Genomic DNA, 256820 nt, shown 5'->3' on the forward strand with positions numbered 1-256820 from the left:
TTTACAGCAGTGTGTGAGAGTATGCAACGATCACTCGCTCAGCCCTTCCCTTTCTGGAAAACCAGAGCTGTACTCTGTTTGTTTTTGTAACCATGATTAGTAAAGTCAAGGGAAAAAAAATGCTAGCTCACATGGAAAAGCACAGTTTCCTAAGATGCATCTGATACGCTGGCACATTACGCATGCATTTTGAACGCAGAAGGTTGCAGGAAAAGGTGAAATAAATGAGGAGAAAGAAAGCCACATAATGTCCCTCATGTGTGAAACATCAGATGAAAGTTTTGGGTTTTTTTTCTTTCTCAGTTGTTTATGTGAAATGTCATGTGCACAGCAAGTCCAGTTATAGCCGATATCCTTTCTCGTGTGAATTTTCTATTATGTAATTCCGTGCTAGTACACCATTTCTCCCTTTCTTCTTGCTTAAAGCATTGAAATATTTCACTGACTTAGTCACTCTCTGTAAGTGCTTTATCCTGGTCAGATTCGTGGTGAATCTGGAGCCCATCACTGAGCACAAGATAGGAATTACCCCCTGGATGGGATGAAGAAACTCAGGGAGAACATAGACATAATCAGGGAGAACATAATCAAAGCTTAGGGTTGAACCCGGGACCTTGGAACACCGTGCCACCTTTAAAACAGTTATGTTGAGTCATGTGCCTTATTTTGTTAATAATGGTATGATTAGTTGGAGACACGGTGCAGACAGGGACCAATTTAAATGCAAAAATGCTGGCTGTTATGCAGTAGGTGGCATTTTGATATTATGATTATAAAAGGGTTTGCTTGTCCGCTTTGAGGGAAGATTTCAATACAAAGTTTACCTTTATGTTATTATTAAGAATTTCTATTCTGATAAGCGTGCTGTCTTTTATGAGGACAACACTCACCTAGTCCACAGGGCATGAGGTCTCACTGTATGGTTTAAGGTAGAGATGGACCAATCAGCAGTCTGTGAGGCTGGTGCCAAAGAGATGGATCTTCTTAAATTCAAGGGACGAGTCCAGATACACTGCAACACTGCTCTACTAAGGCAGCGACACTAAACATGGTTTAAATTGATGTATTGACAATTGAAACAATTGCTGGAACTAACTTATGTTAAACATTCGTAACCAAAACCTTTTCCTGCAGGCTGCAATCTTATATTTGCAAAATAAACAAACACAGCATGCTTAAATTGGAACATTTTTAATTATACCACCAGGTGAATTATAACGTAGGCCTGCGTGCCAAAGGTCCAGAAGCACATGCAACCAATTCAGGTCTTGCTATTAAAGAGATCAGCAGATCAATCCTCTGTGCTGTTAAGCTTAACGTGGGCATGGCTACTGACTTTGAAACTAAATATGTTGCTTGTAAAGCCTAAGTAGTTAATGTTTCTTTCAGAATGTGGTCTATGTGGGTTTAAACTGTTTGATAGAACTGAGGAAGGGCAACATCTGAAGAGTGTTTCCAACTTGAAACTCATAGCACCTCTCCAGGTGAGATATTAAGCCACATAGTCCCACATCCTCTATAGACGAGCATGGCTGGTTACCTAGAGCTAAAATGGTTTTCATTTTGGACATGATTTCTTCAGCTTTCTAGACAGTTGCACAGTTGAACTTATAAAAATATGTGTGTCTAGTAAGACCTTATCATAAGGCATTAAGAGTGTAGTGTTTATGTTAATATCACAGTCAAACTTTACATGCCCAAGTGAATCCTTGAGGATAACAGTAGTCTTTAGTATAAGAAACAAAAGTATCAGGTCTGATTTATCCGATTAGTACTTATTATTTAAGAAAAGATTATAATGCACCAATTAACTAAGCTGTAATGCTGGATACAATACATCAACCTTTTGACATATAAATGAATTTGGGGGGAAAAGTTCCTCTTCAGTTAATCACTTTTAAAAAATACTAGACTAATGCAGACGTGGATAAAGTGCTGCCTAATTCTGTACACCATGGCCACTGTTGTTCAAACAAGGTCAGATGTGCCTCAGTTTCGAAAGGGGAAGAGAAACTCCCCATTGTCTGGCTTGGGGCTTGACCTAACTATCACCCTCGTCTGACTTTCTTCTGTCCGTCTTTGCCCACTATTCCCATTTGTCAGTATTTCTCCCTAGCATGCATCTGCTTCAATGACAAGGAAAGTTCTTAGTCAGGTCTAGACTGGCTCAGTAATACATTACATACCAGCAGATCAGCTGGGAGTAGATGCTTGGGTTCATTTATAGCTATGGCCTTGCATCTCTGCATATCTGCCTGGCAACTCTGTGCTCATCGTGTGGCTCTACAATCCACACATTTTTCATGCATGTGCATAGTACACACACATGCTATGCACCCTGTCTTCGTCTGGCTCGTCATGCCTAACATGCTTCACATGCCCACCTTGTCCAGCTACTAGACTGAATGTGCAATTTACTATATAGCCAGAACTTCCATGCTGTCACATTCTGTGAGCTGTTAAGTGCCTAAATATTTTACTCTATATCACTCCACACTTTTTTAAACTATAAGTGCCTTCATTCGTTCTAAATGCTAATCACATGTTTGCACAGTCAGAAGAAAGACTTTTCATAGACTTTTCAATGTTTTCAAAGTGACTTATTTTTGTTTCTATTTACTTAATAGGTCCTTGTCTCCAATCTATGGAGAAAGTGGGAAGGATGTGGAGCAACCTCAGAAGCAGATGTCAAACCCTCTTTAACTCCAGTGGCTCAGAAGCAAGTGTATGGAATGTAGACATGGATCACGTCCACTGTGTAGTGGACATAGGTGCACCTTCTCATGGAGCACACACAGGTGAGTCCCAGGACGATCGGGGCTCTGCTCCTTCACAGGTTACCTTAGGAGGCGGGGGACATAGAGGTCACAACTGTGTGGCAGATAGTCCCCAATTTGTTGAGATCACAGTTGACAAAGAAAGCGACGATACACGAAGGGTCCCACTTGTGCGCAGAGATTCTTATTCCCGACATGCTCCTTGGGGAGGTAAGAAGAAACACTCTTGCTCCACTAAGACACAGAGCTCCCTGGAGGCAGACAGGCGGACAGGACGTTCGAGAGGCAGCACGGGCAGACGGGAACGTTGCTATGGGTCCAGCTCCGTCCAGGAAGTGTGTGATAATGGAGGAGGGGTCAGTTCTCGGAGTTTAAGTGTTCGCTCTGTACGGCAACGGTTGAAGGATACTGTAGGCTTATGCTTGCCCCTGCCATCACCCCGCCGCCCTCGTTCGGCCAAGAGCCAGGTTTCCTCTAAGCGCAAGATCCACATAACAGAGCTTATGCTGGAAACTTGCCCGTTCCCACCGGGCTCGGATCTGGCCAACAAGTGGCATCTCATCAAGCAGCACACAGCACCAGTCAGCCCGCATTCCTCCACCGCAATGCTGGACGCTTTTGACTCAACACATCCCTCCCCAGAGGATGAGGAAGAGAGGCTTCGTGAACGTCGTAGATTAAGTATAGAGGAAGGTGTTGACCCTCCTCCAAATGCACGGATTCACACATTGGAGGCCACATCACAGAGAGCTACACTTTACAAACTGGGACCAAAGATGGCCCCCTGTTCTGGAGAAGGACATGGGGAGGTCAAGGGTTTGGGGGCTGGAACAGCGGGGTTGTCCGGCATAATGGCCCAAGTTGGGGCGAGCATGGCAATGCCATCCCAGCCTGTTGACTGTGACTCTGAGGAGGACTCAACCACTCTGTGTTTGCAGGCACGGAGGCCCAAGCAGAGACATGCTTCTGGAGATGGCCATTCCTCCAGGCAGCCAGGACCCTGGAAGGTTCACACACAGATTGACTTTATTCATTGTTTGGTGCCTGATCTACTGGCCATCACAGCACTTCCCTGCTATTGGGGAGTGATGGATCGCTACCAGGCAGAGGCACTGTTGGACGGCCGACCAGAGGGCACCTTTCTACTACGTGACTCGGCCCAGGAGGACTATTTATTTTCTGTCAGTTTCCGCAGATACAACCGTTCTTTGCATGCACGCATTGAACAGTGGAACCACAATTTTAGTTTCGATGCGCACGACCCCTGTGTCTTCCACTCTTCAACAGTCACAGGTTTGTTGGAGCACTACAAAGACCCAAGCGCCTGTATGTTTTTTGAGCCTTTGCTCACCGTCCCCTTACACAGGACCTTTCCTTTCAGCCTGCAGCATCTGGCACGTGCTGCTATCTGCAGTCATACCACCTATGATGGCATTGGTGCCCTGCCACTGCCACCAGCTATGCAGGATTTCCTCAAGGAGTATCACTATAAGCAGAAAGTACGTGTTCGCTGGCTAGAAAGAGAACCACCTTTCAAGGTCAAATAAGGTCTGGCTCTATGGCTGATGGAGGCCGGAGATTTGAAGGCAAAAGATTCTGCCAATAGCATTGGATCAGATCAACACCAGGCTTTAGGCATATGGCATATATTCATTTTTTTTATATTAAATACTTGGAATACATGGTTGGTAATAATCAGTATGTGCTATCCGACAAGCATGTTTATTTGCTGATCAGGACAGGATTGAAATGTTTTAGTCCTCACTGCTCAGTTTCTTTGATGATAGCTAATGGATATGCTTCAGGCTGCCTGCTAAAACGTCTGCATACCGGTGCATTCTCTCTCTCCCATTTTACCTTATATGGTCAAAGGACATTTCCTATGAAAATGGAAATCAACCTAGGTAAATGCTAAAAGTTTTTTTTTTAAGTGTGCTAAATCATGAATTTACATTCCTTTAGACATATAGATGATTTATTATATTAATCACGGCTAATTTACCAGCAACAAATTTAAATGACTATTAACTATACCTTCTAGACAGCCAGGTTTTAGGAGGCAGAGTTAACACTGGGCAGTGTGGCTATCAGCAACTTTTAACACTGGGCTTGTCTTTTTAATGCCTAGCACAAAAGTACCACATGAAGAAGAGGAAATTACCAGTAAGAAATATTTCCTGTTATCCACCAGCTACACAGAGAGTACTTGCAAATACACAGATATTTTATGATGTGCTGCATGGTAGAGGCACAACTCGGCACACCACCGTATATATAAAATAGCCTGTTGCCATGTTTCTGTTTGTGAGTGAAGAACAAACAGGCACCTTGTCTTTTGAGTAGTAAATGTTTAAATTTAACATATGCAGTATCAGATAAGTGTTATTACTTCAACCCTTCATGGGTTCATAAGTGTCTGTCACTGTCTGCCCCCAAACTGTAAACCGGTGGTCTGTTTTTAACACTGATCTACATTGTCTAGCTAGTCCTTGTTTAAATTGTTAAATTTGTCTGTGGTTTCATGGGGAAGAAATGGGTTATATTTGAGGCGTGTACTTTCACCTCACTATGACCGTCTTCACCATAGACACAGCATATAAAGATGCCATTTGTACACTCGTTATTAGTATTGATGGCCTGTTTTCTTATCGTTTGTGGTTAGTTCCACTTACATTGCACTTTTACCCATTGTGGAGCATATTACTTCGGTATGCTTCCTGTCATTTTTGTGTGCACTAATGAGTGAGATGCATTTAACACTGTAACAGATTATGGCTTAGCCAACTCTTTTAATCATATAGCCTAAGGGCGCTTTCACAACTAATAGTCCGTTTGCTGAGTCCAAATTAGAGGGACTTTGATACTTTTGGTTTAGTTTCACAATGCACATGAATTAAATGAACCGAAAAGCAAAAACACTTTGGCTGAGGGGTGTGTATATCTGAACAGTTATTTCTAAAAATCTTTCATTCAGTGGTCAGAATTACTCAAGTGCATGTACATGTCACAAAAATCACTTGAGCACAGAAAACTCGTAGCCGGAGTCGAATAAACAATTCGCTAACTATATAAATAACATTTCGTCTATCACATCCAGCATTAGCAGCTTGCATCTGCAAAGGAATGCCACCCGTAACCCGTAATACACAGCACGTTTGGTTTTCTTCCTTCAGCCGGGTCAATTCGGGGTTACTCGCTGCAGTCAAACGGTACTAGAGTTCATTGCAAACGGACTGAGACTGTCTCACACAGACGATCTCGGACAGGCCGTTCTGGTCCAAACCTGAGTGTGATTGCTGTGGTCTCACTCTCGCTGCCTAAACGAACGTCACCCAGAGGCAAAATGCACCAGTGCTCAATTGAAAGAGACTAAATGCTGCATTATGTGAAAGCATCCTTGGATTAAATCATTGAAAAGGATAATATTTTTGATATAGGGCAAATGAAAGCCAACGTAAAGTCAACGTTCAGTTTAACGTCATAAGAGTTACTACTATATTAAATATGGAAAGCTGCTCAGGTCAACTCAGAGTTTATCTTAGGCATAATACTATGCTACAATTGAAGTGATTGTTTTAGTGTTTGTGTTTTCGAGGAACATCGACCAAAGGTGTATTTGTGAGCTTTACCTGTATTTGAGATGTTTTCATTATGTCTTTCTAACAATTTAACCAATGCAACATTTCAAAACTGGGTAAATGTGTTGTGAGCAATATGCTTTTATTCTGCATCTGAAAGTGTCTCCAGGAAGCTGAGTGATGGATTTAAAAAAAAAAAGCAAACCGGATAGAAAGCCTTTATATATTCCCTTTTTACACTTTCGGTGACTGCAGTGACTCAACAAAAAAATCTGTTACGCTTGTGTTCTGTGTGCTGAACATTAGGAGGACTGTAATTTAATAAGGTGTTGATGTATTGCAAGTTAGTCCCTAAATTCTTAATGACAACCTGTGCCTTATTCCTCCCCGCTCCTGCTTTCACACTCAGGTTTTGTACTTTAGAACGATGTGGCCTGCTCGCACATACACATGGGTCTTTCTGTGCCACCACTCAGCAAATGAGCCTCTCCTGGCAGAGTTACACCCTGCCCTGCCCTACAGGCACTAATCACAGGCTAAATTTACTAACCTAGCCTCTAAATTTACCACCTGCTAAAAGGACCAGTCTGTGTTTCTTGATGGGCTCTATGAAAATATAGAGTAGAGGGACTTTTTTCCCTTCCTCCCCAGTCCAACCACATCCTCAGCATCACCCTCGTTTCGGATATGTCGAGCTGAAAGCAGAAATGCTGTTGTTTGTGTAGTCTGCCTGGCTTCCACAATGTTTGGGCGCTATGCTAAAGTTAGCATTAGCAAGAGGCTAACACAGGGCTCCATTGACACATTTTGAGCACCCTGTTGTCTTGCTGCTCAGAGCAGGGTGGAGTTAAAAACCTCAATTAGCCATTATTTGGTTAAGGGTTGAAACGGTATGTTTAATGGCCAGTGGCCATTGTATGTTTGGTTCACGCCTTGTCTTCGGGCATTGTTAGCCGATTTTGAAAGATGGTGAGCCGTGACGACAAGGGATAAAGTTTTTCTTTTAAGTTGCTTTTAAAGTGTGCCTCGTAATTATGATCTAAAACTGTGGGGTTTTCTCTATCAAATGACTCATATAATCTGAAAGCAGCTTCTCTGTGCTGGGGAAACTGTTCCTACACTTTGTTCCCTATGGGAAACTTGCATGTGTCAGACATAGCAGTGCCACATGTTGCCCATATGAACTGTAAAGCAGGCTCTGTGCCATAATTACAGAAAAATAAGGGACGTCGGCGCTCTGCTTTGTTCACGAACATGCCTATATAACAGTCTATTTCGCCCTCTAAAGAGAGGTCTCAGTGTTTTTGTTGGTAAGAGATTTAAAAATCTATCAAGAAGAGTAAATTTTAGGATTGACTACGAGCCTTCATTCCTACGTAGAGGAGGAGCATGGTCTCTAGAAAGTCTCAGCCAACCCTTACCTTTGATCTTAGATTAAATTTAGCTTGGCTTTATATACATGAGCTAAGCTCTGACCTTACAGACTTTGGATTTGTACTTTTAGAAATAGTGTCAAGAGAGTTGTGTAATACTTTTATGCAAACACATTAACAAGATAATTATGTTTACATAACTCTTCTCCCTAATATGATATGAGTGTGATGTAACCGTGGTTCGCTATAGTTTCACTTTAATGCTCTACATGCACATTCGTTGCTGAATGAATGCAGGCAACATGCTGACAGGGCTTGACAATGATGGGCACTAATGGTTGTCATTGTGCATCCCAGAATGCTTTATATGTCCTGACCAATCACAATGTCCGTATCAAAAGACACAGGCTGGAGGAGCTCTTATCAGACAAATATAGACTAACTCTAATTATATTCCTCCTATGCTTTTGTTCTTTCTTTCCATCAGCTGGATAAAATTGGAGTGTTTCAGCGATGAAATGTCTGTGTTTACTCCTTGACTTTTTTTTTTTTTGCTTTCCACTTTCATGCTTTTGTCTATTGCATAACTTCAGTTTTTGAAAGCCAATGAATACAATGTTTGTAGTTGTCATTATTGGTGCTTCGCAAAATGCTTCATTGTCTTAATATTACCAATAAAATCATCAAGTGTATTCCATGCAGTGAAATGAGACCCATTTATTGAATCTCTTTCATGAGTATTTGTTTTTTTCCCCCCTTCTTGTCCCCCTAGTTATTTACAGATATGGATTTATTGCTAGATTAGTCATTTTCCTGGGGTTTGATGAACTGTTTTAGACTAAGCACAGTGAAACATTTATTCAAATTATGAATTTCTTTTTAGTTCTAAATTTAACTCATATCTTCTCAGCCAGAGCTCTTCTGATCCAAGCATCTGAGCTGGTTTAATATGTTTGGTCTCGTACTGTTTGTAAAAGGTATTAATAATTAGTCTCCCAATAGTTACACAAAGCTTCTGACCTGGAAATTTGAGAGCAGTATTACAGTTTTCAGTTTATTTAGACTCACCTTTCCTGACTGATTGGAACTATGTTTTATATTGCATAATAATAATAATAATCATAATAATAATAAGCACCCAGCAAAATATCAACCCCAGTTTTCTGTTCTTACCAATTTCACTAAGTTACAGAGAAGCAGTGAGATGCAGTGGACCAAATTTCAGCTAGACTTATGGTTCCTGAGAAACCTCCATCTTCACCTATGTATGACTACACCGCTGACTTCAGAATCTTGTCCTGTTTATGTCGTTCATGTTTTGAGTGAAACCTTGTGACCAATCATGAGTTAAAGAAGGCTCCCTGACTCCCTAGAATTAATTGACATGTAACCAACATGTCAATCAATATTATTTAGAAATCTCAACATATTTTTGATCATTATTGTGGATCGCACTCCTGGGTAGTTTGGCATCACATTCACGAAGGCAGGATAAACAATCCTAGGATCAGTTTGCTAAAGAAGGTTTCACATATTGTGCAAATTACCAAAAAAAAATTTGGGAGAAGTGATGCTTGAGGCCTTTTTGTTTAGGGGAACCAAATGAATCTGTGGCAAAAAGAATTCTGTTTGTAGGAATTACAGTTACAGCCAAAAAAGTAAAACTCTGCACTATAGTGCCACCAGTTGGCTGATAGGTCCCATATCTCTTGCCTGTATCTGCATGAGGCTGTGAGGGAAGTCTGCTGACCAAGTATCTTGTCTCTATGAATTATGATTTGTTCTGCATTATTCATTTTAGGGAAGGAAAAGGAAGGAAAAAATGAACCGAAAGAGTAGGGTTCTGTCACAACATGCATGATAATAGAGGGTTTTTAACACTATGTAAAGATGGCTAATTTTGTTTTCAGTGAAGATACTGCATTGCTGCCATTTCTTTAGTAAGCCAGTTCTTGGCATACTAAATGGTTTAAGCTTTGGTTAGTGATGCCTGTATTTAGTGCCACGTTACGTAGTTTATCAAGTCAGTCAAGCAGAACAAACTGTCTCTCACTCATAAAGGTCAGAGTAACATTGCCTTCCTGAATTCCTATCATACTGTCCATGGTCCAATACCCCCATCCCGTGCAACACCCAGATGAATCCAAATCATATTCACTGCACATACACACTCCGCTCATATACCTTTGCATTTCACCTTTAACCACCGCAGGATAAACTAGAGAGGGAAAGCCTGCTGCTACTCTCACTTTGGATGACTTCCAAGTCTTTGGTGGCAAAGAGAGAGATGACCTCTCACTCACCTTGTCCTTAACACATGCACTCGTGCACACACGCTGACTCCCATCTATATTTCATACCAGAAATATATCCCCCAGACAGTACTTTACACTCACTGTGGACGACTACAGGCAGAGGCTGGGTGGAGGAGGAGCCAGGGCCTAAATCAAATGCCAGTGCGCCAGCTTGCTTACCAAGACCAAGAGAAACAGCCATCACCATCATGCAATCATCTGCAGATATGTGCCTTACCCCCGCACTACAGGAAGAGTGGATTAGCATGAGATATGAAGAGACGAAGATAGAGGCGATATTCGCAGATTTTCTAACTTGACACCTTTATTGAAAAGTGTGATTAACCATGGCATTTAATATTAATGTAACTATTATACAAACTGATATTTATATTAGTGTAATATTGATCGTTGTTAATTAATTATATTAAAAATGAAAATGTTATGCAACATATTTTTTATTCCAGAAACTCTGGCCCTATTCTGTGTGTGAAAACTCATCTATCTGTCCAACTATTTTTGGATTTAATCACTGATATTCATTCATTTATTCATCTCCAGTAATCCTGGTCAGGGTTGTGCTGGGCCAGGGGCCAATCCCAGAAACACTGGGCCTGAGGCAGGAGTACACCCTCTTTACACACCCGTTCACATCTAATGATATCTATTTGCATGCATGTTTTTAGGGAGGTCAGAAGAAGCCAGAGAACCCAGAAGAACAGCCATATAGACACTGGGACAATTTAAGAACTGATATTTAAAATTAATTTTACATAATTTAGTCAATGGGTGTCTGATTTTAATGGTCAAAATACCCTCACACTTCCTTGTTTTATCCTCTCTGCTTTTCTCTAGCCTTCTCCCTGTACTGGATTGTTGCTGTTTGGCTGGCCTTCCTGTAAACTCTGCTGCTGCGAGCTCTGTTCTCTCTCACCTCCTGCCTCCAGCCGGCTCTGGAAAGTTTTCCTCAGTCTGAATGCTGGCACTGAGTTTCCACTCTATATACATGTTTATGAAGTCCTGACAAAATCCTTCCCCTTTAGCCTCTCCCTCTCTCCTTCACTTCCTCTCTCCCTCCCTCAGGGACCTGACAGCCCGGTATTTAATTTCAGCTCTCTTCCCCAATAACGACTTCTTCGAGCTCTGCAGGCTCTGTAATTGAGTTGTGTGTAGATCATTTGGTGAAGTTCTGTGACATATGTGGACATGAGCGTAAACCGACATGAGTTTACTTTATAGTGGAGCAACTGGGGAACCCTGTTACAACTGTAATGGGATTTTTGAAATCCATCGTCAACTTTCGTAGCCTCTGTTTGGTTTTTAATGGACTTGGTTATTGAATTGTATACATCTAGGGAACAAGCTCTGCTGGGCTGAAGGATCCAACGCAAAATCAACTTAGCACCCATATTATCCACATCATAATAGTGAGATGTTTTCCCTAGCAAGGATTTGTGTGTCTAGTGATCAAACTGTGATGTAGGTCCAGGGGTGGAGCACACCATTGCTATTCTGCACCAGTTAATTCTCTGCATTTTGGTGATCTTCAGTAGTTGAATGTTGGCAATAGTTTAAAATGTATTATTCATTAAATACACATTGGGACATTTTGCTGCTTTCATTTACAGGATGTAACCGTCTTGTAAATCTCTCACTGGAAGCACTTCATAATGTTTCATAGTGCAGTGCTTTTACGAGGCAAGCCAAGGCAAAGTCTTAAAGCCTTAATTTTCTTTTTACAAAAACTGAATACATGGCCAAAAATCCCAGTAACTAGTATCAGTGTGCAAAAAACAGTATCCACATCTCCACTTTCATGCTTATCATTTAAATTGGATTATCAGCTTGATTCTGAGCTCAGGATACTGTCAGAGTTTAAAATAAATTGCTGTAGGTTTGAATGAATGAATGTGTGTGTGTATGTGTGTGTGTGTGTGTGTGTGTGTGTGTGGTGCCCTGCCATGGACTGGCTTCCAATCCAGGGTGTATTTCAACTTCATTCCTGGGATAGACCTCGGATCCAATGCAAACCAACTGTCAGTGAGTGAGTTTTATAAGTACAAAGTTATATTCAAGCATGTATATTGAGTCAGCTCTGAATGTGAAAGTTATATATAAAAAAAAAGGTACAAAATAGCTGCAAAAGAAAGAAATATAGCTTTTAATTGAACTGAATGTATTGTAAGAAAAGCTGTTACCAAAAATATATTTTAAAAAATCTATTTGTCATACATAATAGCACTCTTGTGTTTATACATAACAGCACTGAGTCTTGTCCTGTAATGCTTTATGTGGCTGGAGAATACAAAACAATTCATATGAGACCACTCATCAATACAGAATCTCAAGATCTTTTAAGGTCATTGGTCTTCTCTTGTGCACTTGTGCTCACCCCACAATATGGTTTAGGTCAGGGGCCTGGAATGAATATGTCAAAAGCTTGATTCAGTGGTCATTGAACCATCTTTGTGTGGATTGGGTGCATGTTCTGAATCATTATCCTGCTGGAAGATCCAACTATGACTTTGTTGTAGCTTCTGTGCAGTTGCCACCAGATTTTCAGATAGAATCTCCTTAAATTCATTATTGAATATGTCATAATACCATGTATGTAACAATTGGAGATTAAACAGCCCCATAAAATAAAATAAAATAAAATAAGATAAGATAAGATAAGATAAGATAAGATAAGATAACATAAGATAAGATAAGATAAGATAAGATAAGATAAGATAAGATAAGATAAGATAAGATAAGATAAGATAAGATTTTATCCCGAAGGAAACTCTTTTGCCAGAGACTGCTTCAGAGTACACTAGAGAAATAAAGATAAATTAAATATGCTATATATACACAAAATGTACAAAAGGTTGCTTAAGAATTAAGATGATATTGCACATGATATGATATATTGTGATCTTTGCACATGGTATGATATTGAAGTACATACTGTAAATATTGTAGTGCACATAATAATACAGTGATATGGTCAACATCAAATTCTCCTCTGTACTTAACAGTGTGCTTAGGTTCTTTCTCTAACCATCCTTAATTTGATATGAAACCCACCTTGAGTGTTTTTATAAACAGAAAGATATATTTAGGTCAAGTACGATGCAAGATACTTTATTGCCATTGTATAAAATACAACCAACAACAACAGAGTTGCATCTGTCAGAGAGCAAGAAGTTCATTTAAACATAGCACTGATAAAAGGAGTTTAAACCAAAAATTACACTGTAAAATATTTACAAGCTTGCACATGAGTGTATTGCATTAATTATTGAAATATATATTGAGGAGTATATACTGCACATGAAAATGTATACATTACGCATTAACATAAAGCCTTTAGAGGCATATTGCATGTGTTTAAAGTGATAAAGTGTGCTGTAGCGCATGCAAAGCGTACTGTAGTGCATATTTCTCAGAGCGTATTTATTTGTGATCTTAGTAGCATCGAGCAAACTCCAGGCACATGTTTATGGTTAGATGAAAGAAAAGTCTTCCAAATATTTTGCTGGTTTTGGAGGTGGCACTTGATTGTAGATTTGGATACTTGTCAATGCTAAAATACTACGTTCTACATCCAACAATGATCCTTGGAAAATGTTTTGCCTCTCTAAACATCCTCCCTACTGTGCATGGGGAAGAATAGACTCATGTCCTATTCTAGTAGATTCATTACAACTTTAGTGTATATCTTTTGAAACTTCTTGATGATTGCTCTAACAGTGAATATGAGCAGTGTGCAGGAGTGTTTTTTTTTCTCTTCCAATTATTGCCTAGCTATTTTTTTCCATCTCCTGATCCATTGCCTCATTTATGAAGATCAACAGATTTTTGTCTCTTTTTGTCTTTGTGTATTCTATAATCATCCACCAAGGCGAAGTTAAAGATGACCCAATAAGTTCCTAAATACCCGAGTGAACTTATCAAATAACATATCAGTGGGTTACATTTTGTTCATTAAATGTTTTGGAGTAGATAAAAGCTTTCTTTTATCAGAACTGTTTCTCTAAATCGACTTTGAAATAAGTAAAAGTAAGCTTTCTCTCATACTTTTAGTGTATCTATCATTACTAAGGATGCCAGGTATCTATATAAAAATTCTGCAGCTGTCTATATAAAAATTTATATGTAGAATATAGAGTAAAATATAGAGACAGACTTTAGAATGAAGTTTGACTCATCAGGGCAATCACGCACTTCGATTGCAACTCTGAGAGCACAGGAATTTTGTGTGGGGTTTTTTTTTCTCCTGCTCTTCTCTTTCCCAGAAGGATGAATCAAAAAGGGGTGACCGCTGAGTGGTCCTGGCTCCTTTCATTCCTGCCTTAAATCTCCCAGAGCACTGAAGGGGACCTGGGACGAAACCATCTTTTGCTCCCAGGGGGATTCATTGGACTGTTAGACTCACACAGATGTCTGCCGAGCTCTTGCCAGGATTTCAGCTCATGGGACAGAATGTGAAGTCTAAACACACATTTTCAGTGTGAAATGAACACATGTTTTTAGGTCCAAATGAGTTTTATGTCCCTTCCTTGAAATGAATTCAAATTCAGACTTTTAGACCCACTATACTGTGATGGACTTGTGTCCCATCCAGGGTACAATCTGCCTCACACCCAGTGTTACTGGGATAGCCTCCGGATCCACCAGATTAGAATAAAGAGCTTAGGGAAAGGGAATGAAAGTGAGTCATGCTGTAATGTGTGTTAAATCGAGTGGATCTTGCTCCTTTCATAAGATCATTTGATCTGTTTTTTATCTCTTGTTATAAGTGAGAGTGCCAGTGCACACCCTGCTCTGTGTTTACCTCTGGGTCCTAATTATTGATATGTCTACTCAAGACCTACTGTGTGACTGAGGCTCTGGATAGAAGCTGCCTTCTTGTGCTAATCATACAAGCAACCTTGCTTTAACCATTATTTAAGAAACTTTAAAACTGTTCTCTGATAAGCATGTGATCTCAAGGACACCTTCTGCCCACACTGGGGACTGGGATTGCCTCCACCACGACCCAGCTCCATAAAGCCCTGCATTGCACCAGCAGCAGGAAATGACCAAACCCTGACTGTGGGCTAAAAATAAGGCTTGTTGTTAGAGGAGAATAGGACCAGGAAGGCGGCAAAGTACAGCAAATATTATTCCCATTTAACCACTGGCCTGCCACAACCCTGAGGTAGAAAAACAAAAAAAAAAGCAGAACGGGGGATACAAAGAGAAGGCCCCAAGAATTAGATATCTCACCAAGCAGACCACAGAAAACAAGGGCAAGGGAAGGGAAAAAATGAGTAAGCAGAGTAAGACAGCAGCTGCTTTTCTCACTTCAGTATAAGAAACAAGACAGACACATAGTCAAAATTGATGATCTAATTATATTCCCAAGTGAGAGTTAAGAGAACAAAAAAATAAAAGCACTGACTGAAATACTGTCTGTATTTTCTTCTTCTTTTTCTCAGTGGCTTCTTCGTCTTTTCTATTGTTAAAAAAAAAAGGGAAAAGGAAAACTTTTGCCAAGCTGTAATGTTGGCACTGAACCCAAGTCACTGCCCCCTCCTCGTTCTTTGGCAAGCTCCATGCTGCCTGGCGCTGCACAGAGCTGAGCTAAGAATGGAGCACTCCGTCGCCTCACGCAATGCGGTGTTCTGAAATTTCCTGCAGTAAAAGCCTGATTGGGAAGACACCCGTTAAAAATGTGAGGAAAGAGCTCCAGGCACGAGAGAGAGGGACGTAAGGAGGGAGGGAGGGAAGGAAAGAGTGTGTGAGTGAGAGTAAAGGTAAAATAAAAAGAGGTGAAAGAACAAAAATTATAATGGCATGTGCAAATAAAAAAATGTCAGATCACTTTTTTTCTCACCACTAGTAAGTTTCTCTAAACCCCTTTCCCTCTCCAACCTCTCCCCCTGCCTCCTCTCCTCTTTTCTCAAACCCTGTTTTTATTTAAAACTGTGGCAAGGCTCCCTCTTGCCATGTTTCCCAAACCAAAAGCTATTTCCTGATTTACTCCCTCTTTTATATAATTATTCCACAATCTTATGTTTTCTTTTTGTGCCCCCCCCTCCATCTTTCTTTTACAGTGCTGCATGTTTTCATTACAAAGCGACATCATGGCCTCTTTAGGGCAGAGGTTCTTTTTGTGGCCTGGCATGCATCCACAGAGGTCAAAGTTCACCAGGGATTTAGTAGAACAGAGAAAGGAAAATATCTGAGGAAATTTGGGTTTATTTAGAAATGCCTGGACATATTCTAAAAGAAGTGCAGTGTCCTCAGCGCTGACATCAAACAGATGTCGGAATAATTTGTGTAAATATAGTGGCGTGATGCTATGTCCTGCTACCAATTTGAATAATTTTCTTTCTTTCTTTATTTATTTTTTTAAATATACATATATTTTGGCTGTGGTAGCTTTGTGTCTCAGGTTGTGCAGAGAGCACATATATGTTTAGATTCTGTTCTTTCTCTTAGCCTCATGAATAAAACTTTCATCGCCAGCCAGCAATAGTTAAATGTAGTTCCTTATATCAAAACATTTATTTAGATTAGATTTCGATTTTATTACCGTCTACTATCCATCATCCTAAAAAGTAAAAAAAATCATAGACAATAGCATGCCCCAATTAATTTTACTCCATTTTATTTCATAATCATTTTAAATTCAGTGGTGGTTCAAGTGGTTAAGGCTCTGGGAAGTTGATCAGAGGATCAGGGTTCAAGCCCCAACACCACCAAGCTCCACTGGTGGGCAACTGAGTAAGGCCCTTAACCCCCCCTGCTGCAGCTGCCCCTGTGCTCTGACCCCAACTTCCTCAGCTGGGATACACGAAGAAAAGAATTCCACTGTGCTGTAATGTATGTGTGGCGATAATAAATCCTTCTACTTATAAATACAGGAAATTGTCTATATTAAGTAAAATTATGATGTGTTGTTCCATCACTTCATAACTCCTTTATTTATAAACTGTGAGTCACAGATATTGGCTCTCGAATCCCATCGTACTATAGCTTTCTCTGGCACACCCCTTTCAGTACACGCAGTTCATTAATGCTGTGTGAAGCGGGACAGTTCTGTTAAGGAAAGAGGTTTTGGGGCTCCTGAGTGGTATGACAGAAAAACATTCACCCTATCATCAAGAGTTCACAAGTTCCAATTCCAACATTGCCTCAGCCATTTGTGGTTGGGAGACCAGGGGAGCAAAACTGGCCCTGCTCTCTGGGATGGGATGGAGGGATGATGTTACTTCCTCCCCTGTTTTCATCTGCCCCTGACGTAGCATTAGTAGCAGTTCAAAAGGATACGATGTCTGGCTTTATGTGTCTTGGACATAGCTGTCATGTGATATGATACGGTTAGCTAGTGGGTGGGAATTATCAAATAACCAAAATGGAAGAAAACAGAGTAAAAAAAAACAAAAAAACAGAGGTTTTGTCCCACTCAGCCATCACATGTCTGATTTTCTTTCTGCTAGTCATTTAGTACATCAAACAGAAGGCCTTATTATTCTCATATGCAACGCATTTTATAACCACTTTGAAAGCCAGTGGGCTGACTAAGCCACAGTCGAACACAGTATTTTATGATATACAATGAAAACATGTACATTTTAATTGAAATAATTCAACCTCAAAAAGTATGTTGGTTCTAACCGTCTGTCACAGATGTTTGTGCAACAGGGTGTAACATTATGAAACAGAAAACAACTTCAAATAGTCCCGCTACAAGGATTCGGATTCATAAGCTTGAGGAATCAACATAAAACATTCCATATGTTAATACCTTATTCCATATGTTAATAGCCTTTTTTTGCTTCTCTGTTTAATGGTAAATATTTATAGTTTGCTATACAAGATTAGAGCAAGATACAATTTTTATTTTAAAAACAAAAAAAGTCTTGCCCAAAAGACATACTGATCAGGCATAACATTATGACAAGCTGCCTAATATTGTGTTGGGCCTCCTTTTGCTGCCAAAACAGCCCTGACCCATCATATACTGTGTATTCTGACACCTTTCTATCAGAACCAGCATTAACTTCTTCAGCAATTTGAGCAACAGTAGCTCATCTGTTGGATCGGATCACATGGGCCAGCCTTCACTCCCCACGTGCATCAGTGAGTCTTGGCCGCCCAAGACCCTGTCGCCGATTCACCACTGTTCCTTCCTTGGACCACTTTTGATAGATACTGACCACTGCAGACCGGGAACACCCCAGAAGAGCTGAGAGTTTTGGAGATGCTCTGATCCAGTTGTCTAGACATCACAATTTGGCCCTTGTCAAACTCGCTCAAATCCTTACCCTTGCCCATTTTTCCTGCTTCTAACATCAACTTTGAGGACAAAACGTTCACTTGTTGCCTAATATATCCCACCCACTAACAGGTGCCATGTTATTCACTTCACCTGTCAGTGGCCATAATGTTATTCCTGATCAGTGTATATTAGCTTATATTGTTATATAATGAAAAGGAAATGAAAAGAAAAATGAAAAGGTAATATATACTGGATATAAAAATATCTACACACCCCTGTTAAAATGAGAGGGTTTTTTAAAACCTAAAAAAAAAGAAGACAAGATAAATCATGTCAAATATTTTCAATGTGATACAGCAACCAACCAAATTCAAGAATTTTTTTTTTTACAGAAAAAGGCTTGCAATACAGCACTTGATCTTTTTTTGGTATGAGTCTACCAGCTTAACTTATGTTGATATGGTCATTTTATTCCTTTCTTCCATGCAAAAATGCTCCAGATGTATCAAATTGTGAAATAATCTCAGGTGCAAAGCTCTCTTTAAGTCATTCCACAGGTTTTTACAGGATTTATATCTGGGCTCTGACTTCCAAAATGTTGATTTTCTTCTTCTGAAGCCAATTCTTTGTTGAGTTGGATTTGCACTTTTGGCTATTATTTGTGCTGGAAGTATCAATTTTTCATCTTCATCTGTTTAACAGAAGCCTGCAGGTTTTATGCTCAAATAGACTGATATGTGGAGATAAAGCTGAAGAGAAGCAGCCCTATAACATGATGCTTCCACCACCATGCTTCATCCTGCAGAATTGGCTGATTTTTTGTGCCAAACAAATCTTTTAGAATTGCACCCAAAATGTTCTACCTTGGTCTCATCAGACCATAACACATGGTTTGGGTTGATTTAGGTGGGCTTGGGTGTTTTTTTTTTCTTGAGAAAGGGATTCATTGTTTTGTTATGTTTTCGGTAAACCTTTTTTCACTTCAGGTTTGGTTGCAATGTCACATTAATGGTGGGAAAAGATCACTGGTTGTGAATTAAAGTGTATGCCAAAGCATGGTAAATCTGGTGCTGAATGAACAAATGTTTGTTTTTTCTACGGGGTGGGGAGAGGGTTAGTTGATGAGAGGATTAAATGTCTGACAGTTTTGGCCATGTGGTGATATTTGGCTGGACCCTAGGAAGGAAAACTGAAGAAAAACTTAAAGATCTTAGGTAAGGTTATATTTATATTCATGGTAATAATTGTCTGCATTGCTAATAACGTCAGTGGAAGGCCCTCACAAGAAGAGCAAGACAAGTGTGTGTGTGTGTGTGTACAATGATCTGAGTCATGGTTTATATTGCCAAGTTCTGACTGAGAAAATTTTATAGATCCCCAGTTATTAGCTAATAGCAAGGCTTATTTTTAATTTGAGTCAGCTAAGCCAAACCTCAGACAAAACCCTTCACATTATAGTGAGCTGAAAGTGTGAATTCAGTATGCTGGCCATATATTTTGTATATTATGTATTTTCATGTATTTAAATGAACCCTCCTTAAAGCTGGACATGTGAGATTTCAACTTTTTCAGCTGTAAGATGATGTTTGTGCGTTTGTTTAATAAGAATAATACTTGTTATTTTACAGAGCAGGCATATGAATGGGACTTTCATTGCAGTCTCCAGGACATGGGTTGTTTTTATTTTTATTTTATTTATTTAGTTTTTGGTGACAAACAGATCCATTTTCCAACTTGATTTTTCACTAAGAAAGATAAGAAGGTGAGACACAACCGTGTACATATTACAGCTGACATGTGAGCTGTAACTAGAACAGCGCCACCTAGTGGTCACGTTTGTGACTTTTGTAAACTGAATGTAGGTAAACAAAAAACATATTTTCCAGGTAACAGGTAATTTTACAAGTATAAAGTATAAATAGCTATGCATACTTTTTTTTGCTTTAATTTGGAACACTGATATCAGATATATCAGGAACATTATTCTTTTTGGTCCACTAGTCGCTGATGGGCTGCAAAACACAGATAGCCGATTCTGGCCAGGAGATTTCTTAATTCAGAAGCACTTATTCAGGAGAATCTTGTCTTATAAACACATCTAGACAACTGATGACTATTGATTTATGCTCTAACATGCAGTAAGTATGTTTGTTAATGTGTGGTGTGTATTATGCAATAATTCTCTTAATTTCTATGTTGCATGACATTTATGTTGTGGTAGTTCAATGTATTAGATACAAGTATCAAAATTCAGAAAATCTTTAATTCTGTACAGTTGTTTCCTTTTTACTTGGGATATAATTGTAAGATAGCAATTAAGATAAAGACATTGAGGGATGTGTGTGGGGGCATGTTTTTATATCTTTGTGGGAAACAAATGTCCTTAGAAGAATAGGCATAAAAAAAGCAAATTAAAAAACAAAACATTTTCTTTTGGTGACTGAAGTTAGGTGCAGACAGCAATAATCAATAATTCTGTGAATGAAAGGTCCTCTCAATAATAGTTAGACAGACTCTCTGGACTGTGTGTGTGTGTGTGTGTGAGTGTATTGTTGGCAGGTGAGCTTGGCATGGTGGATTTGCAGAGCTGTTGTCTGGATGCTTGTGCGGTCCAGACGGTGGCGGTGTCTTCTTTCCTGCAGGGCCCCTGCGCCGCCTGTGTTATGCATTTACACATGTACAGTAACAGCCCAGACATACGCACATCCTTTCAGACAATTGCACATTCTCATTCATTCACACTCCCCTCACTGACGCGTACTTTTAAACTTTACGAGGCTCGTATTAGAACAAGTAGAAGGTGGGACATTACCCATAGCTGTGGGCTGGTGACGTTGTTTGCATCATGAATACCAGGGATGAGAATGTAATAACATTCTTTTTAAATTTCCACCAGAACCTGTCAAGAGAGTGTGTTCTTATGAAAGTACATAACTTGGTCTATCTGTCTATCTCCTTCAAGTTTGCACACACAGGTCACCAGTGCAGTGTGGGGCAGGGGGGGAGTTGGGTTACATTCCTTCCATCAGGGCTGTGAAGCTGCCAGGCAGGTCACTCCCAGCTCAGTTCTCAACTCCAAACACTTCTCTCTCTCTCTCTCTCTCTCTTCTGTGTTGTCTTGTATGACTTGTATGCTGAGTTGGCAAAGATGGAAAAGAACACAGCAGTGTAGCATGTATGCTGGATTCTGTGACACATGTGTCTCTGTGTGTGTGTGTGTGTGTGTGTATGTGTGTGTTCAAGTGAGTGAGAAAGAGAGTGAGAAAGAAAAAAGAGTATGAATGTGGTTAGATTTTGGCCCTCACAGGCAGAACCTCCACCCAGTACTGTTTGGGTCTGACTCAGAACTTCTTAGACTATTGGAAATTCCCAGAATTCCTTGGGCAGCCTGGCCACAGCGTTCTGGGGCTCTGCAAAGTTCAGCCAATCCCCATGATTCCCGTCTCTAGTGAAGAGAATTGCAGCCTTAGATAACACTACCCAGTCTTTCTGGCTCTCTTCCTCTCCCTCATTCTGACACGCACAAGCGCACGTACATGGCCTTATCAGCAATGTGGGAACAATCTTTGCACTGGGCATTATATTATAGATATATTTTTATAATGTCTGGAATTCCATTCCTGCCTTTTTTCCTTAACTAATCCCTCTTCATCTATACATAATGGAATAATCTGAGATCATTTACATGATAAATACAGGAACAAAGTATGTAGCTTTATACACCATACTTGCAGGAAACCATTTGTAAAAAAAAAAAAATCATGCAGCAAATTGGCCATAATTTCACAATCCAACTGGACTGAGTCAGAAGTTGTGTCCAAAATGATGCACTATACATTATGCACTTGCACTGTGCACTATGTACTGTCTATCTACTGTCTAGCTTATGAATTTTAGAAGAGTGGTAACACTCAAATGGAACACTAATGTTCTTTTATTAACCAGAACTCAATGGCAATTGACGTCAAACATGATGTCATGTGACTCAACTAGCTTTAGCAGAATATGGTGAATTTTTCGGATGTTTAAATATAAATCTCAAAGTTTGGGGCTAATTTGTAAGAGATCTTGTCCCCCAGAATGTTGTCAGCCAATACCTGGTAGCCCTGCCCCTTTTCCCCTCCGCAAGCAAAGCTGTGACAATTGAGTGCATGTCAAAAGTTCACTTCAATTCCACACCAGTAATTGAGGTGAACTACTTATTTGAATTATCAGCATGTAAACACTAATCACCTTTTTTTCACATTTATTCTACAAAATGGTGAAGAATAATGTGTAACTATTTGATTTAGGACGCATATAGAAACTCACAGATATACCTAGTGTAATGCAACTGGACATACAAGGATATACAACACATGCAACAACACACACACACACACACACATATAACATTATGAGCACCAAGAGGTGAAGTGAATAACACTGATTATCTCCTCATCATGGCACCTGTTAGTGGGTGGGATATATTAGGCAGCAAGTGAACATTTTGTCCTCAAAGTTGATGTTAGAAGCAGGAAAAATGCACAAGAGTAAGGAGTTGAGCCAGGGCTAAATTGTGACTGGATCAGAGCATCTCCAAAACTGCAGCTCTTTTGGGGTGTTCCCGGTCTGCAGTGGTCAGTATCTATCAACAGTGGTATAAAGAAGGAACAGTGGTGAACCGGCAACAGGGTCATGGACGGCCAAGACTCACTGATGCACGTGGGGAGAGAAGGCTGGCCCGTGTGATTCAATCCAGCAGACGAGCTACTGTTGCTCAAATTGCTGAAGAAGTTAATGCTGGTTCTGATAGAAAGGTGATAGAATAGATTACTGATAGAATACATAGACAGGTCAGGGCTGTTTTGGCAGGAAAAGGGGGACCAACACAATATTAGGCAGGTGGTCATAATGTTATGCCTGATCAGTGTATAACATGACTATATAAGCCAGTGTCAAGTCAAGTCAAGTCAAGAAGCCTTTATTTCAACCATATATAGTTGACGCAGTACACAGTGAATTTAGACTATGTTTCTCCAGGACCCTAATGATATGTAAAACAACAGAGAGCTACAAAACACATACATACACACATCTGTATAGCATACCAAAACTAGTGCAAACCAGAACTAGACTGGCACATGCAGAGTGAAATATCAGGAAGGTGAATAAGCTGAATAAGACAGTAGTGTGGACACGGCCGATGGAAGGCAGACGGGCCAGGCCTGGCGGTACTCCTCACATCCCACACAGATGACACACAAGCTGCGTCACCGAAAGCTAAACTGTGAACAGAGCCGCTCCATTGTACTAGTCACCCACCACTTTATTCTGGTTTAGTCCCTCGCCAACAATTTATTCACACATCACAAACGTCTACAGTTAACAGTCTTGTATTCATCTCACTGATTATTTATGGAGCTCATGCGACACTGAGAATAAAGAACCATTTTACAGTGCAGATGAGAAGGACACTGGTGATATCAATAGTCTGTTCATCACAGGCAAAGTAGGGATAAATATATTAAATTCAATTTTATGCCATTGATATGGAGCTTCGAGAAAGGACGCAGACTTCTCAGGACATTCATTATTGTAAATTCAATCTGAGTCAAAATTATTCTACAATTAGATAATGAGTATTCCATGTGTGTGGACCATGTTTATGCTCCATAAAGACCGGTGGGGATATCTATCATTTACACACACACACACACACACACACACACACACAGATTTAGTGGTGTGTATTGATGAATTCTGAATTCTGGAGGTTCCCATCCTTTTGTGCCCCATGTAGGTATTAGGAATTGGCTTCAAATGGACATTATGAGGAGAGGGTACAGTGGCTTAGTGGTTAGCATGTTTGACAGACACATCCAAGGTTGTGGGTTTCCTACCTCTGCTGTGTGTGTGGAGCTCTCCCTGTTCTCAGGGGTTTCCTCTGTGTACTCCTACTGTTCTTTCTTCCCCAGTCCAGTGACGTGTTGTAGGCTGATTGGCATGCCTAAATTATCCATAATGTTTATGTGTGATTGTGCCCTGTGATAGATTGGCATCCTGTCTAGTGTGTACACTGCCTTGTGTCTTCTAGGATAGGGTCCAGGTTTCCCTGAAGCCCTGACCACTGAGAGAATATCTCCCAAATAAGACAATCTCAGATAGGATCTTAGCTAATCTGTTGATTTCTCTTTAAAAACAGTGTAAGGATGGACACAGGCACAACATGTGTATAAAAATGAGAGAATGAGGAGGCGCTTTTTCCCACAGGCCATTTGGGCCCTCAACCAGGACAACACCTAGAACTAGAGCTTGGACATTTCTGGACTTTTCTGCATAGCAGCCAATACCTCAACCAGATATATAATTGTATATTTAGGATAATCTAGCTTTAATGCAATAGGAACAATACAAAAAACTGAATAAAGTGAGTGACACAACACAATTGTGTACATGTTTGTTTTCTTGACTTCTGTTGTTCCACTGAATCACTTGATGTTGTTGAGGAACTAGTGGAGTCAGATGGCTGGAGGGAGAAATTTGTTCCTTTTTATTGTTGAGCTATGCTGGTGTCAGGACAGTGATAAAGGCTAAACTAACACATGCAGTCATCTTTAAATGTGCCGTGTCTGAATGTGACTCCCCAAAATATTTCAAAACATTACTTCTGGCTTCATAGTTAGAACAATATGTTAATTTGTAAGATAAATGAATAAATAAGTGAAACAGAAGAAGTGGTGAGTTTCTGTCATGACTTTATTTGTAATCTCTTATTGATAGCAGTCCCTAGTTGGAAAACCCTTTAGGTTACTGTTATTAGTACAATAATAATAATAAATCTGACAAATATTGCACTTTTACTATTTTTACTATTTCAGAGCTTCCTTAAGAAAAATCCAGTATTTGCTTAAAAATGAGTTGGACCAAGTGAGCAGGTAATGAGGGGTGTGATTGCTGAATGATGTCACTGAGGGTGGTCATGGAAAAGCTCAGGTAAGCCCACTGTGTCTCTCCTCGCACCTGAAACCCTCAGAGAAGACCAGCTATGGAACCTGCCAAGCCTCATCCACAGTTCTCTGACATGTACTCTGAAGTCATCGTCAGCTCAAGCGCAGGTAAGAATTATTTATTAGAGTGTTTCAGTGAGGCTTGTGTGCTTGCAAACGTTTTCCTAAGGCTTAAACTCCAACTTGATGTAATTCAACCGGCTCACTTTGGTTTCTCTTAGCATTTATGAATATATTCCATGACACCATTGGACACTAACTGATAAATAAATGTTATAAATGATTTCTCCTTATGTGCGTGATCTTACTGTTTTTGTTATATACAGTTCATATTTACATTACTATATAATGCACTGTGTTTAGTTCATATATATCCACTTTAATATTACTAAGGTTGCTGCTGTTATTGCATTTCTATCCATTATTTCTAATCATTTAGACATGGCAATCATAAAGATAATTCAATTTAAATGAGATTAAGTCCAGTACTGCCTGTCCCTCTACCTCCCATACTGACATTGTGGGAGGAAACCATTGCATCCAAGTCTGGCGATTTGACAAATTAGTCACTTTTTTTTAGCTTTTGTTCACTTAATCTTGTCTCAATCCTTTGGCCTCTGGTATCTCTCTCTCTCACGATATTGAGTTTAAGCAGCAAAGCCTACAGCCTATTGGGTTCCTGGCCTTTTGTTAGGAAACATTAATGCTTTAAATCCTTTCCCCTTTCGGACAACTGCCATTTGTGAGATGTGTTTTTGCAAACCAAAATTCCTCCAAAGTGTATATGGGACTTTGATTAATCTTTTTCCATCTTGTAATCAGATAGAAATGTGTACACGGATATTTTTTTTCACTTTCAGGAACATCTGTGACACAAAGGTTAATTTTTTTTCCAAAGTTTTCCTCTTCACTGTGTTGATTGCAGATGTTCAGGGTCCTCTTAAGAAAGAGACTTCGGGGCCTGAGAGCAGTGGGGATGTGGCCAGTCGAGTTAGACTCCACCCGTCTCCATCTCGCAGAAGACATCGAACCACCTTCAGCCATGAACAGCTGGAGCAGCTGGAGTTAGCTTTCAGGCACAACCATTACCCTGACATCTACTGCCGTGAGGAGCTGGCTCAACAAACTAAACTCAATGAGGCCCGCATCCAGGTTAGAGGGGTTCACATTTAACTAAATTCAATTCAAGCTTTCTTCCTAATATTGAATTAAAAAGCTTGCTCGAAAAAGCTTAGTCACAGCTTGTGTAGTTTGAAGGTGTTGTTTGAAGGTCAGCTCGCTCTATCTATCTATCTATCTATCTATCTATCTATCTATCTATCTATCTATCTATCTATCTATGATAATTTTCTAAACATTCTCTGTACACCATGAACACCATGCTGTCTACAAAGTACATTGCTTTTCGTTATAACTAAATTATTTTCTAAATTACTGATTTTGACTTTCCTGCATGATTAAATAAATATTTATAAAATATTCACTTTAGGTCTAATCCCAGCCTCTCAACCCTCTTTTTTTTTTTTTACCCCTGACCTCCCCAGGTTTGGTTCCAAAACCGTCGTGCCAAGCAGCGGAAACAGGAGCGTGCCACTCAGAAATCTCTGCAAGGAGGTTTGATGCCAGGACGTGGGGTTCTTCCAAGCAGTGCACGTGGTGGCATGACAAGACAGTATCAGTGCTCTCACTCCCTACCACACTTACCCAAATTTTCCTCAGTACTGCCCTCTGCTGATTTCTCCCCCCACACAGCTGCCAGCACTCAGCTGACCTGCCCTTCAGCTCCCACTGCTGCCCAGCCTGCCAGGCAGCATGAGGACTGGTACTGCCAGCTGAGGCACATTGGAGCGCCAGCCGCCAGCCTGCCCCACGCCTCGGTCTTTTCCCTGACCTCTATGCCAGCACTGGAGCCAGCCGTCCACTGGAACTAAAGTAGGCTGAAAGAGCGAAATCTAAAACCTCCCACTTTTTGACATTTGTTATTTTGCTTTTTAGTTTATTCAACCCACATACTGATATAACTGATAACCAAATAGTTTAACAGTAATGCTTGTGTGTTTTTTGTGTGTTGTTCCTGTCTGTACATTTCTCTCCTTTTTCTATATGAATATCAGGAAAAAAAAAAAGAGAGAAAATATTTTCACACATTTTTTTTATTACAGTTCCAAAACAGATGTTGTCTTGAAGATAATATACTTTTCTAAAACAAAAAAAAATAATAATTAATTCACACTTCATTCATAGACCCACAAGCATCAAAACTGTGAAAATAGAAATCAGTCTCGTTTACATTCGAAATAGTCTGATTGACCTAGAGTTCTGTTCACTTTATAGGAAATCCTCTTACCACCTGAACATGGGTTATGAAGCAATGCTACATTTCATTGGATAGTATATATTGATAGTATATACATTAATAACTACACATTTGTTTCAGAAATTTAGATAGAAATAAATTAGCCTTCGCATATGGTCATTGTTGTCTTTTTTCCCTGCTCATGAAGAACTCAAATCAAGCTCTGAATGCAACTAATAACAAAATGAATAACACATGACACATGATATGGGCTTGGATTACATTTGTGATAGAAATAATAATCAAGTAGTCTAGAAAAAGTTCCTTCATCAGTCTTGACTGAATGAAGACTAAAGTCTGTGTTTCCCAGTCGCAGTTACTTGCTGCACTTGTACAAGTAAGTGGTTTTCCTGTCCTCACACACCTGATAAAGTAAAAGCAAAACAATCCAGAATGAAACAGATTGATGCTCCAGCACTGGGACTGGGAAACATTTGTGAGATCAACAGCATATTACAGTAACAGCCAGGTTAATCACGCTGACAGACCCATATTTATCCTAATGATTCAGACCAAAAAGCAAAAACTGATGTTGAGAATTATGACAAATATGATCAGAAAGCAACACTCTTGAAACAGGCTTGAAACACAAAATAACACAAGAAGTGCAATTTGGCAAATATTTCTTGTCAGTTTTTGAAAGTCTATTAAGGAAAAAAAAAAAGGTCTCATTAAGGTAAGGAAGCAATTTTACCCCTTTTCATTACTTTGCATTAGAATGTTGCTTCAAAACACACTGCAGCAATAATAAAAAGAGGACACGTCTTCACAGCAAATGGATTTGGCAGGTTCATTCTGACACAAGTTGAGATTTCAGGCCATACATTGCTTCTCGTGTTATAATACAATCCATTTCACTTCATCCCACAGTTGATTCTGACAGGCTAAAGTGTGTTCAGTAGACCCTAGCTACTTAGATCCGATCCTTGTTGCATCATTGAATTTGAAGTGCTTTAAGAGTTCAAGAAAACGTGCTGAAACAGCAAAAAGACCAAGCTGTGTGCAACTACAAGCAGCCATTCAGTCTAAGAAACACTGTAGCTTTGCTGAGGATGGGTATATGCATACACCCAAATCACTGATTCACTGCATTCAGGTAGAGGTAATCAGAGCTCACAGTTAGGCAGCACACACTCCTCTATACTCCTCCATACCCACCACCACTCACACACATATATACACTCTCTCTCTCTCTCTCTCTCTCTCTCTCTCTCACACACACACACACACACACACACACACACAAACACCTCCACTGTTACTGGAGAGACTTTGCAAACTCTGCATAGTCGATGTAGCCATCGTTGTTTTTGTCATCATCCCGAAGGACTTGATCGATAATATTGATGAGGTCCTGCTCTTTCATTGGTGGACTGTTCTGGCCTTTCTCCTAGAAACCAGGAAGACATAACAGCAGGCATAAAGCATGAATCATGTTTAAAAACATTGAGTATTTGCCTGTCAATATATATAAAACAGACACACGCACTCTTTCTGTATGAGGAGCATGAGAGTCATCCACTGGTTTGCTGTATAAACCAATGAGCCAATAAATAAATATATATATATATATATATATATATATATATATATATATATATATATATATATATATATATAAATAAACCTGACAAGTAATAATCGACAATAATATTTTTAAAAAATTATTTTAAAAAAACCTCACAAAATCACTAAACAAAGAATTAAAGCATAAGCTGCTTTTTTACTCCAACATGACATTCCATGTTTAAAAAAAATAATTAAATAAAATAATCTGAAGAAATGGTCATATGTATGAACTATAAATTGTCTAACTGGTTTGTGTACACCTGGTTAAATCTCACCCTCCCCATTAGGATTATCTAAATGACACGATGCAGCTGGCTTTATGCGAGCATTACAAAAGCAAACAGTAGTAAGTGCAGGGAGCTTGAAACCACCCACCTCCTTGTGTACATGTGTAATTGCAGTGGCAAGCTCGAGCCCATCCAGCAGGTTGTTACCATCATAATCATGCATTTTGAAATAGTGAAGCTGCAGCTCTTGAGGAGTCATGTCCGACTCGGGCTTGTCGATCACCCCGTCTAAATGCTCCATGATGTGGCTGAAGGACAGAACAAAGCATCGATTAAACAAGAAGTATTAAGTAAATACGAATTTATTTTAACTCTGTGGAACTCTTGTTACACCCTTGTTGAAAAGGAAATACTTTACATCATGTTCTCAGCGCCTAAGCAAAGATAAGATCAGCTGCTAAGCTGTTTATTTTGCAGCAAGGCCATTTGGAAAGGGATCAAAGTTCAGTCTATATGCAAATATAACAAGGGACACCAAGACCCCACATTTTACGAGTAATCACAATCACCCATAAATTATTCAGCATTTGTTCTGTTACAGAAGCTCTTTTACACTTAATGTAGACAAACAGCACAGAGCATATTAACAACCATTTGTCTCATATCAGGCCACTGACTGAAAATGAGCACATTATATGAATAAGTTATTGATTTCTTCCCACTAACACTGGGCGTGAGCTGTGAAAAGTCCATAAATGGGACGCCAGTGCACACACATTCAAACACGCATTTACACATCCAGGCAATTTAGTGTAGCTAGTCCGCCTACATGTATGGGTTTAAGAGCTTGGAGGGAATCCCAGAACCAAGTGGAAGCCCACATGGACATGAGGAACTCCATGAAGAGAGTGACCTAAGCTCAGGTTTGAACCAGCAGCCATGGAGCTGTAAGCTGGCAACTTTATCCAGATCTACAGATTTTAGACATCTGGATTGACTCCTAAAACTGACCCACTGTTTATTTTGATGTGGACATACTTTTTAGCTTGTACATTGTTTTTATTTTCCCAAAAAACTTTTTATGGACCCTCATAACGCAAAATGTTGTATGTAGTCTTCCTTACTGAACATATCCAAGTAACATGGTGTTATGCTTTGCCATGCTTTGTTTTTCATGCTCTGTTAAAGTAGAGGTTCAACTCACTCTTTGTCCTGTACCATGTTCTTGTCCATGCGGGTGATGGGAGGTTGTGGGTTTTCTTGACCATGATGATCTCCGTGCGAGTGAACATAAAGCACACAACAGGACAGCAGCAGCACCAGGCAGCACCATAGCTGCCCCTTTGTGTACCCCATGATGGTTATGATGATGATGATGATGATGTCCTGTGAAAAGAAAAATGGACATCAATATCCCAACATATCCATGCTCACAAGGCCATCTTGAAATAAGTCATTGTGTAGCTGCATGCAAATCCAGATGTTTACAGCTTTTTGGCTTGAGCTGAGCTGGGTTTTGGACAGCTTGTGATGTGTATGAAGAATGCAGGGCCCAGTGAAATCAGTGAACATCTGCATGTAGTCGAGAACCTAAACATCTGGCTACAGTAAACTAAAAGGTTCATTTGGACAAATTAGTCAATTAACACAACAGGCCATTTATCCTTTATGAAGTCCCTCAATGACGACTTTAGCTGAGATTACTGAGTTCAGGAAATCTATGTGTATTCCTCGTAATTAGAGCGCAATGCCGATTCCCTCACCTGTTTCTGAAGTCCGAGTGTATTCCTAAACACTTGCAGATTCTTATCCCAAAGTGATCAGTTAACAACTCACAACCGTACTGACCACACATTTATAGTCCTCTTCGCTTGCCGTAGTTCCCTTTCACCTTCTGGACACGACAGCTAATTCTGATTGGATGCTAATAGCGCGTCACACTGGTGCGGGAGGAAAATCTGCGACGCGTTTTCTTTTCCCCACCCGTTTTCCGACAGAACGCCCGCTTTCCTTCGCCATAGTTAGTACGTAAGGTGAGATGATTGGTTCAAATAAGCCGTCAAAGTAATATTGACCAATGGCAGCGCAGAAAGCGAGTTCGTGGGAACTGATTTTAGGAATCACAAAGTGGTTTTGTGAGTCGATTCCATATAAAAATGTTGTCGATTCTAGTCAACAACAGTAAACCATAAAATAAAATAAAAGAAAGAAAACAAAACTTTACAAATTGTAGTGTTTTCGGAGCCAGGTCACTCAGGGACGGCATCATTATATAAAATCGTCTACAAACTTTTGGAGTCGACTCTGGAGTCGACTCACTATTACCTGTTAAACTAGGAGTCGACTCCAAGTCACGTGCGTTATAATCCACGCTGGGACGAATGAGTGTAACTACGGATGCGGATATTCGCGAGACTGATTTTAATAACAGTCTAGTCAGTCAGTAGCCTGTCGATTCATCCAAATGGCAAACCTGTGCAAAGAAAACGAGACTGCGAAATCTCTTTTCCGCCGCCTGGAGGTTCAATTTACGATGTTGTATGCAATCTAGCTATATAATAGTATAGAATCCTTTAGGATGCCGTGCAACCTGTAGCTGACAGAACAGTACCCTGTAGTACCCTATAGGTTGTTATTTGTTATTTCAAACAATAAAATAGTTAAGTGGCTTTTGAAGCATACTTCTAAACAGCATATTATATGACATATTTATATTTATACCTTAGTCTTTCATACATTATTATTTTGACGAGTATTTGGATTTAGGGTTTGACGCACTCCAAAATCAAGAAAGACAATAATTCAATTTGTCCACAAGATGGCGCCAATGTCAAAATAACACCAATAATATGCTGTAGCGATGACCACAGTGCATTTAGACAGAACTTGGTTTTTGGAGGCAGGCTTTGATGTTTAGATGTTTAAGAGAGAGAAGTAAAAGCAAAAAAATTAAAAAAAAATAAAATAAAACAACATCCAATATCTGTTCATGGTTTGCCCCTCCACCCTGATCCTCCCTGTTATCTTACTTAATTTAATTACCCTAAGCCCTGTAAGTACTCTATGTAACAAACCCTTTAGAAAGCTTTGCTAGAAAAACACTTCGTAGCAGTCTGATATTTCTTTTAGCCAGTGTGAAGATCATAGTTCATCAAGGCTATTAATATACACTCGGTGGCCACTTTTATTAGGTATGCCTAATTTACACAAACGTACCATCTATCATTTAAAAAGTCAAAGCTTTTTGTGTGTTGAAAGTGCCCATGGCAGTAAGAATCTCCTAAACACTATATGCTGTATGAATGTCTAGATTTGGAAAACTGTGAAATAATGTGTGCATAAATGTAGATGTTAGGGGAAGCATCATTTCAACTTCACTTCTTTGTTGGACTGAAAACAATAGAATCATCCAACAGAGCGTGACTCCCCTGGCACTGGTAGTCTATAAAGTCTCTGTTTTGATTGTTGATTTCTGAACAAGATTTCAGAGAACAGACGTTTGTTATTAAATACTGTGTATAAATATATTGACCCACCATGCAGCAGTCGCTGAGATCTCATTTCTTCCCATCCTCATGTTGAATATTAACTGAAGCTCTTGACCTGTATCTGCATGATTTTATGCCACATGTTTGGATGAACTGATAACTGCACGAACAAGCAGGTGTACATGTGTACCTAATAAAGTGGCCAGTGTGTGTAGGGGAGATGAGAAGGTTGTCATACTGAGGCAAAAACTTGAAAGTTAAGTAGCTGATTTTATGTAATGAGACCAATTACCTGCATGCATGTGGTCAGAGTCACTTGAATCAGAGGCGAGCAAAATAGTGCGTCAAGTTTTATGTAATTTAACGTTTGTTGGGTATGTATGCACAAAATTGTATTTTTACGTTGTAAATGCCTTTAGACATTTTAGTTACAGTCCTAGCTTTGAGATGGAGTCACCATTACCACACATGTCAGTTTGGGGCAAGTTATCACAAAGGCTTTGGTGTAAGTTGTCATATGTATCAGATATAATAACATGCCCTGGTACAGTATACACTGATTAGGCATAACATTGTGTTGGTCCTTCTTTTGCTGTCAAAACAGCCCTGACCCATCATGCACTGTGTATTTTGACACCTTTCTATCAGAACCAGCATTAACTTTTTCAGCAATCTGACCAACAGTAGCTTGTCTGTTGGATCGGATCACATGGGCCAGCCTTCGCTCCCCACGTCAATGAGCCTTGGCCGCCCATGACCCTGTCAGCGGTTCACCACTGTTCTTTCCTTGGACCACTTTTGATAGATACTGACCACTGCAGACTGGGAACACCCCACAAGAGCTGCAGTTTTGGAGATGCTCTGATCCAGTGGTCTAGCCATCACAATTTGGCCCTTAGTCAAACTCGCTCAAATCCTTACGCTTGCCCATTTTTCCTGCTTCTAACATCAACTTTGAGGACAAAATGTTCACTTGTTGCCTAATATAGCCCACCCACTAACAGGTGCCATGATGAAGAGATAATCAGTGTTATTCACTTCACCTGTCAGTGGTCATAATGTTATGCCTGATCAGTGTATAATCTATATAACCTATAGTATGACACATTCTCAAAGTCATTATGCCACTCATCCTCATTCAGATCTGGCTCCATTGGTTCTTTGAATTAGGTTGTACTCGGATTTGAATTGTAAACATGGTGGGAATGCCTCCTCTGCCAACAAGACTAGTCTTTACAGACATTTGACCTTTCTGTGACTTTGACCCTGTCTGGATCTATACTAAAGTCCAGTCTGTTCATCTGCTGCTTACAGTGATACAATTCCATATAAAATCCTATGTGTTAAAAAAACTTCACTATTTACGGTGAATTGTGTGTTAGAAAAAATCATTACATAAAAGTGTTACAACATACTATATTATACATAACTATATTCTTTTATTTACTATGACATTTACTCCACTGAAAGGTACCATGCACCAGAAAGAATGAACAAGTGTGTCAGCATGCCCCAATCTGCCCTAATTTGCCCCAATGTAATTGCTATTATTTAAACTGTTGGAGTTTTAATCACTATGATTATAGATAATATAATAAGTTAATATTCACTGTTTAAGTTGAATGTCTTTATTACTTTATAGTTATAAGGCTAAACTTTTATTATAAATAGTTATAAACTATTATTATAAGCTATTCTAGCTATTATTGAGTCTGTATAAATCAGAGGGATAGTTTTGCTGAGAAATGTCCAATAAGTAGTACTAGAGGACATTTTTCCCAAGGGGAGATCGAACCTAGTGCCGCCTCCAAAGTGCCAGTAGTGGACTTTCCTGTCGCAGTACGCATGCTCAGTAGTCGCTCGCCGCACTCGGGACAGTGTGCGGTGCGCGCTTGGGTCAGTGCGCATGTCCACTGCTCACCGCGGTCTGCCGTGTGACAGTGTGCAGTCAATCCACGGGTGTCGGAAGGACCGAGGGAGCTCTCCGGGATGTCTTCAAGACTTTCCCTGTCTCTGTACCGTCTGGAAGCGGAGATCGAGCGTTGTCGGGCCGAGTGCCAGTGGGACAGACTCCCGACTCTGGTGGAGCAACTCGCGGCTGCTCGCTTCCATGAGGACGGTAAGTGATGGACAGAAAGATGAAGATGACATTTGTGCCATAGTGCTGCTCTGTGCGTGTGTGTATGTGTGTGTGTGTGTGTGAGAGAGAGTGTGTTTTTATTACATTCTTCCGTGTGAACTTTGTTCTGTATTGGGAAACTCCTATCAGGCGCAGTTGCTTCCCGTGTGACACAAGTGTCAGAAGTGTGTTGTGTTTTCGTAACTGCGTTTAAAAGAAGTAAAAGTGATGCAAAAATACTTTTACTGGTGCATGTTGCCTCTTGTAATGTGTGTAAACAATGAAAAGAATGTTATGTGACATCTCAGTTTGACATATGTTGCACAGGACAGAAAACACACTGACACACACACACACACACACACACTATCTCTCTCTCTCTCTCTCTCTCTCTCTCTCTCTCTCTCTGTCTCTCTCTCTCACACACACACACATTACTGTATGTATATTACTGTAGTTAAACAATACAGTGATATTTGATCTAACAGCTGTACACAAGGGAAAATGTGTCAGAACATGTAGACCCAATAGTGCTCCAAGTGCATAACTTGATGCAGCACAGTAGTATTAAATGCCGTCAAAGCCTTGGGGTAATAGAGTAAAAAACGGTGACCAGAAAACAACGCAGGATCGCATCCATTTAAGTGATGCTGTGGGAGGACTGGAGGAGTCAAGACTGCACATTCCCGAGTGTTAAGCTTCATAATATGTGCTCACACTCACAACAATTATTTTGCTCAGAACACTGGGTCTCGCAAAAGTACTTTATGCCTTTTAAACAACATCATGTAACTATAACAAGATGAATACCATTTTCAAAAGACTTTCTTAGGTTGCCTAATTATCCAAATTACTTTACAAGGAATTGATGTAATTTAATTTTGCAGTGTGCTCTGCTTGGTTGTGGCAAACTGGGTGTCTTTTGAAATCCAAAAACACACAACTAGCAAAGGGTTGAATTTATTTACCTCTTTTGCTTAGTTTGTTCTGCTTCATCACTTTTGTTTACTGCTTTAAGAAACATAGTCAGTGATGCGTGATGTGGTTGATATCGCATGTAAGCTCTGATTACTAGTTACAAATGATCGTTACAGAAAATGTTACAAAGCTGCATTTTAGAGCTGCGGATCGGCTGAATGTCCTCACAGTTTCAAAAATACTTTTGTATCATTATGGGAGCATCTGATCCTCCACAAAGTGCTAAAATATTTGCATGACTATCTTGGTGAGGTACTGCCATTAACTTGGGTGTTAGTGTAGATAAGTATGCCATTGTTTTTTCTTTAGTTTAAGATTAAGTTGTAGGTTTTTCTGGAGATTTTGTGCATTTTCTTTTTGTTAAAAAAAGACATTTTCCATAGGGACCTACTAAATGTGAACACTAGGGCAAATTTGTCATCTGTTCCTGTTGTTGTGGGGACATACAGGTCCTACACACTGCTTAATGCACGCACAACACCCAAGCATGCATGACCATTCACCTTGCTAAAGTAAACAAAACTAACATGATTAGCCTCAGCAGTGTGATGCCTGTTATTATTCCAAACAATGTAATGTAGAACAAAATCCACAACGTACAAACAATGCTGTGTTATATGCTCCAACACTGCTGCTGTGGTGTATAATAATATAGCCAGCTTGGTCACAAACACTTCAGCTGAAAATGTCAATGTTGTGTCCAACACAAAACTCTGAAATACAAAAACACTGTATTTTCCTGTTAAAGGAGCACAATATAACTTTAGAGCCTTCTGCAGCCTGCAAGGAGAATTGCAATGGCAGTGAGAACCTTCAAGACTCTACAGTCTTCCAGCTGTGGTCTGGTCTAGTTTCACTTTTATTAAAATCTACACAGGAGCCTTAAAGGAAAGTACTGTAGAGAAATCAAGTGTAAGGACGCACTCGAGGCGGGTTGATCTGAATCCATATTCAGAACTTTATTCATAAATCGGCAGGCAATACTTGTAGTAAGTGTGGATATGCGAAAGGGTCAAAACGGGCAAACAACACAATCTAGAAACCAAAACCAAATCGCAAAACCGAAACTCAAAGTCGAAAGGGAAACAGGCAAGGATCATACACAATCTATCTAGACAATATTCTGGAAATGCTCTGTATGCACTCAGAGAGAATGATACTTCTCAGGGAACAAAGGGCTGTAAGCTGTTTATATACCCCGGCACCGGAAATCAGTTCATGATGTCAAAACTCGGGTGATGGTTCCTTCTGGCATTCTGGATCTGGATCAAGTTCCTGCCATTTATAAAATAGCAGTGAAATTTGATGTCTAGATACACTTACAATGACAAACTACACCTTTAACAAACTGCACACTTTGTGGAAGAAGTACAATGATCAACCATACCATCACAACTACCTGCCAAATACTGTGTCAGTCCCATTTGTGCACCTAAATCAGCTCTGACACATCAAGGCCAAGACTTCACAAGACCTCTAAACGTGTGCTGCAGTGTCTCATCCTGTAAGTTCTGAAGTGGGGTTCTATGGATTGAACTTGTTCGTCCACCACATCCCACAGATGCCTGATTGAACTGAGATCTGGGGAATTTGGAAGTCAAGTAAACACCTTAAACATTTTGTCATGTTCCTCAAACCATTCCTGAACGATTATTGCAGTGTGTCATGGAGCATTATCCTGCTGAATGAGGCCACTTCCATTATAATACTGTTACCATAAAGTGGTGCGCTTGGTCTGCAAACAATGTTTAGGTAGGTGGTACATGTCAAACTAACATCCACGTAAATGTCAAGACCCAACGTTTCCCAGCAGAACAATGCCTAGAGCATCACACTGCCTCTGCTGGCCTGTCTTCTTCCCATAATGCATCCTGGTGCTATCTTTTATGCAACTCCATGGTTCAGTTCTGATGCTCACATGCCCATTGTAGATGCTTTCAGCGGTAGACAAGTGCCAGCCTGGGCACTGCAGCATAGCCTACATCCCATACACAGCAATCTGTAATGCACTGAGTGTTCTGACACCTTTCTATAATAGCCAGCGCTAACCTTTTCAGCAGTTTGTCCTACTGTAGCTCTTCTACAGGCTTGTCTTCACTACCCAAGCACATCAGTGAGCCTTGTATGCCCATAACCTTGTTGCTGATTCACAGTTGTCTTTATTGGGCTGCTTGTGGTAGGTAGTAACCGCTGCATACTGGAAACACCATACAAGACGTGTTGTTTTGGAGATGCTCTGACTCAGTCTTCTGTCACAATTTGGCTCTTATAAAAGTCACTCAGATCCATTTTTCCTGCTTCCACCGCATCAGAGAACTGACTCACTTGATGTCTAATATATCCCAACTTTTCACAGTTATAATTAATATTATTCACTTCATTTCTCAGTGGTTTTGATGTTATGGCTAATTAGTGTATACGTTCACGTGGTGGGTCAGTGCCCAGTGTTCTGATACATAATCTTTTCAGTTAGAAAGTGTGGCTGTTTGTCAATGAAGTCATGTAATTACTGAAAACAGACATACTGAAAACAGACATATTCAGAATGTAAATAAGCTAATAGTTTGTGAATTTTATCCTTTCACTTGCAGTCAAGTCATTTTCAGTATCCCTCTGGATCAGGGAGTCTGTCATTGCTGTGAGTGTGATATAAATGTGTTATAATCTTTCAGATCGTTCACTGCTCAACTTCAAACTCTACAAATTGCCTAGACTTCCTACTGTTTGGCTTTTTTGCGCATAATTTGTTGTGCCTCTTAAGTTAATGCCTCTAAAACTATTGAAAAAAGTTGAAAAGGTGATATTAACCTCATATATGACATCAATTCAATGCACTGTTGGACATACCAGACTTCAGTGTAGAGGTGTAAGAACCTGAACCAAACAGGAAACCCATAATATATACAAAATCTGTACACAAGGAAAAAGAACATTTCAAAATGTCTTCTGGTTTAGCTTTGTATTTGTGCCAAAACAAACACAACTGAAGTCATTAAATGTCATTAGAATGTTAGCAGACTCTCAGCTCCAAGATATCTTGGAAAAAAAGCAAAGCAAGCTTAACAACCAGTGCGGTTTCTATCAGAATTGTTCACGTGGAGCTCAGCAATACAATGGAGACCTGTGACTACATGTCTCTGTAAGAATAAAGTGGTGCATGTGTGCTGATTTAGGATTCGATTTCTTAAGCCTGATATATTTTGTTTTTAAAAGATGGCCAGAAAGAAATCTGCTTGCGCTTAAAGACACTTTATTTAATATTTAATTGGGAATTATATAGAATGCAGCACTAAACATGTTTGGTAATATTTGTTGATGATTAAAATTGCATTTGTGGCATGAATTGGATAATATTTTTATGTATCATTCCAGAACGGTGTAATTCATTCATTAACTCATTTTGCCCAAAGACCTATTAAATACTATCAGCCTTTGCCTGTTTTTGTAAAATATTTTACTGTACATATTTTGTTAAATAGTGTATTGTGGTTTATTTTAGTGTAAGGCCCCTTTCTGCCACTACCTATCTATTCAACACTCATGCTTAGTTAATCAGCTGATATTGTTCTTTGTAATCCTTTATAATTTCATGACACCCATTTGATTTGTACGTTTTAGTCTTTTATTGAAAAGGCTTATCTATAATTCACAAAATGTGAACCTTACAATTGCCATAAAATATTACACAATATAGTATAGTATTACAATATTAATATAAAAAACATGTTTTCAGATTTGGACTCATACAAAAATGAATTCTCTCTTTCTCTCTCTCTCTCTCTCTCTCTCCCATGGCTTGTGAAGATGACTATGGGTTGCTGCTCCAGGCTGAGGCTCTTTTGGAAAATTGCCTGCTAGAGAACGTGGCTCTTCTTCGGAGCTCCACCCCTCTGTCTGAACACACTCAACCCAAATTAGCCCAAGCCAAAGGCCATTTGAACAGTCTACTCAGCAGAGGACGGCTGGAGGTGTGTCACAGTCTCGTCATTGTCAGATGCTGTACACACAATACATGCGTGTGTTAGTTATAGTCATAGTCTTTCACTGAAATATAATCATTGTGAACTGAACAGTAGTGTTATAGAAGCGTCTTTATATGTAACATCTACTCTTATATATAACTATCTATAACTGGTTGTTAAATACACATGGTTGTGGGCATTATCTCATTAAGGGCCATATAACCACACAATTCTATGGAATATATAATAATGTCATCATCTTTAAGATCATTCACCACTCAACTTCAAACACTACAAATGGCTTAGACTTCCTACTGTCTGGCTTTTTTTGTGCATAATGTTGTGCCTCTTAAGTTAATGCCTTTGAAACTAATGAACAAAAGTTAAAAGTGATATTAACCTGATATATAACATCAATTCAATGCACTGTCTGCATTGTTGGGCATACCAGACTTCAGTTTAATGTCTGGTTGTTAAAAACACATGGTTGTGGACATTAACTCATTAAGAGCACAATTCTTTGTAATATTTAATAATGAAAGGAACTTCATGATATATCACGGCTGCATCGAAGACATATTTTCTATCACCTTTCCTATCACCTTTTCTATCAAATCTCTAAAGCTTTAAACAATCTCTAAACATTTGTCTGTTTCTCTCCAGCCACGCTACTTGAATGAAGCTTTACTCCTACTGGCCAAGGTGCACTATGCACAAGGTCACTACCGAGATGCCCAGGGCATGTGTGCACGAGCTGGCATCGATGAATTCACTCGGGATGAGCAGCCACTTTACCATCTGCGCCTGCTGGCTGAGGCTTTTGTCATCAAAGGTACAAGCTGTTTAGAAATGATGCTTGGTTTTGTGCAAAAGTCTCTATTTTGCTAAGTCTGATGAATGCATTCTTAAAAATAATGTCCTAGGAGGTTATTACATGGCAGTAACAGTAACATGTACTTACTCTCAGACTAAATACGACGTTTTGCTTATTTTTTTTAATTGTTGTTGCATCCTACATCGCAGCGCTCATAGAAAGAATGTAATTAAAGAAAATCAAATCCAATTTAATATTTATGATTAAAAGAAAATAAAGGAAAGTTGAACTCAGGTGTCACAGAACGGCAGAACGGCTGTTGTATTCCATCACCCAGTAATCCGTTTTGTCAAGTGGCAGACTTCCCAATCTGTAACGCTCTTCCAAACACAGTGAAGGTTTTAGGTGGGGGAAGCAGGTACATTTCCATTTATGGTACCTGAAATCATTTAGGCTGTAGATATGCAGTGGGGAAGTGCTCTCTGAGGCTCTGAATCCACACATTAGCAACTGCCTCAGGTATGCTCACACTTGGACGACAGGGGCCAGGACATTTGAAATGAAAATATCCTGTGGTTATTTACTTCCACCTGTGCGTCTGAGTTTCTCCAAAATATAATGAATGACTGCATGCAAGAAGGAATGAATGCGTAGAAATCTGCGTCACTGTCTGTAAAAAGACGGCTATATATAGCTGTCCCAGAAACTTACACTGAAAACAGATTGGCTTGAACGCTCATCATGAGTCATTGTGTTAGGAAAGATGAATTATCAGAATTATCTTTTATGCCACAACTGCACTAGAGTCATCAGAAGAAATTTCAGTAGTAGATATTTGAGTATTTTATGTGACCATAATGAATAAAAGTAATGACTAAAGAGTTAAAAGTCAAGTACGTTATCAGTATATCAGTATTTAAAGTAAAGTAGATTTATTGTTTTAAAAATATATATATATCACAGCAATATGAGTGACCCCGGAATGATATTTATTCTCAAGTAAAGTGACCCTAAATCCAAGATCTTTCTGATCCTCTGTTCTATGGTTTCTGTTACAAACAGCAAAACACAAGCTGAGTGTTCTGACTGTGTTTTGCTGCATCTGTGTTGGCAGTTGTTCCTCATTTGATTAAGCCTGATATCTGCTCCCCTCCTCCCTTCCTGCTGCCTAGGAGTTATCCACAGATTTATTTATATATATTAATGACCTTTGCATCCTCCTCTGCTTCTGGTGGAGGCCTGGACTCTCTCAGGGGGTGCAGAGAAATGTGGGGAAGTACTAACAGTTATCATCTGCATGATTACAGGGCACACGGGCTTGTATTTTTTGGTCAGGGATTTCTGTCCTTGTCTTTTATCAAATGTAGCTCAGTCAGTTCTGTCTTTTATACCATTATCAATGGCAGATGAGATTCCTAAGTGTGTGCCTGTGTTTGCAGGTCTGTCTCTGGACCATCAAACAGTGTCTGCTGCCTCGCGTGTTCGTCTCTCTGAGAGAGAGGAGGAATGTTTGTCCTGTTACCTTCGGGCCTGTGATACCGCTCTGCTCTACCTGCAAGAGTTAGACAAGGTCTTTTAGTTTTAACTGTTTTTACCAGTACATTGGCTTTGCATTCCACCGACGTAATGGAAATCGACTCATCAGACTTTTAATCAGGTTAACCCTCCTGTTATCTTCGGGTCAATTTGCCCCGGTGTAAAAAGTACTCAAAAATGAGGTATAATTTTATATAAATGAGATTTATAATACCATATATTTAAAAAATATATATGTTAATGTGTTGGAACAAGCTGACTAAAAAGGTAAAACAAACAAAAAAAATGGTGATCATACATACCTCATTTTTTATAAGCGGTCAAAACAGACCAGGTCAGTTTGGCATGGGGAGAGAATAAGTGTATAATAAATGGGAGGTAAATACAAGGGTTAAACAAGTGACTTATTTTATCGCTTCAAGTCTGATATAAAATGAGTCAGGGCACTGTTGGCTTTCAGTATGAGATGATTTGACCTTATTCAGCATTTTAGTGTTTGAAGATAAGATGCTTAAGAACAAGCACTTTGGGCAGAAATGGGTTTGATACCACCATTTACTTTGAAGATATAAACATTTGTGTGAACAAATTGTTTTTTTTGGAAGTCTATGAGTGATATCTTTTGGACTTTTAGACTGAAGTGCATGTAATAAGGATTTAGTATGCTAACTTCCTGGATTTATGTGATGAATTGTTGTTTAATTGTTCTGGTCTTTTGCTGCTTTAACAGGTTTTTTACACAGCAAGTAACAAGACAGCCAAAAGCAGTGTATCAGCTAGTCCAGTAGAGGTGGACCCAGGTTACTTCCTGCAGGCTGCTCTCCAGAGCGCATATCTCTGTCTGCTACACAAAGGGTGTGTGTGTGTTTGTTGTACTTATGTCACTTTGTGTGTGTCTCAAAACCAAAGTCAAGTTCATAATACCTGCTACTCAAGTCCAGTCCGCTACAAATGCAAAATTAAGACATAATCAAAATCATTCATATAAGCTCATAATCTCAAATCGAAGTTACAATTATACAATAAAGTCAATCATGGGATTTAAATCGGACATAATTCACACTTAGGCACTTCATCACTGTGTGTATTTTGAGTTCTCACGCTGCTATATTGAACACTCAGCCTACTGTATGGTAATTATACAAATCAGCCAGAGCATTAAACCCCTGACAGGTGCCGTGAATACCACTGATTATATTGTAACAGTGGCACCAGTCAAGGAGTGGGATATATACTTCTAGTGAACAGTCACCTCTTGAAGTTGATGTGTTGGAAGCAGGAAAAGCTGGCATAAGGATCAGAGTGGGCAAACTGTGATGCTCCAAAAAGGCAGGTTTTGTGTGGTGTTCATGGTATGCAGTGGTAAAAGACCGGCAACAAGCTCATGGGTGTCCAGTGGTCAATGATGCGCATGGGTAGTGAAGGCATCATGTGTTCTGATACAACAGAAGACCTACGGTTGCTCATATTTCTGAAAAAGTTAATGCTGGCTATGATAGAAAAGGTTTCAGAACACACAGTGTATCACAGATTGCTGTGCAGCTGCAGACTGGTATTCCTGTATTCCTGTTTATTGCCGTAATCACCTACAATGGGCATGTGTGCATCAAAACCGGAACATGGAGCAATGGAGAAAGGTGGCCTGATGAATCACGTTTTTTTTGTTTGCATCCTGTGGTCAGCCAGGTGCATGTGCATCGCTTACTTGGGGAACAGAAGGCAACAGGATGCTCTAATAATGCTCCCTGTCACACTCTAGAATTGTTCAGGAATGGTGTGAGGGTGTGCTGGACAAGCTGTTCTGACCCACGGAAGACCCACTTAACAACTTACAGGACTTTAAGGATCTACAGCTAAGGTCTTAGTGCCAGAGATGCCACAGCACACCTTCAGACCCCATGCCTTGATGAATCAGAGCAGTTTTGGCAGCACAAGTTGGATTTAAACAATACCAGACAGATGGTTTTAATGTTATGGCTGATTGATGTATAGTATGCACAGTACCCAGCAGATTTGGATGTAGCTTATGACTGTAGGTCTCTTTTTGATGCTCATTTTAATATGCAATCTTGTGTCATTTTCAGAATATCCACATTGCAGTAGCTGATTGAAAAATACACAAGTCTGCTAATTTCTTTCTATAAAGTGTGCTTAAAATTTGTACAAGAGCCATGAATTAAGGCCTCTGCAAGAGGGGTGTGTGATATTTTTATAATGTCCAGCAGGGGTCAGTGGCTCCCTATGGAAAGCATTATAAAGGGTTGGGTCAGTTGAACATGTTTGTCATACTTCAGCAAGACACCAGGGGGTGTTCAACCTCTATTGCTTTCATCTCCTTATCAGTATCTTGAACATGATTCATTTATTGCATTCACAGCAGAGCTTGGTCTTCATATCCTTCATATCCAGAGCTTGGTATCATCGTCATCATTGCTATTCTTGTCATCCTTTCTGTACTCACAAGAGGGGTGTTCTATTTAACCTCACTACTAAATCCTTTGTGTGTGTGTGTGTGTTTCTGTGTGTCTATTAGCCATTTGGTTCAGGGGACTAACCAGTTGCGTCAGGTCTTGAGAGCGGTCGAGAGTCGTGGGTCTCAAACTTTTCGTAAGGTGAGAGGTATAAGATCAGACATTAAACCTAATAATAATAAACACAGTCTTTCCCACAAAACATGTTTTTTGTACTTTTGGTATTTTCTTTGTCTCTTGATCAACACTTTGTATTGTGCAGACAGTAGCAAGGAAGCTTGCAGAGGTGTTGTTGAGTTCAGTCAGTGAGGAAAGTTATTGGGGACCACTTTCACCTCCACCCCCCACCTGGCTGCACAAGGAAGGAGCCACACACCCAAAAGATGCCATCTACCCTTCCTCCAGACCACCACAATATTACAGCACAGAGGGGTGAGACTCTCACACACATTCTTAAACATACCATGAACTTGAACTGTAACTGGTGACCCTTTAATGCTGTGAGGACATTTCTCTGACTCACTGAATGATCTCATGAATATGAACATGATGTAAATCGCAAGCTATGGCCTTCACAGTCACCCGATCTCAACAAAGTAAGGATCTGATCTGATAGTACTGTCCTCCACTATCATAAATACATCAACTTTACTATTTTTTGGAAGTTTGAAATTCTTCTCATCATTAAGTTCCAGAGACTTCTGTCATGAAGTGTTGAAGATGTGTCGGAGGTTTGTGGTGGCCCAGCATCTTACAGTTTAATTCAGTTCATTTTTAGTGGCATACAACTTTTCGCTATGGACATTGTCACATAGTGGCTTTACAGAATTCCGGATACAGATTTCTGATCAACTTTATTGTTTTTTTCCTTCAATTTGTCATCTGACTCACATGTTCACAAACACACACACACACACACATACTCCATATTGGGTTTTTTGGATAGTTGATTTTTGACTATTATTAAAATATACATATATAAAATATATGTAAAATATATATTATTTTTACATTGAACAGAGAATTAAATGACTTATTAGTAGTACAATACAACATAATATACTATATAATAATGTGTAATACTGTATATACAGTCCTCTCCACTGGAAGAACTAAGGAGAATTTGTTTTTGCTATACACTGAACACATTTGGGTTCGCGTTCAAAAGATAAAAATGAGATCTTAATATTGAGAAGTTTCGGCTTAATATTTACAGCTAGATGAGTTTAAAACTTAGAACAAAGTAAACTCTTATTTGAACCACCCATTATTCATATAATCAAAACCATTGTACCATGTGACTGGCAGGTGTTTATTGTTGCCCAAATGTATCCTGTTCAACTAAGTGTTTAAACAGTGAATAGCTCTGAATGTCTACTCCTGGTATGAGTGCTGGATTTTGCCTGTGAACAGTGAATTTCTTGCTAAAAAGGATAAACCAACCTGAAGACCAGAGAGCTGTATATGGGAAAAAAAGAGAAAATTGATCAGAACCATTGCACAAGCTTTGGGTATAACAGCTATTCGGAATGTCTTGACCACTGGTATAGTAACAACCAGACGCCAAACAGGTCACCAAGGAAAGCAACAGCAGTTGATGACAGAAACATTGTGAGAGTTGTGAAGAAAAATCCACTTCATCATGGGGAAAAGTGGAAGGGTTTAGATACCTACGTAACCAGCCCTTAACCCAGTGGAGCAGCATTTCATATACTGAAGAGGGGTCTGAAAGGAGAAACCCCACAAAACAAACAACAACTGACTGAAGCTGCTGTACAAGCATGGAAAATTATCACAAAAGCCATTGGCCTCACAGTTTCAGTACCTTTGGAGGGGACTGTATGTATATAAGGAATTGCCTGCAAAATGAACATTTGAATACAAAACAAATCTTTTTGTTGGCCCACCTATACAGGTGTTTTAAATATGCAAAAAAGTCATACAGCGACATGGGGAACTGTAACTTCTTTGCAAACAGAAAAGACAAGGCCGAGAGAGAGAATTTAGAAAAGAACATAGAATAGTAAATACTGGATTGAAATTTGCGTACTTCTTGTTGAGGAGATACGTCGTGACTCAATAATTTAAATACTGATCTGTGTCTGAACCGGAGAGCGACAATAACAGGTGAGATATTTTCAGACAGGAAGCAGATCCTCATAACCTCAGATTAGACATTAAGCATGCAGAACGGATGCTGAAAAAAAGGAAGCAGCCAGAATGGCGTACAGAGAGTTTGAGAGACAATAGGTACTGTGTGAAAGACACCTGAGAGTTTTCCATGACCAGTGGAGCACTTCTCTATTACAGACTGAAACATGCAACCACACACACACACACACACCTGCATGACGTCTTCTTCTTGTTTCCTGCTTGCAGAGCGTTCTGTCCACAGGACGTGGTGGAGGAGGCTGTACTCTTGCTGCTTATCACCGAGTCGATGGTGAGGGACATTTTCACACTCCTCTCTCTGTCCCACTCTTTTTGAGCTGCTCTCCATGATTTATCCATTCCCTCCCTTTTCATTTTTATTAGAGTTGTGACAGACAGCTAAACCTTCTTGACTAATAGTTTAGTGTAGTATCTAAAATTTATTTTAAAAATGTGTGTGTTATGTGCAGCATTTATGGAAGGACAATGTCAGAGTACACACTCTGTTATTACCACTGTAATTTGCCTACTCACCATAATAACTGGTGAATAACTTACTTCACCACAATAACTGGTAGCTTAAGCAAAGGTTTGTTTATATGGGATCATTTACCTTTATTTAAATATTAAATACTACAGCGTTCACTGTAGCAGGGATCTTCTGCTTATATCAACGTGCTCTTTCTTAAAATGTATTTACATTACATCAATAATTGATGTGATGTCCGTCTCACCTATGTAGGCCAGCGGTGAGGCAGTGATCAGCCGCACACCAGAGCACAAGGAAGCACGTGAGGCCAGCATCCAGGATGCTTCCTCTGTGTATGACCTGCTCAGCATCGGCATGGCCAGGAGGGGGCAATATGCCATGCTGTCTGAGGTAAGTCTACTTCACAGCTCAGGGACAGCCATCTAATGCATGCCTGTGGGCACAAGAAGTGTGTCAGAGTCTCGATTTTCAGGGTCGATTTTTATGCTAGTGTGACTATTCCTTTATTTGCTTCTCTTGTGTGCCAGATGGTGCCTCTCTATTTTCTCTACTTTTATTCTTTCCACCTTTTCCTCAGGCTGTGTTGGTTGTAGACCAGGTGCATTCCAGCCCTCTCAGGTGAATTCAGGAATATAAATAAAGAATCTTATTCTAACACAAATCGTCTAGCCATACTCATCTCATCGTGCATTGTTTATTTACTAACGGTGTGTTCAGTGCTTACTGTAAAGTGCTTAACATACACCTCTGGGGAACCCAATGCTATTAAAATACCATTAATTATTCTATTATTTATACCATATTAAAACAAAGCATTCATGTCTTTTTCATTTTCACAGCTGATTCCACCCATATCATTAATGCACTGTGTTTATTATTGCACAGTTTTTCATTTTAAGATACAATCAGGAAATTAGGACATACAACAATCCATGTCAAGGCCAGTTTGGATTGTGAAAATTTGATAATCAGATTACAACAGATGTCAACTTCCAGGTTTAAATAATACAAAACGAGCAAAACAAGCAGAGAAGTTTGACTGATTTTCACGAATCACAGACCCATTACAGCATACCAGACATAAGATCTGTTTTTAATCAATAAGGAAAATGGCAGCATAATTAAAACCCTGCAATTCAGTAACTTTCATCTAGTTTTTGTTCATTTGTCTCCCTTTCTGTGTTGATTAATATATTGTAATTCCCATTTAAGAATTTAACAAACCATTTCATATATGTGGTTCTAACCATTTTACAATTCTCTGTTAATTGTACACGTCGTATTCTTTAAGAACATGTGTAATAACGGTATGGATGTGTGTGTGTGTGTGTGTGCCTACTGAATGTCTGTGTCTGTGCCAGTGCTTGGAAAGGGCTATGAAGTTCTCCTTTAGTGAGTTTCATCTCTGGTACCAGCTGGGTTTGTCTCTCATGGCAAGTGGCAAGGTAAGACATTAAACCAGACCAATCCAGTCCAATTAATTCAACACAGAACATACAGGTATTTGCTGCATGCTGGAGATTTTCAAAACACTTTTCCTTTTGCGAATTACTAAAATGAAATAAAGCCCTGATATTTCACACTTGTATGTTTTGTGTGACTTTACACATGTTTTTGTGACACGAAAACTTATTTGCTATAGTCTTAGACAGGCTGTTTTTTGTTACTGTGCCTGATGGATGTTGGAAAAACAGAAATTTCAGCCACTCCTTTCTGTTGTCCGGAAAGTTATGCAAAGATACATTTGCTTCCCAGCCACCAGGAACGGCACGTCATGTTTAGTCATTTAGCCCCAGACCTTCTGTGCCTATAGCTTTGCAATAACAGACTGCAACAACAGCAGACCAAGCTGCTCGGGGCTAATTTGTCAGGCAAAAGTAATTGTATTTATGATAGTGACACATAAGAAATGTAAAATGTTCTGTCCTTGCATGGTAGTTTCCACCTATGACCTGTATGATATCAAGACAGAATAGTAGGTCTTGTTTACATAGTACATCAAACTATTATTATTGTAAATCAAGAAAAAAATTGTTTTCCATAATATGGGTCATTTAAGCCTGGTTTAAACAGGTAATGGCCAGACTGCAATTTCACACAATAGGCTCACAATATGCATGCACTTTTGCGTGTGTACATGTGTGTTTGTGTGGCTAAATAGAGGCCAGCTGATATTTTAAAACTGATGTGAATCATTTTGTGCTGTTAGCAGATGTTATCAAAAATTGTACACTTATGGGAGATTTCAACCGTCATAAATACACCAGCTGAGGGAATATTTTTTGGAAGAACTGCATTCATTCCTCCAATACTGAACTGTACCAGAAAAAAACAGTGCACATTGAGATGTCTTACACTTGTGTATATGGCTGTATGCACATACAATACAAAATGCTTTTTAATATACTATACTATTCTAGGATTCTGTACAAATATTACTGTATTTAAGTACATCATACCATAACCTCTCAACCAAAACCAAATTTCTAGTATTTACAGTACCTTAAGGCTGTCTGGATTTGGCAGCTATCTGAAGATTTTAATGGTGTTACTGGATTTTAAGAACACTATATAACATGGTGAAATGAAATGCACTGCATATTATGGGACAGAACACTGATTGATTATTGGCTGGCTTGTTGATCCAGATTTAACTAGAATAATTTTCAGATTATTCTGTAGATGTGAACATATTAACTCACTGACTATTATGCTGAGCACCACAACTGTATTTTGCCTTATTGAGAATAGATCATTCATTTGAATCCTGGCAATGCAACAGCCATTATAGAGCATGTTGCACCCTACAGATGAATTGTGTTTACTTACTAAAAATAACTTTTTTTCATTATTAGAGTCATATGGTTTCCGTACATAATGTGTTTTTCACCATTACTCATAAATCTGCATTATCCTGATTTTATCAGTTAACCAATAGAATGGCCAGACCCTTATATGAACCGGTTGAGTCCGTTTCAGGAGCTGAAAGTGGAGAATAATGGCAACATTTGATGAGATTTATAAGACAGTGTGGGTCTTTCGCTGTCACTTTATGTCACAGAATGAAGCTGCGGTGTCTGTGCTTAAAGAGTGCACCAGGATGAAACCTCAGGACCCCACACCACCACTGCTGGCAGCCAAAGTGTGCATTAACCAGCTGCACTGGGTAAATCACTTACACACATACAGAAAGAGAGAGAGTGAGTGAGTGAGAACAAATCCGTGCTTGTGCTACAGAATAGCCATTATGTAAACAGTCCTATGCAACGTTGCCATGCAATTACACTGGTTTTAGTACATTATCCATCACAAGCTCACAACAGTCTCCTGTCCACACTGGAGTGCTTAATAAAGAAGAGATTAGTTCATATCTGCTGACAGAGCAGAGAGCAGGACAGATATCTAGAGTACAAGACATAAGAAGCTTAACAGTGGCAGTAGACCTCCACTTTAGACAAAGTGCATGAATTAATGAGTCTGGCCAGGCAACTCTCAGATCAAAAACCTAGCATTCTGCTACTGACGTTTTAGACGTTCAATTAAGGACACAAAGGTAAGACTGGAATAGTTAAATAAGGCAGCACTTTGGACAGAGTTTGTCTAGAAGCTTTGTGCAAGTGTAGCTGAAACCTGCATCATTTTGCAATGTTGACAATACTGAATAATAAAGACCTTTGTATGAGAGACATGTATAACGGTGTGCTCTTCAGCTAGATGAAGCTGAAGCTCTTGCAAAAAGCGTGACTGCTTTGGGTGAAGGAGCTGAGGAGTCTCTTGCCAGAGCACACCTCACCATAGGACTGTGTTATAGTCTGCAAGCTTCAGATGGTAAGTCTGTGTGTTTTAACCACAGTGACTCACTTACTCACTTTTTCTTTGTCTTTTCAGTCCTGACGTCTTCTTCTGGCTGTTCGAGCTCCCATTTTCATTAACGTTAATGTTATTTTCTGACTTATCTTGCAGCGATACTGAAAGGTGACCGAGACGAGTTCAACAGACGAGCTCTACGTGCACTACAGACGTATGTTTCATAAGTTAGAGTGATCATGCTTTTCTTTTTTGTTTTCACTCATCAGTGATATGTTACTCTGTGTGTGTTTTTCCTCTTGTTCTCAGTGCTCATGAAGTGGACCCCCAGGACCCTCAGATTGCCCTCTACCTCTCTCTTCAGCTGGCCTTAGTGCGACAAGTGAGCAGACATTCTATCCAGGGGCATTTTCAGGCTCTTTATTACAGCTATCCTTTATATTTATATATAGATATAGATGTATAGATATCGAACAGCCATGTAAACTACAATAAAACAAAGAACAAAACAAACCTTAAACAATCAAACATTCCAGGCAGGTGGCATTACATACACAGCTAATCTTTTTAATATCAACCACTTTATTTCTATTATTTCTCAGTCAGCTCTATGTCTACTTTGTGGCTACATGTTTGCTGTGTGTTAGCTGGCTGTGATAATTTATGCTCGACAGATCCACATTGGTGCAAACAGGTGCGCAGTCAAAATGACGTAATCATGGTTATTGTGGCAGCTCTTTGGTGCTGTGTGGCCAGCCATAATATAGTTAGAACAAACACTCTCCACACTGATTTGTATAGTATTGTTCGATAAAGTGACATTTCCAACGCACAAATAGCAGTATTTTTGCTCAACCGCATAATAAAAACATTATTTGAAATTCACTGATTCTATTTCTCCTGCAAGATATCATCAGCAATGGAGCCTCTGCAGCTGGCTCTAAATCTACGCAGTGATGACCTGCACTCCTTACATCTGCTTGTGCTTCTGCTGAGCGCTCAGAAACACTATCAGCATGCCCTGGACACACTGACCCTCACCCTCAGCCAGTACCCTGATAACTTCAAGTATGTATGTTAATTCTAGCTGATAGTTCATACATCTAATAAGTATACTATAGGCACATATATCATCATCTGGTTTAGAGTGACTGCAGTGTATTCACTTTTGGAGTCACTGCCTTTTAGAGACATTCTGCTCCCTTAGAGAGCATGCATACTGTCTTAGATTTTCCATTATTTACAACAAAACAACTAGAGCAGCAAAACCGGTTTTATTATTATGACTAACTGTTTAGTATTATCACTTGGTCACTAGCACCACCCTTTTAAAAAAATGTTGAATAAAATGTTGTTCCGTTGTTGTTCATAGTGAACTGCCAGCAAACATGTTCTTCAGGTCTGTCCTTAAGCAACCTCAATACTTCTCAGAACGGGGCCTTGGCCAGTTTGGTGTTTTAAATTCTTGATCCAGGAAATGTCTGGATGTGTGTGTCTGATAGGAAAACCTGTAGGTTTTAATGCCACCAGTAGACAGAGTGTCCCATTGCTCCACACAGGAAATCCAGATCAGTCAGTTGTAGAAAGGTCAGTTGTGGGATCTCTTTCCCCCTCCTGTTGTGTTTAGACAGATTGATGCTGTTTTAGTATAGCTGCAAAGAGGATGATAATATACCAAAATCCTGACTGTGGTCTAAGGTGATTGCTGGAATTGGGATTTCAAGAAGGGACACGTAGGCGTGATGACACACGTTTATTTTTGCAATCTACCAGTCAACACAGGTTAGACTGGAGTAATCAGTTTTGTTTTGAAGAAGGGAGTAAATTAAGGGATTCCCACAAATATAGCAGTCCAAAACCAAAGTAATGATAGCAGGATCTCAGGTTGAACCCTCCAGAGTCTCCCTCCCCTGTGCCAGTGTGAGTCACTTCTTCCTTTCCAAACATTCACTATTCTCTCAGGGCAGATGTAGTGCCTTCTCACTGGTTGCAGGTGGTGAACAGCGATTATGGAACAACGATTACTAACTCTGTAACAATAGGGTGCATTTACGAGTGGAAACTACAACATGGTGTTGCTTTGGTTGAAGTCAGTGATTCATCAGTGGATTATGTCAGTGTGGTTACCATAGTGTCTGGAGCTGTAAACAGTTTCACTAGAGCTCAGAGAGAAGTATTAGCTTTACTGTTGTCCTCAGTGCACTGGTGTTTACATGCTTTGCACATTTTAGCCATGTGGGGTCACTATTGTTCTCTAGGGTTATAGAGGGACAAAGAGTTACAGGTAGACAGGCAGGGGATATGTAGATCTACTGTAAAGATGCCAACACTTTATAGAGGAATATTGAGGACTCTGGAAAGGTCCTGATGACCGTCAAAACAGCACATAGGAATATAAAGGAATGTATAGAGGAACACAGAGGACTGTGTGCAGGAATATTCAGGATGCTATAAATACATACTCAGGACACTACAGATGAATGTTAAAGACTGTATAGTAGACTATTTAGGACCTTAAATATAAAGGAATCTATATAGGAATATAATGGTCTATATAATGGAGTGTTGAGTATTCATAAGTATTCAGATATCTATTAAGGAATATTAATGACGGTTGCTATAAAGTGCGTATTCAGTACTCTATAGAGAAATATTTAGGACTCTGTATAGGAATATTCAGGATGCTATAAAAGGCATATTCAGTACTCTATAGAGAAATATTCAGGACTCAGTATAGGAATATTCAGGATGCTATAAAAGGCATATTCAGTACTCTATAGAGAAATATTTAGGACTCTGTATAGGAATATTCAGGATGCTATAAAAGGCATATTCAGTACTCTATAGAGAAATATTCAGGACTCAGTATAGGAATATTCAGGATGCTATAAAGAAACATGGGAAATCTATATTGAAATATTTAAGACTATAGAGCAGAGCTTGATCAAGGGCTGGTGTGGGTGCAGGTTTTTATTCCAGACAAGCATTCGAGCCACACCTGAATCCACCTGTTTATTCAGCTGATCTTCGCTTTCAATAGACTCAGGTGGATTTAGGATTCTTCAGAAAAATACTTAGCACTCTGTGTGGGAATATGTGGCTTTTTCAAGCAAAGATTCTACTAAGGAACATTAAGCTTGTAGTAATATATACATATGTATTCATATAAGGACTCAGTGGGTCTATTTTTTCTCCTACATTCTTTACTTTCTTTTGCCACATGGTAGCTCTCTGTAACCTGAAGCATGTACAGGGCTGTGTTTGCTGTCTTCTGTGTGCGCCCATCTCCTCTCATATCATATAGCTCATATCACATGGCTTCTATGACACCGAGCTCAACCAGGTACACCATGACATGAGATCAGGTTTTGTTTTGAAGGATCACTTTCCCTCTCTATCGACAAGAAACAGAACCTCAACTACATATGACAGTATGGATACTCATATCCATGTAGAGTACCAGTCTCAGTTATTAGACTATTTTTTGTTATGGCTCTTTGGTCTGTAGTGTATGTATGGTCTGTAGTGTATGACTATGAGCCGAAATCTAATCTAATGATTTTCTACGACAAGGGCCTTTAATACTAAAGTAATCTCTGAAATCATTCATCATCATGCAGCTCTAGAAAAACACATGGAATGAATGATACTTTAATGTTGTTTTGAAATTCTGCTCATTTTAAAGAGCAACTTGTTTTACATCTAACATAGTACTTTTGTACTATATAGATAGTATCTATCTATCTATCTATCTATCTATCTATCTATCTATCTATCTATCTATCTATCTTATTTATCTATATGTCTAATAACACTCTGTTCTTCTACTGCACATGCCATGCTTGTGTTAACTGATGCTCTTAGTACACACACCCCTCTCCATATATGGCCCCATCCACCCACTGATCAGCTGCTAGGGAGGCATGCTTTAGTGGGCGTATGGTCCTTTGCTGCCGCAGTGTTGCTGTCAGCAGAAGCCTAGAAGAGGGTTTTACACACTACGGGCAATGGCAGCAGCACCCACACATGTACTCACTCATCGTATTAGCACAGCTGAAGAGCTCATGCCCTTAAACATATCACTGTGAAGCGTTTTTACACTGACATGAGTCACTGATCTTGTGTCCGGTTGCCTTGTCATCGGTCTACTTTATTAAAATTTTGTGTGTGTGTGTGGTGTGTGTGTCTGTTGCAGCCTGCTCTTTACTAAAGTGAAACTGGAGGAGGCTCTGTTTGGTCCAGCTGTAGCTCTGCAGACATGTGAGGAAATGCTACACTTGTGGCAGACTCACTATGATTTTGCACGGCCAAGGTAAATGTGTACATGTGTGTGTGTGTTCCAGAGACTGTAAGACAGGTACTCAATGTAAATATGCAGTGGTATTAAGCAGAACTTGTGGTTTCAGTGAGACTGATGACAACAGCAGTATTCCTCCTCCTGAGCCAGGCCCATTAAGCAGAAAGCCCAGCGGCCTACATCTCACACTACCAGATTTTCAGGAGACAGAAACCGGTCTGTATTATTGTGTGGTGTGCGGGTGTTGGTGGGTGGAGCAGTATCTACTGACCTATATGTTTATGTGCTTGCTGTACATGAAATTACCTAGCACTGTGCATGTGTCTGTGTGTGTATGTATGTGTGCAATTGCTTTGTATTAGGCTCTCAGAGTGCTCCGTCCCTGGCCGTGTCTCGGCTGGAGCAGGTCTTGTCGGAAGTGTCTGCAGTCAGCTCCATGCAGAGACATGGCCCTGCACACATTTGGACCACTCTGGAGCGCATCTGGCTGCAGGCAGGTAAAGAATGCATGACTGCTACTTGGCAATCAGTCACACGTTAATGCACAACAGAAGCTTGAGTCAGTTAAGCCGTTCAATGGAAGACTATTATAATCACTAGATTACAGTCTACTGATGTAGAGAGTGCTTCCAAGTTTTGTAATGCTATAATGATAAATTAATTTAAATATCAAAATAATAATAGCCAAAAATTTTGTTTTTTTTATATATCCATGTGAATAACAGCTCTGTATACCTCTGACATAACCCAAATGATATTTGTATGCAGCTGTGTATGAAGTGCACATTTTCCCAAGGCTTCAGTTCACAGCGTCTATGCCCTCTCATTTCCATTCCCAACATTCCTCAGGCTTGGGCTTATTTCCGGCCTGCATGTTTTTTTTTTTTTTCTTTTTTGCAAAAGCAGAAACGCAAGTAAAGATCAATGCATGACATATCCAGGATGATGTAATACAGGAGCTACAATAAAGACATTGCTCAATTCATTTAGACCATTATTACATTCAGAGAAATGAAAGCACTTCATTACTGATCACTCAAAGCTGTTACATGAAGGCTATTACATCTGCATTTTTCCTATCCTTGGAAGTTTTTTTTTTGGTTTCAGCTAGTTGACTAACCCTGGAAAAACCTGCCGTTATATGAATTGATCTTCATTTTTTCCAGAATTGTGTTGTGTGGAATATGAAATAGTTTCATTTTAAAGCAAACGGTTTGTTTGTGAGTTCCCCCAGTCACACACCCACACTGTTTTAATGGCATGTGGTAAGGATTTATCGGCTTGTGATAACATGGTGGTGGCCAGTGACGAAGGAGTGCGCAGATGTCCAGGGTAACTCTTGCTTACGGCCTTATATAGACATAGAGATGACTACCCTGCATTGTGTATATGTGTATGTCTACATTAGCAACGTGACCAGCATCACATTTTAAAATCCCAGACTTAATAGATTTAAACAGACATCATATAAACATTATTTATAATACTTTCCATAACTGAAGCAGTTGTTTATTACCTACAAGAGCGGTAACATTTTATTTAAAGCGAACCTACAAAGGGAGTTTATAACGTTCATAAGCATTGCATGAATCTCAGTAGTAAGTTGTAAGGGATGCCATCTGTGTAAGAAAGAGAGAATAGAGAGAACACATTATGGAAGTGTTCTTTGTGTTTGAAGAATATGTCATTAGTCAAGACAAAGGACTTTGAACAGAAGTTTTCAAATTGTCTGTAAACTTTATTTAGATTACTCCAATGTAGGCACTCTAGAAACTGTCAACAAAGCACCTATATACTGTCAACAGCCTGTCAGGTGACTGGCATCAAGCAGCCTATTAACTAAATCGAAACACGGAAGAAGTTTATGAATGTTAATGTTTAGCAGATAATATAGACGCATTGATAGAGACGCATGAACAGACACTCTAAGGACACCATCAATATTTTTCCTCTCACTTTATGTAGGTGGTCCACTTCATGATTGTTAGTGAGTAGTTGAGTATTTATAGGCTTTAAACTTGTCCGTAGGTCTATCACAATTTTAAAATCAGTTATTGTTACAATCAGTTTTACTGTTTTGGCATACTGTATGACGTTATGACACGAAAGGTAATTAAACATAATTTCAAATGTTGAGAATCAACTGATATGATATACTTCATGACATTTTATAGACTTACAGTGTATATACTGGATTATCCAACAAGACATCGTTATATTCAAATTATATCCATTACTCATTAATATAACAGATTGCCCATTGTCTGTGTGTGTGTATGTGTGTGTGTGTGTGTGTTGTAGGAGAGCTGTTCATGGCTGACGGACGACTGAAGGAGGCTCAGTTTTGCGTGCAGGAGGCAGGAGCACTTTTCCCCACCTCACACTCGGTGCTGCTGCTGAGGGGCCGACTCGCTGAGCGCAGAGGCAACGATACTGAGGCCAAGAGTCTGTATGACGAAGCCCTGGCTATCAACCCCACAGGACATCATATACTAATCCACCTAGTGAGGAACATTCTCTTTCTCTCTCTCTTCTTCACACACACACAGATACGGTACATTATACCGAAATACTTCTTCTGTGTCTGCACTGGGTCACAGGTGTACATGTATTACTTACAGTGGAATACCTATAAAGTAGATCCGGTCACACTTTTCACAGCCAGGAATCAATGCTTCCCTGACTTTGTAAGCATAAAGAAAATATCCATGACAACCATTATATAACATGTTTAGGCTAGATGCTTTATTGTACTACACTGTTGGCTAGCTATCACAGAGGTAAATAACATTCATGCTTGAGAGGAATGGGAGGAAACCCAGCACACTTCAGACTGTTGTTCTGTCTGCTGTTTCATATCATTTAGTTGTGAGCAACATAGTGTACAATCCATTGGTAAGTGGCCATGGCGTGAGTGAGATAGCGGCTGACTAAGTGTCCTGATAGCAGGAAATAGCGAACTACTCTACTTCATGTTGTCATGTTTTCGACCCATTTTCATGTATTAGGACACTTAGTTGGATGCTATCTCTTACATATAAATGTCTAATGTCATTTATCATCAGCACACACATGGACATGTTCAATATGTCCCAACTCCGCATATGCAAGACTCCCACACCATGCTCATACCCACATTGCTCCATCATGCTTCATTGCATGCCTTTATGAATCTGAGGTAATATTCATACCACAACAGATTTATGTCGCTTCATGAAATAGGAGCATTTGTGACACGCTTAACACCACTGGTGGTGTCATTTGACACATCTGTGATGCTATCTACAGTGTAAATAAACGTTTGTGCTGTTTAGCAGCTGTTGAACTTGAGGATAACCTCCTGTTTAAAAAAAAGAACTTGCTTAATAATAGGGTTTGTAGCAACCCCATACAGGGAATTTCACAAAAAATTCAGATTCTGATCCACTGTGGTCATATTGTCGATTGTGAAAAAACGTTTTTTATAGTCTATTTTTAGCTAATTACAAAGTCCTGCATGCAATACTCAAAAATAACTGATTCATGTAACTATGACAGTAATACATATCCTGGTCACTCTGCCTATGACGTAAATTACTTCTGCTTTCATAGTATCACTCAGAGCATCACAGTATGAGCTGGGAACTGAGAATTGGAGTGTTGTGAATATACTACACTTGCTGTAGCGTGTGGAGGCTGCAGTTGCAGCCCACATGGAGTAGGTGAGCTAACATTAGCGCTGCCTCCACTCATTGTGACTCCATAATGTCAAGGTCTTCATTAGTCAGTGCTAGAGTAAGCGCTGCCGAAGCCAGGCCATTTTCTCCCTATATTTGGCCAATCAGAGCACATTTCCCTGCTATTTCTGGAGAACAGGCGTACTCTGTCAATCCCCAGAGGTAATAAAAACCTGAATCGCTGCCAGCTTGCTCTGCCGAACATTGTGTGCAATGTGACTTCATTACGAATCAACAGCAGCATTGGGCTCATAATAGAGAAGGAAGCAGCTGTATTGCCTCCTCAGCTCAGCAGCTTCTTGCAAATAGTGAAATCCACTGCATTCGAGCATTAGCCTCCTGCTTTTTGGAGTGGGAGTAGTGCTCAAATGTGACTTGGCTTTTACAAGTAGCCAACTACAAATACTTCAAGAATGATTCAACACGTCTCTGAGCTGGCAGAATGCTGTCAACTTTTCCTCCCTCCTTGCTAATAGCTTGTGCTAGTTAGAGGAAAATGTCTGAAAGGCAAACATGCAGAGGCGCTACAGTAAAGCATTTCAGTGCTAAGTACTTTCAAATGTTGTTGTCTGCGCTGTCAGTGTGGAGACAGATCTCCAACCAAGTCCAATTTTTTCGCAGATCCGGATTTCACTGCAGACAGATTTAAAGTGGAGTAAAAAACTGATCTTGCCTCAAGAAACTTAGCTGTCTATCAGTTAGAATATCTGCTTTCCATCCTCTCTGGTCTATATCAAGATGAACAATATGATAATTGCATTTGTGAGTGCTTGACATGAATCAGAAGCACACAAAGCCTCAATGCTTTTATTCCCTCTATTATCGAATAACTTTTTTTTTTATCCTGGGCTACTGATTCATACGGTCCGTAGAGTTTTACTTCACTACAGACCTATATGGATTCTAGGTGCATGTGTGTGTGACTCATTGCTTTGTACAGCTGATCGATCTAAACTCAGTGCAAGTCTCCACTATCATGTCATATGAGTTAAGCCACATCAGATCAGCCATGCTTCCTCACTGCACCTTAGTGTGACTCAGCACTGTGTCTCTGTGTCTCTGTGTCTCCACACACACACACACACTATCTCACACAGGCACAGTCTCTCCCTCTCGCTCTCTCACTCTGGATGGGGTCGGCAGTGAGCTGATTAGATAATGCAAATACATTATTTATAACACTTCACTCCTTCTCAGGCCGTTATGGGATTGCCTAGCAACTAGGGGATTGTATTTCACCACCAAGAGGTCTGCTAATGAGGGAAAAATAGCAGGACTGCGAAGTGTATGCATGTTGCTTAGTGTGTGTTCTTTTATGTGCACATGTATATGTGTGCATGTCTACATATGTTCCTGTGTGTGACTGTGTGTGTGTTCCCTCTGCTGTGCTGTAATAGTTGGTGAGCATGGCTAGGGTAACGGCAGCTGTGCCACACAGGGATCAGGTCAGCATGCAGCAGGATTAGCACATTCAGATGCAAGCTGCACAATCTCAGTATTCATCCTCACCATGTGCCAATGACCCGATAAACACCAACACACTACACTAATCGAAAGCTCCCTGGCTTACGTCACTCCCCTTCATGCTCTGTTAATGTTCTCAGTGCTAGAGTGGTTTCAAGACAGTGTTAACATACAGAATACAGAGGATTTCATGTATCATGAGGGGCTTAACATGGTTCAGGACTTATGGTATGAAGCAGCCCAATCATATACTTAAACAAATCATTTTCAGAATTTCTAAACAAGGCCTATATTTAAAGGGAAACAAAGCAGCTCCGCTCTCCTGGAACCAGCTCACATGCATTTCCTTATGCAAATATACCAAACAAGCATTTCACCTGTGCTTTCAGTGATTGATTTTAGAGCAACCACAGTACAAAAATGCTACTAACAATTACATCTGACTTCCACTAGCAACTCATGATCACATTTCAGAACATCTTTTAGAATGTGTTGGAGTGTTGTTTCTAAAAGATTTCTGCCTTTCATATCTAAAATACAAGTATACAAATTTATACCGGTTGATGTGTCGTAGCGTATTTTAAACCTGACAAGGTGGAACATTGCCCATTAATATTCTTCTTATATATAACTACAGCCCTGTTCAGAAAACATCAGCTCTTAGAAAAATTCCAAGCAGCACCAAGTCTGTCATCGCTCTCTGTTGTGTCAACAAGCCTTAGCTACCATGTCATACTGGTTTATAGGGGTGGGACTGTGTATAGTAAACTGCAGGGACCCATTTCATGAACCTGATTATAATCCTGTACTCCCTTCTAATGAGTAAGTGAGTGCTTTTCTTTTCATCTTCTCCTCCCTTCATATCTCTCTCTCTCTCTCTCTCTCTCCCTACCAGGAGTTACTCTCTTCTGCTCTCAGCTTTTGAAGTGCCCGCATAATCAGGAGCCATCTGTTGCCACTGAGAAATAGCAGAGCTATGTGTGTGTCTGTGTGTGTGTGTGCATGTGTGTCACACTTCTGCTATGCCTCTCTCGCTTGGCCTCATATTATTGTGTTTATTATTTTGCATGCCTTGGCATGTGTGTGTGTGTGTGTGATGGGGACAGTGTAAATGTGGGTAGGTTTCAGTGGGTAGATATTGCTAGGAGAGTGAGGGAAGCATGGTACATACAACATAAGCACAAAAGACACACATTACAGCATGTTCAAACAGCTATACACCCATGCTCGTGTTCTTTCTCTAGCTGTTATAATATGCTTCCTGCAAATGTCAAGTCTACTGTCTACTTCAGTATACAGAGGAAGAGACAGAGAGAAAGAAGAAAAAGGGTTAGTGTATACATTTGTAATTATAGTGGCATAGTGGTTAGCATGTTTTCCCTCTGCCATGTGTGTGTGTGTGTGAAGTTTGCATGTTTTCCTCGTACATTGGGGGTTTCCTCTGGATACTCCAGTTTACTTTACCATCCAAATGCATGCATTGTTTGCTAATTGGCATCTCTGAATGATCTGTAATGAGTAAATGGTAATGTGAGTGTGTGTGTTTGTGCACTCCAAAGGGTTGGCACCCTATCTAGGGTGTCCCCTGCCTTGTGCCCTGGGTCTCTTGTTATAGGCTCCAGGCTCCCTACACCCCTGCATAGGATAAGTGGTACAGAAAACAAAAGAATGGATGGACGGATCGACGGAGGGATGGATAGATGGATGGATGGATGGATGGAATGTAATGGTGTAGCTTTAGTTATTCAGTATTTACAGCAGTTAACTTTCCTGTATAATAGTCCATTCTGGAGCACTATGTGACTCAAGAACCAGTTTCCTGCCCCATGCAGATGACCTGATTCTGCAGTCCCCCACTAAACAGGTACTGCAGTTATTGTCCTTGCTGCAGAACCAAAAGTCCAGGGGGTGGAGCTGGAGCAAATCCAACACCTAGTATATCCCTAACCCCTAACCTATATTCTAACACACAAAAAGGCTCACTTATCAATGTCCAGTCTTATACACATGCTCTGGATTTTTGGTTCGACTCCACCCAGGCAGGAGAAGCTAGCTCAGTCCTGACTCCACCCCCCTGGACATTTGGCACTGCAGCATGGGGTACTTGGTAAAGCCTGGATCTAATAGGATTCATGAGAAACACATTTTTTATCAACAGTTCTCAGTATCACATATGAAACAGTAAGATACCGACACAAATATATTTATATTTATATTTATATATTAAATATATATTTCTCCACTGTGCCATGGAGAATCAGAAAGTGGTGAGATAATATAGAGAAAGAGAGTGAGCAAGCCTGAGTAACATGTCTGCTTTTCTCTTCAATTAACTGTGTGAGTATACCTGCATAACATACACATTTTAGTATGTGTAAATGAGTGTGTATTGCCTTATCACAACTATCTAGTTGTGTCTTAGTGTATGGTTGCAGAATCAAAGAGACAAGCCATGCTGATTTTACCACATCCCACCCCCCCCCAAAACACACACACACACACACACACACACAAACACACACACAGACACACACACACGCATATGCTTACACACTGATTAAATATCTGTCTCATCTCTGTGTGCCTGTGTGCAGGGGAAGTTGCTGGTGCGTATGGGCCGCGTTGGCTTAGGAGAGAAGGTGTTGCGTGATGCCGTGCAGACCCATAGTCTGGCCCATGAAGCGTGGAGCGGCCTAGGGGAGGCGCTGCAGAGCCGCGGCAGCGCTCAGGCCCCTGACTGCTTCCTCACAGCCCTGGAGCTGGAGTCCAGCTGTCCCATCAGGCCTTTCACTATCATCCCCCGAGAGCTGTGAGAGCAGATCCCCAGCATGTCTCTTACACATACACTCCCACACAATATAATATTCCATGTTATATTTTCAGTCTCCGGTTTTATAATATCAAAGAATTTTATCAGGAAAACACTTTTTCTAAAGTGCTGATCACAGGTATTGTAAAAAAAATCTGTTGACGCTGTTAACAGAAATTATGAAAAGAATTTGTAGTAACACCTAAAACATGCACATCAGACAAGAAGAGTGTTTTAAAAGACATCATTTTAAATTAAAAACAGATATAAATCACAGACATACAGCTGCCATACCAAAGAGGATGTATAACTGCATTGTATCACTGTGCTGTATCACACACGCATACACAGCCTGCAAAAGCACTAAATCACATCCATCTCACAGTCATATGTGAAAATCTCTAGGTTACCTTAATGTCTGTATTTTAGACAGGTGAATGTCATTTCTTTCTATAAAGAGTGATGCTAAGACCACTGTTTGTGTTTGTGATTTGTTCCCTGACTGTGTACACAGTCCTGTATTTCAAGTGCTGCAGCTTGGTGCTGTCTTGTGTAATATTTCTAGTCCTGCCATGAAACTGTAATCCCCATTTACTGTCTACAAGGCTGCTGTGGTTGCCTAGCAGCCAGCCCCTTATTCGAGTTACTGGGGAAACTGGGAGAGTTGCAAGTGTATGGGTCTCCCAGCACTGAGAGCTTTTAGGGGGAAAAGGGGAGTAAAAAATGCTACGCTTGTTCTCTTTGATGCAGAAGCTCAGGCTGTTAACGAGAAAGAGAAAAGTGTGGCAGATGAAGGAATTCTGTTATGTAAGAGCTGTAAGTGGGTTTCTTAAAGCAGAATGGTTTCCTCTTAAAAACAGAACATGTAAAGAAATAAAATGAATGGCCTGAGAGGGCAATAGGTTTGTCATGCAATGTTTGTTATATGCTCCTATATTTATTTATGGTGCACCTTTCCATGCTGTTACTTGGGGCAGACCCTCTCCTTCTCTCTCTCTCTCTCTCTTTCTCTCTCTCTCTCTCTCTCTCTCTCTCTCTCTCAATTTCAATTTCAAAGTACTTTATTATACTTTATTATTGTGTTATTGTTAGCATACAATATAACGCCAATGCATCAGGAAAGAAAAGAAGGGAGAATTAAAAATTAAATAAATAAATAAATAAATAATAATAATAATAATAATAATAATAATAGAAAAATATGAAAAAATGTGACAAATTATAAGGTGTCATTGTAGGTCAAAAGTAGAACAAATGAGGGTTATGTGAGGGAAATTATTTACATATACAAAATGTACAAAATAAAACAAGATAAATACAATCGAATAATTGAAATGTATGTTGATTGTGTACAACTGTCTAGCGAAATGTGCTCGTGCTCTCTCTCTCTCTCTCTCTCTCTCTCTATCTGGTCCATACACTCATTCTACCTTCTCTCACTTTCTTTGCTTCCCTTACACTCTCTTGCCTTTCCCCTTAGTTAGGGGAGATGAATGGGCCAAACCACCACAGTCATGGTGGGTGATGTATTGGGTCACGTGGGGAGGTCCTGACAGCAGCTGGTAAAAGGAGACAGATAAATGAATTGCATGGCCTGCCACTTTGACATCAGCTGATGAAGAGTGCTAGGCAGCACCATTCATCGCCTTCACTGTCTGAATAATTAGGCAGGCCAGGCAGGCAGATCACTGCAACATCCGTCTGCTTTTCCCTCTTCACACAGCTTCCACTCAGAGAGAAGGACAACATGGATGATTGGGCAGAAGAGATGGGAGGGTTTTGTGCCTGAATTCCTTTTGATGTTAGAAACAGGATGTTCTTACTGAATTGCTTAACAACACAAAGCCCACACAGTCACTTAATGTCACAAAACCCACACAGTGTTAGGCGTCTAAAGGTGTAAGCCTTTATATTCATGTGCTTTGTTACTTATTGTTGTTAATTGAATGGCTACTGTTTTTTTTTTTTCATAAACGCCTACTACCATATAATCTTGAGTCATTTACAAATGTTTACAACAAATTTACATCTTTGTGAGCACACACATGCTCTTCTAGACATAGTATAGTTACTTAATATGGCAGGTCTCCCAGCCATGGTTTATGTGTATGTGTGTGTGTGTGTGTGTTCGCTCCTCTGGTTACCACCAGACAGCAGGGTGGCTCCTGGATCCTCATGCTGCAGTAGGAGGCAGGTCTCTGAGCAGGTCAGGTGTCCAGACAGGGTTGCATTTCTGACACCAAGTAGTTCCACTGCTTAACTGATGAGTTTGTTTTTTGATGAGGACAAACTATGCTATGGTGTGGTAGGAAAGCTAGCCAGTTGTGCTAATACTTGAGCCATTTAGGATACAGAAAGGAGCTGAAAGAAACTCGACTCTGTTATCAAGAGAAACTTGACCTCCTAGCCATTACCTGACACTTAATATCCTATTATCTAAATGATGGTATAATGAAGTCTCACCGATCAAGCTTTTTCATAATCTGGTGAACAATGCTTCCTGTGTGTCTTCAACAGCCATTTTGTAAACGTTATGGTACAACAACCATGCCTTAATATCAGACCGTTTATCTGCTCCAGATCCCTCGAGAGCAGGGCAGAGCAGAGCAGAGAGAAGCAAGCTAATTGTCCACAACCGGCTCATGTTTCACAAACACAAACAATAGGAACACTCTCCAATGAGGTCCATTGAGCTCTCCACTTCTTAAAAGTTGCACGAGTCATTTAACAGGGCTCTGCTGTAATACTAACACACCTGTCAGTGGTGGAGTCAAATGAACCGAGACCACACACTGCTATTGTTTTGCTCTATAGGTGCTCTGAATATGACCCCAGTCAAAATAACCTGCAAGCTTCCATGAGCCCTTGAGATGTCCCGCAAACAAGGAGTTGAGTTTCACTGCCACACATTCTAAATTTAGGAAGCATCCAAATAAAAATGACAGCCGTTTTAACGATGCATCACTGACTCATTTGTGTCTTTCAGGTGTAGGGATGTAGGATTTTGCCAGAAGACATTAAGTTTGAAACAACATGCTCTGGGAGACATACGGAGTATAAAAATAGATCAATTTGTGATGGCAAAACCCATGCTTAAAAGGAAAAATTTGAAGTGCTCTATTTTTCCACAGCAAAAAAAGGAAGTTATCCAGCTTAATAAACATTCTGCATTCACCCTCCCAGTTTGTAACCAGTACTGGTGTAATGGTTTGGGACCTCGCACATATTTCACTCTCTGGCTCTGTGTCGGTATTGTGTGTGATGACGAGTGTTGCGAATGGCTGTTTTATTGTGTGACAGTGACCTCTTTGTTCCAAATAAATGAGCTATGTGAGCGTGAGAGTCATCACAAAAGCTTGGGTATTATATGGATTGCTAGCTTGCATTCAGTGCACTGCATAACTGAGATAGCTTTGAGGCACGGCAGCTGGACATGGAGCTGAGAGAGTGGAAAAGGTAGATAATGATCTACAGTTTTTTTTCCTTATGCAAGCAAAGTGCACTGCTGGTTCCTGCTATAATGATCCACTGAATGAATGCGGCAATTAATTTGTCTAAGATAGAATTTTCTTTTCATTTTGTTTGTGTAAGTAAAATATGGGAGGAAAACAGACAAATAAGGTACAGAGATTGTCAGGTTCCTTAATGTCAACAGAACATAAACACGTGCATTAATTACATATCACACGTGAATTCATTTTTGATTGGCAGGTGAATGTGCAGCATTGAAATACTTTACGGTAGAAAAGGCCATTGATCCAGCCCATGTTGTCCTCAGTGGCAAAGCATGGACTGAGCTGCCGTGAGGGACTGTATGACTGTCTGGTCCAGGAGTCTTCTGTGAAAAGCCCAAAGATAAAGTGGACATGAGGATAAGAAATATATTTTGCAATATATTTATCACTAGCAATATACACTATATTGCCAAAAGTTTTGAGACATCCCTCCAAATCATGGAGAAACTTGACTGGCCTGCACAGATTCCTGACCTCAACCTGATAGAACACTTTTGGGATGAATTAGAGAGGAGACTGTGAGCCAAGCCAAAACTGGGACGTCTGCCTTTACATGCACATGAATGTAATATGAAGTTGGCCCGCCCTTTGCAGCTTCTGAGAAGGCTTTCCACAAGGTTTAGGAGTGTGTTTATGGGAATCTTTGACCATTCCTCCAGAAGCACATTTGTGAGGTCAGGCACTGATTTTGAATGAGAAGGTCTGAGTTGCAGTCTCTGCTCTAATTCATCCCAAAGTTGTTCTATCAGGCTGAGGTCAGGACTCTGTGCAGGACAGTCAAGTTCCTCCACACCAAACTCGTTCATCCATGTCTTTATGGACCTTGCTTTGTGCACTGGTGTGCAGTCATGTTGGAACAGGAAGAGGTCATCCCCAAATTGTTCCCACAAAGTTGGGAGCATGAAATTGTCCAAAATGTCTTGGTATGCTGAAGCATTAAGAGTTCCTTTCACTGGAACTAAGGGGTCAATCACAGCCCCTGAAAAACAACACCTGAATTCAAAGATTTGGAGGGGTGTCCCAAAACCTTTGGCAATATAGTGTATATAGGAATATATATCTAGCATATTACTGTTATTGTGACAATGATGTACAAAGACTATTTTAATGACAATTTAAGAATCAGTTTTGAGTTTTTTTCAAGGGACAACAATGTTATGTTATGTTATCCGATGGCATCAGAGATAAATAGCATTTGCCCCGTTTGTCAGGATATTCAAATTAAAAAGAGTTATAATAATAACTCTATAATAATAATAGAGGAAAATTGGCTGTGCTCTGAGGAGGATGGTGTTATTCTCTCCCCTGTCACTCAAAGCAGCACTAGTTACTTGTTGGGAGTAGTTGGGAGCTCATGTATGCAGAACATGGCACTGAGTGTCTTCAGCTGCCATATGCTGTGGCACATATAGCAGTTAAAAATGATGCGGTGTTTTGAAGAAGCCACGTGCTAGCCCTCACCCTCCCTGTTGTATGATAGGGGAGAGCAAGGTAATGCCTGGGCACTGGCAAATGACCAAACTAGGACAAAATGGATGAGGCAGTAATAATATATAAATAAATGAACAGAGCTTGTGATGATGGAGTGCTTAAAGATAAAGGTGTGGTACTGTAGATCTGAAGCAGGAAGTAATGGCATTACTGGGCTGGAAGTCAGGGTGTACTGGCCAGGAGCTGGTCCCTCCTTCTATAATATAAATGAATAATAGAAGTCAGTCTGAGAGAAAATTTCTTATTGCTCCAAAAACATTTCCTAAAAATATTTAAACAGTGGACAGATGTGACCAAACAACAATTGCAAACTCAGCATCTCTATTACAATTCATCCAGGATACTCTTGTTTCCAAAACTGAGAGGAAGAGCCAGTTCCCACAGCCCTGACCTGCATTACTTGGCTCTGAAAAAGCTGCCTCCTATCATTAAGTGCCACTCGACTCCACCAGCAGCCTCAACATGATCCGGCTAGCCTGAGCCATGGCGTGTGGAGAGCTGCAGTGTGTCCGAGGTGTTAATGCAGCTGTATTTCCCAAGGGCTTTTTAAAAGGGACACTGCTTGCCATCCTAATGAGCAGTGCACCCAGTCGCTCTCTGCGGCATTGGCCTTACGCTGCCCTACATTCTGCTGGCCTGCTGCAGATACATGCTTCATAGCATAAATGTCTGCTGAGCCATTGACCTTTAGTTTCATTAAAGAGAAGCAGTGTGGCCAGGAGGAGCATCGCACTGTGCCCTCTGTTTGCACACGGTACGGGAAGCTTTCAGTAAGTTATTTTTGTGGTATCAATGCCACAGCTGGGTTTCACTGCTGAAGAAAGCAGGGCTTTCAGTGAATTCGGGCTTCAAGCTGAAAGGCCGAGTTGTGCTGGTCAAAAGTCTGAAGTTTAACAAGTCTGAGATGCTGTTGAGTCAGAGCTGGATACAGTGGAAAAAAACGCAAGTGCAGTAACAATGTGTGGTTTGTTCAGTGAGGTCATATGAAATCTGGGAAACAACTCCACCTTCTTTCATTTGGAAAAAAACAAGTTCCAGTCTGAACAAATTTGGTAGATTTCAACATTAGAATGTTGTCAGTCTCTTGAAATACAGAAAAAAACACTAAGCCTTTAAGAAAAAAAAGTGACTAAGCCTCGGACCGATAGATAGATAGATAGATAGATAGATAGATAGATAGATAGATAGATAGATAGATAGATAGACATGCACACAGCATAGCAATGTATGTCAAATAAGTGCAAATGCTTTGAGATTGTGTATGCATTGTTTCTAAAATGTTTAATCCTACTTCACTGTGATATTCATATCGCATTAGAATGACAGAACTGCATGTTTTCTGGCCCTTTGTTTGGATGAGAAAAGCAGGCTTTTCTGTTTACAGTGCTTGCTATTCAGAGAGACAGCATGATTATGGACTTGAAACACTTAAAACAATTAGGAAGCACAAATGGTGCTGCCTATCTGTCCTTTTTAATGCTTTAATGTTCCTCTCTCTCTCTCTCTCTCTCTCTCTCTTTCCCTCTGTGTGTGTGTGTGCATAATACATTTGAGGTTTGCAGACACTTGACCATCACACACATATGTGAGTCTTCCTTAAACTGTTGCCACAAATTATGCAGCACACAGTTGTATCTGTCTCCCTGTGTGCTGTAGCATTAAGAACTTCCCTTCAGTGGAACTAAGAGGCCCAAACCTGTTCCAGCACGATGATGTACGCAAAGTGAGGTCCATGAAGACATGGTTTGTTAAAGTTGATGTGGAAGAACTCTGGTGGCCTGCATAGAGCTCAACCCCATTAAACATCTCTGGGTTTTCAGCCTTCAGTGCCTGATTTCGCTAATGCTCTTGTGTCTGAATGAGTGCAAAACCTCACAGACACACTGCAATATTTTGTGGACAGCCTTACCAGAAGAGTGAAGGTTATTACAAGAGCTAAGAGGAACTGGGATGTTCAAACAGCACATATGCGTTTCATGGCAAGTAAAGTGTAGTTTCATGCCTATATCTATATGATGAGTCCCAGCTTTAATGATTTTGATTTCGCTCTTCAACTCTGACCAGCTCTCACACACTATGTCAGACAGACTCACCATTAAAGAAAGATAGCCGTATACTGAGCTCTCATCGTTCTAATGTTAATAAAAAGCTTTGCTGCTTAACCTTTAACAGACCGCATGTCTTGCTTGAGATGAAACACTCTTGAAACAAAACAAAGCCCTAACATCTACCCTAATGTGCCCCAATAGGTGGCTTAACACTCTCACACTTCTGTCAGCACACAACAGCTGCCAGTATGCCTCACATATCCAATCATCCCAGCTGCCTCTCATAGTGCAGTATCATACACTATAAGACTCTCTGAAACACTGTGAAAACAATGAGGCACAAAGATATCTGATACGTGCTGATGCTCATGAATAAAGGTATCTCTTCTCATAAGGAAGATAAAAGGAATATGCTTTTAAAAAAAAATAGATTATTTTTGAAGTGGTCCAAACAAAAGGAGGTTCTCCAGCTTCAGCATTCTGCATTCACACTCCCAGTTTGTAACTGGTAATGGTGTAATGGTTTGGGATCTCACACATATTTCACTCTCTGGCTTTGTGTTGGTATTGTGTGTGATGACAAGTGTTGCTGAACGGAAGGAAGATAAGGCCTCGCATGGTTGAACAGAACATGCCATGCCTGTGGAAGGTGATATGTATTGGACAGTGGTGGTACAAATGAAAAGTTAAGATGGTGAAGTAATAAGTAAAACTGCTAGGCTTAAACTATTCAGGATTAAAAAGGAAGCTAGACCTAAAGTAGAGAAAAAGCCTTCTCACTTTTACAGTGTGTAGAGTAGAATGAAAAATGTGAAGGAGTTCAGAAACACCTCTGTACTTGCAAGGTAATTTAGGGACAGGCTTCTCAGTCACATCATAATGGTATAGAGAGAGGTCTATGTCCTTGAAAAGACATCTTAAACAGCATTCATTTTAACCTGAACAACAAGGTATACCTTCAAGTTATTGCTCCATGAAGAAAATACATGTACTGCTTAACTGTAACCCACTTTATCTTTATCTGTCCACGACTTTTTTATAGGTGTTAAGTCTTGGACAGTTCTTAAAGAAGTAGGATGCTTGATGTTGGAAAGCTTCTTGGGTCCAGACAGTAAAGCTGTAAGCTCCTGGCAGAAGCATTGGCCCGGCTCTGCATACACACAATCCGGCTGTTACAGCCCGTGTCCTTAAATCGGTAGGTCATTCTCACAGGATTGAGGCTTGCCTCCTCTATGAAATCACAAGTGTGGTAACTGCCAGTTAATGGGGTATTCTGGAGAAGAAGGATGCAAAAAACAACACAGCATTATTATACACACAAATAATTCATAGTCACTCTGACAGTGATAACTGGTGACTGAGGGATATTAAAGTAATGCAGCCAGATGTAGACAAGATAGGTCAGTATTTTGTAATTCTGCTTCTACATAGTAGTTGTGACATGCCTGTAGAAAGGCATTATATAGCTGGATTCAGAACAAATACCGTCAGGTATTTTTGATATTTAAAATGACCTCAACACATACCATGTAAATAATGCATTTACAAATAAGTATCACAAACACCAAACTATATATTTTGCAGCCCTGTTGCATAGTAAAGTGCCTCTTTTCTGCTGAACAAATAGTCATTAGGCCTTGCCTTCATTCACTGTCACCAGTGACATCACCTACCTTAATTGTGTCCTTTCACCCGTCACTACTGTCAGTCAGATTTCTCTCATCACTCAGGTCTTTCACACGACTCTGAAGAAACATGTCAGAATTGTCAGACATGTCAAAACCCCCAGTATCTCAGTCAGATGTTTGCAGCTACACCAAAGCCTTTTCGAAGCTTGCCCTGTAACGTAATAACAAGTCTCCACGCACTGAAGCTGTTTTATTGAACATGAAACCTACCGTCTGTGCTCCTTTATTGCTGTGATGAGGGATGTCTCTTATCATTTTTGTAACCTTGCTGTGCCTTTTTCCTGTCATGGCTCCAGCTCTTTCCGCAGCACTGGGGGACTTTGTCATGGCAGGAAAGAGACACCTTCCTTTCACCCGTAACCGTAACATAGGTACGGAAAATAATCGGCAGGTGTTTAACTATTAATAAAGCCAGTGGATGTGGATGGACAATATTTTGGAGCTACAATATGTTCAACAGTAATAGTGTTAAAACAGATGTTTTGTTGTCTTTGACCTCTTATGACTAAAGGCCTGCTGTTTAGTCTGTAATGTATATACTGTGTAATACTGATTTATTCATTTCTGTGTAAAGACACAAAGATGATTATATGACTATATGATGATTAGATGTCACAATCATATCATATCGATAAACAATATCACAGAAATTTTATTTTTTGACTCCCAAATGTTACCAGATTGTAAGTTTGTCACAGTATGCTCAGCAAATGCATAATTTTGATTAATTTCCAGATTATTTCAATTGATGATTTGATCATTTGTTTGAAAACATATTGAATTATTATTATTATTATTTTTACCATATTGGCTCTGCAACATGTAATATGGTGCAGTAATCAATGTGTGTTAATTTGGTGCACTAGACACAAGAGGCTGCACTGTGCTCCTTGCATCATCCCTCTTCCACAAGCTTCTCTGGGAGTTTGGGGCAGAATGTTCTTCTCTGTTGCTAGGCTACATGGAACACTTGCTACCAAGTAGCTACAGTAAGCGCTTACTGCTCCACACTTTAGTCACCCTATCTCTTGAAGCAATGAGCATAAACACACACACACACACACACACACACACACAGCTAAGGGCCCCACAACGCAGGCTACTTTAGTGCCCTGGTGGCATTGTTGCCATTTTAGATCCTCTGCAGTTTCCACAAGTGAAGGAGTTGCAATTGTTTGGGCAAAGAAAATCCCCTTAATACAATTTCATCATGAGTTTTATGCCTCATCAGCCTAGATATTTCCCAAGAGTGCATATGAATTAATGCACATTCCAGTTTAATGAGAATCAGATATTCAGAGTGGTTTCTGTTGTTTCACCTGAAATCTGAATTACATGGAATAAGTTAGCGTTTGTAATCCACAGCTTTCTGCAAGTTACATCCAGCTTTGTGCTTGTCAAAACAAAAAGGTGCAAAACACAAAAGATGACATGTACCAGTTGTCTTTTAAGAGTACTTTAATGAACGTTTATTTTGCTTTGACAAGGAGGCCATACCTCCCATCCTATCCTGTGATTACACATAGTAATTCGACCAGTTGACTCAGAGATACATTGTATGATGATTTACAAATGAACAATTCCTACTACAATAATTGTAAACATTCTGGTTGATGTAAGTGGATTTGAAACCACAAAAGAAAAAAATAAATAAATAAATAAAAACAAAAAAAAGAAAAATCAGCTCAGGGATGCATAATGGCCAACTTACTGGAGAGTTCTGAGTTATCAAGGGCTTAAGGATGCTCTAAAAACAAGGAAACCTTTCAATTTGGGGTTGAAAATTTTATTGGAAAACAAAAATATACAACTTGGAATGGATTATTTGAGGCATGACAATGATGTTAAGCTGTTTAAAAAAAAAAAACAAAACAAAAAAAAAAACAGAAAGAAAGAAAAAGTGAAAGTGAATAAACCATTAAAAAGCATCATAAGATTCAAACAAGTTCTCTGGTACAGAACAGCAGATACAAAAAGAGTTTATGTACGAGTATCTAGAAGATACACCCGTGTCTTTTTTATATATTTTTTTTCTTTTGCAGTAGTGCAATGCTGATAAATTTCATATATATTATATACTTTGTCCATAGTCCATGCAGAGTTACTCCTCTACATTGTTGCCCTGTCAACATTGTTGCCGAGTGGCAAGCCAGCTGACAGGTCTCCGCTCTTGCTACGCATCGGGTGGGGGGCAGACAGATGTGACGTGCAGGGTTTTGCGCGCCACCGCCCCCGTATCGCCGCAACAAGCACCTGATCGTGTAACCGCACCGTCACTCCAAAAAACACGATGACAGCAAAAGAAAGGGACATGAGGAGTTAGATCCTATGCAGTTTACATGCAGTTCCTTTGGACAGCCGGGAGGAAGAGGGGGGACTTAACGTTTTACAGATAAATTAAAACAAAAAAGGCAAATTATTTATAGGAGAGAGAGAGAGAGAGAGAGAGAGAGAAAGAGAGAGGGGATCTGTACAGGGCTTTCACTTTGCCGTCATCATCTGTACAAACTCTGTGGAGACAGAAATCAAGTGATTAACCTCTACAGAACATGCACTGCCAGATTACATCCATGTATGTGGTACCTCTCAGTGAGTCACCAGACACAGTTCCAGGGGAGTGTGTTCTACAGAAAGCTACAGGTCCATGACTCACCACAGGTGTGAAGTTATAACTTACCTTCGTAGTTCACCTGTCCATCTCCATCAATGTCTGCTTCTCTGATCATCTCATCAACCTCCTCATCAGTAAGCTTTTCTCCCAGGTTTGTCATCACATGACGCAGCTCAGCAGCACTGATGTATCCGTTCCCGTCCTAGAACAGAGAGAATTCTGGGTCACAGACAGCACTCAGGTGATTAACGAGTACTGTTAACTTGGTTTGCTGCCAGGGGAAAACCTTACCTTATCGAAGACACGGAATGCTTCTCTGATCTCCTCCTCACTGTCTGTGTCCTTCATCTTCCTTGCCATCATGGTCAGGAACTCAGGGAAGTCTATCGTCCCATTTCCTATGAAGAGGAGCAGTTATTAAAAAGTGCTTTTGTTTCAGATGATAGTGTGTGTGTCTGTATAAAACTCACCATCAGCATCCACTTCATTAATCATGTCCTGCAGCTCAGCCTCTGTTGGGTTCTGGCCAAGAGAGCGCATGACGGTACCCAACTCTTTGGTCGTAATGGTGCCATCTCCATCCTTGTCAAAGAGTGAGAATGCCTCTTTGAACTCTGCAGATAGGAAAAGGATAGAGAGAAAAAAAGTAGTATAAACTGTCAAATATATTTAAAAAAAATAAATAAATACAAACCATCAAAAGGAAAGGTTTGTCAACCTAACTTGCACCTGACTACACTGACAACTAACCACAAATGGTAGAGCAAAGTAAATACATTCCAGTATAGAGTACTTAACTGGTAGCAAAACATGCCAAAACACTTGTAGACTCTATAGCTCTTCTCGAAATCCCAGATGCAATACACCATCTGAGTGCACCAGTTCTCCAATCAGTGGCTTAGTTTATAATTCTTGTGCATTAATCTTAGAGAATATTTGGACAGGTTGAAGGAGTCAGACAGTACACAGACGACAGACAAATACAGCGAGGAGTAGCTGGAGTGGAGAAAGCTGAAGGAGCTGGAAGCAAAGTCACAGCTTGAGCCACAACAAACTGTGGCATAAGGCAGCATTTCACCATTATGATCTCCATAACCTGCGTCCCCAGTTCCAACGTGTATTAGTCATTCACTAGTGCATGCCTGTGGTGGAGAACAAAATTCAACACTGTAAAATAACATGACACTAGCAATACTGCCTTTTAGTTCTACAAAAAAAAAAAAAAAAAAAAAAATTTGTGTTATGCAACAAGTAGCCATTACTCCTGGGCCACTTGTTTATTGATTGATATCAATTTTCCTTCACAAGAAGGAATTTTCCATCACTTCCACTCCTAAGTTGAAATACAGCAACAAGGCTTGCTGGCTTCAGCTGCTTAGAGCAGATCTAAAAATCCAGAAAGCATAACTCCAATTCGCTGCATTCTGACCTAAACAGGCTCATCATTTCAGAAAAATCACACACAAAGTCAAAAGATTATTCTATTCTTCTGTACAGCACCACCCTGATTTCTATGTTCACTCCGTGGGACCTCTCTCTTTTCCTATGGAGGGAAAAAAAAAATTATACTATATGAATCCTGAACTTATTGTCACTTGTCTTGACAGGATATTGTTTTGTGACCTCACAGCTCCCTGATTCTCCTCCCTCTTTTTTTTGGTCTTACTAAGCAACATGGCAACACAGCTGTGACCTCACAATATCTCCAGGGACATGCACCAACCTTTGTGCCTGGGTCTCAACAGGCAACCCACCCTGACTTCACGGTCACTATGGAGACAGACCACTGTGACCTAAATGATGCTATTTGGGTTTGGATTTTCCATTGTGACCGTACCCATTAGTGGCTCTTGATAATGGGCCTGATAAGAGGAATCTGTAAAAGCAACAGCGTGTAAAGCTGAGAGAACAGACCATATAAATCAGTTTAGAAGTGTTTTGTCCGTGGTTAGGTTAGGGTGGGGAAGGCATACTAATAAAGCCGGCAATTCTGCTAAAAAAAATTCCTGCCATGCAATTTCTTAAAACACTTAGCGTTTTCAAGTTAAAACTTGCTACACTGCTACTGTAACAGTCCAAATAGTATTCAGCAAGATGGGAACTGAGAGAGAAAAAAAGTGAAGCGAATTCGGTGAGGGAAATGGACAAACAAAATAGGAGTAGCCAGATGGAAGAGTCCGCAAGAGGACACACCCTAGCTGCTCGATCTGCTCTCCTACAGTCCAATATGTGCTCGATTAAAAATAAATAAATAAATCATTAAACCGATTAAAAATCAAGCAACAATGTAGGCAGAGGCTTCTTTCGCCGAGTGTTTAAAAGAGCGCAGTTATCGTTGCAGCAGTGGCGCGTCCATTCATTTCCCCGGCGCAGCTTTAAGGCACTGCCATAAAAGGGAAAACCATAAATCCAACGCAGAGAGGGAAAGAGGGAGGGGTGGAGGACAGAAAGAGGGAGAAAAGCACGGAGATCCACAGCGGCGGCCACGTGCATGACGGCAAAACGCTTACCGGCAATCTGCTCCTCTGTCAGCTGGTCGGCCTGAGGGATGGACGAGAGAGAGAGAGAGAGAGAGAGAGAGAGAGAGAGAGAGGTAAATGTTTAAAACCGGCTTCAGATTGATCACAGCCTTCCCTGAGGGCTAAATCGCTACTAAAAAAAATCTAGTACGCTAGGCGTAAACTGTGGGAGTTAGTTACCTAATATTTCCAGTTAGGTAACTACATACTGAAGATGTATACAATAATAGAGGTGTTAGGGTTCGAGCCCTGGACGTGACGAGCTCGTTAACTGGAACCGCGCCGGAAAACAGCGCAGTCTGCTGCAGCCAGTGGCGCAGTATAACACTCCACCGGACAGTAATGCTTTAATCACAACTATAAATGCCTGCAGAATCTTACGCCTCATCCAAAAACGAGTTGACAGCAGCTATATGGACGGATAAAAAGCTATTTGACAGCCCAATGGGTAAAATAAAGCAAGTAATAACTGGCAATGCGTCAGTGTTGATGCTTGATGGCAAGGAAAAAAATTCGAAGTGCAATGATTACGGATGCCATTTTGTAATCCGTTACACTGTAATAGTATCGTTAATAGGCTATTACACACACACACAGTCCATTTTAGTAGCCTGTGTAGGTGAAGGAAGCGCAGTCTGCTCAATGTTGCAGTTTAAAATTAAATTAAAAAGTAACCATGCTTGTCCAGAACAAGATGATCATGTCTATACAATGTAAACTCTACAGTGCTACACAGGCAACGAGGAAACATAAATAGCCATTTCGCCGGACTGGGCGCAACATGTAGCAGTTATTCTAAATAAAAATGTTCAAAGAAAAAAAAGTAATATCTATTGTTTCTGACATGCCATAACACAATAACTCCGTTTTACAGTATACTACATTGTAACATTTGTATAAAGCCTCTGTAACTTACCATAGCGCTGTTTTAATAAATTCTAGTTCCACAAGTCCAACAGTTCGCAGCTGGCAAACAAACAGGATGCAATAGAAGAGTGCCTGGCGCGCCTTTAATGGTCGCTTTGAAACTCCTCCCCGTTCTCGCTGCATCCGCCAACACACTTCCTTCTGGACCACAAAGGATGATCGCAAACGCTCACGATTTTGGGATTTATTGGTGCAAGTAAGATTCTAATTAGCTCCATTTGACTGCGTTTAATCAAAACTTCAATCATGTGCAAAAAAATTAAGCACAAGTATGCGTTTCGAGTAGGAACTAGCTCCCGGCGGAGTTATACATTCTGCTATTGTGTGATGCGTCGGGCGCAGCACAGCATGTTGTAGTGAGGAAAAGGCGCTCCTGATTGGTGCACTCGTACCTGCAATGCGTCACTCGCGCGGCGCTTCGGTGCTGCATTCACACTCAGTCTATAGGCTGCAAGAAGCGCCCCAAGCACAGCGTACACTCTACATGGACGTGGCGGGACAGTTCACAGCATATGTCCAGGAAACCACTCACTGAAATAATCTGTACACCCAGGACGTGACACTGTTTATTTCCCCATGTGTAGTGAATCATGAACTTAAAGAATAAGAAATTACAACAGATATTTGATTAATTAGTATAAGGTCTTAAATGTCTGACAGCATTAATTATGACTTAAGACTATCCATGGAATAATGTCTAAAGCTGCACATTTGAGTGTCCTGAAAATGATGTTTTATAGTACTGGGTTAAATGAAGCTAGCAGAATTTGTGTAGTGCAATTAATTTAATTTCCTGCATTTGGCAATGCCAAATGCAGGATGCTGCGCTCTGCACATAGTCAGGGTTGGGTGGGGGCTGGGAGTACATCAGATGTCAGCAAAGATATTGAGTGTTTAAAGCTGTGCGTGAATTCGATCTTCCAAAACAAACCAAAACAAAGGTTTTAATTCCCAGCAAGCATTTTACGTGCCATTGCAGAGGCACTCGTGACATGAGTGTGTGGATGTTTGATTTGTCAGATGTGGTGTGTGGACTAGCAGCAGCAGGCCTGTGGGCTTACTGTGCTCTGAGGAGTCAGCATTATCTGATGCTGTGCACCTCCATGCTTCACTGCCCAGAATTCTCCCTTGTACCCACCAGCCAACTGTCTCTGTACAAAACTCAGCAACCACATGGGTGCGAATGTAAACACTAAGAAGTCTCAACAGAGTTCAGCTTTAAACTCTTTTTACAATTCAGCTTTTTCAAACAACATTCTCATACACAGCAGAATGGCTGGTGTGTTGCCTGCCATAGCTATGTAATCATCATAGTCACACAATTACACAAGCAATTATGCAGCTGAGCTATTTAAACACTTACCACAGAGTTTCCTTCACACAGAAACAGGAAGTACAACAGTGACACCTCACACCCCACCCAACCACAAGGTACAAATGTAGCACTAATTTCCTAACACAAAAAACTGGGGGCATTATCTTTCATCCTAGAAAATAAATGCATGGGGTGAGGCTGGAATTTTCTAATCTCGAGCTTCCACACAGTGGAGGTCGGCCACTCAAATATTACGAAATGCATCCATGAAATAGACCTCTTTATGTTAGTCACAAAGTGCGAAAGCTACCAGATTTCTACCATTAATGCAGTCAAGTAAAAATACAGTTATAGATTGTTTATTAACATGGTCCTGTTGATTAATCAGTTCATGAATGCTTGATCCAAGTCTGATCCACCAGCTAATAAGAAATGTAGTAATAATAGATTTTGTCCTTTGGACCCCCTTCACCATGGAGACTTATCCAGGTTGATCATGGCCATAAGTCAAAGGTTTCTAGAAAGCTTCCCTGTTGTATATTTACAGGCTGAACAACCCTGAATCCAAGCTCTGTGATCCGAAATGGCTTGTTTCTGAGTACTGTACACTCTGGTACACGTCCCTTTGTGTTTTGATACAAATCTCCCTATTTCTATGCCCATATGCACTTAAAGAACATGCATTTGCAGATCTCCGTTGAGATGTGTGCTTTTTATAGGCTGTCTGAGATGGTCATGAAAGGGCTATTAATGTGTAAAGAATTGCAGCATTTCATCCCAAATTATGTAACATGTGCTGGTGTGACTGTTCTTGCAGTACACATACATTAAGCTCTTCTGTTTGACATGCTTGTCCTAGTATAGTCATGGATAATACATGAGGAATAATGTACTGTATATGGGTTTAAATATGAAGGCAAATGTTCATGCCTGTGCTGTTCTAAATAAATTCTGCTCCTGAAGTGACTCACTCTCTTCAGCTTTCCAAGTGTATTTCTCTGTTCTCTGCTAGGCTCTAGTCTCTTGGAAGGTATGTCCAAATGTGCCACCGCAACAGGAAACAAGTCTGTATTTGTGTTAGAACGTTACAAGGAGACAGAGTGCTGTAGAGTAAGGTCAAGTTAAGGCAAGCCCAGGAGATAGGCAGGGTCAGACATTGCATATTCCTTCCTTAAAGTGCGCACGTGACCTCATTCTGCAGAGGATGCTGCTGATATGTCCTCATACCAGGGTGCATTGAGAATTGGGATACAGAGCAGCTCTGAGCTAGTTCCTCTAATCACGGTCACCTTAGTCGGGCCTCTAAAATGCCCTTTCCCCTTTTTGTAGGTGTTGCTGCTCTTAAATGACACCAGAGTCAATGCCTGAGGTCCAGATTCATACCTGTGTAACCAGAGGGCACCCCATCTTTAATGTATGAAGCCTCACAATGAGCAGGGGTCGAATCAGTTTTCACGAGTCTGGGTGAGCCTGTGTTACAATACTGTGCTGTTGTTTGTAAGTGGACATAGATGCCCGTAAGCTCCTGGATGGAATTTCTAAGTCATTTCCACCCAGTAATATCAGGTATATGTAAACTATTTGCATATTCTAAAAAAAAATGTGGCTATTTCTACAAATTTTCTCACATTTGGCTAACTTTCAGAATGTTTCAGCATGGTAAGTCTTAGGTGTCAGAAATAGGGCAGCACATAGAGCAACAAAAAGCAACCAAAGGTTTCCACAGATGATGTATGATGTATGCGTGATAGGGCTTCTGTGACATGAAGGAGTTTTGGTAGTGTTTTATGGTTTTACAGCTATATAAAGATAGCTTGCAGTGTGCAAAGTCCAGTGTGAAGTGCAGGCTTGTTAACATAGCAAGCTGTTCAGTATGAATACTGTTCTTCAAACAGGTTAAGTGGTTGAGTTTAGTACTGGCCTTTCACTTACAAATCAAAAGAGAGGTGTCTGGGGGACCTGAAAGGGAAAAGGATGAATTCCTGTGTGTGTTTGTGTATGTGCACATGCATACGTGTCTACGTGCATATGTGCCCTGCCCTTGACCCCCTCTCCTCGTGTGGGACTGTCTCTGCAGTGCAGGACTGCAAACCACTGATGATCTCATCTTGCAGGAAAGAACACAAACACACACACACGCTCCCACATATGCACACACACACACACAAACACACACACTCAGTGTGTCCATGCTGCATATGCAGACCAAGAGCTGCCGAGGTTGCAGGTGTCTGCTCAGACTAAAATGCTTGTGATTGACTGCTCCTTTCCACAAGCACTGCTGCATCCTGCCTCACTGTGTTCAGAATGGGGAATTGCACTTATTGGGACACTGATTGAATCCTCTTTAAAGGAAGTCTTTAGCAGTTTTCAACCTTATCGCCACCTACAGCATCTGTTGTGTATGTGCGATTGCCACAGACAAGAATTTCAATGTTTCTTTGTAGTGAGAGAATACTCCGTTCCTACTTATAATGAAAGCCTAAGGGCTTAAGTGAATTTCTCCAGTAATTGTTAGAAATACACAGTGCAAGACAAATTTCTTACTGAAGCTTCTTTTTAATGTTTCGTCCAAACTTTGTGAAAATTGTGATACATAAACTGTGTAAATTTACGTTGTTTACACATAACCACAAATTCCTTCCTCTGAAAATGGTCTCTCTGAAAATCTGTTTCTAAAAACAGATTCTGAATCTCTGAAATGATGGATTATACAGATTTATAGCTTAATTTTCATTTTTATTTTTAGGTTGACTTGTAAAGCGCTCTACAAAAATATGTATTTATTTATATAACATGAAAGATTGTTAACTGGTCCAGCAACTGCCCTTTTACTTCCATTACAAGTAATCATATTTTCTAAAAATCATGTTTACTGAAATGACTGTCTAATAATCTGATAATTGCATATATGCATTCGACAGACTAATTAGAAATTATGTTTAAACATCAGCACATTGTAATAACTGCAAGAATGAAATGAAATGAGTGGACATTTAAATGTATTTTATAGAGAGTCAATGAACAAACATAGTGTACATATAAAGATTTAATGCAGCTATAAACATTCAGTACATCAGTACATGCCTGCATGTGTAATTAATATAGTTTACATTTGATCAAGGTGCACAGTTAAAAAAGCAGTCATTAATATTTGATAGATATTTTCTTTTATATATTTATCTTCTCTTCATCTGCATGCATACAGCTGCATTCATGTGTGCAGGTGGCAGAAATGGGACAAACTGTGTTGTAACTTTTGTTTCTGGGTGTGATGTTGTCAAGAATACGTGGGCTGCAGTGGCTTTTGTAGTGCAGGGCAGGGTTGCTGTAGTTGAAATGAGAGCTGAAATGCTCGTGTACATATTCTGGCAGTAAGTGAGGGATTCTTAAGAGGAAAAGATAGAAAGAGGAAGTTAGACTTAAAACCCTGCAGACAAAGCCCATCTCATATAACAACTAATTTAATAATATAATATATTAATAATATAATATAACACTGAGTATCTCCTCATCATAGCACCTGTTAGTGGGTGGGATATATTAGGCAGATAATGATTATTTTGTACTCAATATGTTAGAAGCAGGAAAAATGGGCAAGCATAAGGATTTAAGCAAGTTTGACTAAGGGCCAAATTGTGATGGCTAGACAACTGGATCAGAGCATCTTCAAAACTGCAGCTCTTGTGGGATGTTCCCGGTCTGCAGTGGTCAGTATCTATCAAAAGTGGTCCAAGGAAGGAACAGCGGTGAACCGGCGACAGGGTCCAAGGCTCATTGATGCATGTGGGGAGTGAAGGCTGGCCGGTGTGATCCGATCCAGTAGACAAGCTACTGTTGCTTAAATTGCTGAAGAAGTTAATTCTGGTTCTGATAGAACCATGTCTGAATACACAGTACATCACAGTTTGTTGCCAACAATGGACATGTGAGCATCAGAACTGGACCACGGAGCAATGGAAGAAGGTGGTCTGGACTGATGAATCACATTTTTGATGTGGATGATGATTTTTACATGTGGATGATTTTTACATGTGGATGGCCCGGTGTGTCGCTTACCAAGGAAACACATGGCACCAGGATGCACTACGGGAAGAAGGCAAGCCGGCGGAAGCAGTGTTATGCTTTGGGCAATGCTCTGCTGGGAAACCTTGGGTCCTGCCATCCATGTGGATGTTACTTTGACACGTACCACCTACCTAACCTACTTAAGCTTTATTGCAGACCATGTACACCCTTTCATGGAAACGGTATTCCCTGATGACCGTGGCCTCTTTCAGCAGGATAATGTACCGTGCCACAAAGCGAAAATGGTTCAGGAATACACAGTTGTTGTCATTATTTTTTATTTGTGACACAAGGACAATACTAAAAAAAGTGAAAGTTTAACTAAGTTGCTCTTACATCATTTTATCTTTTCAGTGAAATCAGCAATCTTGTTTTTTATTTCTGACTTCACAGTCATAATTGAATATTCAGTAATTTCCTGTTGCACTTTTATCATTATGTTTCAGTTGTCCCTTAATGAAATGAAATCACAGCCCTAACATATTAACGTATATAACAGGGGTTAAAATGTGTTCTTATTGTGAATAATAATAAAAATTCCCTCATATATATACTGCTCTGCTACTCTTATTCCAGGCGTCATGCTGAGTAAGTAGCAGAGTAATATCACCATCTACTGGATATTTCTGGTAGGTATGGTATTCAAATTCAGATATTACAAATACATGTGAAGAGCAGGATCAGCATTTATCAGTGAGTTTCCTGCTGTGTTTAGGACAGCTTACTGCTTATAGTCCACTCTGAAAGTATAGAAACAGTGAGGCCAATTGAAAAAATTAGAATTTGAAAATTTCAAAGCCAGAATTTGGTTGAACCCGAAGTAAAAATGGCCTTTCACTTACATGAAATGGAACAAGAGTTAGACAGGCGTTCTTGTAGCCAAGGTTAGTTAAGTTGTTAGATTTATTGTTAAAACCAACATGAAGACCAGAGAGCTGTCTATGGGAAGAAAGGTTTTTGAAGCTGAGAGAGCTACTGCATCCATTTTGTAAACAATGCTTCTTACTGTCGAATGTTGAGTTTCAAACTGTTTTATGTCTTTATAATCCTTCCCAGATTAATGTTCTATTGACATTTGCTCCCCTGAGGTCATAGCCGATGTCCTTTCCTCTTGGCATCATAGACACTCATTACAACATTTAGCAACATTAAATTGTGATGCTTATTGATGATCAGTGAATCTTACACATTTGAAATTACACATTAATAAACACCTGGTGAATTTTAAATTATGGTTATTTGTGTATGTAATTAACTGATCATGCTGTGCAGTGTGTTGTGTACATGTCACACTTACTCTCCAGTCACGGTTTTCCTGTGACAGCAGCAGAAGCAGGCCAGAGCAGCCAGCAGCAGCAGGAGGAGGAGGGGGATACCGATGCCCAGGACCAAACCAAGAATCAGGGCCTTATTATCTCCCCAAGTTTTCTCACTTTGATTTTGACCATCCCTTTCTGAGACTAAAAAACAAGTTCATTATTACTCTTAGGCTCTTTGATTTTTTTTCCTTGGCAAAAACAGCAGCACTTTTTCTTGATTCTGACATTATTACAGCTACAAACAACAATTAGACAAACATTAGTTTTACAGTTTTGTAAAATAGTAGCTAATAGCATACACAATGACTGGAAACTTGATCTTACCTAAAATGCAAGACTGTAGCTTGTTCATGTCAGTGCCATTACACACACATCTATAGCCTCCATAAGTGTTGTAACACACAGCTGGTTGTGTGCACAGAGTCTCGTTGGCGTGGCACTCATCTAGGTCTGAGGGAACAGCAGAAGTATGTTAGTAATATGAAAGTAATAATGCGAGAGCACAGGGGTGATTTCATATTTTATATCTTACATGACCTTGTATATTCTCCTAAATAAATAATGTTTAATTTTTTTTGAGGATTGGAATCCTAATAAATAAAAATAGCATGTAAGCAACCTTATACATTGATTACACTCTTTTACCTCCTACATAAGCTGATTTGATGCCATAGTAGTGACCGACTCGGCTCAGGTAGTCCATGATGTACCAATGAGGAGTGTCACTGGACACATTAATTCTGAGCTCATTCCCATCCTCTGATCCTGAGTTCGGCTGCAATATTTTGGTGCCATAGAATTTATTCTGGAAACCCTTCGAAAGGATTTGCTCCAGCTGTAGATGAATGAATAATTACACTCATTAGTTTTATGATGCATTCCAGATGCTGTTGCCTGCTATTGATAATGAGATATAATGTTTTCTGAAATCAATCCAAGTTACATTTGGATTAATTAGGCTATGAAAACTTAAAACTAGACACAGTGAATTCTGCCCATTCTGACTTTCTGTTCATAGAAAACCTTAATCTTAAGCTACAGAAATAACTAAGACCTGAATCACAATTCAAGCTGTACAGTAGCCCTCAGGTCTGCACTCACCTGTTTAACTTGCTCTTGCCCAGGCTTTTGACTGTTCCAGGTGACTGAGACATTAAAGATATTCCACCCTGAAAGTGAGATTCAATATAAAAAATAGCATACGCTGCTGTTCAGGTGTATGTCCTAGGTCTGTATTTCTAGTCTGGCAGCATTAGCATTTTTTAAAATTGAAATCACAATGGTGGGTATCATTATCAACTACTATTTAAATTTGTATAGTAATTACAGTTTTCATATATCCATAATTCATAATAAAACAGTTTAACTGACTGATCATTTGAACTGAATGAGTTAAAAATGATTCCAATTACTGGATGTCTTTCTTATACTGAAGACAACCACAGAACACCACAGGAGGTCTTTCGTACCAGTGGCCATCAAACTCTATAACTCCTGCAATATGTTCTTAGTTCCTTAGCACCTTTTTTGTACTTTTGAATACATTTTGTATATATAGAGTATTTCATTTATATTTCATTTATATTTCTTCTGTAATCTGGATCTTACCTTACCTTACCTTATGTCACTGTATCTCAGTAAAATTTGGCATCTTATAAAATAGGGAAAGCTCTTTTAATAGGCTTTTCAAAGAAATCAGTCAACAAAATTGCTATATCTCATAAAAAGCAGCTAAGCGAATAAATAGCTAGCTACATTTCACTGAGGAAGTGACAGCTAGAAAGCAGACCTACAGATAAACAAAAATTTCTGAAATTAAAAAAATAAAAAATACATGCAGTTTATACTTGCAGTTTATTTGCAACACTGGCCACTTTCAAAGATAAAATAACAAGTTATATGAGCTGTCTAAAACTGTTAGGGATTAAGCTACAGACTTCTACTGCAGTTTTGAGCACTTTGAGTGTGACCGGTGTCTGTATTTAAGTTTGAGTTGTTAGGCATGTTCTCGGTGAGTATTTGTATTTGTAAGCTAGCCTAATTTGACATCCCCATTATTAATGATCGTGTCCTCTCCTCCTTCTCCACTAAAAACGGTCATAGAGCCAGCATGGGACAGAAATTATTAATGACCCTCTGGATAATAACTAACTGTAATAATAATAATAACTATATAAAAAGTTACACAACACCTAGAAACACGATCAAATCAACAGCAAATTGGCTTATATTTGTTAAGAATTTTTTAAAGCATTGGCCATGCAAAATAAGTGATTATTATTTAAATTTAACATTTTAATTTAAAATGTATGCCCCCATGGACAAGCTTTTCCAAAGGGTGGAAAAGCAATGGTGACCAGTGATTGGTTGTTGGGAACAAATGTGATTGGTGATTGGATGATGACAACATACTCATAAATATGTAAATCTCAGTCATGCTTCTTTTTTTTTTAAGTTACTAAAGTTTGCAACTCTCCCAGTCTTAATATTAAATATCCACATGTCTAGGTGCATAGAGTATACTGGCCATAAAAGCTGTGATAGAATCAGTAATCACCCTGCTGTTGTTCTGGTTCAAGAAGATGCAATTAGATTTCATTGCAGCAGAGTTCTGGAAAACCTATTTGTCTATAAAAGAAATACCCCAAACTTTGAATATTTCACAGAGCAAAATTAACACCATTACTATAAAAAGGGTAAAGAATATGACACAACCATGACCTTGCCTGGAACTGAAGAAATCCACATCTCAAAATGATTAAGCTGTTCACAGAACAATCATAACCTGGTGTTTTAATCCATATCTCATCAACCATGGGTCTTTTCTTAAGAACTATTTAGCTCTGCCCAATTCTACATTAAAAACTATTTGGGCAAACTAGTCCTTGGTTGTTGTTTTTTTTTTGGCCTATCTTCGCAAATTTGGTGTCAATCTACTCAAGAGAGTGTGAAACTCAATGATTTATGGTTTTATGTATCTCAACAAGACCTGGCCACTGGAGGTGCTATTTACAAGAAGATCTTAGACCCTGCAGCGCATCACTATTATTATTATTATTATTATTATTATTATTATTATTATTATTATTATTATTATTATTATTATTATTATTATTATTATTATTATTGCCATGTTTTAATAGTTTCAGCTAACGAATTTGAGGTGAGGCAAGGGGTCCATGCATGAAATTTTCAGGGGATGCAAAATTCCTGTCTGTGTCTCTGGTTCTGCTTCAAAATTGAAGTTATTTTGTGTATTACAACAAAGTTATCACTTCATGAATGTGTCCTTGCCCGTATGTGGGCAGCTTATAAATGCAGCTCACTACATCACATTTGTCATCTGGCCGTTCTTATCAACCTGAGATGACAGAACGATGTTCCTGCAAAACCATGGTTACCTAGACAACCTTCCATTTTACTTCCTTATATTCCAGGCAGTTTCTTTGAGAAAGAATGGAGACTGTATGGCAATGTCATCACTAGCTTTCAAAACACAGCCTGACAGATTTTCAGCACTCCGCTAGGGCAAGACTCTGTAAACACTCAACAAAGATTCCTAAGTCCCAAAAGGTTGGAGCATTGATCATGTCTGTCATCCTACTCGATTAGAGCCTGGTAGAACATCCTGAATTCATGAGAATTTACAAGAAGTTATAAAAGTATGAAATATCTTATGTTTATTGCTTTGCATCCACAGAGCAACACACCACTACAAACACTTGATTTATCTATAACACAATCAAAACTTTGGGAGAATAGTAAAGAGGCAAACAGTAGAATTATTGCATGTGTATACAAGATTGAAGTCATAGCTGCAAGGTCATTTGTACTCAGCAAGGAAAGGAACACAGAAAGATTCTACCTTTTCTAAGGGAAACCACCCTTATAGTTTAGAATGCAAGGAAGTAGAGCTATGTTTTAATACATTGCAAATGGTTTGGATACTATGGGTGGAAAGGCTATAGAAAATAGCTTTATTGGGACCAATAAATAAATACAATGTAGTATATTTGCAGAATGTTATTAATATTCACATTGTATTGTATTTATATAATATATGATGCTTCATGCTTTGTTTAGCACTTGAAGAGAAGTGAAAAAAGTGAAATCTAGCCTTACCTGTAGGATTTGGAGAATCACCTAAAAGCACAAAACACCAAAATAAAACATATATTATTTAAACATATATTTATTTATCAATGTAAGAAAACAATTGATAGAAAAGAGGAAATTCAGTTACCACAGCCATTGGACTCCAGGGAGCTCTGATAGCGGCAGGAGCAGGACACCGAGCCAAGTGTGTTCACACACTCAAACTTTGCATTCGGGCAGGTTTCAGGGTTCTGACACTCATCTATATCTGTGTATGGCAGGGATAATGTGTCTACAGGCATGTCTTGTATATATAAGGCAGATTGTAAGGGTGATGTCTTTCTATACCTGTGCAGTTATGCCCATCACCAGAAAAGCCAGGCTTACAGCGGCATATGTAGTTATAGCCAGTGCTGTAGCAGTCTGCCATCTCGTGACAAGGAAAACGAAAAGGAGGAAGGCAGAAGTCTGTTGGCAACAGTAAGAAGCATTAGCTGACAATAAAAAGATACCTTGTGAAGTGTTTTTATCAAGCTGTCAAAAAGTAGAGCTAGTTAAAAACTTTTTAAAACTTCCACTGCAGGAAGGTGAGACAGGAGGCCATTTATGGGCACAATGATGGAGGTACCTAATATTAAAATGATATTTTATGCATGAGCACTTTTGCGATTGGTAAAAACTCACCAGTTCAACACCATTAAATAACGTATTAAAAATGTATTGTGTTCAGAGCTTTGGAGAAAAGCAATTTACTCTACCTTCAGCAAGGCCTTTGCAAGATTTCATTGGTTTTGAACATTTCATTTTACTGAAATATACATCTTAATTTTTTTTTTTTTTTTTAATCATAAAGTGAATGATGCTTACCATTCTCAAAACATTTGTAACCTCTTTTGCCATTAGAGACAGTAGGGGAAGGACATTCTCCACAGCTAAAACTGCCTTCTTCACTATAGCAGTCCACTCCAGGGAAGCAAGGCTGACCTTTACACACATCAGTTTTATTTCCACAGTATCGTCCACCAAAACCTGGTGGGCACAGACACCCTACAACCTGGGAATAGATCATTTAAGAACAAAAGAGGGTGTGGGGGACAAAAACTGCAAGATATGATAGAAGAATAAACAAGAACACGTAAAACATCATGTCTGTATTTAGTCCTGACATAGCAACAGTATATTAAAAATATATGTTGAGTTCAAATTAAACACACACTTTGAGGTCATACTGAATGTAGTTACCTGGAATTTTCCCTGCAAGTGGTTCTCTGCTACACTCTGGTACTGGCAGGTTCCTCCATTTAGACAGCTGCAGAGCTGCAGAATGGGGATAAGCAGAGAGCTGGACATATGGTCACTCACCTGCACAGTGAGCAGCACTGGTTGAATATTTAATGGAGTCCACACCAAAAGTCCATCATCTGCCAGAGGAATAAGCACATTGTTATGTCAGTAATCAAATCATATAACAAGTCATATAAAAATGAACAGTACAGTCTGAAAAAGGGTAGAATAAATGGCTTCCTCCACTTGAAATGTTTTAAATATTCTACATAGTGTATGATTCATAGCTTCCCTTTCAAAAAGAAAAGTGTATCAGTAAACATTGAAAAAGTATTCATGTTATATATTAAATAATTGAAACAGGGTTGTGAGGTATGTATAGATAAGACAGCAATCTCTCTCTCACACTTGAGTTCAGCCCATAGTAGAATGAGCAGCTCATCAATCTTAACCGTGACTTTAGGAGAATTCTACCTTTTCCTATGGAGGCCAAAGGCGGTCGTGGATAGAGCAGGGAGAAGCTGACGGAGTCTCTGTTAGCATCCTGTGCTACAAACTGCACTCTTACTGTAGTGTTCACCTTACAGCGGATCACTGTGGGCTCACTCAAAATGGGGGGTATGTTACCTGTTTCAGTGGAAAAATAAAGCAGTGTTTAAAATCATCATACTTGGACATTCCTGTTTACAGGCATGGTTTTATTAGTTTAGTTAGCTTTAGTTTAAATGCGCATCATACATAAGTGACAATGAGAGATAACCCTTAATGTGAGAGATACCTTTCTAGTCACACAAGCATAAAACGTCTTTTATAAAGCAATACAAAATGATATGTAAAAGCTTTATGTCAAAAGATTGCAAAGTAACATAAAAGGCTTTGCATCAAGCTTTATCTGTACATAAATATGATCATTATGCACAAGACTATTGTGACGGCAAGCATTTATATCTTTATCCTATGTTTAAAATTAGTTTGCCTTTACGAGCAATACAACATTTTAAGGATATTGTAATTTTAATTTTTACTTTTTGTGTGAGTTCATTCATTCTTTCATTCAGTGGTGTCAACCCCTATCTGCATAGGGCTGGTGTGGGTGCAGGTTTTCTTTCAAACAGGAGCCACACCAGATTCCACCTGTTTAATCAACTGATCTTGGCTTTCAGTAGACTCAGGTGTGGCTTCTGCTTGGTTGGAATGAAAACCTGCACACACACCAGCCCTTTGCGGATATAGTTTTCCACTCCCTTTATAAATCCGACATTGTTGCTTTACAAAGGATAAGGCATGTGAATATGTCATTAAGGCCCAGTACAATGTTCCTTCAAGTAATGTGTTACCAATATTTAGGTTTTCAGTCAGTCATTACAATTTCACAAATCTAGTAGAAATAAGTGAAGGCAACAGATTTATACAGTGGCTTCATCCCTTTAAATATTAACCCCTTTAAGATTTTCCACATTATGTAATGTAGTTGATATTATCACCAATATTACAAAATATCATAATATTGGTGTGTGTGTGATAAAAATAAAATAAAAATCACTAACGTAAATCATGGGTGTGAAAAAAATAGTTCTGACGCAACTACATAATTAGTTTAATAGCATTGGCCTGTGTGTAATTATTATGTCACATGAACAGATATCACAAAATAAATATATCTGTTCCTGGAAAGCTCCAAAGTTGTTAGAGAACATACCTAAAGAAACATCATGATAACAAAATAAAAAAAAAAAAGTTTTGGAAAATATAATGGGCTGTTTTTGGACAATATTATATAGATTTGGTGCTATTTTGTGTAGATTCATGACATGTAATCACATTTAAGTCCATTTCATCCTGTCCAGGTAGCCCCAGGTAAAAGGTGGTCACTATTTATGCAAGCCTTTAATAACTCAACTAAAGAGCTTTAACAAATGCAACATTTTAGCCTCACCTAAACTCAAACAACACTTACTGTACACTAATGTACATTTTACAAAAAGAATCAAATCAGGAGACTAAGATAAAATTTTTGGTGCTTGTCAGGATAGTATAAAATACCATCAAATGGCCACATTAGTTTGATTAGGATCATTATGTCTCACCAAAGGTAACTGCAAGCTTGTAGATTTGCTTTTGGTCCTGCAGGCTCTGTAGACCCAGATCAGTGTTATTTGTGGCTAGGATGTCATGCACACATTGCATGCTGCCCTCACATGTCTTCTGAAGTCCGGACAGTGTGTCTGGACTAACCGATGTCATCAATAGCTCAGTGCTCACAGGCTGAAAGGGTGTTAAAGGAGGAGTGGAGAATAGGAGACTCTCTGGAATAGGAACAGCCCCTGTGGGACAGAAAGACATGACAGCAATGAGTAAACACAAGACTAGTAAATAATCTGCTGTCTTTATGAAAGGATGTACTAATGTAACAGCTAGTATTCAGTATTAACCCACTTGTGTTCATTACTGGATATCTGTCATCTGTTAATCACAGAGAAATTGTATTTTATATGTCACATAACTTTATAAGTCACATAACTCAGTTATTAGCATTATAAATAATATTTAAAAAGTATTACAAATACAGACAGTGTGTGTTAGATTTTAGTGAATAAAAATAATAAAATGTGATTTATTTCATTTAAATGCAAATTTAAATTTGTTTAGCATATAAATGATCACTGGACTTAAGTAACAGCAAAGTATGCACAAGCCTAAAAGAGACTTAATTTGTTTGCTATATTCAGTTTTATTTGCTTAAGCTTTAATAAGATCCACACACATGACTGTCCGAAGAGCAGGATCCTGTTCTCAGGGGGTGGGTTGTTGTCAGGTGAGGACAGCAAGTGTCCATTGGAGAGAAGGAAGTCATCGGAAGTGTTGGAGCTCCAGAGGCCCAGGAGGCCCACGGTGCGATTGTAAAAGTTCTGTGGGACTTTCACCAGAGTAGAGAGTCTCCTGGCATCTCCCATCCACACAGCCACATTCAGTCCTCCTTCATATATAGTAGCACAGTACTGCACTGAGGGACAGCGCAGTGCAAAGCCTTGCTGTATAGAATGCACTACACCTGTTAGAACAGCAGAAGGTGCTCGAGTTAAATATTTAAATATATTTAAATATTCATATGCAAGACAGATTTTGTAATGAAATGCACTAGCATGTATAGGAATGTCTAGCACATCTTTCATTTAGATTGGAGTGACACTTGAGGTGTAGCAGCTAGTGTTAGTGCTCCAGGGTTCCCTGGCTACACCAAACTAGCCCTCTAAATCTGATTTTGCCCTGATTTTGCACTCAAGTTGCTCAAGTGGTTAAGGCTCTGGGTCGTTGACCAGAAGATGGGAGGTTCAAGCCCCAGCATGGCCAAGTTGCCACTGTTAGGCCCTTGAGCAAGGCCCTTAACTCTCTCTGCTCCTGGGGCACTGTATCATGGCTGTGAAGAATTTCACTGTGCTGTAATGTATATGTGACAAATAAAGGCTATTTCAGTGAAGTTGCATCCAATAGAAGATGTGTTCCTAGGATAAATTCCAGATCTACCTTAACACTGACCAGGAAAAATGATAATGAATGAATGATTTTGCAGGTGTCACTCGGTACTATGATTTCGTTCTCCTGGTCATTGATCTGTCAATGCAAGGAGAACTGTACCTGCAAACACAGGAAACTCCACATCATTGATTAGTACAATGAGCTTCTCTTCAGACACAGCACTCCGCCATTCCACCTGCAGCAAAACAAATTGGAAAAATTTTGCATAGAAGCATTAAAACATGCAAATATGGGTAGCAGGTGGAGCTACAGATTACAGAGCTGCAGATGAAATGACATGAGAGAGACACTGTATAAACCAAGGTTGTTGTTGTTGTTGTTTTTTCTTATTTGCAGGCTAAAGAGAAATTTTGAATCTACACACAAAGCTAATCACATCCTATAAAAATATGTTTTGAACCTTGCCGAAGGCCTGGTGGTATGCAGCTAAGCGCACAAGAGCTGGCACTTGTCTTTGCTGCCCATTAGTCTCTAGCACTCCAGTCTCTCCCTGCAGTGTGAAGACATTGGAGCCTTTACTGGAGGACAGACGCACAATTACAAACACTCCTATGGCTTTGAAGGTGTAGTTAGTTCCATCGAATGTAACAAAGTGGAGGCTTCCGTATGCCAAACCTGGAAGTAAAAAGTGTATGGGTACATTTAAAATCATTAAAATTAAAATTTAAAATTAAAATCAAATTAAAATCATTTGATCAATATAAAAAAGGGCTTTAAAATGCTTAATTTTCAAGGTAGATAAAAAGCTTTAAAGGCAGAGGAAATCTGCAGCAAATATTTATATGATTAACTAGTGTATAGTATCAGTTGAAAGTCTGTAACTGTTCAATATCTTAAAATGATTGAAACCTAGAATAAAAAAGCAAAACAAATTTTATTTAGTGACTAAAAGTGGAAACCCAGCTATCCTATATAAGGATAATAGATTTACACATGACCTTGACCTTCTTGAAGTAATGATTAATCACCATGAATGCTATTCCAAAAGTCATTATGTAGTCCAGAGATAGGTACATTTTTTAGTTGCTTTCCTTTCTTTAATTGTCCAATCCACCAAAAACATATCAAGTAGGTTTCAACCGAGACCAACTTTTGTATTAGTTTTAAAAGGATTGTACGCCTCAGATCAAAATGCTGTCAAGAATATGGAACGCTACACATTTCACAGGGCTGTGATTGTCTCCTAACTTGACAATGATGTACAGGTATATGAGCAAAACTTGTGTTATTTAATGTTGGAGAAATGACAAATGTGTTTAATGTAGAATGTTTGTTTTAGTGTACCAGTACTCCTCACCAAGGCCAGGTGCTCCTGTGTTTTCTGGAATGTTTGGGTCTGAACGTGTCCAGCCATAGCCCTGACACCGGTCTAGTGGTCTCTTAGCCAGATAAAGATGGCAAAAGGAAGACTGGACACAGCACCACTGGAATGGCATGAGATCCTTATCTGAAGACAAAAAAGGAGAAAATCATTAACAGATACAGACATTCTACATATTTGAAAAAGAATATTTCACTGTCCACAGAAACATTCTCTATGGCTACTGAAACAATGAATGGCATATTTTGATTTCCCCATTTCAAAAGCTTTTTTAAAAAAATCTGCAAAATAGAGTAATGATATATATAATGGACAAAAGAGTTGCTGCTTTACCAATGTGCTCTTGTATCTTGTCATTGGTAAAATATCGTTCGCTGTAGCCAGCCAGCAGAGAGCCTTGGGGATCATACACACACCTCCTTCCTGCATTTTGCTTGTTGAAGAGTATTGACTGAAACACTTGACTTGCAGTTCCACTCCAACGGAGGCCCCACAGATTCTGTACATATGTACCATTCTTCACTGGCAGTGTCTCAGGACCAAATGCCACATTGTCAAGTGCTTGGGTCCGTGTGCAAGGGCATGGTGCCAGCTCTAGTATCCATTCTTTGGGATCTGGCTCACTCAAAGCCCAAACCTGGCACTGCTTCTGAGGATCTGAGCTGATCACTGTGTCTCCAGTCAGGTTGTACAGAAGCTGGCCTACCTGGCCTGTGTTGCCCACAATGCTCTGTGGTCGATAACGACCACCTGGGCCAAACAGATTGCTGGGTGAGTTGGGAATCTCATTGTGGAAGGTACTGATGCCATCAGTGTAGCCTATTAGAGCATTGTGGTAAATCCTCTGTCCAGGACCCCAGTTCATGTCGCCGTAGCGAAGTAAGGCAAATGAACGAATACCATCCGTAGTCAGGATTGCTTGGAATGTGTTTGTCTATGAAAAAACATTAAAAATTTATGTTTCTCAGTCTGCATATGCACAGTGTAGGATCATGTCTCATGTCATCTTCAATAAAATGTCCATATTTTGGTTAGCATGTGAAACATTCTATTACTATATTCTAAAGTTTTCACCATATAAATCTGTCTGAAAACTGACCTTTTCATGACACACAGCTCTAATGCACTGTAAGGGCAGTCTCTTGTTAGCTTACCTCAGACATGTTGATTTTCTGGTAAGAGATGGGTAGTACATGGTCCCATGTGATTTTCAGAATCCATGTGGGAGTGAATGCAGGTTTCCCTCTTTTTAACTCAAACTGAGACACATCTGCACATGTCCGGTTGTAGACTATTTGAGAGTAAACATCTGTCATGTTTGACTTATAGAATTCCTATTAGTGAGGGAAACACAGAATTGGTCAGGTAAGGGTAGATAAATAAGACACATAGGTAGCTGCAAAACACATCTCCATTTAAGTTAATTGAAAAAAAAAAAACTGGGACCAGCCTAGTGCAGCTTTTTTCAGCTGTTACCATCTGGTAATATATTAAACACAACATGATTATGAAAAGCAGACTTGATAAACGCATGCTTTTCTTTTTTAAGCTTCTTGCACTAACCTTGTAGTATAGTTTTCCATCACCTAATGAGAGGTCAGCGTCATCCCAGAATACAGCTAACATGGCCATGCTTTCATTGCCAGTAAATCCGTTAGGGAATGGAATAGGAAGAAGGAGCTTCTCGTTCGTGTCGACTGTCTGGAACTGAACCAGGCCATTATCTGAAAACTAAACAAACCTTTCTGAGTGTACCACTTAACGACAATTAATCAACCCACACAAACACTTGTTTTAATATATATACTTACAAATAATCTCTCATAGACTTTGCCCATGAATGAAAACCCTACAGGAAGAGTAATGTATGGAGAGTGTCCATCTGCTGTTGAAATTGGTACCCTCATATCACCAACCTCCAGTCCAAAAGGGTACAGTACATTCTCTGGGGGCATATATTTAGAGAGATTAAATTAGTTTAAGTGCTTTCCTATCCACGTGTATTTTGCTAACATGTTTACCCTCTGAAGGAAACCTTTTGAGAGAAAATTCAATAAAAAACTGTGTTTCATGGTTTACCAGAAAGAAGTCAAGTACAAGGTCAAACATGCTGACAAACCTCTTACAAAAATGCCAACAATGCAAATTTGGAGCAGGTATTTGTATTACAGCTGACTGCAGTATTTAAAGGAGACAGACACATCAAAAACGAAACAACGTTGTGTTATGCTATAATGTAATGGAATCTAACCAATTTGTGTTGACTGTTGACAGTTGGAATTATCACCAGGGCAGGTGCAACTGAAGGATCCAATCATATTTGTGCAGGTTGTGTTGCCATAGCAAGCAATGGCTGACAAACACTCATTTCTGTCAGTGCATCCATATGATCCGCTCCCCTTCTGAGCCGTCGTATCCCAGCCATTAGCACATTGGCATTGAAAACCAGCTATAGAGTTTTGGCATATAGCAGCAGGATGGCACCCGCCTCGATTCTGTTGACACTCATTTAAGTCCACACACACTGGCCCAAGAGCTAACAGACCTGGAGAACACGCACACATGTAGGATCCTGGTGTATTGATGCATTTGCCTTGTATGTGGCAAGGAGAGGTGGATGAACATTCATCGATATCTTTGCATTGTGTCCCATCTCCAGTGTAACCTAAGGGGCAGTGGCAGGAGAAAGACCCTACATTGTTCCAGCACCGAGCCAAAGTGTGACAAACTGCTGTGGCATTCTGGCATTCATCTATATCTGTGCAGGTTCCATTCTTCTCCTGGTACCCCGTGGCACAAAAGCATTGGTATGAACCATGCAAATTGGTACAAAGTTGGTCTGGACGGCAGGAGTTAGTGAGCATACACTCATCAATGTCAATGCAGTTCGGCCCCTGAGCATTGTATCCAGACAAACAAGGGCATGTAAAGGAGCCTTCAGTGTTTACACACTGTGAATTTTCAGTGCATAAACTTGCATTTATCTTGCATTCATCAATGTCTTGACACATTGAACCATTTAGCAGAAAACCCATATGGCATCTACATTTATATGAGCCTGGAACATTTACACAAGTGGAGTGAGCCTGGCATACTGAACCATTCTGGGATGCCAAGCACTCATCTATATCGAGGCACTCTGTCACATTGCTCCAAAATCCTTTATTACACACACAGTAGAATGAACCTGCAGTGTTGATGCAGGTCCCGTTAGTGCATAGCAGATTAGTCTCTGAACATTCATCAATATCCTTACAGTGGGTAACGTTTGAGCTGTTACTGGAAAACCCAACCTCACACTGACAAAAAAACCCACCCTCTGTATTGACACAAGTACTATGTTCTGGGCATGTAGAGTTATCCAAACATTCATTAATGTCTCTACAGTGTGTTCCATTACCAAAGTACCCATCCCAACACTCACAAAAATAGGATCCAATTGTGTTCTTGCAATCAGATGAGTTAGGACACAGTCTTGGCCTTGTGGCACACTCGTCAACGTCCAAACACAGGGAGTTTTTGGCAACAAAGCCAACACTGCATGGACAGTAGTATCCTCCTTCCTTATTGATACAGGTGCTGTTGTCAGGACAAGTAAAATTACCTATCTCACACTCATTTATATCCTTGCAATGTGTGCCATTATTCTGATAACCTTTCCAGCAGTCACAGTAGTATGAGCCTTCTGTGTTGAAGCAGTAGGAAAATTGTGGGCATGCTCGCTTTTCTGTCCAGCTGCATTCATCCACATCCCTGCACTCCTTTCCATTTCCATAAAAGCCTTTTCTGCAGGAGCAGTAATATGACCCCAGTATGGCATTGCACTCAGCATGTGCACTGCAGCCATGTGTGCTGTTCACACATTCTGTCTCTCTCACACAGGTGCCGGAATCATAGACCCTACCGAGAATGCAAGAACAAGTGTATGCACCAGGTGTGTTTTGGCAAGTCATGTTGCTGCCACAGCGTGAAGAGAGTAGACACTCATCCACATCTGCACAGGTAAGGCCATCACCCTGGTATCCTGCGAGGCACTGGCAGACATAGGAGCCCACTGTGTTGTTGCACAACGCAAGATGACTACAGTTGTGGTGCCAGGTTGAATTCTCCACGCACTCATCAACATCCACGCAATCATACCCTGACCCGGGCATACCCGGTGGGCAAGTGCACTTGTAGGAACCAGGGAAGTTAGTGCAGCTGGCAGCAGGATGGCACCCTCCATTCTGAGACTGGCACTCATCAATGTCTAGAAGTCATCCAAAATGGACAGGGTCAGGGAAACAGCCCTAAGAAACTAAAAAAAGGAGAGGCCAAACAAAGATACAACAAAACGATGTATGAATAGAGAAATCTTGCTTACCAGTGCAGCTTTTTCCATTTCCAGTGAAGCCACTGAGACAGAAGCACAGGTGACTCCCAACAGTGTTGACGCACCGTGCAAACTCACTGCACTCTGCCTTTCCAGTAGTACACTCATCTACATCTTTGGGAGCAGGGAAAACAAAATGTAATGAAATAAACAAGCAGGGGAAAACTAATTATATCAGTAGTTTGTTTCATGCTGTCTCAAGGTCTGGAGACCCCAAAGATTTAAACATTATTATTGTTGTAATTAACAGCAAATCATTCTGTAGCATCTAATCTAACTGATTGTCATGGTCAAAATGAAAATTAAAGTTAGTAGTTACCCATGCATTCCGTTCCATTTTGAGAATAACCCATTTTGCAGATGCAGGAGTATGAGCCTGGACTGTTTACACACTCAGTCTCATTCCTGAGACACACATTCTGCTCACACTCATCAATGTCTGTACAGATGAATCCATTCCCTTTGAACCCAACATCACATACACACTGAAATCCCAAAGGTGAAGGGTGGCAGAGTCCAAATGGATGGCAAGGAGGGCTACACCATATGCTAGGTGGAGCACAGGTGTTATTGTATACCACTGTACCGTTCAAACAAGAGCACACATACGTTCCTGGAGAATTAATGCACACTGAGGTAGCAGGACAGGTAGTGTTTGATAGCTCACATTCATCCAGGTCCAAGCAGGTGAATCCATTTCCTTCAAAGCCCTTTTGGCATTGGCAGGAGAAGTCACCTGGGATGTTCTGGCACAAAGCATATTGGTGACACGCACCCTCTGCTGCACATTCATTCACATCCTCACAATAAGTACCATTTCCTCTGAACCCATTTTTACAGGTGCACATAAAAGAACCAAGTGAGTTGATGCAGGTAGCATTGGGATGGCATGACTGATGTATTAGACACTCATCAATATCAGAACATCCTGCATTCTTACTGGGACGAGTAAACCCCGTCTGGCAGGAGCACTCATAAGAACCCTCTTTATTGGAGCATTTCTCATAGATCTTACATGGCTTTTCAAGTACCTGGCATTCATCAATGTCCTCACATATGGTGCCATTGACTAGGTTAAACCCTGAGGGACAGAGACAGGAAAAGGATCCCATGCTGTTAACACATCTGGCCTTGGCACTGCACCCACCATTACCCAGTTGACACTCATCTATATCTGAGCACAGTGTCAGGCCATCACCTGTGTAGCCCAAAATGCAACTGCATTTGTAACTCCCAGGAAGGTTAGTGCATAGAGCATAGGAGGCACATTTGTTGGACATAGCACACTCATTCACATCAATACATGATAAACCATCACCAGAAAAACCAGGAAGACACATACATGTGAATGAGCCAGGAAAATTTGTGCATGAAGCGTAGGGGCTACAGCGGCCAACAGCACATTCATCCAGATCTTGACACTGGGTTCTATTGAAAATATAGCCTTGACCACAGTCACATTGGAATGAGCCTGCAGTGTTGATGCAGGTTGCACCAACTGGGCATACATTATTTTCTTTACACTCGTCAATGTCAGTACAATGCAACCCATCTCCAAGGAAACCAGAGCGACATGAGCACTCATAGCTGCTGAGCACATTGATGCACAGTGCATTTGGGTCACAGAGATTTGTCCCACTGCATTCATTGACATCCACGCAAGTAATACCATTCCCGGCGAAACCTTCCTGACAAGTGCATCGATAAGAGCCAGGAGAGTTTACACAGTTAGCAAATCTACTACAGACACTGTCTGCACATTCATTAATGTCTTCACAGCTTTTCCCATTGCTTTGGTAGCCATTGCTGCAAAGACATTGATAGGTTCCCGGTAGATTCCTGCAACCCTTGAAACCCAAAAAAGAAGCACACACACCTGGAATTTCTGAACATTCATCAGTGTCCAGGCAAAGATAGTTACCATTGCCTTTATATCCAGAATTACATGTGCATGTGTATGATCCAGGGATGTTAGTACAGACGGCATTCCAGTGGCAGATGCTTGGCCTGGTGCATTCGTTATCATCAGTACACTGAAGCCCATTTCCAGTGAACCCACTCCTACAGTGGCATGTTCTCCCCCCGTTTGTATTGGTGCAAATTGCATCAGTGTGGCAGCCACCATTTTCAGTTTGACACTCATTAATATCCACACACTGAATGCCATCTCCAGAATATCCATCCAGGCACACACAGCTGTAGCTACCTGGTGTGTTCCTACATTGCGCTTGTATGTTGCAGCTGTGAATACCAAGAGTGCATTCGTCTATGTCTTCACATTGTAGTCCATCGCCATTGTATCCAGACAAGCAAACACAAGTGAAGCTGTTGCGTGTTTTTGCACACTCTGCGTGGGCGTGGCATACCTTTCCTATTCCTTCACAGTCACTGAGATTTGCAGCTATGAAAAAGATAACATGAGTAACTGCAGATGAGTATTGTAATAACAGAAAAAATCTAAAGAATGAGGTGGTAAAACATTTCATTCACACTGTTACATTTTAAAATGTACTCTTGCTCAAATAACTTTGTAAAGGATTGTACTTTTGTAAATGAGTGTACTTTTACTTTTCCTAAGTGCCATTTTATTAGCAGTGTATTTTGTGATAAAATTGTGATATTCTTGTGAGTTTCTATGCTCTATGTAAATATCACACAGCTTTCCTTTTATAGGGTTTAAATGTGGCATAGTAATGCTATAATTTTGTCTGTGGCTAAGGTCATTAATATCTGAGGGCATTTGAATAATAAGCAATTTAAGTAGCTAACATTTAGCCCTAGTCTGTAGTAATGATATGCATTTTCTGAGATGTTGTGCATTTATTTAGCCTGAAAGAATTTTATCTATAATCATCATCACAGTGATACTCACTATTTCCTGACTATGTCCTTTCATGACAACCTTATTTATTTATTTATTTATTTATTTATTAAATAAAAAAGGTTTTATTTATTTTACATTGATGTGAGTCATTATGTTTAACTTAGGTAAATCTTTGGTTATTTTACCACCACTGAAAAATGTATGAGTAAGGAGATGACTCTATGACTCACCTACACTGCTGTACATGAGAATAGTACACAGATACAACAGGTAGAGCTGAGAAGTCCTTCCCGAGAGGAGAGAGAGAGAGAGAGAGAGAGAGAGAGAGGGAGAGAGAGAGAGAGAGAGAGAGAGAGAGAGAGCGAAAAGAGAGAAGAGAGAAAAAAATATAAGAGCACTTAACATATTCATCACATAATCAGCGTATAACTAAAGTTAGTTTGTAGCCAAAAAACAAAAGTCAGATGTTGAGGGAATACATTAAGCAGAAAGATAGTTCTATGTTAACTGTTCATACTGAATTTATTGAGAAATACTTCCTTTGCTCCAGGCATTGGGAACAGTTGCATAAGTTACAAACGTAGGTGGGTGAATTCCTGTAAGCCATTAAGTAACAGCTCTGGCTCATTTAACAGTAAAGGTAATCCGTTTCTACACTGAACAAAAGCAGAATAGGATACTGTTACCGTCTTCAGTTTCACAAGTCATTTTTTTTTTCATTTCATTGTCTGTACCGATTATCCGGTCTATCCTCAGGTCACAGGAGCCTGTGCTCAGGAATCATCAGCATCAAGGCAGGATACACCCTGGACCCTTCGCAGGGTACACACACACACACACTATGGGCAATTTTTATGGATTAATTGTTACATTCACATAAATGTTAAGAAATTAACACTTACATAGCCTGTCTCTGATAAAACTAATATATATATACACTACCAGTCAAACGTTTGGACACACCTTTTAATTCAATGTTTTTTGTTTAGTGACTTATTTTCTACATTCTAGAACAATACTGGAGATTTCAAAACTATGAAATAACACACATGGACTAATCCATATGTAATGACAACAAAAAACAGTCAGTTGTTATTTTAAGACATGAAGGTCAGGTGTTCTGGAATAGTTCTTGCAAGAACAGTATTGTCAAGTGCATTTGCAAAACCCATCAAGCACCATGATGAAACTGGCTCACATGAAGCCCATCCCAGTAAAGCAAGACCAAAACTTACCTCTGCTGCAGAGGAGAAGTTCATTTAGAGTTACCAGCCTCAGAAATCACCAATTAACAGCACCTCAGATTAGAGCCGTTATGAAGGCTTTACAGAGCATCAGTAGCAGACATATCTCAATATCAACTGTTCAAAGGACATTATTGTGTATTTCGGCCGCCTTCAGCATTGTTTTACAATGTAGAAAGAAATAAACATCAGGAAAGACCATGGAATTAGAATATATATATATATATATATATTGCCAAAAGTATTCGCTCACCTGCCTTGACTCGCATATGAACTTAAGTGACATCCCATTCCTAATCCATAGGGTTCAATATGACGTCGGTCCACCCTTTGCAGCTATAACAGCTTCAACTCTTCTGGGAAGGCTGTCCACAAGGTTTAGGAGTGTGTTTATGGGAATTTTTGATCATTCTTCCAGAAGCGCATTTGTGAGGTCACACACTGATGTTGGACGAGAAGGTCTGGCTCTCAGTCTCCGCTCTAATTCATCTCAAAGGTGTTCTATCGGGTTGAGGTCAGGACTCAGGTTGCAGGCCAGTCAAGTTCATCCACACCAGACTCTGTCATCCATGTCTTTATGGACCTTGCTTTGTGCACTGGTGCACAGTCATGTTGGAAGAGGAAGGGGCCAGCTCCAAACTGTTCCCACAAAGTTGGGAGCATGGAATTGTCCAAAATGTCTTGGTATGCTGAAGCATTCAGAGTTCCTTTCACTGGAACTAAGGGGCCAAGCCCAGCTCCTGAAAAACAACCCCACACCATAATCCCCCCTCCACCAAACTTTACACTTGGCACAATGCAGTCAGACAAGTACCGTTCTCCTGGCAACCGCCAAACCCAGACTCGTCCATCAGATTGCCAGATGGAGAAGCGCGATTCGTCACTCCAGAGAACGTGTCTCCACTGCTCTAGAGTCCAGTGGCGGCGTGCTTTACACCACTGCTTCCGACGCTTTGCATTGCACTTGCTGATGTATGGCTTGGATGCAGCTGCTCGGCCATGGAAACCCATTCCATGAAGCTCTCTGCGCACTGTTCTTGAGCTAATCTGAAGGCCACATGAAGTTTGGAGGTCTGTAGCGATTGACTCGAAAGTTGGCAACCTCTTTGCACTATGCGCCTCAGCATCCGCTGACCCCGCTCCGTCAATTTACGTGGCCTACCACTTCGTGGCTGAGTTACTGTCATTCCCAAACACTTCCACGTTCTTATAATACAGCTGACAGTTGACTGTGGAATATTTAGGAGTGAGGAAATTTCACGACTGGATTTGTTGCACAGGTGGCATCCTATCACAGTTCCACGCTGGAATTCACTGAGCTCCTGAGAGCGACCCATTCTTTCACAAATGTTTGTAAAAACAGTCTGCATGCCTAGGTGCTTGATTTTATACACCTGTGGCCATGGAAGTGATTGGAACACCTGATTCTGATTATTTGGATGGGTGAGCGAATACCTTTGGCAATATAGTGTATATATATATATATATATATATATATATATATATATATATATATATATATATATATATATACACTACTCACAAAAAGTTATTCAGTTAAAAGTTATTTCAGGATGCACTTAAAATGGACTATAACCTTTACAGGTGAACTTAATTTGACCTTCTCAACACTTTTGAATGCACATGTCCAACTGTTCAGTGTTTCAGTACTTTTTGCATCACTTGCTGTTCTCTAACAAGGTGCTTAACGACAAAATTCAAAATAAAAATAAATTTTCTGGTTCAATTAGAATTGGTATTTAAACAGTCCTCTTCATCATGCTGTTCACATTTTACATCATGAGACCAAGACGACATCTAACAATTGATCAACAGTACCTCGCCATTGTGAGGCTTCAAACAGGATGTTCTCAGAGATAAGTGGCCACTGAGCTTAGAGTGTCACAGAGTGTCATCAGCAGGTTGCGACAGAGATACAGAGAGACTGGAAGAGTCACAGAAAGGCATTGAAGTGGACGTTCTATGGCCACATCCCACACTGATGACCGCTTCATTGTGAACAGTGCCCTGCGGAACCAGATGATGAATGCCACTCAACTCCAGGCACATTTAAGAGAGGTGAGAGGCACCCAAGTGTCAGGTCAGACCATTCGAAACTGTTTACATCAGCATGGTCGCCGTGTTACACGACCTACAAGGGTACCTGACCACACCACCAGGCACAGGCTTCGGGCCAGGGAGCATTTACGCAGGACGAGGGACCAGTGGGCCTCAGTGCTGTTCTCTGATGAAAGTCAATTCACATTGAGCAGAAATGATGGCCGCCAGTGATGTTGGAGACATCAAGGAGAGCTCTATGCAACAGCCACTGTTGTGGTGGTGTTACAGTCTGGGCAGGTGTGTCTACTCAATACAGAACTGCCCTACATCTTGTGAATGGTACAGAGACAAGCCAATACTACCTGAATAACATCATTAATCCAGTCATTGTGCCCCTGCATGAACAACACAGGCGTAATTTCATCTTCATGGACGACAATGCTCCGGCTCATCGAGGTCGCAACATTAGGGAACGGCTGCTGGAGGCTGGGGTACCTCAGATGGAGTGGCCTGAACTTTCTCCAGACACAGCTGAGTCGCCGTGTAGAGGCTCGTAACCCTGCACCCCAGAACCTCAATGACCTGAGGGCCGCCCTTCAAGAAGAGTGGAATGCCTTCCCTTAGCAGACAATAAGTCGACTCGTGAACAGCATGAGACGTCGTTCTCAAGCTGTAATTGATGGTCAAGGGCACATGACAAATTATTGAGACGTTGACATTTTTTGTTGTGGTATACCCACCACTGTTGGCTTTTGTTTCAATAAATTATTTGAGATGAGGAAATCACCATTGCATGCTTCTACTTAAATGCCCTACTTTCATAATATAATATCACTGTAGCGTGAACTTTTTACATTTTCCATAAATTTCACCCAAAAGCCAAATATCCTTAACTTTTTGTGAGTAGTGTATATATGGCTTGTTTACTGAAAATGAATCATGACCCTGAAGTCATTAGAAGACATTAGAAGAAAATATACCTTAAACAGCATACATAGTACACAGTACTGCACACCTTTTAGGCTGGAATCCCCCACAGTGCCCAAAGTGTAATACAGACACTGGTATTTGCATATGTTCTGCACACACCCTGGTATTCTGGAGACAAGCCAGGGATTAAGCGGCTGATATACTTAGAGGCAGTTTATAGTTACAACCACTTCATTATATTTTTTCAGCCCATAACATGGTTCATAAAAAACATAAGTCAAATTAGAACAGCCAAATATATAATTATATGTTTCAATAAATATAGTTAGATATATAATATAATGATATTTAATAGAATTAGCCATTTATTTTAGCACAAATAAGAAGAAGTAATATTTTTCCATGAAAAATTACATTACATAAAAATTCTGAATGACAGCCTATCAAAATGTAGTACAGCTGCCATGACACAGCTAATTTTAATGAATTAAGGATTGGATTTAAAAAGGAGAGTGACAGCCTTTTTTATTTAAACAAGCTCATGTGTTATGGTTTGTCTTATTTTTTGTTCTATTCTACCCATTGCTCTGTAAATCACGGCAACAGAGTCTATATCTACAAACATAAACATAAACATAAAACCAACCAAGTGTTTTTCTCAATGTGGATTATTTTAATTTACTACAGTTAGGTAGTGTAAATTTAGATATATTGATTTTGTCAGTCTTGACATCATGTCTATCTATTTTACTATATATATATATATATATATATATACAGTTGCCATAACAGGAACGTGTTTGACAATTTTTAAATGGTCTTTCTCTATTAATCATTGTGAATCTACATGTACATTATTATTACCATTATGTCTGGTTATGGTTTACATTTACATCACTTTCATACTCTATATTTACCACTGGGCCATGGGTCCATAATGCAGAAATTAGCTAGCTTGTAAATAGGAAATAAGGAAACAAGAAAACTTCAGACCTGATCCAGACCTGATTTACATGACGTTTAACTAAAAATCTTTCGTTTTTTTATGTATATCTTTTGCATAGTTTATTATTACGTCAGTGTTTGCATTTTATGATGCTTACTTCACATCAGTATATATATATTAGAATATATATATTGGAATATTTCTTTCCTTTATTGCAGAAGAGAGATGAAAAACTAAATCAATAAGATCAACTGGCAGGTTAATTACTGGTTAATTTATCAAATATTTAGGTATATTTATTAATTATATTTAGCTATTACAAAATAATAAATAATTTTTCAAACAAAAAATGTAATACATTTTAAATAAGAGTGGCCCTGGCTGTCTTATGGATTTATATCATACAGCAATGTGATAATATATGTACTCACTGCATACTTTACAGATGGACTGAAGTTGAAGAAGCTGGCATTGGGGCAGAGAACGATATGTTCCTTCCTGGCTGCTCTGTGTGTCTGTGCCCCCATTCCACGAAGACACACATTCTGTATCCAGCTCTTGTCCCTCTATTGATTCTCACCACAATGGGCCATCTTACAGCTTGCTGATATCTTAAACCAGCAGAAAAGTTAACACCCATATTTTTATACACATGTTTTGTCCTCCCAGCAAATAACTATTCCCTTTGGCCTCATCCTTGTCCTTTCTCACAAAACATTTGGGCTAAAGAATGAAGAATCTTATTTCGTTGTCAAGTCTCCTTCTTCAAGATACATGAGGCCCTCCAGATATTTTCCACACTCTGTATGTGTATAATGTTTTAAGGAACCTGTTAATTAATACCTCTGCTCAGCAATGCTCCACTGAAAGCTTTTATAGAACAGGGAAAAGAAATTAAATATTTTTTCTGCGTATATTTCCTTCTTCTACAACTTTAGTTTGATAAAACAAATCGAACAGTTAAATGGTTTGAGTACATTTGTCCCCTCAATGGGAAGCCAATACAAATACAGTACAATACACAATGCAAATACACAAGTTATTTTGAGTGAGCTCTTTTATCCTATGATGAAACATTTCTATCCTGCTGAGAGTCGGTCTCTTCCAAGACGTCACTTTCCACATCCACAGTGAATTGAGTATAAAAATGGGGTAAATCATATTATATGTTTTTATAGTCATCAAATCTCATTCCAGTTAAACATCTATGACATTCTGCACAACATCCTTTGTAAAAATGGTGTTCATCCCTCCAGTACAGTTCCAAGGACCTGGACAATTGATTCCAAAGTGCAATGAAACCCACTCTTGTGGCTTGTGGTAGCAAAACACCCTTACTACCACTAACATCTAAGAATTTTCCTATTGAAAGATTGCTACTTAAGGAACTCTTTAACAATAATGGCAAACTATTTCTCTACATTCCGTTATTAGGCTGGATAAATAATTGATTTTAATTGAGTTTTGGCTTAGGTAGGGCTTTCCAGGGATTTTGTCCAGGTACTCTGGTTTCCCCACCAGTCCATAGGTATGAGCTGTAGGCTGAGTGGCATCTTTTTATTGTGCAAGTGTGTGTGAGTGTGTGATTGTGCCCTGCGATGGTAAATCACCCTGTACAGGATATCCCCTGCCTTGTGCCCAGAGTCCCCTGGAATAGGCTCCAGCTTCCCTGTGACCCAATGTAGGGTAAAAGAAACAGAAAATGGATGGATGGATGGATATACTAAGTTGTTTGATTTAATATTTAACAACATTAAAAAAAAACAATTACATTGAAGAATAATTTGATTTGAAATCATGGGATTGATGTAGTGAAATAATAATGACCATAATAATGACCTCTAATAATGACCTTTTTAACTTATAACATAAACATTGCCTTATTAAAAAAATTGAATTCGATCAAAAATATGTTTGATATTGGGATTATGTTGTACAGCTTTTTTTTTTATAAGCAAACTAGTGATAAAGTGTTAATACTATTCAGTAGAAGCAAAAAAAACTTATTTTTGATCATAGAAATGTTTAAAATATGCAAATAATGAAAGCAAAATATGTTTATTTATATTAAACTAAAATGATTTGGTACAAACCAAAAGTCCAACATTACAGGGATACAGTGAGATACAGACTTGCTGTTATTCAAAGTATCACATTTTACATTTTTGCCAAAAAATACTTATTACTGCTTTTCCCCGGCAGCCAAAAATAAGGATCCTCGCCACACTTCTCTTTGTCTCTCTCCACTAGCTTTCTGTAGCAGCCTGCATCAAATTCAAGGCCTTCATGCTCATGTACAAGACCTTGTCTGGAACATCACCCCCTAACCTCAACACTCTCTCAACCTGTGATCAGTTAACCACCTAACTCCTGGTAGTGGCTGCTCAGGCATCAGGCATGAGGTTTCTTTTCAGAACTTTCCAGACTGTCCCTCAATGGTAGAATGAACTTCCAACCCCAATCCAGACAGTAGAATCCTTCACTATCTTCAAAAAATGGCTAAAGTTGTAAAAAACAAAAATCAAAACTTTGTACTTACACCGGCTCTTTACTCTGTGAACCTGGCTCCTCTAGCACTCAATTAAAAATCTTTATAGTAGCACTAATTGTATTATCTTTTACTTAATGTATCACTTTTCTTTGCATTTCCTCTTTTGTAAATAAAATTGGATAAAAGTGTCTGCTGAATGAATTTAAGTCCAAAATGTTGGACCATGTGACACAATTAAATATTCTATTCCAAATTCTAGTCCTTACATGACTAGGAGAGACAATATTATTTATTGAATAAAAAGAAGTGCTATCAGCTGGGAACAGTAAGCAATGGCTGAATGGCAGCATAAATAATAAACCATGTCTCTTAATTACCTTTAAAATGAATTATTACAATTGTGAAATAAAGAAATCAAATGAATCAAAATTCAAAAAGTTAATATTAGACAGAACAAAAATCTTTCAGTGTTTTTTAATGATCCTTTAGGTAACATCCAAAATCAAACATGTTCTATACTGCAGGCTGAAATACATTACCCATCAGTCCCCGCATGTTTTCTTGTCACATGCCTCACTAATCACTCACTCTTGTTTCTCGTTTCATCTTGCACCACTATGTAAGTTCCGGTTTCTGTGTGGCTCTCTGTCATGCTTTTGTTGATACTGAATTTGTTTGCTGCTGTGTTTGCCATAGTCTCGTTCATACCTTTTATGTTTTTTGGCATTTTGTTTCTACTCCCAGTTTTAGTTGTCTTTTTGAACTGTGAACAATAAAAGTCTGCACCTGTATCTTCGACTCCTATCGTCCCACAAGTCTCTGTACATAGAGGAAAAGAACACTTTTCGAGCAAAAACATCTTCCAAAAATGTAGTTCACTAGAATATTATCTCATGGCTGGATCGGCAAGCTGACGCAGGGTTGTGTTGGACATGAAAAAAATTCATTATGAATAGGAGAGAACTCTGTGTCTTTATGAAGAAATGGCAGTCATGTAGAGTATCATTGTAAATAAAGTTAATTTCACATATGTATGACGACATTTGGGTCAACCTATAGAATTTTCAATAGTTTTTTTACTTCACAAAAATAAACAGATTCATTATTTTTGTAGATGTGCAAGTACTTATCTGCTTTAACCAGTGCTATCTCTCTATACTTTACTCTCACATTTAACAGAGCATTAAAGTGAAATATTTTGCCTTGTCCTGAGCTGAAGTATTTGTTCTACCACTGCTCTCTAGGAGACACAACGGTCTAATATTATTGTATATACATCAGTGGGTAAATAAACATGATGCATGCGAACGTGATGTGCTTTCACGTAATCAGATGAAGATCTGAAAGCCGAGAGTATGACGTCAGTTTGGGAATCTGAAGATAAATGCATGAAGATCCTGGGATTGATAGTGATAAAACCTGTACAGTTGTGACCTAAAATAATGTAAAATAAATAAATAGATAGATAAATAACTAAAAAGGAGGACATGATTAATTTGACAATTCAGGTTTTCGTGCTTTATTTTAGGCTATAGGACTTTAAGAGCCAGTTAGCCTGGGGCACTACCTCTTGTCGAAACTTGTCAATCCAGTTTGAACCTGGATTCCTACTTAGTCAAAGAGAAAAGAATAGACCATGTTCAAACAGAGACATATAGAAACCTGAACCTTTCCCATAACATTTCTCACACATTATTACACAATCGAACCATTCGTGATCTTGAGGCATTCTGCAATTTCCTGTCTTTTAATTAAATGAAATCAGTGATCATAAACTGCCTCAAAATGAGAGTAAAGGAAATGAAAGTTAATGAGTGAAAAAAAGGAGAGTACTAAAGAAAAAAATAGAGAAAGGCTGTAAAGTATTAACTATAGTGTAAGGGCTTGTCAAAAAATACACAACAGTATTATCAATATTAATGTTTCCTGCATGTTCATGTCACTCACAACAATAACCACAAGCAGCACACAAAAATCAGCTGACATACACCAGAGGAAGTGTACCGCATTTGACGACAAGCCTGTGCTTAAGGTAATATCTTATTATAAGATATAAATATGAAAAGGATTTTATTTAAAAAAGAAAAAACATGAGAAGGTGGTGAAAAAATATTGTGAAAAGACATTGTGCTGCTGATTGCTGGCTAAACTTGCTTTTACTGGAATGCTGAAAGTTATGGTAGGGCTAAAACACCCTAAAAAACAAGGCTAGTGTTAATTATGTTTATCTTTTTAAGAAATAGATTCTAAATGTACTTTAACTAGACAGAGTACAGTTGGTTTTAGAAAATCCGAATGGATCTGAATAGATCAGCAAAAGAGACATCAGACTTTTTCTGACATCATGGCCTATAAATTCTTTCCTGTTGTTGTTTTGAAAAGATAAAAGCCTTCTCAAGCCTGTTTAGTGAAATTATTATTAATGTATTAATTATAGGATTTAGAAATAACTGATGTCTTTTTGGTTAAAAAAAAGTCTAATTGCCGAGAAAACTAATTAGGCTAAAAAATATTCTGCTGGACTGCTGGATTAGTGTTTTAAATTGTGGATCATAACTTTCCACCATTTTTTTTCTATTTGTGTATACAACCTGCTTAGTACTTAAAAGCATGAAGTATATACTTAATTAGTGCCTATAATGAACTCAGAACCTACACTGACCTAATAATACACCTAATAATTCCTATAATTTTACTGTTCACTGTCATCTAAATGAGGGTGGGTTTTTTTTATTATAAATTTCACAAACCTTAATTTTATTATAATTATTTTATTATAATCTATTATTTTTTTCTATTTTTTTCAATTCAATTTATTTGTATAATGCCTTTTACAATGGACATTGTCTCAAAGCAGCTTTACAAAAGTAGATAAACAGAAAAGGGAGGAAAAAAATCTCTCTCTCTCTCTCTCTCTCTCTCTCTATATATATATATATATATAAAACCCACTCTCATTTATATATATATATATATATATATATATATATATATATATAAAACCCACTCTCATTTATATATATATATATATATATATATATATATATATATAAAACCCACCCTCATTTATATATATATATATAGAGAGAGAGAGAGAGAGAGAGAGAGAGAGAGAGAGAGAGAGAGATTTTTTTCCTCCCTTTTCTGTTTATCTACTTTTGTAAAGCTGCTTTGAGACAATGTCCATTGTAAAAGGCGTTATACAAATAAATTGAATTGAAAAAAATAGAAAAAAATAATAGATTATAATAAAATAATTATAATAAAATTAAGGTTTGTGAAATTTATAATAAAAAAAGGCTGTACATCCAAGGTGGATTCTTAAAAAAATCAACAATTTTCTTCCTCAGGTAATTTTTACTGTAAGTAGTTTTCAGCTTTAGGACAAGTGTGTTCTATATATATTATATTCTATATATATTATATTATTATAGACGGATATCGTAATGGTCAGTTACAAATGCATGATCTTGTGCTGAAATAAAACAAAACTTGAGCGAAACTCGTTTACCTATGTGACCGAAACAGGAGTTGTGCCATATATGGTAATGAGGAAGTTAAGCCCCTGGAGTTTCCCCGCCCACATTCTGATCTCAGGTGACGTTGCTTTACACAGACAGTATAATTAGTGACTTGCGCGAAGTTTGCATTAGTACAGCAGAGTAAGGTGAGGATATCTGTCCTTCTGTGTTTAAAGAACTGCTTACACCTGAGCGGAATAAGCAGATACCTTGGATTATAACTTCATTTGCAACCTTTAAAGGGACTTTTTCTCTCCTTAATACGAAGAAAAAGTTTTTCCCCAGCGGTGTAACATCTTATTCGGTCCTTTTTTTTGGTTTTTGAGTGTTATTTGTCTTCTCTCTAGAGCTCACATCCAAGATGAAGGATATAATTGTTCTGTGTCTTTTGGCGCTCGTCGCTGGAGCTTATGCACAATGTAAGTGTTTTATGACTTGTTTTATAGCTTATGTGCGATAACAGGGTTATCTATTGTCGAGTATGTACATTTCAAATCTATTAAGTTGTAAAAAAAAAAAAAAAAAAAAAGAGGCACGTGTGGTTACCTCTTTTACTTTGTGAAATGATGTGTTAAGTATTAAAACGCTAAACTAGCAGGTGAGGCCTACAGGTAAGTGTGGGGGGAGGGGCGAGTTTCAGTGTCGCTTCACTTGATTTCAGTGGCGCTTCTAAAATGGCTCCGGCAAGCTGCCACACCCGAGTCTCTTCAGCGCCCATTATCTACAAACCGCAGAGTCGTACTTTTTCTTTCCTCAATGGTCACAATGTTGGAAGGTTTTTTTTCCCCCCTTAAATTTCTTAATTTTTAATCCTGCAGGTACATGCAAAACCATGAAATGGGCGAACTGCGACGGAACTCCCTGCGCGTGCACCCTTCTTATAGCAAATGGCGTAAAACAGCAAGTTAACTGTGACCAGCGTGAGTTCTTCATCTTTATTTGAAACGTAAATGGCGAACAAAATATGACTGATTTGACATGGATTGGCTGATTTAATGTGTACTGTTTCTTTTTGCAGTGATTCCTAAATGCTTCCTCATGAAGGCAGAAATGTACCGTGCAAGGAATAACCTGTCCACTAGAACTTTTGGTGGGAAGCCTGTTGAGACTGCATTTGTGGATAATGATGGAATCTACGACCCAGAGTGTGAGAACGACGGGCGTTTTAAGGCTATCCAGTGTAACAACACTGAAACGTGCTGGTGTGTCAACAGCGCCGGTGTCCGCCGAAGTGATAAAGGAGACAAGAACATCAAGTGTGAACCAGTGGAGACCTAGTGAGTGCTCTTCACTATTGCTTTATTTGGTCTTGCTGTTCTCTAACTTGACTGCTAGAGTGCTTTTAGTATTTGCCACTGTGTAGTTTGCTAGAATGTTTGGGTGTGTGTTGCTTTCTTGATGTATGGTGGCTAAAGTCATGATTTTTTTTTTTTCCTCCTTTAGCTGGGTCCGTTTTGAGATGAAACACAAACCTATTTCCAATGCCGCAGATTTGGCACAACTGAAGACGTATGTATTTGATTTTTAGGTTTGTTTAATAGACTTGTATAGTTTGACACATTCTTAGACTTCCCTACCTTTTTTTTTTTTTTTTTGTCCCCAAGTGCAATTGCAGATGTCTTTAAAAGTCGTTATAACCTGGATGCTCAGTATATCGATAACGTTCAGGTAAGACATTGGCATATGTCACTTTCAGAAACATTAAATTTTTTTGGGTTATAGGCCATTTATTGCATCCATGACGATGGTCTGTCTTGTTGCAGTATGACCAAGATAGCCGTATGATTGTTGTGGATGTCAAGAAGCCCCAAGGAGACCGTACTCTAGACCTGCCCCGCATGTCCTACTACGTGGAGAAAGATGTAGGTTCTCTAAGCCCCATCTGAAATGTAGTCTTGTTTTAATGTGAGCATTCTACTGACTGTTCTTTGTACATAGGTGAAAGTTCTGCCTCTGTTTAAAGAGCAGAATAAATTTCAGATCAATCCTAATAGTAACCCTATGGAAATGGAGAACATCCTGGTCTACTACGTTGATGAAAAGGCCCCAACTTTCACGATGCAGAAGCTGACTGGTGGTGTGATCGCTGTGATCGTGGTTGTTATCCTGGTTGTTCTCGTTGGCATTCTTGTTCTGGTCAGTAAACCACCTTCATTGTCACTTTAATATAGGTTTTAGGTTCAGGACTTTCCATTGTTGGGCATAACGCACTGTTCCTTTTGCTTTCTACAGATTTTCGCCAGGAGACGGGAACAGGCCAAGTATAGCAAGGCACAGGTGTGTACAGATTTGTTTGCTTTATTTCCTGATTTACTTGTGTTTAATGCCCTCTTTACTTTGCTTATAACATCCTTTTTTGTTCCCTCTTGGTTTGCAGGCCAGAGAGATGGATAACATGTCATAAGGGCTGCCATGGCTCTACAGCTGTGTTTAATCTTTAAACACTGGAGTCCTCTGCACTCTGATGCCCATTGCTGTATAATTTTTGCTGGGGTGTTTTTATTCCTTTTCTTTTTTTAATATATAAAGTGCCTGTTACATGTTCCATGCTGTTATGGTCAAATTTATGTCTAAGGGGACAGTCAAGTCAGTTGGATGGAGATAATGTCTGCCTTGAATTTGAGGTCTTTATATAGCCATGTCTAGTTTTTAAATTCTCATCGATATTTGGTTGAGTTAATACTTGTGTACAGTTTGTCAAGTGTCATTGTTTTTAATAAAATATTTTTGTCTTTAGTAGTTTTGTCTTCCATTCCTTACAGGAGGGGTTTTTTTTTTTTTTTTAAAATAATGGGACAAACTACCTGTTGGCTATACATTACACTATACCTGATCAGGTGGGTTTGGGGGTGTTGTGCTGTGGGAGAAAATTCACCCATCCCCCAGATTACCTGTTAAGGCCCTAGCCTCCACTGCCCCTTGTTCCTTAGATACTATCTCATTGTATGCTTGTAGACACTTTAAAGATGCCATTTTATTCTGTTTTTGTGTGCGTTTATGGCACTGTCCAGTCTTTCTTAATCTTAGTTATGTTTTTGTACCAGACTGAAGCATATCTAAAACCTCAACCAACTTTTACAATTTGACCCAAGGCTTTAATGTAATGCTTGAAAACCAGTATTGCAAGTTCTGTTCTTTTCCACTCACACTGCTACTACTTAAACACAATGGCTTCTAAAAACAACCTCTGCATTCTGTAATTTTTTTTTTTTTCTTCTAGGGTAGAGTTGTAATTGGAAACCTTGGTGAGGGTATCTAGATCATGCCCATACTGCTTGTGACAGCACCAAAGCTGTAAATATTTCACCAATATGCTTCCACTTGAAAAATAATGGAAATTTAAGAAGGCAGAATATTAGTAGTGACTGATAATGCAGTCAACATACATGGAGATGTTGGCTCATAAGAAATTGATTATTTTTATAAAACATGAATAGGTTTGTCACTCAAGTCAACAGCTTTAACTGTTTTAATAATTTCAATAAGGAATAAAAAGTTTCAGTATAATGATTCACAAACCAGAGCCCCCAGTTTCGTTGAAAACAGACACACGGATTACATGAATGCTCTTCCTGTTAAGGCAGTTGGGAAATGTGACTCTGTGCCACACCTGTTCTCATAGAGAAACCAGCACATTTAAAGCATGTGGCTTAATTCTGCAGTGAAAATGTGTGGCGCTCTCTCTCACCAATCTACCCGATGTATGCTCTCTCACACACACGCTTTATCTGACTCGTATATAGTTCTTTAAAGATACCATTTACATAATTCACTAATGGCCACTTAATGATTTATATAATACCACCTTCTGTTTCCTGAATGAAGATGATATAAAACCATTTAAAAGTTATTAAACTAGGAAGAAAAAAAAAACAACAGCAGAGAGTTGAAAGCTGAAGGTGAAGGGTGCGCAATACCAACACTCAGTAAAATCAGGTTAGACCAGAACAACCAGGTTCAGTCTGTTGCACAGTGTGTTGTGTTTTAACGCAAAACCAGGCTTCTGTCACTGCCTTTCAGTGTCACCTGGTTGGTGTATTTATTTTGAATGGCAAGTATTTGTTTAACTTTTAACTGGAAATTTTCAGTTGGCTAACTCATTGGTAAAAATTAACCTGCCCTCCATGGTCTTAATAAACTTGCTATACTGAACAATGTCTGTAACCCTGGTAGTAGTTTTCCAGGTTTCCTAAAAACAATATACCTACAAGCATCTCATGGCTTTGTAGTGTCCATTGCCTCAAGCAAATGTAAACAAACCACGGGTAAATCCTGTCCTTTGTGTTACTGAATTAACTCTGGCATTCAACGCTTCATATAAAATGAATGAGGAAAACCTTTCAAACATAATGCTTTAATTCCCAGCTGTTTTTACTGCTTTGATTTCATATTATTTTGCTATTTTAAGTGATCATATGTCACGGATCCATGATTTAAAATGAGTTTTCTTGGCTGAACGTCAAGAAATGAGTCGGCGTCTCATTCAGTTGTTTTCCTTTTCCACTTCTTTTGTTTGTGCCGTGTTCTTTCAAGTCTTTTCCACAACACAGCCTGCATCTTTCGAGTTTCAGGGGCCAGTTCAAACAGGTTTGGGTGGGTCAGTTATACTCATACCTGAAACAGATATGTCACTCTCATGGTGTTTCCCTGGTAACCAGGGGAGGTTCAAAGCAATGTGCCAATCAGTCGAGACATAGTAGAAAAGAAGGCGGGACACTAGGGGGTTACAACAATGTTGCTGCTGAAGGTTAGGTGAAACCTGAGTGGCATATCGGAAATTTCTTTTCATTTATCTCAGCAAATCACCTGCGTCTGTCAAAAGACATCTGATAAAACATTTAAAGCAACAGTTTAGAATGTGTAATTCATTTTACTATAGTATAAAGAGGCACATACACAGATGAGAGACAAGGCACACATTCACTCCTACTCTGGAATAATAACATTATAAAAGCAGCTTCCACGGAAGTTCTTTTTAAATTCCAGTACCTGAATATCTCTACAGAAGTTTTTTTTTTAAATATGTAAACATGTTTAGTCTTTTAAAAATACTGAAGCTATTGAACCTGTTTTATAACATTTAATATTTATTGGAATGTGTATACATAAGGAACCTTGGCAGAAGATTCCCATTTTTACAATAAATAGATTCGAAATAAAACTTAAAACAGACCCTTAATAACTGCACGGCATAGATGTGGCGTATTATTCTCAATTCACAATGTTGGAATGGTTGGAGAATGGTGTCTGGAGTTGTGTGTAATAGAAAAATATCAGCGAGAATCAAGGGGAAGGTGAGACCGGCCATGCTGTATGGTTTAGAGACAGTGTCACTAAGGAAGAGACAGGAGTCAGAGCTGGAGGTAGCAGAGCTGAAGATGTTGAGGTTCTCTTTGGGAGTGACAGGGTTGGACAGGATTAGGAACGAGTACATCAGAGGGACAACTCATGTTGGACGTTTGGGGGACAGAGTTAGGGAGGCCAGATTAAGATGGTTTGGACATGTTCAGAGGAGGGAGAGTGAGTATATTGGTAGGAGAATGTTGGACATGGAGCTGCCATGCAGGAGGCAAAGGGGAAGGCCAAAGAGGAGGTATATGGATGGAATAAATGAGGATATGAAGCTAGTGGGTGCAAGTGTTGAGGATGCAGAAGATTGGGATAGGTGGAGAGAGATGATTCGCTGTGGTGACCCCTGAAGAGAAAAGCTGAAAGAAGAAGAAGATTCTCAATGCACAATGTTGCCACTTTCGTTGTAAATCTACTTCCTGTGGCTCACAGTTTTAATTTGGGTTGTGGTAAAGAATCTACCCTGCCAGAAAAAAACAAAACCCTGCTGTAGGTTGAGTCATTCCGAAAGTACTGTTATACCCTGCTGCTTTCAGCTTGTACACATTTCCTGTAAATCAAGCATGTTTCACGTATAATCCATGTGAGCTACTCTTTTATCTACCTGCCAATCCAGCATTCAACTGCAATGGCTTGTTTTTTTTTTTTTTTTTAAGAAAACCTGATCTGCCTCCACAGTGTGCTTTAGTTATGCTTTTCCTGTCTGTAACTTTGTCTGTGTTGAAGAAAATTAAATGCAATTCAATTTTTTTGGAATGTCTTTCTTCTTTTTCCTGAGCTCCAGGATGACTCTATTTCCGGAATAATCTCTATTTCTCGAAAAATCCATGAGCTGATTAGAATAACAAAAATGTCTGGTCAACATTTACATAGTTTCCTTTGAAATGATTTCATATGTAGTCCTGTTAGTACATCTGCAGCTTTGTTGTCCCTAATCATTTTAGGACACACTTGGCATGAGAAATACCTCCGATTTTTACATCCTTTTTTTATGAAGCGTAAAAAGAAAAAGGGCATGTATTGTTCTTCATACTTTTACGGATTCAGGTCAACAAAGGAAAGTCACAGCAAAATGCAAATCTGGTCCAAGTTCCTGTTCCCTAGAGCAGTTGCAAGTCATTTTGAATACGAGCCCATTCCAAGTTTCGAGGCTGTACCAGTGTAAGGCACATCAGAGCAGTGTGGGGGCTTTGCTGGGTCTGCCACTGCCTGCAGGAGGGGATTTAGAGCTGTGTTGCTCTCCAGATTGACACTGGGCCAGCAGCAGTGCTGGGGCAGAGAGATGGTGTGCTGCTGACTTCTGCTGATGGGAGCTGTTAATGTAGCTGGCCATAAGGAGCGTCAGCTCTCGGATCTGTATTGGACACAGAAAGCACAAAAAAACACATACCTCAGTGTAAGACCTCAACTATAAGAACCTCACATCAAGTTTAAATAATAGACTAGGATAATGCCTTTGTGAAAGTTTTCAAACTAATCCTACCACCAGTATTGTCTCTACCTTAAAAGTGCTCATGGTGAATAGATGTTTCTCAGTAGGCTTTTCCCTGGCTGTGTTGCTTCTGGAGCTCTGAGTCACCACCAGCATGAAGTCTTGACGACAACCTCCAAATGTTACAATGTTCTTATGGGAGAAGGACACTAGAAGTTTCTAAACAGTTGAGAGAGTAGAAATTGTTTAGAGGGTTAAGCATTACTTCGTATATTAGAAATCAACTGGACTGCAGATATCTTCTCACCATAGATGTAAAGTCCAACACACTCAGTCCGTCCTCATGGACTGCTACCCAAACACGTGTGCTTTGCAGTGAAGAGGGTGAGAGGGGCTACAGAAAAAGAGAAATGATAAAAGATAGAATAGTTTCTGGCATATACAGTGAGGGGAAATTAGTATTCAGGCTCTACTGGTTTTGTTATTTAATGCACATCCTCTTCGATTTACACGCTATAATGTATTTTGATATGTACATATAAATGCTAAAAGGTGTTCAGGCAGTATTATCTGTCCCTCCAGAATTTTGCTGAATTTTGTTGTGACAAAAAATTTTTGTGACCAAAAATCTTTTTTATTTTAAAAAGAGTTTAAAACTACTTGAATTGGTGAAATTGCAAGCACTTAATTCCACCTCTGTATCGTTTAAATCTACTTCAAATTTTCTGTGCCTCTTCACAAAAATATAACTTTTAAATGACGTAGGTGTGTCCAGTCTGTCTGTGCCAGTATTCAAAACACAGCAGGAGCATGCACCAGATTTGCATTTTGCAATGACTTCCTAGTTTAGCTAGTTGCTAGTATGGACACTGACATACACTATATGACCCAATGTTTGTGGACACCTGGCCATTACACTCATATCTGCTATGTACAGATCTAGTACACCTGTGCTATAATAATCTTCACTCTCTTTGGAAGGATTTCCATTATATTTTAGATTGTGATTATGGGGATTTGTGCTCATTTAGCCATAAGAGCATTAGTGAGGTCAGTCACAGATGTAGGATGCAGTTAGTGATCCAATTCATCTGAAAGGTATTTAGTACGGTTGAGGTCAGGGCTCTGTGCAGGTCACTAGAGTTCTCCTACAATGTCCTTGGCGAATTGCCAAAGACTTTGCTTTTTTACACAGGCATATTTTCATGCAAAAACAGTTTAGCTCCAGTGTATGGAAATTGTCACACTACAGCATACAGACACCCTATATTCTGTATTTGTGGCAAATCCTTGGGGAAGAACCACATACTACATACAACTGTGAATGTCAGATGGCCATATAGTGTATATTCAGTGCAGTGGTTCTCAAACAAGTCCTCAGCTCAGCCCAAGATGAATACATACCTCATAATCCAGAATTGTGATGAATTGTAGTGATTTGACATTGAATAAACTATTTTCACTAATGTAAAGTAAGTTAGTCATATTAGTGAGGTTCAGTGAACAGAACCATAGTTTTCAGACCTTTTTTTTTTATCAATACGTACACGATGTCAAAAAAGCAAGCACGTGTACCTCAGCTTCAAACAGCTTAGCCCCAAAAAAGGGCCACTTGCGGGCAACAGTCAGGTAAATCCGCACACACTCTGAGGTGGAGCGTCCCCTCAATGAAGCCCAGCGAGCAGAGATCCTCTCACTTAACTGCCTGGTAAGATGAAATGAAAGAAATGGATACCAATGTGAATATTACAAAATACATTTATTCAAATACATTAAGTTAATATTGATCCAGTGGCCAAACCAAACATGCATGCAATGCATAAAGTATGAATGATGACCTGGTGATCTCCTAATGTCTTATACAGACAGTATAGGTCACAGATTTCTCTTGGCCCTAATCTTAAGGTAATGTCTTGAGTAATCTTTGTCATTACGAGTCTCTACAAGTCATGTAAGCAAGTGAAAGGTAACCTATATTTCCTATAATTATGTACTGCAGGTTCTGTGTATAGTTCTGTGTGACTGGTGTACATAGGCTAGGAGTCTTGGACAAAGGGGGTTTGTCAATCAAATATGCTCTTTCAAATATTAAGCCAGAACCAGACTGCCTCACCATTTCATATCTGAACCGTGTTTTAACATATTTCACGATAATGTTTTGTATTATCCAGTCAATATCTTTATCATTCATCATCATTTCATATTTCACACAAAATATACTAAGCTAACTATCCCCTAATATCTTGTACTCTCTGTGGTTATTAGGCTACATTACAGTACAGTGTAATAGTTGCATTATGCTTGTTGTAATGCTGTGTGGTGATACTTCCGTGTTGTTTTTGAGACCCAGTGCTCTGATGCAGTCAGCAGGGTTTACCTCAGCTGCTCTTCTGAGCAGGTTCGTCTGTAGTGCTTGGGGTAGAATCGCTCCAGAACTTGCTTTAGAGTTTGTGTAGATTTGGTCTGTCCAGAGCCAGAGCCGGTTGCACTTGCGAAAGGACGCTCAAAGTCTCCAAATTCCACCTGAAGGGGACATAAGAGACAAACATACAGTTAGTAGGTTAACTTCTGGATTGTTTACAGTATGTATCCACTTGTCTGTGTTGCAATATTCAGGAGTACCTACAGGCTCGAGAAATTACTGCTGGAGGTCTCCGTCACCTGCCATGTTGTAGTGTGTATATGTGTAAATGTATGAATTTTGTCCAAGTATGTAACGAATTTTTATACATGTAATGCCAGTGTTTTGTGCTACATTTCAAACAAAATTTCCACTTGGACATGACTAAAGATTACATATCTATTCACATATACAGTGCATATCGATGCTTTTGCTTCATCTGTAACACACCTGAGCCAGCAGAGCTGACATCTCTAGGGCAAGCTCTTTGTTTACAGGGAAATGACCTGCTGCAATCTCCTCATTAGTCTGATAGGCCAAGAGCAGGCGCTCTCTCTCAGTCTCTCCTCTCTGCTGCTGAGAGAAGTACAACCTGGAATAAAAAAAATATGAAAATGGGCGTGAGAGAATGACAGATAGCGAGAGGGGTGGAGAATGTTACGGAGAGTCATGGAGGATGTTGTCATGTTTGATATCTCTTTGAGCTGTGGGATTCACCGACCTGTTTTTGTAGGTCAGTTTCACAGTCCTGGTGTTCTCAGATTTGCCTGTGTGTAATTCCTTACAGGCCTGCTCCCATTTAGCGATAATGTCACAAATCTGTAGAGGAGACACACAACTTCGATATTAAATTATCAAAGCATTTTAAGTGTTTCGATCTATTTTGTTATGTGGACCTGTTCAGACTAGGCATTATTCATTAGTGTGCATTTATATATATATATATATATATAAATTTTAAGGACTATAAAATTTTAGGGACTCACAGAAAACACATGTCTGATTATAGCCTAAATAAAAATATACCTTTGGAACAACTATTTACAAAGTAGTAAGTGAAACTAAATAAGAATTACTATGTGCCTCTGTCAAGAATGCAAGGGAGTACTACATTTATCATGGAATTCAATTCATAACCGTCACTGGAGATGCATTTGAGACAGATAAAATACCATCTTCATCTAGTACGGATGTTAACACCAAGTTTGAACGAGGCCAATAAGTGAATTAGAAAGACCATCTAACCATCAGACTGCCCTCTAGACAGTGTTCCAGGTTTTGTCCAGTGGGGTCGTCTGAGTAGAGACTAAAACCAGACTGTCCCGTCTTCCTCATGCCTGTGTCATGGTTTAAACGGTTCTGAAACTCCTCCACTGTGGTGGAGGCATCGAATCCAACAACCTACCAATCAATCAATCAATCAATCCAATTAGACAAGGTTAAAATTTTATATTTTTCACCATGTATTATGCCATTTCCCTTCTTTCAGACCTGATAGGTGTTGTTGAGAAAGTGCACAGGCACACTGAATGGCAGCGAGTGGTGGTAAGGGTTCCTCAGTAATATGGACAGTATCTCCATTCGTGAGGGCCGGGCCTGACGCTCACCCTTCTGCTGGGTTCTCTCCATAGAACGCTGGCAGTAAATGGCATACTTCCCCACCTCTGTCCTACAGTTACACAGATAAACATTAAGATTTTGGCTTCAATCTGTACACATCAGAAATCTTTGGATACATGTGTACACACCTGCGGTCAGCATGCTTTTTGAGATGGACTTGGAGAAGCCAGAGAATGGGATGCTGTGGCAGGAAGAGTCCCACACACAATGCCAGAAACTGCCAACCCTGTGTAAACAAACAAGTACATGACAACAAAACCAACTTGGCCTGTAAACTGCACTACAAAACACTGCCCCTGGTGGACAGAGTTCACTTGTAGACTCTCCATGGTTGTGTGTGGCACCTGTAAACAAAGCACCTGTCTCCTCCCAGCTGAGTCAACACAATGAACTCATGGGAGTCAGATCTCCTATGAGTCATCAAAAAGACAACAAAAACAAGATACCATAACTCAGTTAAAGCGGTATTTAATGAGGAAATTGTTTTATTAACATAAATGTTTAAGAATAAATCTATTTTTTTAAACGAAATAAATACCCGAAAGTGTTTATTCTTTCTGATACGTACATCATAGCTGTGTAAGTTCTGGCACAAGTAATTTGGTCTGAAGCAATGGATGAATGGTTCTACTAGAAGACACTGTCATATTAAACAACTGTGTTTTTTATACATTTTATAATCTGATCAATTCTAACTTTAAAATGACTTTCAAGTAAGCTATGTACAAATGTTGTGCCAATGCTTTAAATTATCGTGTGTATGTTAGAGACAAAGCTTACCACAGGAAAGTGTCAAACGGTGGCAGGATGTTCTATGGGTACTGAGGGCTATGCTTCAGACTTTAACAGGAAATGATCAGACTAGTCTGGAATTATACTCGGTAGCTCTACCACTGTAGTGTAGTGTCTGTGGTGAGGAATGTACTACATTACTCTGAATATATTACACAGAACTAGATGAGATCCAGTTAGAAAAAAAAGACACTGGGTTTGGCCTTAATGCTCGTTTACTCAGTCTTCACCTGTTGTATGGTGACAAAGCAGAAACTGTAGTTATCTGCTCAGACACAGCTGTCCTCTCACAGGAGGAAGTACTCTCTACATGACAACCTCTAAAAACAAAAATATAGTATGCGAATACATTTAGGAATCCAGTATGATGGAGTTTGGGCATGTTGGAATTGGAAAGAAAGATAACTGATAAGATAACTGAACTGATGGAAGCTAAAATAGCTTTTAAATAGGAGTGGGGAAAATACTGTTGTGCCATTTAACTAAAATGGTGGAATGCTTGCTTGGAGAATATGCTAACGAATAGTGGTAGAAAATGTATAAGACTTGGAAACTCTACTATACTGAATGTTACTAAACTGGAAAAAAAGCTCAAATCATGATCTCAAAAACCCTTAACTATATGAAGAAGCCTTTTCTCTAACAATGTAGAAGGGAGGATAATATGTAGTATTGAGTCAAACACAGCCTAGATATCCCTCTTTTGATATCCCTCTTTAAATAAGGGCTGGTTATTAGTTTGGATAAACCATGACACACCTTTAGAAAACTGACAATGTGTTGATGCTGTTAACTAAACATAACATGAGTAGACAAGTTCAGGCTGTTTAAACTTTATATTTTACAATATATGCATATTACAAGATAATCTATTGTAATATAACCTGACTAATTGTTTATAACATGTCTAATAATAACTTATAATCTACTAGTTCTGACAAATGTTTTGCTTACAGTTTGTTAAGTGATTTTAGTTTTAAAGAAACACATAATGGATTTATTAAATCATTATCCATTAGATTCTCTACTGTGTAACTTTGAAAGGTTTCCTAAAACACTACTCTCCATTTTAAATGTACACTGGCTATAGAAGTGCTGCCCTCACCTGCAATGGGCATGGCTGGCCTTGAGGCTGCCTCCTGCGGGTCTGTTTGATGAGCTGGCAGTAGATCTCGTTTTGCAGCTCGGAGTGTGTGAGACACATCTGCAGTGCACACTGTGCCAGTGTCACGTGGTAGTCTATAGCTGGAGTGTCGATGACCACATTAATAAAGAGCTGGCATGTCTGCAGTACAGGGATGGTGTGGGTGTAACATGTTAGCAAAGCTCATCTATAATGCACAGAACATAGAGAAGAATGAGCATGGGTTGTGACCTTAAAAAGTTTGATGGCTTCGGTCTGTAAGGCCTGCGAGGGCAGAGTGGTGAGCGGGGTGGACAGGGCTTCCTTGCTGAAGCACAACATGGGATGTCTCCACACCTGAGAGCCTGAGGAAGAAAATGAAACCTGAGCAAAAGCAGTAGCTGACTGGAGTGACTTATTTATATGACCTAAAAAATAGATTTAATTTTTTTTTTTTTGCAGTGGCAGTGAAGAACCAGTCAGCTGGTTACGTAGTACAATATTAACCAAGAAACTCGTACCTGGGTCCCCGTCCACACTGAGCAATCTGCCAACCAGCCGCTCAAACTCAGTTCCCACCTGCCCCACATTGCTGCCCGCTGCCACTGACAGGTGGTACAGCCATGCTGCCTATAACACATTACTAGTTAGCATATTTGGAGAGCCCTCTGCTGCCTACGGGGCAAATTGCAATTATAATGAAAACAGCTTGCGCTGAATGTCCTAAGAGTACAATGGAGGTTATTTCCGGGACATAAAAATTATAAACAGAAACAGAAAACCAAACATTTATTTCAAATTACTGCATGGCAGTGTTCTGAATGGCAGTTTATCTAAAGTATACTTACAATTGATTTGATTACAGGCCAATAACTAATAATCGTTAAAAAGTACATACTGCACCTTTAAAGAAACTGCTGTTCAAGATCATTGCAATTATAATACATGAATATAAAATACTGGTTCTTTTACAAGAACCACTATTAATAGTGTATATTTATACAGCATTTATATAATATTTATACTATACTATTAATCTGTATGTTTATATTTCACTTCCCAAAATTAACTAATAACACTGTCTGATTGTAAAAGTGATGAAAAAATAAATGACATTAATCACTTCTATTAAACTGGAGATTCCTACTTTCTTCTGTAATGCTGTATTTTCTTCTTCTTCTTTTTAATCACTACAATGTTATGTGCATTCCGATTGTATCATGTGTTTTAGTAGTTGACTCATCAGCTCTATACATGTATATAAGCGAGTTTCACTTTGGTCACAAACAAGATAATTGTTGCAAAACAGCTAAAACTAGGAGAGCAAGTTAGGCTAAATTTACTCCTGCTCTTACCTTCTCATGTGGGGAATCTACGTGCAGGTAAGTGGGGCTCTGGTTCAAGGTCTGGATGGAGATGGCACACTGAAAGGACTGACCATTCTTACTGTTATCATCTGAGTTCAGTTCTTCCACACATGCCCCTGCTAGCCTGATCTGACCAAGGGGGAACTGGGGCAAGAAAGCATGACATGTATAAGCACACAGACACACATAGACAGAGTGCAGTGAGGGTGTTATTGGGGGACTGGATGTACCTTGTCTTCTTGGCATCTGAAGTAATATAGTGTCTTTCCAATAAGCGCACACCACACACGCTTAGAACAGTCATGCTTCATCTGAAAGAGGAAAACATATACAGAGATGCCAACACTGCAAACAAGGGGTGCTAGCAGGGTGACATGAACTGGAATTTTATCACAAAATCTCCATAGTATGTCATCAGATCCATGCAGAGAAAAAAAATCCAAAAGGTATCAGTTGAACTGATACTTCACTGGAAACTGCAGATGTATTTGGATCTATGGTGCTTATGCTTAATTTAAACAATTATTACATCATCAAGAACATTTTCAGTCTGCAGTCTGGTCTATGTCCATAAACTGTTATTAATGATACCTACATACTGTACCGGTCAACTTTAGCAGAAATGTCACAAACACTCCTTACAATTAATATATTAAAAATACTTAGAATTCTTAATGTTAATGTGAAAGCAAGTATTATCATTACATTTCATCAGAGTGAATAAAGTGACATTGCTTAGTATTAACTGCGAGGTGCAATATAAAGCTAGACATCTAAGATGGTACAGTATATACAGGTACTTAAATATCTCTGCAGAAAACATTTAAAAGTAACTGCACATCTTTAGTATTTCTATGCAATGTGCCATACTCTTTATTTTGTAATTATATCGACAAATCTTGGTTAATAGACAACATATTTCTGGGCCGTTGTGACACAGATTTCTTCTATTAAATCTCTATTGCATACATGACCTTAAAGTCATGCCACAGTGAAAGTCTGTTTAAAGAAGTCTCCACTTAAAAATGTCAAAATTTCACTGGGAATAGGTTTTCTCAGGCCATGACACATACTGTATTTTGCTTGTTTTTTTGAGAAATGTGGGACTTAAGCAGCATTAATAGAGTCAATAACTGTAAAACCTTAGTCAGATGTCCCTTCATGGTTGGCCGGACACTGGGCTGGGTGAACAGAGGACTGGCTGCTTTGATTTTTTGTACACACTGCAGGACCATCAGCCATTCCTCTAGTAGGTTAGGAGAGTCTGCTTTTAAATGATACACATGTTTTCCTGTCACCACCTGTGAACCAAAACATACAGATACTCAGATACCACAGATACCAGGTAGAATTCTTGACCAGAAGAATTCAAACAAGCCATTCAAGTCAGAATATATGGAGAAGCACAGTACATGTATACAGTACACATTAGTAGTGTAACACACTGGCATTATCTGTATTAATATCTGTATCTGTTGTGTGAACATATTCATATCTGTTTACATATTTGTATTTGTATTTGAACAGGAAGTAAACACTGGTATATGGGATTATTATTATTTTTTATTATTTATTTGTTTATTTATTTAGTTGATTATTTATCTATCTATCTATCTATCTATCTATCTATCTATCTAGTTGATTATTTATTTATTTATTTATTTGTGAATCCTAACTCTATGCCCTGGAAACACTGGAAAACAGTAAAAAAAAAAAAAAAAAAAAAAAAAAAGTAATTTTAAAAAGAACTTCTATTTATTTTTAGATACTTTTTAAAATGTCTACATATTTTTATTCAACTGCTGAACCAGATGCTCTTTGGAACTTTCTGGCAAGTTTTCTATATTCCATGAGACTGGGGAAGCAAGTTAACAGTGTTAAAAATAATAATCCTTTCCCAAATTAACCCAAGAAACCATTATTTACAGTTACAACATGTTGTTGTTGATCTTTCGGCTGCCCCCTACGTGCATGAGGGATTGCCACAGCAGACCAACTGGTCCGCACAACAACTTGGCACAGGTTTTATGCCGGATGCCCTTCCTGACGCAACCCTCCCATTTTATCCGGGCTTGAGACCGGCACTGCATCCAGTGGCTGGGGTGGGGGCACTGGCTGGGACTCGAACCTGGGCCTTCCACATGGTAAGCGAGAAACCTATCACTGAGCCACCAGCGCCCTCATTTATAGTTACAACATGACATATCTAATAATACTGGCTCAGACTGACCTTATTTTCTGGGTTTGTCACATTCCAAAAAGATCAGAAAAGTTTGTTTCCTGTAATGATTGAATGATTTTCCAGTAAGATTTTCTTTTAAACACAATGGACAATGATTGAGTGCACAGCGTGAATGGCCTATATGAAGCTGTGGACTAATAAATAAAAGCATTTCTATTTTTTTGTAGAGAAATATGATTTGATTTATAAAGCTCAGTAAGGCACATATTTTGTAGGTATATACCGCAAATCAGAAATACACACCACTGCTAACTTACTCTAGAAAAGAAGAAACACACATTTCTTTGAAACATTTTGGGCTAGTTTTTCAGTTTTTGACTGTTGCAAGATTCAGGACACATGATCTGTTCAATCTTAATAATGTATTTGTGCTCGGTTACATCCCTGGTATATATATATATATATATATATACACACACACACACACAATACCTGAAGTATTTGTTTGCCATCGCCACGGGAAATAGTGCTGGAAGCGGTGAGCTCAATCTGGCCTTGAGGTTTACGGATGACATCACTCTATGGAAAAGGATAATGAGAAATGAGGAAAAAACCTGTATTAAAATTTCTTTGCACACTTGCCACCTACTGTGGAAACCCTGGCTGCATCATGAGCATTCTAAATATACAGGTACAGTGCTGCTGGAAAGTTTGTAAACCCTTTACAATTTTCTGTATTTCTGCATAAATCTGAAATGATCTGAAATGTCAGCAGTTTGTCAAGAGAACCTAATTAAACAAATGATAAAAAAACATAATAGCTTTTACATTTATTATGGATTGCATTCGGGTGTGGGTTCAGCAAGCTCTTCTATGTTTAAAACACATAAGCTTGAGTGTTTGGTCTTCACCACACAGGTTTATGGAAGTGTGCCATGTCTCAATCAAAGGAGGACCAATCCAGAGGACCACAGAAAAAGACTTACTGATGCTCACCAGGCTGGAAAAATGTACAAAACCATTCATCATCACTGAGTGGAAGCAGTTTTGGAAAAAGGAATGGGCCAAAATACCTCCAACCTGTTGTGCAGGATTGATGCAATAATTAAAGTTATTGCTGCTCAAGGGGTTCATACCAGGTACTGTAAGCATAAGTTCACATACCATTAATGACAGATATTTAAAGTTGGATCATTTTTCTTTATTAATAAATATAATTATGTCATTGGTTTAATGGGTTCTTAGATAAAAATCTTATCACATTTCAGGTCAGACTTGTGCAGAAGTACTGAAAATTGTACTGAAAAGGGGTCACAAACTTTATAGCAGACACTGTATTTGGTTCATGAAAATGGGACTGACCGGTGACTTGTAGTACATCAGTTCTCCATCTTTCAGGACAAACCAGTGGCGTTTCCAGGTCTTCTTCCATGTCTTGACCATCTTAAGCAGGTAGCCAGACTTTTCCATTGGCTCCTGGACCAAGATATTGTTTCTTGTGAGTAAAATGGCATGACCATAGCAGCATGAGTGTGTGTGTGTGTGTGCGCATGTCTCATACACTCTTGCCACTGTCACTGGTGGAAGAGCAGGTCTTTTGCAGTTTGTTCTCAGGCTCAGAGTACTCGGTGTCTGTAGAATAGGCATCAGGAGGGATGGCGTAGTCACTCTCAGATGCCATAGAAGAAAGGGACACAGCTGAACCAAGAGAGTCACGCATCAGACATTTTCAAAAGGGAACAGTGTAATGTGTAAGGGGATACTCAAGTCTGAGGTCAGTTTGTGGGTGTCTACCTCTCCTGAGGGAGCTTTCCTGACTTTTGGCACAGTTGGGGCTGGAAGCACGCAAACTGCTCTCCTCCTCACCCGAGTATGAATGACACTCTTCTGAACCCTCCTCTTCCTCTGAGGTGGAGGACTCCTCTGAAAACTGAGTGCTGCTCAGCAGCGCCACCCTCTACAGCAAGAAAAACAGTGTAACACCACACCCATATTTGTAGTAACTGCTTAACAATACTGCCCTCATGTGGCCAAACTATAAAAAAAATAAGAGGAATAACAGGTGCATTAAATACCACTATACAACAACAAAACCATTAGCCAGCCTATTAACATAATAAATTGATTTGTACTATGAGGCTTTAAAGAAGCTTAGGAGCACTTTATGGAAAGTGAAGCAGAATAGCCAATATCCACTTGCACAGGTTTAATTTAAACCTTTGGTGTAGGGATCTGGTAACTGCCCTTAATTCATTATAAACTATTATATTATAAAAGAGTATATATCAGTTTTAGAGAATAATTTGTCAAGACAACTGACTTTCATTCCATCTAATCCTTGTACAGTATTTGGAATGAGGAACTCTGATTTGGGTGAATCTCATCCTGTGTTATCAGTTATAATTTGCAAATTGTGCTTTCTGAAACGAGCACTGGTTTATTCAAAGTAGATTCAGATATCAGGTGATTGGAGATAAGCTGGTTACAAGCCAGAGACTGAGAATCAGTTGGCCATGGGTAGTACATTTCACTTAGTTGCTTCCTCGTCCTTGAGCCAGCACATATGCTGATATGTCACTAGGTTAAGATCGAACATTTTGGATTGGCTCTAGTATTGTTGAACTGAGACAATTCAATCATTTATTAATAATCTTTAGTAACTGCTTTTTTCTGTTAAGGGAGGCAGTTGATAAGGATCCAATACCAGCAACACTGGATGCAACTTGAGAGAATGGATAGGATGCCAGGACATAAACTAATTGCATTCTTGGGCAAATACTATATAGTAGATCCACGTACGTCCATGTGAACCTCCAAACACACATGCAGGAGCTGTGAAAAACAGGCAGCTATACTACCCACTGTACTGAGACAAATGATTCACTGAAAACATTTGCATTTATGGCATTTGGCAGATACCCATATCCAAAGTCACATATTACTTTAATTCGGGTGAGGATTAAGGGCTTTGTTTAGGGGCTCTGGAGTAGCAGCTTGACAGTGATGGGATTTGAACTGTCTGTGAAAAGTACTGAAATTCCACTCACACTCTTTTTACTGTTTACTTACTTATACACATACTGTACATACTGTGTGAATTTCCCTTTGGGATGAATAAAGTATCTATCTATCTATCTATCTATCTATCTATCTATCTATCTATCTATCTATCTATCTATCTATCTATCTATCTATCTAACAGTATCATACATTAAGTATTGTTCTGGTCACTGTCACAATACTCTTATTACTACTGCCTGAAAACTTAAGCTTGATAGCATGATTGCTAGTGCCACAGTGGCTCTTTTGCCCTTACTCTGTGACCCCTTGACCCCACAGAAAGCCATTTAAGTTGTTTATCTATTAGGTGACGGAAACAAGAGTAACGAAAGTACAAGTATAGCAACTCTCAAGTTATTTTATTAAAGCAAAATTTGAAGCAGACTGAGAACACTATGTTTTCACAATGCACAAATCAAAATGAACCACAGACAACTCACACTCAGACCACTTCTGAAATAAAAGGTGGTGGAACACATTAGAGAGGTGTGAATTCATTAGTTGTGTTGACAGATTCACAAAAACTGCTGAGTCATCGATCTGAGACCACTTGGACCACTGAAATGGACAGAGTGTGAAAATACTCTTAGATGACCTAAGTAATGTTAATCAGCTTCAATTTGCTTTTTGTTCATTTATTTGATTTGTAATCAAATAACTCTGTAACACTGTAAAGAAATGTGTCTAGAAAATAAGAATCTATCATGGACCATTAATAAAACAATCCCATCATGGGTCTGTGAAAGCTTAGACTCCTTCAATTATTCATTCACCCTGCTTTTGTTCAGTATGTTAGTCAGTTTTGGGCCCACAACTTGAAAATTTTAATAGCATATTCAGTCAGTAACAACTGAACAAAAATGGCAGCAACTGGTATTGAATTGTTCACTCTAGTGGTATCAAAAATAAGTGGATACAAAAATATAAAAGTTGATTTGCACACAATCACTTGAATTCCTGCTCATATTAAGCTCAGCTGGTCTTCAAAAAACCAATACCTACCCCTTTGACTGAGGTGTAGACCGGTGTGTTCATGTTTCTGTAGATAAGCGATGTATACAGCATGAAGGCAGGGTATGAGGATGGGTGGGAGGAGTCTGGATAAAGAGTAAAGACCGAGATGAGGTTTGGCGTAAGAGGAACAGACTGAAAAAGACCAGTGATTTTACTCAATTATCCTGGAAATATCCACAAAATACAATGATGGACAGAACTCTTGTTAATCTTCTGATGATTAGAGGGGTGTGAAGTATGTGAAGAATAATACAGAAATGGAAAGAAACCTTAGTTCCTTTTTTAAAATGAAGATGTTAAACCTTACCCTTATTTGCTACATCTGTACATGATGTTTCTGAAAGCCGAATTCCAGATTTAGCCACAGCGTATATTCGGCTTTCCTGAAGACAACAATAAAAAGTGTTTAATAAATGTGAAGAAAGAACAGATGAGCAAGCGTATGAGATGTTTACTAACCCAGGATGGGAACCTGTGCAGTGGAGGGGTGGGAGGCTTGTTCCCTGGTAAATGTGCAGTTGCATCAGGGGACTTCGGCTCATCTGCTGGGGTTTTAGAAGGCTCTTCAAAGGGTATCGTACCTTCACTGGTCTCCATCTCCTGCTCCTGGTTCAAATCAGTCTCCTGTGGCTTTAATGGACGTAGCATGCTAATGGCATTGCGGGTTCTCCCGTGGACTGTTTCGCTAACTACTGATGGCTGGCTTAGGTGCTTCTTGGCTAGAGCAACGCTAACATTAAAGGCATTGGGGCTGCGTAGGCGAGGCTGCTTGGGCGAGGCAGGTGTATCATGTGCATCCTGGGATGGTGTGGGACGTTTTGGGGTCAGAACTGGGCTGGGCGTATTGGCCTCACTGGAGGAGGACGAAGAATTTAGGCGCTGCATGCGAAAGCGCTTGTTCAGTTCGTCCGAGGAGCCATCCTCAATGTCCACCCTGTCCTCGTTGGCTTTGTGCTTGGCTGAAGAGTCTGATCCAGCTAGATGAGATGAAAATATAGAGATGGGCTGCTGTATGTCATTGTCTTCTAAGCTGGTAATGTTGTGTTCCCTTGTTTCTGTTTTGTCCTCAGCACTGTGAGACAGGATGTCCTCTGTAGTGTCACACTCCTTCTCCTGCTCAGGCTCCATGCCAGGACTGGGACACACAACCTCAGTCTCTGGATCTTGTTTATTCCCACAGTCTGTTAAGAAACACAGAACATATGGGTTACTTATTTACTCCATCCACAAGGTCTGCATTGTCTGAAAGCACAGAAACAGGTTAGATATTGACAGACGAGACGTCAGCATTAGTTAGAAAGCCTGCACAGGCATTTTTAAGTTTTAAGATATATGTATGAGGATCTGCCTGACCAGCTGAGAGCCTCCTACCGTCGGTGTGTGTGAGGGTCGTACACACACTGCCGGTGCTCTTCTGAACTGGCACGGGGCCTGTTCGCACCTGAGGACTCTTCCCCTGGACATGAAAGCAGCCAAAGGTCAGGCTGCTAAGCCGCTGGGCCTGTCCGGGTTTTGCGTGATCCGACCCTCTGTGTCCTACAGCCTGCTCCAGGACTGACAAACAATACATGCAGTTTAGTTAAGAAAATTACCAGATACCACAAGTCGGGTTGCCAAATAAATAGTGCTGCACTAATTCAGAGGAAAGATGCTCTCTGTGTGTATATGTGTACTTGAGTAAACACACCTTGAATTTGTCTTTTCAGTTCTAATATCTGAGACTCCTGCTGTTGGTTTGTTTCCTTCAAGGAGGTGTTTTCTACTTCAAACTGAGTCCATAAGGAAAACAGGTATGAGACAATAAGGCAAATTCACATACATTTCTCTCTCTCACACACACACACACTATTAAACCTATGGATGAACACAAACCTCATTTAACTTCCGCATCACCCACTCCTTGATCTTTGCAGCTTTCTCCTCTACAATCTTGGAATCTTGAATTCGGCCCTGTTTCTGTAGAGATGGAGGTTATGTTAGTGAGGTTGCAATAAAACAAATCAAACACAAACTAGCCATGTGCATCTTTAATTTTGAACATGAGCATTAACAGTTAAGTGAAGTTAGGCATTAAAGGAAGTCCTCAGGATGACAAGGATTCAAGTTCACACAACTTAAAGAAATGACATTGCCCACAAGGCTTTGCAAACTAATGGTGAACATGGATAAGTTAAAGAAGTAGCATTATAATTGTTAGTATTGCAAAACTATAATATTGATCATATTAATATTGGTATGTCATCTCTGATAGTTACATCTCTTTACATTTCTAGCCAGCTTAAAGGTATAATCGTTGAATGTTTTTATTTCCTACCTCACAAAATAATGTGGAAAAAACACAGTGAACATAAAAAATAAAGATAAAAAATACTAGCTGATGTGTATTAAATGGCTGAAGAAACCTATTTGGAAACCAGTTTGGAAAACTTCTTTGTGTTTGAATGTCAGTTATTTTATAGACACAACCGCTTTCCCTTCACTCTGCCTTATCTCAAGCTAAAATATCCAAGCACCCAGCTCTTCTGAACAAAAGATTCACTCTGTGTCATAAAAAAGACAAGAGATACTACAAACTAGAATATACATTGCCAGTGCTTTTCGCAAGATGGAGTTATTTATTTTTGGTGAAAGCAACTGACTTACTGGTTGGAGTCAGTTTTGCATCAGGATTGTAAAAGCCCCTGTCTGCCCCCTACTGTCTGAATGAGGTACTGACCTGTTCCTCTAGCTGTTGCTCCAGTGATGTTATGAGCTCTTCTTTCTCCTGCAGAGCAGCCTGAAGGTCTTGGCAGCGTCTGAAGAGCTTCAGCTCAGAGTCACCAGATTCCACATCAGTAGCCTTCAGACGCTCCTCCATCCACTGCACCTGAAATGCATGGTGCAAACTCAAACCTGGCCACATCAGTTCTACTTCAGAACTGTCACATCAAGTTAAATAAAACTAGAAAAGCTGTTTAGAGTACTTACCTGTTGATTTGCTTCATAGGCACTTCGCTCTGCCTCCAAAACCTGTGTCTCCAACTGCTGCATCTGCAAAGCAACACACCACCAGGTTGCACCTTGTTTTTATCTATTTAACTGTTCCCATATGATTCATTTGCAGAGTTGTTCAGTTCAATAAACATTCCACTTTCATGGCACTTACTCACTCAGATCCTCATGCACTCATTAATCGTGCCCTCATGCATTCTCACACACACTCATACAATCACTCACACACTCATTCACACACTCACATGCTCATGCGCTCACTCACATGCTCACTCACACACTCACATGCTCATTCACTCACCCAATTATACACACATGCTCATTCACTCACCCAATTACACACACACACACACACACACTGGCTCACCCGCTTGCTCACCCACTCCAATGCTCATTCACACACATGCTCATGCACTCACTTACACACTGATGCACTCATTCACACACTCACAAACTCATGCAATCACTCACACACTCATGCACTTATATACTCACTCACACTCCTTCACTCATTAACTCACTCACATTCATGCACTCTCTCACACACTCCTTAACTCACTCACACACTCATGTACTCACTCACACTCCTTCACTCATTAACTCACTCACATTCATGCACTCTCTCACACACTCCTTAACTCACTCACACACTCATGTACTCACTCACACTCCTTCACTCATTAACTCACTCACACACTCATGTACTCACTCACACTCCTTCACTCATTAACTCACTCACATTCATGCACTCTCACACACTCCTTAACTCACTCACACACTCATGTACTCACTCACACTCCTTCACTCATTAACTCACTCACATTCATGCACTCACTCACACACACTCAACTCACTCACATTCATGCACTCACTCACACACACTCAACTCACTCACATTCATGCACTCACTCACACACACTCAACTCACTCACATTCATGCACTCACTCACACACACTCAACTCACTCACATTCATGCACTCACTCACACACACTCAACTCACTCACATTCATGCACTCACTCACACACACTCAACTCACTCACATTCATGCACTCACTCACACACTCATGCACCCACTCACTCATTAAGTCACTCACACACTCATGCACAAATTCATACACTCATTCATGCACTTAAATCACTCACTCAACCAATTACACACACACACACACACACACACACACGCTCACCTGTTTCTTCACCCGCTCGCTCACCCACCCACTCACTCACCCACTCACTCACACTCCCTCTATTCACACATTCACTGGCTCAAACAAAGCATCAGAATGATACACTTTATCTTCAAAAGCCACAGAGTTATAAATCATGGTAAATGGAAGCAAAAACAAAGTATTAGCTGCTGCAAAAGAACAACTTTGTCATTGTTTCTGGAAAGAGTTAAAATCCCCACTTTTCTGGCTGACCATCAATATGCAATCTACACCGTATTGCATCACACCTGTATGTGGTTCTGTCCCAGACTACTGCCATAAAGTTGGAAGCACAAAACTGTATAGCATAGAACTAAATGGGCCAATGTGCACACAAAGCGAGGTCCAGGAAAGCATGGATCGCTAAGCTTGGAGTGGAAAATCTCGAGTACAGAGATGTGACCTCAACCCCACTGAACACCTCTGTGATGTAAGAACTCATGTTTTAACACTTTACAGTCATTCTATAGAGTAAAATATGACAAAGGACATCTTCTACACTCTTCATTTAAAAAAAAACAACAGTTCTGGCACTTTCACACACTGCCTTCATTATTAACACTCATAAAGGCGAGCAATATAAAGTGATATAATACATCGCTAGAAATATACCTAGCAATGTATCATGCTTCCACTGAGAACATAAAAGATTTTAAGATGTATTTTTTGACTCCAAATTTTCAAATATTCAAGCCAGACGATATAGAAAATTGTTGTTTGAAACATCTAGATAGGCTTTTCTTTTTTCACCGATTTTCTAAAACCATTATCACAAACATCTGTTTCTTAATCCCTTCATTATATTGTACACTATAATTATGTCCCAGTTTATAAAACATGTTTCGGTTGTGCCGTCATTGTCTTGTTCAGTGACCAACAGGAAGACCAGTACCACAAAAATGCACACAGGTCATAGTGTGCTAAAATGCATCCACAGTATGTTTTTGTGTTGTCCAGGCTTTCTGTCCAATTTTAGATTCGGACCAATTTTCTGAGGCTGAATTGATCAGTAATGGTATGAAAAATACCAAATGTTCCCACGAATGCTGGCTGATGTGTGTAACACAGAGAATATGATGTTCATACTCATTAATTTATATCACTGTATTTCATATGTTTTCAATATCCATATTTTAACTATTTATTGTTTCTGTTAAGACAGTGCACAACATGACACTATAATGCGATATTCAGATATATCCAATGCAGTTTTGCTAATAAAAAGTCAACAAAACAGAGAAGTATAGTACTGTTATTAACAAATGTGATCGTTTCAACTAATAAATGGTGGGAAAATTAAACAATTCATTTTATTTGTACTTGAACTGATTAGCAATTAAATTAGAAAATATAATATCATATAATGCAGTATCCATATCATATAGTCACATTGTTCAGCTCTGACTGCAGACCATATTGGCATTGAAATGTATAGCTATATAATTGCAATGTGCTGTTTTTGGAGACTGAAAAAGAGTGTAATGAACTCTTTGGCCTTTGACAAATGATAAAGCTAACAACCTCAATGTACAGACATAGAAGCATCGTAATTACAGACTATACTGCATGCAGCTGTAAGACAGAACGCTAGCTTTATGGTTAGAGCGCGTTACTTGCTATAATCTCTGGAAAGCCCGAAGCGACTGGATGAAAGAGTATGTATGGTTCATTCACAGTGCAAACTGGACAGAACATGATGATGGGACAGACTTCATAACACCACCAGACTCTGGGTTCATGAGAAGAAACCATCCAAGTTGTAATTTTGGAAACTTTGGTCACATCTAAACACAGAAATCTACATGTATTGTGTGCTTGAATATACTGGTAGGAATAAACTTTATCAGAGTAAAAGGACCTCTTCTCATCATATTCATATGAGCTGTGAAATATTGGGTGTGTCTGAATCAAATGTATGTATAAAATGCTACCTTCTGAGATACCTAGAGTCTGTTGCTAAGCATCCCGCCATAACTTTCTAAATTAAGTTTGGGCTTCTAAATTAATTGTGAAACGTTCCTGTACCCAGAATATAAAGCAGGGATTACATTAACCCAGGGTTAAGCACAGTTTTGTTTTTATAAAAGTCCTTTTATATAGCAATCTACTAAACCTACCCTGGTCTGCTGAGAACCTCATGAACTCCACTAATAAACTCAGCATAACTGACTGAACAAACTTTTTTTTTTATGACTATCAGATAAACCTGTTTATCTATACCAGCTGATGATGGAAAAAAAGCTAAACAAGATGCTGCTTCTCATTTACATGTATGAGATGCTTGAGTTAAAAGCATCTACTGTACTGTTCCCCTACACACCATCCACCTCTGTGTACACACATGTTCCACCCACCCTAAATGTCGGAGTCTGACACTTTCATCACTAAAAACTGTTAAAACAGCACTGTTGGAAAAGTTCAAAATAAACCAATGCCATATAGGCCGTGCTGCAGTCAGCCTCCCCATTCCTAACATTCCAAACCATGTGCTTTGCGGCTCGCCCTCCCCGCAGCCCCACCGGAGCTTACAAAGCCTGTCTGTGTTACAACCCAGCACAACACCACCGCTCTAAATTCCCCAGCATCACCTAGCATCTGTACACTGACACACAAACACATTCATGACTCGCTCTACACGCTGGAGAGACCGGATCATTCTGAAAGGTCTTGTTATATATAAAATCAGTATATACATAACATATATAAATAACCCCCAGTAAGAGAACAGTGTTTGTGAACATCATGCAGTAATTATGCCCTTATCTAAATGTGTGTTGTTTCCAGGCGAACAGAATAACTGTGTGTGTGTGAGAAGCAAGTGCTGCAGGGAGCAGGAAAATCGCAAGTGCTTACTTGGACCCTCACACTGCCTTATGCTCAGTTGGCTCTGGATTTCTGAGGCCACCACCCACACAAATGTGGAATCAATCTGGGCGTGCCGGGCACAGAGAGGAGCGAGCGCTAACCTAGAACAGATTCTCCATTTTGCATAGTGCTCTCAGTGTATAGACATTCACTGATGTGTGTATATGTGTGTGTGTGTGTGTGTGTGGTTTCCTTTTGCAAGACGCATGAAGTCACATACGCAAACTCTTACAAGATCTTTGATGTTAACAGTAATGGAAATGCATTTTAGAAAATGAGGGCGAATTAGTGTTTGATGGTCAGCATGGAAGGTTGAGTAAGTTTACAGAATTTCTCTAAAGCACATATAAAGTCTCCTTCAGCAATTAGGCTACTGGACATGATGAAGAAAACATGATGTATTCCTATTCTAAAAAAGTCTTGTGTAGTGTGTGATGCATGTTGACTTCCCATATAACATACTCTCTGTTTACCAACCCTGGCATTTCCTCCCCTGGGTGTCTCGTGATTACGGGATGCTTTATTTTCTGCTCTGTCTGCTGCCCCCTCCATTCTCTCTCTGTTACTCTTTCACTCCCTCTCCTTTCATCTCCGAGTGCTTACTTCTCGTAAGAGTTTCGTTTAGTTACTTTCTCTTGGCCAATCCCTGCCCTTGTCCTCTAATCTGATCTGCCATGTATAAGCTTTATTAAACCTCAGTGCAACTCTTATAGGCCACAGTACCAAACAGATCCAGGATTAAAATATTATGCATACGTTCGTTCATCAGATTTATTTTGCACTGTGAACATCAATACAATATTGTATCCTGCTAAATAAATAAATAGAATCTAGTATGGCTAGTGCTCAGTAAATCCCATGAGCAATCAGGAAGCAATACGCCCATGAGCAGCAAGGCACAGTGATGACCGGTTTTAAGGGGAGATCTTTATCTGATGAGCTTGTGTGTGTGTGTGTGTGTGTGCGCGCGCGCGTGTGTGTGTGTGTGTATGTGAAGAGGTCAAAATAATGACCGTTGGCTTATTAGACTGGGAATTCAGCTAGAAGATTGGAATCAACAGAACATATACAAGCACTCAGACCAGTGCTGCTCCAGGTATTTGTTCCAAGCAAGCAGGAGCCATGCCTGATGCTGCCAAACTAGCACTCTGGGTAATATTAGACAGTGCTGTAATAGATAAACCAGGGTTGATGTATCCATCCATCTATTTTCTGTACCAGTTTTCTGGCACAGGGTTGTGAGGAGCCTGGAGTCTATTCCAGTGGCACAAAGCAAGGGCCCTCCTGGACTGGGTGCCAAATCATCACAGGGCACACACACACACACACATACATTAGAGGATTTAAAGATGCCATGTATTGCATGCCTTTGGACTGGGGGAGGAAACCAGAGTACCGGGAGAAAACCCAAGAAGAATATGGCATGTTCACAGGCGATTGGAGACAAATATCCCTCACAGGGAGGTCCACATGAGACATGCTAACCACTAGGTCACCGTGTCCCCTACCTAATACCACGCATGCTTTTACAGAAATAAAATATCTATGCCATGATGCTATGATACTGCCTGATGTCAGCTGAAAGTAACTGAGATACTTTTATGACCCGGAAATGAATTTATTTTCAAATTAGCACAGTGAATATTACAGCGTGCTGATAAGTTAAATGATTTCAATTAGCTTGCCCTGAAAAAAAATCATTATCCTTATCTGAATAAAAAAAAATGCCACCCATATTCACAAAGGTTTATGAAGAAATTTCAAATGCTGAAAGTCTAGTGTCACAAAGAAAATTAGTTTTGGGAGCCTTTAACCAATTATTCCTTTACATTCCTATACATTAATCTTTAATATTCGGTTTATTCTGGTTTGGGTTGAAGTGGATCTGGAGCTTCTCATGGGAACTCTGTGGCTGAGGTGGAAAATACACACTTGAACGGATGCCAGTCCTTTGCAAGCTCCATGCACACACACATTTACACAGTTCATGCCTAGTGGCAATTTAGTGTAGCCAATCCACTTACCAGCATGCTTTTTGAGAGCTGGGAGGAACTCACATGGACACAGCGGAGAAAGGTGCAAAACTCCACACAGAAATTAAGATGAGATCAGGGCTGAACTCTTACCTGATGTACCCACTATGGCTAACAATAACAAAACGATGTGGCAAAGTTAGCTCTAAATTCCTGTGAGAAGAATTTAACACAGTGCAAACACTTTTAATCCGATTTATCTGACTGTATACAATGGATTGTAAGCAACAGTTATGTACGTTATTAATCCCCACACCCCTTTCCTCCCTCTGCCCTCATGTGGGTGTGTGAAGGGGCATGGGAGGATCCTGTTCTGTTGTTAAATTGCAAATAAAAAATGAATTTATAAATAAAAGCCTTGCTCTGGAGTTGTCAGATCCTGGATGCTGTTTGGAAATACATTAACATATATTTTATATATTAATACATTAATTGAAGTCTCATACTGACTTAAGTTCTAAAAATTGGATACTAGGGTGTCAGCTTACTTCTTGTGACTTCATCAGGAGTGTTTTATCCTGCTTGGGAAAAAAAGCACTGCAGCAAAAAAAACAAACAAAAAAAAACCAGTATACTTAAAAAGTCTGTCCAGAATGTCCAGAGTGGAAAAACACTGGACCAATGAACTTGTACAGTAGAGTACTCCTGATCCTTGTACTCTTGTACCCTTGCTCCTTTTCTTGACATCTTACCACTGTTAATTTCTGATGACTGGCTGATTAACAATAATAATAATAATTTTATAACATATTTAGTTTATTACTTCTGGACTTTAATATTCTCATTTGTTGTTATTTGTATCATCTATCTGCGTATTTATAACAAGTTTGAATGATGTAACTGACATAACATTGTGTTTGTGGTGTGGTGTGGGGTTGACGGGTGATGGAGGGGCTATTTTTAATAAATTACGACAGAAAAAAAGGGAATCTCGGGATATTTCAGTAGTGTATTTGCATGTATATTCACAGAAACATGCAGTACCTATAAAAATAAAAATAATAATAATAAAAAACGATATGTTTCTTTCACATACATGTCATACACTAGCGTCTGCAATGAAGTCTATACTTCTCTGAAGTTTATACTGTCCCACAATGCAGCAGTCTGGAGCCCTGTGGCCAAACGTCTGTTTATATTAACCTCTAATCAGTTTTCCCCTGAGTCGGACCAAAAGAAGTAGGCCATAGAGCACGCGCAAACACACACACACACACTGTGGCTGTAACAAACCAAACATGGTAAATACTTTCGTGTGGAGTTGTTTGACTCTCTTAAAGAGCTGTGTTGAGCATTTTAATGAACAGAATTTCTACTAGATGTTAACAGATGATGATATTCCAGATGCTTCAGTTAAAATGCGGGTGAGCGAAGCAGGCAGTAAGTCACTGTGGGAGGACACTGCAGATATAGTAAAACCACATCGCTGCTCTGTAATTAGAGGCGCTTTAGTAAGGCATGGGGGTGTCGTTTTTACTTATTCAGCATGAGGTTAAATAAAAAATGATTTTCTAAAGATGCCAGAGCGATCAGATGAACATCAGAAGGGTCGCCTGATGTTCAGATGGTGGAGATGCTAACCTTTTCTGTGGTGAGGTCTCGAATCACGCTCATCTGCCCACGGAACTTCAAGAGCAGAGCTTCTAGAGCCATGTACTTCTCCTTCCATTCGTTTGCCGAAGCCTCGTCGGATTCGCTCATGCTGCCTCTCTGTCCTGGAACAAACTAAGGACGGTCGCGCGTGTTAGCAAAGGCATGAAGAACATCAGCACAACATAATATAAATACTACATTATTTTATGCCTACACACATTGCTGTATTGAATTGTCTGGCTTTAATGAAATAAAGAATTTTAAAAACTGAAATTTCTGACTGCTGTTTTGGAAAGCCGTGCCAGTTGACATGTTAAACAGGGAAAATAATACTTATGAAAGCCACAGCAGGCAGCGGAAAGACAGAAGGACGGTTATGTGAATACGCTGAAGTGTTCCAGGCATGGGCAGGGCCCCGGATAAACGCACCACTACCAAAACAAACTCTGACCAGCCAAATCGGGTCCACCGTCACACTTTTCCATTGTACGCATTTCAGTTATGAAAAACACATGTCAAGTGAAGGTAAAGTTACAGGAGGAAGGAGAAGATGGAGCGAAATTGAACAGAGGGTGAGAACATCCTTATTCTAAGCGGTACTTATTATAGACTTGGTCTTAATTCAAGAACATCTATATGTAAAAAAAAAAAAAAAAAAAAAAATTTCAGTGAGGAATTTGTGCTTTGAGATCAGTAACGTAAATGAAAAGAACAGGTTTCACACACTAGAGACTCAAAGATGATGTGATGATAAATTTGTTCCTTTACTTAATTTACTTAATAATATCCGGACAAAACAGTTCCATGTATTTTACACTGTAAACATCTTAGACACGTGGAAAGAGATGATGCCTCCAAAAAGAATGAAAATTAAACATTGCTATGTAAAAAAAACTATAAAAATCAATAACCAGTAATCAACTAAACATATATATTTTGTTATGCTTTGTAAGGAAATTAGCTGTCAAGAATTTCTAAGAAAATTTTGCTTTTATTAATGCAGGTAAAACCTCACAGACTTTTTGTATTTTGTCTACAAAAGTGGTCTGGTGTGTCAACTTCATATTCTTAACTAACATGCAGCATTATAATAGTTTTCTGCAGCTTTTTATTTTTTCGTTGAAATTCTAATTAGAAATCGAGACTGATTTAACTGTACAGAAGTCATACGACAGAGGCTGAAGACAAAATGTGTTAGAAAAAAATTTTGCACAGCAGCTGTGTGGTTGTGATTAAACCACAAGTTAGTCACGTGAGTCAATAGCGAGCATAACTAACCGTTTAAGTAAGGCATGAAACATAATGGTGGGCATGGTGGTTTGCATTTAGCCTGTGTGTGAAGTTTGCATGTTTTCCCTGTGCTTCGAGGGTTTCATCTGTGTACTCCGGTTTCCTCCGTCAGCCGAAAGGCATGAGTTGTAGGTTGACTGGTCTCTCTAAAGTGTTTGTAGTGTGTGAGTGTGTATGATTTTGCCATGCAGTGGGTTGATACTCTATCCAGGGTGTCCACTGCCTTGTGCCCAGAGTCCCCATGACCTTATGCAGGATGGACTGATGGATAAAACATAATGTTGTAGTGTGAGGTGTGTGTATATAAATATATATGTATCTTTTTTTTGTAACAGGACATCATGAAGTGCTTTATTCCTCTTATCCTACAGCAGGTTCCCAAAAGAAAGGTTTCATGTTACTTAAACGACAACACTGTGATCTATTTATGGAACATCCACTAAAGTGATTTCCTGTTACTAGCCTCTTTTTTTCTTCTCTCAGCCACTGACCCCCCCATTCTCTCACGTCAGAATACTTTACCTCTGATACTGAAGCCTCCTCCTATATATATATATGCTAAATAAATACCACCTTACACAAAGCTTCACTATATAAATGTTTGTAGTTTATGTAGAGTGTCTGGAACACAAGTTCATGTGAATGAGCTGTTACTATAGAAACCATATCGATATAAACCGGTCACGTGCCATGTTGTCCATGTTTTTTGGAGTGCCATGCTGTTTAATCAACATCTTCTGACCAATCAGACTGCTGAATTCCAGTGTTGTGCTATAATGATGGTATTAATGAAAGCACTAAACCGGGTGGGTTAAATCTGGAACGGTCACAGAGCACTTTAATAGGAACACCTGTACACCTGCTCATTCATGCAGTTATGCCATCAGCCAATCATGAGGCAGCAGCGCAATGCATAAAATCATGCAGATTCAGGTCAAGAGTTTCAGTTAATGTTCAAACATCAGAATGGGGGAAAGGTTTGACCTCTGTGACTTTAACTGTGACAAGGTTGTCTGAGCCAGATGAGCTGGTTTGAGTATTTGAGAAACTGCTGAGCTCCGTTTCATACACAGAATGTCGTGAAAAACACTGAGTGACAATTCTGTGAGTAAAAATGCCTTATTGTTAAGAGACATCAGAGGAAAATGGTCAGTTTGGTTCGATCTGCCAGGGAGGATACAGTAACTCAGATAATCACTCTTTACATATGTGGTGAGCAGAAAAGCATCTCAACATGCACAAAACATCAAACCTTGAGGTGGGTAAGCTACAACAGCAAGCTCCTATCAGATAAAAACAAAGAATCTGAGGCTATCATAGGCACAGACCTACCCAGACTGGCCAGCTGAAGATTAGAGAAGGTTTGATGTGTTGTGTGTTCTGAGATGCTTTTCTGCTCACCAGGTTATAAAGAGTGCTTATTTGTTATATGAGTTATATGAGTTACTGTAGACTTCCTGTCAGCTCAGAGCAGTCTAGTCATTCTTTAATCATCTCTCTCATCAACATGGTATTTCAGCCTGCAGACCCTTCACACACATATTGCTTTTTGCTCCATTCTATATAAACTCTAGAGAGCAGCAGTTTATGAAATACTCAAATCAGCCCATTTGGCACCTAGAACCACACCACACTTTTTCTCCATTCAACACAACACTGAAGCTCTTGATGTGTATCTCAGCGGTGCTATTAAAGTGGATTGTAAAGCATACGTTCCAACCTTATCATCATTATAAGTATAATTATATTATTGAACAATAATGTAGAGTTTCTTGGTTGGAAATCAGAGAACCTGGCCACAGAGGGAACATGCACAGAAAATCAACCTTGGAGCTGTAAAGCAGCAACACTACCTGCTGTGCCATAAAGTAATGAAATACTCTGAAATACAATTTGTATTTGTTGCATCACAGCTCCAAGGGTTTGATACTCAGCATGTGTTAATGCCTGTGCAGAGTTTCCATGATCACAGGCAGCCTGACTGTGCTAAAATGTTAAACTGCTAGGTCTGAATGAGTGTGTGTGTGTGTGTGTGTGTGTGTGTGTGTGTGTGTGTGTGTGTGTATATATTGTGCCCTGTGATGACTCCAAGCAGGGTGAATTCTCCCACACTGCGTCCAGTGTTAACCCAGGGATACACCTCAACCGTGTTCAGGATGACGTGTTTACTGAAGAATGAATGATGATATTTGTTTCCAACAGCTGAAATAAAAGCAGTTCTTCATAGTGGACCTTTGGATTTATAACATATACTTACTTATTTTAAAACCTCCAGACCATAGAGAAGTATATTCTTCACATTTAATTCACATCAAACATCTGGATCATCCTGTTCGACTCATTAGTTAAAAACAAACACACCAACAACTGAAAGTCCAACCAGAAGGAAGATCAGTGACTCGTAAAGAGGAGGATGATGATGAAGAGGAGAATGAGGAGGAGGAGGAGGAGGAGGCTCTATCAAGATCTTGTTTGAATTATACACTACTCTGTTTTGCTATTAATGAGGAAACATGATGAAGCGTTGTCTCATCACCCTTGGGAAAAGGAGGAGTGGATCTAATTCCCTCTATTTCCCTCTTTGTTTTATTACCACAAAGAGTTTGAATTAACTTGTCTGGTTCATTATTACGGTTCACTCTCAGATCGGTATATCGTCACACCCTTAGAGACAACTCATTTTGCGTACTTTCTGTATACTGTATTCCTTTTATTAAAATACATCGGATCGAGAACTTCGGATCACATGCAATAGTAGAAGTTATATCAATACCATAGTGGGACATTATTATTATTATTATTATTTTTACATTTGCATGAAATCATGTGTGCACCGAAGCGTACATTACTTTTGACACCCCTTCACTCACACACACACACACAAACGCACGCACGCGCGCGCTCACACAGCCGCGCGCGTGTCCTCATCCTGAAAGGGAAAAGCATTTAAAGTGAAACAATGACATCTTACCCAAACGAAATAGATGATAATATAGCTGTCGCTTTCACTCCATATTTATTCTCAGTGAAGCCTCGTGCTCTTAAAGTCTCCTCAGGAACTCACGTAACTTGTAAAAACACACCGTTCTCTCTCTCACTCACTTTTCATTGCAGCATCTCACCACAACCTCGCCACTGCCTGGGAGATGGGCGTGCCAGTCACTGACCGGGCCAATCGGAGCAGCTGTGGGTGTGGTTCTCTAAAGTTCAGCTCACAGAAAGCTCGTCTTAAACTGACACTCGGTCCAGCCAATGAAACGCCCATGATTATTCGTCTTGGCCAATCGACGTAGACTTGTTTCCAAATAACTTCAACTTTCTATATAGGAGTCCTACCTAGACTGCAATACGTAGTGGTTAGTACACCCTATCTAGTGCACTTTGTATATTATATGATTCTGTTTGTATTTTATGGTCGTTTCGGAAATGACGTATAACACGTGTGTGTTATGGTGGTGAGTTTTACTGAAAAGTAACCAGGTACTTGTTACAACGTGGATTTATTAACGTTAGGTAGTGTGTAATAAAGATATAAGCCTAGTTTTTCATGCCCGATAAAGACTTTATTTAAATACTAAATGCTGGTGAGTGGAGATTTGATTGAATCTTTTTTCCTAAATGAAAAAGTGCATGTATCCGGTTAGCATCAGTGTGCCAGCTCACGTTACAGAAGGGCTAGTAGTAAGTGTAGTAAAGCCAGTAATTCACATGTACAGTGACAATCACAGTGATGCGATTTTAATATAATAATGTATTCTCGTAAAGCATTTCTTTCCCCCCATCCTCCTCCAGTGCAGTTCATTAGCTCATTCTATTCAGCAGGCGCTCTGGTATTTCCGTTGTGTCATTTATTTGAGATGTGTGTCAGCTCTGAGACATTTTCCTGTCTTTCCTTTTTTTCGCCTGGACTTTGTTTAATGTCTCCCACCTGAAATACTCAAGTGGTCATGAATCGTGAAAGTGGTCTCAGTCATCCCATATGCAGCTGTTATTGTGATTCAGGTTCAGTCATGGTGGTGAAGAAGAAGGCGCCCAAAGTGGAGGCTGTGATTTTGGACAGCACTGAGCTGAAGATCCTGACCTGTGAGTTGATTTACACTTTACATTTCTACTGCTATGTGCTTACTCATGTAAATGATACGCTGTGGTTTCCAGATCGGAAATGAACGCAATTTAAGAATAATGCACGCCACTTTTACTGAAAACTCTAATGCTTCTTTGCAAGATATTAAATCAGTTTTAAGACTTTTTCCAGTTGATTAGGCAACCGAGGTTTGTTTGTTTTATTAAATAAATTTATTTATTTATTTGTTTGTTTAATAAACGATTTATAGTAAAAAAAAATAAAATAAAAACATAAGTTATTATTATTATTTTTTTTTTTCTTTTTAATTGTTTTTCTTTATATATATATATTTTTTTTTTATTATTTTTGATGATAACTGAATCATATTTATCTACTTCCTATATATCAGTGGGGGCCGATTTTTAATTTTTTTTTCATAACCAGGCCAGATTAGACCACATCAAAATACCTTAGCGATAATATTATTTGTAATATTATTATTTAAAATATCAAAAATTATTTATGAATTATGCAAAATGCAAAATGTTTACAAACATGAAAAGAGACAAGCGTATGCATGTATACACTGATCAGGCATAACATTATGAGCACTGAGAGGTGACGTGAATAACACTGATTATCTCCTCATCATGGCACCTGTTAGTGGGTGGGATATATTAGGCAGCAAGTCAACATTTTGTCCTCAAAGTGTTAGAAGCAGGATTTGAGCGAGTTTTTACAAGGACCGAATTGTGATGGCTAGACGACTGGATCAGAGTATCTCCAAAACTGCAGCTCTTGTGGGGTGTTTCCGGTCTGCAGTGGTCAGTACCCATAAAAAGTGGTCCAAGGAAGGAACAGTGGTGAAGCGGTAACAGGGTCATGGGCGGCCAAGGCTCACTGATGCATGTGGGGAGTAAAGGCTGGCCCGTGTGATCCGATCCAACAGACGAGCTACTGTTGGTCAAATTGCTGAAGAAGTTAATGCTGGTTCTGATAGAAAGGTGTCAGAATACACAGTGCATGATGGTTCAGGGCTGTGGCGGGGGGGGGGTGTGTGTGTGTGTGTACAATATTAGGCAGGTGGTCATAATGTTATGCCTGATCGGTGTACATCTGTAACGTAAAATTAAAGTCTTTTAAAGTACCAAAAGAGCACAAAATGTTCGTCACATGTTACCTTACTATAAATTAAGTTTGCAAAGAAATGTGTGGACTCTGTGTGCTGTTATATTTCATATAAAAAAAAGCAATAACTTTTTCAGCAATGTGTGCTACAGTAGCATTTTGTCCATGTAAAGCATACCTTGTACACACACTGTCTTTCTTAGCTTCACTATCTGTAGATGGAGAAGACGACTCCAAAGAGCTTGCCCAGGTGCTGAAGGAGTGTTTGACCTCTGCTGACCCAGTTCAGCAGGTCCAGCTTGTGTCAAAGGTGTGATCATGATCATATTTATTCGGTTCAATTTGATTTGAAATAATGTATAGTTTTATTATTTAAGAAATGAATTAGGAAACATTCTGTTGAGGGACTTTTGCAAACATTAGTTGAATTTTAAGTGTGTCCTAATATTTGTGTTTTCAGTTTAAATTCTCAATGATGTGTGACCACAATAGAAACAGCCAGGTGCACGTCTGCTAGGTTACACTGACTCTGTTATCATAATGACCACATATGCACATATAAACTATTAGGTATATTTACCCTGGACCTACACTCACAGGCCACTTTATTAGATAAATCTACCATATAGATGCATTTTATAGGTTTACATAGGTCATGTGTTACTGTGCAGAATTTTTTATCCCCCTCTACTATGTGAATAATTGGAAATCAACCACCACTGAGGTTTTTGAACCCCCAGTGGCATAGCTGGATATAAGGCTGGGCAATATGATGGTGTTAAATTATATTACGATTTTCCAGGCCTCTTTTATAAAAAGAGGATAAATCTGGATCGGGACAGATTTATGCACAAATCATTAGTAGGAGTGACTACATAAGAAATTATATAGTGGCATTAGTGGAGGAAAAAAATTAATTGTTCCTTTTTTTCCAGGCTTTACCCTGATTGGTCTTTTCATGCTCACAATTGAATGTACGCTTTACCTTTTATGGAGTTTTGTGGGTATAACATATGTAAATCAGTTATCATTGTTAACACACACAAGTCTGGAGAAAATCAGCATTTCTGAAACTTTTCTAAGTTTGTCAGAATTTTTTTTTTTGCGGAAACTATTGCACACAGCTTTACAAAAGGATTGATAAATGTTGCATAAATTAAGTATAAGTGGCTGATGTGATCAAATGTGGTACTTAATCTTGAAATTTAAAGTGTTTAATTCTTAACATTAATAATAATTAATAATAAAATCTCCCCCTTTTAGAGTGAGTTTAGTTAGTGTGTGTTTTTTTTTTGAGTAATTATATTTATTGAGATTTTCAATACGCCGCATAAAACAAAAATACACAAAGAAACCAAAACGACTCAGAATTACACAAATGTTACAGATGCGTGTGCTCAAAAATAACTAAGATAAGATTATAGTGCACCTTGTAATATAAAAAGACCAAAATGAGGTTTTGAATAGTCCACATATGGGCTCTAAACTTTACAGAATTGATCTAGATAGTGTTATTTTAATTTCTTAACAAACCTAAATACATATGATATATTGCAGAAATCTCTTTAGTGTTGTGATGTAATATATTTGTTATATTGTCCACCTGCTGCTAGATCGAGAAAAATATCCATTTAAATGATATAAAGCTGTAGAGTGCATGAACAGGGCAACTGTGTCAAATGAGAGGGCAGTAAGTACAGTACACAGATACACTGCTGCATCTGTTACACTTGAATGAGCATCTTTTGAATAATTTCTCATCAGGGATGGTTCTGTGGTCTGTTTCTATTGTTTGATGGGGAAGGGAAGAGATTGAAAATTTGTGCATAGCAACAGGTAGTGTATGGTCAGTAGTTTAATAGCTACATTACACAGTACCAGTGATGCAATGGCCACTTAGTAGAATTACAATGTTGGTGTGTTTTGGGATCTTGCAGGCAGGCTCCATGCTGGAACATGTGACCAAGGCTGAGTCTTTACCTGATCCTTTACTCCTCACCTGCTTGGACACTCTGGCGGTCATATACACCACTAGGCTGCAGGCTAAGAATCCGCTGAGGAGGGCTGTGGCCAGGTACCTTGTCCTTTACCTTCTGTCATTCTAATATACATATACACATTCCTCTACATTACACAACTGTCTCTCCTTATATTCTCTCTTTTCCCCCTTCTATCTCTACAGTGCCTTAGGAAATGTTCCTGATTGGCTGGAGGAGAAAGCTGTGTGCTGTCTGTCTGAGCGCCTGTCTGCGTCTCTGTCTTCTCGGAGCTCCGAGCATTACAACCATCTCACAGATTGCATCACTTCTTGTCTCGATTCTTGCCCCATCGGTATGTCTTTGTCTGCAGCCAAAGCATTGTACAGTGTTTGACATCTTGCAATGACGATAAAGGAGACACCTGGAAACTTTCTGCTTTTTCTGCCAATAGTATTCACTCAGCAGAATAGCTAATTCACTGCAAAGCAAAAAGGTGCTTTTGTTTTGTGATGACTTTATCCAGGTGAATTCAAAAGCCTTAAGTGGGATGGACTGTGGGTCTTTGGACTGTTTAAAAAAAACTCCGTTATTATGAAGGTCACATTGAAATTTTGCATTGTTCTTTTCTTGCTATTGCTTTTTGCACATCTGAGGGGGAAAAAGGGTCTCAGCTTGTCCACCAAGATAGATAGCATTTAATTCTTAGCAGTGTTTGCACTTCTGTCTGTGTCTTACTATCCACAACTAATATTTGTTTATTTTTCTCTTAATATGTGATGCTCTTTGCTACAGGAGAGAAATGCATCCATCGCTTAATAACACAAGGTTGGTATTCGTTAAAAATTCCTTTTGGACTAAGAAAAACCCCTTAATTTTAATTTTGGTTTATGTTTACGGTTTATTCAGATTGTCTCATGTTTTCCTTGTAGTACTCCAATTCTTCCAGAAGGTTGTGAGTGAATATCTAGAGCAAAACAGGTAAACCAAATAAAGTAAGATTTAAAGCTTAAACATTGTATTGAACACTTTGATTGAACACTATTGATTAATCCTCTTTAATATGCATATGCATGTGCTTGTGTGTGTGTTTGCTTATGCAGAGGTCTGGCTGGTCGTCATGTAGCCCAGGCCCAGCTCATGCAGAGCTGTCTGGCTGTGGTCAAAGCCTCCATGTTGGTAATACAGAGATCTCAGGAGTTGATCAGTGCTGCCCAGCTGGAGACGTCAACCAGCAGCGCTCTCCAACAAGCCTTCAGCGGACTCCTGCAGTGTTATACACAAATTCTCACCAATGGTAGGTCAGAGTGAATGCTACTGATGGCATTACATTAACAGTTTTATTGTGTTATGTATCTAAAATCATCTTCCAGCTCATTAAAAATTTTTTTTAATTCTAATTTCTCTTTTTTTGTCCAGAGGAGTTTGTTCAGGCAGTGCAGAGCACAGCTGGGATGGCTGTAGTATTGTTGATAAAGTCTGTCATGGGAAATGGAGACAGTGTAGCTGTTATGGTGCGTGATATTGTATTTCTCCACAGTACAATAGTTGCTAAAGTCTGACCCTTCAATTTTAACATACTGTATTATTTCTAAAATGTTCATTGAAGGTGGCAGGACTGTTGCAGTGCACACAACAGGAAGGAGACACTGCCCCCCTGTGGCTGAAAGAGAGCTGTGCAGGGCTGTATGTCAGCATCAGGCCTGCTGCTCTGGCTCTGTATCTGAGCCATGGAGCTCTGGCGATGCTCAGCTGGAGAGGTCGGACGCTCGGCTTACAGGACGAGAAACTGCTGCTCCTCATTCCCGATGTGATCCTGTCTCTTGATGCAAGGTGAATGCTCAAACACCTTCTGACACATTTACATTATGGGAATCTGTGTAATACTGGCCCCAAACCCAAAATGTCTTGACTTACAGTTGGTCTATTCACAGCTAAAGGCTGATATTGTCACATTAATTAGCTAAATGCTTATTATGGTTTATGACTAAATCATAACCATCAGTCATAGCACATGGATGTCTTCTGTCTGTCATCATTTTGCAAATAGTTACATTGTCTAAAAAGATTAAAATGCTTTTTTTTGTGTGTTTGTGGTATATAATGTAACACAAAGCAAGGGATAATTTCAAAATAAACAAATACTTTTATAAACTCACCATTCACTTTAATAGGAACCACTTTAGCCTTGCTCATTTATGCATTTCCCTAATCAGCCAATCATGTGGCAGCGGCACAATTAATAAAATCATAAAGATATAGGTGTGTTTGACTTTAACACTTGCATGGATTTTAGTGCCAGGTGAGCTGGTTTGTTCATCTTCTGGGAATTTCAAACACGACAGTCTCTAGAGTTTACACAGAATGATGCAAACAGCAAAAAACACTGAGTGAGGTTTGTTTGAGCTGCCTGAAAAGACTGAATCATATAATAGTATAAAATTGATTTATTTATACACAGACAGTTGTAAAAAGAATTTCACTGTCGTACCGTGTATGATTCTGTATGTGACTATTAAAAAATTATAATTTATAATTTAGCTGTGTTGAGTAGAAAAGCATATGAGCATACACAAAATATCCAAGATGTTTAGCCTGAAATTCCTGTTTCTGACTGACAGGAGTAGAGCCTGATATGATCATCTTCTGCATCCACCTCAAGGTCTGATGTGTTGTGCATTCTGAGATGCTTTTCTGTTCAACACAGTTATAAAGAGTGCTTTTGAGTTACTATATACTCCATGTAAGCTCAAACCAATCTGGTGATTTTCCTCCTCCTCTATTGCCAGAAAGCTGAAAGTACAGGATTGGATAGGATGTCTTTTTATGTTGTAGCTTTATACTTTTCCTTCACTGAAAAGAAGAGGACCAGACCTGTTCCAATATGACAGTTATTCTTATAGCAGTTGGAGATGTGATAAAAAGCACATGTGTCTGATGGTCAGGTGTCCAGATACTTTTGGCCATCTAAATAAATAAATAAATATCTTTATTTTATTACATTTACATAACAGTTAGTTTCATTGAAAATGTTGACAGTAATTGCACATGATATTGAGTCAAGATATAGAATTTAATTGCTGTATATATAATTTGGTGATTATTTTTTGTCTTTTATGTAGAGTGAAGGAGTCCAGCACTGCAATGGTGGTCTCTAGAGTTCTATCTCTATGGAGCAGTGCTGCGTTTGACTGTCTCCAGGCTGAACCCAAACCTTCTCTGCTCTGCCAATCACTCTGTGGCAAGTGCCTGCTCCCCTCGCGCCTCCTCCGCCACGTCTACGCCCACTGGGAGCACCCGTTAGATGGTGTGCGCCACCAAACCCGCATCCTCTTCCGAAACCTCCTCCTGCTCCACCAGCACTCCGGTGACCCTGCATCCGACCTGACCACTGACCCTTACATTATCCAGCTGACTCACAGCCTGCTGGCACTCGACTGGCATACAAAGGGCAAGTATGGCTCGCTGGCATGTCTGGCTGAGCATTTAGGTGCTGAGTACCTTCTCAAGCTTGATGCCAGTCTGCCTTCCAGGCTGCTAGCCCTCATGGGAGATCAGACGCTGGCGACGTACTCCGGTGAGCTGTTGGAGAAGCTGTTTGTGAGTCACAAGGGCCAGCTGTGTGCCCGGTTCAGTGATGATGGCTGGATGGATGACTGGCACAAGACTTGGGTCATCCCCCTGCTGGAGGTGCTATGTACTGCTAAGATGGAGCAGACTACTTATATTCTGGATTACTTTCTGCCCAAATTGTTGCGCTGTAATCCTGATAGTTTAGGGTGCATGGTGCAGGCTCTGCAGGACATGCCTTCCAGGTCGTATGGTGAGAGGACAACTTTATCTACTTGTTATGTAATGACGTGTTTAAGGACCATGGTGCAACCAATGGTTAAATGATACAACTTGTAATGGTAATATTATTAACTCATTAACAAATATAGATAATGGTGGAATGTAATCAGTATGGAAACTAATTAAAAATATCATGGACCTGCTGGCTATGTTTCACTGGCTGTTTGGGATCCCCAGACCCTTCTTTCAGATCTACTGTTGTAAAGTACATCTAGTGTATAAGACAAGCAAAATACAAAGCTGCAGTATTGCTACAACTAATACAAAGAAGCAAAGAACTATATGACTAGCATTAAAAGATGAATTTAACCACCTGCTTCCTTCCTTTAGTTATAATTTACAATTAGAGATGTCTCTGCTCACCTTCATCTAGCCTTTGCTTTGTGGGTTTTTAGGCTCCGTGGGTAGCAGAGGAGCTCTCGGAGCGTTGATGACTTGTCTGCGTGCTGCCAGAGCTCAGGGAGTTCTCAAGCCTGCTGATGGGCACCTATGGGGTATGATGGTACCCCTTCCTCTGTTAAAACAAGCTCTGGTGCATAAACATGACCAGGTGAGTCTAAGTCTTTATGTCGATTTGGTATCGTAGATCTTTTTGCTTTAGTATAAAGAAATTATACGTGTGTGTGAGATTAGGTCCGTGTGGACGCGCTCGGATTAGTGTGCGAGAGCCATCGCAGCACAGAGACCCTCTCCACACAGGAAATGGATCTAATCCGCCACTTCCTGCCCAGCAACTTGAACAGCCAGTCACCTGGAGTCAGGCAGCAGATGGTCAGCCTATTTAAGAAGGTCTGAAACACACACTGTTGTGTTTGTTTTGTAAGGACTCTGATTGGTTGCATGATGTGGCAACATGGTTATCCTGCTAAAATCTTTTTTCTTTTTTCTTTAAAATCTTCTTTCTGCATTGTATGAGCAGCTCCTCTGTAGGATGAAGGAAAGTACTCAATCCTTGCAGAAGAAGATGGCACAGGAAAAGGATGAACAGCAAAAAGAGAGAGACCAGAACACCCTCAACACATACCAGGTACAGTATCATTTGTATAGTAGAATGTGCTGGTATTGTACTGACATAGCCGCATTGATGGGGTTTTTGAAGATATTCAGAATCCAGAAGTATTTCATGTATTCAGAGATAAGTTGAACACATACCTATGTTGATTTTATCACACCCTAACCCTCTTTATCCTGAGTACATTCGACCTGAGTAAATAACTGGCTATGAGGCAAAAATGTGCTCCTGGTGGTACACCATATTATGCGCACACACATTTATACAAAATGGTATTGGACATTTATAGATCATTATATATCTATAAAAAATCCTATAACATCCTATATCTTTAGAGATCTATATAGATCATTATTCCTTATTGTATCCTGCAGTGCACCTATTTCTTAGTAATGTTATATTCAGAAGATTTGAGGTGTATTTTACATATTTTATACATATACAAGTGCATTAGCTTTATTAAATACAAGCAAGCTTTGAAGCAGGAAAGAAGACTGAAATTAGGGAGCTGATGAGGGAAGGGGTGATGAACAGAAAAGTGTAGATAACAGACATGTGTTGAAGTGTAGAAGAGCATGTCTAGTAGTCAGTCTTTAATGTATAATAAAGAATATAAAGCCTGCGCTGGGTTTTTCTTCTAACTGGGGAGAAAGGTGTTGAGACTATGTGTGTGTGTGCGTGTGTGTGTGTGTTTTCTCAGGAGTTCCTCTGCTGGTTCTGTGAGAGTTTATTTCAGGTTTTGCAGCCAGGAGCCTCTTTCTCCAGGTGTTTAGTGACTCTGCAGCTGCTGGGGCTGGTGGCTGATCATTTCTCCTTCAGCATGGGTATTGTTCAGTCTTTTCCTCTGATAAACCACACATCATTCAGCTTTATTTACTTTCAGAATGTTATTGGCCAAATTAATTTCTGTACTTACATCTGGATTGTTAATTCAAAACCTTCATGAAACATTAGAAAAATAGAGGACACATTTTAAATGAAAAATAATTTTCCTTTTACACTTTTACATTTTGTAAGCACTGTGTCATGTAGTTTGTCAAGTGAACAGCTTTATCCTTATTCCCAACAGCCACAGTACCCTTAGAGTTTGACACGCCAGCACCTGTATGCCGTAGTAGTAGGGCAGGTATAGACTAAATATCATCTAAATGCAATGTTTTGTTAAGCTTTGTAAAGAAGTCATGTAAAATTTGAGTCTTTGTTAGGCTGGAATATTTGCAGATTACACATTGTCACACAGTGATGATCCGGTTTCTGAATGCTTAAAGAGATATGCTATTCATGAATAAAAGAAGCATGGGTTCCCATTTTAAACATATCATTTTCATCGAAAAATGACTCCAGTTTAATGTTTGGTTTAAATATTAAATGACAAACACCTACACTTTAAAATGGTGAAGCAAGGTTCAGGAACTGTGTTTTACACACTGGCAGCTTTATCTATTGTATTTGATTAACCTTAATTTTTTTCTGTGCAAAATCTAGGATATTCTTAATTGGATAAAGTAAGCAGTTATAATGTACACTGATCAGCCATAACGTTAAAAGCACTGAGTTGAAGTGAATAACATTGATTATTGATTATTATTACAATAGCACTTGTCAAGAAATGACAAGTTCTCATTGTTCTCAAATGGAGAAGAAATTCTCAAGTGATTCTGATGCTCTGTCTATATATTCTACTCAGAAATTAAGACTGAATAACTTTTGCAGATCAAAGTGAAGGCCCATGCAAATGAAAGTGACTTACTGTATATACTTTTTCTCTTTGGTTTCTGTGTCAGACCCAGAAAGCTTTGCTCTTGGAGCCTGTGTGACTGTTCCACATGCACAGGCTGTCCTCTACTGTCTGTCCAGCAACTTCCTGGAGGTGAAACAGCTGGCCTGTACACTGCTGCAAAAACTGCCTTCCAAAACAGTGGGCTTACAGGTTTGTTGTGGCTCGACCATTCGTCTGACTACCATTGCTGAACGATATCGAACAATAATGCCTCACAGAGATAGTCAGAGATAATGCTGCAGCATGTCATCCTAATATTTCACCGTGCTACATAAATTATGATGAGGACAAGGATCTTTAATGATTCTTCCTACATGTGCTGCTGCTCAGGAGCCAGAGAGGTTGCAGTGTGTGCTCCAGGCTGCTTTAGACCTCAGCACCAGTACCAAGCCCTTTGACAGTGTCACAGCTGCCCACTTGCTCAATCTGCTGCTGTACCAGGAGGCCCTCCAGCAGGCACTGCTCCACTGTGCCCATGAGAAAAGTGTCCCTCTACAGCTACCAGATTTTATCCAGTCTTCAGAGGTCTCCATTTTGGAGAAGAACACACTGGCAGGTATGTAGATACATATCTCGTCTTCTCATGTGCTTCTTTTTTTTTTATTGATTCTGTGAAATTATATTATGCTGTAATGTTGAGGCTGAGCATTTTTTTTGTAATGTTTCCTGTTTCAGTGGTGCTCTTCTTGATGACATGTCTGAAGGCTGAGGTTGCTCAGGCTGAGACTTCTCTGCTCGTAGCTGCTGCTTCCTGTCCTTTATACGGCAGAGCTCACTGTATCACTGCAGCCCTGCAGCAGCTTAGCACTGGGTATGGCAGCATACATTACAGGCCAAATTATCCACATGCATCCATCATTATACATTTTTTCCCTCTTACTATGCATTGTACAATTCTGTCAGTAATACTCAAGCTGAAACTGCATAGTAGGGATTTTCTACAAAGTAATATTTTTTTTTGCCCTAAAACTGATGACGAAGCCATAATTCATAGAGACTAGTGAAACTCAAACTAGAGAAACTCTAGTCAAGTTTGAAGGACGTTGGTACTTTATGGTCAAAAATAGTGCATGGTTGTGCTCTGATTCGCCACATGGTGGTGCTGCTGTGGTAAATTTATTTATTTATTTATACAAAACTGGTTTTCAAGCTTGAACATCAGACTGTGATGTTTTAGACTAATATTTCTAACGAAGTTCTAACTAAAATTCAAAATCAAAAACTTCAAATTCTGCTCAAATCATCTTCCTTGTTATTCAAATACATTTTTATATACATTACTCATATACATTTTTGATGGACCAAACTATTTTTGTTTAACATGTCAACAAATTTGACCGCGAGTACTCCAAAATGAATGTCATTATATATCTCCACACTGCTTTGGCTTATTGACCCCAGTCTTGGTGTCCAGACCTAGACCTGAAGGATACGTGAGCAGTTGTGAAACAGTGCAGCCTACTGGTGAAAAGATATGAAAGATTTTGGCTGTATTATTTGTCCTAAAATCATTTAACTGGTATTTTTAGATTTAATGAGGCATATTTAACTAGCAGGTCAAATAGTAAAATAGTTTATTATGACTGCCATTTTGGGTGTCTGCCATTTCATATTGTGTGTTAAGATGCTTTCTTTACAACCACATTAGAGTACCCTAATGAAACGTGTCGAGTACAGTGTTATTGTCTTGTTCCATCTTCAGTTTAAGTGCTTACACGCAAATAATACATACTATACTGTACTTTTATTCATGCACTTACATTTCTCAAGCATTTCAAGTGCTTGAACCCTGATAATTGTTGCCATAGCTATATTCCAAGGTGTGTGTGTGTGTGTGTGTGTGTGTAGATCCCTCCAGCTGCAGGCTGAATGGAGCCAGGTTGTGTCAGACCTCATTGCTCAGTGCTACAGGATGTCTGATGTGGTTTCACCTGTCGTTCAGAGCTCCTCCCCTGAGGGTCTTATCCCAATGGACACTGATTCTGGTTCGCATTTCACCTTAGAAAATATAAAATATATTTATATTGAAATATGTTTGATATTCCTATGGAAGCTGGACAAGGCATAACCTACTTATTATTTGGATAAAGGCATCATGGTGGCTTTTTACTCTATATCTTTCCTGAAGCCTAACAGCAAAAAGAGTGAATATTATGTTAAGGCTAAGAAATGGTAGCAAAGTGAATTAACATGAAGTATGAGTTTTGACTGTAAGTGGGCTTTTATGTGTATTTGTTTTTTCTCCTCTGAAGAAACATCATCTGGCCTGCAGAAGATCCTTCAGGAAATCCAACCTCGAGACACCAATGACTTCTTCGCCACTGCCCGAGAACTGGACACAACCTCTGAAGAGCAGCCTCACACACCTCAGCCCACAAACAACGGTGAAAACCGACCTAATACTGATAATACCCATGTTTCTCACATGGTTTATTTTATCTACTCTAAAACCCAGCACTCTTGTCAAAGCTGAAAGCAGTAACAGCTCTCAAACTTGTGTGGTAACTGGCAGTACATTTTTCGTCCTTTAGAGGTCAGTGTGTCATTACACACAAGGCTGGGTCAGAATATAGTACAATACTAAAAATAAACCCATAAATATTGATTTATGTCTGTCTTCTATAGGATCTGAACATGAGGCTTATCGGGTCACGGCTCAGATGGTGTTGGTGTGTTGCTGGAGGACTATGAAAGAGGTGTCCATGCTGCTGGGGGAGTTGTGTCAGAGAATGCCTCTACATACAGATGCATACAGAGGCCTGATCACTGAAGAGCAGGTCAGTAAGCAACACACACATACACACACACACACATACATCTAGTAATTATATGTACTTATATAAGAACAGCACAAAGCTCTTTTATAAGAACCTTATCTTTTGGTTGGACTTCTTGGCAGGGGCATCTGGTATAAGTAACACCCCCCAACACGTACACTCCCTCTGGTCATCGTAATAAAAAAAAAAAACACTTAAGTTTTAATATTTGAAGTCTGTGGTGATGGGATGGTTGTTTTAAAATTTTGGTGCAATTATGTGTAGTAAAGTATCTCATCTCTTTTGTGTCCCACACCTTTCTGCTGCTACTCTTGTCTCCAACTCATTGTACACATGAATTGTGGAAACTAATGATGTCATCTGTGAAATCACATGCGCAGGTTCCTTTACTTCCTGAACAAGTGCAAACCTGAGTATGAGTTGTGTTCACATTCACAGGAATCGTGGCACGGTTCCAGTGCACCACCTCCTACAGGTAGTCAGGGGGTCAGGTTTCACATTAATGATTTTTCCTGTAAACCAGTGCTCTGTTTCTGACTTAACTGCCAGTGTGACTGCTCCCTTAGTTTTTCGTTCAGAGACTTTAGGACACTTTTTGGGTGTGAATCCAGAATAAACGCTATCCCTGTACACTTGGCACAGTTTCTCGTGAAAGTTATTCAAAACATGCTCTCATTCACATCTGATCAGTTACTGCTAACAAATGCAGATTATTTTTTGGGGCTTATGCACCAATTATCTTTTGGATTGAGAAGGTGTATGTGAAATATAATCACAGGTCTAATAATGAACATGAGCAAGGTGGATTATTTACTCTATAGAAGTGAATGTAGAATGTAGACTAAGGACGTGTCGTCCAATCAAAATACAAATTGCACGAATGAAAGGTTTCCAGCTTCTATGTTTTACTATATTTGGTATTTGTAAGAAACGTTATGAGAGAGTTATGTAACACTATGAGTCTTTGCTATATAAGGAATTACTTAATTGTTATTAGATATAGTCAAGCTTGTAAATATACAGACAATGACATGAGTATATTGGAGTATAATGAAAATGATTTAACTTGAAGGTATTTGCTTTCACATCAGGTGAATGATAGTTATTACAGCACTTTTTTTCACTCATTCATGGTCATTTTTAATATTTCAGTTGCAAATAACATTTCAAACTATAGGTTTCTTTAGTTCCTGCTTGTTCTCTGAGCATTTTCTTGCTCAGTTGAATTCATATCAGGTGATTGACTTGACCGTTGCAGACCATTCCACTTTTTTATCATAAAAAAAAAAGAAAAACTCTTGGCTTGCTTTCGAAGTCTGCTTTGAGTCATTGTCCAGCTGCACTGTGAAGCACCATCCAGTGAGTTTGGAAGCTGAATCTGAACAGATCCTTTACACTTCAGAAATCATCCTGCTGCTTTTGTCAGCAGTTAAATCATCATAAATGCAAGAGAAGCAGTTGCATTGGCAGCCACACACATGCCCACACTGTAAGATGAGCTGGTCTGCTTCTAGTTCTTTCTGTTCTTTATACTCTTCTCTTATTATCATTCTGGTACAAGTTAATCTTTGTCTCATCTGACAATAGATCTGTTTTTTTACAGTTTTTTTCAGAGGTGATGGTAAACTCCTTGCTTATCAGTGCTGTACATCTTGCAGTAAAACCTCTGCATTGGTGAAGACGTCTCTTGATTGTTGACTTTGACACAGATACATCTACCTCTCGGAGGGTGTTCTTGATCTTATCACTTCTGCTGTGTACCATGAAAAGTTTTTTTTCCTGTCATCTACCTCAGTATTTTTTTTCGTGCTGTTCTGGCCTTTTGGTGTTCCTGACCCCATCAGAGCATTTTACAAGATCACACATAAAGAAGTTCTTTTTTTCTAATGAGTTTGTTTTTATTTTTTTAGTCTAATCAAATTTTGCTTTTCTGGCAGTGACTGGCTCTTTGGACTTTCTATTTAATTAAAAATAATAGATTGTTACCTAATGCAAAATCAGCTCAAGACTTTTTTTTATCTGCTTAGTTGTGAAATAAGAAGGGAATAACACACATCTAGCGCCGGAACTGCTGAAAGGCCAATTGTCCAATTACTTATGGACCTTTATAAAATGGACAGGCCATCATGTAAAAGTTGCCGTCCGGTCAATTCAAATGAAAGTCGAGAGTTTGCACTTTGAGGTCATGTTCATTATTTTATTTCAAATGCAAAACACACCATGGTAGATAGTTAAGAGAACACCAACTTCATCATTGTCCAAACATTTATGAACCTGACTGTGTGTTAGATTTTAATATCAACACCTGCGGTCAGTAGGTTTTGGTAATGAATAGGTATGCACTGAAAACACTTCAAGTAAAGGAAAAAAAAAAAAAAAAACTATCCTTCACAAGCTGTACTCTCGCTCTCTTTCCCTGAGATGTTTGATAAATACAGGCTCGGGGTACCAGCCACTGATGGATGAAGTGTTTTCTGTCTGTGGCAGTGTGAAGCCTTGAGACCCCATGCTGTGCCCGCCTTCAATTAACATCCGCCCTCGTTAGTGCAGGGCTTTCATTTGAACCTGCCCCGCTGTTTAATGACCGCCTGCATTTTTTCCAAATGGTTCTCTCCCTCCGGCTGAAGCCAGTCACTGTATACTAACCATATTCATGCTATTAGACCTGAGACAGTTGCAGCATGCAGGCATTCATCCTCGTGCTAGAAACCTGTTCCATAACTGTAGTGTGCACACCTGTGTGTGTGTGTGTGTGTGTGTCTCCCGGTCTGTGTGTGTGTGTGTCTCCCGGTCTGTGTGTGTGTGTGTCTCCCGGTCTGTGTGTGTGTGTGTCTCCCGGTCTGTGTGTGTGTGTGTCTCCCGGTCTGTGTGTGTGTGTGTCTCCCGGTCTGTGTCTGTGTGTGTGTCTCCCGGTCTGTGTGTGTGTGTCTCGGTCTGTGTGTGTCTCTCGGTCTGTGTGCCTCCCGGTCTGTGTGTGTGTGTCTCGGTCTGTGTGTGTCTCTCGGTCTGTGTGTGCGCGTCTGTGGGTGGGTCTCTCGGTCTGTGTGGGTCTCTCGGTCTGTGTGTGTCTCCCGGTCTGTGTGTCTCCCGGTCTGTGTGTCTCTCGGTCTGTGTGTCTGGGTCTCTCGGTCTGTGTGTCTGGGTCTCTCGGTCTGTGTCTGGGTCTCTCGGTCTGTGTCTGGGTCTCTCGGTCTGTGTCTGGGTCTCTCGGTCTGTGTCTGGGTCTCTCGGTCTGTGTCTGGGTCTCTCGGTCTGTGTGTGGGTCTCTCGGTCTGTGTGTGGGTCTCTCGGTCTGTGTGTGGGTCTCTCGGTCTGTGTGTGGGTCTCTCGGTCTGTGTGTGGGTCTCTCGGTCTGTGTGTGGGTCTCTCGGTCTGTGTGTGGGTCTCTCGGTCTGTGTGTGGGTCTCTCGGTCTGTGTGTGGGTCTCTCGGTCTGTGTGTGGGTCTCTCGGTCTGTGTGTGTCTTTCTCTTTCAGTGTGTGTGTGTCTGTCTGTCTGTCTGTTTCTTTGGTGTGTGTGTGTGTCTCGTCTGTGTGTGTGGGTCTCTCGGTTTCTGTGTGTCTGTCTGGCTGTCTTTGTCTCTTTGTTTGTTGGGTGTGTGTGTGGTCATAATTTGGTCAGTAAGCAGAGTGTTTGTTTACATGATGCACTGTATTTATTACTGAGGAAAGTAAAGAGTAAGCGATGTTCATGCTTGTGTCTAATCTCCCTCGTCATTTGGAAACATTGAGTGCAGCTTTATTGTGAGCTGTTTTATGAATTATGTCACATCATGAGGTTCTGGATGCTAGTGAAGCACCTTTTTGGATCACTCACAATCCCTCTTAACATACGACTTGAGGTTTAACTGTCTTAACAGTCGGCCTTAGCTGTAAGGCTTTCCACCGCCTATTCGAAAAAAAGAACAAATTATTGAATTGATCTCTGAACCACTGAAATTCTAGAGAATGGATCGTCTGGCATTTCCTTGTCCAAGTTTCCTAGCTTGAAGGTCTGCTTCGGTTTAATTTAATGCGGCTCTACTCAAAGATGACTGCTGGACTTATTTTACTGCTGCTGTCTGTATTCAGATTGCTGTCCAATTCGGGCAGCTCAAAGAGCCCCGTCAACTTGATTCCTCAGTTGAATGTCATCCTTTATTCTTCTGTGCGAGTTTCCATGTGTTTTCTTCCTGATGCACAGGCCAGACCTGTAAAAGCACTGGCACGCAAAAAAAGCCACTGGGACTGTTCATATTTATGTGACTGGTTTATAACTGGAATTATAAGAAACCTATTTCCAGATATCTAGTCTAGTGCCGTGTTCTCATGCATATTTTCGTCAATACAAATTAAATGGTTCTGATTGCAGATTTCACATGAGGAGGACAAATCAATAGCACCAGCACCCAGGACAAGCAGATTTCATGTCTGGGCTGTTCATTTTATTTCTAGTGGCCCAGTGAGCGAGTATGATTAACAACCAGAGAAATAGTGTGGGGGGAAAAATGTCTGCTTGAGAAAAGTTTTTGTTTAGTGTGTAGGTTTGTTTTTACATGTAATGCAATTTTACAGCAATGTGAATCTCCTTGATACTGTAACTATACCAAATGCTGAGCATTTCAGACTCCACGTCTTTCTAAAGATAATACGGAGCGACTTGCTGCAGCGACATCTGTACCAATTTGGAGTGAAGACAGTAGAGCGCATGTGATCCTTGACAAAGAGCACACACTGCTTCTCCTTCATCTCATATGATATGATGCAGATATACACTGCTGAATTTTATACACAAACGCCAAATATCTCTCTCCAGAATGTTTCATTTTAGCCGCAAGACAACTGATTCGGAATGTTAGTTGCTTCACCCACAGATAAATGTTATTACCATGGCAACCAGTAGTATGAATGCCTACTGACCACTTCATAGTACAGAGACTGGAGGCTTGCAGAGATAAAAACACTGTATGTGTAAATGTATGTTTAAATAGTAACTTAACTTTATCAATTTTTCTATGTTTCTGTACGTCTGTAAAGCTGCTTTGAGACAATGTTCATCCTTAAAAGCTCTATAGAAATAAATTGAATTGAATGTAGCATGTTAATAGATATTTTTCTTTGCACAGAAGTGTCTTCTAACTTTCAGATTTTACCCAGAGTTATATGGAGGTTTGTAGGCATCACTACCTGCAAACTAGCTGCATCAAGAACGTTACAAGTGATGATCATACCCATGTTTGTACGAAGAAAATCAGACTTTCAGAAACTTCTGGAAACTTAGCGGTATATATGTTTGTTCTTTACTAAAAGATCGATAGATGTGGTCAGATTTGTTGCCATGACAAGAAACTTGAGCCTTGTCAACATTGGTTCAGAATATTTTTCCAGTTTTTCAGTCAGCTCTAATAAATGTGTTGATTAAACAGAAGGCAACTGGAAGAATTTTCTTTCATCTATCTACCAGATTTAGAAACTTGCAGTTGTTAATAAATAAATAAATTTGTTAAACAGATTAGCCACTTTGTCCAGATATCTTTTGTCTTTCCCTCTGTCATATATTCTGCCTGATTATTATTAATCGATTATTCAGTTATTAACTGTAGCCATTGGTGTTATTTGAGTTGTAATTGACCACATAGGCTTGGCGAATGACCTCACCACTTCAGCAGATGGAGTGGAATAATTTGGTGATGTCAGTGCTGTGGTTACCACAGCGTTTCTACATGTTATGTAAATGGGTGATCTAATGTTGCTGGTCCAATCCAAATGGATCGAGTGTATTTGTGCGTGCGGTGACACACGGCTGAACCGTCCGCTGCCGCGTACCACTGATGTCTTTTGCCAGGCCACCCTTCTTTGGAAGGTCAATAAAGTGTGTGTGTGTGTTTGTGTGTGTGTTTATGACAGTGAAGCTCCTCTTCGGGAGGTTGTGTGTGTGTGCTATGTCTTTAGTCTCTTGCGTCCTGTTATGGTCCTCCGTCGCTGAAGCAACGCAGCAGATGTTTCCGTGCCGCCGAGGCGCCATGACAACTGCAAACAGTTAGTCACATCATGACTGTGTATAATTCCTCATTTTTCATCGCCTTTGAGAGGGAAAGAGTAAATTAACCATGCGCTAAACCATTCCGCGATGCTCCCCTGCTATCCCGGTTCTGTGAGAGATGGCGCGTGGCACGACTTTGACAAACCCAGCACTCTGCCAGTTTCCTTTTGGGTAGACCACCATGTAGGAACCTTGCATGAACCTTATTTCCTCCTGCTGTTCTTTGGCTCCAGAACATCTCCCTTTGCCCATTTGTTTTTGAGACATGACCTCGGTTGAAGTTAGTAAGAGGGATCTGTGTGGCTTCAGTGGGGCTCTGGCTAAGCATGACGCTCCCTGACTCTAGTTTTGACAAAGCTCTTCGTGGCGTTCCAAAGTTGGCTAAACCAGAGGGCGCTCTTGGATTTGTAAGGTATTAAGTGTTTTTGAAAAGGTTGAAGCTCTCTGTTTAGAAGCAGTTGGTTTGTGTTAATTTTGGCTTTGCAAGCATGCAACTCATGTGACTAAAGATGGATGCTCAGTTTCTGGAACACGGGGCCACAGGGCTTGGTTGAATCTCCCAAACTGAAAGGTCTGGCTTTGACTCACTGACCCCAGTCAACCTCAGACCAAACCTCAACCTACAAATAATCTCCGTCAAGCCACTTCTGTGCTGCCAACTGTATATGTTTGTCCCAGGCCTGTTTTTGACCCATTGTTGAGATGACTTGCTGCTTCTCTCTTTATAACGCTCAGTGTAGTTGGGTTCCTGTGAAGTTTAGTGTGCATGTTGTTGTTTTGTTTTGGGCAAGATTTATGTCTTCATTGTCAGCTGCTAGCTCCAAGGCTTTGGAGTGGCTACGCTCCATGGCGCTTGCATTTTCTCCCTTTCCCTTTCAGTCCTTACTTGAGGGGAGATGCATAATCCCCTAAGACCTGAGTCAATGGATTCAAAAATAACAAGCAAACAATGGCATTAACTGATTGGGCGCTAAGTCTTGTGGTGGCCAGACGCAGAGGAAAATCCGCGATTTAGGTTGCCGAGCATGTAATTAGCCAGCTGCGGAAAGAATTGGGAAATTTCTATGTGCACGTGGAGCGAAAGAGAAGGGGAATATAAAAAAAAAAAAAAAAAGAACAGCAGAACGGGCAAACAGGAAGCGTCAGACTAAATAAAGTCCCGTTTGAGCTGAAGCGCTTTAACGGTTGTTTGGAGCACGATGTAAATAGCCATTCCAGAGTCACTACAGACCAAAGACTTTAACCACGATCTCACTGGCTGTCAGGAGGGGCTTCACTCTGCACTACATTCCCTCAGATGGCACACTTCTTCTATAAAATGTTTCACCACCATGATTTACACAAACATTTTCACTAAAGTCTTCATCTGCTTCTATATTAAATTGAACTATTTTAACTTAATGAAGGCTCCGTCCGAAGCTGCTGCCTGGTTTACCCTTTCCTGTTTCTCGGGAGCTTGAGAATTTTTAATTCATCACAAAATTATTCATCACGCTTCCAGGAAAATTCTAATGAGCTGTTTAAAGTGATGCTCATCTGAATGTATGACTAAGATGGTTTATTTTGAAGGGATTAAAACATGTTACACAATATGATTTGATCAGCCTTTTTATTTCTCCTTTCTCCCCGTCACGTCTCACAGGTGGAGGGCGTAGGACGGTATTTTCGTGAGCAGCTGCTTCAGTCTCGGCACAGAGGAGCTTTCGAGCTGGCCTACGTGGGATTTGTCCGCCTGACAGAGATGCTGTGCAGGTAAGATCGATAGCCGCATTATGCAACCGGGGCAGACACAATATCTAACCGTCAAACGCTAACCAGCAGTAACTCCCCAAAGTCCAAGAGCTGTTCTTATATAACCTCCCGAAACTCCTCTCTCAGTAATGATTAACCTCCAGGAAGTTGTGTTGATTTCAGAGGCCTCTTGCACCACCTCTGCTTTCTCCAAACTAACTGAATAAGGAATTTTTCGGCACAACTTCGACTGTTGTCCTTGGCAGCTGTGCACATACCTGAAGCTCTCCCAAAGATCATGGAGTTTAAAAAAAAAAGTGTCCACATCTGGAGAGCTGCGCTTTAATGTCTGTTGGAATGCAGCTCTGTGCAGTGGTTGAGGAAATGAACTTCCTCGAGACTGCTGAAGTGACACAAACGGGACTCCAGGGCGGCTGCTCGAGCTCCTACGTATCGTTAAAGCTTTGTCATTTCTGGCTTTTTCATTTCTTTCCCCTGTATTTCATTCTATTTGAATTCGCTATTTCATGATGTGTGAGTACGCCTTGATTGCCTCCCAAATTTCATCTGAGCTATGTCCTGTTATAGTTGATCTCTTCTTTACTGCACACCATCCCAAGCAGCGCAAGAGTGAAGAGAACCTTCTTCCACTATGCACATTGCTGGAGGCTGTATCATTCTGAACTACAGCCCATTTCGTCTTATGGAATGTTATGACTTCCTCAAGAAAATGAAATTTTAGAAAACACCCTTAGAAATCAAAATAAAGAACCTTGAGAGGTTTTTAATTTTATGCCCAGTTTTAGCTTTTAGTTGAGGAGATGATCACACAGTATGTTTGCATGGCGCAGAGGCTTCACTGAGCTGCTGACTGAAAGGTGATGTTACAGATGTGGAGTGAGCGTCTCGGTGTACCGCCTTATGAACTGTTGATTGCAGGGTTTTTTAACGACTGCTTTTTGGAGGTAGTCTTGGTGTCCTGGGTGGTGTGTATGTGTGTGTGCATGTGTGAGTGTTTGTGTGAACCTTTGTGTGAGCGTGTGTGTAAACGTTTGTGTGAATGTGTGTGAGCGTGTGTGTGAACGTTTGTGTGTGTGTGTTCTGTGTGGTGTGGTTAGTGTGCAGTGGCTGGGATGTTTGATCTGGACTGCTTGGTCCAGTGCTCTTAGTATAATAGCAGCACTTTTTATAACAAGAGGCCTGCATTCCTCACTGCTGTCTCTGCTTGTGCAGCAGGCCTTACACACACTGCAGGCGCCTGTGTGTGTGTGTGTGTGTGTGTGTGTTTTTCATTGTTTCCAAGAGAAAGATATTTAATATTACAGTACTCTATGAACAAATACTAAAATCTAAATATTTAGATTGTATATCAAGATCTAGATTTGGGTGTATTATGACCTTATTTTGTGCTCTTGAACAGCCTCAAATGTCCTGCACACATTTCACCTTTATTCTAAACCTCATACTACTTGAAAGTCGAGAGTGTAAGATTATAGAAGGTTCTTTTCTTCACGTATCCCAGATAAGGAAGTTGGGGTCAGAGCGCAGGGGCAGCACCCCTGGAGCAGGGAGGGTTAAGGGCCTTGCCCACTTGCCCAACAGTGGAGCTTGGTGGTGCTGGGGCTTGAACCCCGATCCTCTGATCAACAACCCAGAGCCTTAACCACTTGAACCACCACTGCCCATAGTGATTGAAGTGGATAGGTCTTCATCCAGCTGCCAGTGACTCAGCTGTTCGGACATCTAGAGAAAGTTCATTCCAACACCTCAGTGCCAGAACAGAGAAGAGTCTAGATGTATACCTACCTCTTACCTGAGAGATGTTTGAGCAATGCTAGAAGATCAGAGGGAGTGTGGTGCAGTACAAGAAAAAAAGGTTTTTAGTAGAAGTTTCTAGTAGAATAAAATGATTTTATTCTCCTTGTCAGCGTGACTTTCACAGTTAGTCAGTACCAGAGGCAAGAGCTTGTCTTTAAGTCACTATCTTCCAGGTAGATGTCAGTGTATGTGACTCATCAGACAGCAAGGTGTCAAGGGGTAACTGCTCATATGATAGGTTTTGTAGGTGAACAGATTCTTATCAGGATTTCAGTAAAATCTCTGAAGAAATCCCTGTAGAATCTTTCACTAGAACATATACGACTTGTTACTTGTTAATTGACACACTGTTGCCTCACACTTCAGGGCTGGGTTCTACCCATGCTTTGGGGATCTCTTCCTCTTTCATACTCTGCTCTGGTTTCCTCCTGCAGTCCAAAGACATGAAAGGCGTCTCTAAATTATGTGATGGGGTGGTCACTCTGTGATGACCCCTACCTTATTGAGTCCTCTGGAATAGGCTTAAGGCTTGCTGAGATCCTGTTCAGGATAAACAGTACAGAAAATTGATGAATCAATAGCAATCAGTTCAATAAACAAACAAATTTCATTCATAGCTTTTCTCATGTTCTTGACTTCCTACAAAACACAAAGTAGTCAAATTTCTTTCATGGTAACGATGATGTTTTACATGCCTGAACTGCTACATGATGCGTGAATAATCATGAGTAATGACATTTCCGGCCATCCTTCTGACCCGACACCTCTGACATCACACCGACTGTGAAATACTATTTACATGGTTGTCAGGGTGACTCAGGACCGTCCGAATTTTTATTTATTTATTTATTTTTGCTCTTTAAATCAAGATAATTTTTTCTTTATTTTCTGTATACAAGTTCCTGGGAAACGGCTTACTGGATTAAGCTCTTAGGCCTGGGTTATATTTAACACATAACAGTATCCCTGTGATCGTTTGCGTATCTTTCGTACATTGTGAAGGTTAAAAGCAACACATGCTAGAGGGCAGGTCAGTGCCAGTCCATCCCTGGAAGGCATGTTTCCATGTCGACGTGTGAAATGTTTACGGATCGTCACGGCTGACGCTAACAGCAGCAGCATGGAGGTGTTAAAATGTTAAACACATGGATGAGATCTGTCCATTGTTGCTCTAGACTGTTAGAACTAAAAGATCCAGAAGAAATCCAGTTAAATGTCTAGAAGGCTTTACTTTATGTATAAATTAATATTATTATAATTTAAAATAAATAAAAATAATAATAATAAATAAAATTATTAATTATCATTTTTTGTATTATATTTTTTATTTTTTTATTTTACTTTATTATTTATTTATTTTTGCTGTATGCCTATTGGAAAGCAGCTTTAAACCATCTTTAAACTAGGACCAGCAACATACTCTGTGTCTTTAGGTCTCTGTAAAGTATAAGTTTAAAGACAGATTATTCTCAGATGTATGACATCATTGTATCATGTTGTTTTTTCTGATTAAGCTTGTCCATCCTAATTTTAATATTCGAATATCCCCTTACAGTTAACGAACGGATATTCGGTTAACCACCAGAAGAGGGAAAAAAAGCTTCGTTAATATATCATCCGTCCACTGCAATTAAACTTTCCCTCGTCTTGGGGGCAGCGCACGTGTTTGTGTTTGACGTAATGTAGAGAAAAAGAAATGAGCTAAAATATTAGTGTGTGCTCTGCTTACAGTTCAGTTTTAATCTTGGTGAAAGTTCTAGCATCTCCCTGGATTAACAAACCTTAAAATCACTACAGATGTTTGCATATTATATTTAATAAACCAGCAAATGGAAATGGAAATGAAAGCTCAATGCAAACGTAGAGCCTGGTGCAGAATGTAAAGTTACAGTTAACTGAAACTGAAGTGTACAGATGACCTCGACTGGCTCGTGTCACTCTGCTGGACCGTGTGGGAGTTGTTTCAGAAACTAGCCTAGCAGTAGAGAACTCTGCGAGACATTATATATGAGAAATTGTGCTGAATGGCAATGATTGTGATTCTTTCTGTCTGTCTGTCTATCTGTCTCTTTGTCTGTTTTAGTGAACTGTTTGTCTCTCTGTGTGTTAATTTTAGTTAAGTGCCTGTCTGATTATTTTATTTATCTGTCTCTTTTAGGTAACTTTGTATTTGTGTGTGTGTCTGATTTAGTTAACTGTTTGTCTCTCTTTTTCAATTTTGGTTAACTTTCTGTCTGTCTGTCTGTTTTAGATATCTGTCTGTCTATCTTTCTGTCTATTTATCTGTCTCTGTCTGTCTGTTTTAGTTAACTGTCTTTCTGTCCTCCTTTGGTTAACTTTTAGTCTGTCTGTATGTCTGAAAAATTGAATTTGAAAAAATCTTTCAGTAAGGTTTTAGAGCTGTTTTGATGGCTGGCCCTAAGTGGGGAAATTTCTTGGAATTGAAATTATTCATGGTATTGTGATATTTTCTCCTGTTCGCATCTGCCAGGAGGTTATAACTTTGCTGTATATGGTTCAGCAAGATTTTCACCCCAAACATGTAACCAAATCCACACAGAAATGTTCTACAGGACACAGAAGTGATGATGGTCATCTCAGTCCTGAGATTTGAACCCTGTTGAAAACCTGTGGTCTGAATAGCAGAGGGAAGGCCACATTTACTAACCCAAGAATATGCAGTTGGAACATCAAGTGTTTGGCAGGGAGGATTTATTTCTTTTCACATTGTGAGTGTCTCAAACTTGCACCAAACAAAAAAATTAATGTTTCTATTTATTTATTTATTTATTTATTTATTTATTTATTTATTTATTTATTTATTTATTTATTTATTTATTTATTTTTAAACAAAAATGTTAGGTATATGCAATTGAATACACTGATGTCTTAAATGTCTTAAAACCACAGAATTGTAATTTCAAGCCTTAATATAAAAATAATAATAATAATAATAATAATAATAATTTTTAAAAAGGTGTTCTCAACATATGTGTGAATCAGTCTTAACAGGAAAATATATTGTAGTGAACGTAAATGAGATTGAAGTGGTGACCTACCTTCTCCTGAAATACTATAATCATCACTTATTTAAAAAAAATATAATAATAAAAAAATATCTATAGTATTTACTTGTATTCTCACCAATTTGTGACCTAGTTAACCAATAATAAAACAAAAATAACAAAAACACCCTCACACAAAAAATAACAAAAACAAACAAAAAAAATAATAATAATCTTTAGAGAAGTCGTAGCAAAACAAACATCCTGCCACAGTTGAGAGCAAAACAGCTGCCATGAAAAGGCCAAAATAACAGTAGAGATAGTAGCACAGTAAATAAAAATACACTGATGCATGCAATTCAATTATTCACTCAGGTGCAAGTAATGCCCCGCAGTCCATCCTTCAACATCAAACTAAGTAGCTCTGGATAAGGTCGTCTGCCAAATACCTTAAATGTAAATGTGACTATAAAAATGTTTTAATTCTCTGTTTTTGTTTTAGGAGTGGAAGCACCAGTTTACAGCAGCTTCCAGCCCAGTGGCTAAAGGAGGTTCTTGAAGAGGTGAAGGGCAGTGACCCTTCTTCTAAATTATGTGCCACACGCCGCAGTGCTGGAATTCCATTTTACATCCAGGTAACTGTTAGTGCTTTTCACTCTCACTTAAACCCGGGTTATCTTTCGATATCTTGGTTAGAGGAACGTTACACGCTTGTTATGTAGAAGCCAGGTTACGAAACCTTGGTGTGAATAGTGTGAAACGATGCAGTGTGAGAATGTTAAGGCTGGTTGCTTAGCAACAGACACCCCATCAAAAACTTGTCAAATGGTGAATGAAAACGCTTTTTTTTGTCTACTTTATGATCAGAAAACCCTGTTCAGGACAATCTAGATGACCCAGTCAGAAATAACTGAGCATTTAAGAAACTGACTGAGAAATTGTGAGTAAGATTGAGCCGAAGGTCACTGATGCAAAAGTGTGACCCGAGCTATTATTTAAAGCAGTCATGTGCTGTATTTATCCGGCCATTTTTGTTGACAGTGCAACTGTGCAAATAAGAAGGCTTCAGGAATGTGCAGATTATGAATATTCAGGGTTAACTGGTTACTGGTAAAGTTTGAGCAGTGTGAAACCTGAAACAAGATAACCCAGGATTCCTTTTGCTCAGGGTTTACAATGACTCATGTAGACAGTGTGTATAAGTGAGACTTATGAGATTTGTAGATCAATCCTCTACTCAGAAGTGCATGAATGTTTGTCACTATGTAAAAATCTAGTTATCAGTCACTGCCTGGGTTGCTCTACAGGCAGTGGCCCTTGGAGAGAGCTCAGTATTTGGCTATTAAAATCAAGGGAAATGAATAAGCTCTTGGAAGCACTCGCTGGAGATGGAGTGAGATTTAGAATGCAGGAAAGCGAAAGGAAGGGAGAGGGCGGATAAATTCAATACCCTGGCTGGAGTGCGTGCGTTCCTGCGGCATGTTCCGGAAAAGGCAGGCTGACGTGGATGGGGTCACACCCTGTGCTCCACCCCCCCAGGTCTCGCAGCTCGAAGCTTGGTCATGCTTTCCTCCTTTTCTCCTAAGAGACTGTTTAGGAAAGTAGTCACGAAACTTAAGTTGTGATCACATCACTCTTAGATTCCCACCCTACCCTAATGAGCTGAAAGCATGAGGGGTGTGGGGTTTATAGGGCCTATTAATGAGGACGTTATAACGAGGCGGGGAGAACGAGAGCCTAGCCATGTTCATCATCGCCACTAGTTATTTTATTCAGTCATCCTTGCTGCAGCAATATTGTGGAATGACTCCCATGGAAGCAGTATGAGTAACGTATTGCTTATCTGTACTCGTTCACAGTAATATCTCTGCTAAAGCACAACCACAAATATTTAATAACGTTCTATAATCCTCATACAAACATTTTCTTTTGGTGTGTGTGCACGCTCACACAGGCGTTGCTGTCCTCTGAGCCAAAGTCGTCCAGCTGTAGCCTGCTGAAGATGACCATGAGAGAGCTGACGGCGCTGGCCATGCCGAGTCACGATGGCGCTACTGACCGCAGCACTGTCCCACAGGTTACACCCATCCACACTCCACTTTACTCACGAATACAAAAAGAAAAAAGAAAGAAAACCCCAGAAAATGAAACAGCTATGCTTTCTAAACTGACAATTTGTCTACATGTCACCAGGTCCATGCTTTGAATATTTTAAGGGCTCTATATCGGGACACACGTTTAGGAGAAAACATTGTGCCCTTCGTGGCAGATGGACTGCAGGCCGCAGTGCTTGGTTTCACCTCCCCCATCTGGGCTGTAAGTTTGTTTGTTTGTTTGTTTATTTATTTGTTTGTTTATTTATTTATTCATTCATTCATTCATTCATTCATTCATTCATTCATTATCATTATCCCTATTGCAATATTTTTCTGATTATTATAAGCAGATATTTTATTACAATCCCTGAACTGCATTACAGACCTTTTTTTTTTTTTTTACACTTCACACAAACACAGGATGCTTGCCAGCTGACTTCTACTTTATTGCATAAAGTTGAAACCTGAAGTAATTTTAGTTTGGCAACTGCCCACAAACACACATGCACACACGCGCGCGCACACACACACACACACACACACACACACACACACACACACACACACACTTTCTGTTTCTTCATGCTTTCTCTCACGTACACTTGTACAGTCACAGCAAGTTGAATTGTAACTGATTTCCAAGCTCTGACGAGTTAATCATTAAGTGCACCATGGGACATGAGCTCTATGTCTCTCTCTCACACACACACACACACACACACACACATATGCGTGCGTGTCAGCATCAGCATACACACTTTCACACACATGTCAGAATACACACTTTCTTTCACACTCACACACACACCTTAAACATTTTTAACATCTTTACATTCTGCTAGCCCTCAGCCTTTCTTCCTGTTTTCTCTGTGTCTCTCATTCTTTCTTTTCTCTCTCTCTCTCTCTCTCTCTCTCTCTCATTCTTCTTCTTTTTTTTTTTTTTTTTTTAAAGTTCAGCTCAGACTGTAAGGTGTAAATTCAGTCGAAAAATCTTTGGAGGTTTATATCACTACAGTGTGGAAATCCCGATTTATAATTCAGTTTCACTTTGTTTTGTTTCTGAATGCTCTAAAATAGCCCCCCAGCAGTCATTTGCGTCTTTTAGCCGTGACAAGACTACAAGAGAATACTGTCCCAAACAGTCCCACACGATATCGTGACCCAGATCTGTACGAAACTCTGGCGGGTTCTGTGTATAATGCGACTGTTCTTGGTAGATCATGACGCTAGTGATGTCAGGCGGGATTCAGGGCCACGCTTCTGATGTGGAGCAGTTCTTATGACTGCACCGTGAGGGCTTTGTTGAAGGAAAATGGCCTGTTTGTGTTTCTGACTGCTTCTTGAGCTTAGACTATAGATATGTAATCCATCAGAGCCATGGGTTCTGTCACGGATTGCACGGCAGAGTGATTTCTAGTTAAAGTGGTGAGGACAGGGGAAAGTTTATCTAGGTCACCTCTGTTTCACCTCTTCCAAGGATCACTCCCTCTCCATATCACTTTCTCTCTCTGTTTAACGGTAAAGCACTTTATTGGCATGACATCATGCACTAAATTATGTAAGTCTTTTCAGTAACTTGGTGAAAATCGGGGCAAGGCAATATCTTAATGTGATAACTGTCATTTCTCATCTATAGGTGAGGAATTCCTCCACTCTCCTCTTCAGTACTCTGATCACTCGGATATTTGGCGTGAAGAGAGGGAAGGATGAGCACTCCAAGAAGAATAAGTATGACATTTGTGCAGTTTGGCCTATATGGCATTGTCTTGAAGGCATACTGCTGACTACTTCTAAGACTGCATCCTTGCACAGTTCATTCACTCATCTTTCCCCTTCACTGCACCTTTCCCTCACTTTCCCTCACTTCCCGCATTCCTTGCATGTTTCCTTCCCTGCACTTTACCTTCACTGCACCGTTCCTTTACTCCTCTTTTCCTCACTGCAAAGTTCATTCCTTGCATGTTTCCTTCACTGCACCGTTCCTTCACTCCTCTTTTACTTTCACTGCACCGTTCCTTCACTCCTCTTTTACTTTCACTGCACCGTTCCTTCACTCCTCTTTTACTTTCACTGCACCGTTCCTTCACTCCTCTTTTACTTTCACTGCACCGTTCCTTGAACTGTCTTCAATGTTCATGTATCAGTCCTTCAAAAATGTCCTGTATGCACACAAAGATGTCAAAAAAATGGACAGGATTCCCAGAGAATTTCTGTTTTTAACAAAATTGTCAAATTACTTCTAAGACTGCATCCTTGCACAGTTCATTCACTCATCTTTCCCCTTCACTGCACCTTTCCCTCACTTTCCCTCACTTCCCGCATTCCTTGCATGTTTCCTTCCCTGCACTTTACCTTCACTGCACCGTTCCTTTACTCCTCTTTTCCTCACTGCAAAGTTCATTCCTTGCATGTTTCCTTCACTCCTTTTACTTTTACTGCACCGTTCCTTCACTCCTCTTTTACTTTCACTGCACCGTTCCTTCACTCCTCTTTTACTTTCACTGCACCGTTCCTTCACTCCTCTTTTACTTTCACTGCACCGTTCCTTCACTCCTCTTTTACTTTCACTGCACCGTTCCTTCACTCCTCTTTTACTTTCACTGCACCGTTCCTTCACTCCTCTTTTACTTTCACTACATTGTTCCTTCACTCCTCTTTTACTTTCACTGGACTGTTCCTTCACTCCTCTTTTACTTTCACTGCACCGTTCCTTCACTCCTCTTTTACTTTCACTGCACCGTTCCTTCACTCCTCTTTTACTTTCACTGCACCGTTCCTTCACTCCTCTTTTACTTTCACTGCACCGTTCCTTCACTCCTCTTTTACTTTCACTGCACCGTTCCTTGAACTGTCTTCAATGTTCATGTATCAGTCCTTCAAAAATGTCCTGTATGCACACAAAGATGTCAAAAAAATGGACAGGATTCCCAGAGAATTTCTGTTTTTAACAAAATTGTCAAATTACTTCTAAGACTGCATCCTTGCACAGTTCATTCACTCATCTTTCCCCTTCACTGCACCTTTCCCTCACTTTCCCTCACTTCCCGCATTCCTTGCATGTTTCCTTCCCTGCACTTTACCTTCACTGCACCGTTCCTTTACTCCTCTTTTCCTCACTGCAAAGTTCATTCCTTGCATGTTTCCTTCACTCCTTTTACTTTTACTGCACCGTTCCTTCACTCCTCTTTTACTTTCACTGCACCGTTCCTTCACTCCTCTTTTACTTTCACTGCACCGTTCCTTCACTCCTCTTTTACTTTCACTGCACCGTTCCTTCACTCCTCTTTTACTTTCACTGCACCGTTCCTTCACTCCTCTTTTACTTTCACTGCACCGTTCCTTCACTCCTCTTTTACTTTCACTACATTGTTCCTTCACTCCTCTTTTACTTTCACTGGACTGTTCCTTCACTCCTCTTTTACTTTCACTGCACCGTTCCTTCACTCCTCTTTTACTTTCACTGCACCGTTCCTTCACTCCTCTTTTACTTTCACTGCACCGTTCCTTCACTCCTCTTTTACTTTCACTGCACCGTTCCTTGAACTGTCTTCAATGTTCATGTATCAGTCCTTCAAAAATGTCCTGTATGCACACAAAGATGTCAAAAAAATGGACAGGATTCCCAGAGAATTTCTGTTTTTAACAAAATTGTCAAATTAAATCATATTTCCAGATTTGGGGCACTTCCAGAAGCATCTTGAGCAATCCTCTATGCAAAATATTTTAAGTTCCCACAGCATATTTTTTACCTAGACTGTGCTCAAGTTCAAGCTTTGTGCCTCCTTGAAATGAACATTAAGGCTGCTTTATTTATTTTTTTTCTTTCTTCTAGCCACATTTGCTTGTGGCTGCACTTTGCTATTTCTTGGGAACACTAGTCAGTTTTGGTAGATTCCTTCCAGGTTTGCCCAAACATCAAGTAATCCATTCCACATGAACATCATCACTTTATTGCTCTGCTGTGTTGTGTAGTGTGGATTCTGCTGGATGAATTTAACACTGCTGCACTGTATGGCAAAAGTTTGTTGACACATGATAATCACACCCATATTTGTATGTTTGTTGAACAGCCCTGTCACTTCTAGGAAGGCTTTGCACTAGATTTTGGAATATAGCTGCAGGGATTTGAGCTCATTCACTCCTAAAGAGCATTAGTGAGGTCAGACGATGAAGTCAGCAAAGAAGACCAAGGGTGCAGCCAACATTCCAGTTCATGCCAGAGATGTTCATGATGGGGTTGAGGTCAGGGCTTGACCTAATATGTCTTTACGGAGTTTGCTTTGTGCACAAGGGCATTGTCATGCTGGCGCACATTTAGCCTTTTAGTTGCAGTGAAGGAAAATCTTAAATCTACAGCTTTCTGGAACCAAATATGGGTCTGATGGTTAGGTATCCACTTACTTTTGGCCATTTATTTAGTGTGTACACGCATTCCTGAATGACTGTTCTCATTCATCTCACATGCCCACTTGTTGGATGTATCCAATCCAACCACATATAGAAAGTGACTTGGGTCTAATTTGAACAGATGTCCACACAATCCTCAGATCTGTGTGACATTTAAGCTAGAAAGTCAGATCTGTGTCCCGTCACCATTGGTAATGCAAATGTAGCCTTTTCAAGTTCACCAACAGGGGGCACTGCAGTTCTATGGACTGTTTGCATTCATTCTGTTTACCTCAGTCATTAATATACTCTGGCCTGCAGTGTGAGGCACTGATCCAGCTCCTCAAACAATCTTCTGTACCCTCCACCTCTCTGTTGCCTTTATCTCTGAGCGTATATATTACACACTCATGTTGGATCTCTCGCACATTTTTCCCTCCCTTCAACATTCCTTGATTTTTTTTTTATTTTTTATTCTTCCTCCACTTCACTCTCCCTGGCAGATCTCAGGGTTGTCTTTGATAACGACTTTTAAAAGAAATAACGAGCAGGGAGAGAGATAGGAATCAAATTCGCAGATGTACGTCAGCTCAAACCATTTGTCTTTCCCAAAGGCATCTTTATCTCTCTGTGCACCGGAGGGAATGTTAACAAGGTGCATCCTACACACACACACACACACACACACACACACACAAACACCTTTTGCATGAAGCAGGAGACATCGGGTCAATCCGTGTAGCTTGTGCTGCTGCCCTGACACCTGACCCCGGCATCGGTACAAGACCATCGACCTCATGTGATTTCGTGTACGGGTTGAGTGTCAGTCAGAAAAGCATCATGTTTGCTTGGAATGAATCTCATTGAAACCAAACCCAAAACAGAGGCTCTTGAATTTGCATAGCTGCTAAAACTAACTGCTGAACGTCAGTAAAGTCCAGCTCCAGATCAGATGACAGCAGGGTACAGGGAAGCTGGATTAGATCTCCAGTTCTCCCACAATCAATCCCTGAGCTGCTTTACTGGCTTTGCCTGCTCAAACAACACAACACTACTTCTCTTTTAGTGTGATGTGCATCTTGATCCTGTTATACACCAACCTGCTTTGACTTATTTGTGGTTTGTTGTGCTATATTTTGTTCCTCTTTCTTTGAGTTTTATTTAGGTTATTGTTGTGTGCATGTTGCTATACCTACCTAGAGAACCCATAGGAATAGGTATATTGGACAGTTTTGACCTTGTGGGGATAATCCATATAAGTACTGCTTTTATTATTTTTTATTTTATTATTACACAGACCCAGACAAACTGCTGCTTTTATTTCAAATTTCATGTTTGTGAATCTTAGTGTTTAAGACTCTTTCTTTACTCCATTCATTCTTTACCCTCCTTTCCTTCAGGGGTCAGATATCTTTGCTCCAGTGGAGATGAAATGCATTATGAGGCTCTATGACCTCAAACACACACGCGCACACACACTTACTGATCATGCGATAACGACACTGCCGAGAGGCCCTCCAATACCACTAACAGGAAACAGAGTTTTTAGTGGCATTTGTTTATTATTTTTGTGTTGGTCACAGCCTGTGTGTGTGTGTGTGTGTGTGTGTGTGTCAGCACGTATTCTTACCCTTTGTTACAACTCTATTACTGCAATAGAAGAAGTTGAGCTCTTGCAGCTCATGTTTGACTTTGGACTCTTTATTGATTTCTGAAGCATGAAGAGTTTATTCACAATGTTTTGGGGTATTTTTAAAACTTGTGTGCAAAAATGCGTAAAGAAACTTTTCCCCAGAACACTCACGTTTCCTTTAGTGGACACTATTGAACATTAGTGAAAATGATATATGTGTGATTATGTAAGAAAAGAAAAAGTCGTGTTGTCTCGCATCCTTTTCATTCGATTCATTTATCTTCATTAACCGATTTACCCGGGTATCTGGGTCAGGGTAATGGAGGGATAAACAGAGCTATCCCAGCAACACTGGACATGAGACCCACACACACAAACAAACTGAGTGCCAGTTTATCATAGCCAGTCCACCTAGCTGCAAGAGGCCAGAGGAAAAACCTGGACACACCTGAGAACATGCAAAACTCCAGTCAGTGACCTGAATTTGGGATCATGTCAAGAACCCTGGAGCAATGATGCAGCAAAACTACATGCTGTACTACTGTGTCTTAATGATTTTTTTTTTATTCTTAATTTATATCAATCACCAAGTCATATGCATGACAGTTTCTATCACTGCTTTTGGATATAACGAGCCAGTGATTCAGAGAAGATAAGGAAAAGCCACTGCTTTCATACAGCTTTGTGCATATTTAACTGACTGCTCACTGGCTTACTGGCTCAGAAAGTCTGGCATTTATGCCCCAGCTCCACCAAGCTGCCACTGTTGGGCCCTAGAGCAAGGCCCTTAACCTTCTCTGCTCTGGGGATTTCTGTATTGTGGCTGACCCTGTGCTCTAACAAGCTGAGATATGCTACATTTAGATATTACATTTAAAAAAAAAAATGCTGTGTTGTGAAGTGTATATGATGGATAAAGGCTTCTTCTTCTTCTATTTGACTTAACAAAAACAGCAGCTGTAATATGAACCCTTTCCTTCCGACATGAACCACTTGTGCAGTCTAAAATAAATACACTCATCATCGAGATAAACAAAACTACTTTACGCGAAAAAGATCACATTGAGATCCCAAACTGTTGCGAAACTGAACTGTGGCCGATTGTAAAGATGTGTATTATCACAAGCATCATTTTAAAATGTGATTGTGAAACTGCAGAGAAAGCCTGCCCTCTGTACATCCACTGTCAAATGCGAAACCACAAGTGAACAAGTCGTTTTTATTAACTCATTTGAAACCCTCAAGTAACCTGAGTGACAGGGACCTGTATAGAGCCTCTGTATATTGCTAATGAACCATGCAAAATATGTTGAAACATTTGTTTATATATATATATATATATATATATATGTGTATATAAATTCTGATCAGTAGCTGCTGTGCGCGAGCTTGGGGCAGTGTGTTTGTTTACAGACAGCATGTACTGTCTGCATGCATAGTACTATTGTAGTTTATTCCATAAACAAATTTGCCACATAAGCAAATTTTCCGTGTGTGTGTGCAGTCCTCGGTGTAACCAGAAGCAATTCTGTAGCATGTTTTTTGTTCACACAAACATGGAAAGGGGTGCGTGGGAGACATGTAAACACAACAGGCAAAGAAGGGTGTGAAGTGCGAACAATTACAACATCCTTGGCCCACGTTTGAAAGCAAGCAGGTTGAATCTTGTTTGCGTGGCTGTGAGAAGTGAGATGTCTATGCGTGAAGTTGTGTGAGTAAAGGTTACCGTTTAAAACCTCTTGGGTTAAGCAAACCATGGGGCACATCAAGGGGGGTTTCACAAATAAAAAATCTGAAGGTCAAACTCTTCACAATGTCCAAAAAACATCAGTGAAATTATTCTCAGGTTTGTGCTGGCACACATTGCGTCACGTCAGGCCTAACTAGTGGCTGTGTGTGTGTTTTGTCTCTATTTGCCATGATTGTGGAATTTAACATGGGTGTAAGACAGGGTTAACACGCCTTGTTACCATGACAGCACCCTGCCCTTAACCTGGATCAGACCATGTGTATACGCTCCCACAACAGGATGCGGTGTGTGTGTGTGCGCATACATGTGTGCAACTTCCTTTCGAGAAGAATTTGTCACAGCTGAAGATAGAACATGTGTGTGGAATTCTGCCTTGAAGTTCGGCGAGTGCTACAACTGGCCGTGGTGTGGAAGCTGATCCCAGTACAGAAGCACAGAAAACAAAGTTTTACTTCATCTCATTCCTCAAAGCTTGTTCAGTTTAAAGCAGGAAGTTTGCGCACGTCTCAGACAGCCATGCATTGCGCAAAGGCCTTGCCCCCCGCTACCAGATTCCCAGGCCTGCTTCAGGAATAAATCGGTGTTTAAAGCTGCGCCGTGTGTTCCTGCAGTGCTCCATCACAAGCAAAGCAGTCTAATGAGAGCTTTATAGAGCTGTAAAGAGCTCTGCCTTTAGGAAGTGGTTTACAAACCAGACCTCTAACAGTTACTTACACAAAAACAGACATATACATACGTACTCAAACACACAACACACACACACGCACACACTCCTCCTTTCCTAATGACACTCTGCATGTCGCCTCCTGTTTAGGCCTGAGGTGAAATGTGGTGCTTGGTAGATAAGTGTAGTGCAAATGATTTTTCCCATTCTCACCATCCTTTTTTTTTTTTTTTTTACTATTTCCTTTGCCATTTGGAATTTCCTCGAATTAACATTCTCTCCTTTTTGGTCATCTCTTTCAGGATGACCGGTTGGGAATTCTTCACGCGTTTTCCTGCACTGTATCCATTTCTACTCAGCCAGCTCAAAGAAGCTGCAACTTCAGTAGACAGGTAAGAAACTACTCAGGGTATGTGGACTGTGTTTGCTTTTATGCAGGAGCTTTTCTTTTTTAAGAAACCCAGAGGAAAAAAACAGTCAGTCATGTTTTCTCTCTTCCACTCTTCTGTTTTCTCAGCAGCAGCTCTTTTAATTTCAGTTCATTTAACTGCCTTATCGGGCCTCTTAGTCCTATTAAACACTGATGGACAGCTTCCTACTTCAGATGGCTTTGATAAGAAAGCTGTGTGTGTGTGTGTGTGTGTGTGGGAGCAGAGGCCATTTTGGATCCAGACTACCCTCTGGTTTCACTTCCACAACTCTGAAAAGCTGTTGCGCTCTTATCTGTAATCCCACCATTTCATTTAGACCCAAACGCCTTCCAAACTCGCATTGCAAAACAGGCCCCTGGGGTCAACGTTTTTGTAATATGAACGTTTTCTCTGTCTGGCTCTCGCTTGGTGACACTTTCTCACGGTCTGGATTGAGCTGTCTTTCCCTCAGAGAGCCAGTCACACTCCTCCATGTTTAGACTTAATAACTCTACTAAATCAAATAACAAAAGCACAAAAAGATAAAATAGAGGCTTGAAAAGTCAAGACTGCCTTATGTTGATGTTGAGGCAGAGAGGGGGATTGTCGGATAGGCTAGTTGTGATGGAATTGTGGGTAAAGCCAGCTCAGACACATACCGTTGATTGATATTGATGGGCTTTTTCCTTTGCTCTTGGAGCTTTTTCAGGGTCATACTTGTCTTTGGATGACTTCTTGGAGAATGCAGGAGAAAAGGGGAAAAATAACAAGCAGGCTCACAGGAACAATGCGACATGTAAACTCCTCCTAACGTGATATTGAGTTGCCTCTGCTAAGAAGGAGCCAAAGAAGCTGTATATTTTGTAAATCTTCTTTTCCAAATTTCCATCAATGCACCACCTTCCCCCCTTCTCTCTCTCTCTCTCTCTCTCTCTCTCTCTCTCTCTCTGTCAGTCCTTCTCATGTTATGAATAGATCTGTGCTACTGCTTGGTCTGTGGGGTCTAAATGCATTACATTATCAGCTTATCTGCTCTGGATAGACTGAAATAAAGCCAAGTTTTGTAGTTCTACCTAAAAGACCCAGAGAAAAATCTCGGCTTCTAGAGTTCCAAGGCGATTTTGTCATCTTCGAGAGTTTGATTGATTACTCTGTGTGTGTGTGTGTGTGTGTTAGAGAGAGAGAGAAAGATAAGGAGAGGATGTGGATGAGGTGGGGTGAGCGGGAGTGGGGGGGTTGTACGCGTCGGTGAGGCGATGTGAGATGAAGTGTGCGTGTTTGTGTTTGAATGATGTGATTATTCCAGTATGACATCGCCAGCACTTTCAAATGTTTACTCTGGCATGCGTCTCCTCTTGAGAGAAAGGAGAGCGTGATGGAGCAGAGAGTGGGAGAGAGCGAGACAGAGCGCCAGAGATGGAAATGAGAGCAGAACCGAGTGAGAGGGCCTGCTTCGGCGCCTGACTACATTTGGCCTGCCTCACCTCCACATCAGGCCTGCGCCATGCCTTTCGACGCAGAGTTTGAAAATAGATCCGTTTCTGTAAACACTCACAACTCCTGCACTGATTCTGCACTTGTTCCAGATGGACCTGTCATTCAGCTTGTGTGTGTGTGTCTCTCTCTCACCCTCTTTCTCTCTCTGCCTGTCTCTCTCTTTCTGTCTCAGTGATGCAGGACAAGTGAAGCTGCACCCCAGCCTGTTCCTGCTGTTGCTGGTGTTAGGACGTCTCTACCCATCACCTATGGATGGATCCTCTTCCCCTTTGAGCCTGGCCTCATTTCGGCCCTTCATAATCAGGTTAGAGTGCTAGGGCTTTTTGTCTTTGCTTATAACATCATAACAGAGCGATAGTGTTCACAGTACACCATACATACTTGTGAAAGCGGTTCACTAACAGAAATTGAATCTGAAACAGCCTAACATTAAACATCAAAGCATTCAGTCCATCATGGAAAGATTGGGAGCTCAAATCCTGAGGACATAACAGCCATGTGTAGCTGAGAGAACAAGAGAGAACGATGTGGTCCTCCTGGAATTACTCTTCCCCCAGTCGATTAGAGTGACACTAAGCCGTCGTAATGTTTGTGCGATTGCGAAAGAGGACGGTTAGCACTCTCAGTTCATGTTTGTTAATTCAGCATGAGCAACAGTTTAAAACACCGCAGTAGCAAAGCTGCACATATGTCAGAAAACACCATGATCTGTGTAGGATCTAGAAATTGTTATATACCCAAATAATTCAAGACCATTTGACATTCAGCTGTCGTTGGACAGGATACAATTTATAGACATAAGTGTCATATGTGTCTATTACGTAATGTTGCCTGACAACAAGCAGCACTTCTGTAGCAATTCTGATTAATTTAAATAAGATCTCTTTGTGTGTGTGTGTGTGTGTGTGTGTGTATATATATATATATATATATATATATATATATATATATATATATATATATATATATATATATATATATATATATATATACAGACCACAAAAAAAATATCAGCATTTAAGGTTCGAAACATTACATTGTGTGCGCAATCATGCACCTGAGCATTGGTAGGACACATGATCATATTATGTATATAGGCTTCATTTATTATTATTATTAAATTATTATTATTATTATTATTAATTATAATTATAATTATTATTATTAATATTAAAGTTTCATTTATTTCAATTCACTTTTTTATTTCAATCATCTCAAAGCAGCATTACAGAATATTAGAAATTTAGAACAAAAAGCTGAAGATTTAATATTAGACTTGTATTTAAATTTATTTGGATATTTGGATTGGTCGTTAATGAGATGCCTGAGGTGAAAAGCTCCCTGAGATGTGATGAGGAAGAAACCCTGAGAGGAACCAGACTCAAAAATGGTCACCTGTACTGACTATTCACTTCAATAGGAACACAAAACCTCTACATCTGCTCGTTTATGTAGTCAGTCAAAAAGTATAATCTTATAAGTCCGAGGAAAATGGCCAGATTGGTTCAAGCTGCCAGTAAGGATACAGTAACTCAGATAATCACTCTTTACATCTGTGGTCAGCAGAAAAGCATCTCAACATGCACAAAACTTCAAACATTGTGGTGAAGGGGCTTCAACAGCAGAAGACCATATCAGGTTCCACACCTGTCAGTCAAGAACAAGGATCTAAAGCTCTCATGGACACAGACAACGTCTTCAGCCATGAGGTTTTGCATTAGACAATATAAGGAGTGTTGGTTATAGATCAAAGCTGTTTGTGAGCAGTTCTGCTCCACTTTTCCTACATGTTTGTGTTGATCCTAACCTCAGTGTTTAAAAGACATTTTCTTTTTCACTTCCTCCCCCTTTTCTTGTGCTTGTTGTTCACTGTCACAGCATGTTCCAGTGGTGGAAACCTGCACTCAAGTAGCTCCTGTTTGCACATTTCTTACATTGTCCAAGTGTGAAAATGGCCAAAATATTATTAGAACATGTTCTCCAAGCATCTGTGGTGACCTCTAAAAACAGCTTTTGTGTGTGTGTGTGTGCATAGCACATACACACATGCCAGGAGAATCTCTGGGAACACTGTCTACCTCCTGGTAGAGAGGAATAGAAATGTTTAGATTTTCAGGGAGCTGGATGCTGTAAGGTTGGAAAAATTCCCAGGCTCCTGTGCAGAGTATTGTGAAGGTTCAAAGAATATTTGCAAATGCTAACAAAGAAAGAATAAACCTTTTAATTCATCATGAGATATGGAGTTAAAATAAATACATTTGTTTAGATTTTGTTACCAAAGAAATCCGTCTGCGATTTGCACCAGTAAAAAATTCAGTCAACACCTTCTGACCAATCAAATTTGAGAATTCAATAGTGCAGTGGTATGCATGTACGTAATACATTTATACATTTGCTAATTCAAAAATACCTTCAAAAAATGCACTTATACAGTACAGGGCGTTTTCTGAAGAGACGTTCAAAGTGTGAAAGCTGTTTAATGATTCATCTTTCAACATTATATGACTTCTGAAGTGTTGCTCTTGTTCTCTCTGCACGACAAAGAGCTGCACTTGAGGTTACATTTTTCTGTAGCATGTCTGCGGCCGGTTGACGACGGCGCTGTTGACATGATCGATGTCATGGGGGTCATTCACAAGTGGGTTACTGAGCCTTCACCCTCCAAACCCTGGTACTACTTGCGTTTATCTATATTATAAAAAGATTCAGAAATTACAGATGCTACGCCTTTTAAAAATAAAATGATCAATGAATTTTAGGGAATTTTAAAGATCTTTTTATGCCAGGTTTGGCGTTCAGATTTGGTGCAAATGGGTTGTATTTGTGGGTCCAGTTTCAACTTCAACCACAGAACTCATACTTTTTCTACCATGATGTGAACATTACCTGAATCTGCATCATTATATAGATTGTGCTGCTGCCACATGATTGGCTGAGTAAATGAGCAGGTGTTCTTTTCATGCATTTTGGACTTTCGTGCATTTCTGCTTCAATTCGAGACACTTCATGGAGTGTTTTTACCTTGAAGAAGAAATGCCTCTTCTCCCAAAAGATATAGCAGTTTTTAGACCAGTCTTTTCAGATATTACCTGGTTGATGAGGGGAGTGTTGATGATCTCATGCTGGGATCATTCTCAAGTGGTTTATTGGGCTTTCTACCATCAAACCCTGTTACTCCTTACTACTACTACTTGTGTTTTTCTTATTAAAGATTAGTAAATGATATATGCTGCACCTTATTAAAATGAAAATGGTGTGAAGTTAATCCAGGAATTATCGGCACTGATCTTTTTAAGGTAGGTTTGGTTTTTAAATTTGGTGCAATCGGGCCATATTTGTGTTTGTAGCACCAGTTAATAGTTAAAAAGAAAAATGGGTAAAAGGGCATGTCTTCAAATCCTTTGCTGTCTACTTCCTTCTCCTCTCAAAAAAGGAGAGGAAATAAGAATGTCTGTTCTTTTGAGTAGAAACCACAAACCAGCAAATCCATGCCTGCACAATCACTCCAAATCCTGCATCACTTATGATAATATGGTTGATTCTGATTTGTAGCATTAGTGCTGGAAGGATCTGCCCTTTTTTATTGTATAGTATTGTGTTTAATCAGTATACTAGGATGTGTGCACACACAGCTAGTATACATCTTGTGAGAAACAGGAAGAAGTGTGTTGAACTTGTTTCTCAGTAGATTTTTACTTCACAACGTAAGCATTCCAGCTTTATTACTTCTGATTGCCCTTTGTGTGTGTGGGAGTGCTGTTTTTCAGATGCTCACTCACTGCTAAGGAGGAGATGAGCAGTGCAGCCAGCAGTCATATCATATTCTAGGAGATCCCAGATCAACACAGGACTTGTGTATATTCCCAGACTTTGAGAAACATGTGTGCCCGTATGATGTGGTTTTACTTTGTTGTATGTTTTGAACATTGGAGGGTAGTGTGTTTTTCAGCCTTGTGTGTCTTTGACATTTGCACACAGAAAACACACAGTGCCTTGCTATGCTTTAGCATAATTGTGTGTGTCTGGAACGAAGTGGAGTTGGGAGGGAGAGAGCATCAGGCCAAGGCCTTGGGCTGGAATGCAGATAACGCAGAGCAGAGAGGAGCAGAGGAGTCCATGCTAATGGAGACCAGTGGCATACATGGAAAACACGCTTGCATAATCATTCTGCCAAAAAAAATTTAAAGCCACGCACAGCTTTAATGAAAAAATAGAATACCAACAATCAACCTACTGAAGTATGAGAAGTAAGAAATTATCTCAGTGATGGAATAAATTGTCTTATGATTCAAAGCAGTGGTGTGTTAGAGTGACCTGACAGCATGTCATGCAGATCTGAAAGACGTATTTTAAAGCGTCACTGTAAATGTCCGTAACGGCATGGAGATCAAACTCGCAGCTTATGAGTCCATACCAAAGATTTCAGCCCAACAGTATCCACAACTAGTACAACATCGTTCTACTTAATAATCAGGTCATTTGTTTGCTCTCGGCTACATTAGCGAGTCATAATTGAACTGTGCCTTTAAGGTTTAAGGGCTTTGGGATAAAGGTCTGGCTGGCTGCTTCTCGTCAGTGGAGGTATGCGAACACATCCACCCAAATGAAGCCCACATGGAGGAGATGTTAAATATAGCCAGGCCCTGACTGTCTGCGCTTGCACTCCTCCCCTCCCCAGGCGCGTGTGTACGTGTCTGGAAACTTGGTGCTATGTTGACCCCCTGTGTCCTCCTTGCAGCTTCAAACAAGCTTTGAGATCCATGCTGGGGGAGTTATGGAGAGAAAAGAAGAGATGACCTGAAAGATCAAATATGATGTTTTGGTTTCTGTTGCATGATTAGGAATGGGATAACGAAGCGCTTGCTGCTGACAGGGAGGGTCCTTCTGCAGGACTGATAAACTGTGGAATTTAAAAGCACATTTGCTTAGACATAAGGCAGGCTTCAGGTAGTCACTAGAGTCTGGTATGTTTCATCAATAAACATGGTCAAGAACCAACTACTTTGACAGAACGAGGCAGTTTGACTGACTTAGCAGATGACCAACCAGTGACCTTTTCCTGTAGTCTGTCAACAAACATATGAGATTCTCATTTGCTCGTCACTAACGACTTGAAGCGAAACTTTTTAATAACTTTTAAAGGCAGCATTCTCCAAGTTTTTTTTTCCGTTCAGAGATTATATCTTGCTCTGAAAACCTCATAGTTTTTCTCGATGAAAACCGGCACACAGAAGCATTCGAGGTTCTGAAGCTAATGGCCAAAAGTATACGAAAGAAATCGAACCATTTGCTTAAGATTAAAATTACTTGTTTATTGATCTGGAAAATTTCAGATATTCTGAAAGAAGTCTGTAAGGTTTTAAATCATTTGTCTTCAGACATTCCCTTTGCTGATATTTCTGTATCTCTCTGGGGAGTCATACTTCCTCAAATAGTAAATGCAACAAATGTAGATGTACAAATGGTCGACAAATTAAAGGGTAAACTGGTGGCTGTTATGCTGTGGAGGCATTTGTTAGAGGAAGGAGTCATTGTAAACCAATACAGAATGATTCTGACTGATCACCTTTATCCAATATTGAAACACTCCTATATCTAAGGGAGTCCTCTTTTCCAGGATGACACTACCCCCCCTCCACAGGCCAGAATGGCTCACTGAGTTGTTTGTGTTACATTAAAACCACTGCTTATCTTGTTGCAATGTGTTGAAAGCAGGAAAAAAGAGCAAGTGTATGAGTGACTTTGACAAGGACCAAATTGTGATGGTTTGATGACTGGGTCAGGACATCTCCAAAACAGCAGGTCTTGTGGGGTGTTCAAAGTATGCAGTGGTTAGTATTTACCAAAAGAGGTCCAAGGAAGGACACCCAGTTAACCAGTGACAGGGTCATGGGTTTCCAAGGCTGATGCATGTGGGGATTGAAGGCCCATCTGGTTCAGTGGTTAAGGTAGGAAGGTTGTGAGTTCGAATCCTAGGACCACCAAGCTGCCACAGCTGGGCCCTTAAGCAAGGCCCATAACCCCCAATTGCTCAGTTGTACAATTGAGATAAATTTAAGGCACCCTTGATAGGGGGTCTGCCAAATGCTGTAATTGTAAATGTAAATGACGGTTTGATCCGTCAGAAGAGCTACTATAGCACCAATTGCTGAAAGACGTAATGAACATGCATGATAAAGCCTTCATGATTACCAAATTGAACACCCGTGTAATATTTTTGAGTGCTGTGGTAGACAGCGCTCTATACCACTATCTTCAAAACACAACTTGGGAAATAATAATTGAAAGAAAAGCGAATATTCCTCTAGCACTGTTGTACAGTTGTGTAACAAATCTATGGAAAATCCCACTGAAGCTGTTGTGGCACTTTTTGGAAACTTATTAAGACACTTTGTTGTTTTTTCCTTAGTCAGATGTATGTATCTAGTCCTCTTCTTTACTACTTGGGCTTGAACTTGAACTTGGAGCTTTTATTTACATTAAAATTAACTACCCAGCTATCTACTCAAGCCTGAAGGAAGCAGCAAAAGGAGTAGGGCCAGCCTTAGAATGTAATGAGAGGAGTTATAGAGGTGTAGTGTTCTTTCTCCTTTGAGACCGTTTCATAGGAGACTTCATGTGAAATGATGTGAAAACACCTGGCTCTCTTCTAAACCGGGCTTGTTCTTGTACTCTTCCTAGGCACTCTCTAAATCAGTTTAGATCCATCAGTTTAGATTCCATTTGGTGTTTAGTCCCAATGTGGTACAGGGTTGAGGGTTAGCAGACTGTATAGTCGTATAAGATTGGGGAAACCGGACCACCAGGACAAACAAGAGCCAGATGGCTGCTTGAGCCGTAATGGCCGCTCGAGACAGAGCCCCCAAGAGTCCCCAGGAGATGCCTCGCCTCGGCCGGCTGTGTTTCTAAAATTACACCCTTCCAAACTGTCATTTCCTCTCCAAAGAGTTTTAATGAGACAAATTAGTGCTGATAGGAAGCATATGAGGCCTGAAAAGGGAAATAGAGACTGCGAGTCATTAGTGAAAATGTGTATGTGTGTGTTTGCCATACTGCTTTACTATACACATTAGCATGTAAGAGCTCAAGTTTATAGCAGGTTAAGGGACCGTGTGTGTGTGATTACGTCTGTTCAGCAGCAGCAGGCGTGTGTGTGTGCGTGTCATGTGACGTGATTTGTGCTTCTTAACAGCGACTGTTGTCATGCTGTGATGCCTAAATGAAACATGCGTTGTGTGTGTGTGTGTGTGTACATTGGCGGTGTGTACATCTAGAGGAATTTGAACTCAGCAGGTGAGGGGCCACATGGCTGGAAGCCTGTTGCAGTTTCACGTCTCTCTAATTCAGAAACCGCCTTCATTAACTTCTTCAGACTACCTTCCTGTTTCTGGCTTTTATGTATTTTGCTTTCTTTCATTTCATTTTTTCCTCTAATTGGTTATTCTGTGTGTTTTTTCATTTCTTCCTCCAGAAACTTTCTCTTTCATAGTACAGTGGTGAAGATTATTGGTGTTTGCTGCTAATGTCAATCCTGACTACTTTTTTTTTAGTCTCTGCCTTAAACAAGCACAGCTTAAACCAGAAAGTTCTCAAGACCAGCAAACTACAGTCAATCATTCAGCGCATACTTTTCCTCTCCTTTCTATCTGTCCGCCCATCCATCAATTATTTTTTGCTCTAAATATCTTACCACTGTGGCTCATTTCCCAGGGCTCACTCTTTCCATTCTGCTCTTTCCCACTGTCATTTATCGATGGAGGCACTGTGTTTTTTTGTTTTTATTTTTATATGAAGTGTTTTATGGCTTCTTTTAAATAGTGGTTGTGCCACTCAGTCCTGCCTGAAATGCACCATTTCGATTCCATCCACCCATTCTGTCTTTCCAGCCCCATCTTCCCCTTTCAGACTACATGTGTGCTGCCATATTACCTCAGAAAGTTGTAAAAGCAATAATTCTACTAATAACAATACTGACAAGAATGCCTGCAGTGACCATATGTGCAGAAATATAGTAATATGCTGCAACATATTTTGAAGTGAGCGTTGCTGCTTGTCTTTCAGATAGACAGACTTTCAGTGGCTAGACTGTGACCTCTGTGCTTTTATACTTGGTCATGTTATGTGCCTGCTTTGTGTCCATGACTGAACCACTTTTTTTTCCACCTCCTAATTAAAACGCTGCAGGTTTCACCAGGTGGTCTAGAGGCTACGATCCTGAGCTGCCGCAAAAGAAAACAATTGCAATCATCACACAAATCGGACACCCCTTCTCTTGATTTTCTACCACCAAAGCTACACTCCTCATTACTAGATTTTACTCATTATTTCATTTTTATTATTGGTTAATTATAAATCCAGTCTGAACTGCAGGTTAAACTAGTTAGTTAGATGACCATTCATGGTTCAGTGGTTAAGGCGCTGGGTTACTGATCAGAAGGTCAGGGGTTTAAGTTCCAGCACTGCCAAGTTGCCACTGTTCTTAAGGTCTTTAACCCTCTATGCTGTAGGGATGCTGTGTCATGGCTGACCCTGTGCTCTGACCCCAACTTCATAAGTTGAAATAAGTGAAGAAAAAAAATTCACAGTGCTGTAATGTATACTATACTTCTGGAAAAATGCTTTGAGACAATGTCCATTGTTAAAAATGCTATACAAATAAAATGAATTGAACTGTAATGTGTATTTGGCATGATAAAGGCTGCCTCTTCTTATAGGTGATGACTAATTCTAGCTAGAATGGGTAAAATCTTTTATCATAGTGTGCTTGTCATATGAGCCACGTTTTTCCATACAGCACGATGATTACTCAGAACAGCACATTTTTTCTTGATAAAAAAACCAAAACTACAAAAAAATACCCTAAGCGTGAATAACCCTAACTTCTAGTTTTCATCTAGATGGATATTCTGATATGCTGATCGAATGTTAGATTAGATTATAAAGCAGCTCTGACGTGTGTCATGGCTCAGTTGAAGCCTTTTTTTAATATTTATGATCCTTATCCACTTGTGTTTACTTTTATGCTTTCACACACATTGTACAGAATCCTGCGTGTAGAGCTTTTACAGGCTGATTGTACCATCCAGTAGAGATAAGATCTGAATGGACACCACACCTTATAATAAGCTAGATAAGGTTTGCCTAGTTGATATGGGTACGTCAATCTCTCTCTTTTTTTTTTTTTTCTTTTTTTTTTCTGGTGCATGCTGAAGCTGTCCGATGCAGCAGTAATGATGCCGAGTTTAGTGGCAGCTCCACCGCGGTGCTGGCTGGTTGAACTGGTGTGTGCTTTCTTGGCATTTGGCATTCTTCCTGACATTAGTTATTTTTGGGCATGGATCTGGTGGTAGATCTCCAACAAGGCTGAGGTGTTGCTGTAGTGTATATTAACAGCAACAGCAGGAAATTAACTTCCCTGAGCTATACGTGAGAGAGAGATTTAGGTTGTTCCAGGTGCTCTGCTAGTTCAGTAATGTAAATATTAAAGTGGGATAGACTGAGGAACTATTTTCCATCCTCCATTTCTTGAACGACTTATCCTACACAGGGCTGCAGGAAACATGGAGGGTGTCCCAGGGGTTTATTGGGCACAAGGTGGTGGATACCTTAGGGTGGACACGGTGCCAATCCATGATAGTGCACATTCACATTGTCAATGACACACACCAGACAATTTTGAGATGCCAATCAGCCTACAACGCACGTCTTTGGACAGGGGGAGGAAACCGGAGTATCAATGGAAACCCGCAGACACAGGATGGAGACAGGAACTCTAGTGGTATGAGGCAAATGTGCTGACCAAGAAGCCTACCTCAAAGAATTTTTTAATTTTTCATTTTTCATTAAATCCTCATGTCAAATGAAAGCGAGTCATTTCTAAAAATCTAAAAATCCAAATGTTGGTTGATGAAAGCATTTAGATCATTTGAAAAGATGGCAAAAAAGGCCGGCTCTTATTCATCCCTCTGCATTCAGTAAGGAATGTTCAAAAAAAAAAATCCTGGTATTTTGAATGCTGCAAAATAGTTTCCCAAGTTTAACTCTCACAAATGCCTCTGAAATGGTTTGGGTCCATTGTGCTGTACAATCTCAGGTATGCTTTTCGTAATCCATTTAGTTGGGATCATCAGAAGGTTACAAGTTCCTTATTTTTAAAGTATTGAGTCAGTTCTTTTAAAGACTGATGAAATTAAAACTGACTGGAAACCTTTTCACTTCATACCTCATACTTCTCTCCTTACTTACACCTACTTCATAAGTTGTTCCATCTCTTCCAGAACTGATTTTGCTAAATGGAGCCTTCATTTTCTCTACGGGTTTTAGTCAGGGTTTGGTTTTATTTGCGCTGTGTTTATAAAAGTACTTGCATTCTGTTATATGTGGGGGTGGCATTATGTTCTCAGGTTGTCCACCTGTCCTTCCGATAATCTTGTTCACACCGCGTCTCAGGAATAAGTAGTTGAATGCTATAGAAAAAATTATATTATCCCTAATGAGCAAGCCAGAGGCAATGTTGGCAAAGAAAAACTCCCTTAAACTATATGAGAAAGAAACCTAAAGAGGAACCAGACTCAAAAGAGAACCGTGTCTAGGTGACACCGGATAGCATGATTATAAATCATTACTCTGCTACAGCTGTATACTATGGAGTCAGTTAAAGGGAAGTCATGTATGAGTATCAGGGTCAATTTTGACCACTTTAGAGTTTCAACTTTACACATCTGTCATATTCAATTGAAGTTTGACTCTTCATAGATTTAGACCTGAGTGCAGTCTTTAGGCTATCTAAGGAACAACATCCTCAGCCATTTTTAGGGTGTTCATGTGCTACAGTTCATAGCAATTTCATGGTGATCTTCAGGTTTTCCTTGCAGGTCATCCTCAGCAGATTATCAGCAGATGAACTGATCCAAATAGAGTCTGAAATAAATTCCTCTCTAGCTTCCTCCCTGTTTGATGTCTATTTTAATGGAATTCCTGGCATACAAGTTAGTAACAAAAAAGACCTAGACTTGTTGGTCCCCATGGACTCCGTTGTTAAGTTCTTGTTAACCTATGCTTTCATTAAGATAAGTTCAGATGATCTTAATCTAGTGGCTGGATGAATCTTTCAGGGGTATCTAGCAGGGATTAAGGCGTTATTTATTTTTTCATCAACGTAACCAAATCTATAAAAGTGCCATAGAAAGGTCCACTAACAAGCTGAGAAATGTAGTCTCTCTGGCTTGTGGTGACAAATTTTGCAATTGGACACATGCCCTGAGTCCTGTGGAGTGTGCACAGCATACTGAGCTCCATTGGTGTGTTTGTTGCCTGACCATGCACAGCAAGTGGCACAGCCCTAGTCAAATGCACACAAAGCATACTTTCACACTTTGAAGTAATTTTGCCATTCTTGCAAGCAGCAAGCCACAAGAACCAAATCCAGTGTCGCAACATTTTTGGCTTGCCACTTCCACTTTGCTGCTTGTGCCATGTCTTCTCTTATATAGCTTGAGTAATTGCTTGTTAGCTAAACATAGGTTTTTTAAAAATGGCAGGTAAGGAGGTCGGTCAATCAGTGAAACTTGCGTTTAACCAGTCAAAGCCGTTCACTGTGGCAGCCCACACCGATAGTTCTTCCACCAAAAAAAAACTCTGGAGCATGAATTCAGACAGTTACTGTATCCCAGCCAGAAACTAAAACTGGCCCAGATGGTCGAGTTCCTGGAAAATATGAGGTTTAGTAGACTTTGTTTCCGGAAAGATTCCTTTGTGCTCTTCACACCTGGGCATGATAGTGGATCAAATCTAGTTGGGCATTAAGATTCTCCTTATCATCGTAAAAAGATTCTTCTAAGGAAGTGTACTTAACACCAAGAATGCGTCTGTCTTTGATCTGCCAATATTGTTCTGAAGTCTTTCAGGGAATTGGGAAAACTGTAAGATCCGGCCCATGCTTCCTTTGGCTTTCCAAGTCAAAATGTTATGTAATCAGACAACTTTCCAGAATCATAATCAGTGTGAGTTTTCCGAGGCACAGCGTCTGAGTAATAACTATGGAGAGGTTGTGATTCTGGGCTTGAGGGTGTATTTTAGCATCCAAGGTCACATTCTTCTGAGCATACACAACACAGATAAAGACATAATCTTGTCTTCTATCTCATTTTCTGTACCACTTGCTGGGTTGCGGGGATCCTGGAGTCCATTCCAGGAGACTTGGGGCACAATGTAGGGGACACCCTGGAGTGGGTGGTAACCTAATGCAGGACACAATCACACACACACACATGCACTCATTCACACACTATGAACAGTTTAGAGCATACAACACACATATTTGGACTGGGGGAGGAAATCCGAGTACCCACATAAAAATATGGGGCCAGACTCCTCAGTCAGGAATCAAACCCCTGACCCTGGGGTGTGTATCTACTCAAAAGAAGTTCTTGTTACAGTTGTTTCCTTTTCAGAACATTGTTGTAATGATATATTAATTTTCCGAAATCTTTTAACAATAATCTACATAAGGGTGTTAAGTTGTTAAAGGAGTTGCTTGAATTGTTGCCATGCTAACAAAATGATGGTTTTGGGTTCCAAACCAGCATCGTTTTGCTTGCTTGCTGTGGAACTGTGCCGAATGGTTCCAGATTAAGCTCCAGTGCAGAAAACTTTTATGTGGGGACGCGAGAGATGATGTGACGTGCAATTGTGATGGATGTTTGAGCTTTCCACCAGAGGTTTTGAAGTATCCCCCTGTCTTGCATATTTTTGTGTGTTTCCCTGCTCAAATCACACTTCGGATTCGACTGGAAGTTAATTGATGCGCTAGAGCTTGGGGGGAAAATGTCCCGGACAGGGGGAACTTAAGGACGAGGGTTAGGAACACATGGTCTGTATTGACTACACTGCAGTGTTCCTCCACGTCATCTGGCTTCAGCAAAGAAAATATAAAATAATAATATAGGTGGATACCACTGCACTGAAATAACACCAGTTGCATTCTAGGGGATTGGACGAACATGTCGGTTTGAATTCCTCCTATGAATTTGTAGTGTTTACTGATCAAGGGTTCAAAGACAGCAGACAGGACAGTAGTGTGAAATTTCAGCTGCGGAAATGTGAAGAGGCAGAACAGATTGGTGTCAGGGAGGTGGAGGTATGAGGGCAGTAGGCGCAGGGTCACCTCCTCACACACACTGCTTTGATTGGGTGGATTTTCACTCTGGAAAGCCCCTGCAGTCTGGATATCTTCACAGGGTTTTTTTTTCCCTCCCGAAGTTTAACTTTAATGCAATCTCACCCCCACTCTTCAAGCACCAAGAGCGACCAGTGTCTTTACAATTACGTGTGTTTATATACTGTAGGATGAATTGCCCTAATAGTAGGCCACAAGCGGTAGGAGATTCATTCTGATTGGCCTGAGGTTATAGATTTTTAACGTTTTTTTCCCCCTATAATAACAGGTCTGACCCTAGATTTTGCTACAAGACATATCGTGGGTTAATGCACTCAGCGTATCTCAGATGCTCTACATAAATGGGTGAAGCTTTGTGTAAGGAAAGGTTTAGCATTCTTCTAAGGATGGAGTCTCCATCAAAGTGACAGTATTTTGTAACAGTTTTCCACCATGGGAAGGTCTTCAGTGTGGTGGTTGTTGCAGATTCTTTGTAACATGACAAACTGCAATTATTTTGGCTTTTGAAATTTTTTTTTAATATTATTTTCCTTGTTTCCATGTTTTATTCCTTACTTCAATACTACCAAAACATGTCATCCTCCTCATTATCACTATTAAGTGATTAAAAGTCCCGATGAATGAGGGGAGGCAATGCATATAGCTATTAATATCCCATTCCATTAACATCCTTCTTCTTATTAAGATCTTGGTGGAAAGACTACAGAACTATAGTACTTTAGTATAGTATGTATAGTATATATAGTATATATAGTACTATAGTATACTACCATGAGTGGACTCTTTGTGGAATTAGGATTTTCAAGCATTGGGTTTTCCTTGTGTTTTAAAGACGTTGTTTGCGGATTGGCAACATGATCAAGCACTTTTTTAAAGTTTAGAACCACTGTTTTTTGTCATTGTTTAAAAATATATATTTATTTATTATTTATTATACATGTGCCAAATACAGAGTTGCTGTAAATAAAGTTTTTTTTAAAAAAGAAATTGACTAAATTTATGGTTCCAGGTGTTCTCGATCCGCTGTGTACCGCACTCGGGAGATGGCAGCAAGAGCCCTAGTTCCATTTGTTCTGGTCACCGATGTTCCCTCCACCATCCGGACCTTACTGGAGGACCTGCCTGTGAAAGCAGGCCCAGGAACACAGCAGAACCACATCCATGGAACCCTCTTACAGGTTTGCATCACAGAGCAGCTCCATAGAGCTTTTCAGACTACGCTTAACCCTGGGTTATCCTCACTCGAAACGCTGCTCAGAGAAACATTGCACAATTTAGAAGCTGGAGTTTTGCAACATTTTGTGCCTGAGGATCTGAAACCTTGCTCTCAAGCAGAGTTAGCGTGGCTTTTTACCGTGTTAACCCCCCAATGCAGTGCAAAAGAGAACAGCATATGCCTCATATAATGTGACACTCCATTTGTTGTATAAACAGATGTTGCAGCATTTGTGGGAATTAAAAAAAAATAGTCAAATAATGATGGAAAAGGTGTGAAGAGGAGATTTTTACAATAATTGTCAGAAAGATTGTTCAGGACAAATTGAATGACCCAGTCAGGATTAACTGAGTATTTATAGCTCTGATTTCTATTTTTTTTTTGTAGTCAAAGCTGGATATCGATGCTCGCCTGGTTAACTACACAACTGAAAAAAGGCAGAAAAGATTACAAAGCTGTGAAAAATAGGGCACACACCAGCATGCTTAGCCATTTTTTCCTTCACTTATGTGAAAGCATGCGCTCCTAAAGTATGTAAAGAAGAAGGTTAATCGCAGGTTTAGGAATGTACAGTGTGAAACGTCAGATTATGACCCAGGATTTATTTCTAACCCCAGGTAAAGTATGAGCAGTATGAAACCTGAAACAAGATAACCCAGGATCCTGTTTACCCAGGGTTCACAATGACCCAGGGTTAACTCTTTCACGTGTGAAAAGCCCTCTTGATTCCTTTGCTTTCTGTGTAAGGTTTGCTGATTTAAGACTATAAATAGTATTATATTCAGTTCAGTGCTTTGAAATGAGAGCTAGAGGGTGAAAAGGTGAAAGGGAGCTTGTTTCTAGTGTGGGGTAATGGAGGAGGTAAGAAGGCTGTGTGTTTCAGGGTGGTGGGAGTAATGGCGTGGGATCTGCTTTAGACTTTAGCACGCGAAGATATAGTGTTGGAGGAGGGAGAGATGCAGTCAGCTGTAGGTTTGTTGGAGGTGGTTTTGAAGGGTTCTTTCCTGTCATGGCTGCCACGTGTGTTGTTGGAAAGCCCCTTGCAGATGGGCTGAGGAAGGAAGGAAGAAGGGAGGAGGTGTGGTGAAAGAGGGAGCTTGTAGAGGAATGGATGAAGGGTGTGTGTGTGTGTGCACGTGCATTTCTGTGTTAGTGATATTGAAAGCTGAAGCCAACAGTCTTTCTTTCATCTCCTGCAAAGCCCCCCCATCTATTTCCATCCATCTATATTTCTTGGCACCTCCATTCTGTATGGAATAAGACTCCAAGAAAGTTAGTGAGTTAGAGGGAAAGAGTTCAGAGATTTCCTGTGTTTTTGTCTTCAGTTTCACTTTTTTAAAGATATGGCAGTCTGGTGCCTCATTGCTTTTGAATATGGAAATATTTTGTGCACAAGCAGATTTGGACCTGATATCTTAAAACAGTGTGTGTTTGTGGATTGATAAGTCGATAGTTGTGTGTGTGTGTGTGTGTGTGTGCGCGCTCACTATATGACCAGATCTAACAATACTGATAATATTTGTTTTTAATACTCCTGATGCATGTTGGGAAAAGGAATTAAATTAACAGCTTATTTGTTTTTGTTGTTTGACAATGCTATTAGACGAACAGAAGAAAAGCTGTAGCATGTGTGGATGTTTGCAAAATCTACACACACACATGTCTCTCTAACCTCTTTTGCTTTTTTGCAGTTTGAGAGGCTTGTGTCAGTTAACTTCAATACAGTGAACCGCAAAAGCATTTGTAATAAGTTGAATTGGAGTATTGCTTGAGAGTCTGAGAATCGTGCCTGAGAACAAGACTGGGTTGTCTCTTCACCCTTGGTTTGGTGAGCACTTGCCAAATAGCTTTGATATTACACCAGGACGTTTTGCCATCTTTGGTAACAACTAACCAGTGAAGGAAGTGTGCGCTTTTACAACATGGATCCATTTAGATACACATAGCTTCCTATTAGACTCTTTGCTAGAACTGCTTTTCTTTGTAGAAGTTCTTTGCTGGGTTTGCCGTTATTATTCTTACCGAAAGTCATATATTATTTAAGCCCTTTTTGGATGTGGGCCTCCAACACACACTATATTTATGCGCAAGTACCATAATAAAAACTGTAAAACAGAAGAAAATAGTGTCTTCGTTTGCAAAGCTAATTCTTAGTATGTGAAAGGTCAGTCTGCAGGCTTACAGTGCAGAAGGTAGTCTGACAGTCTAGATGCGGGTGTGCTTCTGTACACCCTCCTGAATTATGGGCTGTGATGCGGTATTTATTTTTGCTCTTTGCCGCCGCTTCTTTCCCCATGGCTGGTTTGCTGTCGGTCACAAGTCATGTATTTGGTGGCTATAAATACCCATCACTTCCCTGCGAGGGGCCAGAGAGTGCAGGGAGCTCCGAGACTCCAGACCGTTTGGGCCGAACCATTTCACCGATAGGGGGCTGCGTGTCTGTGCTTCGGAGGCCAGGCGTGGAGCTCAGTGGTCAGTCTTGTTTTCGCCTGTGCCTCCCCTGCCTCGTGCATAATGAATAGCTTCCACATTGTGGCTGCAGCCCAGAAAAGAGACTTTTTTGCAGCCTCACTCACCGAGTTGCTATGCTTAGGACGCAACGTGGGCTCAGCTAGCTAAATGGGAAATTGGTATGTGTGTACGTTCTCAGATAAACAAATATATTTTGAAAGCCTTAAAAACTGATTTTTTAAGCTGACTGCACACTACAATATTGTATCCCCAATTTCCATGTCCATAATTTTATGGCTCAGCAACTAACCCTGCCCCTGGCTTGATAACTTCTCAGTGCGTTGAGCAACACAGTTCTCTCAGTCTCTGCAGCGTTTCCTGTGGTCTGAAAACCTCCAGCTCTGAGAATCGACCAATGAGAGGCTGCAAAGTGATCAAATTGATCTGCTTGCATGTGCAGCATATCTCTGAATCCAGTTATTGGAGCTGGAGCCAGAATGATTATTATTATTATTATTATTATTATTACTATATATTATGTATTTTACATATATATATATATATATATATATATATATATATATATATATATATATATATATATATGTATATGTATATGTATATATATATATACATATACATACATACATATATACATATATATAAAATATTATTTATTATTTTTTTTTAATGGGGATAATTTAGGGATTAGGTCATAGTTCAAAGTTTTTTGAAGCTAGTGACTGATTTTGCTGTCCACATTGAGGTTGGAAAATTTTTTAATTAAAATATTAATGTAAACCGATGTATATGGCACCATTATTGTTCATGTATTCCATGTGGAGAATCGACTACAATAATACTGCTAAAAAAAAGAAAGAAATTAATTGCCATTCCATATGCGAATAGCTGTTAGTAACAATAATATTAAACACAACAGGATCCCTAGCACTTTACAGTATACAAATGGCCAATTATCACTGCCTGCATCTCCCTGCACCAAACCTTCCTCCAAATTTTTCTCCTATTGTGCAGCATTCACCTGCAATCTCTCATTTTGTTTTTACAGCTCTACTTCCACTAAACAGCTGATTGCGAGTGATAAAAGTTGTGGAATGTGAGCAATACAGCAGTTATGTAGTGTTTGTTCAGCTTTGGATACACTAATGTGCATTTATATTACCTTACATTCCCATTACAAGTGCGCTAAAAAGGAATTCTGCCTTTTATGTCGAGATTTCTGTGTAATAAACAAAGTCATACATTACAAGGAGATACTTTTACATAAAATGCAACATTCTTTAGGAGTCATAACAGTGATATGAGCCTGAAGAGTCCCCAAGCATAGGCTCAATTATTTATTTATTTATTTTATTATTCAATCATTTATTCGTTCATTCCATGGCTGGAATAGTAGTATGTGCTAATTTGTTTGCCAGAGTGGAGTGAAATACATTAAGGGTATTGCAAGATAAAGAAAATCAGTACATATTTACCCACACTTTATCAGCATCAACAGTAAAGTCAACATGTAAAGGTTCACTGATACGAGATGAAATAACAATGCCTTGTACTTTTCTATCCCTTGCAGTCTACATGTTGTGACCCCTGATTTTCCTAGCACAAATGTTCTAGAGAAAATCTGCTATTGGTACCTTAATGTCCAAAAATGTGTGGAATTTCTTTTGCATTTTTAAAAATAATCCTTAAATTTAATTTAATTACATGCACAGACTAGGAGGAGTGGCCAGGTTTTCATTTCACTGCAAACTGTATGCTTTATATAACTGTGTACGTGGCAGATAATAAAATCTTGAGCCTGGATTTCAGTTTTAGCCTCTCGCTTTCTCTCTCCGCTCAAGCTGCTGTTTCTGTGCAGGTGTTGTTCCTGTTGCGTTCCTACCTGGCCGACACTCATCGGCCCCAGACACCAGGAGGAGACCAGGACAGTGACTTCATCAGGTCCCTCAGGCTAAGAGTTTGGCTGGCCACAAGGTACACACACACACACACACACACACACACACGCAGACACAGAGTCAGCCAGTCAGTGCTATATAGACATAATTCAGCCTTTTGGCAGGTAGACAGAAGGAGAACAACAGAACAGTGAAGAAAAGTGCTTTTGAGGTCACTGAGTTGCTTTCTTTACTGCTGATCGAAAGCCTCCTCTAAATTCTGTCGAAAGCGTTCTTCTGTCCTCGCTTACAAAGCATAATTCGGTGTTTCCTGGAAATGTTCAATTCCCACTGAAGGTGTTATGGCACAGAACTAAATAAAACAACCTCAAGGAAGTGAGAGGATTTAAGGAGTAAACAAGCAGCACTTCATTTCTTTTAACAGGAGCCTATTAACCTCCTAGACATCCAGTCATTAGTCTAACGTCTATAGGATTGATCCTGCACCTGCACCTGCACCTAGAGCTCATGCAGAGAGTGATCATCTCTCTCTCTCTCTCTCTCTCTCTCTCTGTCTCTGAGGAAAGACTCCAAGGTGTTAAACAGTGAGAGAAACCCTTCTGGTTTCTTCTTCATGCTCCAGCTCACATTTCAAAGGCTGATTAGTTACGTATTGTCCTCAGAGCAGAGCTGTATACATCAATGACCTGCTGAGCTCATACTCACACTGCTCAGATACTGGCTTCTCACTTCCTTTTTCTTTTCTTTTGAAATATACAAGGTCAGAAATAGCAATGTAAAACAAAGTTCACTCACTGTGTTGCTCAACTCTCTCAATATTTTTTATATTATTCATGGGCTGTGGTGGCTCAAGTGGTTAAGGTTGTTGATTGAAAGCTCGGGATTCAAGCCTCAGCTGCTGCTGTTGGGCCCTTGGGCAAGGCCTTACACCCTTTCTGCTCCAGGGATGTTGTGTCATAGCTGCCTTTGCCCTCTGACCCCAGCCTCCAACGCTGGTATATATGAACAAAACCATTCCACTGTGCTGTGATGTAATGTGTCACAGTAATAAAACCGTCTTCTTTTTCTAATACATAAAAAACCTCTACTGTCTACTCACTGCAATGCAGCAGCAGCACAATATTCACAAAATCCTGCAGTTACTGATCACAGTTAATGCTGGGAAAACAGTTAATGAGCTACAGTAAGTGTTAGGAAATATCAGATTTCAGTGGTTTTGACTGTGACATGGATGTTAGATGAGGTATTTCAGAAACCCCTGATCTCATGGGATTTTCACACTCTGCTCTCTAGCATCAAAAAGCATCCAGGGAGCGTCACATTGCAACTGAAAAATAAAGTCAAACTCAAATAAGCACACTTTACAACTGCAGTGAGCTTAAAAACATCTCAGATCATACAAAATGTCGAACTTTGAGGTAGCTGGACTACAAGTGAACAAGAATTAAAGGCGACTATTGGCTCAAGCTCAAGTATGACGTCAGTCAGACATCAGATTTTTTAGTTCTTGTAACTCTATGTAAACCCTTTTCTCTTTTGAACACTAACCTGAACAAAGTATTTGAAGCGGTACTTTCCCCAGCCTGTTTGTTTATATGAATAATAGCACTTTTATTCATATAAAGAATTTCTTCCCTGGAAATATATTCAGATTATTAAAGACTAACAGAGAGAGAACGTCCAGCAGAGAGAGTGCTGGTGCTTGATTAAGATGATTGGGTGAATTCTTGCTCAGTGGGCCATACCACAGCTCCAGCTTTTGATCACTCAGCCTTCCAGACCTACCCAGGTGCCTTCTAATCCCTCCACTGGGCATTTGTCTGAAACATGGCACTTTAAACCAGAATATATTAGCTTAACTGCTACTGGGTGGCCCTGAATCAGAATCCCCTCAACCATAATCTTTTTTTTTTTTCTTTTTTTTTTAACTTATTTGAGACAGGTGGAGTCCAGAATCATTGGTAATGTTTGCTTTCTGGAATATTCTTCATGAATATTCTCACTACTTAGATTGTTTGAGCTTTGGCTTTCTTGATCTGACTGAGTTTGCTAGCGAAAAAGACAGACATTGTCTTTCATTGCAGACTGTGATGCTCCAGAGGTCAGTACAGTTCATGTGAGGCTTAGCGGCGTGTGTGTGTTTGTGTGTGTGTGTGTGTGTGTGTGTGTGTGGGAGAGTGAGAGAGAGAAAGAGAGAGCAAGAGAGACAGAAAGAGAAAGCAGATCGGCTGCAGGCAGGAAGGGTCATGCATCTGAGAGAGAGAAAGAAAGAGAGAAAGAATGTGTGTTAGAGCGTGTGTGTTATTAATATCTGAGTGATGAAATGCTGACGTCAGCCCTGAACACTACATCCCTTGTTCTCACACATGGCCATGGGCTCTCACTGCCCTGTGGTCTCAGGCTCACACGCACACATACACAAAGATGTGCTCCACCATATACACAGTCACCACACACACTCACACACACACGCTTTACTCTTGTGGCTGGTCTGAAAGCCAGTCAGAATTCTGCATTCTCTTTCCCGGCGTATGTGCCACTGATGTCCCTGTCAGCTCTCTCTTCACTCTCCAGTCCTCTGAGAGCATGTTAGTGACCGCCGTAGTCTAAAACTTCACTCGGTGGCAATTCCAAATAAAGGAACTCCTAAAAGCATTATTGTCCTGTCATTTATTTTTTGCTTTGAGGAAAAAACTGTCACGCTTGTGAACTTGAACATTCATACCTCACATTGTCTCACAGACAGAACCCGTGTCTGGTGACGAGGGGGACGATGCTGGACGTGCTGTCTGATCTGTGTACATCTCCCTCGGCTCCTGTCAAAGGTACGTACCTTTGTGAAAGACAAAACTACAGAGAACGCATTTTGATATTCCGACCTGTCAGCATTTTCCATTCAGCAGCATCTGTGTTTTGGTGTGTGTCATCAATCCCTGTATCTCACATTAAAATCTCTTCTATTTGCAAGGGAAATCACCAAGTTTTGTTTTGAGCAGACACACATGCTGAAGCACCCAATATACACACAACAAGGTATTCAAAAATCAGTTTGAAGTATTCACAATCCATCACTTTTTCCACACTGTATTGTCTTGCTTTTATTATTAATCTCTAGCATGCTTGTAGATATCATCGCAGTCGTATTTAAAAAAAAATCCCAAACTGAAATAGCAAATATAATTGAACTTGGCTAAAAGCACTCTGAATTGAGCTCCGACGCATTTTTGTTTTTATTATTTTGAAACATCTCGTCATTATCGCTTCAACTGCTGCAGTCTCTGGACTATGAAGCGGTCACTAGATGTTCCTGCTGCTGGTTTCCTTGGTAATAATATTTATCAGTGAGTTGAGCCACTAGCTAATCAGTTTTCTTGCCGATAAAATGAAACATTCTGGTGAGAGATTGGCCATTTGTGTATAAGATTCGTAAAATATCATATGAGATAAAGGAGAAGCAGTGTGTGCTCTTTGCTACAGATTACATGCACTCTACTATATTCACTCTCATTGGTACAGAAGTCGCTGCACCAAGTCACTCTGTATTTAGCATACGTCCAAGCCGCTCTCGCTCAAGTTGCTGAATGTCGTCATTAAAAAAAAACGAATGAACTCTGGTTGCTTTGTGCTGTATGTGTGAACACACATACACCTGTGTGTGAGTGTGTGTGTGTAAGGTCTCACAATTCACAGTGGATGTCAGCTCAAAAACCAAGTGATAAAGACAAGGAAACTATATATTTTCATGATCGATCAGTTGAGACACAGGACTGGGCAAGGGTATGAGCCCATTTGTAAAACTTTGAGTGTTTCCAGAAGCACAGTGGTCTCAGTCAATGCAAAATGGAAGAACTTTGGAAAAACCAGGGCTTGTCCTAGAGCTAACCGTCCAGTCAAACTCAACTCTGGGAGCTGGCAGGATTGGTCAGACTTTCTGTAGGAGTTGGCAGCAGGGGGATTAAAACACACAGTCCCCTCACGACAGCATGCTGGTTCAGCAGGTAGCTCTGCCGTCTCACAGCACTGCACAGGTCCCCAGTTTGAACTTGATGTTGGTTTTCGGTTGTATGCAATTTTGCATGTACTTCCTCATATCTGTCTCTGTGTTCCCTCCTGGTTCGTCACTTTCTTCCCATTTACCAAAACCATGACAGAGGGTTGGCTGGCTGGCTGCACTAGGTGTGAATAACTATATAAACATATGTATTCTTGGTTTCCTGTGGCTCCACAAGCTGAATTATCTCTGTTTGTATTGCTGGTAGAATCATCCAAACATATTTTTATTTAACTTTCAAAGTACTGTCTCATCTTGTGTCCCAAGGCTGTTTCACATTAATTACAAAGCTTACAATAAGTACTGAACAGAATGTCCTCAAAACTACAGCTTTCATTATTACTAGTATTGCTGAAAGTTGTGGGTTTGTTTGGTTTAAAAAAAAAAACTTCCAGCCTTTTTTTTTTTTTATCCTGACACTAAGACGGAGACCTCGAGAAAACGAACGTCTCTTACTGTGCTTGGTTCTGTCATCAGAAACTAAAAAAATATCCAGCATAGACTACCTTCAATAACCACGAACAGGAAGTGATGCGCTTGGAGCAGGAGACACAGCTAGCATTACAGAAGAGTTATTGTTGTGTCTTGTGGAAACCGAGACAGATAAGGCACAAGCTCCAAAGTTTACTCACCATCATGCCATACTGTTGGCTGGAGTTAAAACTGAAGGGTGAAAGAGTGCAATTGTTAAGCAAGACTCCCTTTGAAAAAACAGATATATATCTATATAAAAAAAAAATAAATTAATTACTGGGAATCATAGATTTAAAATAATCAGTGACTGGACATCATCAACCTATTATTCAAGCCTCTCTGAGTAAACAGTGTTGATTTACTGAGCTGTGCTGTGCAGCAGGCCTGAGAGTGGGTATTCCTGGAACAGTATGTGAGTGTGAGAGAGAGAATGGGGAGTTGATGAGGCTTTGGAGGTCTTGGATAACGAAAGAATGCAAAACATGGCCTGGAGAAACTGTTTGTAACGATCACGTTTCACATACAGAGTGTGAACTCACGTCACAGCGAGTCATTCTGACCGATTACTGTTTAAAGTCTAAAGCATGCAAATGCACTGCTCACAGCAGACAGGATATACAGTCCAAATGTGCAGCCAGTTATTACCAGAAATCGTACACTATTTGCCTAAGTCTAAACTCTCCCACCTTACACAATACACAATAGAGTGTTTCGGGGATGACGTAGTTTTGTAGGCCAACCTGAAAGCTAGCGTCACCCCGATGCCCTCGACAAAAAAACATAAACAGGATTTTTTCAATGGCTTTTGGATGCAGAAAAAAGATTATTATCTGTTTATGATCAAATAAACTTTGAAGCCTAAATACAATCATAAGAAGTAAAAAGCTAAAGTTAAGCTCTAAACAAACTATACCACAGTCACATTACTTTAACGTCAACACCACTAAGTTTCTGACAACTCTTTACTTCGTTATTTAGAAATACTTTCACTGGGGAGCAGCCGCTGTGGATCAGTCTGAATGAATAAAAAGTTTGAGTTCGTTTTCGTGAGTATAAACACAATGAGGCTACAGTAGATGAGTTTTTTTCTGTTCGCCGTGATGAACGTTCCTGACAACATCTGTAGACCCTTTTAGGTTTTTTTTCATGATATGCAACTTTAAAAAAAAAAATCACAGGTTGGGTATCACTGATTTTTATGTTGTAGAATAAAACAGGCAAAATGTTGAGCATGTGTTAACCACAGACCTTATTTCAGACACTTGAAAAACCCATTCAATAAAGCTACTGATTTTAGGACGATGTTGCAAAAATGTTGACTCATGTCAAGATTTTACAAATGTCCATATCTGTATCAGTATATAGATTTAACCTTGTAGTGATAGGGTGTGGCCTAGTTATAACAGCAATTTGAGGTCTCTGAATTCTGGCTCGAATGCTTCAACAGCAGCTACAAGCTAGTCAACTCAAGCTAGTAACGTGTGCAAGTCCTTATTGTACAGTTTGCTATTTTTGTTTCTAACTTGCCCTCGATATCTTCGGATTATATTTTTTGAAAATGGTGCCAACTAAATTAAACGAGCTACAAGCGTAACCATTTTTGCCAGTACACTGGCATTCCGTAGGTCTGGCAGAATGGATGTTGACTTATCAGACGTTTTCAATCAGGATAAATAAATGAATTATTTTGTCACCACAAGTGTGATATAAAGTGAGTCAGGACACTGTCGGCTGTGTCAGTGGGAGAAGTTTTTCCCTCTGTTGGGATAACCTTACACAGTGTTTTAGTGATCGAAAATAACGTCTTCAAATTTTAGATGCTTGTGAAGAAGCACTTGGGGCATCACAGAATGGGTTTGAGATAATTTACTTTGAAGATATAAACATGTGAGTGAAAAAAAAAGTTCAAATGTTTTGGTTTTTGGGAACTTTTCCATGAGTATGTTGCCCCTAGTCGGCAAGGTAGAAACAGAAGTACTTATGAAAAGCTAAAAATTCTTAAAGCACAGAGTGTCTACTTTCATACAAGCTATTGATCACGACAGTGGAGGGTGACATGACAGAAAGACATTCAGTGCTGAACCTGGACTCAACAAAACAAGCTCTAAATTTTTGCCTCTGGTCAAAAGAGTTCATTTAAATCACAATGTTCACCCTGCTCACATATTGAAGAATTAATGAAGGAAAACTAAACACACTGCATAGCAACTCGCATCCATGTTAATAAATGTGCTGGTTTTTTGTCCTCCGAGCTTCAGGATTTCTGGAAAATTCATATCTGTTTGAAACCCAATATTGGTTTATTTCGATTATTCATATTGAGTTATATCTCACACACATCAGATTCCTTTGCCCTGCTGATGTTTTCTCGTCTCCTGTATTACAGAATGGCTGATCCTGAAAGCACTGAGCCTCTCCTGTGCGTGCAGCAGCAAAGAAGCAAAGTATTTATTCATTTAGGGCTTTTTTTTTTTTTTTAAAGCACTCACACTTGAAAGTGAAAAAAAAGTCCTAAGTCAGACAAATGAACCTTTTTTTTTTCTTCTCCTTCTCTCTTTTCCTGGCTCAGACTCCTAAGAAAGAAGTCGAGCCGTATTTCAGGGTTCCTACATGAGCTGCCATCTGCTTTCATGGAGCTGCAGAGAGCGGTGTGTGTGTGTGTGTGTGTGTGTGTGTGTGAGGATGAGAGGGGATTTCTCTGACGCTGCAGCGGGCGATCCATACAGCCTTGTTAAACCCCCTTGCTTTATCCAGTTAAACCCTCGCCAGTAAAAACAGCAGCGACTCCATTCGCCCTCAGCGTCTGTCTCTTTCTTTATCTTGCTCACACACACACACACACACACACACACACACATACATACTTTTACACACAGGCTACCTTTCATTCATACACATGACTTGGCTGTGGTGGGTTCTGAAACATTTCTGAGCAAAAACAAACTAGAATCCTAGAGAATTCAGGGAAAGCGATGTGTCGTCTGGTTTCATTTTGAGACTCACTCAGTTTTATTGGGATGTTTGTCAGAATCGCTATCAAACATTTACGTCCTGCATTAAACCTTGTTTGGCCAGTCGCTTGCTACGAGATCAAGATTCTTGGATTTCTTTAAATGGAGTAAATAACTTGATGTTTATGGAAAACAAGCCACTTGGCTTGAAGACACACACACACACCACACACACACACACCACACACCAGCCGAAGGTATTTAGTCAGAGAGGGCTCTTCTACGATGGGAATGCGGTCTGCTTCCTCCCCACATGTGCTGCAAACGAGCTTCAGACCACTTGTGTTCTGGTTTTTACAATTTGTGTATTTTGTGTGTGCGCACATGTTTTTCTGTCTTGCTGAGGAACAAATATCCCCCACAAGGATAGGAATATCTGACAGCTTTGACCTTGTGGGATCGTTTGGTTGTTCCCTATGACTATAAACAGTCTTTTTATATATTTTTTTCTTTCTTTCTTTCCCTTTTTTTTTTTTTTTTTTAAATAGACAAAAATCACAGTCCACATCACTTAAAAACCCTAAATGAGTCAGATTTCCCCTCGGTTTACTGAGATTAGGGTTAGATTTTGGTTTTGGGTTGGTTTAGGATTAATTGGTGGTGTTCATTTTGCAATAGAAGGTCTTCACAAAGGATAGTAAGGTGTGTGTGTGTGTCTCGTGTTTGTTCCACTGCAGTGACTATAGACACACCACCGCTTCTATAGACTATACACTTTCTCTGAGAAGTGAATTTATAGCAGACACCCAAGTACTCATAAGGTGTGTGTGTGTGTGTGTGTGTACAAATATACATTTCACATTCCGGATTATTTCCTTTCTTCATGCTCGGAGATGAATGGCCTTTAAAAGAAATTTTTGCAGGCTCTCGTTTGTCTGCTCCAGCACCGTTCTGTCATCCCGCAGTCAGGTGTAAAGGAGTAATGGGGTGAAGTGTTGACTGTTTTATAGGAGTGTAAATGAGTTCTCTTACGTGTGTTTGTGTTTGTGTGCAGTTTTATTTTGCAGCCTGGTGGTCGAGGTGCTGGTTAGGGCAGTTTTCACGATGAGTCAGCCTGTGAGGATTTTAGACGAATGTACATCTCTAATAGAAAGTACATGCTTATGAAACTCATTGCTTCCCTAACACACACACACACACACACACACGTACACACATACTTAAGTTGTCTTGCTGAGGAGTGCCTTTTATTTCCTAAATGAATTATTGCTGTGGTGCTCCATTTTCCTCAGTCTCAAAGGCTGAAACATTCAGCAATACAGAGCATGTCTGTCTGCTTCTCTCTCTCTCACTCTCTCTCTCTCTCAGTCTCCTTTTACCTCTCTTAATGTCTCTCTCTCTTTCTCCCTTTCTTATTTTACCTCTCTTAATCTATCTCTCTTTCTGCCTCTCTGTCTCTTTCCGCCTTTCTATTTTTACCTCTCTTAATCTCTCTTTCTGTCTCTCTCTTTTTGCCTCTTTTAATCTCTCTTTCCTTCTGTGTCTCTCTCTCTCTCTCTCTCTCTCTCTCTCTCTCTCCTTTTATCCTTTTACCTCTCTTAATGCCCCCCTCTCTTTCTCCTTCTCTCTCTTTTTTACCTCTTTTATCTCTCTCTCTCTCCTTTACCTCTCTTAATCTTGCTCTTTTTCTGCCTTTCTCTTTTTACCTCTCTTAATCTCTCTCTCTCCCTTTCTGCCTCTCTCTCGTTTTACCTCTTTTAATCTCTCTTTCTGCCTTTGTCTTTTTCCCTTTCTTAATCTCTCTCTCTTTCTGCCCCTCTCTTTTTTTTTTACCTCTCTTATTCTTTCTTTTTGCCTCTCTCTGTTTTTACCTCTCTTAATCTAGCTCTCTCTCTCTCTCTCTCTCTCTCTCTCTGTGTGTGTTTGTGTGTGTGTGTGTGTTTTATTTGGAATGCTGATCTTTTTAATTCATTTCAGTTACTCTTGCATTGCCTAATCTCGCTGTTAGCATGTGCTGCTCTGCGATTGAAAGCATTCCACAGAGCATGTTCACACAGGTACCCAGTGATTCTTTGCAGAGTGATGGGAAAGACTGTTTTTTCGAAGGATGTTATTTTTCCTGTCCATGGTGGCGCTCTGTGATGTGCCGTGTCTGATTAGATCAAGTATATCTGGTTTAGTCAGTCGGTTATTTCTTTCTGCGAGTCTACGGCTCTGCTGCTGTAACGGACCAGGGTTTAGTCCGAGCCTCACTGATACACAGACATTGCAGGAACGTAGACAGTGCTGCCTGCCTTCTGTGCCCCATATGCTGAGCTATTTATATTTAAAGAATCTGCATTGTGAGCATGTTCACAATGTGGAAGTAAAGTAAAGGTTTCACAAGCAGCAGTTCAGAGGGACAAGCCGTTCTTCAGAGTGTAACCAAGATGTGCTGGAGAAACCATTCATGATCAGTGGATTCGGTTCTGTGTCAAATCAAACAAAAATTGGTCTTCGGAGCAAAACACGAGACTTGGTTGGGCTTTTGCGTGTTTATCTGTTTTGCGTGTTTATTATTGTGTTATCACCGTTGGAGTTTTCAGTCACGATTATATCTTTTTTTTGTACTAGTGTGATTGGGGTTGCCTAATATTTTAGTCGGGATAATCTCTAGAGTCATCATGTGTCACACGTACACTGTGGACACATGACCATAGACAATAATATTGATATAATACGTTTTTTTCACATTACTCCATTAAGAAAGCTTTCTACTAGATTGGGGCTGTGGGGATTTGTGCCCATTTAGCCACCCAAGCACAAGAGGGCAGGCACTGATATCTGGCAAGAGGCCTGGCATTAAACAGGTGTTCCAGTTCATCCCAAATGTGTTTAGAGGGTTTGAGGTCAAAGCTCTGTGTAGGTCACACAAATCTTCCACACTGGGCAGTACATGTCTTTATGAAACTCACATTATAACTCAGTGGTTAAGGTGTTGGTCTACTGATTGGTGTTGGGATTTCAAGCTACTACTGCAGGGATCTTGAGCAAGGCCCTTTACCCTTAGCTGCACAGTTAAGTTTAAAAAAAATAACCTGGTCTCTGGATGATGGTGACTTTGTAATCCTACAGTGTACAAAGATATTCTAGACAGTTGTGTGCCTCTAACTGGGGAAAATCCTTATATATGGGTCCACGTACTTTTGGTCATATAGTGTATATCTAAATGTTGTAAATAAAGGATAAAACATGACAGGATATGCTTGAGTAGATAAATAATCAGCAACAGGTTTGAGGGAAGCAATTTTCCCTGAAAGAATTTTCCATGTAATAAAGAAAAGCATTCTCATTTTTTAAAATCCATATATGCTTGCATTTAATGTTGTGGAACATCTATGAAGCAAGAGTATCTATAAAAAGTTCACTGTGAAACTAGTAAGCACTTTGCTCTGAAGACTTCCCCTTCTTGGACTTCCAAGTTTTATATCTGCTTGTTAGTAGGCACTGAAACTGCTGACTCTTTCCAAAATCTCATAGAAAATATCATAAATTGATAAATTTATAAATTGATAAAAATGATATCAAAAATTACACAAATTTTTAATCTGTTTACGTAGAGCACATTCCATGTAAGTCTCATTGTCTAATTTGTTACTCTAGAATGAACCACTAAAATGCTCCTGTAATCAGTTCTGCCCAACAAGCACTAACTCTTACATTGCATTCGTTCAGATTCTCAGCTGAAGAAGCTTCGTACGGAGACGTTATACATCCTCATGGACTCGGAGCTTGTGGCTCCTCACAATCCTAACGAGGCGCATCTCTCTGGTCCTGGGGCCATGCAGTACCTACAGAGCCTGGCATACTTGGCAACCAGCATCATTATGGACTCCTCTACCCTGTGGCACACACAGGAAGCAGAGGGGAGGCTCAAAGATGATCTCCTGAGTCACCTGCTGCAGTGCTCACATTACGAAGTGAGGCAGTTGGCACTGGAGCGCCTCTTGGAAAGACTGCAGACCAACGAGGAACACCAGCTTCTGCCATTTGACCTCAGCGTGTCCATGTTAACCTACCTGGCATTACATGAGCCACACCCTACCTGCCTAGCAAAGGTGAGAGGATGAAGTTATTGCAATAACACACTTTCCCAAACCGTACAATGTGTAAGGTGATTAGTCGGAATGTGTCTTGACCCCTACGTATAACTACAGTTCTGCTAGAAAGTTTACATGGTTCTGCATAAATTTGACCTGTAACTGGAGCAAAAATGATCATTTTTATGTGTTGGATATAAATATGTGTTGGAAATATGTGCACCTTTGCTGTCAGTAACGAATTTTAGTGACTAAACTCCCTGAGCAGCAATAACTAGATTAACCAACCAAACAATTCTGGTAACTGGTGATCAATCCTGCACATTGGTTCCTTCATTTAAAGCTACTTCATCTCAGTGATGTTGCTAGGCTTTCTTGTATAAACTGCTCTTTTTAGGTCCTTTCACAACATTTCTATTTTGTTAATGTCTAAACATTGACTTCCCCATTTGAAAATACATTTCTTCTACTTCAACCATTTTTTGTAAACTAGGGTCACTGTCTTGTCTTTTGGTTCATGGATAGATACTCTGATGTTCTCCAGTTGAATTTTCCTGGTACATTTCAAAATTCATAGGTCTATTAATAATTGCAATCGGTCCAGGATCTGATGGAGCAACTTCAAACCATGACACTACCACCCACATGCTTCACAGTTGGGATGAGGGTCTTATGTTGCAATGCAGTGTTTTGTTTTCACCAACCATCATGCTTTTCATGTGAACCAAACATGAGCTATTTTGCATTAATCTGTATACAAAAGATTCTTTCAGGATTCTTCTGGCTTGTCCACATGGTCTTAAGCAAACTCTCAGAGTAGAGCAGCTGCTTCCTTCAACCATGAACATTGACACAGGTGCTACCCTGGGGTTCTTTTTGACTTGCTCTAATATAATTTGCTTGCTTATTTGGAGTGATTTTTGCTAAATGACTACTCAGTGTTACTCAATTTCCCACTGTTACAGTCCATCTCGTCTGCCTCACTGTGGATTGATGGAGGTCAAACGGTTCAGTAATGGTTTTGTAACCTTTTGAAAGCCAGTGAACATTGATAACTCTTTCGGAGGTCCTCTGGAATCTCCTTTGATTTAGACATGCCACAAATCTTTGTTTTTATTCTTGAAACATGGGACTGCTTTCTAAAATCACACCTTATTGCCATCCTTCACTTGATTTACCCCTTTAAATTTAATCAAGGGGATAGCATTCAGGTATGGGTTTAGCAGGCAGTCCCATGTTTGAAGAACATCAGTTTGGGTCTTAACTTTTCAAGGTTTTCAAGGTCAGGTTTATGGAAATGTGCCATGTCTCTATCATCAGAGATTCCTGAGGAACACAGAAAAAGAAATATTGATGCTCATCAGGCTGGAAAGGGTTACAAAAACATTTCTGAAGAGTTCATTGCTGAATTGAAGCAGTTTTGGACAAAGGAATGGGCCAAAATCACTTCAATCTGTTGTGTAGGATTGATCAGCAGTTACCAGAAACTGAAACATTAGTGTGCACACTAAATGAACACATTTATTTTGTATATTCATTTACATTAATATGGTTCTCTTTATCTTGTTTTAGACATTTCAGGTCTAATTTCATGCAAAAATCCAGGAAATTTTAAAGGGGTCACAAACTTTCTAGCAGCACTGTATGTAAATTGGATTCAAGATTGCATATCTCTTCCTGGGACAAAGCTTTTAATAATGAAGCGGAGAAGTAGGCTCAAGATGCTGACAAAACAAAGCGGAACTAACAAGTGTGAAGGAAGGATCTAAAATAAAAATAAGAATCGTCTCAAAACCCAAAAGAGTTCTAAAACCGAGCCTTTGCATGGTACACCACCGTGTCTGTGACCTCCTCTTGTTCATCCATCTTGCCATCATTTGTCATGGTTGTGATCAAAGTGCTTTATTCTGTGTCTCCAGCTGTTTAAATGATAACTGCACTACAATCCAAACTCTTTCTGATTGGCTGAATGAACAATGACTCCTCAGTAACAAATCGGCTCGCGGAAAGGCCTCAGCATGCCCGACTCCACTGTGTTTGGTCATTCCATTTATTTCCACTCACGAACTAAAGAGCTGCACATGTGTACCAAACACAACACGCATGAAGTAAGTAAGTAATAGGTGGCACGCTGATCAAAAATCATCCTATTTCACTTCCTCATAAACACGTGATTATTGTATTTTGCCATTTCTATCATTATACACAGCCTTCAGAGCAGCTCAGAGCGTGTGTGTGTGTGTGTGTGTGTGTGTGTGTGTGTGTGTACACATATGTCCCTTCACACACGTGGTGTGTGTGTTTACCATCTGTGTCAGTGTGCTGCTGTGTGTCTGCTCGTGTGTTTTATTGGCCAGACGTTAATGTTTAAAAGGCTGCTGTGAAACTGCTCCTGCTCGCTCCAGGGACTCACTTTGGCCTGGTTTCCATGGCGAGCCCTCTGCCCCACTAAAGCATTCTGGGAAAAAAGCAAAAAGAGGAACACTGGGATGAGTGCTATTACTTTTCCTGACAATGCTTAGGAGCCATGTATGTTTTAGATCAAATTCATACTGTGTGTGTATATGAGAGAGAGAGAGAGAGAGAGAGAGAGAATCTGGAATAAAAATACATAAAGGCCCCATCCAACTTCTGTGGGGTGTAAAATACTCTATTTTAACCACTTGTTGTCCAAAACACTTAGACTTTAAAAATTAAATACAGTAAAGAAGTTAGACAAATTTTGAAAATACCAATTTTAGCTCAAATTCGTTGTCAGGCCAATTTCTGTTCTATTTTCTATTCATTATTAAATTTCAGAATTAATATAAACAAATTTGGGGTTTCTGGGATAGCTGCAAAGTGATGTCAGTCAATAATTTCACTCAAATTTCACTTACAAATGACAGAGATTTTATTAAATTATTACTGTAGTTCAGCAGGTTTAGCTTGTTTTGAATCGGATGCTTTTTGTGGGAGACTAACAGCCGTAATAGAAAAATAAAAAAACATATTTCAGAAGAATTATTTTGAATGTTAATCAGTAATAATCTAAAGCGGTTTCTGCTTGAAACCCTGAAGGAAAGGTTTAAGGGTCTTCCCAGAGTAACTAAAGAATTAATTATTTATTAAGAATAATAATAATAAAAAGTGACGTTCCTTTTGTAAAGACAAGAAAACATTATAGGAATATGAATACGGTTTATCTGAGTTTTTTTGTGTTGAACAGCAGCGTTAAAGGAAATTCCATTCCATTGAGCATAAAAAGGGTTAAAGTTCTAACATCTTCATGCCCCAGTTATAATCAGCTGGATATGAATAATGGAAGTCAGCACGTCCTTGCCTGCTCTCTGACCCGTCCTAGTTATGTACAAAGGCACTAGCTGGGGTGGTACCTTCTGTACCATGTAATATATGTGTATATTACCTGGAAACTTGAACTCTAATTTACCTTTAAAATGACCTTATGGACGCTGTTCTACCTTTTAATAAGACTCATTAGAGACACGTACACAAACCATACAAGTGATACCCCTGAAGGCACCACCACAGTGAGAGTGTAGAAAAGCAAAGCCATGGAGGAAAGAGAACCAACGTTTCACATCGCAGATCAGAGACCGCTGGCTGTGTCTGAGTGAAGATGACACAGCTGGGTCTGAACCAGCTGTGTTTGACTTGTGGAAGGATGGAGAGAATTGAGAGATGAGAAAGCCAAAAGAAACTCTGCTAGAATTCTTTTGTCTACACTTATACAAAAGGAGGAACAAGAGGAAGACCACAGACAGAGACACACAGTGACGGGCGTGACCATTTTCAAAACAGCAGTTACAGAAGTGTAACAACATGATGAATAAAACAGTGGCAGTTGCATTAATAATAATAAGATTAACCGACCTTCACCACTGAAGGTGACAACTAGGAGTATACGGTATTTACTGTATGTGGTGTATGTAGTATATATTTACAGGATCTTAGCCAGCGGCTCTCTTGAATCTAATTGAATATTTTTTGACACTGATGCAGGCTATAATTTAAATGATGCACAGATTTGTAGTAATGCACTCATTTAAATATGTTCCAATTTCTATAGAGAAAGAGGGAGACAGGCAGACAGAGAGAGAGAAAGAGAGGTAGACTGACAGACTGATGGAGAGAGACAGACGGAGACATGCAGACTGATAGAGAGAGATAAACACAGACAGACTGTCAGAGAGAGGTAGACAGGCAGACTGATGGAAAGAGAGACTGAAACACACAGACTGATAGAGAGAGATAGACAGACACAGGCAGAGAGAGACATAGAGAGAAGCCTTTATCTTGTTACACATATTTTTTCGCATACCCAAGCTTGTTAGGAAGCTGGGGTCAGAGCACAAGGTCAGCCACTGAAGCAGAGAAGGTTAAGAGCCTTCCTAAAGGGCCCAACAGTGGCAGTTTGGTAGTGCTGTGACTTTAACCCCTGACCCTTCTGTTCGACCTCAACCTCTAAGCCACCACTGCCCCTAACTTATTCACAGGTTTCTGTATGGTGGTCACTTAACATGTTCTGAAACTACTTATTAATTATGATTAGGATTATGAAATTGTACAGATGTTGATAAATGTCTAAGTACTGCTGTTGGGAGGTTTTCTGTAAGGAGACATGGCCCTGTCTTTGTAACAGAGAGAAAGCTGTGTGGAAAAAAAGCTTTGGTTGGTTCCACCCACTTTGTGTTAGACCATGTTATATTCCCCTTGTATCTCTCACTCTGACTAGTTCAACACTTTACCACACATTTCTGACAACAAACATTTTTCCACAATAAATTGTAATAAATTTTGCAGGTTCTGCAGCTTCTCTCAGTCCTCCCACTGTCCTCCATCCTGCCATGGAAAGACAACAGCACGTCCCTAAGCGACGACAAGGCACTAGATCACCTCCTCTCTGTGGCAGAGACATCCACACACAGGTGAGCAGCTTGACCAGCGTATTCAAAGCTAATAGTGTGGTCAAAAATTGGCCGTTGGTGAGAACTTTGCGCAGCTGCTGTTCATTTGTGTAAGAAGCAGCGTTAACATTTTTCGGCTAAAGACGTCGTTCTAACGCATCCACCACACCCAGAAAAGATTTCCACTGACACCAAAAACCCACCGGCCTACTTAGTTCTGTCTTTGCGAACACCCGATCCTGATGAATAGCAGCGGTTAGGGCTGTGGGTATGACCGCAGCGGTGGCAGAAGGTCGTTCCTAGTGTGCTGGCAGGGAGGAAGGGCGCAATGGTTTCAGATGTGGGCTTCCACCCTGAAAGAGACCACACATGCCTGTGGTAAGCAGCTCCCCTGTATACGCCAATCATCCGTTCATAGCCGTGATAGAGCATGAAGGATATTGATTTTCACCGTTTAAAGGCTCACCGCTACCTCCATGTGCCTCATGTACCTGTGGTTATCTGCATGCGCTCACGCATAAATATCTGTATGTTTGGAAAAGGTGTGTGTGCATGCGTGTGTGTTTGTGTAGGCATGTGGGTGTCTGTCTCTGGGTCATGCACCTGGCGACAGGTGTGTGTATATTATGTGTGTTTTTGCATTAGATGGCTAAAGAGGCGTCAAGTCTGAATTACAGACATCTCTCCCATTTCAGGTCTGTATGAACGAATACACACCCTGCAGTTTAGAATTACAAAAAGCCTTGCCATCTAGAGTGCCCCCTCAGCCTGGCCCGCCTTAAGATGTTAAGAAATCGGTTCAGTGGGATTGTTGTTCTCTGTGACACAGCGCCAGTGTTTTGGACTGCGGCAGTTGCTCTGTGATTAAGCAACACCAATACTGGCTGTGTGTGTGCGTGTGTGCAACGTTGCCGCACACTTGTCCTTTGACTCGTGTTACTGTTGGAGGTGTTGTGTAATTGCACATTTGCTGGGTGTATTTCGGTTTCAACACACTGTAGTAGAGTGTGTGGTGCATCCCACCTGTTTTATGACGCCGACAGTTCTGTGAAAGACCACATTTGTGACTGCGCTGAAGTGGTCTCACTGCTGTTCATAAACTTAACCGCTGTGTGCGGAAGTGTCAGCGTGGGGCTTGTTTGTTATTTAATGTATCCTAATAGACTTTGCATAACATGTTGTAACTGCAAAACCTCTTGTACATGGAAATATATGATGATTGATGTGTTTTGCCTGGTGTGTGTGTGTTTTAGCTTGGAGCTGCACTGCGCTGCCCTCTCTTTGGCCTCTCGACTGGTGGTGCACCTGGCCAAAAAGACGCCGCTGGTAAGGAAGACGAGTGGGAACGAGGAGAGAGAGGGCTATTGTGTGGTGTGGGAAGGAGCCGTACAGTTAGAGGAAGACTAGATGTCGCTTGAGTTCAATATAACACATTTTATAGTAATCTCTGTATTTACTTGGCATTTATTTGCTATATGGACAAATATTTTTGCTCTTCCACCCTTATATACAGTCAACTCCAAAAACATTGGCACCCTTCATGAAAACTAGTAAGCAGTAAGACATGAATATTTTGTGTATTATTCTTCTTATGCCCACTATTACAATTTCTTTTTTATTTAACGAATGACATGCATTTTTTGACCATTTATAGTTACACCCGATGTTCTGGAGCGCAACAAGTTCCTGTTATTACTTGTGTTGTAAACATGAATTACCTCTCTAGCCACTCTTCTCTCACTTGAAGTTAATAAGACAATAAACACACACTTGTCATGTTGCACAGAAACCAGAAAGTGCAACCGCCTGCATCCTGAAATGCGAATCCTTTCATAACGGTTATATAATCGTCTCAAACGTGCACACGCTTCACCACATAAACGAGTATGGGTGCTTGTTTGTTTAAAAGAAAAAAGGGACCTTTTTACTATTTTAATGTTGTTGGCTGTAGATACGATAATGTAATAGTATGAGCATCTTAATATAAAGTTTTAATATATCAGTCTTTCATGTGTAAGCACAATAGTTTTATCTATAATTGCCGCTCTCACAGTCTTACAGCATCGTCTTGTGATGTTTAACAAGCCTGGATACACTACTTGTCTTGGAAACTCTTAAAGGCATTACAGAATATTTCAATATCCTTAACCAGTCCCTTCAGGATTTCATGAGTTTGAGATCACAGAAACACAAAATCAAGCGCACACACTGCATTATTTGAGGGAGCTTGAATTTTTCAGAATTACCTCAGATTTTCCGCAGATTTGGGCCAAGACGTGTCGTGTGACATCACAACACACGTTCACTCAAAACCCTGTTCTATTCACACGCGTCAAACATGAGTACAGCTGCCATAGAAAGTCATTACATATGTGTCTTCACTGGTAAATAAGAATCCTGTGCTTGCAATTTCACCAATTTAAGTTACACCAAAATATTTAAGCAATCAAGCATTTTTGGCAAAAACTCCTGGAGGGACTGCTTTATTTTGTTAGGCTTGTGCATTCTTCAATGTAGGCCACACATTTTTAGTCAGGTTCAAATACAGCGACTGAGATTTTGTGTTTATTTAACCATTTCTGTGTTGATTCGGGTGCCTGTTTGAGTTCCACATAACTTCCTCGGACTGTAGTATATCCTGTCGCTTAATAGCAGCCATGATGCTGATGGTTGCGAAGTTCAGTTATTGTTATGTCTGCCAACAACACACTATTCTAATGATAGTTCTACTGATGCATGGTGAAGATCAGGAGCAGAAGTTGCTTTCAGACAGGACTTCTTTTGTGCAACATTTCCAAGCAACTTTGTTATATTTAGACTCCAGAAAAAGGAAATGTTTAAAAGCAAAGGTACAGCTTGTGGGGAAAAAAAGGTGTTTTTCACAGAAAAATAGTTATTGGAGAGTAGGTTTTAGAGGAAATCTTTATATGAGGTTATGTTATATATTTATATTGTTTATATATGTGCATGTACACACTATAAGTATAGACGGTTCTCACTCCGGGAAAGATCAGACAGCTGGATTTGACAAGCGTGTTATTGGGAGCTGTTTACGTTGTTTGTAAGTCATTGAGATGTTTGTGAACGGTCATTAGGCGATTAGCTGCTAGGTGTTAGGTGACGTGCTTCATGCAGCTGTGTGTAAATCTCATTTACTTGGGAACGTAAGTATCACAGCAACTCAAAAAAATATCCTTTATTACCAAATGTTATTATCAAATCAGGTTCGTTTTTGTCATCACATCCCTCCATGAACACACGAAGAGTAAAAGGTGCATAATATATAACAATAAAGATTAAAAAACTGCATTTATTTCCATTTATTTTCAAATTTTATCATCTTCTGCGTACAGGAGGGGGTTGCAGCAACTCATGCCACCCGCTGGGTGGCGCTGGTGACTCAGGACTGTAGCGAGGAACAACCAGTCGAGGTCAAACTGACTGCTGCAGAGGTGCTGGTGAAGGTCACACCTACCCTGCTGACCTCTGACACTTTGCCTATGGGTAAGTGCATAGCCTTTCTCAGATATCTATGTAATAATTGACACAAAAAGTGCTCTGAGAGTATACTTGTGTGTGTGTGTGTGTGTGTGTGTGTCTGTGTGTGTGTGTGGCAGGTGTCACCCCCACCCTGGCACTGTGGCAGAGTCTCTTCACCTTACTGCAGGATGAGGACCAGGATGTGAGAGACAAGGCTGCTGACTTTATCTGTTACTCTCCAGCACAGCTTATCACCACAGGTAAACAAGTACTCTTGTTTACTCTATCTATCTATCTATCTATCTATCTATCTATCTATCTATCTATCTATCTATCTATCTATCTATCTATCTATCTATCTATCTATCTATCTATCTATCTATCTATGTGTGTATATATATGTTTTCTGTTTGACTTCCTGTGTTTATAGCCATCAAGTTCTGCAAGTAGCAGATTTTGGTAGTATTAATTGTGCAGGCCTACATGATTCAGATGTGTGCGTGTTTTTGTTTTTTGTGTTTTTTTTTTAAGTGGGGGGATGGAGAGGTGTGAGTTTCTCTTTACAGCCTCCATTGACAGCAGAAGAACAGAAGTGTGGAAGAGAGGAGGAGGTCCAGTAGGCTCAGGGCTTTGAAATAGAGGTGTCAGACTTAGCGATGCAGAGAGCAGGAACAGCTAGGCCTCGTAGATCAGTCACATCAAAAACTTCCACTCGTGCCAGGACGTCTATCTACAGCCTGATAAGCAACTTCACACGTCTCTCACAAACACCTCTTCTTTCTGTGAGGGAGTGGGGGGTGGTGGGGAGGTCAGTTGGTGTTAGCCAGGGAGCCAAAGTGTAATAAGCTTGAAATAGTCTCGATGGTTGAAGCAGTATTTAGAGACCAAGCTTAAGTAGTTCAACTCCTTTAACTGCTACCCCTGCTGTCTAACCTCTCTCTCTCTCTCTCTCTCTCTCTGTCTATTCTCCATATCAAAGTAAACAAGTGAAAGGATTGGAAATCTTTGTAAACATTATTAGAAAACCACAGAGCTGAATTATCAGACAGAAAGATTGATGTATTTGAGCATTTAGAGGTGTGCAGGGCCATTTTTCTCATTTTGTATTTTCTTTAAGCTCTAATAAAGTACACGTCGTACGAGCGATTATGATCGCCGTGATAGCACCGAGAATTAATTTGTGTTATGAATACAGCATGCATCAATGATTTGAAAGATAATGGGCTGTGAGCTTGAACTTCTGAACCCCTGATCTTATTATAGTGTGTCTTCCAGCGTTCCACTGCATTAGCTGGTTCTAGTTATAAGCATGAATAATTGTTAATTCAACTATTTGAATAGAAGTTTAGTGCTTCAGTCCTGAGTGAATGGGGAAAGTTGTTTTCCCATCAGCATGTCCAAGTTCAACATTCCAGCCCAGTATTTCGAAATGGATTAAAAAAAAAAAAGGCTTCAGCATCTGTAGCCAGTATTACCCAAGCTTTGTGTTGTTCTTGGCTTCCCTGATTAAATATCGAGAATGTTTTAAAGGGTAAAGGCACAATCATACAACCAAAGCCGCTAATAGAATGTAATCTTAACAATACTGTCTGTCTGTTCCAGCTTTCATTACAGATATAAATACCACAAAAAAAAAAAAACATCTGAACTTATCTGTCCAGTAAAACAACAACAGACTCCCTGTCTTGTTAATAGCTGAAAGGGACATGTGGACCTCTACTTGGCAGCCATTTGACTGTAGATGGTTAGGCAGTCTGATTCCTTGTCTCTCATACGTTCAAACAAACTTTGTCTTTGTAGTTGACTTCCATATAGGATGTTGCAGTAATGTGCTCATGAACAAGGCCTTTTAACTCCAGCACATGTAGGTGGTACTCGTTTTAGACAGGTGAAAGTGCAAACTGTAACAGAAAGCTAAGACTTTGCATCAGAGTGTCAGACAGGAGTCGATACCTTCGGTTGCTACTGTCCTTATCGGTCTGTTTCTACATTTTTTTAGACATATTCTGTGTAGGTGGTTCATTCTAAGAATAAATGTAACTTCAGTTGTTAGTCACTATCACATAGTGACACTAAAACCCACTTGATTTGATAGAAACACTCATTTGTTTCATAGAAATAACCACAGCGTTCTCATTTCACAAAATACAAAATGCAGTCTTAATTCGTGTCATTTACAACTGTTTGTGTGTGTGTGTGTGTTTGTGTTTGTGCACATGCTACCCAGGTCTCTGTTCCCGTAGGTCTCGAGAGGAAGTCAAAGCTATAAAATTTGATGTGTTATTTTCCTCACCTTGACACCGCTCGCTTTCACACCCACACTTCCTTCCCACAACCTTGCACACCTACCTTTCCATTCCGCTCGAAAGTCGGTGACAGTGTGTGCACACTGGACATGAGAACAAGAAATTCACATCATCGTTCACACTGTGTTTTGGAATAAGAGCTCACGAAATGACATGTTGTCGTGTCATAAGTATGCCTATGTTACCAGTGTGTTTTGTGGAATGTCCAAATACCAGCCTAGTTAGTGTCTGATAAAAAGAAGAGAGGGGGGAGAGTCCGTTGTTCTGTGCATGGTTAAGGATGGTTGTGTGCGTTAGCGCACGTTGTACTGTCCCCATACCAAACACACACTTACTCACTCACACAAACACAGAACACGCTGACACATTCTGTGCTGTGGATGTCTCTGATTTCAATGCCATGCCAGACAAACACTCCCTCCTTTCTTACCCCTCCTTTCCACACACGGACACCCGATACTCGGCCAGCTGCAGCGCCTCACATCCTGAATTCGCCGCACACCAAAGCCCCTCTCTCGTTACTCAAAAAGGTTTTTTTTTTTTTTAATTAGTTCCAGTCCTCTGCCTCCCTGCGATTACGGGAATTAAGCTTTCTGCTGGAATCTCAGCTTGTACATTCAAGCAGACACACAAAGCTCCTCCAAAACAACTTTTACTTCAAGGATGCTGGAAACAGTTTCACTCTGTTCAGGATTAAACTTCATTCTATCCAGTGTTGGATTCGAAGTAGCCATTACCTAATGATATGACATCATGTAATCTAACTGCATGGCTTCTTAATTAACATTACACGTTGTTCTATGCTTAATGATGAGTGAAGTACAGAAAAAGTCCAACATCTTGTTGACAATGACTGTCGATGATTTGGTTGTTGTGGTTTGATATGAATAATCACCTTCAGGAAGTGTGTCACTTGCTTTCATTTTCCTGTTTTCATTATACTTCTACATTTTTCCACCTCCTTACAAATCAAGTTCAACTTTTGGGCAGGTTGTGTCATCTCGTTCCTGAAATAGGGGCACCGTCACCTGCGGGCTTACACCTCAACATAAGGCTCCCAAATAATCATCCCTGTCTAAAGGAGAGACCATCACCTTAAGGCACACATAAACAAAAGAGATAAAAACAGAAATGCAGAACCATGAGAGCGGGGGCGTTTTGTAAGCTGAGGAGAGGTTGGGAAATCATGTTACTGAAGTGTGAAACCACAGAAAAGGGCCGAAATGGAAAGCAGCTTGAGTTTCCTATTATGCCTTTAATGCCTGGATGATGGCGTGTTCAGGCTTGGCCCATTTCCAGCTCTATAGGCCGACACTTCCCATCACAAATCCCCAGGGATGAATAGCATCAGAGGCTGGCCAGGCCAGAGATGGGCTGTCCCATCATATTGCTGAGAGAAAAAGCCCGCTTCAATCTCACTCAGATCTTTAGATCCGCACTACTAGTGTACAATCAAAAGCTTTCTGCGTTCCCTCAATACCCCCCCCCCAAACCCCCACAGCTGCTAAGTTTCTGGAAGGAAAGGAGATACGTGCTTTCTGCCCAACAGTACTTTCCCAGTATGCTTGTGGGGGAAGGTGTCACGGTCGTTAAGATGTTGTTATGCTCTCCTTTAGCAAGAGCGGTTTTTGACTGGCAGGTCCCGGTGACTGTCGACCGTGGAAGTAATTTGGACGTTGGCTGCAGGCAAAGGGAAGGTAAAGAGAAGCCAGAAAACAAAACAAACTCGCTATGACTCACTCTCACGTTGCCTCAGCGAGCGCTTTGAAGCATGAACAACTGGGGGTCATTAAGACTTGACAGGGGTTTGACCATTGCTTTAGATGGGTGTTAATATTGTCTCCACACACCCTTTGAATCTCTTCTCTCACTTCCCCTATCATGTGTCTCTTTTGTTTTTTCGTTTTCTGCAGCCATCATCCAACAGGTCCGCTTGTGGCTAACCTCAAAGTAACCCCACCAACTTTGTACCCACACCAATTTTGCTTCTCTGAACAAGTTTCATGGTCATCTGAGACAGGGTCATGGTTTGAAAATAAAAAACGAAAGCAAGACCTCAGTACCTGACCTTTAGTTTCTGTCTCCTTTGACCTGGCAAGTCACTTGCATTATGAAGCTAGACGTCCACTTCAAATCAAATCAACGTCCAGTGAATCATAAAATCATGACTAGGCTAGAAACTGTAATTTAAATAAAAAAATATAACGAGCTAATTATTATAATATGACCTTATTTGAGCTAGCGTCATTATTTTCAGTTGATTTAGTGTTTAAATGGGAGGTCGCTGCTTTGTTCAGCTAGCGTTATATAACAGTGCTTGTGCTCGACTTTGTGACTTATACTTAATTTTTTTTTCACATCCCATTTCTGGAAATATTGTCTGCTGTCTGTACAAACTAAGTACTATGCCTAGTAAAAAGTAGTTCCAACAACAGTTACGGATTCGGAAAAGAGCTTCTTTCTTCATGGGAAAGTGGTGTTTGGTACCACTAATAAATATATGAACCATTTGATGGATGTTGCATTTAAACACACATCATATGAAGTCTGTAGGAAGTAGAGTTTTTCTTTCCCAGCTTACTGAACAAGCTTCTCTTTCGGGCAACTGTGAATGAAAAACTGACAGTCCAGATGTTTCTTGAGGGCATAGGCAAACCTTCGAAATATTTTGATGCTTCAGTTGGATAGAATGTCAAAAGATCACCAGTATTGCACCCTAGTGTTTTTTTTTTTTAAATATCTTGTCTTTATGGACTTCCTGCCATGTCATGCCATTTTTATGAATAAAATTACACATATTCTCACACCAGAGTGATTATCACTGGCTCTAGACTAGAATATTTTCAAACTACTATATAGGTGTACTAACCCCAGGGTTCTTTAAGGACTAGATTAGTAACATTTGCCCTAAAGCAAGTCTTGGAGAATATGAGATGTCAAAGTTCAGCACTTGACCTTCATTCCCTGATCTCCTTCTCCTCCTTCCAGGTGTTGCCCAAGGAGCTGTTTCTCCTCCTGTTGCTTTGCAGATGGGAGTGGGAATTCTGTGCCAGCTGTTCCTGGTGTGGGACCAGGTAGATGTTGGCGTTATGACACTGACCGAGTGGCTGCTGGGTGATAACCAGACAGAGCTGGGCAATGAGAAAACACTTGACTTGGTAAGGATGCAGATTGTACGTCACAACTATGAATTTGTCTTTACACCTTTGTATGAGATGGTGTCTTAGAGAATTTTGTTTAGAAAATATTTCCTTTGCATCATGCTAATGCTGAAATTCGTCTCTTCACTTAATCTTGAACAGAATGAGGAGTTCCTCTTTGAGAAAGGAGAGCTGAACCTGTGGGCAGAGCCTCTGCAGTGGGCACGGTTGTTACACAAACACCTGTGCGCTCTCTCTACAGTACCGAGCTCACTTGGTTTGTGCCCGGCAGAGCTTGACCATTTCTCCAACATAGCTGGCGCTAATGCAGACTCGGCCCAAAAAGCACTGTGTTCCCTTCCTGCGCTGCCTCAATTCTCTGCCACCATAGAATATGCTAAACTAGCTCTGCTGAACGTGCGGGCTACACTCACTCAGAATGTGCTGGAAACAATCAGGCAAAAAATCTCGAGCTGAGAAGTGGAAGTCCTTCAGCTCCATCTTACATTCTAGTAAATGACTAGAAGATCAAATGAGAATGAAGAGAAAGGTTAGAGCATTTCAAATGATCTTGGGGTGTGCACACTGACTGCATATAAATATTAGGATTATTTCATCATTTCCTGTCTGTTACTGACTTTTATTTCTTTAAGGCCAGTCCAGCTCAAGATGGTAAATAATGTTTTAGTATATTATTAATTTTATTTTAAATCTGGCAAATTGCCTATAAAAAGGATAAATGATGTACAGGAATGTCTCTGACCCCAAACTGTTTTTAATCAAAATAAAAAGCTTTACTATATCCATTTGTTGGTGGCTGACTTGTGCACTTTTGTATGCAAGTGTGGGCCTGGGGTAGGGAGAAGTCACAATGCATGTAGCATGACTCAAAAATGTCTTGTTCCTCTATTTTCACAAAAATGAAAACTATTTGTTCTATTTGTCACATTAAAAAAAAGAGAGAGAGAGAGAACAGATTATGTGGCTGTATCACAGAAGTCCAAACTTTATGAAGGTGAACTGTCTCTTTTTAAAATGCACTTTTACACACTTATGTTGTTTGGAAAGTCTGTTTTTTATTATTATTATTATTATTATTATTATAATTTGTTTTTCATTTCTTTCATACGATGGACTCTTTAACACAGTTCCCAGAAAAAGAAATAGTTCAGCAGGCCCCTCCTGGGTGGGATGTTATGCAATTGGCACAAAACAGCAGACTGGTGGCTGGCATGTGTGTGGACAGCTGGATTGCCTTCAGGGCTACATTAGTAAATGTTCTCTTACTGTACAGTGATGTAATGCTTGGGAACGGTCCAAAATAACTGACCCCTTTACATCCACAGGGGTGGGGATGTGTAAGTGGGGTAAGGGTGGGGGTGGGGGTGAGGGGTAATGGCGACTGAATCCCAATGATTCCCTACTTCCTGTACACGAGCTCGGCACTACATAACACTAGCTCACGTTGTCGTCTTGACCATTAGGTGGCACACAAGGCTTCTTTTAAGGAAAACTTTTTAGACCCTTAGGGGGCAGTATGGGATCGTTTTATAGTGGGGGAAACAACATTACCACATTCCTTCACATGATTTCTATTTTTCTCTCTGCTGTTTGGGGAATAGTGTGAGGATTTCAGTTGAACAATGTTAAAGCCAACACTGGGGGTAGCTGCCATTGGTTTTTTGTCTTCAAATTCATATAAATACATTTAAATATCTGAATAATCAATGTGTTTCACGGGCGATTATATATTTGTAAAATATATTTAAATGTTTTATTACTACTACATTAATTGCCTTGATTTAATCACCAAGTCTTTTAAAGATGTAAGAAGTTATTAAAACTCGTTGACTCTGAGTGAATCAGTGTAGATTAGAGTAAATGGAGCTTTCTCTGGTTAGTCGGAGTAAATGATTACACAGCCCATGCAACTTAGTACATAATGTACCAGAGAGCAGCAGAGGCGCGTTTCACTCCCATCCATTTCCCTCCATCCGCACTTCAGTGCCATTAACCCATTAATCATCTAAGTTTGTTTCTATTATTATTAGTAATAATATTATTATTATTGGAAATAGTGTTCATGTATTTGACTGCAACGTCTCGTCGCCTAGTTTACATCAGTGTATATAATAATAATAATAATAATAATAATATATGTTTCATTGTTTGGGAAATGTTTACTGAATACACAAATAACTCCAGCAGGCATTATTCTTTTTCAGTGACGTAAAAAAACAATGATAGGTTTTAGGGTGACATTTCTGAATTTGGAAATTTTGAACATGTCAAATCCCGACATGAATAAACCGTGGTGTTTGGGAAGGTCTGCGTGTAGAGCACTGTGGAGGTTTCGGAATCACGCTCCTCTGAAAAGTTCGACGGCAGTCTCGAGAAGTGTGGGTGGAGTTAACGACCAATCAGAAGCAGCGGCCCCCTCTACTCTGACGTCATGTCAAACAGCTTTCTGTGCCCCGCCCCCCTCTTCACCAACGACTCCGGGTCTTATATGTTGGGGGGAAAGCAGGCGGTTTGTGTTCTGCTCTCGCTTGGCACTTCAACGGAGAGAGACAGGCAGCAATAAAAAAAAAACACAACAGCAACACAAGCAAGTAGCGTGTTTGTTCTCGTTTCTGGAATTAGATTTTTTTCCCCCACTCCTCTCTCCGAGCCTTTTTCACGCACCAGTCGTGGCACTCTAAACGCCTCGCTTTGCACTACGGGATCTTCGGTAGGTCCTCAAATGAAAGATCAACTGCGACTCAAAACTTCAGAAATAGAAATGTCTGCGACCATCATGTCCGGTTTCTACGACATCGACATGCTGTACAAGGTAATACTCAACTTTTAAAGTTTTTTTTTTGGTTTAATTATTATTTCTGAAGTTGCTTAAAACTTTCAATTAAAGCTTTAACGCAGACTAGCTCGTGCACGAGCTCCTTTATTTCGCCTGGCTTAAAGTCTTGCAAGCTGAAAAGCACATTGCAGCTCAGGAGTTCTGTTTGCCCTTTCTAACTTTCTAACTTTCTTTCCGAAACAGGACAAGAGTCTGAACATGAATGCTCTCCATCTCAACAGTATGTTGGACAAAAAAGCGGTAGGGGCGCCGGTCACGGCCTCTGCTCTCGCTAACAACTGCTCGTACGCGCAGGGATTTTTCCGGCGCAACTCCGCGAGCAACGCTGACTGCACCAACAACGGCAACAAGTACTCTGCCACATGCTACAGCAACATGAAAGAGAGCTCGACCAACACCGCCAGCATGAACAAGGAGAACAAGTTCCGTGAGCGCGCCTACAGTGAGACGGGCGAGCGCAGTCAGCAGCTGCAGGCGTTGCAGCAGAAGCCCGGCTCGCAGATCAACTCGACCCGCTACAAGACTGAACTTTGCCGACCTTTCGAGGAGAATGGCGCCTGCAAGTACGGCGAGAAGTGCCAGTTTGCGCACGGCTACCACGAGCTGCGCAGTCTGTCTCGCCACCCCAAGTACAAGACGGAGCCATGCCGCACCTTCCACACCATTGGCTTCTGCCCTTACGGCCCGCGCTGCCACTTCATTCACAACGCTGACGAGCGCAGACCCGCGCCGGCCAACGCCAACACCAGCGTGCCGCATGAGCTGAAGCAGAGCCGTGATCTGATTCAGCAACAGGCTACCGTCGCCGCTTACCGAGACAGACCCAAACTGCACCACAGCCTGAGCTTCTCCGGTTTCTCCACACATCACGGACTGGACTCGCCTCTCATTGAAAGCCCCACATCCCGCACTCCCCCGCCGACATCTTCCTCCGACACATCCCGGTCCAGCGGGCCCTTTTTCGAAGACGTTTTAGCGCCGAGCGCTAATGGCGCCTTCTCCTCGTTCACCGCTGCGCAGGACCTGAAGGCGCTGCTCGCCCCCCTCGCCGTGCACGCACATGGCGGCTACCAGTCCACCCCCGCTTACTACAGCAACTTCCAGACCGCCGTGGGACCCCCTTCCCCACCCTACAGCCTCGGGCCCTTGCAGCGCCTGTCCGAGTCTCCGGTCTTCGACTCGCCCCCCAGCCCATATGACTCCATGTCGGACCGGGAAAGCTACGCCAGCGGCTCGCACAGCTCTTCAGGAAGTCTCAGCGGCTCCGAGTCTCCCAGCTTGGAGGCCGGGAGACGTTTGCCAATCTTCAGCAGGCTGTCGATTTCTGATGATTAATAAGTTAGCGTGCTTGTTTTCGTTATGTTTTGCGTTTGTATGGGATTTGCCCCGTTCTTTATTTCTGTAACGGACTTGGAGGACTTCCTAAAGTTAACCGTTATTAAAATGGCGGCTCGTAAGCGACGTGTAACTAGATGGACTTTAAAGAAACAACCAGGGGCAGGTTGACTCGTCAGACCCTTGGTGTGGCATTAGAGTTTTACTTTGTCCTTTTTTTCCTTCTCTTTTCTGCTCGAACCGATAGCTATGAAAGTAGATATCGACCGAAGGCATTCCACCGGTGACTTTGACCAGCATACAGTCGCAGTGTTTTGGCTTATGAGACCATCACACTTTCCGGAGACATGGTTTTTTGTGCACAAAACATTTGAACGCGAAAGACGGGAGAGATTTGAGATGGTTTTTTTCCCCCCTCCATCCTACCAAGAATATGCCTTGACTTTAAAAAAAACAAAACAAAAACAAGTATCAGTTCGCAAAGTAGCCTATGTATGCGCTTCTGAAAGCTTACAAAAAAACAAACTTCCATTCCAAAAGTTGAGAGAGTTTGTCTGTCACAGCGCCACCCAGTGGTTCGGTTGGGGTAGTTTAGTGTTGTTGCTTAGCTGAAGCACTCTTGTTCGGTCTGTTGGGAAAATCACTGCTGATGGTTGAATTATATATATATTTTTTTAGCTGTTTTGAGCGATTACATAGCAGTACATAACTGGCTATGACCTATTTAACTTATTTATTATCTTGTGAAAAGTATAGGCTACATTGGTAATTGTGTCCATACTGTATTTATCAAGTATGTTGAAGCAATAGATCTATATTCTTTTATTATGTTTAAATTATGATCGCCATTATTAATCTACATAAAGTGGAGTGTATGTTCTTTTTCACAGTAATATATTTTTGTTTGGTCTTCTTTTTGTAACTTCACTTTGTTATTTTATTGTAAATGAGTAAAAAAACAACCTTAATTTAAGAGATTGTATGTGATATTTATTTCATTCATTTTGTTTCCTTGTTTACGTACATTTAAAACAAATTGCTTGATTTGCCGTTTGTTGGGATGTTGTGGAAGACGTTTTTTTTCCCGCAACTTTTTTTTTTTTAATCGAAAAATCCCTAGATGTGTACCATTTTAGCTATGTCTATAGAATGTATAAACCATGTGGTTGTCAAAACACCGTCCAAACGAGTAGTGATCATTCTTTAAGAAGTCAGACTTGTGTGACAATGATCCCAAGTGAATAAATTTAACCAAAAAGTATTTTTTAACATTTTTTTTTTCCTCTTTTCCTTTCGTTGTAATGCACAGAGCCAGGCGCGGACTCCTGCCACGTGCTTTGAGAATGTAGCAATCCCAAGCCCCAGTATTACTACCTTAGTGCCTAAGGGGTCCACCACCATACATGCCTTATTATTAACCAAATAAAGTATTTTGATACAAGTCATTGTTTTACACATACAGAAGCTGAATGTAGGTTTGAATTTGAACTCTTTGGAAGGTTGTTACCACTTGTTAAAAAGAGGGGCCTTGGAGCAACCAGCAAGGATTTTTCCCCCCCTCATGTTTCATTAAAACTCCCCATTCCTGTAGACTTTAGTTTGATTCTTTGTTCTTTCAGTTGCCTTTTGATATAGTATTGGTCAGAGGGTTCTAAACTTGCTGGATAGAGAAGAGGTTGAACACATTTTGCATGTACATAGTAGGTACAGGGGCTGGGCACTATGTACTTTTTCTTGACTACTTTATCAGAAGTAAAGCTTTTTGAATGTAACTTAAAAATGGACAAAAAAGATGAGGAGTTATAAATGTTCTTTTTTTTGTGTGTGTTTTTTTGGGGGGGTGGGTGGGATGGGAGTCAGTTCACTACAAGTTGCGTGTGAGACTGTTAACTTTGTACTGTATATTTTTGTAGTTCTCCCAATAAAATTATTTGGAAAAAAAAGAAGTGCTAGTATTTGCCCCATGTGGTTGTCATTGAGCGCTCTTCTAAGTCCTGCTTCCTCAGAAAGTTTATGTGCTCACAAAATAAATGCAGACGCATTCCTTCTGAAAAGAAACCAAAGCTGAATATCTCTCTAATAGTCTCTAATATTCTTTCAGGTTTAACTTCAGACTTGAGTCACAGATGGGGAAATTAGAAGTTTATTTCAATAGAAACTATTTGGATAACAATATAATGGTACATTTCTGAATACTCATTTGAATGGAGGTTTAAAGTTATTAAAGCAGTTCTAACTACAACTGATCGTTTTAGACCTTAATTTCGACTAAATCTTATGTCCTTTATCATTACTATCTACTGAAAGTATCCTGGAGTTTATTTAGTTTCAAGTCAATTTTTGGCTCACAAAAACTGATATAAACACTGGCTTGTTATACATGTCAGCAATTTCCTGTTTAATGGTGCTGTAAGGACTCCTAGCATTCCAACACTCAAATCCTTTTAGCCCAGTATAAAAGGTGTGGTTCTGTAAGCACACACTTGCAGATAGTGGCCCTCAGTTAGGCTAGGGTGAGCCAGCTGACACGTTTAGCCTGATTTGTCTTTTGCCCTCGTTTAGAAGACTCAGAATGATTTCGGTAGTATAGTACATTTGATTAGTTATCAGCGCCGGCAAGTCATTAAGAAAATAAAGAGGCCCGGAATCAATCTAGTGCCAAGAGCTCAGGGCAAGATAAGGAGGAGTGATAACATCTCGGAGTAAATATTTACAGAGTCCTGCTGCATTTCATAATGAAGTGTTTATCACAGGACCCGGTGCACTGCCCTGAGCCAAAGTAGGCTGTACCTATGTGTGTGTGTGTGTTTCAGTACTTTATACTAAATACTGTACATGTTTAGTGACGTTATTGAAATACTTCTTGTGAGTATTTGGAATTGCAATTAAAAGTTTTAAAGTTTGGACTTTTTAAGCATGGTTAATGGGCCTAAAGCTCCTACAATGACAGGAAATACTCTTGACTTCTGATTATGGCAGGAAGAGCCTAGTTCCTCACCCACGCCCATTTCCATCCCTTCTCTCCTCTGCTGTTTTTGTCATTTTTTACGAGAGCTTTTTGTTGGTCCATTTAGCTCCTGGAAGTCTTTTCTATTTGTGCCACGGTGTTTCCTGAGAAGTGGTGGGGCTTCCTGAAACACTGGTCAGTAAGAAAAGGGCCTGCTGTTATGTCTGTGTGCGAGAGTGTGTATGTGTAAGTGTGGAACTCTTACAACTGAGACTGCTGATTGACTGCTGAAGTCCAGGAACCAAAGTATGTAGCTTAAAGATAGGAATGCGCTGAAGCAGCCATTGTAATGTGAAAACTCTTTAAGGCAAATATTCTCTACCTATAAGATCAAATGTTACCTCCTCGTTCCTTCATCACAGTCCATGAGTGAAGGCTGAATGTTTAAAACGTGACAGTCGTATATTTTGTCCTCTAGAAGTGCTGCTCCTTACTCAGTCTCTCTTAATACACAAATATTTACGCACCACGTGCGTGAGGTCAGTGTTTACAGTTGGATGGCCACTGGGCCTGAGTCTTGACGACATCCATAAACGGCAGAATAAACGAGGCAGAGTGTGTATGTGTCTAAGAAGCCATTTCCTCTCTCATCCTTCAATTTACTAACACTGGTGACACACATGCATTGTACAGACATATGAATCATGTTACACATGCACAGTGGCAGACACCACACACGGTTCACCAGCGGAAACTAATAAATATAATGAATGTGTGTGTTTGTGTGTATTATAACCTGTAATATATTCATATAACTGAATATAAACACGTTTATATGATATGATGTTATTTTCAGTACAGAGTGATCGTCACATATACACACGCAGAGGTCAGCCAAATCATTGCTGATGTTTACTGATGTTACAAGCCAAACCTGATCCCCTGGTAAGAGCTACTATAAAGCTAGGGAAGGTCAGCGTTATTTTCAAATGGCCCTGAGTAGAAAAGTCAAGTCCAGTGGGATTTTATTGTCATTTCTCTATGCAGCAATTGAAATGATGTTGCTTAAGCACCATGGTGCAACACATAACAGTATAGCAATACAGTTTACGAGACTACATAAAGTACAGCTAACAAGACAAGGGACCCTAGGAGATGAAAATGTTCCAGGGAGGGGAGCTCAGGACTTTCATTTGCTTGGGGTCTGAAATTCCTATGGGGTTGCCCTGAAATTCCTGGCTCGCCTTCTGTAGTGTAGCTACACAGCTCTGGAATCTCCTTCCTCCAGTTACACCTTTAGCAGTTTTTTCCTTTTATTTATCTGCAATAACCAGGTTATTCTGATGAGGGTTGGTGGTCTTCTTCTTCCTATTTTGCTCTCTGTCTTCCATACTTATTAAGGGTGGTGCAAGTAGTATAGGTTCCTCAGAGATCCAGGGTCTGAGTTGTGATTTTTGCAGAGTTTTGTATGTTTTCCCATGTGTCTTGTGGGTTTCCTCCAATGTCTTACCTCCGATCCCATGTAATGCGTTAGTGTCTGATCTAGGGTACCTCTGGACAATCACTACCCTGACCAGTGGTTACTAAATAAACAACTATTAATTTCTATTATCAGTATTACAACAAATTACACATGCTTCAGAATGACAACCACAAACAAAAAAACCCCACACATGCTCCTTCAAATATCAAAACAACATAACAACAGCTAGTAGCTTTCAATTTTGTCCCTCATAAACAGTATAATAGCTATTCCCGAAACCTTCCTCAAGCCCAGTATTTCCTTTTCTCCTTAGGTAACTGCTCAGTTTCATGAGTCATCCCTCCTTCCTTGTCCTTGACCATAGCACTTACAGTAAAGGTATTTCTGATGATTTACAGGTTTAGAATTCAGGGGACACAAAGGAAGGAACTACAGCATGAGTCACACTGAAGACCCAGGGAAGAACGTGAAAGCCGACACGGCTGTTGTTCTTACTGAAGAATCAAATGATACACTACATTGATCAAAGCATTTCAGGAACACTATGTACAGCTTGGTGAGACACACAACACTGTTATATCTTGTATTTACCGTACCACACATTACAGAGAAAGAGGTCTTTAAGGCTTTTAACTACTATATGAATGATACATGTATGTTCTGTAGGTTGCTTTTTTGGATGTCTTGCACAAGGAAGTGTTTGAGGTTTACAAGGTGTAATTATTGGTGTAGATTACTCTGTTACTGAAGTGCTGGTTGAAATTTTCCAGACACGAGCACTGTATGGACAGCCCAAACACTCAGCTTGCGTTTTACCTCTTATTTTTCTCTGTTTCACTCGATTCAATTTATGAAGAGGTTAATTCCCGTCATGAATCAAACAGGCTATTAATGACGCGAGTGTTCCAAAGTGGGGAGCATTTGAGAGAGTAAATCCTTACCACTTTAGGTAGCCTCTTATGTAGTTTCTTAACACACAAACACATCACCGATACACAGCCTCACACAGCGTCTCTCTTAAACATACACAGTACCTACTCATATGGAGGAGATTCATACGATGTAATGTGGCTTGTGACCATAAGTGACGTCTTTATTTGAGTAAAAAATTAATGTCTTATTTACTCTGCCAATTCCTTGGCAACGGTCAGGTCGATGACTGGTGTCATTTGTGTTTTTGCTCAGTAAACACTTATTCTGCTTCCAGGTAAAATCCTTGAGCTTGGGTAATTTATCATTGAGAGTGTGTGTGTGTGTGTGTTTGTGTGTGTGTGTGTGCTGTGTTTTTGTCTTTATGTACCACAAACTAATGACATATAACTATGCAAAACATTCATTCTGTTCAAACATAGTAGCTATGCCAACTCTATTATCTAGAAAGTTCCATGTGTCACCTGGATGTTGCTGGAGAAAGTACCACAGCTTTGTGGTGAAAAAGAGAAATGAGATCTGTTGATGGACATTGTCATGAAGGACACAGGTAACATGGAGATATTTCTCAGTTAAAAACTGCTCATGTGGTCAGATGTATTATTTATCTTAAATAAGAATGACATCAAGGACAATGGTGGCTCAACTGTTAAAATGCTCTGGGATACTGATCTGAAGGTCAGTAGTTCAAGTCCCAGCATTGTCATGTTGCCGCTGTTAGGCCCCTGAGTAAAGCCCTTAACCCTGTCTGCTCATGTCATGGCTGACCCCAGTGATATGTAAAGAAGAGAATTTCACTGTGCTGTAATGTATGCATGACAAATAAAGTCTTCTTATATAACTGCTCTACCCTGTCCAGGGTCACCCAGTTCAGGCTTCAGTCTATCAGGCAGTGACATTGGAGCCTATCCTTTGAACAGACAGTGACTTCGGAGTTGATACTCTGAGCGGACAGTGACTTTGGAGTCGATTCCATGAGCAGGCAGTGACTTATGAACCTAGGGTCAGGCAATGTGAAGCAGGAATACACCCAGGATGGGACACCAGTCCTTTGCAGAGCACCATATACATACTCATTAACAAATGGAGACAATTCACCCATGCCAGTCCACCCACCTGGCATGTTTGTAGGAGAAAGTCAAAGATCCTGGAAGAAACACACAGAGACACATGTGAAACTCCAGTCAGACAGTAATCAGAGCTCAGGACTGAACCAGAGATACTACAGCTGTGAGGCAGCAATGCTACCCCATGCACCAGCCAGATTTAGATGTGAAAATGATATTTATATATTTACAAACACTTTTAAGCTTCTATTGCACTGATTTATTTTAAAATCTGCATATAAAAAGGAAACATTGGAAAAGTCTTGGCTCATCAGTTACAATATGGCTGAGGAGGTTAAAAAAAAGGTGTAAAATTCATTTTTGGCTGCACAAGTCATTGGAATAAAGTGTATTGTTTGAGGCCAGTTGAGCAGCTGTAGTGAAAAAGTGAAGAAGTCAGAAACAGAGGCTGCTACTTATCAACCCTTAAATGCCCAGCTTGCACCCTTTAAAGCCCAGCTAGCTAAACTAGGTCACACCTTGTGAGAGATCCAATAAAAGAGGTGTCTTTAAATAAACCCTGACCTATAACCATACACACACACACACACACACACACCCAAACACCCTACAAATAAACTCCTATCTTCTGGTCGGTGCACTCCTCAAGCTCTGACACCAAAACTTTCCGAGACACAGTAATGTACACAAGCAGACACGTATAAGTAGGTGCTACTACACACATTTTCTTTAAGCTATTTCTATTCTGTTTGGATCTAACCAAAACACACACATATGCCCCATGATAGTATAGTAACAAGAGCAGTATAGTGTGGAAGCGCACATACGTCTGTCTTTAAGCATGTTTGTAACAGGCTATTAAAGCAGCTCATGCAGGCAAGCAGACTGCATGCTCTGACATGTGCACATACAATTTGTATTTTGAGTACAAACATGGCATGCCTCATTAGTTTTGGTCACACGTGTAGACTGTTGCAACTGCATACAAAAGGTATTTCGTGGAAGTATAGTTTAGCATGTGAACCATTTCAAGTTTCAGAGTTGTAATGTGTAAGGTTGTTGCAGACTCCATGCTAGGTCAGGAATGCAGCAGGGCTCAGTTGCGGCTAGTCACAGTGCTAAATCATCCTTGGCTCGTGGTTGATTTATGACTTAAGATATAAGTAGGCCATATAGTTTACTGTGACTTTTGCTCAGTGTACTTGCTAGTCTGTGCAATACGCTGAGAGCTACAGAGTCATCAATGAGTCCTTCACAGGTTACATGACCAGTCAAGGCACAAGCTGCCGCATAGATAGCCTTTATGCCGAATCTAAGGCAGGTCATTCATGAAGCCGAGCTTACTGGCTATTTGTGTGTGTAAGTGTATGTGCTTGTACAGTCACTGTACACTACCGCCTCCCGAGTAAACAGTCCCCTCTCTGTCGAACTACTGTACGCTTAGCCAACTCACACTCTTAATGTACACACAAACACACACAATGCAAGCCCACACATATTTTCTTAATTCTGCTGAATATTAATTACCGTGCTCTAATCCTCCTTAAAACAGACAGCCAATATACCTCGTTCACTTTTATTCCACTTATTCATATATTTTCTTTCTGCTTCTCTATGCATGTCTTTGATTAGATATGCTTATCTATCTTTCACATTTGCTTTGGCCCACACACTTATTCCTGTTAGGGAAAGTCAGTCGCATACAAACACGCCAACATGCATCCATGCACATTCACCTGACACTGTGTTTGGCTCAGATAACATTTCATTTGTCCATGTGATGTAAATAACTTCTACTTAACCAGTCGCTCTAGGATTTTATGATTTTGCGATTGCAGAAAACAACATAAAATCAAGCAAACTCTGATATCTGGAGGGGCTTGTAATTTAAAATGACCGCGAATTTTCCGCAGATTTGTACCAAGATGCATTGTGTGATGTCAACACACTCAGCTAAAGCCCTCTTCGATTCACATTTGATTCACATGTACATGAGTATAGCTATCATAGAAAGTCATTACACATGTGTCTTCAATGATAGAAATTTAACAGAATTTTGCCTATTCATGTAGTTTTACGGGAAAACAAAACCACGAAAACTGCAAGCAAATTTAGAAAAAAGCCGCCAAAAATTTTGGGTCTCAACAGTCACAAAAAAACTGCGAAATCCTGAAGGAACTGCTTAACATAACAATACACACTCCAAACTTCAGCAAAATCACCACAAACAACTACAGAAAAGGTTTCACAAAGCTTCCAAAACTTCATTGCTCCACCAATGGAAAGGATATCACATTAACCTAGATCTGCAAACCTTGTACAATATACGTCTTCCAGGGTCTTAACTTAATAAAGGAACTTACATAAGCCTCTTTACCTTACTCAAATATTTAAGCCACTTGAGAATCCAAACAGACAAACATTGTCACAAAGTGGCGTCTGTATTTAGGCTTGAATGAGATTATTATTTAACAATAAATACGTATGATTCATCCACTTATCAAATTTCAAATTCAGAGAAATTTATATCACTCATAAGAATTTGAAAGAATCTGGTTTGAGATCCAAGCCCATCTGTTTATGATGTGAAAGAATAAGTCAGCTGATGATTCCCTACGGCTTCAGACTCCTCTCTTCCTCACATCCCATGATTCTAATGTGTTTAAGGTGCAGACACAGCCATGCACCTGACCCGTGCAGAGTTTAGTGAAAAATGAAAGATGGAGATTTCCTCCTAGATAATGCTCCAATTTGGTTGGCTCGTGAATGTTTTGCAAAGCCACATGCCACAACCGCTTTTGCTCGGCTGCTGTGTTTTAGTGTTCCTCCCTCATTCCTGGCCTTTTCCTCTCCCAGTCTTGCCAGCTGTTTATGAGCTAGGTGTTGGATAAATTATTAATGAAAATGCTCTCATTTTTGAGAAATTTATGGAGTATTCCATGACTGGTCAAGGGTTTTGGCACTTCTCAGAGGAACTGAGGTTCTTCTTGTATAACAGCATGTTATATTCATCAAGCAGTTTTGACAGTTTATAGCATTTTGAGAGAGAGAGAGAGAGAGAGAGAGAGAGCGTGCAAGAGAGAGGGAGAGAGAGTATTTGTGAATGCACTGGAGTCATGTCTATTTGACATTAAAGAACACAAGACGATTTTTTGGTAAATTTGGTACAGACTGTCCTTTCAACTGTAAACATCTTCTAGCCAATTCAGTTCTAAAGTTTCTTTGCAGAGAAACAGTAGGTGTTTCTCAAAAAGTAGTCATTTCTTAATCATGTGGGCGTTTCCCAGTTGTTAAACAAGTAACTGAAGGCAGCAGGATGTGAAATCAGTTTTTACTGATTAGTGTTGCAGGAGTGTTAAATCAGTTCAATGAATTGATCTTTGAGTATGATTCAGAATTAGCTGAGTGGAATGCTAGATATTAGCTTAATGGGCTGAGATGGCTTGTTCTCAAATAATACTTCATATTTCTGGGCAAACAACCTCTTTATGAAAACAACTTCATGTGTGAAACGTGTAAGTAAACACTGATGAAATGTCTGGTAAGATATTCACTAGGCACAGCAAACAAGCTGGGCATACAGCTAGCTTGAGTACAGTACATTTCATATGTATTTTACTATATAGCATCAGTTTGGTTGGAGTTCGTATCAGTTAGAGGTTGCTTACAGCTGCTGAGCATGAGCCACATGGAGATACTGGAGATAAATGGGATTAATGTGGATCATACCACTCAGAAAGCATGAAGAAAGCTTTGTGACTGCAACTGATACGAACGATTTTGCATTCAAATCTCCACCAGTGTATAGTTGAAAACTTCAACAAGATAGACTTCATGTTTAAACTAGAATGAATCTCCTGGTTACACAACTGCACATTTTGACCATATAGTAAATAGTTATACAGAAGAATTATTTCCGGTCCGGAATCTGACCGGTATCATCCAGATGAGTCTCCACAGCAGATCACCATTGGATTTGGCACAGGTTTTTTTTTTTTTTGCAAGATGCTGCTTCATTTTCTATGTAGTAACATGCTGAAACTGTACAACACATTATTCACATTCTGATTTGCGTTTCCACAAAGGTGTAAAGTTGGTAAGTTCTTTTCCAGCTTCTGCATTACTTGACAAAATTGATTAATGAATGTTTGCACTATTTTCTTAAATGACCTGTCTACTGATATACATCTGAAACCACTTCCGCATATCTCCACTTATCGGCTAGTACATCTCTGCTATACCAGTTTGATCAGCTCAATTTGTGGTTTGGAGGGTATCTGTTGTGTACATGGTCAACTGAAGACATCATTTGCAAAGGAAAGTTTAACAAGTCAGTGTGTTAGCATACAAAACAGATTTTTCAACTCATATACAGATATCATAGCATCTAAGTCGATGCTTGAGAGGGAGAGCTTTCATTATTAAAGGAGCATTATGTAACTGTTTGAGCCCCCTGCTGCCTGTGGGGAAACCTGCAATTGCAATGAAAATATTAACAAGTCTTCCCCTTTCCTCAAACAACCCCACCCTCTCTGGTTAAACTATGTATGCCTCATGAGTTCCTGTTTGAGGGGCAGAGCTGAGCAAATCAGTCCCAGATGAAGGAGATGCTAATTTCCAGGCAGAAAAAATGTAAACAGAAGCCTGAAATGAAGATACAAGCCATGTCAAAATTTTACTAAAGTAATAGTAGTAGAAAATGTTATGCTATGGAAACCATTAAGCAAAATCCTAAACCACTATATGGCCAAATTGTTGCCACAAATTTGGAAACAAACAACTGTATGGAATGACTTTGCATGCTGTTGCATAAAGATTTCCTTTCACTGGAACTAAGAAACCTAAACCCAATCCTGTTCCAGCATGACAATGCCCCTGGGCACAAAGCGAGATTGATAAAGTTCGGCTTTATGCTCCATAGTATGCCCATGCAGATGTAAGAGAACTTAAGTGGCCTGCACTGATCCCTGACCTCAACTCCATTAACCACTTTTGGAATGAACTGAAACACCAATTTCACATGAAGACTTCTTGTCAGACCCAACCTCTTGTGCTCTTCTGGCTGAATGGGCACAAATCCCACAGTCACAGTCCAAAATCAATTAGAAGTGTGGAGTCCGTTCTAGCAGCAAAGGTGAACCTGCTCATTATAAGTTATTGCCTGTGTTTCTGGATTCGGATACTCAATACTCAGATGTTCAGATACTTTTCACCATATAGTGTACATTTACGTGTAAATCGTGTGCTTCTGTGTGTGTAAGGGTGGTGCCAGACCAAACATCTTATGCACAGAGATAAATGGGACATAAACTGAAATCCCAACTGTCTGTCTGTTTTTCTTTCCCAATGTACTTGGAAAATGTTTGTCCTGTATCTGGCCTTAAAGCAGAGATTTGGCAAATGTGGAATATGGAAGCGGTAAACAAGTCCCCTGCCAATATCTTTTTTATCTCTCTTTCTTTACATCTCTGTCTTGCTCAAACAACTCTGTATTGCAACACTGACCTACATATCCCCTATCAACCTCAAGAGAGCGAGAGCGGACATGTGAGGGTGAGGCAGGACCATTTGGACAGATGGCTTTAAGATATGCTGTTTATAATCAGTCTGAAACATATACCATATAAGAACTTCTAATCAGACTGCATTCAAATGCCACACAAAAGGCGCTCATGTAGAGTTTGCTTTAGTGCGGGCTCATTTCGACTCGCCATAGACACGATGGTGACACAGGATATGAATCAGTGCAGTTTCACAGATACTGCCAGTCATTACATACATGTCAGGTATTAGGTTTCCATTCATTATAAGCCTCTTATCCACACACCAGCCTTCTGTGATTTTCAAAAACAATGCGGCATTGTGTGGTCTGCCTTTCTGGGGTTTTTTTTTATCAGCCTTATCCCCCTCTCTTTCAGGTAGTTTGTTGGAGATTGTTCTGTACGTTTCAGTCACAAAAATGTACACGAAAAAGCCATCAGAATTGTACCAGGGGTGTGCCTAGATTTTGATGCCAATGGTAAAATCTAAGTAAATAAGACAAAATACACAGTGTGTATCACATGCTTGCTGTTTTGACTGTTGATTCATAGCATGTCTCAATCATACCTGCTGTAAGGCTTGTAGAAGTGTACTTCTTCCAGCCGGTGAATCCACCCTAATCCTCCCATCAAACCTCATAAGTTAAATGTTGTGCAAATGTTTATCAAACCAGCATCTCTCACTAAATCTGCTAAAAGCAGCACTCACCATGTTATCAGTCCCCTCCCAGTGCTCTGACCCTGTGGGGAATCTACAGGCCAGACCATTATGTGCTGTGTTTGTACACATCCTGACCACTGAGCCTGCTTTGGACAGGACCAAATATTGCACATTCCTCCAGCCAGTAAACATGCTCTGTGGTGGGCTCTGGCCTGACTCTAAAGGTTTGCAGCAGCAATACTGAGCCTTGGGCTACAGAAGCCCTAGGAAATACAGCATGCTCTCAGTGAGCTCCCGCAACCCTGCCAGCATTTGTGATTTAGCGATTCAGCTCTCGTCCTGGGAAATATGACTGGCTTGTGTGTCTAAGTTAATGTATGTGTGTTTTTCTGTGAACCACACTCATGGAGGAAAGATAAACTTTTGCCTGTGTTCTCATGGTTTCAACATCAACGCATGTCTGACAAAGCGTTGACTCAAGATTACGTAACATTCTTGATTGTATTGTTTTTTGAAGCGCTTCAGTCTTTTGATATTTGTATCTATGATATGATAAATGACTCAGTCCTTGACAAATGGCTGATCAACACTTTTCCATACCATATTTATTCTCTTTCACATCTCTGCACATACAGACTCACCACACAACACAAGAGCCAGGTGTCTACCATCTGGAACCACCCCCAGACATCTGGAGGAATGGTAGGTTCAGACTCTGGACTGTTAGGCGCCACTACTTTACAATCTCTGTTCCCTCTCATTCCACATTATCTAAGAAGTTCAACTCACCACAGCAGGCACCAGCCTTACTCACACTTTTTGAGACTCATCTCACCACTGTGCTGTGTACTATGTCAGTCATTGCTAATGCGTCAGCTCTTTCCAGTTCTGCCCCTACCTGTGTTCCAAACAGCTGTTTGTTAAACTGTGTTATACAGACCATAAATTAAGTTCCATTACAAATAGGCCTACCACCACCTGAACATAAACTAGAAGAATTAACCTCAACAGAATTAACCTCATATCCTCTGGCTGTCTGCTTGTCCACAGTCTCAGGAGTTTGCAATGTCCACCCATCAGAGTGCTCCTCTGATGTAAACAACAGCTGGGTCTGAAGTTACCCTCTGAACAGCTGAAGCATGATTGCGTGAAACACGGACTCCTCACCCTAAGGGTAGGTTTATGTGAAAAATGAAACACTTCCCTGGGCCCTGACTACAGCAATTGTTCTTAGGTTTTATTTTGGTCAGTGTGCACTGCAGGAAGGAAGTGTGCAGTGGTCAGTCTGGATAGCATGAGACGGGGGTCACAGATAGAGATAGAGCCCTTTGTTTGAGCATGAGTGCATCCTGGCCCCTGCAGCAACCCATCCTGTTTATGCAAAAGGTGATATGCCCGTGCGCTAATTGCCCTCAGCAGACCTACATGCATACACACACCATCTCATCTGCTCACCCCTCCCTCTCTCTGTTCGGATCAGTCCGTCCTTCTGTCTTTTTGCGCTCTCTCTTTCTCCCTCGCTTCTACTGAGTGATGTTGTCAGGGGTGTTTGGCTTGCCAGAAACGCTTGTTTGGTTTTGCCGGGTTGTTTTCATTGTATGCTTACTTTGTCCTGCTGCTAGTATTTAGGCGCTTGTGGGCTGCTCGTGCTCTGTGGGTTTCCTTGTTTTGCCCCAAACTGAACTGGGCTTTGGTTAAACTCCCACATCCTTTGTCCTCCCTTTACATATGTATGGAAAGTGATTTGATTGGGGAGGAAATGGACATCCAGAGAATCAGCCCACTCTTCTGTAAATCAGAAGGCTTCACTTTATTGCCCCCATTCATTGTTATCATAGTATGCAGAGGCCATAAAAGTCTAAGCCTTGATGGGAATAGTGAATCATTCAGGACACAGGACAGACCTAATTGGCCTAATTCTCTGGGTATTACCCTTGGAAATGCCCTTGAAAGAAGCATCCATTAAGCTCACCCACATAACCCATTCAATATAACTAAATTATTTATTCACCCAGCTTATGCAGCAATCAATTTCTTCCTAACAAGTGCAGCAATTTACCAATTGAAATGAGAACAATACTTTTGAAAAGGCCAAACACAGGCTTACTGACAGGAAAACAGGTCAAAATGTTAGTAAGTGTTTTATAGTTAAGTTAATGTCCACTTCCTTAGGTGAAGGTCTACAGAAAGTCATTTGAGGTCTTTTCCTTAACTGCTGCTGCTTCAGTCCTTGTCACGAATTAGCCTCAGGAAGATAAAGATCTAATAAACAGAGACTTTACTTTAAGAATACTCAAACACTGAGTGATTCGGATAGACCAGAGAATCAGAAATCATTATTAGAATGAAGAGGTGGATGTTTAATTGAAAAAAAGACAATGAACATGGTTCACCTCTGATGATCTGCTTAATGGATGCAAAACATGTAATATGATATTACATATTATTTTTTATAACGTTTCATGAATCTGCTTTCTATTATATGAAATGTACACCTTTTTTTATTGCAATTGAGTTGGTTGTAATGTTTTACTACAATAGACGGTTCTCCAGGACTTTGGCTGTCTCTCAGTACTAAAATGATTATAGCCCCAGCAATTTTAGATATAAACAAAGTTCTAGATAATCAATAACATGATAGTGACCAGTGTGCCACTGTGTACTGCTTATCAGTTCAGGCAGATTTTACAGCATATGGGAATTGTGTTTATGAGATGCTGGTTGTGAAATAGGTTACAGTGTCTGAGATAGACTCTTTACTGCCTTTTGCCTTCGAACACAAGACACACATGCTCTGTAACAAGCTTATGAATCAACTGTGCTTCATTTGTTTTGCAACAAACTGAAACCTAATCTGCAAAAAGTCTGACTTCTCCCTCCCTCCCTCCTCTCATGTGTCCTGTTCTGACACGGGTTTTGTATATTTGTCTGTGTTCATGAGGTAACCCAGTTTGTGTGTGTGTGTGTGTGTGTGTGTGGGCAGTTACTCTAAGCCTCAGAAGAACATTTCAGTGCCACACAGCAATTTGCTCACCTCAGAATACACACAAAACATTTCGAGATAAACATACTGCTCTCTCACTGCCTCCTGTGCTGCCCATTGTGGAGGAAACAAGGACAAACAGTTGGGAGTGCCTTAGGATAGGAGATCTGGCTCTGAGTAAACAGTCTTTCACCACGCACACACACACACACACACAAACACACACACACACAGATGTATGTATGCCCACATATATATTCATGTAAATATCCAGTCAGCCAATCATGTGGCAGCAGCAAAATGCATAAAATCATTCAGATTCAGGTCAAGAGCTAGTCATGGTTGTTTGTGCCAGAGGAGAATTGTTTGCGTATCTGAGAAACTGCTGATCTCCTGGGATTTTCACACATGGCAGTCTCTAGAGTTTATACAAAATGGTGCAAAAAATAAATAAATAAAGAAAGAAATCCAGCAAATGGCAGTTGACATTCAGAAGAGTTTGACTAGACTGGTTTATCTTACAAGAAGGCTATGGAAACTCAATGGTTACAATCATGGTGTGCTGAAAAACATCTCAGAATGCACAACAGGCTGAATCTACTGTGGACACAGCCTCGACAAAAATGGATGACTGAAGGTTGAAAAACCACCAGGTGTTTTCCCCAATCTGCCTCAGATTCCTGTTCATGGCAAGGATAGCATTGATAAAACACTAACATCACATTGTTTTCCCATAATGATCAGTGCTACATCTGAAGGTGAAAGGGTGTGTGTTTTAAACCGAACAACACCATCCCAGTTATGAAGCATGGGGGTGGCAGCATCATGTTACATGGGTGTTTTGATGTATAAGGGACTGGTGAACTTTATAAAATAAATGGGATCATGAGGTAGAATTATCTAGTATCTAGGAATACTAAAGCAACAATTCTGGTTCCAGGTGGTCCAGGAGTAGGATCCTGCCCTCTCCCTGCCATGGATAACTCTCAGTGCAGTTCCCGAACCTGGATAAAATGGGAGGGTTGTGTCAGAAAGGGCATCCAAAATAAAACCTGTGCCAAATCAAATATCCGGATTGGATGATCCGCTGTGGTGACCCTGAACAGGGAGCAGCCGAAGGACAACAATAACAACCAAAGCCCCAACCATAAAATTATAACTTGGCCACGACTGTGTCTTTCAGCCAGATAATGATCATAAGTATACCTGCATAGTTGTTACTAACAGCTTAAAGACAGCAAAGTAAGATGACTGGCGGAGGCCATCAAAAAAGCCTTGACCGTAACAGACTGAACTGAAAAAGCATAAGCTAGAAAGTTTATAAACCGGAGAGATTTACACCAGGTCTGTCTGAAGGAGTGAGCAAAAATTATTAAAAGTGTTATAACTAGTTTGTGGAAGGCTAGCCCAAGCATTTGATTCATGTTCAGGCAATAAATCTGTCTATTAGATGTAATTGTTACTCACTGATCTCTTTCTCTCTCTCTCTGGCTGAGCTCTAATCAGTCATAAGACCTTTGGCATGGCAGTGCACTAAAGATCATGCATACTTAGGCTTATGGAAATTTGTAGCATTACAGAAGATAATATGAGTGTGTGTCAGAAGCAAAGGGGGAAGTCCAGAAAAAGACTATTTCATTAGACAATTAGTACTTATCACATTACATACCAGACATACGTCATTCACTGGTTAGCAGAGGCAAACAAGATGGGTGAAGTAAACTTCAGATGTTTGTGAGGCTTTGGCATTGTCAAAGACTGAAGGGTAAAAGTGTTTATTTGAGAGGAACTCAATTATGAATGGAGACTGTTCTGCCTATTGGATGTACAGATGTGAGCGAGAAGTCTTGTGAAAAGGCTTGTGCGAAGAGGCAGATGACTAAACAGATAGCAGTGCCACTTCAGCAGAGAAGTTGCTGTAATTAATTTAATTCCATTCGGTTTTAGCTATTGGTGATCTATTGGTGCTTTCAATTTTGTTCTATTTATGCAATGTTTGTTGATTTAGAAACTTACTGAGTATACATGTATTAATGTCAGACAACCACATGCTGCTCTGATTATCTTTAATGTTGGACTACATTTACTTTTATCTGTGTGTGTGTGTCTGTGTGTCTGTGTGTGTGTGTGTTTCCCAGTCGCACACTATTTGCCTTCTCCATGAGTCATGATCACGATGTCTCACACATAGCATAATCAAACAAATTGTAACCAGTCCAAACAGAAAGTTTTAACCTGACTGACCTTTAACCTACAGGGCGGTAACCCAGAGAGTGTGTTTGTAGCGTGAACTGTGTCTAAAACAGAGCAGACCAAGGGCACCATTAAAGAGCAGTGTAGCTCAAGGCTTTCAAAACGAGGACACAGGGACTGTTACTGACTTGTACCTTTGAAGTCTCTAATCTCTTGGTTTGGGAACTCAGGACTTGGAGATGTGTGGACACAGTGGCACGGGACGACAGCTGGACCACAGCCACACACTGACCTCAGTTCACCTGCTAACAGGAAAGCAGGGACAGTGAGTCCAGAGTGGAGAATGGATGGAACAAAGGGCCTCAGATCTCAAAGAAAAGGAACAAACATTTTTCAGTTTGAGGAAAGAAAACAAACTCAAAACTGATACACAACTACAAAACATTAACAGAAATACTATATTTTAATTTTATCTGACTAGTTTAACATGTTCTCCCATGTGAATGAATAAAATGAGAAAAAAATGACAAAGTCTGTGATGGAATGGAGTCCCATCCAGGATGAATTCCTCATGCCTGGTGTTTCCAGAGAAGAATCCTGAACCAGGATAAAGTGCTTAGTGGAACTGAGTGACTGCAGAAATTTCTGACATAAGAGGAACAAACAAATGACTTTAGTTTATTATTTTTATTTTTATTTTTTTACTTTGTGGAAAAACCATTCAACTGTGAATAAAAACCAATGCTGGGAACGTGTGTGTGTGTGTGTGTCTGTGTTTTTTTTTTTTGTTTGTTTGTTTTTTCAATGACAGATTTGCTTTTTTAACAAAAATTTATCTTTTATTAAACAGAAAAAAACAAAAACAAACAAACAAACAAAAAAACATTACCGAAAAGAATGCTCTTTTTTTAGGTTAGAGTTAGGTTTAGTTTAGGGAGGTCAATGGAAGTTTCCCGGAAAGGAAAGTAAGGCAAGTGTGTGTGTGTGTGTGTATATGTTTATCTTAATGAACTTTGCTCTCATTCTCACCCTGGATGCTGTATGTTTGCATGCATAAGCTCCACTGATGTCACACTGTGGTCTCTGAGCCATAATGTGGTGTAAGCAGGTTGAAAACTAAAGCTTTGGTACACTTAACCCTCCATCCCTACTGAGTCATAGTACTCTCATGTCTTAAAGTTGCAGAACAATATGTTTACTGACATGTGATGTGTATGGAGAATGTACAGAAACATCCCCTGATGTTTCTGTACAGTCTACATATACATACACAACCATGACATTGCTTTATTTATATTTTGACATACTTTTTTTTCTCATGGGAATCTCCTTTTTCTTTAGAGATCATGTCAGCACATTTCTGTACTTTCCTTGTATTGATAGTCCTTAATAATGTAGTTCCTGAAACTGTATAATCGTGTCACAGCGAGGTTAACGAGTGCATCCATATTTGTGACGAGAGTTAGAGGATTTATTGAGGTTGTTGTTAGTGAGCAATATATTAATACTACACTTCATGCTGAGATTGGATGGAAGATCACAAGTGATTTAGAAGAATTATTTTAAGTCCAAGAGGTCTCTGAGTCAGTTAGACGGATCGGGTTCAAATGTAGGACAAATGTTACCACGGGGAAAATTAGTGTATTGTATTATTACCAAGTTTCCATCCACTTTATGAGCTATTCTGTTATTGGAATGACATAAAAATGTACGAAATTTGCTGTCTCATGGATGTTTCCATCCACTTGGATAAAATTTAGCTATTAAATAGTATGCATGATGAACTAAAAAATAAACTAAAAATACTAACTGTTGCATAGGTTTTGGTGTATGACAAAAGAACTCTGCCCATGATCCCATTTCCATACAGAACTTTGTGTATATCATAAAATAAATAGAGTTGTGTGGAACGTAAATAAAATTCCCATTTTGATTTTACAAATAATTGTGTGAAATATCAGAAGACCATGTAAGAATGGAACAGTTGCTCATCTGATAGAGCTCTAAGTAACTGCCCACATGCGATGACATCCATGGGTCTGGGAGAGAACACAACAGTGTGAAGACACACTTCAGAGAACGTTTCACTTACAGAAATGTCCTGTATTTTCCCATCACAGGTTGCCATTGACCACTGGTTACAATCCAAAAGCAGATTGTCATTGCTTTGTTCAAGCTGGAAACTGATTACAGAGTAGTGGGGAAAATCTTTGGGGTTAGTAAAATTCATAAATGTGTGTACACTGTGTGCTAAGATATTAAAAATAAATGATTGTGGCACTATATGAGGCCGATAAATGTAATAGAGGCCAATGAAATTGCATACTGTAATTATTAGTGCATCTTGTGCTGCAGGTTTCGGTGCGCTGGATGACACACAAATCATCCTTTGTTATTCTTCCCTTGGAGGATGGCTACCACGATGACATTAAACACAAAGCCATCTATTGTTCTTCAGGTACTTGTCGGTGCATGATACAAGAAATTTTGTCAAATCACACTTTATCAATTGCAGTATCAGTATATACTTTATGTACTATAATGAATAAATGAATGAAGTTGATGACACTTTTCATCAACAAATCGATATTGATAATCAGCTGTCCGCAACAATCTTGGAATGGAAATGAAGCTATAAGAGTGTACACTGTGGCAGACTCTGGGTTTGTGTGTAATGTGGAACAAAATGGTAAACATTATATCATATATATACTTTTTAACATCATATCTGTCAATAACAAAAAAATCCCTGAACAATCAAGTACTGCTGCTTAGGGTTGAGTGCAAAACTTTGCACATCCTTGGAACAAAATGAGGTGAAGACAAAGAAATGTCGTTTCTAGCCATTTCAAGTTATCAGGAGTTATTAGCTTTCACGAATGTTCCTTCATTATCACACAGAACAAAACCGGCTAAGACATAAAGAAAATGACATGACATCAGTTCACCGTTTATATAAATGAGCTAATCATTTGCATATCCAGCTTTTGTCTTCATACCCTCTTTCCTGTACGCTGAGCAATATAATAATACACACCCCCCCCTCCTCTTAACTGTCTTTAAGATATGACTGTCTTCAACAGATCACAACTCATGGCAAGAA

At 40.0% G+C, this 256820-nt stretch overlaps 11 protein-coding genes across 16 annotated transcripts in view; 6 read left to right on the plus strand and 5 right to left on the minus strand.

The window, feature by feature from the left end:
- The window catches only part of socs5b (suppressor of cytokine signaling 5b), a 15815-nt gene extending 7390 nt beyond the window's left edge, over nt 1-8425 (plus strand). Inside the window, exon 2 of the mRNA XM_058385878.1 lies at nt 2628-8425. Coding sequence (XP_058241861.1) covers nt 2628-4324 — 1697 coding nt within the window. The 3' untranslated portion in view covers nt 4325-8425. The remainder of the gene's footprint in view (nt 1-2627) is intronic.
- Nucleotides 8426-22970: 14545 nt separating this feature from the next.
- Nucleotides 22971-27737, plus strand: prop1 (PROP paired-like homeobox 1). Its single transcript, XM_058386348.1, has 3 exons — nt 22971-25373; nt 26191-26417; nt 26810-27737. Exons 1-3 carry the CDS (start codon nt 25304-25306, stop codon nt 27194-27196), a joined length of 684 nt encoding a protein of 227 aa, XP_058242331.1. The 5' UTR covers nt 22971-25303; the 3' UTR covers nt 27197-27737.
- Nucleotides 27403-31337, minus strand: mcfd2 (multiple coagulation factor deficiency 2, ER cargo receptor complex subunit). Its single transcript, XM_058386349.1, has 4 exons — nt 31181-31337; nt 30622-30803; nt 29566-29725; nt 27403-29011 (listed from the first exon to the last, which is right to left on the minus strand). Exons 2-4 carry the CDS (start codon nt 30771-30773, stop codon nt 28880-28882), a joined length of 444 nt encoding a protein of 147 aa, XP_058242332.1. The 5' UTR covers nt 30774-30803; nt 31181-31337; the 3' UTR covers nt 27403-28879.
- Nucleotides 31338-34747: 3410 nt separating this feature from the next.
- ttc7a (tetratricopeptide repeat domain 7A) lies at nt 34748-63990 on the plus strand. 3 transcript variants are annotated; one of them, XM_058385950.1, is made up of 20 exons: nt 34748-35024; nt 39807-39970; nt 40628-40796; nt 42218-42348; nt 43045-43169; nt 44848-44926; nt 45048-45217; nt 47165-47228; nt 47679-47816; nt 48788-48871; nt 50488-50592; nt 51137-51254; nt 51390-51447; nt 51543-51615; nt 52141-52301; nt 55429-55545; nt 55640-55746; nt 55893-56027; nt 57832-58034; nt 61606-63247. In XM_058385950.1, exons 1-20 carry the CDS (start codon nt 34895-34897, stop codon nt 61633-61635), a joined length of 2361 nt encoding a protein of 786 aa, XP_058241933.1. In that variant the 5' UTR covers nt 34748-34894; the 3' UTR covers nt 61636-63247. The 3 variants fall into 3 exon arrangements, with proteins under 3 accessions (XP_058241933.1, XP_058241932.1, XP_058241931.1); XM_058385948.1 differs by lacking the exon at nt 61606-63247 and adding an exon at nt 63305-63990 and having other exon boundaries at nt 34750-35024; XM_058385949.1 differs by lacking the exons at nt 55893-56027; nt 61606-63247 and adding an exon at nt 63305-63990 and having other exon boundaries at nt 34749-35024.
- Nucleotides 63991-68623: 4633 nt separating this feature from the next.
- Nucleotides 68624-72630, minus strand: stpg4 (sperm-tail PG-rich repeat containing 4). The gene is given in 7 exon segments (XM_058385189.1): nt 68624-68670; nt 68673-68721; nt 69112-69266; nt 71404-71476; nt 71606-71725; nt 71727-71846; nt 72472-72630. Coding segments are annotated over 7 exon segments (723 nt in total).
- A 1071-nt stretch (nt 72631-73701) lies between these two features.
- On the minus strand, nt 73702-78433 carry calm2a (calmodulin 2a (phosphorylase kinase, delta)). Its single transcript, XM_058385698.1, has 6 exons — nt 78308-78433; nt 77383-77413; nt 75343-75486; nt 75164-75270; nt 74939-75074; nt 73702-74771 (listed from the first exon to the last, which is right to left on the minus strand). The coding sequence occupies exons 1-6, from the start codon at nt 78308-78310 to the stop codon at nt 74743-74745; spliced, it is 450 nt and encodes a 149-aa protein (XP_058241681.1). The 5' UTR covers nt 78311-78433; the 3' UTR covers nt 73702-74742.
- A 4260-nt stretch (nt 78434-82693) lies between these two features.
- si:ch73-105b23.6 (mucin-like protein) lies at nt 82694-101754 on the minus strand. Its single transcript, XM_058385199.1, has 23 exons — nt 101685-101754; nt 99949-101556; nt 99621-99743; nt 97069-97202; nt 96821-96988; nt 96412-96591; nt 95591-96191; nt 95234-95383; nt 94337-94551; nt 94036-94111; nt 93164-93451; nt 92487-92723; nt 90874-91026; nt 90358-90536; nt 89983-90169; nt 89464-89583; nt 89264-89383; nt 89143-89163; nt 86122-86189; nt 85666-85855; nt 85345-85470; nt 84999-85161; nt 82694-83021 (listed from the first exon to the last, which is right to left on the minus strand). Exons 1-23 carry the CDS (start codon nt 101752-101754, stop codon nt 82805-82807), a joined length of 5394 nt encoding a protein of 1797 aa, XP_058241182.1. The 3' UTR covers nt 82694-82804.
- A 12014-nt stretch (nt 101755-113768) lies between these two features.
- On the plus strand, nt 113769-116382 carry epcam (epithelial cell adhesion molecule). Its single transcript, XM_058382935.1, has 9 exons — nt 113769-114065; nt 114465-114566; nt 114665-114923; nt 115090-115155; nt 115251-115314; nt 115410-115508; nt 115585-115782; nt 115879-115923; nt 116024-116382. Exons 1-9 carry the CDS (start codon nt 114008-114010, stop codon nt 116048-116050), a joined length of 918 nt encoding a protein of 305 aa, XP_058238918.1. The 5' UTR covers nt 113769-114007; the 3' UTR covers nt 116051-116382.
- Nucleotides 116383-118496: 2114 nt separating this feature from the next.
- plekhh2 (pleckstrin homology domain containing, family H (with MyTH4 domain) member 2) lies at nt 118497-149109 on the minus strand. 2 transcript variants are annotated; one of them, XM_058382924.1, is made up of 30 exons: nt 148941-149109; nt 144668-144811; nt 136954-137016; nt 136703-136852; nt 135859-135942; nt 135674-135755; nt 135358-135540; nt 134446-135167; nt 134294-134369; nt 133975-134069; nt 131707-131869; nt 131474-131610; nt 131275-131388; nt 130405-130491; nt 128873-129031; nt 127961-128041; nt 127719-127874; nt 126885-126993; nt 126616-126728; nt 126346-126525; nt 124577-124674; nt 124320-124497; nt 124074-124229; nt 123550-123647; nt 123279-123420; nt 122805-122950; nt 122003-122132; nt 120735-120821; nt 120497-120646; nt 118497-120349 (listed from the first exon to the last, which is right to left on the minus strand). In XM_058382924.1, exons 2-30 carry the CDS (start codon nt 144785-144787, stop codon nt 120167-120169), a joined length of 4242 nt encoding a protein of 1413 aa, XP_058238907.1. In that variant the 5' UTR covers nt 144788-144811; nt 148941-149109; the 3' UTR covers nt 118497-120166. The 2 variants fall into 2 exon arrangements, with proteins under 2 accessions (XP_058238907.1, XP_058238898.1); XM_058382915.1 differs by having other exon boundaries at nt 135340-135540.
- Nucleotides 149110-149390: 281 nt separating this feature from the next.
- Nucleotides 149391-232720, plus strand: thada (THADA armadillo repeat containing). 3 transcript variants are annotated; one of them, XM_058386497.1, is made up of 38 exons: nt 149391-149449; nt 149972-150052; nt 151367-151473; nt 153101-153237; nt 153346-153494; nt 153935-153967; nt 154072-154120; nt 154243-154436; nt 154559-154653; nt 154749-154972; nt 156262-156962; nt 157387-157541; nt 157625-157780; nt 157911-158018; nt 158704-158827; nt 159788-159933; nt 160114-160339; nt 160459-160594; nt 161632-161768; nt 162036-162167; nt 162409-162560; nt 170223-170332; nt 175637-175769; nt 177089-177211; nt 177328-177450; nt 178867-178958; nt 185966-186055; nt 187743-187874; nt 201757-201925; nt 206294-206409; nt 209076-209158; nt 217524-217906; nt 222692-222816; nt 224049-224121; nt 226149-226299; nt 226413-226535; nt 231570-231739; nt 231884-232720. In XM_058386497.1, the coding sequence occupies exons 2-38, from the start codon at nt 149980-149982 to the stop codon at nt 232196-232198; spliced, it is 5745 nt and encodes a 1914-aa protein (XP_058242480.1). In that variant the 5' UTR covers nt 149391-149449; nt 149972-149979; the 3' UTR covers nt 232199-232720. The 3 variants fall into 3 exon arrangements, with proteins under 3 accessions (XP_058242480.1, XP_058242479.1, XP_058242481.1); XM_058386496.1 differs by having other exon boundaries at nt 149407-149553; XM_058386498.1 differs by lacking the exons at nt 222692-222816; nt 224049-224121; nt 226149-226299; ... (1 more) ...; nt 231570-231739; nt 231884-232720 and adding an exon at nt 209302-209366 and having other exon boundaries at nt 149407-149553; nt 217524-217653.
- Nucleotides 232721-234217: 1497 nt separating this feature from the next.
- On the plus strand, nt 234218-237693 carry LOC131351205 (mRNA decay activator protein ZFP36L2-like). Its single transcript, XM_058386499.1, has 2 exons — nt 234218-234554; nt 234762-237693. The coding sequence occupies exons 1-2, from the start codon at nt 234465-234467 to the stop codon at nt 235911-235913; spliced, it is 1242 nt and encodes a 413-aa protein (XP_058242482.1). The 5' UTR covers nt 234218-234464; the 3' UTR covers nt 235914-237693.
- The last annotated feature ends 19127 nt before the right edge of the window (nt 237694-256820 follow it).

This window comes from Hemibagrus wyckioides, linkage group LG03, assembly GCF_019097595.1.
Source record: "Hemibagrus wyckioides isolate EC202008001 linkage group LG03, SWU_Hwy_1.0, whole genome shotgun sequence".
Lineage (NCBI taxonomy): Eukaryota > Metazoa > Chordata > Actinopteri > Siluriformes > Bagridae > Hemibagrus > Hemibagrus wyckioides.

Bases quoted from the DNA above. Each gene is read 5' to 3' on its own strand.
- prop1 (XM_058386348.1), top strand. From the start codon at position 25,304: ATGGAACCTGCCAAGCCTCATCCACAGTTCTCTGACATGTACTCTGAA. The intron at 25,374-26,190 runs GTAAGAATTATT...TGTTGATTGCAG, and splicing joins CATCGTCAGCTCAAGCGCAG to ATGTTCAGGGTCCTCTTAAG. The intron at 26,418-26,809 runs GTTAGAGGGGTT...TGACCTCCCCAG, and splicing joins TCAATGAGGCCCGCATCCAG to GTTTGGTTCCAAAACCGTCG.
- plekhh2 (XM_058382915.1), bottom strand. From the start codon at position 144,787: ATGAGCGAATCCGACGAGGCTTCGGCAAACGAATGGAAGGAGAAGTAC. The intron at 127,875-127,960 runs GTACATCCAGTC...TTCTTGCCCCAG, and splicing joins TCAGATGCCAAGAAGACAAG to TTCCCCCTTGGTCAGATCAG. The intron at 120,350-120,496 runs GTAGAGACAATA...TGTCCAATACAG, and splicing joins TCACCATGAGCACTTTTAAG to ATCCGAGAGCTGACGCTCCT.
- calm2a (XM_058385698.1), bottom strand. The intron at 75,271-75,342 runs GTGAGTTTTATA...TCCTCTTCATAG, and splicing joins TAATGAAGTGGATGCTGATG to GAAATGGGACGATAGACTTC. The intron at 74,772-74,938 runs GTAAGTTATAAC...CTGTCTCCACAG, and splicing joins TGGACAGGTGAACTACGAAG to AGTTTGTACAGATGATGACG.
- LOC131351205 (XM_058386499.1), top strand. From the start codon at position 234,465: ATGAAAGATCAACTGCGACTCAAAACTTCAGAAATAGAAATGTCTGCG. The intron at 234,555-234,761 runs GTAATACTCAAC...TTTCCGAAACAG, and splicing joins ACATCGACATGCTGTACAAG to GACAAGAGTCTGAACATGAA.
- mcfd2 (XM_058386349.1), bottom strand. From the start codon at position 30,773: ATGGGGTACACAAAGGGGCAGCTATGGTGCTGCCTGGTGCTGCTGCTG. The intron at 29,726-30,621 runs GTGAGTTGAACC...TCTGTCCTTCAG, and splicing joins AACATGGTACAGGACAAAGA to CCACATCATGGAGCATTTAG. The intron at 29,012-29,565 runs GTGGGTGGTTTC...CCTGGTTTCTAG, and splicing joins TTACACATGTACACAAGGAG to GAGAAAGGCCAGAACAGTCC.
- epcam (XM_058382935.1), top strand. From the start codon at position 114,008: ATGAAGGATATAATTGTTCTGTGTCTTTTGGCGCTCGTCGCTGGAGCT. The intron at 115,156-115,250 runs GTATGTATTTGA...TTTGTCCCCAAG, and splicing joins GATTTGGCACAACTGAAGAC to TGCAATTGCAGATGTCTTTA. The intron at 115,509-115,584 runs GTAGGTTCTCTA...CTTTGTACATAG, and splicing joins CCTACTACGTGGAGAAAGAT to GTGAAAGTTCTGCCTCTGTT.
- si:ch73-105b23.6 (XM_058385199.1), bottom strand. From the start codon at position 101,754: ATGGTGGCTGCCACACTGATGCAATTTGCACCAATACAAACGGGGGGA. The intron at 85,162-85,344 runs GTAAGATCAAGT...CTTGTTTTTTAG, and splicing joins GCTACAGTCTTGCATTTTAG to TCTCAGAAAGGGATGGTCAA. The intron at 83,022-84,998 runs GTAAGTGTGACA...TTTCCTCTTAAG, and splicing joins AGGAAAACCGTGACTGGAGA to AATCCCTCACTTACTGCCAG.
- ttc7a (XM_058385948.1), top strand. From the start codon at position 34,895: ATGTCTTCAAGACTTTCCCTGTCTCTGTACCGTCTGGAAGCGGAGATC. The intron at 39,971-40,627 runs GTGTGTCACAGT...GTTTCTCTCCAG, and splicing joins TCAGCAGAGGACGGCTGGAG to CCACGCTACTTGAATGAAGC. The intron at 44,927-45,047 runs GTGAGAGGTATA...TGTATTGTGCAG, and splicing joins GGTCTCAAACTTTTCGTAAG to ACAGTAGCAAGGAAGCTTGC.
- thada (XM_058386497.1), top strand. From the start codon at position 149,980: ATGGTGGTGAAGAAGAAGGCGCCCAAAGTGGAGGCTGTGATTTTGGAC. The intron at 153,968-154,071 runs GTTGGTATTCGT...TTTTCCTTGTAG, and splicing joins CCATCGCTTAATAACACAAG to TACTCCAATTCTTCCAGAAG. The intron at 231,740-231,883 runs GTAAGGATGCAG...AATCTTGAACAG, and splicing joins ATGAGAAAACACTTGACTTG to AATGAGGAGTTCCTCTTTGA.